Consider the following 276,366-nt stretch of genomic DNA (forward strand, 5'->3'; position numbering starts at 1 on the left):
CTCCAGTGGCAGCCACGCATCAGTATCACACAGATACTTGTGGAATTTGCATCCTCTGACATATCTCATATATATTTTGCGTGATTTTTTGGAAATGGATTGCGTCTGGGGGTTTTTCATGTGCATCGGCTTATCATCTGATGCACAGGCATCATTTCACCCATACTGCCATACACAACAGACTTTGGAAAATGAAGGTACCAATTAATGAAGGTGAGAATACTCATTTGGCTTATGTTGTATAACAAAGTTCTATCACAGGAAATTCTCACATCATGTTTGGTATAGAGGGGTTGCTATCTATGCTCGACGGATAGAATGGAGACGAGAAACCTTGCACATTTGCAACCAGGTTCTGAACAGACTTGCAGGCACAACATAACATTACACCAAGAGGGACGTCTAATATACTGATACTGTGGATTAAAACAGGAATGCCGATGACACAGACATAGAGGAGGCGGTGGGATGTCATCTGAGCAGCACGTACATGAGCACTTTGGAGGGAGGAATATAAGGTTTTTCTCGAACAAGCAAAATACAGTGGGTCCTCTCATCAATGACAAATCATTAGAGATTGAGAAGTGTTTAAGTAATAACTAACATTGTTAGTGAGAAAATAGGATTGGCACTAAGTTACTCCATTAGATGTAAATAGTGTGGAAAAACTTTTGTAATTATTCTTTCTTTTTAATATATCTGTTGTCGGCTTCAGCTCCTATACATGTGCGTTGCAAGGATATGCTCGTCTAAGTAAACTATTAACTTATGGATGGTTTTTACTTCTTTTTTTTTTCCTTTAGTTTAATAACTTTATAAATTATGATCTTGGAAATATTGAAACTTTAAGCAAATGACTACATATTTGTTTTATCTCATGATTTTATTTCTAAGGTACATTCTTTATTTATTAGAAGTGACTTTTAAACCGGAATCAATAATTCAAATTACAAACATTTCTATTTTTTTCAGTAACACACCATTAAATAGTTAAATTTATTTTTACATTCAGGAAAAATCTTGCCTGAAAATGTTTCGGAGTCCTTCTAGTACATCTAAATTATAGTTATTTTATTTGATGTTTCTTTCTAACATATTTAAATTATTAATTGTTTTTTCTATTTTTGATAATTATTAAAAAAATCATTAAAAACTCAACGGAATCAGATAAATTTCTTTGAGTTTATTTAGTTTTTTTAGGGTCACAACACAAATGACGGCCCCCAAAATAGGGCCGCCAATTAATTGTCATGCATTGTGGCCCTGGTATTTTTCCAATTCCTCATAATTTGTGGTTTATTTATTTTTTTATTTTGAAAAATGGTATTAATAAAAATTTTGGGACAGAGACTGCCATAGTTGTTGTATTAATAGGAAAAATGACATCTCAGTACATCCATCCTCTATGCAGCGTAATTGCACCGCCTTATTTACAAACGGCATCAAACAAGTAAAATCACAAAACAACATAACACAAACCAATTACAGATCTTCAACCAAAGCCTAGCTTCTCTCACTATTTGTTGCGCCAGCATATGCGGATTCATCCTTGATGATTCTTTAAAAATTCTCGCATTGCGTTGTATCCACGAGTTCCAGCATGTACATATGAAGTAAACAGCCCTTAGGTGTCATCATTAATCAACCTCCAAAAAAATAAAAATAAAAAGGGCTAAGTTCAAATACATGATTACTTGTTCAATCACTGATCATGCTCCTTACTGACTAGCAATGAGATTATTAGACTTGAGGATGATTAAAACAATCAAATTTGGTTGTTAATTAGCAGCAATTATCTGAGCATCTTAATTTGATTTTCTCAAATATCTTTATTTGTGAATTAAGTATTTTATATGCAATGGGGAATATTATATAATTACATTAAGAGTAGAACTAGGGTGCTCTTAAGCTCACCAAAGTTTTGGTGAGCTTAACTCTAAAACTCATTAAATCGATTTCAAATGATGAATCCGAACCATTGAAACCCGCCTACCTTACGTGTGATGCATCTACATGTGAAATTTTTAAACATTCGAATTAATTTAGTATAAAGTCAAGCGGTCAAAAAACGTTCAAAAATGAATGCACTAAAATTAATTTATTAACCTTCTAATTTTGACCGCTTGACTTTATACTACATTAATTCGAATGTTTAAAAATTTCACATGTAGATGCATCACACTTAAGGTGGGTGGGTTTCAACGGTTCGGATTCGTCATTTGAAATTGATTTGATGAATTTTAGAGTTAAGCTTACCAAAACTTTGGTGAGCTTAAGAGCACCCTAGTTCTACTCTTACATTAATCTTAACAATTTTGAAACCAACAAGACTTGTTTTGTCAGAAAATGGTTAAATATATGCAAAATTTAGTATCCTAGAGAGTTTAATCTATTGCTAAAATTAATTTTCATATAAGATATTCATTTAATCACGCCATCTAAAATTTTCACCTAATCATGTAAGTTGGTATAGAAGTTTGGGGTGTTTTTTCCATGAATCGGAAGGTGCATGTACTCATGTGTGACTGACACTAAGATTTAATGGACTTGCATACACCATTTTCATAAACTATGTCCCATACTTTTAACCTTTGTTCTTCATTTTAAAAAATTCTTACCTTCAAAATTTCTAAAATAAACCGTTCAAATGTATAGAAAAATATAATTTGTGTGTTAATATATAGACTCAAAAACTACCGAAAAACTTGTTCTAAACTTGGCCTTCACTCAAGGCCATGATTAAGATTTAAAAGAAAATCAACTGGCTCATCACTAGTAAGTAAACAGTGGGCCCATATGCTTAATTTTGGGCATGTACCCCCACTTAAATGCAATTTATTTACATTACTACAGTGAATCCCAATCGCAGGGCATCGGATGAAGAAAAAAAAAACAAAAACAAAAACAAAAAAGAGAGAAATAATAATATTTACCAGCTGGAATGCCAAGAGTAAACAACAAATTAAATATCGAGCTACTTTATCCTGTTCTATAGTCTGAGTTGTAAAGGCTCTATTCCTGGTCGGAATGTTGGATGCACCACTTCGAGTTTTGTGTAGAACTCTAAACAGTGTCGATTGAAAATTTTTGTATATATATAGCCTTTTGATACATCCTTAGCATGTTGTGTGGTTAAAGTTTCATCAAATTTTGTCAACTGTTCTGATTTTCTCTAATATCTAAATAAAATACTTGTGTTAATTTTAATAAATTTGTAGAACGACTTTGATTTATATGCAAAATTCAATCTCTCTAAAGGTGCTATATATATTGCTTTATATATACACACACGCAGAGATTTATTCAATCACATCATTCTAATTTCATCAAATTATGTTTTTAACTTCTTGTGAATGGAGTGGTGCATTACTTGTGATTCAAAGGGGTAGATGCATGACAACTAGTTGAGGAGTTGGGTAAAACAGTCGTCCAAAAGAAGGTTTTTATCTGAATTTTCTTCTTAAAAAAATTATTTGTGTCATATGTTTTCTATTTAGAACATGGGTTAAATTATGTGTGGGGTAGCTTCTAATTTTTGGATGGGTAAAAATTTGTTGTTTTTGTATGGATTATGAATCTTAATTTTTTTTTTAAATAGTAAAAAAGTTCCAAAAAATGTAAAGATTGGTCTTCTAGCATATTTCTATATGTATATCATGTTGAGTGGTTTGAATCGGTTGTTTGAACTTTCAAATATTCATCTTAATTCGGAACTCACCATAGCCCATCTTTCTCTCTATCTATCTCTATATATATATGATTTTCTTCAAGCTGCGAGTTATTCGACACAGCAGGTTTGGGTCATTTTTATTATCATTAGATTTTATAAATTTTAAGTTTTAATTATTAAATATTCTTTCCAGCACACTGCACACAGGTTGGTTAATTAATCCTTTGTATTTAATTAGCTTTGGGCTCAAGATCGACAGAATCTAAGGTTAAAACTTTTGCGATTACTTGGGCTTTTATGGGTCGAATTGGATCAAATATTATCAATACGTGGACAATGATCCGATTCGTTACGAACATCAATAAAAAAAAATTATTATTTTTCTGCGCATAATGCATACAAAATTTGGAGCCAACTTTTCCAAGAAAAATTCTTACTTGTGCAAATAATCCCCGAGTATATGAAAACATGAAATATATATATACCAGAGATGTAATCCTAAGAAGAAAAATAGATACCAGAAGAAACAAGAAAATATAACTAGCTGTGCTGATTCAACTATATATACAATACATTTGCAACAAATGCCAGTTTCTTTTTTTTTTTCTTTAATTCTTGATTTCTCATAAAAGAGTTCCGCCAAGCATATATAGGTTTTATGTGCTAAACAAGGTCTAAATACAACCCCACCATGGCCACAACTTCCATCCTAATGGAACGCCACACACAGCACTGGACGTCTCCAGTTTCTGTCTCATTCTATACTAATTTCAATGAAATAGGAAATTACCCATTTAAAGCTGTGATGGATATTTCAACATTTAGCGTAAAGTCTGTGAGATCAACCCATAGAGAGCATATTTTATTTTTATTTTTTTCACTTGGTACCATAGATAGGATATCAGTATCTACTCCGACAGGAAATGCTTGTGCAAGTGCAATCATGTTTTGTACTTCAACTAGTTCGCTTGCCAATTGATTTCTTTCTACATTGGAGGGCATAAACTTAAAAACAAATAAACAGAGTTGAGTGATTTCTGGAGCACGCTTGTGTGATTTTTGGTATGACCCCAATCTTCACATTATTCATATGTCTTGTACTATCTAAGAAAGGCTCAATTTGTATGACCCCAATCTTTAAGCATAACTTATAGGTATATTTAATATCGCAAAGTAAATAGGTGTGATGTGTAAAGAAGCAACAAATTCATGTTCAGTCTAAGTGGTTGATTAGGATGATCATACACTATTCATTTCTGATAAGATATAAATAACATATACAATGTATGAGCTGATAAAAACATAAGCGAGCAATTTCATGTATGAAATTATTCTCTCTCGCATTTTCATTTATCATTTGTTTTGCAAAACTATCTATTTGCTCTTTTTTCTTGATTAATTATGTTAGAAAATACTTACATTAACATAATTAAATATGTTTGAGATTTTGGATGAAATTGATACAAGGTAATTAAAATTCTTTTTTATTTGGTTACTTAGAATTTAAGTTAAATTATTTTTTATTTTTAAATAAATCTACTGGAAATATATGGACCGCATTAATTAACCATATATATAATTAAAACTAATTTTATTTTAAATCGTTCTTAATTTATCTATAAAGTGGTGTCATATTAGTCAGTGTAATACTAGTGAGTTTGCCAATACGTATCGTATTACTTTTGATCTATTTGATGAGAAGGAAACTATATCATTTTATCAAAATAGAACAAATTATAGATTCTGTGGTGAAAAAACATTTTCTATTACTATAGAGTTTCATTATTCCATTAGAAATCAGGAGTTAATTTAATTAAAGGCTTTTACAAGTACTGCAATTAGTATTATATTGGAGTCATTAAATTCATAATTATTGTCTGATTTAGTAGGTTTGAACTCTGACTACATAAACATACTCTTTTCTAAATAATAAATCCACCCCCATTTGTTATTGGAACCAAATCCTCTGTCCGCAAGGGGGCAAGAAGATCCTGCCTGTCCATAATTAACTTTAACAAATCTCTAATTGACACATGGATATTCATCTTTTAACTCATTGATGAGAAAACTTTTATTTATTTAATTGATTATTTAATGATATTTTTTCATGTTTTCCCGTCTATTCACCTTCTACTTCAATTAATAAAAAAAAAAACTTTCCTTAATCAAATTAAGAGGTGTACACACAATGGAGTTACCTTAATCAGATCTTAACTTATGCAAAGTAAGCCTCTCCCTTGAGTTCGGTTCTAATTTCATCTTTCTGGTTTTTCCACCTTTTTTTTTATAACCTTCTTTAATTAATTGAACTGATTTTTTTTTCTTCTCTTACTATATATTTCATTTTGCAATTTAATATGCCCACAAATATATTGAGCTATCAGTACTTTTTATCCTTATTCTTCTTAAGAAAAAATCATTTATATGTTTTCCATTAATTACCTACCCAACAAATTGTCAGAATTTGAATATTTAATGAAATTAAAATTGGCAAGAAAGCATAACATTTATAATTTATAATTTATAATTGATTAGGCATGTGATCTGACTTTATAATATTAAGTTGTGTGAGATTTTTGTAGTCAGGAAAGACACATTTAGTTGCTATATATTTTGTAATTGGTATGTTTACATCTCCAGAAGTTTGAAGGTTTGTGCACATAACAAGTTTTTTCATTCCTAATGTGACTATGTCAATTTCGTATTTAACTATATCATAAAAATGTTAAAATATTTTGGTACTTGATTCAATCTATGAAATTATCATAAATCAAGAAATTCTCATGGTTTTTAAGAAATTGCTTAAGCTTTGAAATTTTCTTGTCACAGTTGAGAGGTTAGAGAAGGGACCGGAACTGCATTGTGTTTTTATCACTGGTGGAAATATGCACAAGTCAGCACCCACCCATGGCAGCTGATTGGCGGGCGTTTGATGAAATTTTGGAAATTTGGAGTTTGCTAAGAGATAACAAGTCTTTAGTGTGTGTTCATGTGCAAAGAAGCCAGAATGAAATGGCTGACAATTTGGCGAGAAAAGGGAGAATAAATAGCTGGGATTGTACTGGTCATACGTTACCATGCTTTTCTCAATAGGTTACTGGTTTTTGTTTTAGAAGGGTACTGTTTAATGCTGAATTTGTAAGCTAGCTCTTCTCTGTACCTCTGCCTACGGGCTTTTGAATGACAAAAAAAAAAAAAAAAAATAGAAGATGAAAAGAGACGAAAGAGGAAAGAATGTCATTCATAATCAATTAAGTAAATTAAAGATCCTCATTAATGGTTAAAGGTGGATGCCATGTGTCAATTAGAGATTGGCTATACTCAATTATGGGCAGGATTTTCCTGCCCCCTTGTGGGTAGAGGATTCGATTCCTTTGTTATTTCTAAAATGGTATGGATTTTAATAAATTGGTTTGGATAAATTAATTTGATTAAATCCTACGGTAATATCAATATACCATACTAATACCTATTTTGAATAATTAAATTAGTTCGAATAAAGTAAATATGGTGTTTATACCTAATTAGTTAAAAAAAATTAAATTGTAGATTATTTTTCATTATTTAAATAAAACATGTTATATTTGAAAATTAATTATTTAGCTCTCTATTAAACGATTTGAAATTTATGTCACTCGAGTTTTCACAATTTTCAAATGGGGGACCAAACAATTTTTTTAATTTAGATCAAAATCAACATAAAACACATTTAAATAATTACTGAACAGTTTAGTTTTTCCTTCATTCGGAAATTAAAATGTTGATTAATATTATTAAAAACTAAATGGATGTATTATAAAATAAAATATTTGAACAATGCTAATATATATGAATAGCAAAAAATAGCATACACTCTACACAATAATAGAGTTGCCGCCATTTTTATTAATATTCAAAATTAAATACAAAATAACATAATTGCCTTGGGTCTCTGGGTAATTTTAAAAATATCCAAACCGGCCATTTTTTGGCCTTGCCAATTGGAATTTAAATGGGGACTGCCCAAAAAATGATCGATCATATTTTTTTTTTATAAAAAATAATTGTTAAATTACTTCTTTTGATGTATAGTTAGCATTATTATACTAAACTACATTACTTGAAATTATGTTAAATTACGCTAAAATATGCTAAATTACACTAAGAGAGATGATATTTTCACTGAGAAAGGCAAAAAACAACGACGAAACTTCAAAAGACCACAAAATGACACTCGAGTGTCCGACTTTAGCAAATAATCACTTTTCGAAAATCTTGCAAAAAGTTACATGCGTCGGTGTTCGCTTTTCCTTTTTATTTAAATTCAGAATTGCCAAAAAAATAAAGAGAAGAGCCTCAAAACTTGAGTTGAAGTTTCTGATGAAGATTTTAATTTCTATTTTTCGATCTAAGTAGCCTAATAAATTAGTTATATAATGAACTTGTAGAATCCCAAATTTTGCTATTTTTGAATTTTTTTTTTTACTATTTTTTATGATTTATAAAAGATGGCACAATATCAGTCGAATTTAGTGTATTTTAATGTAATTTAATATAATTTCAAGTAATTTAACGTATTTTAATATAATTATGCTATTTATATCAAAAGAAGGTTTTTAACAAATATATTTAAAAATAGCCGGTCAAAAAATGGCCAGTCCTAACTAAAATTCAAAACCAGCCGAAAAATGGCCGGTTGGGTATTTCTAAAAATATCCAGAAAATCTGAGCAATGCTCTTAATTTGTAATTAATTAATGTTGGATATATATTAATAAAAATGGCGGTAGAGTTGCTTCTATTAAAACAACCTAGCTTATATTCTCTTTGATTTCTTTTAGAAAAAAAGTAGAAGGAAAATTAAAGACGTGCACACAAGTGATAAATTAAACAGATTTCTTTTCATAGTCAGTATAATTTTATTATTAGACTAAAAATCTCAGAAACACTAGAAGAGCAACATGAAAGTGTAAGCTGTACTGATTCCACTATATAGATATATATTTGCAATATATGCCACTTTTTTTTTTTTTTTTAATTGTTGATTTCTCAAAGAGAGGTTCTCTCTCTTCTCATGCTTATTCCAGACGGCACTGACAAACTACCGAAATTAAAGGAAATTACATGCTAAAAAATGTCACAGTAATATATAATTTGAGTGACAATACCTCATTAGTTCATTAATTTTAGCTCTTTCCTCCCTGAATTTTATTCCTATATGAGATATATATTAACCATCAAAATCTTAGTTCTGAGTTCCTCAGAAGTAAGAAATCATTTTTACAATAACAAAATTGAGTAAATATTTTTCTTGATATCTAACCTGGTAACATATTTCTTATAAATTTATAAATGAGGATCTTTGGAAAATTGAGCTTTTAAACAAATGACTACATATTTGTTTTATCCCATGGTTTTATTTCTAAAGCTTAGGTACATTCTTTTAACTTGGTCATTCCAACTATAGTTTGTATCTATCTAAATTAATTAGACATAATTAATTAACTATTTTTTTACAATTATTTTATGATTTATAGATATGATGCCGTTGGAACTAATTAAGTTCGGATTCCCTACAATAACTCAAATTTTTAGTTTAGATCCGAACCGTCATATCATAATTTAATTATATAACTAGTAAAGGGGTCACATGAATTTTAGGGTAAATTTCGTGGGAGGTCACTAAATTTTGCTCTTTGTCACGAATTGGTCACTCAACTTTTTTTGTCTCTCATTAGCTATTAAACTTTGTATTTGTTTTAATTAAATCCTTCCGTCACTTTTTAACTTTTTTCATCCAAAAACTTAACAAAAACTGACATGGACTCCAACTCACTGTATATGATCAATTTGTGTACGTTTTTTTGAGACGTGAAGCATTTCTGTCCACTAAATTTGCTCTTTGTCACGGATTGGTCACTCAACTTTTTTTGTCTCTCATTAGCTATTAAACTTTGTATTTGTTTTAATTAAATCCTTCCATCACTTTTTAACCTTTTTAATCCAAAAACTTAACAAAAACTGACGTGGACTCCAACTCACTGTATATGATCAATTTGTGCACATTTTTTTGAGACGTGAAGCATTTATGTCCACTAAACAACATCTCTTACCACTAACAGTGTTATTTATCAGTTTTAAATCCGATCAACCTATCAGATTCGTATTTTTTCAATTAATTTCAAAATCTAGAAAGGACGGTTGCCCACCTGGCTCAAAATGGGTCCGCCCTTGGAGCCTCCGACCGAACATCGGGTATCTAGTTTGTTTCGTATAGAGCAGCTCCATTAATTCCAAAACAAGGCGATCCATTTACAAGAATAAGGCCCATCCCAAAAAAACAAAAACAAATGAGAGCAATAGAGAAGGAAATTAGATGAGCCCATGTAAAGCCCGCAAACCTACACAAGGCATAAATAAATGATATTCACTTAGAGGAACGTTGGGTGCTGATATTTGCACAACCCTATTTGTTATTAACACAACATTGTAAAAAAGGTATTTGAAAGACACTTTTTCCCGTAATTACCTCTTCAATTAATGCTGAGTTCTTTTTCAACAATTAATACACAATATTATCTAAAAGTTTTGTACTTGTAGTTCATCATTTTCTATGCTTACTGCCAATAAGTCAAAATAAAAAACAATAATTTCATTTCACATAAAGAAATCTCTTTGTATGATATGAATTGATATACAAAAACTACAATGAAAATTTCCAATACAGCCAAGAAAACATAAAACAATTATTCAAAGCTCTATTTATTTTCATTCTGTTAGGTTTGTTTGGTCTGTGAGCGAGATTTTAGAAGAACAAAAAACACAAACAGGGTTTATCCTCAAATGCAAGTGCTGATGGAGTTGCACATCTATTCCTGGTTACCTGAAAATCTTCATTTGTTTTTTCTAATTTTGTTTTATTTGAATTAAATGCAAGATCTTAGTAAATTTGAATAAGACAAAAATAATAAAAGAGATAGTACATTACATGTTCTTATCATTTATCACTTTAATAAAAGACCATGTGCCTACAAAGATTGATCTCCTTTTGTGACAGAGGGTTTTATGACTAATTAATATCTATATCATATAGATGCTATGTGATTGTGCCTACAAAAATATTAAATTCCCTTTTAGTAATGACATATATAGGGGTCATGTGCCTACAAAATGATATTAAATTAACTTTTAGTGAGAGAGGGCCCACCATGGTACCTTGCTATTGCTATCGGGGACTTACATTTTTTTTCACCGCAAGGTGAATACTAATAAATTAACAAAAAAATTACTAATTTTAATTTATTTTGTAAGTTATCTCACAAAGTTAGTCTGATTTTTAAAAGAAAATGATCTTTCTTATTATGTTTGTATGATTTATAGACATATTTTAATTTTTGTATTATTGTTGAGTAATATATTTCACAATATTTCTTCTTTATTATAATGATCTAACATGATATGTTAGAACTTAATTTGACTTTATTAGATACTTTATATGATCATATTAAAGAAAGAACAATGAGTTTCTCATTTTATATATTGTTTAATTGCTTTTGCTATATATTCTGTCTTGAGCTATATTTTATACCAATCAATCATTCTGACAATAATAAATTTTTTTGTTTATTTATTTCTCTATATTAATTTACACGTGATACCTTCAAAAGACAAGTAACTTATAAAAAATGTTGTAACAATGAGAAGAAGTAATTTTGTGATTTTTATGAGGCAGTTAAAATAATACTGGAGTACTGACGCACTAAATTAAAATGGTACATTTCATATATATAGTTCATTATTACTGACAACCTATCACTGGTTTGAATGTGCTATAAAATTGGGGACAAAAATCAGAACTTTTTATTTTAGAAACATATGAAATATTTTTTAAAGAATTAGAAAGATTATTATTTTTTTATATCACATAAGAAACCGAATTATTAATTATGTTCTTTTAGGTATTATTTAAATCCTAACCCTATCCTAAACCAAATTACTAATAATGTGTTTTAGGGTTTAATGAAGATTAGGTATTTTCTGTCAATAAGGATGGAGATGTATATATACAAATTCTAAAATACGGAATCAATAATTAATTCTGTTCTTGAAAAATTATCTAAAGAAATCGAATATTTTTCTATTCTCGAGTACATCAAAGAAGTTTCCATTTTTCTCATTCTGAACAAAATATTTAAAATATTTATAACAATAAAAATGATGGAGAAAAATGGCCATTAATTCGGTAGTTAAGGGAGTGAGTAATATCCCTGACCAGTAGATTATTCATTACCGGATCAAAATCAATTTAGCGCCTATCTAGAAATCCGTTTAGAGATCGTGCCAGATTATAACCAACGGCTCAGATCTCATTCTACCAGGTCAGGTATTGCACTGGATCTGAATTCTAGTTAAGGAGGGGTAGGTGCAGTGATGTGTCAAACCTGCCCATGACCTGCACGCTACTTATTCAAGCTGCTGCTCCTCACCTCACCATTTCTAACAAAGTGTTCTATGTTCCCCTCCTCTCTCTTTCTCTCTCTCTTACAACTCTATTCTCACCTCAATCTTACAATACCCAAGACACCACATTTCTAAAGCAGTGCATCCATGAATTAGCACCGATGAAACTTTCTGGTATGAATTGAATAGTGTTTCTTTCCTGCCGATCGATGACATGGACCCCAGGCCACATCACCCTATGAGCTATGGACGAACCAGAGCCTGTGTTGGCATGTTCGACATAGTACAATCTTCCAATGCATCATTCACCTCTCAGAAAAAAAAATCAGACTATCAATGACTCCATGACCACAACACGGGATCGAGTACTCTGTTGAGCTGCCTTGATCCGACAGTTTTGAATCAACAATCCTGATGGTATGTTTTTAAAGCATCATGTTTAGATCAGGATGTTGTTTATATAACTTTTTTTTTTATAATTATTTTCCTATTAGATACTAACTTGTGGGCATAATCTATTATTTAAAGTAAGACAAGAAGAAAATAATTTTCATCATCAATTTGTCCAGTTCATTTGTAGATAATTGACAATGAATTATTCATGAAAAATTAGAAACCAAACATCAATTGGTGGACTTTAGTTATTACGACTAGTAATGACGGTGCTCTATTTGCTATTTCATGCAGGATTTAGAGGCCGGGCCAGCAATTATGAAAAATCAACCGGAGTGCCGAATGTAGTGGTGGTAAATAAAAGATGGTAGTACTGACTATAAGACCATAAATGTTGCAATTAAAACATACACATACAAAATGGCACATAGATATCAAAACCGAAGTGTACGACGAAATAGTAAAAAATGAAGTTGATTGTTCTACTTATGATGCACTCTCGGAAAAAAAAAATGATGCCAACAATGCACATATAGGGTGTCTTGGAATCTGTCGAAGCAGCAGTTGAAGAATGCTCCAAAGTCTGTTGGTATGTTTTCAAAGTATCATGTTCAGATCAGAACACAAAGGGGGTACTTGTCCATGTATGGTGATGGGCCCAATACTTTTTAGCATATTATATATTTTGTTGTTTGATTGCTTAAATATCACCAATTTTATTGAGTTTGTATATTTTTCATTAAATGTTTCTTCTCCCTATTACAAAAATAATCAAAATGTCTTCCATAATTAATTTTTCATTTGTAGTAATCTTAATTTTGACAAATATATCTCTGGCTCATTCTGCAGCAGCAACATTTTTCAATTGCCACTTTGATGGATTCCAAGACACCCTATATGAGCACTGTTGGCGTCAATTTTTTCCGTCAACAATTTTAATTTGAACAGGTCCTCAGAGAAGAACACACCATCAGGATTAGTGATCAAACAGTCGGGTCAAGTCAGCTCAGGGCCTTAACATCGTATGGACATCAAACTATATGTCTTGGCCGGCCATAGAGGGAGTATATATATAACTATATATACATTTCAGCAAAAACTTGCATGTGACAAGTGATGTTTCCGTTAAAAAAAAAATCTAGTCATGGTGGTTGGAAATTAAACATGCATTGGTTCATTCTTTTGGTGGCACGATTAGTTCAGAAAATTATTATTCATTTTCTTTATCATCTTGAAAAAAAAAGAATATAAATACAAAGAATATTTTTCTAACATATCCCTGATTTTTTTAGGAGATTAATGATATAATCGTCGACAATTTTACATTTGAAATTTTGGAGTCTAACAACAAACAGTGCACAACGAGAAAAGATCAAGGATTTCATCAAAGAAGATCCAAATAACTTGTATTATAATATAGATAAACATTAGTAACATAAATTTCACCATCATAATAGATAATATGATGTTTTACATGAAATTAATTAATCAAATAATGAAAACTCCATATCTGACTCAGAATCTTCAGCAAGTGCTTCTTTGTTCTTCGCTAGAAACATATCAGTGAGTACATTCTTCGACCTAAATGATGTGTTTAGAAGCTCCAAACCCTAGTAAGACAACAAAAATATGTTACGTTAACCATATAAATTAAACAAACTAATTACTACGCACCTCACATAAATTTATGTACTATAATTAAAATGATAAAAAAAACACTTCAACTGCTTAATAATAATTAAAAGAATGAATAATTATCATGTAACTTGGATAGTTTATCATATAAAAGTAATACTGATGAGAAGAAACTTGTATCTTTGTACTCCGGGCATACAGTTTTCTCCTTAGGCTTTCGGTCGGAAATGCATACGTTGTCAATAACTTTTAATAAAGAAACTGGCAGTGATCAGGATTATTTCCTTTTTTTTTTCTGATGGTGCGGCACAGCTTTTACAGTATATAACCATTTGGTTACCTTCTATTGGAACTTTAAGTAGCACTTAATTAGCAATGCCACGTTTCGACTGCCATTACCACGTGAAACAAACACACACATTGTCCTGCAAGTGGAAATTGTCAAATCAATTTCAATTTGAGGGATATTTATACGCAATAGTGGTGCGTCGTTAGGATAAACAACAGTGCTTGGTCTAGACCTTTTATTGAAAATTGGCCGTCAGAATTCTTTTTTTTTGTCAGATACCTAGGTACAGATCTTTAAGTAGCACTTAATTAGCAATGCAGCCTTTCGACTGCTATTACCTCGTGAAATACACACACACATTGACCTGCATGTGATCTTAAAATGGATCCAGTTGACCAGAGAAGACAATGCTTCGAAGGCCATGCATCACTCACAAGTCTCGAGGGAATAATAAAAAGGAATGTTATTCTTAGCCGTTTTCTTTTAGGAATAATTAAAAGTAGCAAGTCAGTTTTTTTATCATTTGAAATTGAGGAATTTTTGTAGTCTCTAGTCGCTACCAAGCTTTATAAAAAAAAAAATTGAGGAATTTCAATTAGAAGGCTTTAGATTAAAATTTCGTTATACATATTAATTATTTACTTGTATATTATTCTAATCTTTTAAAACGGAAAAAAATGTTTAAATTTTCAAACTTAATATTGTATCTTATTTATGAGCAAACACGGGTAATCGAAAGTTTAATTAGTCATAAAGGAAAAATGAATGAGTAGATCGATGAGCGTACCAAAATGTGATTGGAATGCATGCCAGCGGTGAAATTAATTGTTTGTCTTCTTGCTAATAGAAAGAGTGTGTTCTTGGAGTATTCTATGACTACCTATTTTTATGAACTTATTTCAATTGAATTCCATCAATTATCATTATATATATTTGACACTCAGACTCTGACATCAGAAGTATAATTAAACCTGTGTAGCAATCATATATATGTACTAAAATTGCATAAAAGTTTCGGTTGAGGTCAGTATAAACTGTATAATTCTGACAAAGCTAATATATATAACTTCATATAAAATTTGATCAAATAATATCAGTGGTCAATTAACTTCTTTTTTCACGGCCTTGTTCGCCTGAAAATTACTATCGGTGAGTACATGTCTTTAAAAGCTCCAAAATGGGCTTTCGGAATTAACAATACTATATATATATATATATTTTATGAATGCATGCATTCATTTCCAAGTCATCAATTCCGAAACTACTAAATAATGCAGGCCTACAAAGATTAGTACATTGTTGAATAGTTATGCTGAGAATGGTACAAATTTTATAATATATGACGATTTGGTTACCTTGGAAGCTAATAAGCACTAATTAGCAATTCAACCTTTAATTTCGACTGCCGTTACCAGGGATGGCAGAAAAAACCATCAGTCTGTCGGTCCGGTCATACCCACCCGACCCAGCCTTTTACCAGGTCGGCCCGACAATGTAACTGGTCAGGTAAGGCCGGGCCTAAAAGACTACCCAGGCCAGGTTTATTCTTAAGCTAAAGCCCACAGGCTACCTGTTGAGCGTAGGATTTTTATTTTGCGCTGCAAACCAATAATTTCCTGTTGAGCGTAGGATTTTTAATAATAAAACACAAAGTACAGTATCTGTTGTTATCACTTATCACTGTCAGTGATCGCTTTAATAAAAGTCTATATATGTCTATGTGCCTACAAAGATTAAAATTTCTTTTTGTGATAGAGGGTTTTATGTATATAGGCCATGTGTCTTAAAAACTATATTTAATTAAGTTTTTGTAGGAGAGGACCCACCATTAGGGGTGGCAACAAGCCGTTAAAGAGCGAGCTAGGTTACACTCGAACTCGGCTTGTTGGTGTATCAAGCTGAGCGAGCGAGTTTGAATTTTAGGTCCCGAGCTAAAACTATTGCTCAAGACCGTCTCGTGGTTTGTCCGAGCGAGCCGAGCTAGCTCGTTACTAGCTTGGCAGATTTATAAATTTGTATATTTTCTTTCCTACTATATCTTAAATTTTCATAACACATCTTATCAATTATGGCTAAAACAAAATAATATTTATATGACTAATTACTGAAGAATACTTTTAATTCAATTGTAATTAAGCAAATCAACTACTATAAATTAACTTTACAGCTAAATTCATACATACAAATATATCAAAATCCTAAATTCATACAAACATATTCACAGAATAAATTCATGCATACCAAATCAAACAAATTCATACAAATTAACTTAATTGCTTATAATTAATTCACATATATTCCATACAAAATTACCAATCAACTTAAACACAGTCCAAAGTGCAATTGCTATAACACTGGCTATAACATCCACAGACCATAATATCTCTAATCTGAAGTGAATAGATCCGATTAACTATTAAACTATGTATATTAAATAGCTCGTTAATGACCGAGCTGGCTTGTGCCGAGCTAGGTCAAACTCAAATTCATTAATTCTGACTCGAGTATGTAGCGAGCGAGCTAATTTTAACTCGATCCACTAACGAACAAGCTGTTATCGATCGAGTCACGAGCGAATACCAAACGGGCCACGAGTCACGAGCTTTTTTGCCAGTCCTACCCACCATAGTAGCTTGCTATATTGGGGCTTTTACATATAATTTCGAAACCTTTCTTTTTCATATGTTTCCATAATCTGTTTTGCTTCCAGCCATGTCTTCTATTCTCAATATTTTGGCAATTCATATTTGTTTCGCGATCTGGAATTTTATTTGATATCTTTCTTTCAATTAATCATTGTCTAATATAGTATTAGGTAATGTAGTTATCTCTATCCAAGATTAAGTCCTATCTATATATTTTTTTTCCCTTAGATGATTAATTACTAATTCTAATACATCTCTGTTACTTGATTAATAGATAGTTTATGATTAGTTTCCAATTAGTGTTGGACTCCTATTTCATATGGATTGCATACTTCTTTAAACCGAATAAACACTTATTTATTTTCATTTAGAAATTTTGATCAAAATGCGTGCCAGATAGTTAATTAGGAGATGAGGATTCTAGAAACAACTATAATATATTTCTAATATATGTTAATACTAATACTAGTAGAGTAGTAGTTATCAACTTATCATTTCAAATTTGGCACCTTTACAGTACTAGCTAGAAAATAAAAGTTTAGATATTAATATATAAAAATTAACTTGTGTATAATTTATATATATCTTAATTCTATTATTAAGCATGTTGGGTGTCCGATCCTCCAACGACTACGATTGAAAGATAAAACTTTGGATTAGATCTCAGCCATCCAATTGCATAATTTGTCTTGTTTTGATTAAATGCATATGTTTTATGTATAGAAGTCTAAATTTAGTTAAAAACATACTCACCACATGTTCTGTTACACAATACGTTACAATTAAAATTGAATAAACTCTGAAATTTAGCGAAATATTTATTTGTTTCCATATTTCTCCTCTTCAATTGAGAAGACTCCACATTCCATTTTCTTATTTCTTTGTTTCCTTACTTCTTCTTCGTTTCTATACGGATCACAATGAAAAATATTTTTTTTATATTTTTATATTTCTCTTTTTTTGTTTATATACATATTGTTGTGGGCAATTTAGAATATATTTCCAATATATAATATATCAATGTGTTTGTGTATTCTAAATTGGAAACAAATTAAAGAGGAAGAAGAATATAAATTGCAACGTGTGTGTGAATATATATTTCTCTTATAATATGTATGTGTGTATATATATATCATATACATACACATGATAACATTTTTTATTTATATTTTTTGATATCATATTATATGTCGATATTGAATTGTTGTACGATATTTGATTTTAGATTTGAATCGAGCTATTATTATATCATTGGAACTTAAAAAATAAAGAATCATCACATCATCAAATTGTTATCAGAGATCATGATTAAAGTTAATTAAAATACATAATCATATAAATTTTCTATTAACATGTGTCTTAATTTTTGAATAATTATTATTTTCATTGATATATTTTTTTTCTTATAATATATCTTCGTTGCAACGCATGGGTATGATACTAGTATTAAACAGGCTTATGCCTTTTTTTCTTGTAAGATACTATGTTTAGGGTACTTGTTTTTTTTCTTGTAAGATACTATGTTTCATGGCAATGAAACAGGCTTATGCCTTTTTTTTAAAAAAACTTGTGTATAATTTTATGTTAAAAGAAGAAAACAGTTGTCATTAGATATATAAAAGCAAAATATATATTGATCTTATACATTACAATAATAATAATAATTTTATTTTTTTAAGACACATCATTTTGCAAATTTATCTCATACATACTAATTAATATTTCCTAAGTGGACTTTTAATTTAGAACTTTTTTTTCTTTTATGAAAATTGGAGAACCTGCCGATTTTCATTGAAATCATAGTGTCAAGTGGTATCAAAGAGCTGGTATCAATGCCACATACAAACCTTACAAAACAACTACTAAAAAGTACGAATTACATCCAAGATAACAGTCAAGTTATATCTAAAGAACTGACTTAAGTCTCAAAATCAAAGAATTTCATGTATGTACCCCATAAAAACTTAGAAATTTATCTCCCCTTCTAAACTTTATTATACCATATTTAACCTTCTAAATTTAAAAAACTCACAAATTTATTCGATTTATTAACTTTTCAACTAAACTCATTTTAAATTTATAAAATACTCATTTTATTTTCCTCCAATTTATTCTATATATTATTTAATTCTCTTTTATTTGGGGGCTGAGAATGAACCCGAAAATAAAGATGTTAATGTTGTTGGGCCTTGCCTTTTGGGCCAGCACATGATGGTGTTTAGGTTGGCGGAGAAAATTAGTTGTAGAATTCTACAAGATCGATCTTAATGACATATGGGTATTTAATGATAACCGCAAAAAAAAAAAAAAGTATGAAATTGTAAAACGCGCATGTACCTGATAGGAAAACAAGGCGGTCCGATAGGTACCGAATCAAATTAGGTCTCTGTCTCTCTCTCTCTCTCTCTCTATATATATATATATACACGCTTTCCCGTCACATTTTCTTAATGAACATCAACCGTCAAATTAACCATTGCCTTACCAACCGTCAAACCAATGCATAAACTAAAATTACATTTGCCACATACATAAGGCAGACAGTTATATCTTGAAAAAACAAATTTAATAATCTCCAAATACAACTATCATCATCAAAACATTTAAATTTACGCTTAAAACCAAACATGCTCATAACCAACCTCACCCAATACTCTTTTAACTTTCTCAAGCCAATAATAAAACAAGTACACCATCCGATTATAAATTAAAAGAAAAGCCTAAAATGTGCCCTCCTTTCCAGTGGATAATCAGCTGCGACTTCCACCACAATTATTGTAAAATACAACAGAAATGAACACAAAAGTTAGAAATGGTTGTTAGCTACATAGGGAATTTCTAAGAAGAATTATATTGTCTCAAATAAGAAGGTATTATTAGTTTCTAGAGTATTTTTATCTTTATTTTTTTTTATAGATTTAACAAAACTTGTCAACACAGCTGTTGTCACATGTCATTTTTTTTATAACCATATTTGGGTATAAGTCAATTGATAAATTAGGGTTGGAAAAAAATTAGAGCATTTTGTGGTAATTCCCAATTTGTTATGTGATTATTTTTGTATGACAAATTAACCATATTTGGGCTAAATAATTAGCTCCATAGGGAATTTCTAGGAAGAATTATATTTTCTCAAATAAGAAGATATTATTAGTTTCTAGAGTATTTCTATCTTTTTTTTTTTTTTAAAGATTTAACAAAACTTGTCAACACGGCTGTTGTCACATGCAATTTTTTTATAACCATATTTGGGTAAGTCAATTGATAAATTAGGCCATTGGACAAAAAGTAGAGCATTTTGTGGTCATTTCCAATTTGTTATGTGATTATTTTTGTATGACAAGTAAATTTTGGAAATAGTTGCTATTTTCCACCCACTAAAGTTGGCTATAGTATTTTTATCAAAAGTTTACCAAAAATGAATTGAAAAGAGTTCCTATTTTTAGCGTATAAAGTCATATATAAGTGGAGAGAATGGTCAAGTAGTATTGTATTAATTGGTGATACATAGAGTGAATTTGTGAAGAAAGGTGATTTTGATTCTTGTCCAGAAAACAACTAATAGATTTCAGAGGTGAGTTCTTCAATAATTTTTATTGTTTTAGCTTTTAGTTAGAATTTTTTGTTTCCTTCACTTGAAACTTATTTTTTTTATTAAATTGACAAGCATTTCTTATAAGTATGATTTTTTTTTCATCAGAATTTTTGTTTTCTTTTTATCTACAAAAAAAAACTATTTTGTTGTAAGAAAAAAATTCACCTTCAATTCTTAAAAAAAATAAAAATTAAAAAGGAAACACCAAAAGAAATATAAATTTGGGCATACTTGAGCAAAGAAGAAAATAAAATAATAGAAATTGTGCGCGTATATTTAAAAGTTCTTAAAGTTTCTTAAATCTTGCATAATTGAAATTCTTTTATCAAAAATCTATTATGTCACTCAAAATCCAGACGGAACAACTTGTAGCCTTATTTTAAATTAGTAACCAATCTTTAATTTTGGATACCACTAGTGACAGATATATATATATATATATAGGTGCTGACAATATAAGTAACTCTTCTTTTAATCTACATAAAAACATTGATATATATTTTGTTGAATTTAAATTCTCCTTTTCCGATCCTAAAAATCATAGGAATGAAATAGAAAAAAATATTTGTGCATACTTTCAAAATGAAAAAAAATAATAATGGAAATTCTGTGTCAACACGCAAGATCTCAATATTTTCAATTCATATGTCATCTTTTTACAACACTAATAAATTTGTTTTTTCTGTTTGTGTCCTTCCTTCTAAAAAATGTACAGAGGGGAAGATATGGAAAACATGAGAAAAGGGAAAGAGACTGTTTCAGTGAGCACGAACGAACTGGTTCAAGGTTCGCATGTATTCAAAATTTCAGGATACTCAATATTGTTAGAAAAGAAGTGTAGTGATCCCATCCAATCAGCACCTTTCGAGGTTGGCGGCCACAACTGGGCCATCAATTTCTACCCACAATACTTCAATCAACACTCTTCAGTTTTCATCGAACAACTGAGCGAAGGCAATGGTATGAGGGCAAAGATCCGGTTCGACCTACTAGACCAACTGGGGAAACCTTCCGAGATAACATCACATGATAATGTGCTTTATATGTTTGGAGGTAAAAACACAGAGTGTGGTTATGATTTTTTTGTTAGCAACAAGGAGTTGTCATCATATCTGCATAATGACAGCTTGACAATCAGATGCACATTGCGGGTTTTGAAATCATCGGTCATTCAGCAAGTGCAGCCCCCCTTTCGTGAGGTCCTTACATGGAAAATACGTTCAGATCTTGGTAAACTCCTTGAAAGCGGAGAAGGAGCTGATGTTATATTTAATGTGAAGGGGGAATTGTTTCCAGCTCATAAGTGTATCTTGGCTGCCAGAGCACCGTATTTTCGGGCGATGTTTTTCGGTCTCATGAGAAAACCAGAAACGATGGAGCATACAGAAGTGGAAGACATGGAACCGGAGATTTTCAGGGCTTTGCTACTTATACACCGATAGTTTCCCCGAAATAGAAGAACCGTTTGGTAATAACGGAGAGCAGCTTTCACGTACCGTGTTGGTTCAGAAACTACTCCTGGTGGCAGATCACTATTTACTTGATCAGTTGAAGATCATTTGTGAAGATATTTTACGTGAAGAGATCTCCGACAACAATGTTGTTCAGCTCTTAGCTTTATCTGAGCAACATAATTGTGGTCTGCTCAAAGATACTTGTTTAGGCTATCTTGCTGATCCTAAAACTTTGGCCTTAGTGATGCTGACTGATGAATTTTTGCAATTAATGATAGATTATCCCTCCGTTTTGAAAGATATAAAGGAGAACATCAGCCATCCAATTGTAGGGACAACTTTATCAGACCTTCAGAATTCAATTGAAGGCGATTCCCGTTCAACACCTAACTCCATTGGAAGCAATAGTATTATAGGAGAGGGAGGTACCACTGGTACTAGCACTGATTTTTGAGGAAAAATAGGGGTCAAGCCCCATGGTACTAGCACTGATGAGTGCCTTGCGCAACAATGCTGATATTTGAAATCATCATAATATGTGATTTGATTTCCATGTTAATAATTGATCCTTCAATTTTTTTGGGTCTTCAATTTGTAAGGGAGATATTGAGTTTTGAAAATACTAGTTTAGGTGTTTTGAGATTTGCTGGTGAGGCAAGTTATTGCCGGAAAGGACTGAAAAATATGTAATCAGTATATATACTTCGTCACTTTCATTACTCTTTTTCTTTTACGTATTGTGTAATGTAACATTTCATGAACGAAATGGGCATGTTGCCTTTGCTACAAAAGAACAAAAATTACAAGGTTTCATGTTAGTTTTTCTAGAAAAAACAGTACTAATAATCTTCTGTATATGTTGGGTCAGATATATATTATATATACTTCATTTTCCTTGTATGGAATTGCTTGCTGATTGGGGTCGGAAATAGATCGAACTATACAGAACCATTTTGTTCATATTACTCGTGCATGTTTGAACTGTATCTCTAATTTGTTGCACATTGTCTTGATTAATTTTAAAATTTTGTCAATGGACCCGAATACTTGTTACTTAGTGCTGAACCAATTAAATTTGGTAAGATCTTATATGACTGGAAAGTTGATGGCTTTTTCTAAGTTTTATTTATACCCATATAGATATGTATGTCATATATAGATATATAGATATATATGTCATATATAGATTCTGCTAACATATATTTATACCCGAATACTTGTTACTTAGTACAAACTCATATATAGATATATATGTCATATAGATATTATTCTTTAATTCTAATGTAATATTTTATTAAAACCTGATTTTAGATCTCTATGATTAAAATAATACTGCTAACATATATAGGTTTAATAAGTATAAAACTAAATAGTAGTATATACAATGTCACAAATTAAGCTTAGCATGAATTAGCCACATATATAGGGTATTGCGATCGAGGAAGAATTATATTTTCTCAAATAAGAAGATATTATCAATGTGAGAGCATTTCTTATCTTTACTTTTTACAGATTTAACAAAACTTGTCAGGGCCGTCATTGTCTATATTTAACAAAAAAGTTGTTATTTTTCAACCGCTTATACTTAATTGTATAATTTGAAATTGAAATTCATGTACAAAATCTACAATCAAAATTTCCAACAGATCCAATAAACATACACAATGATCAAAAGCTCTACTTATTTCATTTTGTTAGGTTTGTTTGATCTGTGAGATTTTAGAAGAACATGGAACACAAACAGGGGTTATCCTCAAATAGTCAAATGTAAGTGCTGATGGAGTTGCACATCTATTCATAGCAAGGGAATTTGAATAAATCAAAAAAAAATGAAAGAGCAAGTACAGTACATGTTCATATCATTTATCACTTTTCTGACAGAGGGTTTTATCACTTTTTAATATATATATATCAAATAGATAATTAATAGATCATAGATGCTATCTGATTGAGTCTACAAAAATATTAAATTAACTTTTAATGACATATATAGGGGTCATGTGCCTCCAAAAAGATATTAAATTAACTTCTAGTGAGAAAGGGCCCACCATGGTACCTTGCTATTGCTATTGGGGACTTACATTCTTTTTTGACCGCAAGGTGACTAGGTGAGTACTAAATTAACAAAAAAAAAAAAAATACTAATTTTTAATTTTTTTTGCAAGTTATCTCACAAAGTTAGTCTGATTTTTAAAAGAAAATAATATTTATTATTATGTTCCTATGATTTATAGACATTTTTAAATTTTTAAATTATTGTTGAGTAATATATTTCAGAGTATTTTTTTTTATTTGAATGATCTAAGATGATATGGGTTGATATTTATTTGCATATATAATTAATGGAGTCATGAGAAACTGCAACTGCATGTAGTAAAATGATGTTCTGGTGATGTAAAAATTGATGCAAAAAATGATCTGGTGTTGGTTGGTAATAAATAGATGATGTTATTATGTAATGGGCAAAGGAATCAGGTGTAGGCTCTATTCGGTGTGCTACTGTTCACGTGGGAAAAAAAAATTGACTCAGACTGAAATTTTTTTTCCCACGTGAACAGTATTTTTCAGTTCCTATTCCTATTTCTATTTCCAACAGGGACGCCGAATAGACTCGTATTGTTTTGTTTTTCATTTCTAACATTTTTTCCTTTCATTTTTCTTGGTCGCGCGCATTAGGAGATCTACTAGATATATATTTATGACGTGAAAATCTTTTTCTATAGCATCTTAGTCGAGATTTCATTTATAATTTAAAAATCGGACGTGGCAAAATTTATTTTAATTAATTGTTGAATCATTCAAAGAAAACCCTTTTTAATTCGCTCAACTATCTTCTCTTGACACAGTATCAACAAGGTGTGAAATTCTTTTATTTGATGGCTGGCAGCAAAATGCTGCCAACAGATATATTGATACTAAAAAAGATTATTTACAAGTCTTAACCGTCAAATGACATGCCAATTTATTTATTTAATTACAAAAGCTCCTAAATAAAACTATATTAAAAGATAAACTCTTGTAAAACTTCGCAAACGGATGATTGTTCCGTAAGCCATACCACTGTATTTAAACCAATCCATTGTCTCTTGACCAAAATTGTACATTCAGGATGGTATTCTGAATCAACAAGTACACCGATTTCGTTTTGTCAGATAACAGCCTTTTTTTTCTTTCTCGCCGCATGGCTCATATCCCCCCTGAAATTCAACTGTCAGAAAAGCAAATTTGAAATTCAACTGTTAATTGTTTCTAAACCTCCATCATATTCAATTACAATATCTACAGCTTTTTATGGAAACAATAAAAAATATCTTTTCATGTAAAACAGACAAATAAATAAATAGAAGTTGCATAAATTGAACTAAAGTAGAGCAGACAAAAGTCTAGTTAAACAAAACAAACCCACAATAAACAACAACTAATTTATAATATAAAACTGCATGCTTAATATATATATTAGATTCAAATCTTAATATATAAAACTGCAAAATACCTAAGTTTTTATCCATGGTTCAAAACAAAACAAAAATTAGATTATGATAAAAAGTTCTGGTACATAAATGGTATATTAAAAAATACCTTTGGATCTCATGTCATTTCCCATCCGAATATATAAAAATGTAAGAATATCTCCATATAATATATGTTCACTAATAGGTTGTAGATGAGTGGTGTAAATTTGTTTTTTTAATTACAAATTTGCTTTTTATTTTTTTGTGATTTTATTATTAATGATTATCCTCCAATATCTTCTTTGTTTATTATTTTTTATTTTTCAATCTCATTCAATATATTTAGCATTTTTTATATTTTACATTTCAAGATTCTTTAACTACTAGATGATGAATGCTATACACAGAGTTGGCTAACTAGCAGTTTATAAAGAGATATATATCATATAGAACTTGTCATTAATTCATGATGACTTCGTTTGTACAAGGGCCATTATACATGACACAACTAATTTTTTTTTTTTTTTTTATGGTTTACACAACTAAATTTTGATACAGTTGAAACAACTTTGTCACATAATCTACGCTACATTTATTTTTTCTTTGAAGAAAAAAAAAATAAAGGTTAATTAAGCCTCCATATTTCATTAACACGGACACCTACGCTGCATTAATTTTCTAGTAGCAAGTATCTTCTAATTAAATTCCCATTTATCAAATAAAACCTACAATAATTATCACGTCTCGCCGAACCTAAAATTAATTTATTTTACAGGCTCTAATTAAAGTCTCCCTTTCAGGGGACATAAATTAATAAGGTAAATTTGAAATCTAAGAAAACCTTTTTGTGGATAAACCGTAACGTCCATATAATCTAAAGTAATTAACTCATAATTAACGAAAAATAGATCGAAGAGAAAAAAAATCCGGACGTTAGAAAATAATGACGTCCAATGCCTCGAATCTAACCTCCATGGCAATTTTAATGAGATTTGTCTTATTTAAAATATTTTGAAATCGCGTGATGGCATATTTAATAAATATATTTAGCCGTTATTCTTCATAAGGTCCTGTTTTATTTTTTTTTAAAATTAAGATTAGAATTGTAAAAGTAAAGGATTTAAAAAAAATCTTCACAAGGTCCGAGGTGGAATGCAATGAGGCCTTTAATAATCGTGCTAAAGCAGGTTGGACGGTCCCGTTCTGAACTCAAAATTTGAGTTAAGTTGTATGAATTGTTACTAGTTTGTATCCTTTAATAGAGCATCTTCAATTCTCCATCCAATTCAAAACAAGGCCATGCATTTACAGAAAGAAGGCCCATCATGCAGAGCCCGCTAACTAACACGAGGTCAGATTCGGTACAGTATCCTGGAAGCGTATCCTCTGCGAAGTTTTTCCGTGCGAGCTTTTAATCTGGTCCGTTTGTTTCGGATCGGACGGATCAGATTAAAAGTTCCGTAAATTTTGAGAAATTTTTTTTTTTCAATTCAGGTAAGATCTGATCTGATCCGTCCGATCTGAAACGAACGGACCAGATTAAAAGCTCCGCACGGAAAAACTCCGCAAAGGATACGCTTCCACAGTATCCTACGGTGTAGTGAGATCTACATCTTCCTTTTTAATCTAGCACGAATCTCAAAGAGGACCCCTATAATTCAAATAGATATCAAACAACTGGAAGCTCATTCTACTAAATGCAGTTTGTAAATAACAGTATGTGCTCGTCAGACGGATAGGGTAGTGCGATTAATTGGAAGTAATCAGAAATAATTAGTCATAATAAAAAAAAATCAGCCGATTAGTTAATAAATTGTTAACAGTTTGATCACCGCTAACGACTAATCAGCTAATTAATCAATCTAAACAAATAACTTTTTACAACACTAGATGCAGTACCCCACAGAATATATATATACACACCCAATGCACACAAGATGTCATAAATTAATGAAGGAGGAATTTCATATATACTCTTCAAAATCTTGGAATTACGTATTTTCCTTATTAAAATTCATAAAATCATATTTAGCCTTTTAAATTTTTAAAACTTACAAAATTATCTCATTTATTACTTTTAGAAAAGAAGTTTAATTAGAACTCATAAATTTATAAATTTCTCATTTTATCTATTTTTTAAAATAAAAAAAATATAAATGTAACATGCGTAAAATAATGTCCGAAGTTTTTTAATTTCAAAATCACTCGACTTTTAGGAACTCGTCATTCCTCTTACTTGTGGGTCCCACTAATTAAACTATCAAAGACTCGATCTCTTCCTTCATCAATTCCATATTTACATTTACAATTCCTCTTTTTCCATATTTCGTACGTAGGAGAGGACCTGCCATATATGGTAGCTTGCTGTTGGGGCTTTACAATTTTTTGCAAGAACGTACCAAAGAGTTATTGAGAATTCAATAAATGCATCTATGGTTTTTTTTTTTTTTTTTTCTTGCTAAAAGGAGGCATTTGAATGTGAAGGTTAATGAGTACGTACCATCTATCATGGATGATGCTTTCCAAAAATAAAATAGCTAACATTATTTTGGGATGTCATCAAGTTACACGGCAAAGTGTGAGTACTAAATTTTAATTTATTTTGTGACTTATCTCGCAATCTTTATATGTTATTAATTTTGTTATTTGTTTTTATATTCACACAAGATTATTTTCTTCGTTGACATTTAATACTCAATATTGAGTGTTAGAGACATCATTTTTTCTTTAACGGAGATATATAGTTTAGTGCAAATGCAACATAATAATGACAGGAAGATTATTTTTTTTAAACGTTTTTCCTTAATTTTTTTTTTTTTTGGGACTAGTATGAGCCAAAATGTTTAGATTGGTCTCTCCTTCTTATTTTTTCTGGTACATGTGCAACAGTTTATTTTTAAAATTATTATTTATATATAGCAGAAAAAGTTCGAAATAAAGTCATGTCATTTATTATTAATTTCACAAGTAATTCATTAACATGGATTGAGGCTTAATACAACTTTTTTTTAAATAATCAAAGAAAAAATTATCTATACTCTGAAACTTACAAAATTTGAGCTTAAAAAGTTCAAGTAGTAGGTCCATTTTTGGCCTAGAAATGCTGATCTGGCAATATAAGGTTGCCATTGAAACAGCTGTCAAGTTAAAAAAAAAAAAAAGGTAAAAAGAATTAAATTATATAAAAAAAAATGATTCTCTAATATATATCTAGTTTAATAGTTTCTAGCCAGTTGCAAGTAGAATACAATCATTAGTAGATACAAGTCCCAATGTTGTTAGTATCTGAATCACCCATGTTGACAAAATCTTCAAATAAATAAGTCATAATTAGTTATCTATATATATAATTAGGGATTTTAATGCTCTTCTGGGACATCTTTTCCAAAATTGGAGGCAGCATTGGCTGTGCATTAAATGGAATTGATTATTGATGTAAACAATTTGTGTATAGAATAAATTATAGTGGTAGTTTTAATTTGTTCCAATATCTTAACAAATAAATGATCAAAAGGGACTCAATATAATTAGCTTTCGCCAATATCTCTTCAAATTAATATAATAATATATTTCGCCGAAATATTCTCAATAAAATAATTTATGTGTTTTGACATTTACAACAGTTAGTTCCCCGGTTATTTAAAAGAGTAAAATATTATCCCCCTACTTCTAGTCAACCCCAACTCAGTTATCTAACAAACTTTATTCATATCCAAAAAAATAAGTAGCTTAAAAAAAAGAACACGTCTCTCTCACCCCATCACTTTTGACAATCGGTGCGCACATAGATCTGAGACTTCTGTGACGATCTTCGGTATAACCTTTATGCTGTAGATTTTTAATGCAGGATTTTCGATCAATACATTTCCAATTAGTATTGTGCAGTGTATTACAGGCAACAGATATCAGATATCTGCATCTAATTTTTAAATACGGATCCGAAAACAGACGGATATTATCCGATCCGCTTGCACCCCTAGATGCAAGTGAATTCATTATACCATGCAAGCTTGGCCTTCACTTTAGTTGGGCCTTGGGCCTTGGGCTTTGCCAGCGAACTTGAACAACAATTAAATGCCTTGAAAACATTGATAATTAAACTATCAACATCTTCATTTACTTGATGTTTGCTGATAAGTAAGGATAGATTGAGGATGATGGAGTCTAATTGCATATGCACATATGCAGTAATATAATTTCCAAACATGAGACATCACTTTTCCCGGCCCAATGCACTGGGTTCCAAATTGAATAGGTGGTGTTCACTGTTCTGTGTGAAAGGACGTACGACATTCTTTTATCACGTCCATCCCTTATCCATATCTTATTCAACACGTGTCATACCCTTGTCCTCACTCTTTGTTAATTTGTCCTTACAAATGGAACTAATAATAAACAAAAATAAAATAAAATAAAAATTGATTGGAAAAGTAAAGCTACAGCCATATGTTTTATTCTGGAGTTGACTCTCAAGTCTTCTCCGACTCCCTAATAATTCATTCTCCCAGTCATATCGTTTCATACTTTCATATCAACAACACGAAGAAGAACAAGAGAAAGATACTTTCCAATTTTAGATCAATGGGTTTAGGCGGAGTGATTTCCAACCTTCTCTCTTTGGGTGCCAAATTGCTGCCTGCTGTCAATGCATCTGTGCAAGTTCCATCTTCTTCCCCATCTCATCCAGTAGATCAAAACCAAATTGAGGTTGAATTGGAGAAATTGATGAGGATGTTGGACCGGATCAAGGCCACGTTGTATGATGCTGAGCAGAGGGAGGTCACAGACCTGTCAGTCAAGCTCTGGTTGAAGGAGCTCAATAGAGTTGCGTATGATGCAGAGGATGTGCTGGATGAGTATCACTATGAACTCTTACGGGAGCAAGTTGAGGCAAGAGATGCTTCTCTACCAAATTCTCGTGAAAGGAAGCAAATTGAGGTAATTAATTTCATATAATTTCCTTGTGTAAAGGGTATATGTGATAAATTTTGTGTTCATGAATCAGGGTCAGTAAGATAAGATAAATCTCTTTTAGCAACACAAAAGCACATAACATAAAATATACCTTTTACTCTTGGTCTCACTATCAGATCCAATGTAGATAACGCAGATTATCTATGTATAGATTAGGGGGGCATAGCCACCCTCGTGATTTTAACTTTTTTAATAATGTATATTGAAATTTTATCGTTCTTAAAAAAATTATATAGTTCAGCTCCCACATATCACATCTGTGATTGTAGTCTAGTAGTTAGAATTTTAATTTGTTATTGTGGAGACTTGGGTTGAAGTCCGGACCGAGCATTATGCATTTTAAATTTTATATCTAAATCTTTTAGTTCCACCTCTGAATGTAGAGCTATATACAAATACATGGTACCAGCTGGATATGGCGTGCCATAGGAAATATGATGACTCAATAAAAACCACATTACAACCAGGAAAATCTAGCAAAAGGCCTGAACTATATAACTAGTATTATCTGTGTGCATGAATATTATAGTAATACACTCTCACGGTGATTATAACTTTCCAGGTTCCATACAACATGCTCGATCAAATTCAGCTAATAAGGAGCAAATTTGATGAGATTGCGAATGATAGGATAGCACTTCAACTGTCAGAGGGAGATGGGCCCAAGCGTTGCAACAACGAATTGATAGCTCCAACAAGCCACTTTGTAGTTGAGTCGAATATCTTTGGGCGAGAGATGGAAAAGGAGGAGTTGATTGTTTTGTTGTCCTCTGAATGTGATATTGTTTCGGTGGTGACAATTGTTGGCATGGGGGGCATTGGCAAAACAACCCTGGCACAACTTGCCTACAAGGATCAAAGAATCCGACAAAGGTTTGATAAATTTGGGTGGATATGCGTATCAGAGGATTTCAATGTTGAAAGGCTCACCAAAGAATCAGTGGAGTCTATTACAGGAAAAAAGTGTGATCTTACAAATTTGAGTGCTTTGCAAGAAAAAATTTGTAAGGAGATAAGTGGAAAAAGGGTACTTTTGGTCCTTGATGATGTGTGGAATGAGAATAAGAGTCTTTGGGATTTATTTCAGGCTCCTTTTATATCAGCAACATTTGTAAAAATCCTAGTTACAACAAGGAACGATCATGTGGCGCAAGTCATGCAAACAGAGCCAACATTCATTATTGGCAATTTATCAGCTGAACAGTGTTGGCAATTGTTCGAACATTTTGCATTTGGTGGAGTACAACAGAATAAGGACCCAAAGTTGGTAGAAATTGGTAAGCAAATCATGAACAAGTGTGGATTGTTGCCTTTGGCTGTGAAGTCAATTGCTAGCCTTTTGAGGCATGAGGCGGAAGAAGAGAGTTGGAGAGATATTTTAGAAAGTGATCTATGGGAGTCTAATGCTAGCAATGAGATATATACACCTCTTAAATTAAGCTATACACGCCTTCCGACATACCTAAAGCCGTGTTTTCTATATTGTGCCATGTTTCCTAAAGATAACCTCTATAGTGTAGAATATTTGGTTAAATTATGGATATACCAGGGTTTTATTAAGTCTAAAGGAAACAAGACTGCAAGAGAGATTGGTTTTGAATATACACAGCAGCTATGCCAGAGGTCCTTGTTTGAAAGACAACTCCTATATAAGGGGCACACTACTATGCAGCAACCGTTTAAGTTGCATGATATAGTTCATGATTTAGCACAACTTTACTCCAAAAATAGTTGCTATTCAATTGAGGTTGGTAAGCTCCCAATTTTTCCTAATGTACTGTACCATTTGTATATAAGTGATTCTGTGAACCTAATAGATCCTATTCCCTTGGACAAGTTTGCTGCTCTGCGCACACTTATTATAGGTGAGCATGTCAAAAACTTATTCAGTACTTTTAACGTTTCAATGGCACCAAAATTAAGAACTCTACAAATATGCAGAGGCTGTGATTGTGAATTTGAATCTCTTTCCTCTGTTGGTAATTTGAAACATCTTCGTAAACTTTCAATTGGTGGTCAACTCTTTGAAATGCTACCTGAATCCATAAGCTCCCTTTACAACTTGCGAAGTCTAACTCTTTGCACTAGTAATCTTGTAGAGTTACCAAACAACATAGGAAATCTAGTTAGTCTAGAAATGCTGTCATTTTATTGTTGTTTTGACCTCAAAAAATTGCCTGCGTCCCTATGTCAATTAAAGGCCTTGAGGGAACTCTATCTTACTGGTTGCTTCCTAGTTGAAGAGCTTCCTAGTGACATGGGGAGCCTAACAAATCTTCAAACTCTTTCTATCAGTCAGACTGGTATCAGTTATTTACCACCTAGCTTGAGCAAATACGGACTAACTCAAACACTATTTGTGGATCTCAAACATTGCAAGACAATAGGATGGTTAAAGGATTTTCCTGACCTGGAAGGATATCTTTGTCTAATTGGATTGAAAAATATTCCCTATTTAATAGATGTCGAATGTGCTAACCTTGTGAGTATGCGTAATTTAAAGCACTTGATGCTATCCTTTGATAATCATGTTGATCGGTTTGATCGGTACATGCGTGGCAATGTATTTGAGTTGATCACCGAAAGTGGTGAGGACATATATCTTGATGATCAAAGTTATTTTTCGGTGATGGTTAGTCTCCAGCCTCACCCTAATCTTAGCAAGCTAAAAATATATGGTTACGGTGGCGTTACATTTCCAGAATGGATTGGCAGCCTATGCAAACTGAAGTATTTGAATTTTACCTTATGTTATAGTTTGACATATTTAATAGAAGAGTCACTGCCATTAGAACTTGAAGAGTTGGAAATTTCTCGATGCGATGAGCTAGTATCTATGCCTGGAATAGAAAACCTAAAATCCTTGGTCAAACTTTCCATCGATAATTGTCAGAACCTACGCTCGTTTATGGTTACTTTTTCATATTGGAGCCCATTGTTGGGGTTGACAAACCTTGCTTCACTCAGAAGTTTAAAGATTTCAAACTGTTTCAAATTGCAAGTATTGGCAGATGAGTTGCTTCCTGTAGAAGTAGAACCTTGCAATGTTGAGATTTCTAATTGCCCCGGGTTAAGGGATTGGTGCTTGCAACATGGAATAAACTACAAGGTACTTTCTAGGTCCTATTATTCTATAATATCGTTGTTAGATAATTGATGAGACTACCATCATCTACGTACTTAATTTCTATAATTCTTTCCTTTGTTTTTTATTCCATGCATACCATTCAACTCAGGAATTGTATTTTTCTGGTAGTCATGCCATATGATACTGTTCCATATGAGTTGTCATGGATCGATGCATCTGTTTATGCTCTAATTAATTAAATTAAACTGGTTGTACAAACGACAGTGCATACATCTAGGATGAATTTTGTATGATATTGTGCCAACCGGATTGACCTTTGCTGTCTTAATTAAAATTTAAAAGTTCAAAGCTTAATTTAGGAAGAGGATGATGTTTTTTAGACAGATTATGATGAACAAAGGATTGTTCTTATCATTTGTTCTGATTTACAATGGAGAGTAGTAACTCATATAAAAGAAAAGGTAGCGGAAGCCTATATCCTATCTAACGTTTGCCTATTTGTTTACTACGGTAAATTCTAAACAGTTGAGTTGCTTTTTTTTTCTCTACAGTAGCTTTTTCCAAAAAATAGCCAATGATGGATACAAACCCAAACGGGTCTGAGGCTATTACTTTCTATCATTCCTTAATCTTGTGTTGATTATTCTTGTTTCTCAACAGGACATATATGAATCTGAAGAAGATGAAGAGGATTTATATGAAACCGAAGAAGATGAAGAGGAAACAATTTCACAGACCCAGAATAACAATGATGATGATAATGGTCATGAACCTAGTGGTTACTTGGATTAATTTACTGCCGCGTGAGTAATTCACCACTAGAATCAAGATTTGACAACACTTACTGGCCCTAGGTTAAGGGAATGGTGCTCTTGCAATACAGCAAAATGTACCTACAAGGTATTTTCTATATTATTTATTTTGCTTTCTTGCCATATTTATTAGATATTTGAGGATAGTATCCTTATCAACCTTATATGCTATGTTACTTTTTATCTGTACAGAAAATCAGAATGGGATTAGAAACTTCTTTCAAGTAAAACAATCAATTCAGAAATTCTACACTGGTAGGTTTGCCATATGATCGATATTGCCACTTCATACCAGCTGTTAACAATGGTTCAATGTAGTCTTTTTTACTATTGATCTTTACAATAAATCATATTGGATAGTACATACAAACTAAGGATAGTATGGTTTCAACTAGGATTCCATTTTGAAGGTTAATTTATACATACCTTAATTGAGCCCCGAGTAAGCCGAACAAGAAAAAGATTAATTAAGTATTAAAATGATAACAAATTTCTGTCATATTTTGACTTGGATATGAAAATCGATGTAGGCCACATATTTTTCGCATTAAGGAAGTTTAAGGATCATCAAATGCATTTCTTTTAGCTGCAAAAGGAAGCAACTCATGATCTTGAAGCAGTGGACATGGTGATCTTATCCAATTATGACCACTGTTTTTTCTTCTATTTCAGTAAAGAAGAAGAGCCATAAGAGATTTTTTCAACTTGTGTCAAACCTGCGACTTTCTATATGAGTGTGCTAATTGGATAGTTAATTAGTTGTTATTGAAGTTGATATTCGATGCCTCTTGAGCTGATCCAACTGATCTCTTCCTCCTTCCTCTCCCTCAAATTTGCTTTCTCAGCCGAGTCTCTCTCCCTCCCTCTTTGCCGCCTCCCTCACCTTTCTGTGTGCCAACCCCTTTCATCTCACTAAGCTCTGTCGCGCAGCTCGCCCCGGCTCCTTTAGGTAAACTTTATCCCTCAAATTTTTCTAGGGAAAGTTAGCCTTTGAGAAGGAACACTGATATCTCTCATCTCTCTTAGTTTAAGGTTTTATGTTTCTTTTACCTTATATTTGTTTTTTATGCTATGTTGTCACATGATATGATGGATGTTGTTAACTTGTTATCAGAACTGGCCTCTTGCATGTTTGTTGCTTTGCATCCTTTAATTCATGGTATGAGTTTGAGCTGGATGTACCAGTTTCATAACGGTGCATCTTGGTTCATCAGACAGTAATGTGTTGTGCAAAGGCATCCCACACTTGGGTTGCACAGGTATTGTTCAATGAAATGCCCCTTACAACATAGCATTCTCAGATGTAATCCACATCTTGCTTCCATCACGTAGCAATTTTGTTTTTTTGTTTGCACATTTAGTATTGTGTTGTGTAAAATATTTCGCACTTTGGGTTGTACATGAACTGTTTGATGAAATGCTTCTTAGAACTTTGCATTTCTAGGAACTCACCATGTAACTCAAAAGTTAAGGTCCATAAATGTAATGCAATAGGAAAGAAGAAAAGAGATGAGACCATTAGAAAGATGGTGCTTGGAGTGAGGTCCCAAGCGGAAGCCTACACGGGCAATGCAGGAGTACCACTGCCAGCATTTCGTCGAACACCTGTGCTTCCTCTATCCGCCTCTCTGTCCCTCCTACCCGCTCTGTCTCTCTTTCTTCTTTCGAAATGGATTGATATGAATTTGAAGTGATCCTGATTCGGGTTTTCGGGACTGTTCAAATCCTTTTAGCACAAATCTCAAAGCAACAATAACAATACTCACTTGCAGTTATGATCAGATGTAAAAGAGGCGTGATCCAACACGGTTACATCGCCGAACGACACAAGCGTGGGTTGTGTGTCGTATCGCATGTCACGTATATTTGCATGTATAATTATTATTTAAAAAAAGCCGAAATTTTTTTTTATTACCAACCTAAAAAATCAGAATTAAATGAATACCACCCGTTTATTCTGAATTCAGATTCCATCACGAACTCAGACTCAGTCTGCGGACGAATCCCTAATCCGAACTCAGACTCAGTACGCGGACAGATCCATCCGCATACTAGATCTGAGTTCGAATCTGTCCGTATACTGAGTCAAGTTTGGATCCGTCTGCATGTATGCCGCTGCGTACTGATTGATAACAATACCACCAAAACACTAATTAATGCATTCATATACTGTCATTCATAAGGTAAATAGTTTCAAAGCTCTCATAACTAATTAACACAAACACAATGATTTTTACATCATCTATTTTATTTATGTATAAAATTAATGAATAATTATAACAATCCCCTCAACCCTGTCCCCCCATTTAACCCCGCACTCTCTCTCTCCAAATTAACTCCCTTAATTGCCTTTTATCCCCGCACTAATTCCTCTAAGAATTTCCATTTATCCCCGCATTAATTATTGCCCTTTAATAACAATCCCCGCATTAATTAACAATCCCCACATTAATTATACTGTCCTCTAATAACAATCCACGCATTAATTATACTATCCTTTAATAACAATTCCCGCTAATAAATATTAATATGTTTATTGATGTTCAAGAAAGTATTTATCATTGTTCTGACAAGTATTTATCCTTATGTCTGAGAAGTATTTATCATTGTCCCTGACATGATAATACTTTGATTTGATTAAACATTACTTATTGACAAGTTCAAGAACAAAGTTCAAGAAAGTATTTATCGTTGTTCTGACAAGTATTTACGATTATATATGAGAAGTATTTATCATTGTCGCAGATGTTTTACTGTAAGTTGCAATTATGTCTGAGAAGTATTTATCCATGTAACATATAGTATTTATCCATATATCATAAAGTATTTATCATTATGTCTGAGAAGTATTTATTCATGTAACATATAGTATTTATCCATATATCATAAAGTATTTATCCTTATGTCTGAGAAGTATTTATCATTGATATTGTACTAAAAGTTGCAATTATGTCTGATAAGTATTTATCCATGTAACATATAGTATTTATCAATGTATCATAAAATATTTATCCTTATGTCTGAGAAGTATTTATTATTGAGTGAGGGGATTGTTTATTTAATGGTCCCCAGTTTTGCGGGGACAATCCAGAAAAAAAAGGAAAATTTGTGCGGCGATAAATGACAAGTATTTATGAGGGGATTGCTTATTTAATGGTCCCCAGTTGTGCGGGGACGATTCAAAAAAAAAGGAAATTTTGTGCGGAGACAACTCATGGGTTGATTTATCCTTTCCTAAATAGAGATCATTGCATAGGGATTAATACTTTGCGGATTCAAGAAAAAAATACTTTGATGCTTCAAGTTAAATACTAACAGTTTCTGCGGAGCATTAATGACTGGGCAGTCCCCCCTATGATATTTTTGGCAGTTTGTGCGGGGTTTTTTGCGGGGATAGACCTGCGGGGATTGTTATCAGGGTCCAAAATTAATATCATACTATACGATATAACAAATACAAATTAATATTTTAAGATAGCTTCTTAAAATTTAAATAAGTAGCTATAAATGTTAGTGTGGGGGGGGGGGGGGGGGGGGGGGGGGGGGTGTAATCAAATTATTCCACAATGAAACAAAGACGGAGGCAAAATTTAATCATTGACATTATATTATAATAAACAAAAGAGTTGTTATGACATTAATTGGAGCGCTTTTTTGTAGAAATTCTCTTGATTAATTGTTTTGTTTAATTTTCTATTTGATCTAAATTCCTCGCCTGCAGTGTTTATTCAAAATTAATGACACAAAGAAATTTACTAGGAGATCAACAGAACAGAACAATACGATTTATATTTTGTTTGGTTCAATCACTGCTTCATTTCTTTCATTTTAGTTTAAATATTTTAGAATATCTACATATTTTATATGGAATAGAACTTGTGTATAAACATGTGTAATTTTCGTTAATAATGACACCAATAGGTTTATTTCCTCAATTTTAGTTTGTTTTGTTCTAATCTGTTTCCGCAAATGAATCGGATAATATCCGACCGTATCCGGATCTGTATCTGAAAATTAGATACGAATAGCCAATATATGAATATCCGTGCGGATACGGATACGGATATAGTTTTGAATTTTAATTATCCGTATCCGAATAGTGGATATATACCATATAGTTTTGTATATTTTATGAAAATATTTATGTATAATATTTATGTATATATCTACGGATATTCGATATTCTATCCGTATCCGTCTAATATCCAATCTATATCCGTATTCGGAAAATAAAAACAGATACGGATATGGTTCTACCACTATCCGATCCGTTTGCACCGTACGTACCATGCATCTGGAATATTGATGTGTTGGAATATAATATTTTATTAGATTTTTGTGATGTGTTGGAATATAATATTTTATTAGATATTTTTGTGGGCTGGGAGCCATGGATTCTCTCTATATGAGCGGAATGCATGTGCAGCTTGCAAAATTCAGGCAGCCCAAGAAAATGCTAAGACACAAAATTCATGAGCGAGATAATTAAACATACACGTGTAAAACAAATTGCATTTCTTGCATACGACTATCTCATGCAGCCAGTTCATGTAAACAGTCAAACATAATGTAAATAAGAATAACTCATGTGTTAGTTGTGCATATAGTTTGTTTAAATAACACAAAATTTATGATACATATAGTATATGTTTAGCTTGGTACTATAGATAAAGGTTTGAAAAAATTTGAGTTGAATGGAATAGATATATTTTATCAAAAAAGGGGAAATAAAGAAAAACAAAGTCCGGACTATATAATGATATTTATACAATTTTATTAAATAATAATAAATAAGATATTTGAGAAAATTTAATAAAAAATTGCAAGAAAAAGAAAAGAAGAAAACATAATTGTGTCATATTTCACACGTGTAATATAACTCGATTATTTGGCATTTTATTTGTGCAAGTTACTGACTTTTAAATTTTAGTTTAATTAACCATAAATAAAGAAAACATTTTAAAACACTGTCATGAATCAATTTGGATTTGCTTTATATTTTCTCTTTTATCTGTTTTGTTTCTCTGTTTGGTGATCTTTTGAAGACATGGATAAAATAGTCTGATTGAAAAAAAAAAAAAATCTGCTAAATATATATGTTTTTATTTGAGGTCACATATCAAAACTAACAAGATCCATAATTGATTTTTTTTTTAATTCTAGCCTTAGTTACACTTTATCTTTGAACATAGATATCCAAAAAAAATATAAATTTAAAAATCTAACCAAACTTCGCGTCCATTTCGAAAACTACTCAAACCAGAAAAAAAAATTCCGGTTTCAACACCAATTTTTGGAAAAAAAATTTCCGGTAAATGGATATTAAAATCAGAATAATTTTTTGCGGTTTTAGCATTTTTTTTATTTTAGGAAAAAAAAAATTTGGATTCTTTTTTTTCATTTTTCAGTTTTTATAATTTATTTATTTTTTGTATTGAAGTATTACAAATATTTAATATATCTTTTTTTAAAATAGATGGAATACTATATAATTTGATTTATTCGAAAGACTATTACAAATAATCAGGATCAACATTTTTCATGCCGAATTTTTTACGGTCGTAAGAAAATTAATATAATATAATATATGTATATGTATATGTATATGTATATGTATATGTATATGTATATGTATATTGTATATGTATATATAATATAATATAATATAATATAATATATGTATATGTATATATAATATAATATATATATATATATATATATATATATGTGTGTTAAAATGTGATTGCATATCAAATTTTATATTTTTTTTGAATTTTTTTTACTATTTATTAAGTATTTAACAAAATCGCTATATTCAGACCATTGAATTTTTGTACCCATCTTAATAAATAGTAAAAAATTTAGAAAAATATAAAATTTGATATGCAAGCACATTTTAAAATATCCATCATGTTGAACGGTTTGGATCGACTGTTTGGACTTTGAAAATACCAATCGTTGAATGCCTACTGTTGAACGAAAACTTAAACTGAATTTTTGAAGCACTAAATGAGGGTTCCAATGCCTCATTTTTTTTATACCTCATCATACCTCATATTTTATATTTTCATTTTCTTCATATTCAAAGTCTAAATTGTCGATCCGAACCGTTCAACATGATATCCATACTAAAATATGGTTAGGGATGAACTTTTATAATTTTTGAAAATTTTTTACTATTTTTTAAGATGGGTAGAAAATCACTGTTTTTTGAACGGTTCAAAAATAGTGATTTTGTACCTATCTTAAAAAATAGCAAAAAAAATCCAAAAAATATAAAATTTCATCTCCATGCATATTTTAGTATAAATATTTTGTTGAACGGTTCGGATCGACAATTTGGACTTTGAAAACGAAAATATAAAATATGAGGTATGAAAAGAACGAGGCATTGGAACCCTCCTCTATGTATATATAATATAATATATGTATATATAGAGGTTGGCTAAGATCAAAGTGGTAGTTCCTGAGCTTTGGTGCTACCAATTTATTTTTTAATTTTCAAAGTTTAAAACATCGATCCGAACAGTTCAAGTTTATCTCTATATTAAAATGTGCTTGGAGACCAAATTTTACATTTTTCTGAATTTTTTTACTATTTATTAAGCCACTTTGAAAATCGCTGATTCAACGGTGGCTTAACAAAACAGTAAAATCAGAAGCCACCATTGGATCAGCTGTTTTCAAAGTAGCTTAATAAATAGTAAAAAAATTCAGAAAAATGTGAAATTTGGTCTCCAAGCACATTTTAATATAGAGAACAACTTGAACGGTTCGGATCGATGTTTTGAACTTTGAAAATTGAAAAACGAATTGGTAGCACCAAAGCTCAGGAACTACCACTTTGATCCTAACCAACCTCGTATATATATGTGTATATATATGTATATATAATATAAAATATGTATATATAATATAATATATGTATATATATGTATCACTAGTAATCGTGTCCGTGCATGGCAACGGGAGCAAATTATGTAGTAGAAATCATTAAGCTCCTTAATAAGGAGGAGGGATAATTTAAATCAAATTTGTAGAGAAAAATAGTTAAATACTATATTTATCTACAAGATAACACATGTGAACTCTAGTGTAGTGGTAAGAATTTTGGCACCAACAGAACCCAACTGGGTTCGAATCCCGCCTTCAGCAGAAAAAAAAGAAAAAGGGTGCGCGGTGCACAGGCTCGGTCCGCAGGTGCGTCCATGGGCACGCGATCTACGGGCACTGAGATCATATGCGGCGCAACACTGGGATCATATGCGACGCGACCAATGCATACTTAAGTGTTTAAGCTCATAATTTGGAAAATTCATCTATGTGCGATCTGAAAATTCAACGGCTAAGCATCATTCTGAAAAAAAAAAAACAGTAAATCAGGACCCTTGCAGGATCTAGACATTAAGCTCCTTAATAAGGAGGAGAGATATGTGTATATATATCAAATTTGATCCCTGCGGATAAATCAGCAAATTTGGATTCATACAAGGATCAAACTGCAAAAGTGATTACACCAACAGAATTAACACAAATTTCAATTTATTTGAATTTTTCTACAGTTAGTTATGAATTTTCAAAGGTCAGCTTTCAAAAAAACTTTAAACGGCCATAACTTGGGCTAGGAAAGTCGGATTTGCGCGTATGACCACTTTTCGGAAAGGGGAGAACGAGACAGATCTGAATTTTGCCCGGGGGTAACTCTCGGGCATCGTGAGAGGCATCCGGAGCATCAAAATTTTAAAAAAAATATCATTTAGTGCCTCAAAAATTCAGTTTAAATTTTCGTTCAACGGTAGGCATTCAACGATCGGTATTTTCAAATTATTTTCAAATCCGGCATGAAAAATGTTGATCCGGATTATTTGTAGTAGTCTTTCGAATAAATCAAATTATATAGTATTCCATCTATTTTTTTTTTTAAAATATTAAATATTTGTAATACTTCAATACAAAAAATAAATAAATTCTAAAAACTGAAAAATGAAAAAAAAAAAAGAATCCGAAAAAAAAAATTTCCTAAAAAAAAAAATTTTCCTAAAAAAAAAATCCTAAAACCGGAAAAAATTATTCCGGTTTTGGAACTTAAAATCGGAAATTTTTTTTTTCAAAAATTCATTACCGGAAATTTTTTTTCCGGTTTTAATATTCATTTACCGGAAATTGGTGTCGAAACCGGAAATTTTTTTTCTGGTTTGGGTAGTTTTCGAAATGGACGCGACGTTTGGTTAGTTTTTTAAATTTATATTTTTTTTTGGATATAAATAAAAAAATCGGTAATTAACTGATAACTCTCATTAGCTATGATAAAAATACGATATGCTCATTCAAAATATAAGTGTTAGTTTGCACAAAAAGGACGAGTTAATTTAGTACATATATATGATGTACAAAATTAATTGAGAAATTGTTTAATATGATTAAATAAAAGAAAGATGTTGATAAAACTTATCCTTTTAGTCAATTTGATCGTCCCAATAGATAAAGTTTGATTCAACGATCGCGTGGATATGTGGAACTTACAAAACGGACTTACGGTTTGAATTTTATGGACAAAATAAGTTTGACTTGACCTCGGTCAACGAAAATTAATTGTGGGAATGAGACATCTGATATGGAGCAGGTGTTGACTAGTCAACATCTAAGGTGGAGAGGAGTAAACTAAGAGTTTGGTCCCCTTGATTCATAGATATTTTGTGAGGGATTTGAATAGAGTTTTGATCCATTGAACCAAAATATTATGTTTTCAAATTGATTGGACAAAATGATAATTAGTTAATAGTTTTAGGCACTAAATAGTTGGTCATGACAATAAAATTAATTTCTTCTCTTTTCTGGAGTATATTTTTGGTATATGTACATGAAGTAAAAACTGATGCAGAAAAAAAAAATGGATGTTTTGGTGTTGATTGGTAAATAGATTATGTTTTCAAATTGGCAAAGGAATCAGCTGGATTAGTTAATTTGGTTTGTCATTTCTCACAATTTGTTTCCTTTAATTTTCTTGATTGCGTTGCAAGACATACTATAGATTACATGCGTAAATCTTTTTCAGAGCATCTACATCTGATTTTTATTCCCAATTTCAGATTCAACATGCTATAGTTTCTTTTAATTTTTAAGATGTACAATAATTTAATTTAGAAAATATTTTATTTTAAAGAAATTGCTTTATTCAACTCGCTCTCTCTTCTTTCTAACAATACAATTTCGAAACTTTTCTTTTTCATATGTTTCCATAATCTGTTCGCTTTCAGCCATGTCTTCTGTGGGAAAGTATCATCTGCGGAGTTTTTCCGTGCGGAGCTGTGTGGAGCTTTTAATCTGGTCTGTTCGTTTCGAATCGAACGGACCAGATCAGATCTTGCCCGAATTTTAAAAAAACTCAAAATTTGGTGAACCCTTAATCCAGTCCGTCCAATCCGAAATGAACGGACTAGATTAAAAGCTCCGCACGGAAAAACTCCGCAGAGGATAGCATTCCGTCTTCTATTCTCTATATTTTGGCAATTCGTATTTGTTTTGTGATCTGGAATTTTATGTGTATATCTTTCTTTCAATTAATCATTGTCTAGCTAATATAGTATTATGTAATATAATTATCTCTAACGAAGATTTAGTCCTATTTTTTCATGATTTACTAATTCTAATTCATCTCAGTAACTTGGCTAAATGATTTACTAATTCTAATTCCAATTAGTGTTGGATTCTCATTTCATAAACCGAATGAACAATTTTTTTTTTTTGTTTAGAAATTTGGACCAAAATGCATACAAGATGCTGGAGAGCTGAGGATTCTAGAAACAACTATAATGTCTTTTTAATTTGTGCTAATACTAATACTAATACTAGTAGCTATCATTTCAAATTTGGCACAATACTAGTAGTTATTATTTCAAATTTGGCACCTTTGCAGTACTTCCCCAAAATAAAAGTTTAGGTTTGCATATAATTTATTCAAACTTGTGTATAATTTTATGTCAATATAAGAAAGCACAGTTGTTATTAGATATATAAAAGCAGAATATATATTGATCTTATACATTACAATAATAGATATTTCATAAGTGGACTTTTAATTTAGAATTTCTTTTTTTTTTATAAAAATGCAAGAACCCACTGATTTTCATTGAAATCATTGTGTCAAGTGGTACCAAAGAGCTGGTATCAATGACCACAAACAAACCTTACAAAAAGTACGAATTACATCCAAGAGAACAGTCGAGCTATATCTAAAGAACTGACTGACTTAAGTCTCAAAATCAAAGAATTTCATATACGTACCCCGTAAAAACTTACAAATTATGTATTCCCCCCTCTCAAATTCATTAATTAGCAAATATGATAACCAGTCCCCTTCACTAATCAATGAACCAATAAAAAGACACGTACGTAAGCATTTTCATCGAGACCAAAAGAAGGTATTCCAGTTATCATCTTTGTAACTTGGACAGCACTATCCTCAATAATGTATAAACTATAAACACAGATTGTATAAACTATAAACATGACCACGCCAGAGAACAAATAGGAGCCAAAATTCGGTAAAAAAATTAATACTCAACAAAATATATTTAGAGTCATACATATTTGTTACTTTAATTAAACAAATACCTCATTAAATAGGACGAGACAAGCAATAGAATTTTATTAAAAATAGCAAAATTACACAGCCTAGAACTTTTGGAACCGTAAGTGGGACTAAGCCACACTTAGTCCCCTTTTAAATCCGCCCCTGAACATAAGAAAGATATCTTCAAAAATTTCAAAATTCTGATATCACTTTGGATCCAGGATAGGAGAATAAACAAACTGCATTTTGATAACTCAGCTCAGCAACTTCCTCCTTTGTCATCTCGAGTACCATTGACATAAACTCCAACACCTGCAACAAATAAACATATGCTCACTTATTCATCATCAGTAAAGTATATATTGTAAATCATTATCAAACATGCAGTCTCACAATGTGAATGTTTGCTGGATGATTTAGAGACGCATCAGCAACGTCAGGGACAGGTATCGAAGATTCCTTATCGAAGTTTGACAACCCATCAGGGGCATCAGTTTCTATTAGAATTCTGTCCTTGGGTACCTAAAAGACAAAATAAAAAACTCAGATGCATGATCTTTATTTCCTATCCTTTTTCTTTTGTATGTTGCCTTTGATGGTAGCACGGGTATCGAGGAAGCCGGGTGTGTGTGTGGGAGTTCGTATCCTGTAAGATATCCCAAACTTCCAGTTTATCTAAAGCCGGGCCAAATCTCTTTTGGTGCCTATTCGGAATGCAGGAGGTCAGTATTATTGTGCTTTGAGATTTGTGGAGAAAGGATCTAAACGATTTGGACTTTCCACATATCAAATCAAAATTTGAGATATTCAGATGATGTGAATTTGGGTGTGGTGGGGTGTGTGTGTGTGGTGGGGGGTGGGGGGTTGGTTACTTACTGATTTGAGAATCTTCTTCACCGTTTCTTCTTTCATGGAAGTGTTATGCCCAGAAAATGAGAAGTAGGAACCTAAATTTGAAAGTGCTGGCACCATTTCAGCAGATCCCCTGTAAGAGTGAAGAATTACACCTGCTGGGAAAGGCCCAACTGACTTCAAAATTTTCAAGAGGTCCCCAAACGCACTAACACAATGGACAGAAACTGGTCTCTGTAACTCCTTAGCAAGCTTGAGTTGTTGTTGAAAAACTTCAACCTATTATTGGAATATTTGATGTTTACTTTACAACAAAGTTGCTCAGAAGTCACACAACAGATTTAATAATCAGAAATAACATGAAATATAACCTGCTTGGTGAAATCAATGGTTTTCCCATGTGGACTCTTATCAAGACCAATCTGCAGAGGGAACTGCTTTGTGAAAATGTGCTTCATAAAAGCAAATTTTGTAAGTTTGAACTTTCATCATATATATAAGGGATCGATTGTACCTCACCAACAGCAGCATAAGGTGTGTCGATGAAGAAACCCTTCAGTGTATCAAACCAATTAGTAGATCTCCCAGCGACAAACCTGAACACAAATTAAGATACTAATTTTGATCATACCTATATAATCTCTATTTAATAAAAATAAAAAATAAAGACCTGAAGCTAATCTGCACTTCTCTGTTTAATAATTGTCTAATTAAATAATAAAAATTGATCTTCATTATCTCTAATTCAAACAGTGTCTGTAAAAGAGGAGGTGGTACTTGCCACGGATGCAAGCCAAAGGAAGGAATGATAGAGGGGTACTCATCAGACATCTGCTTCACCACATGCCAGTCTTTCTATGCCATCAAAAAGTAATTTAAATGATTACAGGGCAAAAAGACTAAAGATATTTTCTTATTCAACAGATAAATTGGCAACTCAATAGCTGTTTGAGATTTGTCACGACTTCCCTTCTCTAATAAGCTCAAATTCTCTCTATTATTCCAGTATTCTATTGTGAAAACTGAGAATATGCTATTTCTGTGTGTCCCATATAATAGTAACCAAACATAGAATGCCAACCAGAGTTATAAACTCTGTTAATTCAATAGATCAGTTAAAGGATCAGACAAAAATATTCTTCAGAATTAAATAAATCATTCTTATCAAATTTGACCAAGAAAATAGTCCGAGATATCACTTATGAGTTCCTCCTCTTGCATGAAGTAGCTTGACAGCATTTCTTCAGTTTATTTATACTGATCTTCTCCAAGTATAAATATTCTTACCCACAAAAAGTGTAGAAGATAAAGCTTAAGTTACCTCAGACATACCGTTGACCGAGAAAAACACTACGCCGGAGTCAATTGTTGTACGGATGAGGCGGGGAACAACAGTGGCAATCCGGACGTCTTGGAGGTGGCAGTGCGCGTCAAACAACCTCATCTCTCCCATGGAACTCATTTGCTTTTTCGATTCACTCTCCTGTTTTCGCTGAGGAAGAAGAAGACGATCAACTTATGAACCAATTAATTACAATAGGGAGGGCCCAGATCTGCTCAGAGATAAATCAAAATTGGCGTCATGAGTGAAAACCAAACCACGATCGATGGCGAGGTAACATCTGAGATGTCTGGCAACATGTTGGCAGCAGTCGGAAACCTCACCGGTAAGCCCAAGTTCAATCAAGCAACCTCTAGTGGAGGCCAGAGTGCTGACGGAAGGGGGAGAGAAAAATATGGAGCAAACTCGGGTGTAAGGTGCGTTCACTGCCACCGAAATGGACACACTAAAATTTCTTGCTGGTTCCTGCAACCTCACCTGCGACCAGCGAACAAAAAGGGGAGAATCAGCGAATCCCCACACAAGGCAGAAGCGCTAAGAACGGATTCAGCGATGAACAACTCCGACGCGCATAATTGTGCAAATCGGTAAGCTGCTCACTAAGCTTGGATGGAATTCTAATGGCAGACAGTTGGGGAGCAGAAATTAACAGGTAGAAGGTAAGTTTTACTCTCCGGACCTTAATTTTATCAATAATTGCGCTGCTAAAAAGTTTTCTAGGAATAATTCTAATTCAGGCCCTTAAAATAACCAAAATAGTAGGGTTTAACTTAAGGCAAAGCCCAGTAAAAATTATGATCCGGACCCTGAACTTAACCAATATCTCGGCAGCCACCCAGAACAGAGGGAATTTCTGCAGACCCTAAAACTGTCCAAAATCTTCTTCCAGAGCCAAAAATATATAATATGTCTGAAAAATATTTAGTCATAAATAAAGATAAATGGTTCATAGATCAGGGAGCAACTAATCATATGTCTGAAAAATATTACAAATATTCAAAATCTAGTTAACAATGAAATATCACCACATATTTGCGTTGCAAATGAGAATGAGGTACAAATTAAAGGCATCTGAGAAACTACATTATTTTCCAAAAATATCTCAAATGTGTTGTACATGCCCACATTCACTTCAATTTTTTTTTTTAGTAAGATAACTACTGAATTAAATTACAATGTAATTTTTTTCACCAAATAATGTGATATTTCAAGACCGATTATGTAACATACCAATTTTGAATATTTGATAAATTTTGTTGACAGAAAGTAAAACACGTACTTGGGTAAACTTCAACTTGAATTTGTGTAAATTAGTCTCACCAAATAATTGATTATATAATTATAAAATAACATAAGTGATTATACATGATTTTGATCTTCAAATATTTTTAGTAATTAATTAAAAATAAACTTGTAATTACAAACTTACAATGTTTAAAGTCATGTTTTATATATTTTAAATTAATTGAGGGATTGAGTGCAAATTAACATAAAACACTTTAATCTTGTCCGTTCAATTTTTATTATTTAGAAAATATGCTCGATATTTTTTTGGATTATTATATTAGTTGATCAAACTCATTTCACTCTGCAGAACAATCTATATCGCATGCGGCAATGACAGTACCGTATGCGAATAGAGAGACGCCGAAATTATACTTTACATAATTTAGAAGGAGATGACCTGAACCATAGAGGCTCTCTATTATCTGTTTAAAACTGTATCTTAATTACAATTAGCGTCACCACCTCAAACTTTTATAAACTTGAGAGTCTAGTATAAATTGTTTAATATTTAATACAATATCTCGGTGGATCGATACCCAATCATACTACACGGTAGGATTATGCGCTTGTGATCCGAATGAAAGTAGTAGAGTTAGGGTATAAGAAGTATATTAATTTATAAGTAGTAGTTCATTTTGGACTCATCAGTAAACTAATATACCTAACAGTTACCAGACCCAATATTACATATACAGTTACTATAGTTAGTCAATTCATGAAAAGAAATTTGCATGTAAAAAGAACAATGATTACACTATTTTTGGTCACTCTGATGCTGATTGGGTAGGCAGTACTGATAGAAGGTTTATAGCTGGATATTGCACGTTTGTTGGAGGCAACTCAGTAACCTGGAAAAAAAAATGTTGTGGCACGATCTAGAGCAGAAGCTAAATATCGGGCAATGACATCCCAACAAGTGAACTTATTTGGCTGAAGCAATTACAAGATATGGGAATACAAGTCAAGCATCCCATTGTGATAACAATGTGGCAAGACATTGCATCAAATTCAGTTTTTCATGAAAGAACAAAATACATCGAAGTTGATTGTCGTTTCATAAGAAAAAAAGTTCAATCTAAAAAAATTGAAACACCGTATGTAAACAGTAAAGAACAATTGGCAGATATCTTCACTAATTTTTGTTACAATGCTTTTTTGTGTATTTGTGTGCGCCAGCCCCCTCCCCCCATTTTCATTTTCACACTTTTGCTAAATTAATATTCCTCATAATGTACTCTTTTGTTGCATTATCGTACTTCTTCATAATTACTATTCCTGATTATGTACTCTCGGATCAATTCCATCTTTTTTTGCTTTCAGTTTTTATTTTTTACTGGTAATTTCCTCAAGTGCTCTGTTGGCGGTCCACATTTCTTAGTATAATTAACCACATGGGATGGTTGTAACAAGACATCATTGTTTGGATTCAAGGACTTCAACTTTAGTCCTTTAATCATCACTATTGTATTTCTCCAGTTGTTCATATTATGCACTATTTTATCAATAGATAATTATTTTTGAAAGAAAATTGTATCATACTCTGTTTTTTCCATCCCTTAATTGAGATGGTTATGAAATTTTTAATTGAAATAGAATCCAAACCCCCTGGCCCAATTCCCTATAATATCCAAGAATTGCAAATCATGCAATCATGGTCTAAATCAAGCATAAAAAAAGAGGAAAAACTTCACCATTCTACTTCGACCCGGTTTTCGGATTCGAACTCAGGCTTGGGACCTGACAACCCTGAGTTCATGTTTACATTTCCTTTTCTTTCTGCCAAAAGTATTATAAAAAGCGGGGTGGACACGGAATATGATGGATATATTTCTTAAAGAATGAATATTAATTAAATTTTATAATAATAAAATTTCTACAATTTACATTTTTACTTATTCAATAATTTTTATTATTAATATAGAGATATGAATATGTTATTAATATAATCTTATTTTAAAATAAAATATGAACTTGATTATTGATACAAAATTGTTATTAATATAATTTATTTATTGTATGTATGTCGGATCATTCTCTTCATCTGACTCTTCATCTTCCTCGTCCTCCCGTTCTCGTAGCTCTTCGTGATAGTCCAAAAAATCGTCATCATTTTACACATTAATAAAACAAGTGTTTAATAGAGAAAAACAGGTCCAAAATTTTCTAGGCAATTTGCATCAATGAATACCAGTAACATAAAAGACAAGAGCAAAGCTAGGGTGTGATGTGCTCACCAAACTCTTTTGGTGAGCACAACTCCAAAAGTATATTGCATCGGTTTCAAATGACGAATCCAAACCGTTGAAATCCATGTACTTCATGAGTGATGTATGTACATGCAAAATTGTAAAAGTTTCAAATTTATTTGTTACAAGATCAAGCGGTCAAAGAAATGATGAAAAATAAATATATAAAATGACTTATAAAATAATTTATAAAATGTTCATTTCTTTGACCGCTTGACATTATAGCAAATGAGTTCAAAACTTTCAAAATTTTACATGTACATGCATCACTCATGAAGTACATGAATTTCAATGATTTGGATTTATTGTTTGAAGCCGATTTGTTATATTTTTAGAGTTGTACTTACCAAACCCTCTTGGTAATCACATCACACCTAACTTTGCTCGACAAGAATACAATTGGAAATGTAGTTTTCTTATGGTATACCTTAATTGCAACCTACTTTCTGTATTTTTTAGTATAATAGAATGTCTTTTTAATCAAAAATTAATTACAGCTTGCAAGGTCTCACTGTACCAGTCCCATTCCCCAACCCGTTAAGGATCCAATACTGGTACCAGATGCGCATTCAATCTATAAATTACATTATTCAGAAAAGACCCTGAATTTTAACTAAATTTAAACCACATGGAAACCTCTCTTTCTATGGTCTCCACCACCCGGGATGTTAGTACCATTTTGCCCCTTAATACCAAGGCATTCCGCTGCTTCCAAATCATCCATATCGTACCAATAAACCAGCACATCCATTTGTTTTTGCTTAACCTCCCATCTGTTACTGCATTATTCTCTGATCAGATTTTAAGTCTCTTGAATCGAGTCACTCATTACCAGTAAGCAGCCTCCTCGCCTCTGTGATAGGATGTTCAAAATTACCCGTGCACAGGGGCAACTAAAAAGCAAATTAAATGCCATCTCCAGTGGAGCATTGCATAGCATGCATCCCATATCACAGTGAATATGCTGCTTCAACAAAACATCATGGGTAAGAATTTTAGAATTGAGGACCAAATATGCGACTTAATTTCCATCCATTTAAAATATACTGCTTCAAATTTATTGAAATAAAAAGTAGTCTTTGTACTTGTGGAGACTGGATGGAGCAGCTCTAGTGAATTGGAGACGGAGGCATGGAGCGAGTTGGCAGCGACAAAGAGGCCATCATGCGTGACAGTTATGAAGTATCAAAATTACTTTAACAAGGCAGATCTCATCTGAAAGAAGAATTCATGTCCATTTCAATGCTAGTTTTAGTTTTGCAAATCTCTCAGCAAATCGTCAGATATTTTGATCGAAGTAGATGGAGAAAGAAGTTTTTTCTCCTCTGAAAACGTGCAAGAAGAAGAAGGGTGAAACAATATTAAATGAGAACCAAGGTGCCACATCAGCGAAATAAGAGTAAAAAGTGAAAAAATGCTCTATTCTCCCAACTCCCAACCCTTTTAAGTCCAATTCTTCAATTTCAGCTTTCTCTTGGAATTGAGAAAAGAGGAAGAGTACTCTATTCCACCCCTTCTATTCCAGCCCACCTTTTTGCTCTTAGGCAAAAATAGATGTACAATTTCATTCAATTCCCCTATTCCATCAGTGCCAAACAGGCCCACACTAAGAATTGTTGACTTCCAACAGATAACTATATAGAATTACCAAAAAAAGAAAACAAAACGAAAGCACCAGTACCAAAACAAATGGAATACGTCCAAGAGTACATAATCAGGAATAATGCTCAAGTAAAAGTGTGATAACAAGCCCAAGCAGAAAAAGAGGCCACAAATATGTTGCGTATGCACCATCAAAGAGGAAAGAACATCAAGTCTAACATGAATTATAAAAAGAGGTTTCATTATTAACACATCATGTATACCAAATATATTCTGATATAACATTGCGCATCATATCCGATCATTTTCTAGCTAGAACTTTTTGTTGGGATTATTATGTGTGATATAAATTAATGTAGTTAGCTTCAAATATTCATTTCTCAAATATTAAAATGATATACGCCAGTTTCGAACCTTCCAACCTTTAGAGAAAATTAAAATTTGCATATACTCTGGACATTATAATGTCTCATAGATTTTGAATTAGATAAATATATACGCTAGAGCACTGAATACCTGTTAAATTATCATTTTGGAGCTAAAGCCAGTATATATTGTCTTTAGCTCCATTCTTTCAGAAGACCTGTAATATTAAAAATTGTTAAAATATGAAGTTAGAAGTTCGATTAGTATATTAGAAAAAGCAATATATATTATGGTGGATATACACATTGTTCTTGCGTGAAACTTTTATTTTTCCCCGTAATATTCTATTGGAACATTAAGTAGTAGAAAATCTTAAGAAGATTGGAAAGTACTGTCATTTGTAGCTAACAGAAATTAGTAAACACCAAAACAGAAAAGAAAAAGAACAATAGAGCTAGTGTGCGATAAATATTAAGTTGAGTTATATTTGAAGGAAAATGAATGAGTCTGTCTTCATGAACAGAACACTCCTCTGTTTTTGAAATTAATCAAAGTAAACAAAATCACCTGAAAAAAATTAATATATGCTTGATTCTTATTTCACCAATGAAAAGATTTGTTCAAGAAACACTGAATGGAATGGCGATTGTGAATTACCTGATGGCAGTTTTCCATGTATATTTCGACCTCCAGTCTCATGAAGCTTAGGACAACCCCAAATGCGGATTACCTTTAGAGATGCAAACACCTGGTGCCCCCCTAGCGACTGTAAGTTCTGACAGCTCCACAATTGCAGTTCAGATAGAGATTTAAGATTGTTTGTGACCTCAGCTGGAATAGATACCAAATGTTCGCAATCACGTATAGTCAAAGTTTCAAGGGAAGTGAGGTTTTGCAAGCAACTGGGAATCAACTTTTCAAGGTCACCACAATCTCCCAGTTCAAGGCCCTTGACAGAGGGTGGTAAGACCATAGCATTTGGGCTTCTAAGCATGGGGCATGAAGTAATTATCAGCTGCTCAAGGGACACAAATCCTCCAAATGATTCTACTGACAGTGATTCCAGATTTTTGCACCATGTTAGCCGAATATGCTTTAGTGCTGGCAGGTGGTTTGGCACCAAACAATTCTGAAGATTTTCTAGTTGGGATAACCCATCAATGACTAATTTGGTGATGAACAAAGGGAGGTGAGAGATAGTTGAGACCTTACAATTACTAAACTCAACTTCTGTTAAATTTGGCAAAAACTCTTCCTTCAACCAACTTGGTGATAAATTTCTACCTCTATAACCTTCGATTTTCAACTCTTTGAGATTATGATGGGGACATAAACCATCAAGTACCTCAGTATCGTGTTTTTCATCAGTAGACCATATCAATTCCAAATGGTTAATCAATGGTTTATTGTTCAGTTCTGCTTTTTGAGCAGCTTCTTTGCTGGGAACATATTCAAGTTGGCGTAAACACAAAGATCCACTGAGTTTGCAAATGTTCTTTAAAATCTCAATTTTCTCATTTTGCAAGTAAAGGTTCACGTTGTAAAGCTTGATTGCTTTAACAATATTTTCAAAACGTTCTAGCAAGGAGACCATTTGAAACGGCAAATAGAAAAGTTGTAAATTTACCAAATTGTTGAATCCTTGAGGAAAGTATTTAATCTTTGAGCAATCACTCATGTTTAGATACTGGAGGTTGTAAAGGTTACAAAAGGACTCCGGCAATGTTTCAACATTTGTGCCAGAAATATCCAGAAACTGAAGATGCTTGAGGTTTCCAATGTTTTCGGGTAGCTTCTTTATTTTGCATCTTGCAAGAGATAAGGACCGAATATTTCTAAGCACATTGCACCAGGTTTCTATTCCAGTAATGCAACAACTGTTAGGACCTACCTTTAGAGAGAGCAATTTCTTATATTTGCACAACTCCTTTTGCTCCTCCGCTAATAATTTCTTTTTAAATACCGATGCATGCCGTATATCAAGAGAGACTTTCTGTTCACAATGCCCATTTTCTAGGCAAAAGCACTCATCTTTTGTTATAGATAGGCACACATCGTGCATCAGATCATGAATCACATATTCATTATCTTTTCCACGTGCAAGTGTTTGGAAAAATCCTCTCCTTACAAGGTCAACAAAGTAACTGTTCGCCTGACTTCTCAATTCTTTGTCGTTATCTAGAGGTTCAAAAAAACCTTGCATGATCCAAAACTCTGTTAACTCAGATTGGGTGAATTTAAAATCCTTGGGAAAGAGTGAGCAAAAGGAGAAACATTTTTTCAGATAAGTGGGTAAATATTGATAGCTCAATTGAAGTACGGGAAGTATATCATGTTCCTCTTTTTGTAATTCCCACATTTTACTGTCTTTGATATTCGTCCAGTGTTCAACACCTGAGTTGATTTTCAAAGTACCTCCGATTGTTATGGCAGCAAGCGGAGATCCTTTTAGCCTTTTACAAATTTCCTTACCAATAACCTCCAATTCTGGATTAATATTATTTGATTCGACAACCGAATCAAATGCACAGCTCTTAAAGAACTCCCAGTAAATATGCTCTTCTAAACCCTCCAATTTTATGACACCTCTGGAGCCTATACTGGTACCTGGAATTTTCACACATTCAGGATCCCTAGCTGTCACCAGTACTATACTTCCTTCAGATGCTCCTTCCATTGGTGCCAATAGACGTTGCCAGTCTTTGCTCCAAATGTCATCAAGAACTAGCAAAAATTTCTTGGAATTTAATCTCTTTTGGAGATCTTTTTGCAGTTCATTTAAATTAGTAAGATTGAACTCTTTTCTATTTTTAGTGGCACTCTCAATCATTTCTTTAGTTAACCTTACCGAATCAAAATTATCAGAGACGCAAACCCACATAATTAGATCAAAGTACGACTTTACAGTTTTTTGATTGCAGACCATTTGAGCAAGGGTAGTTTTCCCGACACCTCCCATGCCAACTATAGATAATACTGATACATTCCATTTCTTATCCATTCTGCTGCTACTCTCCCCAATATCTAGCTTAGACACACTCACTCGTTTCTCTCTCTTCCTTTTACCACATCCAGAACTGGGAATTCTCATTTTACAAATCACTTTATTCAACTCTTTATCACGCCCATACACATTAGATGTATTAAGAAATGTACTTGTAATCGGTCTAGCAGTTTGGCTAAATTGGTTGGGATTTTCTGGTATACCACGACTGTCACAGATTTCTTTCATTTCATTATAGACGTTAGTAAGCCTATCACGACCCAATTTTACTTTGGTCGGGAAATCTCTCATCCAGTTCTCTATCCAGTTCCGAAAAATTTGAGGACATGGAAAGCTCTTTTCGACTTTATGCTTCAAACTTTGGTACTGCAATTCACCAACTATGCTTTCGGCTTCGTAGACGGAATCTTTTAGCAGGGAAAGATGCTTGTCTATTGGATTGTATTTAGGTAATCGCCAGCATTCGGCTCTCTCGATTAGCAGCTGTGCCTTAGGCAGTGCCACACGAAGTTCTGAGAGGTGACTATCAACATCATTGCTACTACTCCAAGCATCAATAACAGATTGGCCAATAATTGACGCCAAAAATTCTAGTGCCTTTTCCCACAATATCATTCTCCCCTGTTACGGTTATCAACCACAAGGAAAGGATTAGATAAGTAGCGAAGTAAGAAGCAAAGTTCTTTTTTTTTTTTGGTTATCTCCGCCTTCTTTGAATTGAATTGAAGCAAAAGAAGTTGCTTTTATAACCAAAGGAGGAATAAAATGGGATTTTCACTGTCCAACGAAGAGAAAAACAGAGATGTACAAGCTTTTTCCCTTTATTTTTTTTATGCTGAAAGTAAGAAACACAACAAATAAAAGTTAGGATCATCAACTGAAATCCGGAATCGGAATCAGAATTGGGTGAATCGGTGGTAATCGACCGAATCAAACCGGAAACTCGGATTTTTTTTTTAAAAAAAGAAAGCTTGTTTGTACTAAAAAATAAGAATAAGAAATTGTAAAATATAATTTGTTGAAAAATTATGTTAGTTCAAAAAATTAAGCTCAAATATTCCATTAAAATAATAATAAATTCAAATATTTAAAAGTCAACAGGTAGCCTATAATGAATTCTCACATAGAGTAAAAAAGAAAACAAAAATAAAATATTACATATTTGATAAAAGATAAATTTTAAAATGCATATCAATATTTTTTTTTAACTAGATTAAATAGAATTACAACTTGATCACACTTGTTTATTCTCTTAATTATTACAAAAAAAATACAAATGTTACATACATATAAAATTAAATACGTTGTAGAATACAAGAAATAAAAAAAATTGCAACAAAATAGAATTTTTGTTTTATAAATAAAAGAACTAATATTTTTAATATATAAAAAAAATTAACCATTTGCTCATAAATTTATTTATTAACTTAGAAAGGTTAAATAACAGAGGTTTAAATTGACGGGTCCCATTGTCAGAAGTTCCTTCTTTTCTCCCTCTTATTCTTTCTTTTATTCCCGATTTGTACTTTCTTTGCTATCTAGACTAAAATTGAGATTGCTCTAACAATAATATCGCCAAAATAGGTTGAATATGAGATAAACCGGTCAAAACCGTAACAAAATTGGCTTGCCCCCGGCGGATTCCACTCCAACTTGGCTGATTCAACTCAGAATCGGCCGATTTTCCAAGATATGGTTAGGATGCTTTGATTTATGTGATCAAATCATGCAGATCGAGACTCCCAATAGCAAATTAATCGATTATTAGAACATTTTCTTTTGAGGTTGATAATTAGAACTATTTAGTATTTAAGATAATTTACAACGATCCAAGTCAGTTTGAACCATAAGAAAATATATATAAGCTACAATCAAAAGAGATCGGAGCCCCAAATCGTATCCAAGTTCTTCTAACTCAGTCAGGAAACTAATTAAGAAAAAAAATAACTAGAGATAGATATAATTGTTAGCAATTAAGTTACTTAATAGGTTAGAAATTAATAGTATACCTATTTCTAAGTTTCTAATATATTTCTGGAATGGAGATGCTCTTAGAAAATTAAACAAGAGAAACACTTACAATCCAATAAGTAGCTTCGCGTAGATACTTGATTTCCGAGGGGATAATTGGTTTTTGGCTTTGGGATCTTAACAGAATGGCTGGCTTCTATTTTTTGAGAGGAGGAGACTCTAATGAAGAAATGAACAGTAGTCAGTAGAGCACTTCATTGGGAAAGGAAAAATAATATATAATTGACCAGTCTTACTGGTAGAAAATTAAGTCTGTACAAAAATATAAATAAAACAAAGATGAACATCACACTCCTACCAACCCTCTCTACTCTTTATTTTTTTTTAAATATATTTTTTCTTACATCAGAATAATTTTTTGGACATGATTAGGACTTAAATAAATGCTGGCCCTTATGCCTTTCTGGAAAGAGAAAATAAAATCTATCTTTTATTATATTTTTCTATTTTAACAATATCACTATCTAACCAAATAGGAAACAAATCAAGCTAACTAAAAACAATGCATTACCTTCTTTAATTGTCTAGTGCGCTGGCCTACAGTCACGTTCATGACCTGGCCTACAAGTCAAAGAATTAATTGCTATATCAAATTACTTGCTTACTTGTATGGGGACGCTATTCTCTGTGAAGTTTTTCCGTGCAGAGCTTTTAATCCGATCCGTTTATTTCGGATTGGACGGACTGAATTAAGGGTTCACTAAATTTTGAGTTTTTTTAAAATTCAGACAAAATCTGATCTGATCCGTCCAATTCGAAACGAACGGACCAAATTAAAAGTTTCACATAGCTCTGCACGAAAAAATTCCACAGATGATACTTTCCCACTTGTATGGCTCACAATATCAACTCAAAGCGCGTCCAGATTTCCTTCTCACGAAAATATCGTGAAAAAAATGTGTGGGTCAAAAGAGATTTTGCGTGATTTTCACATTGGTCCTGATTATTGTTTTATTTATTTCATTTGTCAAATGAATTACACAAATATCTTCGTTTTATACTAGAAATTTCTATAATTATTATTAAACACGTGTGCACTAAATTAATATCTAAAGATGAGGAAGGTTCAAATGTCTTCATCATACCTCTATTTTTTAAAACTTTAATAACTCAAAAATTTTAACGTCAAAATAAAACCGTTAGATGTGATCTATGTTATTTTCTCTTAAACCTCCACTTTCAAATTTAAATAAAAATATTTTAGGTTACAAGCTCTTGATGACAACTAAAATAAAATTGAGATGTCATAATTTTTTGCACATGTATAGATAAAATTATGTATATCATATCCAACGGTTTTATTTTGACTTTTAAATTTTAAATTATTAAAGTTTTTAAAAATAAAGATATGATGGGGCACAAAAAATGGAGGCATTTGAACCCTCCTCTCTAAAGATATACATTCAGTTACTACTACCCATAAAAATATTTTATTTTTATTTAAATTTGAAATTGGAGGTTTATAAACCTCAACTTTCTAACTTTTTCTTACTGCTTTACCCTTATATAATTATCCCAAATTTTGGGTCCTTATATAATTATTCCAAATTTCTCAAAAGTAAGTTATGGTCCCTACTAAGTACTAACCTACATCCCTTTGTTAATTGAAGTAGTTATTTCCTATTTATCTTTATCCACAAGAAAATAATATTAAATTAAGACGGTGACTGTTATCCGGATCAGCCCAGATAGTGCAAGTCACAAATTTAGACCCTTCTTTTCACGTGGCACGAATCTCAAAGCATACCCCCTACGGTCTCAACTGGCTCCAATTGAGTTATGCCTAGGGGTGCAAACGGATCGGATACGGATCGGATAGTGCTCAACCCATATCCGTATCCGTATTTTTTTTTCGGATACGGATATGGATCGGATAGTAACCGGATACGGATCGGATATTAAACGGATACAGATACGGATTGGATATTTTTGGATACGAATACAGATACGGATATAATTCGGATTTCTAATTCAAAATATATATCTAATTAACTTGTTACACCATTACAAAATATATATCTGATTAACTAAAATTCACCAACATAACTATAACTTTAATTAAAAATACCAACACAAAAGATATTTTAATACAAAAGATAAATAGACACAAATTTTTTTTCTCAAATCTTAACATATCCGGATGGAATATGCTAGCATGCTATGCATAGCATAGAACCCCTCCATGCAACGGCTCGGATTTTGAGTTTTCAAAATCCTAATGGTCGATCCGAACCGTTCATCTTGTTCTCCATATTAATATATGTTTGGAGACCAAATTTTATATTTTTTGAAATTTTTTTACTATTTCTTTAGATTTATTGAAAATTGCTGTTTTTTTATGGTCCAGATTTGCTGAAAACAGCAATTTTCAATAAATCTAAAGAAATAGAAAACAAATTCCAAAAAATATAAAATTTGGTCTCCAAATACATATTAATATGGAGAACAAGATGAACGGTTCGGATCGACCATTAGGATTTTGAAAACTCGAAATCCAAGCCGTTGCATGGAGGGGTTCTATGCTATGCATATCATGCTAGCATATTCCTATCCGGATATCCGAAAAATTAAAATATCCGGATCCGGATAATTATCCGTATCCGATTCCGAAACTCAACCCGTATCCGTATCCGAATCCGCATAAAAAAATCCTTATCCGTATCCGAATCCGCAACTATCCGTATCCGAATATCCGAATCCGCAAAAATTCGGATACGGATCCGGATTCGGACGGGTAATATCCGACCCGTTTGCACCCCTAGTTATGCCCAACTGGAATTAATATGGACTGTCCATTTTTTTAAATTGTACCTAAGATACCGGAGGGGGACACGGACTGTGACAATCATTGATATATATGCGTTCATTACTAAGTGATTTCTGATTTGCCAATCATGCAGAGCATCTTGGCCATGCAGATGCAGTACTTCATCTCGCAGCAATGCTGATAGCGATAGGCATGCTACTGTAGGCCTATCAGGACACTTGTAAGAATCCTGCATGATTTTCTCTAATTATACGAATACCCGCGAGACAACGAAAGCATGCAAGGCAAGGCAAGGCAAGGCAAGGCAAGGCAAGGCATTGGGTACGAATAGCCGCTAGATATGCTTCGGCATTCTCTAACACAGTTGAAAATTCTAATTGTTGTTTGGAACATCTTCAAGTATAAAACAGGGCACTTCAGATTAAACAGAGCCCAATCTGAAAAGGAATGATGGGCTGTCATTTTGGGCTTTTGGAATTTTACAAGGGATGAAGTATATGGCCCAAAATTAGGAGGAGGCCACTGAATTGACGTGTGGATTTGGGTGGTCAACACAACGGGCACAGTGCCGATATGCAGAAAGGTGTGAGGTGAGTTGCATTGTGGGAAATGGTGACCCGCCTCATTATTGTAAACAGGAGAAATAGGTTAGTCGTTGATGAAAAGTAGAGGAAAAAGGTTGAAAGTTAATTTTATAACCTTTAGTCTAACGGATATACAATAAGTGCCGGTATGGGGCACATGTGATTTTAATATGAAGCTTTATGTGATTATGTCTACAACTTATGTTTATGAACATCTGCTAGTAGTTTCCCATATCCTTTTGTTTTGGTTGTTTTATGAAGTAATTCTAGCATGAATCACCTTATTCAAAACCGTTGCATCTCACACTTTGGAAATTTTATCAGTGTTCTTTTATATACTCATATGATAAAGCCTTTAATTGCTTTTGTTTATTGAGAAGAATGTTTAGTATTATTAAATGCACAACAGCTTATCTTTAGTATGGGATTAAATACAACCGAAGGGTCAGGGATAACTATTCGGATAAACAATCTATTGCACAGCCAAAACCGTTCGATTCACTTCACTTTGATATTCGTGCGGGCGATTTATATTAAAATCCGTTCATGAATTATCTAAGCAAGTCTCGTCAAGTTTGACGCGATTTGGAGAACGGTACTCCACTACTCCTTTTCCAATCTGGTACATCCCTCATCGAATTCGTATCCTCTGAGATATCTCAAACTTTGCGTGACTTTATGGAAAATCCCAACCGTTTAAATGCGTTCTGCACGAATCTCAAAGCACACATAATACTGACCCTACATCATCCCCGAATAGGCACCGGACACGTCGGTCACGCAAAAGTTGAGATATCTCAGAGGATACGCACTCTCCGTCATCCGAGTTTTACAATTCGTCAATTCCTACAAAATTTTATCAGTTATCATGTGGGACTAATTGATCCCTGATCCTCCGCGTACTGCATATGAGCAGAATCCGCTACAGGCTCTCTGACAAGTGGGTTCCACATTTTTATGAGAGAGAAACGGATATTGTCGCCGCCTCTCTTCTTCTCTTCGCCTCGCCTCCCACGACGACATAATTCTTCTCTCAGCGATTGGCTGAAGAGAGAGAGAACGATCGAGAGGGATAGATGGCCGATAACGTAGAGCCTTTATTGGGGAACTACTCGAAGCTCCTGCAGCAATCGAGCCAATAACTCCTACCGTCCTGCATTCCTCTTTAGAAATTATTTTGATACCAGACTCTTATTGCTAAATATCGTCTCCTTTGTTGATCTTGTGTGACCTAATTCGAGTTCGATCTCTGTTATGGGTAAGGCAACGGAGACGAGATTTAGCAATAATGAGTTAGGTGTCAAAGAAATCGGCATTTCTGAGTCGTCGTTTGCTTTCGGCAAGCATCAGGTGAGGTTTTCCGATTTCTTTCAATAAAGCAAAACCCTAACTCTAATGTTTTAGCTTATTGGTTTTTTATTTGGTTTCGATGATGACCTAGGATGGATTTGTGAAATTTCTTGTTTGGATATGGCTATTCTCTGGACCCGTAAGAGAATTTCCATTTTTTTCAAAATTCACTTCAATTTCTTCTTCTTTGGGTTAGGGTTCTTAGTTTATTATCATTTCTTCTTCAATTCATGACCACAATATACCGATTAAATATTACCATGCTTGATTTAATTTTGACACCAGAATGTTCAGGTCTTGTATTGAAACCTCACTATCGCATACTACCAGCATTGGTGGAACCATGATTATAAATGACGGGCCAAACAACTCTTCTTTTTCTTTTCTTATTTACATTTGTATAGTTCAAACTTCCTGTAATAGAGTAAAAAACTGTTAAATATTTTTTCTAAAAAGAGTGGGGGACTTTGCCAAATTGCAACACTGACACTGGCACCAACATGCTGCTGGCTGATAATGCCTCATTGTATTGCTCCAAAATGAGAACCCCCACCCCCTTCAAAATAAATGATGGTAGTACGCTGAACATATTACACCTAAAATAGTAAATCAGTTGACCATAAAAAAATAATTTACATACAAATACTCATCTGAAACTTAAAGATCTTCTTGAAGGCTTGAGAGGCTTCAATAGAAAATACTCCTTGGCCTTGTTCAGCTTGGCTTGCATAGTATCTCCATTGTCACTTGTCAATAAAAACATGAGTACTTCAACTAGGTGTTGTTTATGCTATTTATTTTTTTCCTTCTAGCAGATGACTAAAATCAAATGATCAGGGACAAACTGGAATACACCAAGTACCAATTATTGTATATTTCTTTTGTTTGCTTATATGTTTAAATCAAATCTTAATTGGATTCAATACAGACCACTTAGTCTGTAGGCTTGCAAGGCTTGAACTAGAAATGTTCAGCCTTCTCCAGCTTGGTTTACGTATCTGCACTGTCATCTGTCCAGAAAAAATGTCATAGATAAATTAATAAGGCTGTGCTTCCATACTTGTTCATACTTCACTGCTAGGCATTCTTTATGCTTATTTATTTTGTCTTTCTCCTAGGAAATAATGGACGAAATCAAACGGTCAGAGATATAATTTGAAATTGACACATGTAGCTGTAACTATATGTTCCTTTTGTTTGTTAATATAGTAAAATCAAATCTTAATTGGATCATACCAAGCATTCCTCTAGGCTTGAAGGGTTTGTATCGAAAATGCTCCACAGTCTTATCCAGATTATCTTTGGTAATATCTCCGCTATCACCTGTGCAAAAGCATGCCATAAATTATTTAAAAGAGCAGTGCTTCCATTATATGTTCACACTTCTTTCCAGACATTCTTTGTGCCTTTCATTTTCCCCCATAGCAAATTACACACCAAAATCAAATGAATAAATGATCAGGGATAAAATTGGAATTTTAAATTACTATATTTTTCTCCAAGTAGTCAGTTCAAGTATTAATTGGATTTCAATCCTAGTATAATAGTATCGTTTTTAGGCCTCAAAGGCTTGAGTCGGAAATGTTCTGCAGTCTCATCCAGCTTGTCTTGCATAGTTTCTTCCTGGTCACCTGTACAGAAACATGCCATATATTATATTTAAAAAGTAATGCTTCCATCCTACATCCACTTCTTCTTACTAGGGATTTTTTCTTCTTTTTTTTCCTAAAAACAAATTACACATCAAATGATCCAGCAGAAAATTGAAACCGACAAAAAGTAGCAGTTACTATATGGTTCTTTGTTTATTTATATAGTCAAATCAAATCTTAATTGGATTTCATACTGAGTTCTTCTCTAGGCTTGGAAGGCTTGATTCGGAAATGCTCTTCAGTCGCATCCAGGTTGTCTTGCATAATATCTTCACTGTAACCTGTCCAGAAAACATGCCATGGATAAATCATTATTCCATACTGTGTTTACACTACACTAGGCATTATTTATTCTTTTCATCATATCCTCATAGCAGAAAATAGACAATTAAATGATCAAGGGCAAAACTGAACACACAAAAGTAGCATTTTGCTATCTGTCTTTTGTTTGTTTATATAGTCAAATCAAAAATTAATTTGATTTCATACAGGGTTCTCCATTTGTAGGTTTTGTAGGCAGCTCCGAGGAGGAATACTCTGCCGTTCCTGGCAAAATCTTATCCCTGTTAGATTGCGTGCCCTTCCAAATACCTGTCCAGAGATGTACAGTACATTATTGGAGAGTGAACTCTATATCTTTCTCATATATACATATATTTTGTTCGATTAATCACCTATTAGTGGAGTAAAATTGAATTTCTATAGTCTATTTGACTAGCCAAAACTGCTTGCATTTCCACATACTAGTGAGGTGTCCAAAAAGTTGCTTTATGGAATTCCACACAGTTGCCAACAAGTTCTAGGTACCAATTAGCAACTTTTCCAGTATAACCTACTTACAATACCAGTATTAACAGGGCGGTGTGGGAAGTGTAGATTATCACTAAACTTATTAGATAAAAGTCATAAAGATACATACCTGCAGGAATTTTAACACTTGGATAGTCATCTTCTTTTTTTATGATTGTTACATCAGCTAGATGGTCACATCCTCTTATCCACAACCTCTGTAATGTGCTAATCCTGTCCAGCCATTCTGGTAGCATAACCAGATTCATGCAAGAACTTATGCACAAGTACTTCAAAGATGTCAGGGCTCGAACACCCTCTGGCAAGGTTATCAGCTCATTGCACTTGCTAATTTCTAGGTACTCTACATTAACAAGTTAGCTAAGCATGCTCCATTTAAGATAAGAATCACAGTTTTCTATTTTTAACCAGGAAGTACGTGACCTCAAAGGCACTTTTCTCTCTGGTGATCCCAGCAGCCTGCTACTTTCTATTATTGCAAAATTTGCACCGTCAGGGAGAAATGGTTGGAACTGCAATTTGGGGCATTTCTTTATCTTAACCCTTTTAAGTTTGGGGAACATGGGCCCGTCGTACTTTGAAGACGATGCTGTTCTCCACACCATGAGGTTAGGCATGTCTCTTAGAATGAGTTCTCGTAATTTTCTGAATGAAAGATTTCCTCCAGATGCATCTTTATCCACTTTTTTAATATTAGGCCCATTTTGTACCTCCAGTGCTTCCAAGTTGGGCAGTTTCTCAAATGAAGGGAGCTGCTCACACTTGGCTAAATTACACAATTGAATTTGAACCAGGTTAGGAAGAGAGGATGTCAATTCCATTGTCCAACTGGGGAATTTATTTCCTGAATAACCATCTATAGTCAGGAGCTCGAGATTTTGATGCGGCTTCAATTTTTCCAAAATGATTTCATCCATCGTTGTGCTCTCTGGGGCACGAGTAGGATATGTAGTCCATTCTAGTGTTAATGAGCGCAGCCTCTGCTTTTCACATAATTTTGCCTTTTCACCATCCTCTGGCCTATGTACTTTCTCAAGATGAGTAATCCGTATTATACCTTGAGATTGGTTAAGGTTCCCAAGCTGTACAATACTACAGTTATTACCATCAGCACCTTCTTCCATTTCTTTACACTCAAATAATTGAGGCAGCTTTTGCACTATGCCTGACATGCTAGTATTAACGAATTTCTCAATTCCTGTTGTTGATTGCTTTAGGCTGGTACAACCTAAGAGGTTCAACTTCTGCAGCTTGGAATTAGTGTCAACTATTTCGGGAAGCTTATTGAGACTGCGACAATATGATAGGTCAAGATTTTCTAAATTCACAAGATTATTAAATGATTCGGGCAACATCCGAAGGCCATGACACCAGGACAAGTTTAGATAGCGCAATTTACATAGGTTGCCAATGGTCTTGGGAAGCTCCTCAAGTTTGTGACAAGATGATAAGTTTAGCTGTTCCAAATTCATGAGGTTTCCCAAAGACTCAGGCAAGATGTGTAGGTCACTGCAATTAGATATGTCCAGAAGCTCAAGTTTACTTAGATTGCCAAGTGATTCTGGAAGTATTTGAAGGCCACTGCAATCACAGAGATCAAGGCTTAGCAAGTTGCTGAGTTTGGTGATTGATTCAGGTAATAAATCAATCTCTATACAGCCTGACATATTCAAACTCTTGAGTTTGTAGAGGTTTCCCAAAAGTTCTGGTAGCAATTTAATGTGATCACAATTTGATATGTCCAGATGTTGCAAGTCTATAAGCTTAACAATTGACTCAGTCAACCTCTGAAGACTGCGGCACCATGACACATCCAAAATTTGAACTTTCCTAAGGTTGCCTACAAAATCTGTCAAAATTTGAAGGTTATGACAATCAGACAGGTTTAGATGGAGTAATTCCTTAAGCCTGCTGATTGATATTGGCAGCTCTGTGAGTTCATGATTACTTGAGAGACCCAAGAATTGAAGTTTTACAAGGTTTCCAACAGATTCAGGTAGCCTCTGAAGGTTTGTACAACCTGATAGGTCTAAATATTGCAATGATTTAAGATTACCTATCGACTCAGGTAACACATTAAGCTTAGAGCAACCATGTAGATCTAAATATTGGAGTTTATTCACGCTACCACGAGGGATAGAGAATGCTATAAGTGGTAGATGTGAAGCATCAAGGTAACTTAGGTGTTTTAGATCGTTGATGGAAGGGGCTATCTTCTTGTTGCAACAGCCACTCAAATTAATGATACGCAAATATTTACTGTTTGAGAGTATCTTGTTAGGAACCTTGAGCAGAGTGCAATCTTTAAAATGGAGCGACCTTGCTCTTTTAGGTACAACTTTAGAAATAGCCAATGGGTTTCTAAAATTTATCATCAATATGTATCGACAGTACTTACTTACGGTTGAACAGTTTTCTTTCCTGGCATCTACAATATGAACCTCATCTCCAGCAACAGAGCTGGCAAGGTCATGCACCAAGTCATGCATGCAGAGTACTCTTTTCTTATTATTTTGCAAAGGAGAATATTGAAGGAATGACATCCATAAAAGGTCATTTACATTTTCTTCAGCAATTTTGTCCAATGTGGAACACCCATTTGTCGGTTGAATGAAACCCAAAGCAATCCACTGCCGGATCAACTGCTCTTTGTCTATTTCACATCCCTTGGGAAAAATGGCACAGTAAGCAAAACAGAGTTTCAATGGGGCTGGCATATGGTAATAGCTTAGCATAAGTGATTCCATGATTTTACTTTCAGTCGGATATCCATCATTTTCATTGAACTTGTTGAGAATAATTGAAAATATAAGGGTAGAAATGTAAAATAAGGAAAAAAGGGTTAAAGTGTAATTAGAAAAATTAAGTGACTGTACCGTTAGGTACCATGTACCAACGGTAAAATAGAAATGTAAATGTATAAAAGGTGTCAACCTTCTCTCTTGTAATATATGCAACAAAAAAAATAAAAAAAATATATTTTTGTCTCCTCAAATTCTCATCTCTTTACAAAAATCAACATGGTATCAGAGCTTCAAGCTCGATTCTGATAACCTCATATGAATACTCAATAACCCGATAAAGCTTCAAGCTTCCGATAATCCTCAATACTCTGATAAACTCCAAAAAAAGAAAAAACTGAAACTCATCCAAGTGCCAATTTGGCCATCTAAGTGTTGAGTACACTGTACCAGCCACCGTAACAGTCCATAAAAGAAAAACAGTAAGACTGGTGCAGAAAATCCCAAATCAGATTTTGCTGATTGCATACCAGAAAATCCGAGAAAAAAAAAAAACACAAAAAAAACCCATAACCAATATCTTTACCAAAATCTCAAGATCTGTTTGTTTTTCAGATCTATACCAGAAAAGTTCGATCGGATAAAAAAATTAAAAAAAAAAAAATCAACATATCAGAAGCATCTGTTTTTCAGACCAAAATCGAAAAATAACCTCAAAGCCTATCTGAGAACCAACTTCATGATCCGAGGAAACGCTCCAAACCCTAGCTTCGGTCCGCGTCGAGACTCTAACCTCAAAAATAAATCCGAAAAATGCTCCAATTGCAAAATAGGGAACCACACCCATGACGATTGTTGGTTTCTCCATTCTCATCTCCGACCTAAGTGGTGGAAGGTGGCAGAGAAGGGATACGATCGGACAGGGAGAAAGAATGGCGGAGAGGTAGAGGAAAGAAAAGAGCGGGAGCGTGCTTCCCTGGAAAAAGAAAGAGAAAAAGGGGCTAATAAACCACACATAACCTCTCCATTCGTTCATAAAATGGAGGCGTCCAGTTTATTCGCTGGCGGGTCAGATTCAAGCGGGTCAGGGAGAAATGGGTCAAGTGGGTTGGCCGATCAAATGCGAACCCTTCTCCAACAACTCTCTGTGCTGCTTTCTAATCAGAATCAAATTCACAGCTCATGTGGTATTGTATCTCGCACTCAAAATTTTAATTTATTTGACCAAATAATTATAGATAGTGGTGCTACGGATCACATGTTTGGAAATGAAAAATTTCTTACCAATTTAAAATTGTCCAAACATAACCAATATGTGTTAGTAGCAAATGGTATGAAAGAAAAAATTAATTGTGTCGGTGAAATGAATCTTTTCAATAAGAAAATTAACAAAGTTTTATTTTTAAAAAACTTTCCTATAAATCTACTTTCCGTAAGACAATTAACACAAGATTTTAATTGTAACGTAATTTTTTCATGTAAAAATGTTGTATTTCAAGACCGGAAAACCGGGAAGAAAATTTGTGAAGGTTTTCTTGAAAATGGACACTATATTTTGGATTTGCAAAAAATAAATCTTTGTGCTTCCGCTAAATCTATTAATGTTGATCTTTGGCATAGAAGATTTGGGCATCCCTCCGACAAGGTTTTAAACTATATTTTGGATTGTAAAAATTTAAATTGTACTAATTGTGAGGTTTGCAAGTTAGCAAAACAAACAAAACTTCCTTTTTCTCATTCCAATAGTAAAAGTGAAGCTATATTTGATTTAATTCATTCGGATGTATGGGGACCGGCCCCAATTGACTCATATAATGGATTTAAATATTTTGTTACTTTTATTGATGATTTTTCAAGAACCACTTGGTTATATTTACTCAAATCAAAAAATGAAGTGTTTAGTAGCTTCAAAGAATTTTTTTGTTTTATAGAAAATCAATTTAATGCTAAACTAAAAATATTTAGGTCGGATAACGGAACGGAATTTGTAAACAAAAATTTTGAAACTTTTTTTAAAGAAAAAGGGATCATACACCAAACTACTTGCATTAATACACCCGAACAAAACGGAGTGGCGGAAAGGAAAAATAGGCATTTATTGGAAATGACAAGAACCTTGATGTTTCAAAGTAATGTTCCAAAGATATATTGGTCGGATGCCATACTTTGCGCTACACACCTAATTAATAGATTGCCAAGTTCAAAATTAGAAAATAAAATTCCATTAGAAATTTTTTATCAACAAAAAATTACCTTTGATCATTTAAAAATATTTGGATGCACAAGTTTTGTACATATTAAAAGGAAAGATAAGCTAGATTGTGTATCAACAAAAACTATTTTCTTAGGGTATTCACCATTTAAAAAGGGGTACAAATGCTATGATCCTATTAACAAAAAATTATTTATTTCTAGAAATGTTGTATTTTTTGAAAATGAACCATATTTCAAAAAAATAGGAGAGATTCAAGAGCCTAATCACATCCAAATTGAAAAAATAAATTCGGTAACACCCTATATTGCACAAAATAATTTAGAAGAAAATGAAATAAGTGATATTGAAGAAGAAATGGACGATGACAACAATGAAATAAATGAGACCGAAGTAGAGGATAATTCGGGGCCTAGACGAACAACTAGGGTATCACAACCGTCAACTAGACTTAGAGACTATGTTACCTATACCGTCCAATATCCTATACAAGATTATGTCTCATATGAAAAAATTTTGCCTTCATACCAAGCTTACCTTACTACCATAGAAAAAGAAATAGAACCAAGAAATTATCAAGAGGCCATTCAAAATCCAACTTGGGAGAAAGCCATGAAAGAAGAGCTAAAAGCTCTAGAAAAAAATGAAACATGGGTAATTGTTCCATTACCAAAAAATAAAAAACCCGTTGGATGCAAATGGGTTTACAAAATTAAATATAATTGTGATGGTACCATAGAACGGTATAAGGCAAGGTTAGTGGCCAAAGGGTTTACACAAACATATGGCATAGATTACAATGAAACTTTTGCACCGGTTGCAAAAATGAATACCGTTAGGGTCTTATTTTCCATTGCCGTAAACAATGGATGGAACCTATATCAAATGGACGTGAAAAATGCATTCCTTCAAGGAACACTTGAGGAAGAGGTTTATATGACTCTACCACCGGGTCATGTACAAGAAAAAAATTCTAATCTTGTTTGTAGATTAAACAAATCAATATATGGATTGAAGCAATCTCCACGAGCATGGTATGGCAAACTTAGCTCATATTTAATTTCTTGCAATTTTAAAATTAGCAATGCCGACCATTCATTATTTGCAAAAAATGAAGGAAATAATACAACTCTTGTGCTAGTATATGTAGATGACTTAATAATTACCGGAAATAATTTAGAAGAAATTAGAAAAATCAAATTCCAATTAAAAGAAAAATTTGACATTAAAGATTTAGGATATTTAAAATATTTCCTAGGAATAGAGGTAGCTTTTTCCAACAAAGGCCTATTAATTTCACAAAGAAAATATACTTTAGACTTATTAAAAGAAACCGGTAAATTAGGTTGTAAACCGGCCTCTACACCAATAGATAGTAAATATAAACTAAATACTGAAGATGGTGAACCTTTAGAAGATATAAACCAATATCAAAGACTTGTAGGGAAATTAATTTATCTCACGGTAACCCGTCCGGATATTTCATTTTCCGTAAGTCAAGTTAGCAAATTTATGCATTCACCAAGAACACCACATTTAGAGGCAATAAACAGAATTTTGAGGTATTTAAAAGGAAATCCTGGAAAGGGAATATGGATGAAGAATAATAGTTCTAATGCAATATGTGGCTATTCCGATGCAGATTGGGCCGGTAGCTTTGATAGAAAATCCACCACCGGCTTTTGCACATTTGTAGGCGGAAATTTAGTCACATGGAAAAGCAAGAAGCAAAATGTCGTGGCACGATCAAGCGCGGAAGCGGAATATCGAGCCATGGCATCAACCGCAAGTGAACTAATATGGCTCAAGCAATTGCTCAAAGACATGGGAATCAACGTTGATCAACCCATGAAGATGTATTGTGACAACAACTCTGCACGTCACATTGCTCAAAATCCCGTATTTCACGAACGGACCAAACACATAGAAGTTGATTGTCATTTTATTAGAGAGAAGGTCCAAGCCAAGGAAATAGAAACACCGTTTGTTAGAAGTGGAGATCAACTAGCGGATGTATTTACAAAAGGATTGGATCCAAAACCGTTTGAAGAAATCACAAGCAAGCTAGGATTACTCGACATCTATAATCCTAGCTTGAGGGGGAGTGTTGAGAATAATTGAAAATATAAGGGTAGAAATGTAAAATAAGGAAAAAAGGGTTAAAGTGTAATTAGAAAAATTAAGTGACTGTACCGTTAGGTACCATGTACCAACGGTAAAATAGAAATGTAAATGTATAAAAGGTGTCAACCTTCTCTCTTGTAATATATGCAACAAAAAAAATAAAAAAAATATATTTTTGTCTCCTCAAATTCTCATCTCTTTACAAAAATCAACAGAACTCCCATGTATCACTGTTTCTGATAGATAACCACTTGTCAAGCTCTCCTGGAAACGACAGTATGCTCCCAAGCGAATTAGCCGCTAAGGGAACTCCGTGGCACTTTTTTGCAATCTCTTCTTTTGTTTCTTCTTGAATTGAATTAATTTCATCATTTCCATTACTAAGAACTCTTTCCTTTACTAAGTACCAACAGTCACCATTTGATAATAACTCCAGCCTGTGAAGGCAATCGGCACCCATGTGCATAGCAACTTTTGGCTTCGGGTGGTTATGACAATCTTGCTTCCTTTGCTCCCACCCTTCAGCATCAATTTCAAATCATTCAACTTATCCACATCCTCACTCCATAGATCATCTAAAATTATCAAGCATCGTTTGTCATTGAGTATTCTTTTAATAGAGTTCCTTACAGATTGAAGGTCGTTAAAATCACAACGCTCCTGTTTAATCTGTGATGTTATAGCTTCGCCGATTCTTTTCAAATCAAATTCCATAGACACATAAACCCATGCTCTTAAATCAAAGGTCGTTTTCACTCTCTCATCATTGTACACTAATTGGGCCAGGGTTGTCTTTCCTAGACCACCAAGGCCAACTATGGGGATGAAGGACATATCTTCTTCAAGATGCATATCCAATAGCATCCTCATTAATTTTTCCTTCTCTTCAGCCCTCCCTCTTATTCTCTTGTCGTCAACTTCAGAGAAAGTTTGCCTTTTCTTGATTTCATCCAATTGATTGGAAGATGTTTCCTCCTTGAAGTTGAATTTGCTTCTCAATGATGCTATTTTGTCCAATTTTGCTCTCAATTTCTTCATTTTGTGAGCTAGATACAGTTTTGATATGCGTGGAATCTGCCATTGATCCAAAAGGAAAACCAAATCTTAGATGCATTGCACAACGGAAGCCCAGTTATCTGACTAGTGAAAGGTTCTCCACGAGGTGCTTAAAGTAATTCCTAGTGACAAAAATGAGGAAGTATAGACGAATATGACATTTAGATTTGGAAAGCTTTTAAAGCATATGGTTATAACTAATCTCGAGTACTTTTAATTAATTTCTTGCACATCTAAACACTCGTCAAACAAACCAGGTTGGATAAAGATCCACCAGTTTGAACTGACCTGATTCATCAACCCGGTCAGATAATTTGGGTTCAATCAAGGATTAATTGTACATAAATTCCAATGTGAGAAAACACTAATAGAAAATGAGAGGAAATTGACAAACAAAATATATGCTGATAATCCTATATAAATGAGTAGTAGAGCAAAGGTAGTATGTAATCTTATTTGGGTTTTGTTTTACATAGGAAATTAGAACTAAAAGATATAGATCTCAATTTGATATAATGACGTATAATCACTATGTGCAAATTTACAAGATAATTTTACGGAAAAGGTTTGTACCTTCTGAAAAAAATATTTTATTAAATAAGATTGTAGGAAATGGATTCAATACTTATTTTGGCATGACAGATGGACAGGTCAATGTGCATTGAAATGTGTGTATCCTAATTTGTTTCAGATTACCTCTTCGCCAAATATTTTGGTTACTGATCTTTTCAAAAATAATAGTATATTGCTTGCTTTTAAAAGACAATTGGTAGGTGTCTATCTTCAAGAATGGAATCAACTAAAACAACAATTCTCTTCTTCTTTTAGTCTCCAATCAAATCAGATCAAAACATTTGGAGATGGACAGTAGATGGTAGATTTATAGTCAAACCTTTATACAATTGACTTGAATTTGGGGGCATTTCAAATAAGGAGTTTGATTCCATATGGAAATAAGAAAATCCCTTTAAAAATTAAGTTTTTTCTTTGGCTTGTCAAAAGAAACATGGTTCTAACCAGGGGCCGACCCAAACTTTCAAGATATAGGGATCAATCATATAAAATTTTCATAGTGTAAGTGGGGGTCAATTTACTTGTATCATAGCATTTTACTCTAAAATATATAGAAAATCATAAATTAAAAAAATATATATATGGGGGTCAATTGACCCCCATTCAATGCTAGTGGTTCTGCTAGTGGTTCGAACTAAAGCCAATTTAGTTAAAAGAGGACGGCAACATTTCTTCTGTTCTTTGTAGTAACTCTGAAACAATAGGTCATTTGTTTCTCTTGTTCTTATGTATAATCTATATGGTCTTGACTAGTTAATTATAATAATTTTGCTTTAATATGCACTACATAGATGAATATGGATTATTGATGCATCTATTCCACTTAAAGACATGTAGGTGATTAGAGCAGCAGTTTTATGGTTATTTGGCTTGAAAGAAATAATAAAAAAAAATTAAAAACCTTGGCAACGGCTGCCAAATAGAAATACAATTTGTTTTAGGAGGGAAACTGCAAAATCTTTGAGAATTATAGGGCATAGAATTATTTCCTGAACTGCATTTTGGTGTAGAAGTAGAAAAGATGATTCAATGATTCATATTTCAAATTATCTGTAGTTTTACCTACTGATGCTCTAGAGCTTCCTTTGCAGGTCAATACCAGCTTAGTGGTACCAAGAGATCAAGATCTGGTATTGGACCATGAGTTTGGACAAGACCAAATTGATAGATGATATATACACTTGGGTTCTCTCCTTTTGCTTATGTGATGTTTTAGGCAATTTCGTACCAACTTGGTACCATACATTTGCTTGTAGAAACAGTATGTTTGGTTTCTGGTAATGAAATTGGTGGACACTGCTCCACTTTTATGAAAAAAAAAAATTAAAAATTAAAAACACAATTGTTTGACCGTTGACTTGCAGTACAAGCAACGGCCTAGGTAGAGATCGCAGGTAGGAGATAATGTACAATTTCCAATTATCTATCTCATTATCTGATTTGATGTACTGCATGTATATTGATAAGACATTTTTTGTGTAGCTTATTAATTAATATTTCCTAACTTTACTAATAATAGTAACAAGTTGAAAATTTGAGCCGCTATATGAACGATTCAATCATCAGAATTCAGAGATGTAAAGGAAAAAAAAAAAAAAATCCAAAGCTGACCTTACTGGGGACGTCTACTGCAAAGCGGCTGAACAAATCCTCAAGGTCGTATGAGACGGCCTTTAAGCTCTTGAGCCAGTCGCGAACGGCCTCATCCCTAGCAGATTGATTCTCGGCATCCCGGAGCACCACCTGAAGCATTGAAAGAGTGGCCTTGGTGTATTCCAAGTCGTCCTTGAATTTCCACAGCAGGCTCATCTCCTTGACAAGAGGTGAACTCAGCTTGCGGGTCAGCTCCTTCACCACGGCCAAGGCAATCAATTCCCCCACACCGGCCATGGTGATGGGGGCAAATTATAGAACTCCGATCAACCAGTCTTGAAAATGAAGGGTAGTTGTTATTCCAGCGTATTTCACTTGGATACTAACTTTGCTGGATGCATTAAAGAAGATGCCACTAAAATGTACGAGTCACATGGGGAGCGGGTGTTACGGAGGGAAATGTCAACGAAATTGGAGAAGGAATGAAGGATGTGTGGTATATAGTATGTCGTTGACTCGTTAACAGCCTAGATAAGCTCATCTCATCTGCAATGGGCAAGTAATACATTACTTCATTGGTACAGTAATGTATTGAAACCGTGCTGTGTCCTGTTCTGGTGTGTCCGACACATGTATCGTGCCATGTCAAATAAGTCGTACAATATCGGAGATGAACACAATACGTCTATTGGCACGGCACGTCTCCATAAGACATCTTTTGACATGGCCTGCTGGTAGGCAGTGCCTTTTTTATTGTTTTGACTTTTTTTGTTAATTTATTGGTTTAAAAATATGTAATAATGCCTTAAAAATGAAAGTTAATATTTTGATAAGTTATATATAGTTTTTCTCATTTATTTTTTTGCCTGAGATTGTCTTTCCCGTATTATTTTGGGTTGACAAAGTATCTTAAAAATAAAAAATACATTTTTGGGTATATGTAACCTTAGTGAATACTTTTTGGTGATGACAAAAAAAAAACCATCACTGAATATTTTTGGTGCAAACTGGGTACACAAACCAGAGCCAAATATGTTGACCGACACCAAGCTTGACTAGTGTTTGGTAAACGGGCCGGGCCGGGCGGTCCGGGCAAAACCCGGGCACGGGCACGGGTAGCCACGCTCACGGGCGTCACGGGCACACGGGCACAACGGGCCGGGCATCACGGGTTTTTTTTTCAAAAATCCTGCCCTGCCCGTTTAATACCCGTGCCTGTCACGGGTTCGGGGGCAGGACGGTCCGGGTACGGGGGGCCGGGCGGTCCGGTCCGGTCCGGGTCCGGACCGTTTTTTTTTTTTTTCTGTTTCTGTTTTTTTTCGCTGTTTTTTTCTGTTCAGTTTTTTTTTCTGTTTCTGTTCAGTTTTTTTGTTCTTTTTTTTGTTTTTTGTTTTTTTTTTTCTGTTTTTTTTTCTTTGAAAATCAATCAATTATAAATCCAAATTCATACCTATTAAAATTCATTTGACATAGTAATTATATTTGTTAAAGATAGGTTATAATCTATTTTTATAACCTATAAAAATTCTGATTTATTTGTTCACTCTCCATTTGAAATATAAGTAATTATATTTGTTTTTGAACTCAATAATTTTTGTTATAATTAACACATTTTAATTGCTTATGTAATTATATCTTTCCTATAAAAATAAATAATACATATATACAAGACAAAATAAGAAAATCAAAAGATAAAAATTTCATTTGTTGTGAATTAAAGTCATAAATACTCAATTTTGAAAGTAAAAAATTAATTGAGATTAGGCATTTGCTAAACCCGGAACGGGTAGAACCCGTTTTGCCCGGCCCGTACCCGTTACCCGTGGTACCTGTACCCGTTGCCCGGGTACAAACGGGTAGACGGGTAGACGGGTACGGGTAATAAACGGACCGGATAACATGATTTAAAAAATAACCCGTTGTACCCGTACCCGTCTACCCGCCAACCCGTACCCGCCTACCCGTACCCATCTACCCGCATACCCGTACCCGACCCGTTTCACTTCAAAAAAATTAGAATTTTTTTGAAAAAAACAGAAAAAAAGGGAAAAACAGAAAAAAAAAAAAAAAAAAAAAACGGGCGGACCGGACCCGTACCCGTTAACCCGCAATGGGTACGGGTAATAAACGGACCGGATATAGGTTTTGGCCCAATTACCCGTCTACCCGTTACGGGTTTTACCCGTACCCGACCTACCCCTTTACCCATCCTACCCGTTACCCGTAACGGGTAACCCGGAACGGGTCACGGGTTACCCGTTAGCAAATGTCTAATTGAGATAAATGAAGGAAAAATAACATTGAAATAAAGGAAATTACAACTAGCAACTAATAGCTCGCGTTTGAAAATAAAAATAATACAACGTTGAGATAATCCTAATCGGAATCAGAGTTCCACTGCTTCTTTCATTTTCTCTTTTGCCTGCTTCGCTTAGACTTGTCTAAGGCGCATGGTGGGCATATAAAATACTTGAACCTTATATCCTCCCTTGTGCGTGTCGGGTAGGCGCTAATGCAGGAAGGGTGAAAACCTTGCAAACATTCCGCGCAACAGAACATCTCGCTCCTCTTCCCATATTGGTGACAGGGATTGCAAAAATCCACCGGTTCTTTGTTTGTACGTTGTTGGGACTTTTCATGAAGGTTCTCGGGATTTTCTTCTTTCATAAGTTCCTCGAGATCTCTTGAGCGGAAGTAGGGGAGGGCAATCATTTCCCCCACACCGGCCATGGTGATGGGGGCAAATTATAGAAATCCGATCAACCAGTCTTGAAATTGAAGGGTAGTTGTTATTCCATCGTATTTCACTCGGATACTAAGTTAGCTGGATTCATTAAAGAAGATACCACTAAAATGTATAAATGAGTCACATGGGGAGCGGGTGTCACGGAGGGAAAATATCAACGAAATTGGAGGAATGAAGGATGTGTGGTATATAGTATTTCGTTGACTCGTTAACAGCCTAGATAAGCTCATCTCATCTGCAATGGGCAAGTGATACATTACTTCATTGGTACAGTAATGTATTGAAACCGTGCTGTGTCGTATTCTGGTGTGTCCGAAACATGTATCGTGCAATGTCAAATATATCGTACAATATCGGAGATGAACACAATACGTCTATTGTCACGGCACGTCTCCATAAGACGTGTTTTGACATGGCCTGCTGGTATGTAGGCAGTTCCTTTTTTATTGTTTTGACTTTTTTTTGTTAATTTGTTGGTTTAAAAATATGTAATAATGCCTTAAAAATGAAAGTTAATATTTTGATAAGTTATATATAGTTTTCCTCATTTATTTTTTTTCCTGAGATTATCTTTCCCGTATTATTTTGGGTTTGACAAAGTATCTTAAAAATAAAAAATACATTTTTGAGTATATGTAACCTTAGTGAATACTTTTTGGTGATGACAAAAAAAAAACCATCACTGAATATTTTTGGTGCAAACTGGGTACACAAACCAGAGCCAAATATGTTGACCGACACCAAGCTTGACTGCTTTGAATTCAATAAAAACATAAAAAAAAAAAAAAAAGGCGTGCCGTTGCTGAGCGGTCTGAGATATCTCATATTTTTTGCGTGACCGACGTGTCCGGTGTCTATTCGGTAATAACGCAGGGACAGTATAATTTCAGTTTTGAGATTCGTGCAGAACGTATTTGAACGGTTAACATTTTCCAGAAAGTCACGCAAAATATGAGATATCTCAGAGGATTCGAATTCAGAAGCGAACGCTTATTCTTTGGAAATAGTTGAATCTGACTAGTGCTAGTGACTAGTGAAGTGAAAGGAGGTGCTGATATTTTTATTCCATATCCTCTGACGTAACAGAATATTTATGTTTAGATCCGGACCGTCCGATTAGGATCCGGCCCAATCAGCTGAGGTGAAATGTATAGAGCTTCTTCAATAGTTGTGCGAATTCTGATTGGACGGTCTGGCTTTAAATTCAAATCTTTACATGTAAGCGCTTTTTTTTTTTTTTTTCTGTTTTTGAGAAATTTCATGTATATATTTCTCATATACGTAATTATATGAAAATTTAAAAATTTAAAAATTAATCTGATATAAAAATAACAGTAAAAAAAGAAAGTTTATAAGCTGATTTTAATATATTTATTTTTCATTGTGTTTTTACTATTTAATACTAAATTAATTCGACAATATATAAATTTTACAGATAAATACATCATTCATAAATTAGATTGGTTTTCATAACTTCAATTACTATTCGAAGTCAATTCAAAAAATTTTGAAATTCATTTTAGGGTAAATTTCGCCGTAAACTTTGTTATTTGTCAACAATTAGTTACTCAAGTTTGATTTATTTGTTGTGTTCATTTACTCGCAGGCAAGCAAAAGCTAAAAATGGAAAGATAGTGTATATAAAGAAGATGTCGTATGTTATTAAATTAATGAAGAACAAAATACACGAATGGTCCATATAATATCTACTCTTCACCCAAATTGGTCCCTAAACTTTTCTACTTGTAAATATTATATGTACATAACTTTTTATTAAAAAAAAATGATTTTAGTATATTAGTCAGCTTTGGATGTGGAATTGGAATTAGTCCTACTTAGTACCAACTACCAAGAATTGGAATTAGTCAGCTTTGGATGTATAATTATCTCTATTTCAATAGTTGGACAGTTGTCTGAATAATTACAAATAGTATAAGGACCAAATTAAAAATGGATGTACATTAACAAGTTTTGTACAATACCACTATTATAGGGGACCAAGGTACTAAAAGCGCAACTCTGCTATTTATGTACCTTGTACCTACTACCAGTAAAATCCCATTCCTAAAGGAAAATCTTTGTTAATACATTAGCCAGAGGGGAGGGGCTACGATGCAAAAAAGCATACAGGTATTTATTAGTATAGCATGCTATATCTAAAACAAGGAATACAGTTAATAGGATACACAGGTAGTATGCTGGTAAAAAAAAAAAAAGTTGATGGTAGTCAACAAACCAATACCAGATAGGATTATTGCATGTCAACAGAAAGAAAAGGTTGCACAAATAGATGTGGCTTTGAGCCTTTGATAGTACAGGATTTGACTGCCAAGATAAGACAATTACCTAGTCTAACTAACAGAGGATCATAGTTTGTTTAAAATAGTTTACTGCACAAGTGGTTCAGATGATAAGTCAATGCATTTATTGGCTCTACAAAACAATCAAATAAGATTATTAGCTTACCTTACATATTACATCTTTACAAGAACAACTTCAGAGCAAGGATATATCAGCTCTAGTGCCAGTGAGCATTAACATATAAGATGATCATCATAAGTTGTATTTTCTATAAACTATAATTCTTATTTTTGCTGCCAAAAGGCTTGGTTTTGCAACAAACCAATGCAAGTCATACTCTTCCAACAACATTTCTAATTGTGAAAAAGTTTTACTATTCATGAAGTAACTGCTGCTATACAAAAAAAATGATATCAACTACTGTTTTCACAAATTTAGAATGAAGTCTTGTATTTGGGTAACTTTCATGTGCACATTCTTTTTTCTTTTTGAGAAAAGTGGCCATGCGTATAAACAAAGTTAACAAACTGATTGTTTCGAAAACGAAAATTAACAAACATACTATTTGATCCTTGAAAAAAAGATGAAGCAACTTACTATTACTAGAAAGAAATAAGGAGCTTACTATTACTAGAAACAACAATTATGGAGTTGCTGTTACTAGAAACAAATGCCTTCATAATTGCCTCAACTCACTTGAACTGGCCAAATAAAAACCTTAGGACCTAATGATCTAACTGATATAATAAACAACAACAAGAATAACTCGTTCAATGAATGTCAGAATGACAGATTTGAAAATAATCCTAGCAGTATCAATAACTTAGATGTGTGGGCTGCGTAAATAAAATGATATCACAGAGATATTAATATCTCATATATCAGAACTTAAGAAAAAACTTACAGAGAGGGAAAGATAAAGCTGCCCAATAATATTTCGAGAAAATAAAACTGCGAACTATTGCAAGTGAATAAAAAAGTCCATGTAGTAAAAGCTTTAGGTGTTCCTATTAATAAGAGATGTCTCAGTAAACAGAATAATGATTTGGCAAGAACTTGAGCACATAGATATTCACCACCCAACTATATGACTGTTGTTAGCCATGACATTAGGGTTGCCCTTTTGAAATCATGACATCAGGCTCGAGCCCTTTAGAAATCATGTCATCCAGCACCCTGTTTGCTAGCCTAAGTTCACCTTTCTTGCATAGCCCATCTATAAGAGTGGAATAAGTCACGACATTGGGCTCCTTGCCTTTTGCAATCATGCTATGCAGCAACTCCTTTGCCATGTCAATTTCTCCTTTCTTGCACAACCCATTTATACGAGTGGAATAAGTCACGACATCGGGCTCCTTGCCTTTTGCAATCATGCTATGCAGCAACTCCTTTGCCATGTCAATTTCATCTTTCTTGCACAACCCATTTATAAGAGTGTTGTAAGCCACGACATCGGGCTCCTTGCCTTTTGAAATCATTCTATGCAGCACCTTCGTTGCCTTCTCAATTTCACCTCTCTTGCATAGCCCATCTATAAGAGTGGAATAAGTCACGACATTGGGCTCCTTGCCTTTTGAAATCATGCTATGCAACAACTCCTTTGCCATGTCAATTTCACCTTTCTTGCACAACCCATTTATAAGAGTGTTGTAAGTCACAACATCGGGCTCCTTGCCTTTTGAAATCATTCTATGCGCCACCTCCGTTGCCTTCTCAATTTCACCTTTCTTGCATAGCCCATCTATAAGAATCGAATAAGTCACAACATGGGGCTCCTTGCCTATTGAAATCATGTTACACAGAACTTTGTTTGCTTTCTCAATTTCACCTTTCTTGCACAGCCCATTAATCAATGAGTTGTAAGTCACAGTATCAGGCATAACTCCAGCAAGGTACATCTGATTATACAAACCAAATGCCTCAACAAGTAAACCCACTTTCTGGAGCTCATCTATAACCGTGTTGTACGTTATCACATTGGGTTCATACTCCCCACCGTGTTTAGCCATTTTAAAAAACAACTGAAGAACTAAGCTAGTGTTGCCCTTGGAGCAAAGCCCCTTAATAAGAATGGTATACGAGAACAAATCGGGTATAGATCCCATCTTAGGCATTTTGTCAATAACAATGGCTGCAGCCTCACCAATCCTATTCTCAGAACAAAGGGCCTTGAGTATTGGACTCATTGTCATGGCCTTAGCCCTTTTACCTTCTTTGAGAAGCCATCCGAGAAATGAAAAGGCTAGGTTGAGCCGATTCATTTGGACACAGTATTTCATCATGATCCCAAAAGTACAAGCATCAGGACAGATTCCTTTAGTTTGGGTTATACGGTTGAAGAAAGAAAAAACAGAGGGATCAGATTTGCAAACCAAGGTGTTGATTTTTGTAAAGAGATGAGAGTTTGAGGAGACAAAAATATATTCTTTTTATTTTTTTGTTGCATATATTACAAGAGAAGGTTGACACCTTTTATACATTTACATTTCTACTTTACCGTTGGTACATGGTACCTAACGGTACAGTCACTTAATTTTTCTAATTACACTTTAACCCTTTTTTTCCTTATTTTACATTTCTACCCTTATATTTTCAATTATTCTCAACACTCCCCCTCAAGCTAGGATTATAGATGTCGAGTAATCCTAATTTGCTTGTGATTTCTTCAAACGGTTTTGGATCCAATCCTTTTGTAAATACATCCGCTAGTTGATCTCCACTTCTAACAAACGGCGTTTCTATTTCCTTGGCTTGGACCTTCTCTCTAATAAAATGACAATCAACTTCTATGTGTTTGGTCCGTTCGTGAAATACGGGATTTTGAGCAATGTGACGTGCGGAGTTGTTGTCACAATACATTTTCATGGGTTGATCAACGTTGATTCCCATGTCTTTGAGCAATTGTTTGAGCCATATTAATTCGCTTGCGGTTGATGCCATGGCTCGATATTCCGCTTCCGCGCTTGATCGTGCCACGACATTTTGCTTCTTGCTTTTCCATGTGACTAAATTTCCGCCTACAAATGTGCAAAAGCCGGTGGTGGATTTTCTATCAAAGCTACCGGCCCAATCTGCATCGGAATAGCCACATATTGCATTAGAACTATTATTCTTCATCCATATTCCCTTTCCAGGATTTCCTTTTAAATACCTCAAAATTCTATTTATTGCCTATAAATGTGGTGTTCTTGGTGAATGCATAAATTTGCTAACTTGACTTACGGAAAATGAAATATCCGGACGGGTTACCGTGAGATAAATTAATTTCCCTACAAGTCTTTGATATTGGTTTATATCTTCTAAAGGTTCACCATCTTCAGTATTTAGTTTATACTTACTATCTATTGGTGTAGAGGCCGGTTTACAACCTAATTTACCGGTTTCTTTTAATAAGTCTAAAGTATATTTTCTTTGTGAAATTAATAGGCCTTTGTTGGAAAAAGCTACCTCTATTCCTAGGAAATATTTTAAATATCCTAAATCTTTAATGTCAAAATTTTCTTTTAATTGGGATTTGATTTTTCTAATTTCTTCTAAATTATTTCCGGTAATTATTAAGTCATCTACATATACTAGCACAAGAGTTGTATTATTTCCTTCATTTTTTGCAAATAATGAATGGTCGGCATTGCTAATTTTAAAATTGCAAGAAATTAAATATGAGCTAAGTTTGCCATACCATGCTCGTGGAGATTGCTTCAATCCATATATTGATTTGTTTAATCTACAAACAAGATTAGAATTTTTTTCTTGTACATGACCCGGTGGTAGAGTCATATAAACCTCTTCCTCAAGTGTTCCTTGAAGGAATGCATTTTTCACGTCCATTTGATATAGGTTCCATCCATTGTTTACGGCAATGGAAAATAAGACCCTAACGGTATTCATTTTTGCAACCGGTGCAAAAGTTTCATTGTAATCTATGCCATATGTTTGTGTAAACCCTTTGGCCACTAACCTTGCCTTATACCGTTCTATGGTACCATCACAATTATATTTAATTTTGTAAATCCATTTGCATCCAACGGGTTTTTTATTTTTTGGTAATGGAACAATTAACCATGTTTCATTTTTTTCTAGAGCTTTTAGCTTTTCTTTCATGGCTTTCTCCCAAGTTGGATTTTGAATGGCCTCTTGATAATTTCTTGGTTCTATTTCTTTTTCTATGGTAGTAAGGTAAGCTTGGTATGAAGGCAAAATTTTTTCATATGAGACATAATCTTGTATAGGATATTGGACGGTATAGGTAACATAGTCTCTAAGTCTAGTTGACGGTTGTGATACCCTAGTTGTTCGTCTAGGTCCCGAATTATCCTCTACTTCGGTCTCATTTATTTCATTGTTGTCATCGTCCATTTCTTCTTCAATATCACTTATTTCATTTTCTTCTAAATTATTTTGTGCAATATAGGGTGTTACCGAATTTATTTTTTCAATTTGGATGTGATTAGGCTCTTGAATCTCTCCTATTTTTTTGAAATATGGTTCATTTTCAAAAAATACAACATTTCTAGAAATAAATAATTTTTTGTTAATAGGATCATAGCATTTGTACCCCTTTTTAAATGGTGAATACCCTAAGAAAATAGTTTTTGTTGATACACAATCTAGCTTATCTTTCCTTTTAATATGTACAAAGCTCGTGCATCCAAATATTTTTAAATGATCAAAGGTAATTTTTTGTTGATAAAAAATTTCTAATGGAATTTTATTTTCTAATTTTGAACTTGGCAATCTATTAATTAGGTGTGTAGCGCAAAGTATGGCATCCGACCAATATATCTTTGGAACATTACTTTGAAACATCAAGGTTCTTGTCATTTCCAATAAATGCCTATTTTTTCTTTCCGCCACTCCGTTTTGTTCGGGTGTATTAATGCAAGTAGTTTGGTGTATGATCCCTTTTTCTTTAAAAAAAGTTTGAAAATTTTTGTTTACAAATTCCGTTCCGTTATCCGACCTAAATATTTTTAGTTTAGCATTTAATTGATTTTCTATAAGACAAAAAAATTCTTTGAAGCTACTAAACACTTCATTTTTTGATTTGAGTAGATATAACCAAGTGGTTCTTGAAAAATCATCAATAAAAGTAACAAAATATTTAAATCCATTATATGAGTCAATTGGGGCCGGTCCCCATACATCCGAATGAATTAAATCAAACATAGCTTCACTTTTACTATTGGAATGAGAAAAAGGAAGTTTTGTTTGTTTTGCTAACTTGCAAACCTCACAATTAGTACAATTTAAATTTTTACAATCCAAAATATAGTTTAAAACCTTGTCGGAGGGATGCCCAAATCTTCTATGCCAAAGATCAACATTAATAGATTTAGCGGAAGCACAAAGATTTATTTTTTGTAAATCCAAAATATAGTGTCCATTTTCAAGAAAACCTTCACAAATTTTCTTCCCGGTTTTCCGGTCTTGAAATACAACATTTTTACATGAAAAAATTACGTTACAATTAAAATCTTGTGTTAATTGTCTTACGGAAAGTAGATTTCTAGGAAAGTTTTTTAAAAAATAAAACTTTGTTAATTTTCTTATTGAAAAGATTCATTTCACCGACACAATTAATTTTTTTCTTTCATACCATTTGCTACTAACACATATTGGTTATGTTTGGACAATTTTAAATTGGTAAGAAATTTTTCATTTCCAAACATGTGATCCGTAGCACCACTATCTATAATTATTTGGTCAAATAAATTAAAATTTTGAGAGCGAGATACAATACCACATGAGCTGTGAATTTGATTCTGATTAGAAAGCAGCACAGAGAGTTGTTGGAGAAGGGTTCGCATTTGATCGGCCAACCCACTTGACCCATTTCTCCCTGACCCGCTTGAATCTGACCCGCCAGCGAATAAACTGGACGCCTCCATTTTATTAACGAATGGAGAGGTTATGTGTGGTTTATTAGCCACTTTTTCTCTTTCTTTTTCCAGGGAAGCACGCTCCCCCTCTTTTCTTTCCTCTACCTCTCCGCCATTCTTTCTCCCTGTCCGATCGTATCCCTTCTCTGCCACCTTCCACCACTTAGGTCGGAGATGAGAATGGAGAAACCAACAATCGTCATGGGTGTGGTTCCCTATTTTGCAATTGGAGCATTTTTCGGATTTATTTTTGAGGTTAGAGTCTCGACGCGGACCGAAGCTAGGGTTTGGAGCGTTTCCTCGGATCATGAAGTTGGTTCTCAGATAGGCTTTGAGGTTATTTTTCGATTTTGGTCTGAAAAACGATGCTTCTGATATGTTGGTTTTTTTTTTTTTTTTTTTTTTTTTGTGTTTATCCGATCGAACTTTTCTGGTATAGATCTGAAAAACAAACAGATCTTGAGATTTTGGTAAAGATATTGGTTATGGGGTTTTTTTTGTTGTTTTTTTTTTTTCTCGGATTTTCTGGTATGCAATCAGCAAAATCTGATTTGGGATTTTCTGCACCAGTCTTACTGTTTTTCTTTTATGGACTGTTACGGTGGCTGGTACAGTGTACTCAACACTTAGATGGCCAAATTGGCACTTGGATGAGTTTCAGTTTTTTTTGGAGTTTATCAGAGTATTGAGGATTATCGGAAGCTTGAAGCTTTATCGGGTTATTGAGTATTCATATGAGGTTATCAGAATCGAGCTTGAAGCTCTGATACCATGTTGATTTTTGTAAAGAGATGAGAGTTTGAGGAGACAAAAATATATTCTTTTTATTTTTTTGTTGCATATATTACAAGAGAAGGTTGACACCTTTTATACATTTACATTTCTACTTTACCGTTGGTACATGGTACCTAACGGTACAGTCACTTAATTTTTCTAATTACACTTTAACCCTTTTTTTCTTATTTTACATTTCTACCCTTGTATTTTCAATTATTCTCAACACAAGGCGTCTAGGTACTGATTGTAGGGAATGATTGAGCTTGGAGGGTTCTGAAGAGCCAACTGAGCATGCATATATTTGAGGTCACAATGTTGTGGCTATTGCTGCTGTGACTTCCTCTGAATCGTGCCGAGAGTGTTGCCATTAGTTTTAGAGGGTCGTGGTTTTGGTTGGTTGGGGAACTTGGATTGGTGGATGGCATAGCAGAAAAGGGGGAAATTACGACGAGAAGCAGATGGTAATGGAATTGTGGATGGGGATTGAGACTGGGATTGGGATTGGAATTGGGATTGGGAAACTGAAGGTGAAAGGGAAAGGAAGGGGACAAGAGATGACACATGCATCATCTTTTAAGACAGCAAATGGATAGCACATTCACAGTGCTTATATAAATAATACCTTTTCTAAAGTGCTGATCAGAACTCAGAAGTAAAGAAAGGGAACCACAGTAAAGTGCTAATCTTAATTAAACACAATAACAAAGAAACAAATAAAGAGATACAGGATTTTCAAGAGGAGAGAACCTGTTCAGTTCATTGAGCGGTTTCGTTGAATAGGAGAGGGAGGATAAGGATAGAATGGAAGGACCGAAATTTTTATTCGTGTATTAAAAAAAGAAAGAAAATTCAGCTATGTCCTCATTTTTTTTTAAATGCAAAATTTATCCCGTTGCTTTCGGTTATTGCGAGTCCGTATTCCCCAGGTACCTGAGGTGCAAGCCACAAATCTGGATCATTCTTTTCACGTGGCACGAATCTAAAAGCAGACCCCCTACAGTTCCACCCGGTTTTGGATAAAATTCAATCCAAAACCGGGTGGAACTGTAGGGGGTCTGCTTTTAGATTCGTGCCACGTGAAAAGAATGATCCAGATTTGTGGCTTGCACCTCAGGTACCTGGGGTGATACGGATTCAGTTATTGCTGCCTCGGCTCTTCTTTTGGCAAGATTCACCATTCATCCAACAACACATCCTTGGCACTTGGGTAAGAAAATTTACTTGGGTAATTTTTTTTATTCGATGAATTAACCAATTTCTGTTTTCTGACAAATTAATTTATAATCAAAAGATGAAGTTTTGATAATGATATATCTTTCACATTGTCTCGTTTTTTATGGAGTTTGGCTAATATAATATCAATGTCATTTCAATTTATATAACACAAATTCTTAAACCTATCAAATCAACTTCAAATGGTGAATCTAAACCGTTTAAATCCATCTACTTCATTAGTTGTACATTTACATGCAAAATTTATAATTTTTCGAATTTATTTAGTATCAAGTCAAGCGGTCAAATGTGTGATTTTTAAAATTAATTTTAATACATTAATTTTTCAATACTTTTACCACTTGATTTGATACTAAATAACTCAAAAATATAAAATAAAAAAATTGCATGTAAACACATTACTCATAAAGTAAATCATTTTGAACGGTTTGGATTTAATTGTTCGAAGTTGATTTGATAGATTTTAGAGTTTGTGTTATATAAGCTGAAGTGACACTAATGTTATACTAGCCAAATTCTTTTTTATGATGATATGAAATATGCTGTTTCTTTCAACAGTGTTATTTAATTAATATGCTGTTTCTTTCGTATTGTCTCGTTTTGATATGAAAGCCTGCGGTGTTATTTTGGGCTGAGAAGGAATCCCGGAATAAAGGTTGAAAGTTGTTGGGCCTGGCCTTTTGGGCCATCACATAATGGTGTTTTTGTTGGTGGAGAAAATTAATTGTGTAAAGTCTTGAATGACCTATGGGTCCCACAAGATCTCTGAAAAAAAAATAAGCTTTTCAGCAATGACTACAAATTTTGTCTATCCCATGTTTTATTTCCAGAAATTGTTGTATTGGAATATAACATATTTTATTAGATTTTTGTTGTTTGAATTCGGTAGATTCTCTATATGGAGCGGGCTGTAAAGCTTGCAAAATTCGGCAGCCTTAGAAAGTGTTAAGATGCATAATTCATGAGTTGAGCTTCAGAAAAATATACACGTACAAAAAAAAAAAAAAATAATGTGCGAACTCATACAAATTGCATTTCAGACATACACCATTCAAAGATAAACAGTCAAATACAATGCCAACACGAGTAACTCATTTATTAGTTGTGCATATAATTTGTTTCAATCACACAAATTTGATGATATGCATATATATAATATATGTTACCTTGAACGGTAGATATAGATTTCACAAAATTTGTGTTGAATATAGATATGTTAATAAAAGAAATTTGAGAAGTAGAGAAAAACTAAGTCTGTACAATATAATGATATTTTATACAGTTTTATTAAATTATAATAAAATGAGATATTTGAGAAAAATCAATAAAATATATATAAACAGAATTGAGTATATAAGTTGAAAATATTTAGAGTTTTGAATCTTATCCTAGATGAAATTGGTTAATTTGGACTGTAAAAAAATAAAAGGAAACTTAATAAATATATTTAAAATTTAAATTATTTTTGGATGTATCGTTACTCATTCTGTAATAAATCTCTGTTTCCAAATCCAACTTGTTTGAGAAAGTTATTAAATTAAGGAAGTCATGCAATTAAGATAAAATATTTTAGAATTCTTGGACAAATTTTTAAAAATAAATATTTCAATTTAATTATTAATTTTAGAATCATTTTGATATTATTTTTCCTATTGTAATAGAAAAAAGTTTATGTCTAAGTTTGTTGCAGTTTGTTAAGATAACAATATTTTTTTAGTTTCAATCACAGACCATCTGACTAGAAATCAGATAAATCCGGCATAAACATATAATACATGAATCCGGATTCAAATTAACAAGTTATGTTATATGATTGCGTGCAGTAATTAATAAGTAGGTTATTTAAAATATTAACTAGTCAAAGAAAAATATTTATGTCCAATAATTATATCCTGGAACTATATTAATATATTAACTCTCAATTTTCTCACAAACAAATATGACTATGTGAGCACTGATTCTCTTCAAGATCTGTCTGTAAAGTTCTGATCCAACGGCACATAGAACTAACCAATTGACCAATTCAGATCCCTTAAAGTACCTCAAATTTTGAACTTGAATTCGGACCCTCTGATCAAAATCTCAACAAATATTATGTAACTATGAAAAAAGTTTTAATTTTGATTTACTCCGGACATGGCACCAATGTAATTATTACATTATATAACTAAAGAAAAATTATATGTTATTGTGTCGCCTGAAAATTTATCCAGTTGTCAATGTACCTTAATGTGTATAATAAAAAATTCTCAAAAAAGATCAGAAACAAAATTCTAAACTTAAAACGTTGTCGTTGTTCCCGTCAACAAGAACATCAACCATCAAACCATTGCCTCTATTCCAAAGAACGTGCATAAAATTTCGAAAATGTGAGACGCAATGGTTTTGATTTTTGAATAAGGTGATTCATGCTTACATGTGCTTAAGGTTCATTAACTACTCAATTTAATAAAAAAATGTATGGGAATTGGGAAACTACTAGAAGATGTGCATAAACATATATAATTTGTAAACATAAATCCTCAAAATCACATTTGCCACATACACAAGGCATACAGTTATATCTTGAAAAATTTAATAACCTCCAAAGACAACAAACTAATTAAACATCTATCATCCCATCACAACATTTCAAACTTACCCCTTAAACCAAACATACCCATAACCAACCTCACACAAAACTCTTTTTAACTTTCTCCAATAGATCCAATTATAATGATATGCCTCCTTTCCAGTCGATATTTAGCCTCGACCACGACCACCACCTATATTCACCGCAATTATTACAAAATACAACAGATATGAACACAAAGTAAGAAATGATCGTTAAACTGAAGGTAAAATATGAAAAGGGCAATCATTTTTCAATTAGTAGCATATATATGGTTTCAAGAACAACAGAACTGCAAACACTACAGGTAACACAGCATCCATCCTTGGCCAATTGTCTAATGGGTACATGATGCCAGAATAAAACCTAAAAGAGTGAGGCTATGATACTATGCATAGCACAGATTGGTCCGTACTACATATCAATATTTTTGTTTTCGAAGTCCAAATAGTCAGTCAACCATTCAATGTGATCTCCATATGAATATGTAATTGCAGACTAAATTTGGCATTTATTAGAATTTTGTTGCTATTTTTTTTTAGATAAGTAGAAAATCACTAGTTTTGAATGGTGATTTTCTGCAAATCTAAAAAGTTTCTAAAAAAATATAAAATTTGTTCTACAAGTACTTTTGGATATGGAGTTCATATTGAATGGTTCAGACTGATTATTTGGACTTTGAAAATGAAGATATTGGTACAGACCAATATGCACTATGCATAGTACCATAGCCTCACTCAAACCTAAAATTAACATAAAACAAGAGCCAACAAAAAAAAAAAAAAAAAAAACAAAGAGAGAGAGAGAGAATCTGGCCAGCATCAAACTGGTATTGCTTTTATACCCCCAGGTATATACCAATATTGCATAAAATGAATTTTTATTTTATCTTTTAAAATTTTTATCTGCTGTTTTTATTTAAAAGTGTTTCTGAAACAGAATAAAAATAAAATCAAGAATGTACCTTTGGGACCACCTTTACCGGGCCCACCACCTCTGCCACTTCCTCTACCGCCTTTTCCATCATCCTGACTGCCACGCCCGATACCGCCTTTCATGGGTTTTGCACCAACAATTTCACCTCCTCTCCCTCTGCCACGTCCCACACCCGGTGGCTTCCTATCTGCTCTTCATATATCAAACCCGTTAGTTATACATATACAGAGAAAAATTTCAAACACAATTGCACAACTGAGAAAACACTTAAGAGTGAGGCCATGGTACTATGCATGGCGCATATTGGTCTGTACTATGGATAAATATCTCCATTTTCAAAGTCCAAACAATCAATCTGAACTATTCAACATGATCTCTATATTAAAATGTTATTGGAGACCTTAATTTTATATTTTTTAGAATTTTTTAGATGGGTAGAAAATCACTTGATCTGAAAACTCTACACCATTCAAAAGTAGTGATCTTTTACCTATCTAAAAAAATAGTACAAAAATTCTAAAAAGTTGTAAAATTTAGTCCGCAAGTACATTTTCATATGGAGATCATGTTGAATGGTTCAGATTGAGACTATTTGGACTTTGGAAATGAAAAAATTTAGCCGTAGTACGGACCTATCTGTGCTATGCATAGTAACATAGCCTCGCTCAAAAACTTAAGTGAATTAAAGCATCGGTCTTTTCCAGTCAAGGTGTTTTACACAGTTGAATAAGACTATGTAACAACTCTTTTTTGAAAAGAAGACTAACAATGAGCATCTGTATTAAGACTGTGTACTCGTGCACAAAATGAAAATTTAAGTTGAGATACTAAAACCTAACTGGTATGATACCAAGAAATACAAGTTTATTTACACTTTAAACTAACTAAAGGAAACAAAAACATTCCAATTTTCAGAAAAAAAAATCCATGAATATACTGTCGGATATCACAAATGAGTATAGAAATATTAACAAACTTCAACTGCAAACAAAACCACAAAAAATATTAAAAATAATAATGAAGGAGAACATAACCTGTACGGTTCTTAGTAGTTTCTTCTTGAACCTTGTCAATGACCTGTATAAATTAGCAAATGTAATGTTAAAAACAGTATTTTGTTTCCTTGTTACTCATGACATGGAGTTTCATTAGATTATCATTTTCAATTGTTTCTGATCTATAATGAGGCTTTCTAGTACTTCCAATCAATTACCCATGGTAACTGTTCATTATCAATAGGGTACTACTAAAACCAATCATTAATTAATATCATGCTAAGTCCATGTTAGGTTATATAATTGGACAATAATAAAAACTGATTGTGTTCTTACTGGTACCAGAAATAGAACAAAATTAGGAGCTGTGACTTGTACCTCATCAGGAACTCGAAGATACTTAATTGTGTTGCCACGTATGTAACACTCTGGCATTCTCCAAAATCGATCACCATCCTATAATTACAGGAACCCAAAAACACAAGTTGCTGGATAATTAAATTTGCAATTGGTACCAAATCCACACCAATTGATACCACACAAGTCTCGGTTTTGTCACTATTGTTAGAATAGTAAAGAAAATAAGATATAAAGAAAAAAGAAAGAACCTTTGAAGTGCAAATGACCTCTCGGAGGTGAATGTTCATCCAAGTGTCACAATTTACCAAGTGGCCATTGTAAGTCTCTCCATTCTTCAATTCCACCAACTAAAAATAAATAAAAAAAAGGTATCCTAAATTGCCAAACCAGACAACAAATTACAAGAAAAAAAACAAGAAGAGGAAGAAAAGGCGGCAAGATCAACGTACCATGGGATGGCCTTGAGCAGTCTTTAAGAGCGACAGCGGCAACTGAGAAAAGGGACTAAAATTAGAATAAAAAAAACCCCAAGTACGGATCGTATTAGTGCAAGAGTAAATAGAGAATCGGAAATTTGATTTGAGGGAAGATGCCAGAAGTACCATTTTTTCTTGATTCCAGCGATCGGAGAAACTTTGAGAGAGCGAGATTTGGGATTTGTATCTTTCGCCGGGGGGGAAGGGGAATTAGAGAGGTTGGAGAAAATGGCCTAGGGTTTTTCGAGTTCAAGGGGCGAAGGTCGGGATGGGTAATGATTTTAACAGAGTAGTTTCCGCTTTATGTAGCGCATAAATAAAATGCAATGCTGTTTTAATTCTATAGTTAGTTCGCTGCATTAAGTGAAAACTACTCTGTTAAAATCTTTACCCGTCGGCACTCGGGAGCAAGACAGTAATCAAACTGGAGCGAAGGATCAAATTATGTCCAACTTCCGTTCTGGGCCGTTAGATCCATTTAGATTTGTGAGATCTATACAGATTCGTGGATGATTTAAATGTTTTATTTTCACACGGATTTTGATAAGAATCGAACGACTAGAAGAAGGCGTTGGACGGAATTTGGTCCAATGCCCATTGGATGATTGGAAACACCCCGCTCCTTCAATTAACCTGTTTAAAGTTTAAACGGCGATTCCTTTCCTTTCCGCTGCTTTGAAGCATTGCTGTAAACAGCGGTATTGGTACCGCCAAGCGATTAATTGAAAATAATTAGCTGATTAATCGAAAAAATTCATGACGATTTAGTCACCGTCAATAATTAATCGATTTAAATAGACATTTTTTATAACACTGCTTTGAAGTAAAAGAAGGACCTGTTTTTATGGATCCGGGTTCGTTCAAATCTGAACCGAACGGATCTGATCCGTTAAGTCTAGATTAAAAACCCTTTTATCAATAGTGTGTTTTAAAATATTTACAATCTGAGTCTTTTAAAAATGTTTATTTTATATTGTTATGATTTTCATATGAATATATATTTTTTATTTTTTTACTATTTTTTAATAGATAGAAAATCACTAATTTCAAATGATCTACAATATTTAGATCAAGTGATTTACGCATGTCTAAAAAAATAATAAGCAAATTATGACAAAAAAATAATATTTGATCCTCAACAATATTTTATATAGAGATAATGTTGAGCAGTTTGAATCGATAGTAAAACTAGAAAACAAAAATATAGAACCAGTGTATGCTATGCATTATTATTGTAGCCTCACTCATTTATAAATAACAAATTTATAAATTTAAGGGAGTTCTAACAGAAAAGAAATGATAATAAATTGGATAAATTTCAGTGTGTTAGAAATTCCAAAGAGTATATATAATTTTATGAATTTTAACAAGGAAAAAACGTATTCGAAGATTTTTGTACCGCATCTGGTAGAATGAGTTTCCAACCAAACAAAAATTATTTCGGTACCTATATGGATCGTAAAGGTCCACTTTGAGATTCGTGCCAGGTTAAAAAGGACGATGTAGATCTCATTATACACGGAGGGTACCGCACTAGATCTAAACTCGTGTGGGGTAGTGGGCTCTACATGGGCTCGTTTAATTTCTTTTTCATTGCTTCCATTGTTTTTATGGGCTCTACATGGACCTTGTTTTAAATTGGAGGGAGAGCTCGTAACGAAACAAACTAAAAACTAAGAAGAATTCATATCACCTGAGTTAACTTAAATTTTGAGTTTAGATCTGGACCGTTGGATCTGCTTCTGCACGAATATTAATGGACTATTTACATACTAACTCAGACTGGATTTGTCCGGATTCTGATCGGACGGTCTGGATCTAAACTCAAGATTTTAGTTACGTATGTTATGGATCCGAATTTGTTGGTTTTATGTGTAGTTGGATCTACTACAAAAATTCATTACTATTCGTAAAGTATAAGTGTTTTTGACAGTATTTTAACTAATATTTCTGTTGATAATATTGGTACGTTTAGAAATAGCAATAGTGTCGGCGTACCATCAACAATAGTCACTTGATACTTTGGCAAGTCAGATTTAAATTTGAAAGAATCAGTGGCTCATATAGTCATATTTATTTGTGTGTGGGGCGATGCAATCTTCAACAGAATTCATGTCAACATAATTTTTGGTTTGAATCCGGTCCATTCATTGTATACTAATAGACCGGATTGACAGTCTGTGAATCTGTGATTAATTGAAACTCAAAATTTCTGTTACCTTAGAGGATGTGACCTGATCTTCGACAAAATACAACAAATTTTGGTGCACATAATTTCAAGAACAGCTAGAAATAACAAATGAAGACAAGGTGGGACGACTTGATCAGCTGCTATAGAAAGGAGCGCTTCTCGTTATGTAGTTTGTTTTGTGTAGAGAGCGGTGCACACGGTGCTTCACAGATTCATGTAAGAACCATGATGTGTATTGATGGAGGCAATTATGTGGCAGCTTAATTAGATTCAACGAGCACACAATTCATGGAGGACTCAACAGAGGTATGACAGCAGCTTACCAGCGCCAGAACTGACGGACTGAAGGTGGTGTGCCAGAGAACAATGCTACTAGTACAGGTACCAGTACTGGTACAGGTTTAGGTGGTTCGGCGGAAAACAGTGTTACTGGTACAAGTTCAGGGTACAGGGAGGTACACGCGCGATAATGGGTGAAAATTAACAGCATACTGGTAAGCCGTGAGGAAGGGCAGATTGAAGCTGGAGCCGCTTTAGTCAAAATAAATTGAGTTCTTATGTACTAAATCTCTTAAACCATTTTCATTCTTTCTTGTTTATTTTATTAGATTTTATTTTTCCTCTACTGTGTACTTGTTACAAAACTCTTGTAACTATATTAATGAAATCAAATGTGGGCTTGATTCACATTTTTTTTCCAAAAAGAAAAATATTTTTTACGAATATTATAAAAATCATGTGAATTCTAACTTAGACTGAACAAACATATCAAATTAAAACTAAAATTTTAAATTACTTTAGGAATCCGGACCCGTCCATGCATATATCTCCCCCATATTTCAAAAATATGGATGTGTTGGAATACAATATTTTATTAGATTTTTATGGGTTAAATTCGGTATATTCTCTCTACATGGAGCGGGCTGTAAATATTATAAAATTCGGGCAGCCCAAAAATGTGCTGAGAAAATTATACACGTGTCAAAGAAAAGCAATGAAAATAATGTGCCAACACAAACAAATTGCATTTCATGCACTATCTAACGTAGCCGGTTCATGCAAAAATAAAAGGTGAAATATAATGCCAACAAGAGTAACTCATTTATTAGTTGTGCATATAATTTGTTTCAATCACACAAATTTGATGATATGCATATATATAGTATATTTAGTTTGAACTATTGATATAGGTCTGACCAAATTTGAGGTGAATATATATAGATATGTTTTTATCAAAAGAGAGAGAGAGAGAGAGAACGAAAAACAAGTCCTTACAATATAATGATATTTTATACAATTTTATTGATCTAATAATAAAATAAGATATTTGAGGAAAATCATTAAAAAATTACAAAAGTATTTTTAGGCAATAGCTAGCAAATAGTTTTTATAAAAAATCTTACGGTTCAAGTCCATATCATAATCATTCTCATTTAAAATGTTATAAAATGAGATCTTATCTGCCAAATATTAAACATATATTCATATATCTTCTAATTAAATCTATAAACGTAAGAATAAAAGTTTGGATATGATCGAATATAATATATGTGCAATATGCAATATAACAATTTTAGATATCCATATAATTAAAATAGATGTTAAATTTTTAATTAATTCTTTAATTTTTCTTATTTTTGGTACGTAAACGATAAGATTCTCAATCATCATATTTGTATCAACAAGTGTCATTCATTTATTTAGCAAAAATTGTATCAGCAATTATTTTATATCAGGTTACATAAAGTGAATATTTGACATCATTATTTAAAATATTATCACTCCACATGCAACCTAGCTTGTATTAAGATATTCATACTTTCAAGAATAATCAAAATTTCTTCCCATCAGTGATTATATTTTACAATTAACAGTGTACTTCCAACTTCAGCAATCTTCTACCTAACTGTTCCGCTTGCTGTCATTCTTCCTTCCTTGTCGGTCCTCTTCATCGATAAGTAAGTTACTCTCTACAATACCGATGCAGAGGTTCGATTGCAAAGAATTTCATATCAGTATTCCATATGTGGCATATCAATTCTCTAGATCTGCCACTAAGTTTAGGGGTAATTACATGTATAAACCTCATAAACCAATCATATCAATTGGGTAAATATACTGACAGAGCAGTCTTGGGTTGCACAGTATTCATGTACAATGACACACTCATGGTAAGAATATGAATTTGTGATTAGCAAAACTTTTTCATGGGACTATTCGTACATTTTAAACGGGCTCTTACAGAGGACACAGTATTTCAAAAAATAAAAATTGTTAGCATTCTTATCATTTTAGTTCAGTCCAACAAATCATTTAAAAAAAAAATTCCCTCCAATTACCACCATCATCAGCATGCAGTACCAGTGATTCCATAATTGCACAGTCAACATGGTTCTATACCACTGAAAGTAATTATGGCGGCCTTGGCTTTTTCAGAAATATGGTGTTATGTGTTTAATTTTCTTCTGTGCTTAAAAAAAAATGGGAGAGAGATCATGTCAGCTTAGTTCTCAACTGTCTAATTCAGGAGCGGAGCCAGACTTTCGAGTTATGGGGGTCAAATGTGAATGGGGGTCAATCATATAGAATTTTTCTACTACGAATGGGGGTCAAATTTACATATTTACACCATTTTACTCAAAACTACATAGAATATTGTGTATAATTATAAAAAAAATTGAAATTAAATGGGGGTCAATTGACCCCCATACCTTCAATATCCCTCCGCCTCTGGTCTAATTTAACTTGTTGTGACGGTGTACACTTGTCTCATTAGCTGTTATTATTATTTATCGTAACAATTATTACTGATTAATACAATTTCCCTATTTGCCATCATATCTAGGTAGCATGAGATTTTTAGCAACTAAATCCAACATCCATCGCAAGCTGTTCATTCCTTCACTGAATATGCCGTACTGGTAAAACACTTTAGCAAGCAAATTTAACTTCTTCCATCTCAAACCGGTCATGCTTTATCTCACGATGATGTTTAGGTAACAAAAGAAGATCTAGAAGGCTATCGCGACCTATCTGGGAATGTTCAGAGGCCAAAAGTCAAGAACCACAAAAACACCAACAGAAACCACACTGCCTACACGCAGATAATTTAGTGATTTCTGGAAGGGCATTAGATTATTGATCTAATGATTTCATGAAATGAAATAGCATTATGTACTTATCTAATAATCATTACTTATTGAAATTAGTGGGTAACAAATTGATTTTGAATAGAACTTACAATAAATTTGTAACTTTCACAAAATAAAATAAATTTGCAAAACAAAAAAATTTAATGTAACTCCATATTATTGAAATATAGAAAACAACCATAAATTTAACATATTTCTTCGGAACCTGTCAAAGTTTATTACAAAATAAATGAAATAAATATTTACAAGATTAATGCCAACTAATAGAAGAACATGTCAAAGTTTATTAAACTGCTCAGAGAAACGTGTCACATAAGTGCTAAGGAAAACACTTGCACTGCTCAGAAAGAATATTTTCCAACAAAAACAATCGAACATATATAAAACCTCAACAAAACAGTTGCGGCGTAGCTGCAACAGAAGTCACTAGTGTATAATAAAGTTAAAATAAAATAAAAGCATTTGAATCTTACATTGTATCAAGTCAATATAAAATCTTCATTCTTTTTTTTTTTTTTTTATTTACTTTCAATGTTTTAAAAGATCAAATTATTCAAACTCAATAATTTAAGAGTTCCTTAATTTTGCATTTATCTTTAAAAATAATATTTTTCTAGTGTTTGTCACATTTTTTCTAACATTATTTATAATATAATTTTATCACAACTATTGCGTATATTGAAAATTTTAAGAAGACTCTCCCTCGTACATGAATTACTTCTTTAATTAAATGCTTTTTTGTTCCATAGTTTTTTATTATTGCACCAAAATCTTTTTTTAACTATTTTATTGATTTTCCTCAAATATCTTATTTTATTATTTGTTGAATAGAATATCTTTATATAGTACACACTTTTTTCTTCTTTACTTCCCAATTTTTTGATAAAACTTGTATCTATATTCAACTCAAATATTATCGAACCTATATTTATAATACCAAGCTAAACCTATACCATGCATATCATGAATTTTGCGTGATTGAAATAAATTATATGCAAAACTAATAAATGAGTTATTTGTCTGTTTATTTTTGCATGAACCGGCTACATATATTATATAGTGTATGCATGAAATGCAATTTGTATGTATTGGCACGTTATTTGTATTACCTTTTTTTTTTTTTACACGTGTATATTTTCCTGAAACTCAACTCATAAAACTCTGCGCCTTAACACTTTCTTGGTTTGCCCGAATTTTCGAGCTTTAGATTTTGTTATTTATATAGTGTATAAATAACGAACGATGAATAAACAATTTAACATACTTATAAGAGTGAGGCTATGATAATATTTTTTATTTGGATAATTAAACCCTAAATTAAACCCTAAACAATTTAACATATATACTTATAAGAGTGAGGCTATGATAATATATTACGGATCAATTCGTGGTTTGAAAATATTTTAGAATTTCTTACTAGTTTTTAGATTGGTAGAAAATTATTTGATCTAAATTTTTTGAACTATTCGAAAGTAATAATTTTCTGACTATCTGAAAAATTAGAAAAAAGTTTCTAAAAAAATATATAAAATTCAGTCCCAAATTACATTTTATGTGGAGATCACGTTTAACAATTCAAAAATAATACTTCGGAAATTACTTTTATTTCAAACGTTTAACATTTAAAGGTAAGGAAAGACAAATTTAATTAGTTGTGGATATTTGTAGTTCTGTTTAATTTTGACCTAAATTAAATAATAGCATAGTTACCAGTTTTGTTTTGTTTTTCTTTCCAATCAGACTATTTATTACCATCTTTTGTGGATATTATTTGTTTACTGATAGCAATTAACATAACTACCCCCAAATATGCACTAATCTCATTTTGGGAACTGTTAGAGAAAATATCACTAATCTCATTTGTTATTTTGACAACTGTTTAATTGATCATCATGGTCAAATTTACTGTCAATATAACATATATACCACATTTGTAACAGGGTCTTGCAGAATAATTGATCAAAACTCCAAATATAAGATTTTGAGCAACCGGATATAGGAAATTGGAAACCAAATAGAACACTAGTTAATTAGAGGGCATATTGGGCAGGCACTATTGTTTCTTTTCTTTTCTTTTCTTTTTTGAATAAAGCCAGGCAGACGCTGCCAGGTGTGATATATTGAAAATTGAAAGGTTTACATCAATTAGGTCTCTGTTATAGCCCAACGCGCTATCCCAGACGACGTCCCAATACAACACAGTATCATACAAACAGTAGCATGCAAACTTAGCAATCCCAACAAGTGCAATAACAGAGCCTTACCACAGTAACAATTAAAAGCATTAAAACAATTATATAATAGCAATGTAAGTCAATGATCATGCATTCCAACAATTATATAATTTTTCGTTTTCTTTTCTCTATATTAATTTACACATGGTACCTCTAAATTAAATGAGAAGGAAAAAATTGTTGTAACAATGATATAAAAAGGTAATTGTGTGATTTGTATGAACCACTCAAAATAACACTGTAGTACTGAACTATCAATGACAACCTATCATTGGGTTGAACGTGCTATAAATTTGGAGGGGAAAATCATAATTTTTTATTTATAGAAATATATTAAAAGTGATTTTTTTTATATCATAGTAGAAACTAAATCATTGATTCGGATCTTTTAGACATTTGAATCCTAAATCTTAACTGAATTATTAAGTTCATTATTTAGAGTTTAGATACATATTAAACATTTCTTATGACTAAGGATTGAAATTTGTATATAAATTCTAAGAAATTGAATTAACAATTAACGATTCGGTTTTTTTTTTTTTTTAAATGTCTAAATAAAGAGAAAGGCTCAAATGCCCTATTACATCCTGTTTCAATCATATCTCAACATCTTTATCTTTGATTTCAAAGACCAAACAAAATATCTGAACCGCTCAACATGATATCCACGTTAAAATGTGCTTCGAGATTAAATTTTACATTTTTGAAACTTTTACTATTTTTAAAATAAGTACAAAATCATTGTTTTTAGATGGTTCACATTATGAAAAACATTGATTTTGTATCTATCTTAAAAATAACAAAAAAATAACAAAAAATATAAAATTTGATCTCTAAGTACATTTTAACATGGATAATATGTTGAGCGGTTCGAATATTTTTGTTTAAATTTTAAAATTAAAAATAAAGATATTGAGATATTTTATGAAGCAATAGAGCATTTTAGCCCTCCTCCAAAGAGCTAAAATTAATATTTCAATTATATCTGGTGTGTCAAATAAATTTTCATCTTCCTCCAGGGTTAAGTCACGTGGTTGCACGTGACCTACACGATGTGCCAAACCTCCTGTCTATTTATATCCAAGCTTCTTCTCCTTCTCACCTCACCGTTATTTCTTGCCAAGTGCCTTTCTCTCTTCCTCTTTCATACAACCTATATTCTCACCTCAATCTCACCATACCCAACAAACAACTTCTATCAAAATTCGGTGTTTTCTCCAACGATATCTCCTAAGGTTGAATCCACAGTTCATTTAAATTAGAACCCTTGATCAACGAATAATATGGAATTTTCCTCACATTAGCACCAATGAACCTTTCTGATATGAATTGAAGTGCCTGTCTCTAAGGTTTTGCATGAATCAGCAGAAGCACTTGCCTACATGCCTATGATTTTCTACGTACAAGTATGCAAGTGCTTCTGCCGAATCATGTGAAATGTGTGATTCTTGTTTTTTGTAATATATGGATATATATAGTGATATAGAGTACTTTTTAGAAATGGTACTATACAAGATATCCAGGTTATAGGTTTCAAAATATTAGCTCTTGCTTTTTTTTTGGGCTTCTCATTAAAAATCAGATTTATCTTCTTCTCTTGCACTAATATTGTGGAGGAACTACCATGGTAACTTTAAAGGACCTGATAGGATCTGATTTAAAGGACCTAATAGGAACTACCATGGTAATTTTCATGGGGGATGAACAGTTTTTATTTTTTGGAAATTGCTTACTAGTTGCTACCAAGTTTATAATAAATAAATTTGTTTACAAAATCATTGTTCAACCTCTCGAAATTAAGAACTCAGTAAATATAAAAGAAACTCAAACCCAATACAGCAACCAATTCCTTCCTCAGCATTGAATCCACAATTATGTTTCTTCTTGAATTTTTCTCGCTAGCAAGGGATGGACAGGTTTCAATCCATATGAATGAAGAAGAGATGGTTTTGGAAGACGAAGTTGGCTCGTAGTCTCATCAGTTGGTGCCCTTGGAAATTTCATATTTTTAGGGGCTTTATTGCATATTTTCATATTTAGTATTTTCCTTACTTTGCAAGGATTAGTTTGCTTATTATGTTGATGTTTTGTGTTTGTGTTGGACTTCGTTACTTGTACCATAGGTGGTACCAGTCAAACAGCTGTATTACCTATTTTGGTTTAAAAAAAAAAAAAAACTAATTGTACAAACAAAGATTGCCATAAATGAAACTTGAGAAAAATTTAAGCACCACTTACTCCAGCCTGATCATCAATTCAATAGTCTCATAGGTTGTTAAGTGCTGAATAGCATAAGTAAGACTAACTAAATACTCAATTTGGTTAAACTGAGCACAACTGAAACTCGCTTCAGCTGAAATTGCTCAATTGAAGGCTTATCAAGCCTGAATTGCATAACTCTAGCAGGAATTTGCACTAAATTGAACAATTATGGAGAATAACAACCTATTTAGGGCTTCATTTCTCCATCAAACAAAAAACCGTACCATTCAAGTATCACCTGGCACTTCAGTATTCATTAATTAATTTTGTTGCAAAAACACAAAAGAATGAAAAACAGTGCCTAACTATGAATTATAGCAAATAAAATTTCCAAAATTATCTTGCGTTGATCTGATGGATTAATTGAATTGTTTGTATATTCTATCTATATTCCTCTTTTCCACTGTTAGCTTCCTTCAAAATTCACTGGTCCATAATCTTGTGAAACCGACACAAATTTGCACATATTCAATTCGGTCCCAGCATCCCCCAATTCACAGATTTTCAAGTTAATAATTAACAATTCAATGGAAATAGAAAGGTTCAAAATTTAAAAAAAAAAAATGAAAAAGAGATTAACTTGAACCAATTACAGATAACCTATTAGTACTCTTAACACAAGTCCTACTTTGTTTCGTTAAGAGCATTTCTTTTGTTTTTAAGTTTTGTCAGAGGAACATTTCCTCTTGTTTTTTTTTAAGATTAAACTTTTTAAGTTATCATTGGTATGCTTAGCAGTGTCTGTACCAGCTGCTCCTCAGCCGGTACCATTTGTATATAGAGATTTCATCCATCTAACGGGCATCCACTCTCCCATCATTTGTTTCACAATATCTTCCACACTTTTTGGCCACAGATATAACAAAGAATCAATTAGAACAACTAGATAATTTCTAGCTGTTTCAAATGTGCACTTCTTTGAACAACTACATTTCTAAGTGTTTTAGATGTGCATTACAGCACACTGAATTCCTATCTTGTCAGATAATCTAGCATTCTGCACAAGCTGTGAACATGTCACAAACAAGTGATAATATTTTTATGTTACTAAACAGAATGGCATTGTATATTTCCTTGCCAACCCCTTTTACTAAGAGTAGCTTTGATCAAAATTTAATTATTATCCACTAACCAGATGAAGACATTTAATTTTGTGAGGGATTTTGAAGTTCCATCAAATCATTGGATTTATTAATCTCTCTCTTCAAAATCTTCATTTATTTTGCAGTTTTGTTTTTAACTGAATTAAATGCAAGGGCTTAATAAATTTTCCTAGGGAAATTTTAATAAAAGGAAATCAATAAATGACCAAGTACAGTATCTTTCCTTATCATATATCACTTAATAAAAGACTATGTGCCTACATATATAGATATTAAATTTAACTTTTTGTCGTAGATGGTTCTTAGCACCTTTTATTAACTGATATGATATGGTCATATGGTTATATAGAGGCCATGTGGCTTAAAAAAAGGTATTAAATCAACTTTTTGTAGGGGAGGGCCCACCATGGCAGCTTGCTATTGGATCTGTTACATTTTATTTTGCAAGAAGAAGAGTTATTGAGAATTCATTGAATGTGTGTATGGCTTTTTTTCTTGCTAAAAGGAGGCAATTGAATGTGAAGGTGAATAAGTAGCATCTCTATTTGGGGGTGTCATTAATTAAGTTACACAGCAAGTTGAGTACTAAATTTTAATTTATTTTGTAACTTATCTCACATGAGTTGGTCTTAATTTTAATGAAATGATCTTTCTTTTTATGTTATTCTGATTTATGGACATTTTTATATTATTGTTAAATAATATATTTCAAAAATGTAAATATGCACCCAACCCACACAAGTCACAAGATGTACATAAATGGAGGAGGAATTTCGTTTATGCAGTTCAAAATCTAATCATATTTACCCTTTTAAATTTTAAAACTTACAATATTATCTAATTTATTACTTTTAGAAAAGAAGTTTAGAACTCATTTAAATTTATAAATTTCTCATTTTAACTATTTAAAAAAGAAGAAGATATATGTAACATGTGCAAACAAAAATATTCAAGTTTTTGTAATTTCAAAATCAATTGACTTTTAGGAACTCGTCCTTCCTTCTGACTTGTGGGTCCCACTAATTAAACTCTCTCAGACTTTCACTTAAGCTTCCTTCATCAATTCCATATTTACATTTACAATTTTTCTTTCCTCAAATGGAAGTTAATAATAAAAGACCAAGTACAGTATCTTCTGTTGTTATAACTTATCAGTAGTTGCATTAATAAAAGAGGAGGGTTCAAATGTCTCCATTTTTTGTGCCTCTATGATGCTTCTATTTTTAAAAAATTAAATAACTCAAAATTTAAAACTTAAATGTCAAAATAAAACCGTTGGATGTAATCTATGTTATTTTCTCTGTGTACCCATAAAAAATTATTACATTTTGATTTTGCTTTTATATGAATCAATAAGTTAAACAATCAACGTCTATAAATTATCCACATTAGTATACATTTTTACAAGTTCAAGATGACAACCAAAACAAAGTTGAAATGATATAATTTTTTATACGTGCATAGATAAAAATGTTGTAGTTCATATCCAATAGTTTTATTTTGAATTTTAAGATTTGAATTTTGAGTTATTAAAGTTTATAAAAATGGAGGTATGATGGAGGCACAAAAAATGAAGGCATTTGAACCCCCTCTTAATAAAATATCATGTGCCTACCAAGATTAAATTTTCTTTTTTGTGATAGAGGGTTTAATTTATGTGTAGAGACATGGCCGGCCTTGGTGCTGGGCAGCCAGGGCGACCGCCCTGGGCCCCAAAAATGAAAATGTTTGTGTATATATAAAAAAAATATATTGTATATATTAAAAATAAATAAAATATTAAGGCTCAAATTTTGTATGTATAAATGGCTCAAATTTTTTTATAAATAAGTATGATTTATTGACATATTAATAAAAAATCAGACCAGCTAATCGCTTCTATAAATACTTTAACACCATATGCTTTTATGTTGTTTTTCATTTTAAAAGTCTAAATAGTCGATCAAAACCGTTCAACATGATATCCATATTAAAACGTGCTCGGAGACCAAATTTTACATTTTTTTTACTATTTTTAAGATAGGTAGAAAATCATTGTTTTTTATGGTTCAAAATCTTCTGAATCAATGGATTTTCTACCTATCTTAAAAAAAATAGTAAAAAAATTCAAAAAAAAAATGTAAAATTTGGTCTCCAAGCACGTTTTAATATGAATATCATATTGAACAGTTCGGATCGACTGTTTGGACTTTGCAAATGCAAAAATGACTTAATAGGCATATGGTTTCATATAAAAAAATTTGTATATATAAAGAGTCCAAAATTTTTCTCCCGCTCCAGCCCCAAAAATTTCGGGACCGGCCCTATGTAGAGACCATGTGCCTTAAAAACTATATTTAATTAAGTTGTTGTAGGAGAGGGCCCACCATAGTAGCTTGTTATTGGGGCTTTTACATTTTTTGCAAGAACCAGAGAATTATTGAGAATTCAATAAATGCATCTATGGTTTTTTTTTTCTTGCTAAAAGGACGCATTTGAATGTGAAGGTGTTTGAGTGCCATCTGTCAAGGATGATGCTTTCCAAAAATAAAATGGCTAAAATTATTTTTGGGATGTCATAAGTTACAAGACAAGGTGTGAGTACTAATTAAATCTTAATTTATTTTGTAACTTATCTCACACAAGTTGATCTGATTTTTAAAGAAAATGTTCTTTATTTAATTTTTTTTTCTGATTTATATACATTTATATATTTTTAAACAATATATTTCATAATATTTCTTATTTCTTAAAATGATCTAACATGATATGTTACATTTTCATTTTGACTTTATTAGATACTTTAAATATTAAAGATAGAACAAAGAGTTTCTCATTTTATTGTTTGCTTTTGCAATATACTCTAGATCTTTATTAGCCATATTTTATACCAATCAAGCATTCTGACAATAATATATTTTTTTTTCATTTTTTTTCTATATATTAATTTACACATGATACCTGCAATGGAGATCTAAAAAAATGTTATAACAATGAGAAAAATAAATTTTGTGATTTGTATGAACCAATAAAAATAAAGTGTAGTGATCTGTACAACTGATGCACTAAATTAGCAAAATACATTTCATATTATTCATTATTATATCAACCTATCATTGGGTTGAAAGTGATATTAAATTAGCTGGGTAAAAGCATAATTCTTTATTTTTAGAAATATATTAAATATTTTTTTATGAATTAGAAGAAAAAAAAATATCGTAGCAAAAATCGAGTCGTTGATTAACGTCGACTTTTAGATATTTAAACTCTAACTAAATTATTAAGTTAATTATTTAGAGCTTGTATTCTGATTAGACATTTTCTATGACTAATTAAGGATTGAAATATGTATACAAATTTTAATAAACATTTAAAATGATTCAGTTCCTTCAAACATGTTTAAAGGAACCGAATTAATATTTCGATTGTTTCTAGTGCAAAAAAAAAAAAATCATCTTTCTCCTTCCCGAAAAAATATTTATTATATTTATAAAATAAAAAATTCTGAAGAAGAAAAATGGCCATTAAAGCACCACATGCTGGTTTCAATTTGCCATTGTATATTTCTTGGTGCTAAATCACTCAACTAGTCTTTCCTTTATATGAAATGGAAGCCTCCAGTCACAACTTGACGCTATTTATCCAAGCTGCTGCTTCCTCTCACGTCACCATTTCTTGCAAAATATATATCTTTCATTCTCTTCCTCTTTCCCTTGCAAACTTTATATATACTCACCTAAATCTCACCATACCCATCAAACAACTTCAATCAAAATTCAATGTTTTGTCCAACGAATAACAGAGAATTTTCATCAAATTAATTAGCACCAATGAATCTTTCTGGTATGAATTGAAGTGCCTGTTTCCTGCCAATCGCATGGTATCCAGGCCACTTCATTCTGTTAGCTGTGAAACGAACGAGGATCTGTGTTGCCATGTTCGGCATAGTACAAAGTTCTTAGTGCAAAATTACTGGTCCAGTACACATCTACCTCTCAGAACAGATGAGGCAGTCAATGAAGGTCTCCATTACCACAACACCGGACTACTCTTTCCATGGTCTTCCTAGAAAGTTCGCCGGCCTCACGATGTTAAGGCCTTGGGCTGTCTTGATCCGACAGTTTTGTATCACTAATCCTGATGGTATGTTCTTCTCTAAAGATCATTTTTTTTTTAACAAATTAACTTTCTTTCTAAAATGATGGGAGGAAAAAGTTTTACAATATTGGTGGGTCTCACAAGGTCATTTTGATAAAAAAAAATTAAAGAGAGAGTATTTTGTTTGAACTTTTTGGAAAGAAGGTTAATTATTTTGTAAATTTCCCCTTAAATGAACTAAAATCCATAGTCACCGCTAGTTGTAAGAACTAACTAAAATCCACAAATTTATGTTTGTTTTTTCCATTTTGGATGAATAATCATTGTTAATTACCTAAAAAAGAACTGGTCATAATTGATGATGTTGAAACTTATTTTTCTCATGTCTTACTTTAAGAGAGATTATGCACACAAAAAAATTCTAATAAATAGCATCTTAATCTGAACAGGACCATCAGGATTAGTGCATGATTCAAAATTATCGGCACTTAACATCGTAAGGACAGTGAGCTATCTTGGTCGACCATAGAACGAGTATTCTCGTGTTGTGGTCACGGAGTCTTTCATGGACAGCCTCTTCAGTTTTGGGGAGTGGATGTGATTGAACTAGTGATTTTGCAATATGGACCTTGTACTATGCCGTATCAACGCAGACCCTGGTTCGTTCACAGCTCGCAGGGTGATGTGGCCCGATTCCATGTAATTGGCTAGACTGAGGCACGTCAGTTCACAGTTGAAAGCTAGGTTTATAGATTAAAGGTGTTATAAGAGGATGCCTCATATATATATAGGAGTTGCATATCAATATAATATATTTTTGTGACTATGTTTAGATTATATAAAGGTGCATATTTGGGGTAGTAAAGGGAGATATATAATGTTTAAGTATTTCTTTGGGAGGTCAATTTGGGTTGATATTATTTTCTAGTTCTGAATTAGTTTATAATTAAATTTAGTCATCCGTAACTGCAACTGAAAGAGAATCTGAGTTCAGATTGCCTAAAATAACTAAAATTTTGAGTCATCGGTCAGTATCGGACCTCCGATTAAATTTCTACGAATTAATATTAAAGGAACAGTGTGAATTCTAACTTCAACCAGATTAGCTCCATTTCTGATGAGACAGGTCGGATTGAAACTCAAAATTTAAATTACTTTAGGAATCCGAGGCCCTCCATGCATCTCTGAGTGCGTATCCTATGAGATATTTCGTATATTCCGTGACCGACGTGTCCGGTGTCTATGCAGGGATTCAATATTATTTGAGCTTTGAAATTCGTGCAGAACGTATTTGAACAGTTGGGATTTTCTAAAAAGTCACGCAAAATATGAGATATCTCATGTGAATTCGGGCAGCCCAAGAAAGTGTTAGTTAAGATGCATAATTCATGAGTTGAGTTTCAGAAAAATATACACGCGTACAAGAAAAGCAATAAAAATAATGTGCCAACACATACAAATTGTATTTATGAATACACTATTTAATGTAGCCAGTTCATGCAAAAATAAACAGTCAAATATAATTACAACAAAAGTACCTCATTTATTAGTTGTGCATATAATTTGTTTCAATCACACAAATTTGATGATATGCATATATATATATATAGTATATATTAGCTTAAACTACAGATATAGTTTTGACAAAATTTGAGTTGAAAATAGATATGTTTTTATCAAAAAAATGACAAATAAAAACATTTATCTACAATATAAATATATTTTAATTAAAAAATTAAAATAGTAATAAAATAAGATATTTGAGGAAAATCATTAAAAATATATAAAAAAATTGATGCAATAACAAATAGATGTAAATTCGAAAAAAACTGTTGATTCGAGTCTTATCTTAATCGAGTCTTTTTATCCTGCATTGTTTTTCATGCATTTTTTCTCATTTAAATATAAATCTCTGTTTTACCATCCAAATAAGGAGGAACGAAGATACTTCCGTTTATGAAAAATAAAATTAAAGAATGAACTAATGTAAGATGGATTCTTATATAATAATTGTTGAAGCCTGTGAAATATCTTTTAAAAAATAAATTTTGAAATTTATTTTTCAATTTAAAAATTAATTTTATAATCATTTTGATTCTCATTATTTAATGTCTTAATTAGTTTAATTATTTAGTTTATGAACTTAATATTCAACATATATGTAATTAATTATTCAGTTTAAATTTTCTAATCGTAGTTCTATCGAAAATTTGGTGAACTCTACTCGAGTACCGTCAGATTCAACTTATTTATTGTACCACTTGTCATTATGGGACTTAAGTTGCATTATTCTTTCTGTTATGTTGGTTTTAGTAATTAACCAATTTAATGGTCTTACTATAATATTCAGTTTATATGCATTTTTATCTTAATACTTAAACTAAAAGGTTTATGTCTCATTACTATTTTACAATATGATTATTGGTTTTAATTATCAGTATATAAACCTTAATATATATTCAAATTATGTGCTTACATATTTTGTTCCGGTCGGACCTGCATCAAAATTTGTCGCAGTTTGTCACAGATCAGTTTGCATCCTTGAGGTAACATAATTTTTTTTAGTTTCAATCACGGACTATGCGATTAGAAATCGGATCAATTCGGCCCCAACCGGATTGAATGGACCGGATTAAAACTAAACCAAAAATATGATACCTCATGTGATATGAATTCTTTTGAAGATTGCGTGAGGTAATTAAAGTAGGTTTATTTAAAATATTAATTAACTAGTCAGAGAAAAATATTAATCACTAGAATCTTTTTTTGATACTTCACCATGGCCATCTTTAAATTTAATTGTAGTCTTTGGATGTTACATATTTGTTGGTATAAGATATGTCTCAAGAGATAGACTACATAGCAAATCAAACAATAAAATGAGAAACTCATTGTTCTATCTTTAATATAAAAAGTATCTAATAAAGTCAAAATTAAATTGTAACATATCATGTTAGAGCTTTTTAAGAAAGAAGATATATTATGAAATATATTATTTGATAATATAAAAATGTATATCAATCTAGAAAACCATAATAATAAAGATAATTTTCTTTAAATTTTGATACTAACTTATGTGAGATAAGTTACAAAATAAATTAAAATTGAGTATTTCCCTTAATATTTGACTTAATGACACGATTTTTTTTTTAAAATAGAATTCCTTTAAATTATTTCAACGGAACAAGCTTTCGGTGGACGGATTTTCGAAAACTAGCCTCCACCGATCCCTAGGATCGGTGGAGCAAAAAAAACCCAACCTACACCGGCTCTAGGGACCGGTGGAGCCAATATTTACTCCGCCACAGATATGCTGCACCAAAGATCACACCAAAATCTCCACCGATCCACAGGATCGGTGTAGCTTCAAAAAACATCTCCACCGGTCCTGTGGACCGGTGTAGGGTTAGAGCATCTCCAACGGCGGGTCAATTTGCTAATAAAACAAACGCTTTCTTTTGACACGCTGGTAGAATAGAACAAAATGTTTGGCTGTCAAAAAAAACAACTCCTTTCTTTTCCCTACCTCTCTTCTCCAAACTTCCGTACCCAAGACAAGAAAAAAAAAAAAAAACAACTTTTTCATTCATTTTTCTCAAAATATGTTCGTTTCTGATCGTTTCTCACTATTATCAAAGTCTTGGTTGATTTTGCCTTTTTATTCTGCGCATTGTAAGATCCCAACAATTTCTTTTGATCTCCGATGAGAGTTTCTGAGAGTTTCTCCGAGCAACAATGACGATGGTTGAAATCTCATTTGAACCCTTTCTTGTTGGGGTTTTCTTCTATCTTCGTCCCTGCTACCTGTTAGGAGTAATTGTTTGAGATTTTCTAGTGCCTGAACATGTATAATTGGAGGAATTGTTTGATTTGTTTCCAAGTTTGCAAAAGAGAGAATAGAAGGTAGAAAGGGGGCTTCTTTAAATGTTTTTGAGTTAAAGATAAGTTTGGCAATATCTCAAAATGGAATGTTAGAAGACTTTGTCACAGGAGAAAAAAAGGGAGTAACGGAGAAGGTGGAAGAAATAGAAGGACTATCCTTTGATACTGCCATTGACGTGAAGAAGAACAATACGATGAAAGAAAGGAATTTGCTGCTGACGTGGCACTCAAAACAAATTAAAACGAATTTTAAAATCAAAGCTGTGGGGTGAAATTCGGAATCAAGGCTCCACCGATCCTAGGGATCGGTGGAGGTATAGATGAGAGATTTTATGTGGCGAGGGTATCGGCCGGTGCAAAACAGGCTCCACCGGTCCCTAGGACCGGTGTAGGTTGGGCTTTTTTTGCTCCACCGATTCTAGGGATCGGTGGAGGCTAGTTTTCGAAAATCCGTCCAACGAAGGCTTGTTCCGTTGAAATAATTTAAAGGAATTCTATTTTAAAAAAAAAATCTAATGACACCATACACCAAATAATTTTAGTCATTTTTATTTGAACAAAACATCATCCTTGACAGTTGCCTCTTATTCACCTTAATTCACATTGAGAAAAAAGGTTTTATCTGACGTCCATTGTACTCAATTTTATTTATTTTTTATTTTTTAAAACCGGATAGAAGCTATCTCGAACCATTGTACTCAAATTTGAGTACGATTAGTCTCTCTACAGTCCGTTCTGTTTTAAAATTCGTATACATCGCTTTAATTAATATAAATAGATGTGGAGGAACCTATCGATTGATGGTTTCTTCTAGTGTTGTAAAAAACAGTCGTTTAGACCGTTTAATCGGCCGATTAAACGTTGGCGGTGATTAAATTATTATAGATTTTCTCGACTAATCAGTCGATTATTTTCAATTATAACTAATTATTCCGGATTATTCTTGATTAACATCTTAGCAGTACCCTATTCGTTCCACCAGCGCATATCATTGTTTACAAACTGGTTTCTCCCATGAATTGAACTCTACAAACACTATATCTATTTCATTTATTATTTAATAATAATTATATAATAAAAAATTCTCCTTCAAAGAGATTCCTTTTGAAAAAGAAAAATAATAAAATTCCCTGTAAATAATTAATACTCCATCGCCACCACTTGAGAAAACATATCATCTAAACTAACTATAATCTTGAGCTTACATCCGGACCGTTCGATATACTTTGGCACGAATATTAATGTTGTCACGTGCATTTAACCTTGGGCCGGATTGGTCGGATCCTGATCGGACGGTCAAGATAAAAAAAATCTGATTTTAAGTCTTTGGGGGATCCCGACCAGCCAATTCACATCCTATGAGATATCTCATATTTTGCGTGACATTTTGGAAAATCTTCACCGTTCAAATACGTTATGCACGAATCTCGAATCTCAAATAATACTGGCCCCTACGATTTCCCCGAATAGGCACCGGACACGTCGGTCACGCAAAATATGAGATATCTCAGAGGATACGCACTCCCGACCAGCCGCATGCTCCCCATCCTGAATTATTATCTCTGCATTAACGGAAAGTGCATTAATAAATATAGACCGTCCGATTGAGATCCACACTAATATTAAAGGGTACCGTGCTTTATAGGCGTGAGCCGGATTGGCTCCAATTCTGATCAAACGGCGAAGATGTATTATACTCTAAAGGTTCTCTTTTGAATTACTTCAGAGGATCCGAGCTGCCATTTGCTTCGCTCTTACTTGATCTAAATTCTAAACCCCAACACACGAAGCGAATAAACAAAAAAAAATCACGAAAATGCCATCGTCGTCGTATTCGTCGGACGAAGAGGTGGAGCTGCCGTACGTGCCGTTCAGCCAACGGCCAGAGTGGTTGGACGTGCGCCCGTTGCCGCAGGACGATGGGCCCCACCCGGTGGTCCCCATCGCTTATACCGAGGAGTTTAGAGATGTGATGGATTACTTCCGAGCAGTCTACGTGGCCAGAGAACTCAGCCCTCGTGCTCTCTGCTTAACTACTGAGGCTCTCAAGAGAAACCCTGGCAATTACACTGTTCGTCTCTTTTTTAAAAGTTTGATGCTTAATTCATAGTTTCTATTGTTCAATTTAGCTGAAATGCCAGGTGATCATTGAATGGTATGATTTTTTGCCTGATGGAGAAATTAAGGCCTAATGAGATTGCTAATCCATCCAATTGATCAATTAGCTGAAATTACTGCTAGGGTTTGCAATTCAGGCTTGATCAGCCTTCGATTGAGCAATTTGTGCCATAGTTAAAGTTCGATGCATAATTCATAGTCAATTATGTAGTTTAGTTTTTAGTATGGAGAGGTGTTTCTTTCTCTGTGACAAAGTTAATCATTGAATGGTATGGTTTTTTGCCTGGTGGAGAAATTTAAGCCCTAATTAGCTTGCTTATCCACCTAATTGTTCAATTTAGCTGAAACTGATGATAGAGATGCAATTCAGGCTTGACCGACCTTCAGTTGAGCAAGTTTAGCTGAAGTGAATTTCGGTTGTTCTCAGTTTAACCAAATTGAGTATTTGTGTGACAAGTTTATTTGATGAATACTGAAATGCCAGTTGATACTTGAATGGTATGATTTTTGCCTGATCGAGAAAAGACCTAATTTGCTTGGTAATCCACCGAATTGTTGAATTTAGCACAAATTCCTGCTAGACTTGTGCAATTTAGTCTTGATCGGCCTTCAATTGAGCAATTTTAGCCCAAATTTCTGCTAGAGTTTGCAATTCAGGATTGTTTTTCTTTCTTATATATGGTTTAGTTAATTAGTATGGGGAGGTTTTTCTCGGTGACAAAATTAAGTAATGAATACTGAAATTCCAGGTGATCATTGAATGGTATGGTTTTTTGCTTGATCGACAAATTAAGGCTTAATTAGCTTGCTAATCCATCCAATTGTTCAATATAGCCCCAAATTATTGCTAGGGTTTTCTATTCAGGCTTGATCGGCCTTCAATTGTGGTTAGTTTAACCAAATTGAGTATTAGTTAGTCGTATTTGTGCTATGCACTTAACAAGCCAGGAGAGTATTAAATTTATGGCATTCTTTTATTTGTCCTATTAGTTATTTACTTTTGTACTTTTGTCTCTGTGTATAATTTGGATAGTTTTATTTTTAATCTGAGACAACTAACCAGTTTATTTTTGTTTTTAAATATGTGCAGATTTGGCATTTCAGAAGGCTTGTTATTGAGGCACTGAATTCGGACTTGATAGAAGAAAAACTGTTTGTAGACAAGCTTGCTGAAGGCAACTTTAAGAATTACCAGATCTGGTGAAATATTTCATGTGAATTCAATGAATTTATTCATTTTACCATATCACATGTTTTCTAAATATCATATTATGATATATTTAGGCATCACAAGAGATGGCTTGCTGAGAAATTGGGGCCTGAAGCATCAGAGGATGAGCATGATTTTACAAGGTTAATGCTTTGCCGTGATGCAAAAAATTACCATGCTTGGTCTCATAGACAGGTTGGTATTTTAATATTTTAATCGATTTTGATGCTTTTCATGCCAACCTTTTTTCTTGCTCTGTCCAAAATGTAGTTTTAACTGATGGTTACTGTTTGTAATAATATTGTAATCTTTAAGAAGGAATTAATCTTTCACTAGTTTGTTATATGGTTTTAATTAATGAAACTAAAGCCTTATTATATTGTGTGAAACTAAAAGCCTAATATATATCACAATTCTTTCTTTCTTTTTTCCTTTTTTTGTAGTGGGTCTTACAAAAATTGGGAGGATGGGAGAAGGAGCTTGACTTTTGTAATGAGCTTCTGAAAGAAGATATATTTAATAATTCGGCTTGGAATCAGGTGCAGTGATAAATTTGGTAGTTTTACCATTATTACTATCATTACATTTATACATGCATGAGATAAGTAAATGTAATTTCTGCCATAAAACCTAAACATTATCATACCAAAATTAAATAAATAAAGTTATTTTGTGATGTGATAAATTCTTGATTCTATGATATTGCTATCATGCTTTGCAAATATTCTCCGCATATTAAATCTGGCATAATATATGGAACAAACTAACAACTTCTCATGATGCTCTAATTACGTGCAAGTCTACTTACATACATCCTGCTTCAATTACTTTCTTATGCAGAGATATTTTGTGATTACAAAATCACCACTGCTTGGTGGTCTCTCAGCAATGCGAGACTCTGAAGTAGACTACACAATCAATGCCATTTTGCAAAACCCTAATAATGAGAGTCCATGGAGGTACCTTCAAGGCCTTTATAAAGGCACCCCTGACTCTTTTATAAATGACGAGAGGGTACCTCGTACATGTCTCCAGGTTTTAAAAGAATACTCATTTTGTACTTTCGCTTGGAACCTTTTGTTGGATGTCTTGTGCAAGGGATTAAAACCTACTAAAGAAATTGAAGAAGCAGTTAAAGGTTTGACGGAATCCGATGAATTGGGTTCGTCGGGTCATAATTTGGCGACCAGGATTTGTTCTGCTTTGGAGAGGATGGATCCCATTAGAGTAAACTACTGGTCTTGGCGAAAAAGCAATGTTTCCATAAATTGTTGAATTGATAAAGATCTGTTTTTGTCTTTGGTAGTTATACAGATCTATTGTTATTTAAATTTTGTGTGTTGTTGGTTATTGTTATCTGTAGTTTTAGTTCTGATTGCTTAAATTATGTTTGCTTGGGTGTGTCACAACAAAGCTGTTCTTTATTTATTATTTTCTTTGCTTTATTGACATTCATTGCATTTGTTTCCTTTTTAGCATGAGCAAATATGGCATTGTTTCATGAGTAGAACTAGGGTGCTCTTAAGCTCACCAAAGTTTTGGTGAGTTTAACTCTAAAACTCATCAAATCGATTTCAAATAATGAATCCGAACCATTGAAACCCGCCTACCTTACGTGTGATTCATCTACATGTGAAATTTTTAAATATTCGAATTAATTTAGTATAAAGTCAAGCGGTCAAAATTAGAAGGTTAATAAATTAATTTTAGTGGATTCATTTTTTGAATTTTTTTGAACACTTGACTTTATACTAAATTAATTCGAATGTTTAAAAATTTCACATGTAGATGCATCACACGTAAGGTATGTGGATTTCAACAGTTCAGGTTTGTCATTTGAAATCGATTTGATAAGTTTTAGAGTTAAGTTCACCAAAACTTTGGTGAGCTTAAGAGCACCCTAGTTCTACTCTTGTTTCATATCAAGCCTCTATTTAATTGTTAACTCGCTTCCCACAGGCAAAATAAAAGGCAGAATAGAATTGGGATGAATTCAGAATAGAACATGTACTGAGAAATAAAACTAAAAGTTGTAAAAACCAGAAAGGACATTTTCGTCCATTTATATTTTCCACTGGAAATAAAGCATGAGTTTAACAAATAAGTGTACAAAAATTTGTATCCATCACTTGCCAAAAAAAAAAAAAATTATGATCCCCAAATTGCCCACCAACAATTATCAATAGCTCTCCAAACTTTCCTCCTATTAAAAACCCCCTTAACTACCATGTCCCAAATTGGCCTACTCGGCATGATAAGCTTCTCCAACATGACCCCCAAAACCTCACCTGAGGCCATAAACCTTCCTCTTTTGCATAACCTCCCTACTAAACCCTCCAAAAATTCTCTCTTCTTTTCCACCTTTAACTCCCTCAAGAAAACATTACATGTCCACACATCTGGGTCGCATGCCCGATCCAACATCTTTGCCAACAGATCCATAGCTCGTGCTACCTCACCGACTTTCAACAACCCGTCAAATAAGATGTTATATGTCACCACATCTGCCACCACCGCATCATCACCAATCGCCATATCATTAAATAATTTCAACCCGCCATTCACCAACCCGGCATCACATAAGCCTTTGATCATGGAACTATATGCAATTACATCCGGTACACAACCTTTAGCTAGCATGTTTTTCCATACCATCATGCCTTCTTTTAATCTCCCACAATCACACAATCCTTTGATTAATATGCTATAACATATCTTATTGGGCGTGAAACCCGAGTCTACCATCTCTTGCCACATGTCAAGTGCTCGCTGGATGTTACCAGCCTTAAAATACCCTTTAATCAAAGAATTGTATGTCATTAAATTAGGTAAACAGTTATCTGTGACCATTTTGAGAAAAGACTCCTCAGCTTGTTCCATCTTACCATGCCGTGCCAAACCGTCAATCAAAGCCGTGTACAAAACCATATTGGGTTTAGTCCCATTTGATACCATTTCCCCCCAAACCTTAATTGCTTGATCCAGTTCACCGGATTTGAAAAACCCATTAATAATTGCACAATAAACAAACTCATTAGGCTGAATCTGATGTGAGTCGCGCATTTGATCGAGCACCTTAAGTGCGTCAAATGGTCGTCCCAGACTAGCCAATCCATGTGCAATTGCACCAAAGGTAGTGGGCCCCGGTGCAAGCCCATCAGAATTCATCTGACGAAGCACCACTAGTGCGGCATTAGCACGACCATTCATCAACAACCCATGTATCAGTGTATTATAACTCGCAAGAGAAGGTTTACAATCTTTCAAAAGCATGAACCTGTACAACTTTGAGGCCGATCGAGTGTCGCCCGATCGAAGATACGAACCGATAATTGGGTTAAACACTGCAGGATTAGGGGTAATGGAGGGGTCCAGTAGCATCTCATGCAAGAGAGAGACGGCATCAGAGGTACGGCCGAGACTTGACAAACTGGAGATGACAGTAGAGTAGGTGTAAGCATCAGGTTTAAGGCTGCGGCGAGGAAGCTCATAGTGCAAAATGTGCAAAGAAGTGTTAATGGAGAAAGGAGAGAGGGATTTGAGAAGGAGATTGAATGATCGGAGGTTAGGTTTAAGAGTGGGGAATCTGCGGAGAGCGGAGAGGAAGAAAGGTAGAGAAAGGGAAATAGGTAAAGGAGGGAATGTGGAGAGGAGAGCATTGAAGGAGGGGAGGGAAGGGGAGGGGAGGGAAAGGAAGAGACGGAGAGAGAGGAGAGGGAAGGGAGAGTGGGAAATGGAACAGAGGAGAGGGGGGAGGGAAGAGGAGGGGAGGCCACCAGGGCGGGAAAGGAGAGAGAGGAGAGAGTTTACATCAGAGGGGGGGAGGGAACGGCAAAGGAGGGTAAGAGTGTTGTCTCCCAAAGAGTAGTGAGGGGTGGAGAGGGAGCGAGGGGGAAAAAGGTCAGAAGGGAGCGGAGAGGAAGAGGAGGACATGAACACACACTGGGTTCTTTTTAGGTGCTACCGAGCTTTTATTTATTTTTCCTCCGATTTTCGGGTAGAGATATTAAGTTATTAACAGAAAATTTTTGACTTTACACAATCGTCGTAAAGAGTGATAATATATGATTGGTGCACTGCATGAAGGTGAACTAGATCTGTTAATATTTATACTCCGCCGTTAAACGTTTGTTACTTAATTCTCTCTTTATTGGGCTAAGAATCGGTCCAAAATGAAGGTGTGAACATTGTTGGGCCTGATCTTTGATATCCAGTATATATCAATGACACAAGGGTCCCACAAGATATCGAAAAAGAGCATTTTATAAATAAAAAAATATTATTGAATAATATAAAAAAAAGAAAAGTGGTTGGAATTTAGGAATCGATATTCTCCGAGGTAACATAATATTTCTGTTTGAATCAAGACCGTCCGATCGGAATCAAAAAGTGTGCTACTTTAATAGTTGAACGGTCCAGATCCAAACAGAAATATTTTGTTATCTTTTCTGATACGAATTCGGAATTTACTGGGCACTAAAAAGAAAGAGGATTACATTCTTTGCGACCTCCGGAGAGTGGTATCGCCGAGTCTCCAAAGGCCTCTGCCGCCATTCTCTGCGACCTCCGGAGAGTGGTATCGTTGCTCGTGAGGAGGGGTTCGTCGGTTTTCTGGCGAGGAACTGTTCGGATGGGGACCACACGCAGAGAGAAATGCTGATGAAGGCTGCGACTGTGAAAGAGGTGATTGATTCAGATCAAGGCTCTTTGAAAGCGATTGATCCTGGTACAAGGTATAGTCTTGTTTCTGATTTGAATTTTATGTAAAACATTATTCAGATCTTGTAGTGGATTGGGCAAATTGTAACACTGATGAGCCGACATGGGCAAAAATGAAAACAAACTGTAACACTTAGTAAATGTTGAGATCATGGCCGTCTGATTGGGATCTGAGCTAATCCGGCTCGAGGTGGAGAGCACGGGGCCCGCTTTAATAGTCGTGCAGATCACCATTGCACGGTCATCTAATACAATGTTTTTGACATACATTGCTCTTACCACCTATTTTCCCCATATCAAACCAAAGAATATGTGGTCTTGCTGCAATTAATTGGCAGTTAAGCAATTGCACAGTAAAGATGGGGGAAACACAAACAAAAGGGTAGAAGGAAAATTTGCATTTAGCAATGCGCCTGGTACCACCGGTAGAGAGGTACTCTGGCAAGATAATTACACATGTAAGAAATTGTAGTTTATCGTTCACTGCAACAACGATAATGGATTTTGGTAAATCATCTTTCAGATATAACCATGCGAGAAACAAAAGTTTTTGGTTGTGATACATTATCATTTGTCAATGTTTCTTAGGGTGATGATCTCAATTTGTACAAGGGAGTATGTGTATTGGGGTGCGGTAACCTAGAAAGCCTGACTGACAGGTCATGCTCTGTAATCGGTTGCTGCCAGACAGCTATCCCCAAAGGAACATCTACCTTGGTAGTCTGGTTTGATGAGAGTTCTAACAACTCTAAGCTCGAATTTACTTGTTGCAGCTATGCTATGTTGGTTGAGGATGCTGAGTTCAAGTTGAACACCACTTACATCACCACCGATGAGCTGTATGACGCTTCTCTACCAATGGTGATCGACTGGGCCATAGGAACAAAATTTGACACTCCATCATGCAACATCGCACTCAGACACAAACCCACCTATGCATGCATTAGCAGTAACAGTCATTGCTTGACTGTCAATGATCAGGGATATCTCTGCAACTGCACTGATGGATATGAAGGCAATCCTTACCTTGATGGATGCTGTCAAGGTCTTTCTCTTACTCTTGCTCTCTTTGTTTTTATTTTTTTATTATAATCTTTGTGGTGTCTGCCACATCATGTAGGTATCTTAGATATTATGGTATATTTATGCAGATATCGACGAATGTGCCAACCAAAATGCATGCTCAAAGCGAGGAAAGTGTCACAATTTTGAAGGAGAATATCGGTGCTCTTGTCCTTTCGGTTGGCGTAATAAGCATAACAATATGAGAGAATGCGAAGTCAATGTGGCACCAATTATAGGTATTACCTTTTCGGGATAAATAACTCTCATGAACTTCTAATCTTGTTACAAGTATAGAAATAGAGAGTAAGGATTTCTTTCAGGATAAATAAAAAATATAATTTGCTAAAACTAAATTTTGCGTACTTAGCTTGAGTCAGCAAAATCTGATACAAAGTCATTAACCCAAAGTCAAACCATACCGAATACGATTAACTCAAAATCATGAGCCCTACAATCTGAAAAACTTATTTTATCCGGACTTAAACCTTTGAAACTCAGAACTTGAATAGAGATTGACATGTTGTTTCATAAATTTGTTGAATTGAACTGAGACGACTCGGTATAAAGCGGCTGACTTGAATTGGAAACTTGAAGACTTTTTTCCGCAAAAAAAAAAAAAAAGAAAAAAAAAAGAAGAAGAAGATTGTATTTGGCTTAAAATGTAGTGAAAAGTAATAGAAGTGTTTTGTGCAAAGTTACATTAATGCAAAAAGACTTTACACATAAACAACTAGCTAGTGCAATATCAATAGAAATATATAAAATATGTAACATGTCTCATAGAGGGGGGAAAAAAAACAAATAGAACAACATATTACATCATAATAAATGACCACAATATAGAGTAAATACAATATACCCTTTTTTTAAAGTGAAATTTTAAAAAAAGAAGATACAAATTAGATTATAGAAGAAGTAACTACAAGACATTTTTATTGCCAGGACATATGTAGCGCATATATGTTAGGTCATCTCATTGTCTTCTATTTTGTTAATATACTCAAGAAATTATGTTTTATATAGATAATGTAGAAAGTCTACAACCAAATAACTTGATTAATGTATTTAGTGCACTAAATATTGTAGGAACTTGTGATGGTATTGCCGCTTTATCATTTCTTGCTGTTGGTATATATGTGGTCCTGGAGAGAAGATTTTTTCTTTTCTTCTAAAGTAAAAGATAAGTACTTCCAACAACACGGAGGGTGGATTCTGTTGGAGAAGATTAAATCAAATTAGGGGTTTGGTTTTACAATCTTCACAAAGCAACAAGTAGAACAAGCAACTAACAATTTTGACAGTGCCAATATTCTTGGCCACGGAGGCCATGAATTGTCTACAAAGGAACTCTAAGAGATGAAAAGGTTTCCATAAAAAAGTATAAGATAGTTGATGAGAGCAAAAAGAAAGAACTTGGAAAAGATGCTTATTCTATCACAAATTAACCACAAAAACATTGCAAAACTCCTAGGTAGTTGTTTAGAGGTCGAGGTTCATATGCTAGCATATGAGTTCATTCTAACAGTACTCTATATCACTATATCCATTACAAAAAGCAAGAATTGCACATTTCACTCCCAACCCGATTAAGGGTTGCATATGAATCGACAGAAGCACTTGCCTACTTGCACACTTCAGCATCTCCACCGATTTTCCATGTAGCTTGTGTGCTCTCGGTTTTTTCGCAATGGTACTATTGACCCTTCATACTTTGACATAGAGACTCTGCTCGGTGAACAATCCCACCATGACATAGAAATTGGCCACACAAGCTTCAATATAGATAAGGACGCTCCATGGAAAATCGGCGGAGATGTTGAAGTGTGCAAGTAGGCAAGTGCTTCTGTTGATTCATGTGCAATCCTCAATCGGGTTGCGAGTGAAATGTGCAATTCTTACTCTTTGTAATGGATATAGTGATATAGAGTACCGTTAGGGATGAACTCATATACTAGCATAGGAACCTCGACCTCTAGACAACAACCTAGGAGTTTTACAATGTCTCTTCTGGTTAATTTGTGATAGAATAAGCATCTATAAGCATCTCTTTTCCGAATTCATTCTTTTTGCTATCATCAGCTATCTAACTAGTGTTGTCCTCACAACACTTGAATATTAATTTATTTCCTCTTTAATTTCTCAGTGCTATTACCTTTCTATTTATGTAATCTTTTTGTTTTCATGTATAATATTACATTGTCCGGAATGCTTTCTCTTGGTAAATGTATCATTTTCTTCTTGCTTCAGTTTGTATAAAAGTAATTAACTAATTGGACAAACAAAGAATGCCATAAATGAAACTTGAGAAAAAAATTAGCACCACTATTAAGGACCAAAGCAAGAACCAAATCATAGATTTTGTTCCAGCCTGATCACCAATTCAATAATCTCTTAGCTTATTTAGTGCTGAATAGCAGAAGACTAACTAAACACTCAATTTTGTTAAACTGAGCACATCTAAAACTCACTCGAGCTAAAATTTGCTCAATTGAAGGCATTCAGGCCTGAATTGCATAATTCTAGCAGGAATTTGTGCTAAATTGAACAACTGGGAGAGTAGCAAGCTAATTAGGACTTAATTTCTCGATCAAACAAAAAACCATACCATTCAACTATCACCTGGTATTTCAGTATTCATGAATTAATTGTCACAGAGAAACACATAAAAAAAGAAAAACAGTGCCTAACTATGAATGATAGCAAACAAAATTTGAAAAGAGACGAACAGTGTAACAGATCCATATATTTGGTTTTTAACTAGTTTGCCAGATCCCTGATTTTACTGTACCAGCCAACCGGGTTGCCCACAACCTACAATTGGGATGGCCGTACATTATCGGCCCGTACCAATCTGATGATAACACCCGTTTTAGTTATTTGTGTTAACCTTGGTCTGGGATCATTTGAGATTTGTCATTGTAACTTGTGCAACGTTTGTTATTTGAAATGCTGAATACATGGTTTCCTCTTCTCAGCTGAGTTTAGTTATTTCTACTTGCAAGCCTAAAATAAGTAAATAATAAAAGAATTAATCAAACACCTATATTCCAAAGCTATTTTATGTGCTAAAATCACAATATCGAGAAAAAAATATCTTTTATACCGATTTCATCTCTATTTAAAGCTGTTATTTATTTGGTAAGTTTCATTCACCATAAATGCATTATTTGTAAATAAGGAATTTAAGGACAAATAAAAATTTACAATGTATTATTTGTCAAACATGCTATGTGACATAATAACAATTAGTGCATACTAGTAGCTACTAGCAGATTCATCATAAAAAAAAAAAAAAATTAGTGATATTCAAATATTATTATTTGAAATATAACACAAATAAAGTTTACCATCACAGATTGTTGCTCAAACATTATCATATAATTTTATTTTATATAATTAGCCGTACTCTTACCCGTTTAGCTAAAAGAAAAAAAATTATCCATACCCGATAAGTTAACGTAAAAAACCTTACCCATACCCACCTTGTTGAATATTGATACGGATCAAGTAAACGGTTAAAAAAATGTCATTGACACCCTTATTTATATTTTAGAAGGTAACCATTATTGTTGTCTAAATTCTCTTTAATTACCTAGCCTACGGGCCTTTTCACCTATAAAAAACCTCTTTACCCTTATGACAAGTAATAACCCGGCTGTCGACTTGGATGGATGGAGTACCGTTAAGCGATAAATCGGAATTTTGTGGATAATTTTACGTTTTTATTAAGTTATGTGAATATATTTGTAATTATTAAAAATGATTAATGTAGCTTATCACACTTATCAAATGAATTTATTTTAACTTAATTTCATTGTTAAATAATAAAATTTTATAAAATTGCTATTTAGAAAAAGTCAGATAAAACAAAGAAAAGTACAATACATATAACATATACATGCAAAAAATAATAATAATTATAATGACCAACTAATTGGCCTAATTTGACAATATAAACGAAAAACAGACGATTCGTAACGTTTTTTGTTACTGTTAACGACTAATCGCCGATTAGATAGAATTTTTTACAACAGTGACAGGCCTTCTGATTTTTCGACTACCTTTTCTGATTTCTACTTGGGATCTTCTGTGGCACGAAAGGATAGTCAAAATTGTCACGGCTAAGGATGAGAGCGCTCACGTTAAAGACAACAATTGATCGTTTTATAAACCTGTTAAGCTCGTGCCGCATTTAATCAAAGTGAAGGAGAAAGGATAAGGACGCGGATTTTGCAATATAGTGGTAAACACGCTACATGACCCTGCACACAGATGAGAGACTAGAGAGAAAGCAAGTGCATCGATCGTTTGCGGCGGAGTGCACATGGGAATCCGTGTTGAAATTAATTGTTAGTTAATCGTGCGTTCTCCACATTGAAAATAGCACTGTATTGGTCCTTTGAATTATATTAATTATTCTCATTATACCACTGAAGCAACTTTTCCCACTGGCAGACGGAATTCACATCCTCTCCAATACCTGGTAAGGGAATCTTTTACAATTACTAGATCTGAACCGTTCTTTTTAACTTGGCACGAATCTCAAAGCCCAAAAATACTGCCCCCTATTGCAGCCCGAATACCAAACCGGTTGAAATTGAATCTGAAACCGTAAAGTGAGGGTGATCCTCTGCAATACCGGAGAGGATACGGATTCTGGCAGACGGCCGGGTAGCATTCTGATACTAGCCTGACTGAACCTATGAGATTAGAAATCGATATGGCATAATCCAGTCTTCAAACTCAGATGAGGCCACCAGTTCTGCATTAAATTGAATTATGTACACATTATATTTTCCAGTTTTTGTTGATGGAAGCACTGTTACATGCCTTCAACCTTTCCCCTAAATAGATCCTTTGTAGGTTGATAAGGTAATGTGCCTTTGTTTATATCTAAAATAGTGCATATTGCTAACATCTAGATCTAGTATTGGTTTGAACTCCTCGGAATAATTATGGTTGAGAATTAGAGATAAGAGCAACAATCTGGTTCATTATTTTTTTCTTCCAATTAGATGATTTCAGTTAGTTTTTCTCATTTGTTGGGATCTTCTTATATAATTTGGTCATTGGTATTTCGCCTGCTAACTTCACACACACACACAAAAAAAAAGAGGGTCCCAGCAACCTGCTTTCTGTATCATATATAGAAAGCAATAGGTAACAATATTTCTCATCATTTCTTATGTTTACAGAGATCATCTCTTCTTCTTTTTTATCACACAAGCACACACAGAAGGCATCATTCGAATAATATTGTATAGCAGTTTCAAGGCACTTTAGAATATAGATGTTTCATACTATCTAAAATATATCTGTTCGAATCATTTATTAGGTTTTCTTAAACAAGCGCACAAATTAACTCCATGCAAACTAAAACACTAGAATTCTCTTACAGCATCCAATGATCCCATAATATGAGAAATTATTACTTCAATTCAGAATTGACATACATATTAATATCCAATGCATAATTATTCAACCATCTTGTTTGCTCTATTATTCTGACACAAATCACATGAGCGTAGACAGGCTAAGAACCATTGCTGAAATATTTTCTGATCTTTATATTTGCTTCATCATAGGGCAACCCACAGAAGAGAAACCTGTTTCTGTCTTTGATCCCTCCAACAACGGGCCCTCAATAAGCCCGGAGAGAAGATCTCCACGGTCGTAGAAGAATTCGACTTTCTTTACTTTCCATGTGTCATCTACCTATCATATTAAAAAAAAAAAACTTAATTAGGTATTGCTTGTACTTTAGTTATGCCCTCAATAAGCCCTAATGCTTGTTTTCTTCACATATTAATTAGTATACACAAATTAGTAACCACAAATACCAATTGTATATACATAAAAGACAAGGTATGGAAAATAATATAAAGCAACAATTAAACACTATTCTATTTTCACCTCAAAGTGTGCCATGCCATAGAATTCAGCTTTCTTCCCTGTAGGGGCATGGCCTAGGAAAGGTCCCTCCATATAAGACCAATGCCGAAACTGGAACACTATATTTGGGGGCCCACTATACACGCGGATAATTTCTATTGCAAAACCACGTGGAAACACAGTCTCAAAGGCCTTCTTCGATGATTCCTCAGTCTCTTTCTTTGAGTCGTAAATTTTGAGTTCATCTGGCAGTGATGTTTGCAGGAAGAAGTTGTAGCTACCACCAATTTTACCTAACTGTTCCCGGTTAAATGGAGCTTTCCCTATGTAATAAAACCATACCCGATGAGCAAACTAAAGATTCATACCAAATTGCACAGACTGTGTATTAGATTTCAAAAGCCTGAATTGGTACTGGTAATGCTAGGTTGCTGGTAGTAAAAAGCTAAATTGCTCATCAGAAGCTGTTGCTTGGTACAGCGGCAGCCATGTGATAAACATTTCCAAGTTTTCAATTTTACCCTTCTACAACAAACTTATCTGAAAACCAGATCCTGCTATATATTCCATAGTAGTAATTTTTCAATTGAAAGGGTGCAAAGAATGAAAGAAGTACCATTGAGGCTGACCGTAAAACCATCGGCGACAATAGTCTTGTAGTCCTGAATACGAACTTTATGCACTATTTCCATCTCGTAGGTCTTCAACATGCGCTGTACTCGCTCTTCCAATGATCCTTTCTCCCATACCTACTTAATTGAATTAGTTCATTATCAAATCATCAAATATAAGTTTTGTACAAGATAATTCCAGGGGCGGATCTACATGGGTCTGGTATTTTAGAGTTCTATTTTGTGGTTGCAGAGACTTGGGTTCAAAATTTTCTAGTTCCAGAGCCCTTAGATAATTCCGTATTAATTTATAAATGTGTGTGAGTGTGTGTGTGTGTGTGTATAAATGCTGGAAATTAAACTCACATGAGTCCTTTCTTCCTCAAAGAGCTTGTTGACAGCATCATAGTTAGGCGGAGCACCATACTTCCATACAGTATTTGCCTCTCCTTCTCCATATATATGATCCCTGTATTTATCTTCTTTAATCTCACCCATTAATTCTCTCCCTCTTCTTTAATTTCCTGTTCTTTGTCAGTTCTGGAAATAACTACGTACGTACTTCCACTCGATCAATTCTCTTATATAGAATTTCAGTAATGTACGTAAACAATGTTATCTATTGGAAGAAGCCAATGTTCTTGCACCACGTGCATTTGAATGGTCACAACAACTATTCCAGATCACCTGTTGGCGGCTGGAAATTTGACAACTTACTTGGGTGAAAACGACAGTGGTAATTAATTAAAATTATATCCGTATATTATTTTTTGTTTTTTATGGATACGGATACTTATTGAATATTAAATCGGATACAGATCGGATATCTATTTTTTTAATTCTATTATTTATTAGAAAATATATAAATATATTAAAAATACAAAAATTCATAATATTTATCTAATTATAATGATGAATAACAATTATTTTTATTAAATATATTAAATTATTTAGTATATATATAATATTCAAATACAAATAATAATTAAAATTTAAAATCATATCTGTATCGCTGTCTACATGTACATTTGGATATCAAATATTAGTATCTAATTTTCCAATACGGATCTAGATTCCGTAAGATAATATCCAATTCGTTCTCACCTCATTTGTTTTTGGAAAAATTGACTACTCAGTACTTGACTTTTGGGAGAGACCCGGCCCACATGTTATTTATTTACTATTATTATTTGCTTTTTATTTTTTATTTTTTATGTAGGAGCTAGCTTAGCAGACCGGGCATTCTTTTTTTTTTCTTTTTTTTTTAGGAAATTTGACCACTTCATTCTTAAGATTGAAGGAGTTTGGCTAATATAATATCAGGGTCATTTCAGTCTATATAACATCAACTTAAAAACCTATCAAATGGATTTTAAACAGTGAATCCAGACTATTTAGACCGATCTACTTCATTAGTTGTGTGTTTACATGTAAAATTTATAACCTTTTGTATTTATTTGGAATCAAGTTAAACGGTCAAATGTGTGAGTTTTTAAGTTAATTTTAATACATTCATTTTTCAATAGTTTTACCGCTTGATTTGATACTAAAATAACTCGAAAATATAAAAAAAAAATTACATGTAAACGCATCACTCATAAAGTAAATTGGTTTGAACGGTTTGAATTAGTCGTTTAAAGTCTATTTAATCAATTTTGAAGTTAGTGTCATGTGACACTGATGACATACTAGCCAGACTCAAAGTCAAAACACTACCTAATCGGCCCACTTATTATTTATTATTTTATTTTTTGAAGTAGCAGCCTAGCAGGCACACCTGCTATGACATGTCATATTCCTGAAAAAAAATTTAGTTACCACCTTAATATTTTAAAATTTTGAAACTTTAATTTTACAAGTAATTTTCTCAAAATTCCAAGCAATCTATGTGGAACCTAAACTTTTTATTGTTGGAAAATAGTCAATTCACGGACCATGGTATATAATGACATAAATAAATAAATAAATAAATAAATCTTCAAATATTAGTACTTAATTGTAAGATGTTGTTTATTATCAAATTAAATATCCTAATTAATAATTTATGGGTCGTTTATGTCTTAAATAAAAAAATACATAATATTTTAGGATCAGAAAATTCAATTGAAGTTTGAGTTCCTAAACGACGTTTTTTGCAATTTTGATTGCGTCAGCATCCTGGGTGTCCTAGGACTTTAGCACATCCCATCTAAGCTTTCTGAATTGTGGTCAAACGCTAAAATCATAATTTTTCGCCAAATGTTATAGTTTTTTTTTTTTTAGATGAAAAATAAGAGTCAAGCTCTCATTTGATTAATATAAATAATATAAAAAGATAAAAACCAAAAGTTATAGTTATTTAAAGTTTAGAAATATTGTATTGATGTTTCAATATTATAAAAACATTGATGATGCACTGATGTTTTTTTTTACCAAGGTTAATCCCAGCAGCGGTGCATCGATGTTTTATTACAAAATATGAATGTAACTGATGTTCAAGGAAAAAAAAAAGATAAGGTCTCTGATGTTACTTATACATGCAAGCATAAGGAGTATCGATACTTATGGGTGAACAAGAATTCACCAATTCTATCCGTATCGATCGAAGCCCACCATGTTGCTATGTTCTCCGAAATTTTTAAATGTACAATATTCTCAAAAAAGATAAATCAAACAATCACGATTTTTGAAAAATTAGAATTTTGACACGGCCGCATCCCGTAGGTGCAGCCACCTTTTTTTGGGCCGCATCCCCTAAATGCGGCCACCCCGTTTTTTTTGTTCAAATTGAACTGCCGCGCGAAAAAAAAAACTGGCCGCATCTAGAGATGTGACCGTGTCAAAATTCAAAATTTTCAAAAAACGTGGTGGTTTGGTTTATCTTTTATGAGGTTATGGTATATTTAAAAATTTCGGCTATGTTCCTCTATGCTTACCAAATGAGAACTTATCGAAGCCAGTTTCTCAATAAATTGAGAAATAAGACGAGTCTGTTCTAAAAAAAAAAATTTTCTACGCTTATTGGATCTATTTTAGATTTGAAATTAAAAAAAGAGTGAGTTTATGGTACTATGCATATTACGATTTGTTACCGTGCTACGGCTCTATATTCGAGTTTTCAAATCCTAACGGTCGATCCGAACCGTTCATCTTGTTCTCCATATTAATATGTGTTTGGAGACCAAATTTTACATTTTTTGAAATTTTTTTACTATTTTTTTAGATTTATTGAAAATCACTGTTTTTGGATGGTCCAGAATTTTCAGATCAAGTGATTTTCTAAATATCTAAAAAATAGTAAAAAATTTTCAAAAAATGTAAAATTTGGTCTCCAAACACATATTAATATGGAGAACAAGATGAACGGTTCGGATCGACCGTTAGGATTTGAAAACTCGAATATAAAGCTGTAGCACAGTAACAACCCGTGATATGCATAGTATCATAGACTCACTCTTAAAAAAAAGTTTGATGATAAAGTTAAATTTTTTGAGAATTGAGTAATGGTATATGTCCGGAATACGTTTAACAAAATTACTCCTTAAACGTTTTTGCACCCCTTTTGAATAATTATGTTGCATGATTTTATGAATATTTGATGTTTATTGTATTTATTTAGCATTTTATGAATCCGAGAAATTATACACACATGATGTATATTATGTCGTGCTCTAAAAGTTAAATTTTAGATTGTGTTCCACAAAACTGGGTGAAATTAATCGTATTAATAGAAAGGGATAGAGATTTTCGGGGATGAGAGCATCTACATACCTGAAACTCTTAGAGTTTCTAATTTGATGTGACAGTTTCTAAACCAGTTTCAGGGATGCAGATGAGTTTCTTATTTAACAACTTTGCTCTAAAATTTCTTAATAAGAAATCGTTTATAAACTCTGACGTGGTTAAATAATTCGCTAAAATTCTTTTCTCTTGTAATTTATTTGCTGATGTGGCAATTAAGAAACTCTAATTTTAGTTTCGGGGATGTGGAGGTTTAAAAACTTTTAGAGACACAATTTCTAAAAATTAGTTAACAGTTATTTAGAAACTCCAAAAGTTTCAGGGATGCAGATGCTCTGAGGCTCCTCTCCTTTTTGTTTTTTTAGGGCAACTCCTATCATGACTCATGCTTGCTTAGAATTAGTCCGTAGTTTTTCTTTTTTTAAAGGTAATTGAATTAGTCCGGTAATTGGTCATGCATTAGGCTCAGCAAAGGTAATAAATTAAGAAAAAAATATAATATAAGGTCCCGTCAAAGATTGGAAATTTGGAATGATGCTTCAAAGGCCAATACCACTTGAGCACGCTATTAATCATAGCTCTCCAGAACGTGGACATAAATCTGCTACGATCCTAAGGGGATTGTAGAGTTCTACGATTCTAAATCCAATCTTTTATTTGTTTTGAGATTCGTGCATAAAAAACAACTTCTATACAGATTTATTTCCCCAGAACGTGGGATTTATAAAATACTGCTGGTAGCTTCTACCATGAATTAAAAAAAGAAAGAAGAGAGGTGCTAAAAATGTCTAGAAGGCCGTTAGTGTTAAACCATCTTCTAGAATGTCTAGAAGGCCGTTAGTGTTAGACCATCTTCTAGAATGTCTTCAAATCTAAGCTTTTAAATTGTTAGACCATTTTTCACCTAAAAAAAAAATAGTAAAAATATTTCAAAAATTATAAAATTTGATCTTAAGTATATTTACATATGATAATAATGTTGAATGATTCGAATCGATTATTTAAATTTTGAAAATGAAAATATGAATCCAATGTATAGAACGATCCGCAAATTGCAAAGTACCATAACTTCACTCTTACATATTTACCATCCGAAATTCTAATTACTCATATATTTACTCAATTAATTTAAAAAAATAGATTGATTAAGTTCAAATCAACATGTTGATGCTATTTTGCTCCGTTCCAATCAGACCCTTAACAAGGGTATTTTAGTCCATTCAAATTTTAATCACTGATAGATCAAGATCTGTTGTATTGTAACTAGAATTTGCTTTATTTTTATAAAAGCAAAAGCTGTCTTTTCTTTTTTAATCAAAGAAAAATTAATCTCAGTGAACTATACATTACAAGTATTTTTATGGTTAAGAATATAAAAATAATGATACACAACCAAAAGGTTGTTAAGTTACCACCATGAATTTAATAACATAAATCGTAAATTAATATATAACCACATCCATTCTCTTTGTTGAATCAACATCATCCATAACAAGGCACAGCAGAATTTAGAAAGCAAAAACAAAAGAAAGAAACAAAAGAGAACGCTTGAACTGTAGAAGGGGATCACATTATTTTCTAAAAATGAAGGGAAATACTTTGGAAATTAAAAGCACTATATATACATGCATACTCATTACCCATACTTATTTACTTGAAGAAGAATTTCCAGATTTCTCTATCGCTCGATTCGGATACGAGATGAGCACCGAAGGTTCCTTCTTCATCTACTAGTGCTCTCAACTGTCTCACTGCACTGCTTGAACCAATGTAGTTCTTCTTCGCTGCCAGATAGACTATCCCGTAAGGTGGCCTCAAACACTGTTATAATTTAAAAAAAAAATGTTAAGTACAAATTGCCAGTAGAGCTAAAAATTCTTCTAATTATCATATATACCCTTCGAAAACCTCGAAATTAGGTATTCTTCTAAATTTCATAATATAATATTTACCATTTTAAATTCAAATTATCATAAGAGTGAGGCTGTTGTACTATGCATAGAACATAATGGTCCGTACTACAGACCAATATCTTCAATTTCAAAGTCAAACAGTTGATCCGAATGTTCAACATTACTTTCATAGGAAAAATATACTTGTAGATAAAATTTTACATTTTTCAAAAATAATTTACTAATTTTTTTTAGGATACATAGAAAATCAATGATTCTAAAGATTCTAGACCATTCAAAAGTGGTGATTTTCTACATATCTAAAAAATATAAAATTTAGTCTGCAAGTACATTTTCTACTATTTGGTCTTTGAAAACAAAGATATTGATCCATAGTACGGACTAACATGCTCTATGCATAGTACCATAGCCTCACTCAAATTAATGGCACTTGCCCATAGCAAAACTGTACACATGAGGTCCTTTTTTCCTAAATATATATATACAAGCTGAAATTGAAATTCTCATGAGTAACCAACCTTTTTTATAAGTGAATACAAACTCTGAAGAGAATTGGCCGAGTAGGGTATCTCATTGATCAACACAATATCATAACCACCATCTCCAGCACCCATTTCATTCCCCCTCTCCCATGCACGACTTCCCGACAGTTTCCTTGATCTCCGTGCCGACCCCACCATCATCTCCTGCCCAGTCTGCCCGGCCCCGATCACACTTCCGTCCTGACTGCTACACCCATCCATCAGATCATCGTCACAGAATCCTAGTGTGTTCATTGGTTCAGTTTGGTTAAAATGAAATAAAATAGACAAACCAAGATTTTATTGGTTTTTCAAAAATACAACCGAACTGACCAAAATAAATTTATCAACCAAATAAAAACTAAATTTTGGTTTGTTCAGTTGAACCGAAATTAGAAAATTAATAATAAAATAAACAGTTGTTAATTTTTTGAATTTTTTTTATTAGCTGATCAAAAAAATTATTTATTCACAACACCGAATTGAATTAGGGTTTAGTGAGTTTCATAGTTAAATTTTTATAAGCTCAAAAGAATAATACTCCTCTTTTCGGTCGGTTCGATCTAAGCGGTTCTAAAAATTTATAAACCAAACCAAACAATTAAACAGGTTTTTAAAAACAAACTGATCCATTTAACCAGAAAAACCGAGCTGATGAATCCAAACTCTCTCGGTTTGGTTTAAAAAAATTAAACCCTACCTAGAGTGATTCCGGGGGACCCATCGAGGCCCTCGGCCGGGACCACAGAGAGAACAGTGTGGAGCTCATCCCAATCGCCAGAGAAAAAGCGCACTTCTGAGGGGAGTTGGTAGCGAGATGGTGTGAGAGGGCTCTCGGGTGGTTGCCGACCCTGTCTATCGCGTGCCTGCTCAAGGTTTGCGAGGACGTTCGAGATTGTTTTGCAACGGATTGTCTCAGCGCTCGGGTCTTGGAAATGAACTGTAGAGGCGCCCTGCAAGAGTTATTTTACTTGAGAAATTACCAAAAATAAAGAAAACCTAAATAGAGGTAATTGTTAGTAATCAAAGAGGAAAGAGTTTAATGTAGTCAATAACTGAATGGATTGATGGTATTCACACATGGTCCCCCCGTATGAGTCTGTATCCTCTGAGATATCTCAAATTTTCAGTTTATCTAAAGCCGGGTCAATTTTTTTTCTGGTTCCTATTCAAAATGCAGGGGGGAAGTATTATTGTGCATTGAAATTCATGCAAAAAGAATTTGAACAGACCTAATTTTCAACAGATCTCAAAATTTGAGATATTTGACGAGATGTGAATTCTGTTCGTATGTTACGGCATGGTGCAGTCACAGGATTCACCATAATATTTCAGCTTCAGCCTTTAGGTTCTCATTTGTTTTGCTTAATTGGTTTAAAGAATTTATGGTCCTTCTGCATTTTTCTGAGGTAATGTTTGTAATTTGAGCCTTAATAAAAATAAATATGATACTTAATTCGTTTAAAAGAGCAAACTACAAGAAAACCATTACTGGCATGAACTAACACAACCTCAGCTGAGAAACCAAACTTGAAACATTGGTTGGCAATACAATTATGTAGCTTAATAAATCAATAAAAGCAAAAGAAAGTACCTTAATGCAAGCAAAAATACCCACAAGACCATGACCACAACCAAGCTGCACAAAATTATCAAACTTTTGAGGTATCATATACTAAAAAATAGCAAGTTAAAAAAATACAATACTACAAGTCTACAAGTGCAACCTGAAGAAAATTTACTACTAAACAACTAAAGGTCACATAACAGATGCTTAAAAAACTCAATCCGTAGATATTGTTAAGAAAATCTCTGCACTAACACAAAAAAAAAATGTCAAATAATGTTCTTTTTTATTATAAAAATGGCAACAGAAGTACCTCTAGAATTCTTTTGCCCCGAAAGCTCAATAACCCATCACGTATCTCATTCTTTAAGACATTTACAAGGTCAATTGAACTTTCCCATGATTTCAAGGTGCCTAAAATCGAAGAACCATTAGCAAACAATTTGATTTTAACCCTATAAAGTTATTTATTCATAGAGAAGATGTTTTTATCGGTCACCTTCACTTTTTAAGGTCATAGCATCTGACTTTGAAATTCCAACTATGTCTGCCACACTAACCTTCCCCTAAAATAAGAAAAACAAAATACAAAGTTAAAACATTCAATATAAAAAGGTAGTAAGAGAAGAAAAAAAAGAGATATGAACAAGACAATACCTTGAAAATGTTCAGGCCATGCATTTCAACATTCTCACCAGCATATTTGAACGGGTGAACATTCTGCAATCCATGTTAAAACTCACCAAAAGTTAATTTTTTTTTTCTGACAAAAAAAAAATCCCCAAATTAATTAGAGAGAACAACACTACTTAACAAGATCAATTTTCTTTTTGTGATTTTTAGATTGCAATCATGGTTTTGTAACATTGATGATGTTTCTTAAATTAAAATGAAAGGGTGAAGATTTTGACAGAGCAGCTCTTAATTCATGCAATGCACGGACAATAGAGTCAAAATAGCACTGCATATGACTTGTGTGCCGCATGAATCAAAAACTGCTCTGTCAAAATGTTTACCCAAATGAAACATACTGTACCACTAAATCTAGCAAAATTTAATACCATAAATCAATGTTTAAAGCTCACTTGGTTGTATTTCAATCTACCCCTAGAAAACAATATCAGTTGTGAGGTCAACATTGTTAAATTTTACCAGTATATATATATAATTGAACCAGTGTTATTAATTAAAGAATACCTTTGCTGGAACAATCTCAACTGCAGGAGAAGGATGCTGTAAGTCTCTTTCTGGTACTATATTTACACAGTGACTCGATTTCTCTTGCGGTAACAAACCAGGCAAACATTGAGCGAGGATTGAAGGCGTTCGCATTTGTATTTCCTTTCAATTTCACAAATTAGCACTCAAATTAGTACAAATTTACCTCCACTTAATAAGATCTAGCAACGGACCGAGTGATTTCGAATGTTGGATCTCTCTGCTTAGATCCTGCTATAGATCCCTAGCTAAGGTTTGTTTAAGTCAAGATCACTGTTTGTTTCACACTCCTGAGAGAGAGAGATGGGGAAGGAGGAATTTCTTGAAGCAGATATTTCACTCTAGTATTTTACGTACTTTTACTTTTAGTAATAGGTGACGTGGAATATAAATGGTTATTTTATTTATAATAGGTTTTTTTATGTGAGATACCGTAGAATGTTCGTGTAGGGATAAAGTCCTGAGATGATGCTTGCTCTTCTTCCCCTCTACTGCCAACTAACAAGAGTACAGAACTACAGAGCAGCATAAAGATTTTAACAGAGTAGTTTTGGCTTCATGCAGTGCACAGACTATAGAATCAAACCAGCGCTGCTTATGGTTCATAGTTCACACACTGCATAAAGCCAAAACTAATCTGTTAAGATCTTTACCTAACAGAGCAGCAAGTATATTTTTTGTAGTCGGTTTCATCCCTCATGAATTTTAGTAATAACGATAATGCCACCGCTTGTTTTCTTTTTGGGCTTTAAATTTTATTTTTGGGTTAATCAAAATCCAATCCACACCTAACCAACAAAGATCTAAATTCACAATTTAAATTGATTAAACTTATAATTCTAGTGTACTTAAAAAAATAAAAGAAAAGAAGAAGTTGTTGAATGAAATTGATCTCACAATGAGTGTTCATTTCAATCTTTTTAGTTAAGTCACTTCATTAATATTTTTATATATATCCGATTCAGTTTGCCACGATATTTTTTAGGAGGAGGGTTCAAATGCCTCCATGTTTTTGTGTCTTCATCATGCCTTCATCTCTCTCTATCATTTTAGAAGTTCAAACAGTCGATCCGAACCGCTCAACCTAACCTCCATACTAAAATATGTTTGAAGACCAAATTTTATATTTTTAGGAATTTTTTTACTATTTTTTTAGATAGGTACAAAATCAGTAAATCTGAACCATCTAAAAACAGTATTTTTGTACCTATCTAAAAAAATAGTAAAAAAATTCCTAAAAATATAAAATTTGGTCTCCAAACATATTTTAGTATGGAGGTTAGGTTGAGCAGTTCAGATCGACTATTTGAACTTAGAAAATGATGGAGAAAGATGGAGGCATGATGGAGGCACAAAAACATGGAGGCATTTGAACCCTCCTCATTTTTTAGATGGATAACTCTTATATAATGATTCTTTTCTTCATTTAAAAGATATTTACCATAGATATTAAAAAATAAAGTGATTTATACTCTACATGTAAAAAACAAAGTGTAACATGTTTAGTTGTAATGAAATATATCTTTTCAAAATATAAAGAATGATAAAAATAATTATAAAAAGAAAAAAGAAAAACAAATGGTGTGAGTTTTAAGTTAGTTGAAAACTCCCAAAAATGTGATTACTTGGGGTACGTAGTTGTACACTTCATTCAGATCACATGATTTTTCAAACATAAAATAGGCAAAATTCAAATGAAAACCTAATAGTAATATAATTAATCATGAAAGCAAACTCATTTTTAAAATTATGCATTTTTGTGCAGATACAACTATTTTTTTTACTTGGTGGCAATTATAAGATTTTGGAGTAAATCTAAAAAAATAAAGAAAATGTATAATGCATAATTAGCAAAACATTTTCAAATTTATACTGTTAGATCATAATTCTCGTCTTTAGTTAAAAACGAGAAAAATATAATAAAACTATCTTGCAATTGCATTTTTCAGAAAAATTACATTAGAGTTGTGGTTCAACAAGATCAACAACTGATATGTTTTAATTATCTCTCGTTTTGATCTCAATATAAATGAAACAACAAATTAAGCATGATGGATAGTCAGATGAATGGGTCAAATAAAGTATGATTTCTATAAATTATATATTTATAGAAATTTTTTTTATGGTGTTTTAATTTTCATATACTATATTAATGTCATATAATATTGTATTCTACAAATGTATTGCATTATTGAATATTTTCTAAATTTTCTATGAACTAAAATTTGGTCAATTTTATATCTCTTTTTCTACTACTGAAATTTTAATAGAGGAAGTGTTTTCTACTGTGAAATGATGAAATTTTGTTCCTCCACCATGCCTTCATTTTTTAAAACTTTAATAACTCAAAATTTAAAACGTAAAAGTCAAAATAAAAACCGTTAGATGTGATCTATGTTATTTTTTCTATGTGCTCATAAAAAATTATCACAATTCAATATTGTTTTCATATGAATCAATAAGTTAAAAAATCAACGATTAGAAATTATCCACATTAGTACTTTTTTTACAAGCTCTTGATGACAACTAAAATAAAATTGAAATGTCATAATTTTTTACATGTGAATAGATAAAATGATATAGATCATATCCAGCGGTTTTATTTTGACTTTTAGGTTTTAAATTTTGAATTATTAAAATTTTTAAAAATGGAGGCATAATTTATAATTTTAAATTTTGAATTATTGAATGAAATTAATCTCTACAATATTGAATGTTAATAAATTCTTCAATCTTTTTAGTTACGTGTCTTCATCAATAGTTTTATGTATCTGATTCAGTTTCAGATCATAATTTATAATTGCATAACTTTTATATAATATTTCTCTTTCTTCATTTCAAAAATATTTACGTTATATACTATAGCCAGAGTATGGTATTCGTATCTACTAGTGCATGAAACATGAGAAATTGATTTTAAAAAATAAAGTGAATAATATATACTATACATGTAAGAATATTGGTTATTCTTTAAATAGCACGGTTTGAATTTTCTGAAGAAGTGTAACATTCCCAAAAAAATGTTTCATTTTTTTGTGAAGAGGTTGTGGTCAGAGGTCCTTTTTTATAGGCGATCTCAATGTTAATCCTTCAAGATTTTAGTTATGTCACATATCAATATTTTTATATGAAGAGGGGTTAAAATACTTCGTGCTTTTTAGGCTTTATCGTATCTCATATTTTGTCCTAGTTTTCAAAATTCAAAATTCAAATTGTCAATCTGAACTGCTCAACTTTATATCCATATTAAAATATACTTGTATATCAAATGTTATATTTTTTGAATCTTTTTTTACTATTTGTTAGAAAGGTACAAAATCATTGATTTTGAATGGTCCAAATACATTGATTTTGTACCTATTTTGAAAAAAAAAGTAAACAATAACATAAAATTTGAATCCAAACATATTTTAAACTTCAAAAATAAAAGTATAAAATATGAGACACAATGAGACATTTGATCATCTTTTTATATATATATCGGTTTAACTTTTGTCACCATAACTTTTAATTGAATGTAACACTTGTAGATGTTTGATCTGATCTCTCTCTTCTTTAGAAAAATATGTGAATAAATAGTGTTATAGCACTACTTAAAATTGGCACATGCTATAAGCTTATAATTGTGCTTTATATAATATGTGCAATATAAGCTTATAATTGTGCTTTATATAATATGTGCAATATAAGCTTATAATTGTGCTTTATATAATATGTGCAATATAAGCTTATAATTGTGCTTTGGTGGGATACTAAGTTCTTATCGGCTCCCAAAATGAAGTCCTGTAAATCCATAACTCTATTACACATGTATAAAGAGAACAATTTTGATTCACACTAATTTGACTAAATAAATAAATTTCTTAATTATTAACATATGCATGTATAAACATAAAGAGAAAGATAAGCTTTTGCATGATCTATCATGCATGTGTTGCTTGAATATTGTTGATTTAAATACCTCCACAATTATGCAAATGTTACTTTCTACAATTTGATTTTATAAAATGAAACATTAATTACAAATGGTGTGATTTTTTAGTTAGTTCAAAACTCGGAAAAAAAATGTGATTAATTAGGTAGTTTCACGCTTCATATGGCATGACTTAAAAGAAAAGACAAAAAAAAAAACAGACACAAAACTCAAATGGAAATCTTTATAATTAGCACAATAGTACTACAATTAATCATGAAAACAAATTCGCTTTTCAAATAGAATGTTGGAGGAAATCAAAAATGATATTTTGTTTATAATTAGACAATATTCTTAATTTAATTTCTCAAAATATAGACTTGATTAAATTTGAAGCCTTATAAGTATACTTTAATTATTCATTTTGATTAAACCTTTGTCTATAAATTTTCAACATTAGAAGTAATATAAAAATACAAAAAAAAATGATTTCCTTCATTGTCTTCTTTTATAAAAATATAAAAATTTTATTTAGTATAAATATTCTTTATGCACAATAAACTATGAATGCCTTCTTTTGATTTTTGTTTATTTTCTTTAGACCATACATATAATAATCCATAAATCAATACACACACATAATAAACAAAAATAATATAAATATAATGTTTGTTTATAAAGAAGTGTGTGTATTGTTTTGTTGTGGTTAGAAAGGGTAATTAGAGTTGAAACTTAACAGCCTCCTTTAGTTGCTTAATCTGATTATGCCCTTTTTACATAGATTTGAATATAAAAAAAAAAGTAATAGGTGACGTGGAGTATAAAACGTTTATATTATTTTTGATAGGTTATTTTAAGTGAGATACCGTAGAATGTTTCGTGTAGGGATAAAGTCCTGAAATGATGCTTGTGCTTCTTCCCGTCTACTGCCAACTACAGAGTTCATATACTCCAAAAAAAAAAAAAAAAAAAAAAAACTACAGAGTTCAGAACAGCAGGTATATTTTTAGTAATAACGATAATGCCACCTCTTGTTTTCTGTTTGGGCTTTAAAATTTTATTTTGGATTAATCAAAATCAAATCCATACCTAACCAACAAAGATCTAAATTCACAATTTAAAATTTAAAATTGATTTGGTCAATTAGCACTACACAGTAAAATTAGTTATCTGTGACCGTTTTTGGAGACCAGTTCAGTCGCCGGTCGCAGAAGACCTTCAAAAAAAGAAAAAAAAAGAAAAAAAATAAAAGCATCAGAGACGGTCCCTCTGCGACCGGTGCCTTATCCTTCTGCGATCCATTTGGCCCGGTCACAGAAGGTTCTCCCCTCAAAAATGCGCGTCATCTCCTCCCGCCCGCGTTTTCTCTAACCCTAAGCCAAAAAAAAAGAAAAAATCGCAGAAGAACGCACACCGAACGTCGTTCGTTCTCTTCTCCTTCGGCGACCGTCGTTCGGTCTCCTCTCCTTCGGGCCACTGTCATTCTCTTCATCGATCACCGACCCTTCGCGCGGTGTTCGTGCCGAATCCTCCGTCGTAGGACTGACTGGTGCGTGTTTACGCTGACGGGATTCCATTTTGGACATGCACGAGCGCTCGACCAAGCCAAGAAATTGTGAGATGTTTTTGTCTTTTTTTTTCTCTTCCCAATGTGCTCCAGACCGCTAGATCTGTTCAATTCAACCCCGTTTATTTTTTTTTCTTTCTCAGTCTTACAATTTCTAAACTGAGTATTTCTTATCAAAATTATGATAAAGATCAGACCACAATTGTGTTGGAATGATGGATTGAGACCATGCTACAAGCAAATTAAGAAAGTGGCTTCTGAATTTTATAACTTGGAGTCGGGCTTAAAATGACTTTTACTGTTTTTGGTGAATTGGGTCTAAATTCGGTCATGATTTTCCAAAGAAAGTTGATTTGTATTCTGGTTGATAACAATTACTTATTTGAGGCTTATGTTCAACAATCGACACTTAATTGAGGTATACTTTCGAGTTATATACAAAGGCTTTTCTTGCTTTTAAATTCTCTTCTTTTTGTTTTTTTAGGTGGGTTGATGAGGTAATTCCTGATGCTCCATGGGTTGTCACAAAGGAGTTCATTGACAAGCATAAAATTGATTATGTTGCTCATGATGCACTCCCGTATGTTTATGTTCCATTAATGACTATCATTTTTTGGTTAGATAATAAGACATCTCTTATTAGATAATAATTTTATATATCAAATCTTTTTAACTTGCTTCATGTTTCTCATTTTGTCCTCCTTAGATATGCTGATGCAAGTCGCGCTGGAAATGATGTCTATGAATTTGTATGCTCTCTTTCTCTTTTCTTTTGTTGTAATGAATAAATAACTTGTGGTTTTCAAGTTTTATTAACAATAATAAAATTTGGCTTCTCTTACAGGTGAAGAAGATTGGTAAATTCATGAAAACTAATTAAAAGGACAGATGGGGTTTCCACATCAGATCTCATAATGAGAATCTTAAAGGATTACAATCAATATATAATGCGAAATCTGACACGTGGTTATACGAGAAAAGATTTAGGTGTCAACTAATTAGAGATAAACTTTCCTATACTGTATTTTTCCATTTATAAATTAGGTGGCTAGTTGTTACTGTTCCTTTGTGAACTGGTAGATGTGATCAATTTTTTGTGAGATTTTCTATCATAAAATGGAGAAAGAAATCCATTAATATAACTTAATTCAAATTGTGTGCTTGTAGCTGGTCGACGCTCTTGGAAACTCTTCCTCTACGTACCGAATGTAAGCTTGTAGCTTCTAAACTAATTGTAGAGGGTCTTTAGCATAGTGGAGGGTCACTTAGGGTCTTTAGCATAGTTATGGGTCAAATTTCACATTTTTACAGATTTTATTTCTATTTCTAAGTCATTGCATCAGTTTATATTTCTCTGTCATTTAATTGTGAGTTTTATAGACCAATTGTACTATTTTGTATTATGACAGGAACAATTGCCTAAGCTTTGTGATGAGAAGGATATTTCTGCTGTAGTGTAGTTAAAAAAAATCCGTAATAATTTGATCACTACTAACGACTAATTAGTTGATTAATTGGTCTAAATAGACATTTTTTACAACACTAGTCTAGGCAGTGAAAAAGTGTAAACTTAAAAAGAAAAGAAAACAAGTTGAATGAAATTGATCTCACTCATTGCGAGTGTTCATTTTAATCATGTTTTTAGTTACGTCACTTCATTAATATTTTTATATATCCAATTCAGTTGCCTTGACCATACTTTTTAGATGGATAACTCTTTTATAATGATTCTTTCTTCATTTAAAATTATTCGTAACTAATAGGGCTTAAAACGTGAGAAATTTAATTTTAAAAATAAAGTGATTTGTTCATGTAAAGAATAAAGTGTAACATTTTTATAAAGAATGCTAAAAAAATTTATAAAAAAAGAAAAGAAAAACAAATGGTGTGACATTTAAGTTGAAAGCTCCCAAAAAAATGTGATTATTGTACACTTCATTCAGATTACATGATTTTTCAAACATAAAATACGTGAAACTCAAATGTAAACCTCATTGTACTACAATTAATAATGAAAGCAAACTCACTTTTAAAATTCTGAAATTTGTGTAGATACAGTTATTTTCTTAACTTGGTAGCAATTGAATAAGATTTTGGAGTAAATCTTAAAAAAATAAAGAAAATGTATAATCCATAATTAGAAAACATCTTCAAATTTATATTGTTAGCTCACAATTATTGCCGAAATTTTTATAAATACCAAAAAAAAAAACAAAATTACGAAATCTACCCAATTTTTGAAAGAATCTTGGAAAATACCCAATCCGGTTATTGAACAACCGGATTTTCAATTTCTTTCCGCTCACCCAATTCCTGGAAATGGACAAAATGTTCGGTTACTTGGTAATCGGAAAATAGTGAAGACATGGGTGACAGTTTAACCAAACCGGAGAAATTATGGCGGACCTTTAACGATGTGCAGGAACTTGAAATAAACTATCAGTTGTTGGACATCATGTCGAATTATAATGTAGTACACGAATGTAGACAAAAGTTCAAATAGGAATATACCAACTGAGAAGTGCGATTCACGACCTATCGAGAAATAGATGTAGGGATGAAATACTTTTGATGAAACTTGTTAAGAACACTTACTGTGCTTTGTAATTAGCGTTAGCGAATCGCTGAGATTTAATCCGGTTCGAGAGTTTAATCAATGAAAATATGGAAATTAGTTTTTTACTGAGTAGCCGAATTTATCAGATAATAACAAACGCATAGATTAATATCCACCTAACGGTTTCCATACATACGAAGCCCTTTCTTTTATGATAAATCCGTTTTCATAACAGCAACAAATATGGATTTGTGAACCAGTATCATACCAAGCCCTTTCTAGATATCATTATGTCCAGTTCAATTAATTAGCTGCCAAAAATCTTTTATATTTTTGTTTCACAAATTTTTATATATATAATTAACCTTTTTTTTAGCAAATCATAACTGAGACACGAGATGTACGAACATGGGAAATAGCATGGGCAGCAGAGCTATGGACAATCTGGAAAGAGAGGAACAATAGAATCTTCAACGATAAATCAAAGTCCATCCACATACTATGTAACAAGGCGGCTATGAATATTCAACAATGGGCGAGTCACTGCTGATTTATATACAATAGCTTGCATTTTCTATTAAGTTATTTCTTAAATTCGGCACAGTACGTAGGAATATTAGAGTGATATGTAAATAGTGTATATGTTGCTGTTACTATAAGTCTACTTGGGCTTCTGTAAAAAACTTTCTTATTAATCAAAATGTAAGATGGCAAGTTGGCACCCTACCCTCAAAAAAAAAAAAAGTTAACCTTCTTTTATATAATTCAACATCAAAGAAATAGATGCGATAGAGCGGTTTGATGAACTCATGAATGTTCTATCGTGGAGTTATTGTCAAAATGTGAATAGGAGATGGTAATGTGTCGTGTTTTTCTGAAAATTGCATCTCCTCTATTCTCAATTACAAATCACTAGGTGTTCAGAAGTTAAAAACAAAAAGATGAAGGTTTACAAAACCACAAGATTACATACAGAGATTGACTGTGCATGTAGTTCCCAGTACTGTTGTGTTGAATTAATTCAAAATTTGTTTGAGGTCAAGACTGCAGTGTGAAGTGATACAGCGCTAAAAATCGAAGATGAAATTGCACTCTTTGATATGCATTTGCTTCTATTTATCTAGGTACAAATTGTACAGCAAGAAAAGTCTGGTTATCCTGATCACTCCATGATTATATTATATCCAGGGTAAAATTTAGAAATATTTAATTTTCAATTATGTCAATATAAAATATAATTGTTACATATAGCCATTATATATGGTTATCTGCAGGGATAATTTACAGGGTTTGCAAGCACAAGTGTACCGGCAACAAATTTTCATGACAATTATCAGATGGACCTACAAGATGTCACAATGTTCAATCCCACCCCTTTTTCATATCACAGGTGAGATAACAAAAACCTTTCATGCGTACGTTAAGAAAATAGGAAAAAAAAATATATAACCTCAGCTTAAGGTTCAAATTTGTGTAATACGTTCAACTAATAGTGCATGTAATTAAGGAAAAACAAAGTTATTAGTAAGAAAAAGGCTGTTAATTTATACTAATTAAAGATGTAATTAAGAAATAGCACAGAGGTGCAATTAATGATTTAATTTGTGTTGGCAGACTATTAAATGCATATCAAAGTAAAAACGAAGAAACAGTAAAAAAGTAGGAATTCTTTATTATTATTTTTTGTTACAAATGCAGATAATTCATATTGCATTAGTAACAATTTGATATGGTGTTCAACAAGCTCCAAATGTTTGCAAATCAAGAACCAGCTTTTCATTTTCTTTAAATAAATTTAAATGTAAATCAAGATTTACCGTCTGAACACAAGATATTGAAACATTAAGCTTCAATTTACATAACCAATTAATTCAACCCACAAGTATGCCTAAGTTAAATCGTAAATAATTCCTAAATATTTCAGCGTGCATCTTTAGTATGTAAACTGATACTTGTGCAATATAGAGATACAATATGTGCACCATCTAATTAATAGATCAGCGTGCATCCCAACTTTCACAACACAGTTTCATCACATTACAAATCAAAATCCAATCTCATATCCACTCTCCCATCAAATACGTCATCATAATTCAGTACGCAATATCAATATTCAAATCAACCTTAAAAAATGAAAGGACATATGATAGAGAAGTCCGGCATGCAATGTGAGTCACATGTATGTGTTTTATGATTATAAAAGTATATTAATTAGTTATATAATTGATTGTAATTCTATAATATGAATGAAGTACAAATGAAGAAATTGGAAAAAATATTCAGACGATGATATGAATTGAATGATACATATGTAGCATATTTTAATAATGTTAAAATAATAATAAAAATAGTTACGACATATAATGATTGCGCACATTTGAGATATTTGATAATATATAGTTAAAAATGGATATAATGAGGTTAAATACATAAGAATAAAATAAACAATAGAGATAAATTTGATCAAATATAAGACAAAAAGGATAATTTTACGATTTCATTTCTCTTGATTTTTATTTGAGATGATATTATTTAGAAACTTTTGTTTTCGACAGTGACATATATAGAATTTTGAATATTATAAATAAAATCTTTTAAACATAAATAACATATTCTAATAATAAATATTAAATAACAATGACTCTATTCTTCAGTCAGGAGGATGCTCCCAGGTTAGGATCGTCGAAATTGTCAGAACTATCGCCAACGATGAATCTCCGAACGCTTGTCTAAGATTGATCGCTCTCGTTTGGTTTCTAATTTGGTTTTGAGAATTCTAATTCGGGCGATTGGAGAATTGGGTTACTATAAAGGGAAAGCGGAGAAAATAACGGTCCGATAAAAATATTATTCAGTTAAAAATGATGGAGAATGATGGCTTGGGAAATAGAAACATTATTCTTGGTTTTTTTTTTTGGAACATTGAAAATATCTGAAATAGATAAAGCTATTATTTGTGTTTAACTGCATGGCCTGGTTTTCTCATATATATATTGTCTTCTTTATTCTTCAAATGCTTAATATCACTTGCTCCAGTATTCCCATTTTCTCGTCCCTTAATACTCAATTGGCTGCGCACCAGGTACGTATTAGAGAATAATTCAACATTCGGTCATTCATTTTTATTGTTATTTTATGGTTTTGACTTTCTGTTGATTTTTTGGTTTTATAAATTTGTACTTGTGCCTTCCTTTTTCCTAATATGGCAAACTTCAATGTTATTCAAATATTCTCTCATGAATTGACGTTTATTGTTGTTTTAAGATTGTCCGGAAAGTAATTTTAATTCTGGAATTATGTCATTGGCTAATCTTACATGAATATCTTACTCAATTAAGAAAAATTCACATTTTCACTTTAATCCTTCAATTTTTTTTTTGTGACAAATATGCACTTGAACTTCTAATCTTTAGAAATAACGCTCCACTGCTAATTCATCATAACTATGTTAATTTTGACCTGAAATTACCACATACGACACCATAAATATATATAAGTATGTTTACTTCATTAAAATAAAAGGAGCACTATTAAAAGAACGTTATAATTTATTTAAATAAGTCAGTTTTGTTGGAAACTTTGGTAAAAAAAAAAAAAACAGAGACAAGACGAGAGAATTTCTGCTTTCAACAATTTTCTTATTTCTGGAATTCCTTTATTTCCGAATACACTGATCTCTATTACAAGTGTTGTATTTAAGCACCACACAAATCTAATTTTGGAAACAACTAACCCACCTCAGCCACTAAACCTATTACAACTACTTTCCATATATAAAACACCCACTAACTTAATCTAAATATTGAGATACTAAATCTGGTTTACTTGACAAACCAGTTTTCTATTTTTAGTATACAATCAATTAACACAGAATTCTATTTTCGGATACTTATTTCAACAAGTTTTCCATAAATACAATTTCAATTAAATTAAAAGAGCTGTTTTTCTTTCGTACATATTTAAAATTGGTATGCCACGCATTAGTTTAGATGCATTTCAAGACAAGAGTATATTAGGTAACAAACAATTTTAGATGATAACATATCTTTCCTTATATATATTTAAACACGTTTAGTAATATATAGGTGACTAACATTTTCATTATATCCTATACAGACTCAAAGTAAGCAATCAAGATAGGTGAAATGATGCAGACGACCAACTATATCGCATTCCGTGTTCCTGACATGACGCAAAATGATGGGTACCGTGTTGTTTATCTACGCGACACAATACAACCCTGGTATCGCCTGAGGCCTACATGTCAGCTATGCAGGGTTAATTATATTCACGAAGATCCTGTTCCACATTCTAATGAGGCTGGGATTATGACCGTTTATCCAACACCTGAGGTGCCAGAGACCAACGTTTCGAATCAGAGTGGTGGCAGCCCCACAGCCCAGCATGTTCTTGATTCCTTGCCAACTGTCATCCTTTCAAGTGATGCCCTGGAGGAACAATGTACAATATGTCTGGAGAACATGGGTACGCAACAAACCGAAGTGGTGACAACTTTGGCATGTGACCACATATTTCACAAAAATTGCATAGTGTTGTGGCTTAGCAATAACAACACTTGCCCCCTCTGTCGCTCCAAACTCCCCAAAGATGAAATTACATATCAAGAATGAGAGAGATATAACATTGGGCTTTTTGTTTTTTGTTTTTACTTGCAATTTATCAGTATAAACTTATAATTATATGAATTATATGTAAATAGTCCATTGTTTAATATCACTTGGTATTTCTATGAGTTGAATTATGGTGAATATTACATATCTTTTTTTCTTTGGTATAACTAAATTGTTAGTTATGAAGAAATTTTGTGTTGTGAATTGGACAAAAAATAGTAGTTTCATTTTACGAATAGTCATTAATAGTCAACTTCTCATTTATTTAGTTAATATGATCAGATTAAATCAAATAAGTTACAATAGTGAGCGTCCAAAATAGGTACATTTATTAGAGTTCTTTGTTTCAAATTCTTTTTGTCTCCCCAGCCTCAAGTTCGCCTTCTGAGATAATCATTAGTTGTCGCCGGTATCGCAAAATATCTCAATTTATTGTATGAAACAACTTGGCTAGTTAAACTTAAAAAAAAAATCCTTCCAATTTTCTATTCCTAAGAGGGAAATACATCATTGATATATTACCATTTGCTCAAATGAGTAAGAATAGTGTTTCTATCCCTCAAGACATCATTTACCATCCAACCCCCACTTGCTCAAATGATGTGTTTGGGGATAGAAACATCTCGGCTTATGCCGCCAATAGTATTTTATTTTGAAGCTGCAATTAACGCCACTCAAGAAGCGGGAACTGGTATCCAACTGAAAAAAGAAAGAAAAAAAAACATTCCATTTTTTATTATTGATAATAATAAAGAAAAAATGGAAGTGACAACGGATGAGTGCACGATGTACGAGTAGACGACAGTTGTGGCACTTTTGCAGTGGAAAGCGATATAATTAAGTTGCAGTAGTCTTTTTTTTGTTGGGAAAATTAGATTTATGCCACTTCAAAATGGTGAATTTAGAAAAATGCCACTCTAAAATTTATCTTTTGCCAAATGCCACTTCAAATCACATTTATTTAGAAAATTGCCACAAATACCATACTATTATACATTTGTAATAAAAAATAAACATAATATATTATATTTTGAGTAGTATTTTCGTATATTCCAAAAACACCCTCACCCTTAATGGGTCCGAAATTGAAAGTCGCTCGCGCATGGTCGGGTGTGCTGGAGGTTGCGCTAGACACGTGGACGGTCCAGATGCTCCGGGCAGAGGTGGCGCGCCGTTCTAACGGCTGCGATCCGACTCGGATCAACCTCATCTCTGGAGGGAAGGTGTTGAAGGATGGGGATTCTACGCTTCTGCAATTGGGGTTGAAAAACAGTGGTAAGGTGCTTGCATGTGATTTTATTTTGTTTGGTTTTATTTTGTCTAGAGAAATCTTGGGATTAGGTAAAATTTCATATGACACTAACTTCAAATTTAATTGAGTAGACTGCAAACAATTAATCCAAACCGTTCAAACTGATTTACTTTATGAGTGATATGTTTACATGTGATTTTTTTTATATTTGTGAGTTATTTTATTATTAAATCAAGCGGTAAAAATGTTAAAAAATGAATGTATTAAAATTAACTTAAAAAGTCACTCATTTGACTGATTGACTTGATGCTAAATAAATTCAAAAATTGATAAATTTGCATGTAAATACACAGCTAATAAAGTAGATCGATGTGAACGGTTTCGATTTACCGTTTGAAGTCGATTCGATAGGTTTTGAAATTGGTGTTATATATGCTTAAATAACACTGATGTTATACTAACCATACTCACCATTATATGTTGTAACTATTTATATTATAATTTTAACATTATTAAAATATACTATATATCTATCATTCATATTTTCAAAATTAGGCGCATTCTAAAATGCCCTCCATAATTTCTCAGGTTTGGTTGCCCTTTCACCAACGTCTTCACTATTTTTGTCTTGACCTTTCATCATATCTCTAGTCTTAAAACCAAATAAGAACAAATTTTCAATACGAAATCTAGCTTTTACATTTGTTTCTCCACAAACAAATTTTATTTTGAGCCACTTGTCTGTATTAAGGCCACTCGTCAAATAAGACTTATCTTCATGGTCTCTGAACTAAGGCGTTAGTTCAGCTATTGAATTATTCATAAAATCATTAAACGACATATTTTCAATGTCATAAATGATTATTAAATAATGTTTAATTTCAGCTGCAAAAGACAAATAAAATGAAGTTATATATAACTAAATAAAAGTAATTGCGTTTAATAAAATAGAAGCTTAACTCATGTTTCTTACTCAAAAACTAAATAAAAGTAACAATAACAAACAAGATATGTATTCTTTGTGATGTAGTTGAATTGCTTTAAATCTCGGCGGAGAAGTAATTAAAATTTAGATGAAAATAAAGTTTTTTCTTTAAATTAGTTTGATCCATATTACCGTAGCGGTCCCAGTTGACTCTCTCATTTAGATACTTCATGCTTCATATGCTCAGATCTCTAATTTAGATATTTCTTGCTATATTCATCTCCTGTCAAATTAAAAAGAAATCGATCAATATTTTGTACTCTTAGAATAATTAAACAAATTATAAACAGAATAACAACAAGATATTAAGCAGGAATTTACCTGAGAGCCATGCTTCTTACTAATAGGCCTCACAGTGCACCCAAAAATACACTTTGTTTATTTTTTTCAATTTTATCCAATATCTTATATATATACAAGCCACAAGCAAGAACAAAAACTTTGTCCACAATTATACGTACATATGTTAGATTATTGATGAGCAAGTTCAATTTGCTTCTTAAAATACAGCAGTTCGTTCTTGTAAAAGATTCTATGTGATGTGGGTTCTATATATAATATGACGATTAAGAAGTCATGCCATTTGGAACATGCAACTAACTCAATAATCACACTTTGTGTGATGTCACACTAAATCACACTTATTAATTATTTTTTCTTTTCTCTTTATTATTATTATTATTTGATCATTTCCTTTTCAATCTTTTTTTAGTTTCTAAATTTAAGTTTATATTTTTAAATTACACTGGTTTACATATATTATTTAACTAGCATGAGAATATTTGTAATACAAAAAGGTTGACTTAATTACGTTAGCTAAGAAATTAATATCAACAAACACTAGCTAAATAGGAATGTGAATATTAGCCATGTTAATTGTAACTAAACAAAATTTGATATATAAATAAAATAAAAATAAATTTAAAAATAATCATTTTCCCCAAAATTTTAAGTAACCGGATGTATGAGGAGTGCATACTAGTAGTCTCCCATTTGGTCGCACCAATTATTTATTTGCAAATAAATTTCTGAATATGTATAAATTGATAATTACATTAGCGACCCAATTTATAATTAACCTGTGCAATAATTGCTTCATCTATTTTTTCTATTTATAGATAATTCAAGATAAATTTATATGGCCGAAGAAGATCTTTCTCCCAACCATCAATCACAATTCACATCCATCCAACATTGCACAACCCATAAACATAAACAGAATCAGTGAACTCCAAAAACACCGATACGTAGATTTTTTTTTTTATTATTCTTTATTTTCTTATGCTCATTTAAGTGTTTGACATGTTTGACATATTGAAGTAAAGTTATGTTTAAACGGTGAAATGCATAAATTCCTTATCTAAATTGCGTATTTTTGAAGTTTTTGAAGAACAAAGGAAGTCATGAGGGATAATCTGTAAACCTTGAATTTGGTATCATGATTAACCACACCATGTGTGTGTATATATATATAAATAAACCAAAAAAAAGAATTATAGATTGCATAACTTGCGTGAATATAAAAAAAAAAAAACAATTCCAACTTAACATTTAGAAAAATATAATAGTTGATTAACAATGCTATTTTTGAAGTATTCCTTACTTAAACGCAGTTCAATTAAGGAAATAGAGGATATCTATTATTGTTCACTAATTACTAGACTGAGAGTAAATATGATATATATACACATTGTGATCGCTTGATTACCTTGTGGTATAAAATTAACATGTAAATATAATGTTAAGTAACTAACCAGACCCTTTGATTCATAAATTGTACGGCTAAAAGATCCATCAAATTAGTTATTTTGGCAGATTAATAGCGACCCATCTAGTTTCTAATATATTATTTAGGTAAATTTTGTTACTTATCTAGGTTGGAGGTCAAGCCATCCAACTATTTAATAATTGCACGAGATAATTCTTTCGTTTGAATTTTGAACATGTGATCGACCTTCCACATGGTGCAGCTAGTTCTCATTATTAGGTAAGATGAATGAGCTATGTTTAGTTGTTTACTATGTTCTCATTATTTCAAGCCTGCGACCTTCCACCTAGACAACTGGGTAGACAACTCGCCGCACTCATCAGCACAAGTCGTTTCAATTATCATACATAATGATGTATGTATGTATGTGTGTGTGTCTATATATATAGACACACACACACCCACGTGTTAATGATAGTGTTAGCATCCTAGAGCAAATAATTAATATTGATCGACTTGTTCCTTGAGTTCAGTTTACTTAATAGTTCGTTCAGAGTTTAGGACTCTGGATTGTGAAGTAATAAAAATAAATGAAAAAATAAACAAGTAATAAACTATAAATATCAATAATCACTATAATTAGCAAGCAATACGAAAACTAAGGTTAGCATGAGGATTAAATATTGATCAGGTTTTACATATCAAACGATAGTGGATCGATTTCATCTCACGGATGCATATTAGATAAATATAACATTGGATTGACTTTATGTGAATATTATGTGGATTGTGTTATGTGTCTTAATGTTTCATGTTGTGTTTTTATCTAATGTCTGAGACGTTTCAATTTTCTTACATAAGAACTATATATATTTGTAGATATCGTCCAACCCTAGTCAATACGTATGACTTGTGTGACTTGTGTGAAGAAGTTCGTGAATGTTATAAGAAGACTAATATTCCTCACAAAGTATATGTATGTATTGTGTGAGTGATGATATTTCTGAGCCCTTTGATGAAGTTAGACAATAATGCTTTCATTACGATCAAAGAGTTGATTGTACTTAAATATAGTTGACTTTGGAATCCATAAACATAATGTCATTATAGATATCTTGCGATATTGAAATTAACATGGATCATATATTTGGTATTGTCAATGTTGGATCACTGAAACTGTGTGATAGATATCATAAGTATTGATGGGGTTGAGATGTCATATAGAGATATGGTACTAAATGATTATGTTATAGATATAACAAAGATCAAATTCTATAATGTAATATTCATTCAGCGCATAATAGGGAAAATAAATCTGCTGCATGTGATTCTTTAAAAATCACATAATCCTGTTATTTCAAATCTATCCCTTCATCTGTTTTGAGATTCTTGCATTAAAACAACTGTTCTTGAGATATATTGAATTGGATTCCATAAAGTAAAAGGGTTGGATTTGGAATAACAGGTCCTGTAGCAGATTCGCTTCCCATAAAAGGTGATGAAGATTGCTCGAGTTAATTTGATACATGAAATGTTCAAATTTTGACTCAGTTAATTGATGATATATTGAATTGGATTAAGTAAATGAAGGCGATAATTCATCTTAATTATCATTTTGGTCATTTGGGATGTGTCCAATGATTGATCATTTTGGTTTTTTGTAACTTTTCCGATTTATTCTGCGGATTGGTTCGATATCCGTAGTGAATCCAAGGTTTGGTCTAGCGTTGTATTCTGATGTGGTAGGGCAGACATACTGCATCCTATGAGAAGTACCAACCTGAATACTATTTGAATGACAGAGATTCAACAAATAATTTTTTTTTATTATAAACTCAGGACAGTACCACAGTACATATATATATGGTGGTTTATCATGGTACCAACTTCAAAGTTTACAGATTATCCCTCATGACTTCCTTTTTCTTCAGAAACTTTGAAATTACGTAATTTAGATGAGGAATTTATGCATTTCACCCATTAAACATAATATCATATTTACCCCTCTAAATCTACAAAAATGAAAAAGAAACCATTGGCATCTTGGTTCTTATGATTTATTTTCTTATGCTCATTAAATTGTTTGACAGATATATATATGTTAAACAATTTAATGAGCATAAGAAAATAAACTATAAGAACTGAGATGCTATTTCGGTTCGATTTTTTTTTCGGGACCGAAATGGCAATTCGGTCCAAGTCAGTTTCACATATTTCGAGAAAAAAATACATTGAAAAATTATGAAAATATATGGAACCGAATTGTCATTTCGGTTTCAAAAAAAAAAGATTCGGGACCGAAATGACATTTCAGTTCTTATGATTTTTGTAAAAAGAAATAAAATAATCATGTTGGTTTCATAAATTTTTGTTTTTTTAAATATGGTTTACAAAAAAAAAGAATCTTGATGGTTGGGAGAAAGATCTTCTTGGGCCGTATATTTGGGCCTTATATTTGGATTCTCCAAAAGGGCATATATAGTGAAAGATCCGACTACTAATTGTTGGACCATTTAGTTGAACTATGAGATATAAGTTAATCTTGAATTATCTATAAATAGAAAATTTATACTATATTCGGAAATTTATTTTGTACTATTATCAAACTAATAATTGTATCACTAATGTAATTATCAATTTGTACATATTCGGAAATTTGTTTACTAATAAATAATTGGTGCGACCAAACACATCTTCCAAAACAGGAGACTAAGATTATTTCGGGGCAAAATTTCGTGGCAAAATGGTTATTTTTAAGTTTATTTAAATACTATTTATATATCAAATTTTGTTTAGTTACAATTAACATGGCTAATATTCACATTATCATTCAGCTAGTGTTTGGAGACATTAATAATGTAGCTAATGTAATTAGGTCAACATTTTTGTGTTACAACTTACAAATATTCCCATGCTAGTTAAATCATATATGGAAACTAGTGAAATTTATAAAGATAGACGAAATTAAAAGAAGATTTAAAAGAAATTATGAAATAATAATAACAAAGAGGAATGAAAATATAATAAGTGTGATTAATTTAGTGTGACATCACATAAAATGTGATTATTGAGTTAGTTGTAGGTTCAAACGCAATGATTTCTTAACCGTCAAATTATATATAGAACCCACATCACATGGAATATTTTATAATTAAGAACTGCTATATTTTAAGAAGCAAATTAAACTTGTTAATTCATCAATAATCTATCATATGTATAAGATATTGGATAAAATTGAAAAAAAATAAAGAAAGGGTATTTTTTAACATAAAAAATGAATGTGGCAAAGTATAAATGAGTGTACGGTGGATGAGTGGACGATGGTTGTGGAGCTTTTGCAATTTAAAGGGATAATAATTAAGTTGTTGTAGTCTTTTTCTTGTTTGGTATTATTGTGTTTAGAGAAATTTACGAATTAGGTAAAATTTCTTGTTATTATCATGCGTTCCAGTTATTATTTTAAATCATTTAATATCTGATTTTTTTTGTTGTGTGCTTTATATATTGGGTGCAGTGTAATTTTTATAAGAGGGACAAAATATTGATTGATTTCTTTTTAATTTGACAGGAGATGAATACTGAGCATATAAAACAAGAATTATCAAAATTACAGTGTCAACTGGCATCTCTACGGTAATATAGATCTAACTAATTGAAAGAAAAAACTTTATTTTTCTCTAAATTTTAATTACTTCTCCGTCGAGGTTTGGAGCAATTCAATTGCATCACCAAGAATGCACATGTTGCTTGTTATTGTTACTTTTATTTGGTTTTTTAATAAGAAACAGGAGTCAAGCTCCTATTTTAATAACTGTAATTACTTCAATAGAGCGGTTTGATGAACTCACAGCGACGGAATGTTCTATCGTGGAGTTATTGTCAAAATGTGAATAGGAGATGGTAATGTGTCGTGTTTTTCTGAAAATTCCATCTCCTCTTATCTCAATTACAAATCACTAGGTGTTCAGAAGTTAAAAACAAAAAGATAAAGGTTTACAAAACCACAAGATTACATACAGAGATTGACTGTGCATGCAGTTCCTAGTATTGTTGTGTTGAATTAATTCAAAAATTTTTTGAGGTCAGGACTGCAGTGTGAAGTGATACAGCGCTAAAAATCGAAGATAAAATTGCACTCTTTGATATGCATTTGCTTCTATTTATCTAGGTACAAATTGTACAGGAAGAAAAGTCTGGTTATCCTGATCACTCCATGATTATATCCATGGTAAAATTTAGAAATATTTAATTTTCAATTATGTCAATATAAAATATAATTGTTAAATATAGCCATTATATATGGTTATCTGCAGGGATAATTTACAGGGTTTGCAAGCACAAGTGTACCGGCAACAAATTTTCATGACAATTATCAGATGGACCTACAAGATGTCACAATGTTCAATCCCACCCCTTTTTCATATCACAGCTGAGATAACAAAAAGCTTTCATGCGTACGTTAAGAAAATAGGAAAACAAATTATATAACCTCAGCTTAAGGTTCAAACTTGTTTAATACGTTCAACTAATAGTGCATGTAATTAAGGAAAAACAAATCTATTAGTTAGAAAGAGGCTGTTAATTTATACTAATTAAAGATGTAATTAAGAAATAGCACAGAGGTGCAATTAATGATTTAATTTGTGTTGGCTGACTATCAAATGCATATCAAAGTAAAAACGAAGAAACAGTCATAAAGTAGGAATTCTTTATTATTATTTTTTGTTACAAATGCAGATAATTCATATTGCATTAGTAACAATTTGATATAGTGGTACAATAAATTAATGGATTGCAATTGATGTGGTGATACATGGTGTTCAACAAGCTCCAAATGTTAGAAAACAAATCAAGAACCAGCTTTTCATTTTCTTTAATTAAATAAATTTAAATGTAAATCAAGATTTACCGTCTGAACACAAGATATTGAAACATGCATTAAGCTTCAATTTACATAACCAATGAATTCAACCCACAAGTATGCCTAAGTTAAATCGTAAATAATTCCTAAATATTTCAGCGTGCATCTTTAGTATGCTGTAAACTGATACTTGTGCAATATAGAGATACAATATGTGCACCATCTAATAGATCAGGGTGCATCCCAACTTTCACAACACAGTTCCATCACATCACAAATCAACATCCAATCTCATACCCACTCTCCCATCAAATACGTCATCATAATCCAATACGCAATACCAATATTCAAATTAACCTTAAAAAATGACAGGACATATGATAGAGAAGTCCGGCATGCAATGTGAGTCACATGCATGTGTTTTATGATTATAAAAGTATATTAGTTATATAATTGATTGTAATTCTATAATATGAATGAAGTACAAATGAAGAAATTGGAAAAAATATTCAGACGATGATATGAATTGAATGATACATATGTAGTATATTTTAATAATGTTAAAATAATAATAAAAATACTTACGACATATAATGATTGCGCACATTTGAGATATATTTTATAATATATAGTTAAAAATGGATATAAATAACGTTAAATACATAAGAATAAAATAAACAATAGAGATAAATTTGATCAAATATAAGACAAAAAGGATAATTTTACGATTTCATTTCTCTTGATTTTTATTTGAGATGATATTATTTAGAAACTTTTGTTTTCGACAGTGACATATATAGAATTTTGAATATTATAAATAAAATCTTTTAAACATAAATAACATATTCTAATAATAAATATTAAATAACAATGACTCTATTCTTCAGTCAGGAGGATGCTCCCAGGTTAGGATTGTCGAAATTGTTGGAACTATCGCGAATGATGAATCTCCGAACGCTTGTCTAAGATTGATCACTCTCGTTTGGTTTCTAATTTGGTTTGGTTATGACAACTGGATTCTCTTCTCTAGGCAATTAGTTTTGAGAATTCTAATTCAGGCGATTGGAGAATTGGATTACTATAAAGGGAAAGCTCAGAAAATAACGGTCCGATAAAAACATTATTCAGTTAAAAATGATGGAGAATGATGGCTTGGGAAATAGAAACATTATTCTTGGTTTTTTTTTTTGGCACATTGAAAATATCTGAAATAGATAAAGCTATTATTAGTGTTTAACTGGCCCGGTGTTCTCATATATATATTGTCTTCTTTATTCTTCAAGTGCTTAATATCACTTTCTCCAGTATTCCCATTTTCTCGTCCCTTAATACTCAATTGGCTGCGGCGCACCAGGTACGTATTAGAGAATAATTCAACATTCGGTCATTCATTTTTGTTGTTATTTTATGGTTTTGACTTTCTCTTCAGTTGATTTTTTGGTTGTATAAATTAGTACTTGTGCCTTCTTTTTTCCTAATATGGCAAACTTCAATGTTATTCAAATATTCTCTCATGCATTGACACTATGAAGGTTTATTGTTGTTTTAAGATTGTCCGGAATGTAATTTTAATTATGGAATAATGTCATTGGCTAATATTACATGAATATCTTACTCAATTAAGAAAAATTCACATTTTCACTTTAATCCTTCATTTTTTTTTTTGTGACAAATATAACTTCAAATCTTTAGAAATAACGCTCCACTTCTAATTCATCATAACTATGTTAATTTTAACCTGAAATTACCACATACGACACCATAAATATATACAAGTATGTTTACTTCATTAAAATAAAAGCACTATTAAAAGAACGTTATAATTTATTTAAATAAGTCAGCTTTCCATAAATACAATTTCAATTAAATTAAAAGAGCTGTTTTTTCTTTCGTACATATTTAAAATTGGTATGCCACGCATTAGTTTAGATGCATTTCAAGACAAGAGTATATTAGGTAACAAACAATTTTAGATGATAACATATCTTTCCTTATATATATTTAAACACGTTTAGTTATATATAGGTGACTAATATTTTCATTATATCCTATACAGACTCAAAGTAAGCAATCAAGATAGGTGAAATGATGCAGACGACCAACTATATCGCATTCCGTGTTCCTGACATGACGCAAAATGATGGGTACCGTGTTGTTTATCTACGCGACACAATACAACCCTGGTATCGCCAGGCCTACATGTCAGCTATGCAGGGTTATATTCACGAAGATCATGTTCCACATTCTAATGAGGCTGGGATTATGACTGTTTACCCAACACCTGAGGTGCCAGAGACCAACGTTTCGAATCAGAGTGGTGGTAGCCCCACAGCCCCTTATGTTCTTAATTCCTTGCCAACTGTCATCCTTTCAAGTGATGCCCTGGAGGAACAATGTACAATATGTCTGGAGAACATGGGTACGCAACAAACCGAAGTGGTGACAACTTTGGCATGTGACCACATATTTCACAAAAATTGCATAGTGTTGTGGCTTAGCAATAACAACACTTGCCCCCTCTGTCGCTCCAAACTCCCCAAAGATGAAATTACATATCAAGAATGAGAGAGATATAACATTGGGCTTTTTGTTTTTTGTTTTTACTTGCAATTTATCAGTATAAACTTATAATTATATGAATTATATGTAAATAGTCCATTGTTTAATATCACTCGGTATTTCTATGAGTTGAATTATGGTGAATATTAATTACATATCTTTTTTTAGTTGGTATAACTGAATTGTTAGTTATGAAGAAATTTTGTGTTGTGAATTGGACAAAAAATAGTAGTTTCATTTTACGAATAGTCATAAATAGTCAACTTCTCATTTATTTAGTTAATATGATTAGATTAAATCAGATAAGTTACAATAGTGAGCGTCCAAAATAGGTATATTTATTAGAGTTCTTTGTTTCATTCGTTTTGTCTCACCAGCCTCAAGTTTTCCTTCTGAGATAGTATCGCAAAATATCTCAATTTATTGTATGAAACAACTTGCTATTTAAACTTAAAAAAAAATTCCTTCCAATTTTTTATTCCTAAGAGGGAAATACATCATTGATATATTACCATTTGCTCAAATGTGTAAGAATAGTGTTTCTATCCCCCAAGACATCATTCACCATCTAACCCCCACTTGCTCAAATGATGTCTTTTGGGATAGAAACATCTCGGCTTATGCTGCCAATATTATTTTATTTTGAAGCTGCAATTAACGCTACTCAAGAAGCGGGAACTGGTATCCAACTGAAAAAAAAAACATTCCATTTTTTATTATTGATATAATACCTTTTGCTCAAATGATAAAGAAATATCATAATAATAAAGAAAAAATGGAAGTGACAAAGGATGAGTGCACGATGTATGAGTAGACGACAGTTGTGGCACTTTTGCATGTAGTGGAAAGCGATATAATTAAGTTGCAGCAGTCTTTTTTTGTTTGGTTTTATTTTGTCTAGAGAAATCTTGGGATTAGGTAAAATTTCATGTTAATTAGTTGTTAATTAAGTTCGGTGGTCTTTTTTTTTGGTATTATTTCTTCTATTGAAATTTTGAGATCATGTAAAACTTCTTTAATTTTAGTTGTTAATTAAGTTGGAGTGGTCCTTTTTAGGTAAAATTGCATATGACACTAACTTCAAATTTGATTGAGTAGACTTCAAACAATTAATCCAAACCGTTCAAACTGATTTACTGTATGAGTGATGTGTTTACATGTGATTTTTTTTATATTTGTGAGTTATTTTAGTATCAAATCAACCAGTAAAAATGTTAAAAAATGAATGTATTAAAATTAACTTAAAAAGTCACTCATTTGACTGATTCACTTGATACTAAATAAATTTAAAACTTTATAAATTTGCATGTAAACACACAGCTAATGAAGTAGATCGATGTTAACAGTTTGGATTCACTGTTTGAAGTCGATTCGATAGGTTTTGAAGTTGGTGTTATATATGCTTAAATGACACTAATGTTATACTAGTCATACTCATAATTATATGTTGTAACTATTTATATTTTTATTTTAACATTATTAAAATATACTATATATCCATCATTCATATTTTCAAAATTAGGCGCATCCTAAAATGCCCTCCATACTTTCTCAGGTTTGGTTGCACTTTCACCCACGTTTTCACTATTTTTGTCTTGACCTTGCATCATATCGCATCATATCTCTAGTCTTAAAACCAAATAAGAACAAATTTTCAATACGAAATCTAGCTTTTACATTTGTTTCTCCACAAACAAATTTTATTTTGAGCCACTTGTCTGTATCAAGGCCACTTGTCAAATAAGGCTTATCTTCATGGTCTCTGAATTATTCATAAAATCATTAAATGACATATTTTCAATGTCATAAATGATTATTAAATAATGTTTAATTTCAGCCTGCAAAAGACAAATAAAATGAAGTTATATAACTAAAAAAAAGGCAATCGTGTTTAATAAAATAGGAGCATAACTCGTGTTTCTTACTCAAAAACTAAATAAAAGTAACAATAACAAACAAGATATGCATTCTTTGTATTGTAGTTGAATTGCTTTAAATCTTGGCGGAGAAGTAATTAAAATTTAGATTAAAATAAAGTTCTTTCTTTAAATTAGTTTGATCCATATTACCGTAGCGGTCCCAGTTGACTCTCTAATTTAGATACTTCTTGCTTCATATGCTCAGATCTCTAATTTAGATATTTCTTGGTATATTCATCTCCTGTCAAATTAAAAAGAAATCAATCAATATTTTGTACTCTCAGAATAATTAAAGAAATTATAAACAGAATAACAACAAGATATTAAGCAGGAATTTACCTGAGAGCCATGCTTCTTACTAATAGGCCTCACAGTGCAACCAAAAATACATTTTGTTTATGTTTTTCAATTTTATCCAATATCTTATATATATACAAGACACAAGCAAGAAGAAAAACTTTGTCCACAATTATACGTACATATGTTAGATTATTGATGAGCAAGTTCAATTTGCTTCTTAAAATACAGCAGTTCGTTCTTATAAAAGATTCTATGTGATGTGGGTTCTATATATAATATGACGATTATGAAGTCATGCCATTTGGAACATCCAACTAACTCAATAATCACACTTTGTGTGATGTCACACTAAATCACACTTATTAATTATTTTTTCTTTTCTCTTTATTATTATTATTATTATTATTTGATCATTTGCTTTTCAATCTTCTTTTAGTTTCTAAATTTAAGTTTATATTTTTAAATTACACTAGTTTACATATATTATTTAACTAGCATGAGAATATTTGTAATACAAAAAGGTTGACTTAATTACGTTAGCTAAGAAATTAATATCAACAAACACTAGCTAAATAGGAATGTGAATATTAGCCATGTTAATTGTAACTAAACAAAATTTGATATATAAATAAAATTAAAAAAAATTTAAAAATAATCATTTTTCCCCAAAATTTTAACCGGATGTATGAGGAGTGCATACTAGTAGTCTCCCATTTGGTCGCACCAATTATTTATTTGCAAATAAATTTCTGAATATGTATAAATTGATAATTACATTAGCGACCCAATTTATAATTAACCTGTGCAATAATTGCTTCATCTATTTTTTTCTATTTATAGATAATTCAAGATAAATTTATATCTCCTAGTTCAACTAAATGAACAAAATAAGTAACAATTAATACTGGTCCTACAATTAATTAGTAGTCAGATCTTTCACTATATCTCCTTTTGGAAAATCCAAATATATGGCCGAAGAAGATCTTTCTCCCAACCATCAATCACAATTCACATCCATCCAACATTGCACAACCCATAAACATAAACAGAATCTATCAGTGAACTCCAAAAACACCGATAGGTAGATTTTTTTTTTTTATTATTCTTTATTAATTTCTTATGCTCATTTAAGTGTTTGACATGTTTGACATATTGAAGTAAATTTATGTTTAAACGGTGAAATGCATAAATTCCTTATCTAAATTGCGTATTTTTTAAGTTTCTGAAGAACAAAGGAAGTCATGAGGGATAATCCGTAAACCTTGAATTTGGTATCATGATAAAACAAGAATTTGTTTAATTTCTAATTTGTTTAATTTTTATAAGAGGAAAAAATATTGATTAATTTCTTTTTAGTTTGACAGGAGATAAATACTAAGCATATAAAACAAGAATTATCAAAATTACAGTGTCAACTGGTATCTCTACGGTAATATATATCTAACTAATTGAAGGAACAAACTTTATTTTTCTCTAAATTTTAATTACTTCTCCGCCGGCTTTTTCTATTCGCGACGGTAGTATCCACGATGGTATTCCAACATAAATGTGTTTTATCTCTTGCAAATAGTGTCTAATTTGTTGTTGTGGCGCACCGAGGTTTGGAGCAATTCAATTGCATCACAAAGAGAATTCATATGTTGCTTGTTATTGTTACTTTTATTTAGTTTTTTAGTAAGAAATATAAGTCAAGCTCCTATTTTATTAACTGTAATTACTTTTATTTAGTTATATAACTTCATTTTATTTGTCTTTTGAAGGCTGAAATGAAACATTATCAGTGGAGGTTTTAGGCAATGCAAATAGGTAAGAAGCAATTAACAGATAAAGGCCATTCCACATCTGTTTTCTTTATATTTATTAATGTCCACCTTATTACGGTTTCTGTACACATGGAATAACTACAATGAATATATGGACTCGTGAACTGGTATTATTCCAAGTGTTTTCTAGATATCATGATTTACAATTATATTAGTGGCTAAAAATCATTATACATTTAATTTTTCACAATAACATAGGGGCTAAAAATCATTGTACATTTTATTTTTCACAATATATGTTATAAGCTTGTGTCATATAATTTTTGTTATATGGCAACAAAGCCTCTTTCAATTGCAAAGTTCAAGTTTTCCACAAGTACGTACGGTGCTGGTTTGTTTATAGCATGTTTCTAGTTTATATTGACATTTATGTTTAGTTTGTTTTTAGATATTTGGTTAAAAATGGAGGTTGTTATGTTATGACCTAAATTTCTATTGAACTGACCTTCTTATTGTCACCCCCCCCCCCCCCCCCCCCCCCCCCAACACACACACATATATATATGTAGAGAGATGGGCTATGGTGCATTGCAATGCATGGAGGGGTTTGTGCATTAGACCATAAATCTAAAATTCAAAATCCAAATGACCGATCCAAACCGTTCATCTTGTTCTCCATATTAATATGTGCTTGGAGACCAAATTTTACATTTTTCTGAATTTTTTTTACTATTTATTAAGTATTTTACAAAATTGTTGATCCAACGGTGGCTTAACAAAACAGTAAAATCAGCAGCCACCGTTGGATCAACAATTTTGTAAAATACTTAATAAATAGTAAAACAATTCAGAAAAATGTAAAATTTGGTCTCCAATCACATATTAATATGGAGAACAAGATGAACGGTTTGGATCGCCCATTTGGATTTTGAATTTTAGATTTATGGTCCAATGCACAAACCCATCCATGCATTGCAATGCACCATAGCCCATCTCTCTCTCTCTCTCTATATATATATATGTGTGTGTGTGTGTGTGATGTGACAAGCTACATCATCCAAGCTACTTACTGAATCCAAGCTACATGATCCTGAAATTAACTATTTTCATTTGGTCCAACAATAACTTTTCAATGTTTGTTAGTTTTTTTTTTATGAAATAAAGTGATTTATACCCAATATGTACGAAGGTTATTTAGCACGTACGGTTTATATTTTTTGAAGTATGATTTTTTAGTTGTAACATAATTTATCTTTTCAACAATATGAGGAATGAAAAATTAATTATGACAAAAAAAACACAAATGGTGTGATTTTTAGTTAGTTCAAACCTCAAAATAAAATTGATTACTTGGGTAGTTTCATGCTGAAAATGTGATTACTCAGTGCATAGTTTCATGCTTCATATTGCATATTGCATGACTTTTCAAATATAAAAGACGCACAACTAAAATAGAAACATTTACTAGCTCAATAAATAGTACTACAATAAATCATGAAACAAATTCACTTTTTAAATTTGGCATTAGTGTAGCTAGATACAACTATTTTCCGTATATTACTACAAGTAATCATGAAAACAAACTCATTTTTCTAAATTCAGCATTTGTGTAAAATCAATTATTTTCCTTGGTGACAATTAAATAGAATATTAGCGGAAATCAAATAAATAAAGAAAATATATAATGCACAATAAGTAAGTATCTTCAAATCACACCACAATATTTTACTTGGTAATGGTTTCATTACTTGTATTATTTTCTTTTTCAAATGCTTAATATCTCTTCCTCCGGTATTCCTATTTTTTCATCCCTTAATACTCAATTGGCATCGGTGCACTAGGTACGTATTAGAGAATAATTCAACATTCGATCATTCGTTTTTGCTGTTATTTTATGGTTTTGACTTTTTCTTGAGTTGATATTTTGGTCGTATAATTTGTACTTGTGCCTTTCTTTTTCCTAATATGCATGACAAACTTCAATGTTATTCAAATATTCTCTCACTGACACTATGAAGGTTTATTGTTGTTTTAAGATTGTCTAGAAAGTAATATATTTTAATTCTAGAATTATGTCATTAGCTAATCTTACGTGAATATCGTACTCAAATATTTATCATCGGAGAAAAATTCACATTTTCACTTTAATCCCTCAAATTTTTTGTTTGTGACAAATATGCACTTGAACATCTAATCTTTATAAATACACTCTAACGGCTAATTCATCATAACTATGTTAATTTTGAACTGAAATTACCATATACGACACCATAAATATAAGTAAGTTTACTTCATTAAAATAAAAAGGAGCACTATTAAAAGAACGTTATAATTTGTTTGAATAAGTAAGCTTTCCATAAATACAAATTCATTTAAATTAAAATAGATGTTTTTCTTTCGTACATATTTAAAATTGGTATGCCTATTAGTTTAGATGCATTTCAAGACAAGAGTATATTAGGTAACAAACAAATTTAGATGATAACATATCTTTTCTTATATTTAAACACGATTAGTTATATATAGGTGACTAATATTTTCATTACATTCTATACAGATTCAAAGTAATCAAGTTAGGTGAAATGATACAGACAACCAACTATATCGCATTCCGTGTTCTGATACGACGCAAAATGATAGGTACCGTGTTGATTATCTATGTGACACCATACAACCCTGGTATTGCCAGACCTACATGTCAACTATGCAGGGTTATCTTCATGAAGATCCAGCTCCGCATTCTAATGAGGCTGGGATTATGACTGTTTACCCAGCACCTGAGGTGCCAGAGACCAATATTTCGAACTAGATTGGTGGCAACCCCGCAGCCCAGCATGTTCTTGATTCCTTACCCAATGTTGTCCTTTCAAGTAATGCCGTGGTGGAACAATGCACAATTTGCTTGGAGAACATGTGTACGCAACATACCGAAGCAGTGACAACTTCGCCATGTGACCACCTATTTCACAGAACTTGCATAATGTTGTGGCTTAGCAATAACAATACTTGTCCCCTCTGTCGCTTCAAACTCCCCAGAGATGAAATTGCATATCAAGAATGAGAGATATATAACATTGGACTTTTAGTTTTTTGTACTTGCAATTTATCAGTATAAACTTATAATTATATGAATTATGTGTAAATATTCCATTGTTTAATATCACTTGATATTTTTATGAGTTGAATTATGGTATTTCAAATGAGGTTATTGCATGAATTTAAACGAATATCACTTGGTATTTCAAATGAGGTTATCGCATGAATTTAAACGAATATCTAACGATGTTAGAGTTAATTTCATAGCTTGCTGAATTTAAGCACCCCTAGCTTTACTCCTCTCATTTGATAATATTCACATTTCTGTTAGCTTTTTTTTGTTGATTTCTTTTTTTTTTGCTTATATTAAAAGAAATGAGTATATAATAATAACAAAAAGGAAAGAAAAAAATAATAATAATGGTTTGATTGGAACAAAACAGTTAAAGAATTGATCAATAGATTTCAATTTAATATAATCTAATAAAGATGATTTCCAGTTAAACTTTGTTGATGAGAATCAAAATAAGAAAGAATTGAAATTCATCTCTAATGTTTTATTGAAATGTATACTTAATAGAAAGAAAATAATTTCACTATGAGGAGAACTGACATTTTTATCCTTGTTATCATTTGTTAAATAAATACATGCAATAAATGTCTTCATAGGTGTTCGTTCTAAACCAAACATCATCAGCCTATTTTTCTGAAAAGCTTATCATGTTTGACCAGTAACCCCATGCAAAGTCAACTAATGTGTTTTGAAAAATATGTTGAACAACAAATAATTATTAGACCTAATTGGAATGGAATTAATAGTCATTATAGCACTCATCAATAAGTGTGATCAGTTTTACATCCTAGAAAGTATGATTATTGAGGTAGTTGCATGATCCATAAGGCATGACTTCTCAAATATGAGATTATATATAGAATGCACATGGAATTATTTATAAGAACTACTATATCTTAAGAAGCAAACACTTTAAACATATCTTGGAACATCCAATATCTGCGTAATTGTGAATAAAATTTCGTTCTTATTGCTTGGTAGCTTGTATAAAATATTGGAGAAAATCAAAGAAATAAACAAAGTGTATTTTTAAGCATAAACAATATAGACCTACAAGTTAAACAAAAATTGTTATTGCCAGATTGTAAGTTGGTTTCGGCGGTCCTAGCCATGGAGCTGAATAGTGATAAGAGGCAAAAGCTCCATGGCAGCCCCACAGCCCAGCATGTTCTTAATTCCTTTCCAAATGTTGTCCTTTCAAGGGAAGCCGTGGTGGAACAATGTACAATCTGCTTGGAGAACAAGTGTACGCAACATACCGAAGCAGTGACAACTTTGCCATGTGACCACCTATTTCACAGAACTTGCATAATGTTGTGGGTTAGCAATAACAATACTTGCCCCCTCTGTTGCTCCAAACTCCCGACAGATGAAATTGCACATCCAACATGAGGGATATTTATTGTTGTGTTTTTAATTTTATTTACTTTCAATTTATCAATATAAAACTTATAATTATATCGATTATATGTCAATATTTAATTGTTCAATATTACTTGGTATTTCTATGAGTTGAATTTATGGTGAATATTAGATATCCATTTTTTTTTGGTATAACTGAATTTTTAGTTATGGAGGTGTTTTCTGTTGTGATTAATTTACAAAAAATAGTAGTTTCATTTTATGAATTGTAATAGTGATAAGAGGAAAATGGTTCATGGATCGATAAAAGGTACATTATTGGGTTCTTCAGTTGTATGCGGAGAAAACATCTTTTGGGTGTCGGATTGTGGAGAATATATTAAAGGTTACAAGTCCTATATACTTGGTCTTATAATCTTGGAATGCTCATATTATGCATCTCCTTGAGGAAGCTATATGATCACAAGTACATCACATCGATATCAAATTTGGATATGAGATCCCGAATTTTCAGTTGGATACCAGTTCCCGCTTCTTGAGTGGCGTTAATTGCAGCTTCAAAATAAAATACTATTAGCGGCATAAGCCGAGATGTTTCTATCCCCAAAGACATCATTTGAGCAAGTGGGGGTTGGATGGTGAATGATGTCTTGGGGGATATAAACACTATTCTTACTCATTTGGGGTAATATATCAATGATGTATTTCCCTCTTAGGAATAAAAAATTGGAAGGAATTTTTTTTAAGTTTAAATAGCAAGTTGTTTCATACAATAAATTGAGATAATTTGCGATACTGGCGACAACTAATGATTATCTCACAAGGCGAACTTGAGGCTGGGGAGACAAAAAGAATGAAACAAAGAACTCTAATAAATGTACCTATTTTGGACGCTCACTATTGTAACTTATTTGATTTAATCTGATCATATTAACTAAATAAATGAGAAGTTGACTATTAATGACTATTCGTAAAATGAAACTACTATTTTTTGTCCAATTCACAACACAAAATTCCTTCATAACTAACAATTCAGTTATACCAAAGAAAAAAAGATATGTAATATTCACCATAATTCAACTCATAGAAATACCAAGTGATATTAAACAATAGACTATTTACATATAATTCATATAATTATAAGTTTATACTGATAAATTGCAAGTAAAAAAAAAAAAGCCCAATGTTATATCTCTCTCATTCTTGATATGCAATTTCATCTTTGGGGAATTTGGAGCGACAGAGGGGGCAAGTGTTGTTATTGCTAAGCCACAACACTATGCAATTTTTGTGAAATATGTGGTCACATGCCAAAGTTGTCACCAATTCGGTTTGTTGCGTACCCATGTTCTCCAGACAAATTGTACATTGTTCCTCCAGGGCATCACTTGAAAGGACGACAGTTGGCAAGGAATCAAGAACATGCTGGACTGTAGGGCTGCCACCACTCTGATTCGAAACGTTGGTCTCTGACACCTCAGGTGTTGGGTAAACAGTCATAATCCCAGTCCCAGCCTCATTAGAATGTGGAACAGGATCTTCGTGAATATAACCCTGCATAGCTGACATGTAGGCCTGGCGATACCAAGGTTGTATTGTGTCGCGTAGATAAACAACACGGTACCCATCATTCTGCGTCATGTCAGGAACACGGAATGCGATATAGTTGGTCGTCTGCATCATTTCACCTATCTTGATTGCTTACTTTGAGTCTGTATAGGATATAATGAAAATATTAGTCACCTATATATAACTAAACGTGTTTAAATATATATAAGGAAAGATATGTTATCATCTAAAATTGTTTGTTACCTAATATACTCTTGTCTTGAAATGCATCTAAACTAATGCGTGGCATACCAATTTTAAATATGTACGAAAGAAAAAACAGCTCTTTTAATTTAATTGAAATTGTATTTATGGAAAGCTGACTTATTTAAATAAATTATAACGTTCTTTTAATAGTGCTTTTATTTTAATGAAGTAAACATACTTGTATATATTTATGGTGTCGTATGTGGTAATTTCAGGTTAAAATTAACATAGTTATGATGAATTAGAAGTGGAGCGTTATTTCTAAAGATTTGAAGTTATATTTGTCACAAAAAAAAAATGAAGGATTAAAGTGAAAATGTGATTTTTTTCTTAATTGAGTAAGATATTCATGTAATATTAGCCAATGACATTATTCCATAATTAAAATTACATTCCGGACAATCTTAAAACAACAATAAACCTTCATAGTGTCAATGCATGAGAGAATATTTGAATAACATTGAAGTTTGCCATATTAGGAAAAAAGAAGGCACAAGTACTAATTTATACAACCAAAAAATCAACTGAAGAGAAAGTCAAAACCATAAAATAACAACAAAAATGAATGACCGAATGTTGAATTATTCTCTAATACGTACCTGGTGCGCCGCAGCCAATTGAGTATCAAGGGACGAGAAAATGGGAATACTGGAGAAAGTGATATTAAGCACTTGAAGAATAAAGAAGACAATATATATATGAGAACACCGGGCCAGTTAAACACTAATAATAGCTTTATCTATTTCAGATATTTTCAATGTGCCAAAAAAAAAAACCAAGAATAATGTTTCTATTTCCCAAGCCATCATTCTCCATCATTTTTAACTGAATAATGTTTTTATCGGACCGTTATTTTCTGAGCTTTCCCTTTATAGTAATCCAATTCTCCAATCGCCCGAATTAGAATTCTCAAAACTAATTGCCTAGAGAAGAGAATCCAGTTGTCATAACCCAACCAAATTAGAAACCAAACGAGAGCGATCAATCTTAGACAAGCGTTCAGAGATTCATCATTCACGATAGTTCCGACAATTTCGACAATCCTAACCTGGGAGCATCCTCCTGACTGAAGAATAGAGTCATTGTTATTTAATATTTATTATTGGAATATGTTATTTATGTTTAAAAGATTTTATTTATAATATTCAAAATTCTATATATGTCACTGTCGAAAACAAAAGTTAATTTCTAAATAATATCATCTCAAATAAAAATCAAGAGAAATGAAATCGTAAAATTATCCTTTTTGTCTTATATTTGATCAAATTTATCTCTATTGTTTATTTTATTCTTATGTATTTAACGTTATTTATATCCATTTTAAACTATATATTATAAAATATATCTCAAATGTGCGCAATCATTATATGTCGTAAGTATTTTTATTATTATTTTAACATTATTAAAATATACTACATATGTATCATTCAATTCATATCATCGTCTGAATATTTTTTCCAATTTCTTCATTTGTACTTCATTCATATTATAGAATTACAATCAATTATATAACTAATATACTTTTATAATCATAAAACACATGCATGTGACTCACATTGCATGCCGGACTTCTCTATCATATGTCCTTTCATTTTTTAAGGTTAATTTGAATATTGGTATTGCGTATTGGATTATGATGACGTATTTGATGGGAGAGTGGGTATGAGATTGGATGTTGATTTGTGATGTGATGGAACTGTGTTGTGAAAGTTGGGATGCACCCTGATCTATTAGATGGTGCACATTTTGTATCTCTATATTGCACAAGTATCAGTTTACATACTAAAGATGCACGCTGAAATATTTAGGAATTATTTACGATTTAACTTAGGCATACTTGTGGGTTGAATTAATTGGTTATGTAAATTGAAGCTTAATGTTTCAATATCTTGTGTTCAGACGGTAAATCTTGATTTACATTTAAATTTATTTAAAGAAAATGAAAAGCTGGTTCTTGATTTGTTTTCTAACATTTGGAGCTTGTTGAACACCATGTATCACCACATCAATTGCAATCCATTAATTTATTGTACCAATATATCAAATTGTTACTAATGCAATATGAATTATCTGCATTTGTAACAAAAAATAATAATAAAGAATTCCTACTTTATGACTATTTCTTCGTTTTTACTTTGATATGCATTTAATAGTCAGCCAACACAAATTAAATCATTAATTGCACCTCTGTGCTATTTCTTAATTACATCTTTAATTAGTATAAATTAACAGCTTTTTTCTTACTAATAGATTTGTTTTTCCTTAATTACATGCACTATTAGTTGAACGTATTACACAAGTTTGAACCTTAAGCTCAGGTTATATAATTTGTTTTCCTATTTTCTTAACGTACGCATGAAAGCTTTTTGTTATCTCACCTGTGATATGAAAAAGGGGTGGGATTGAACATTGTGACATCTTGTAGGTCCATCTGATAATTGTCATGAAAATTTGTTGCCGGTACACTTGTGCTTGTAAACCCTGTAAATTATCCCTGCAGATAACCATATATAATGGCTATATGTAACAATTATATTTTATATTGACATAATTGAAAATTAAATATTTCTAAATTTTACCATGGATATAATCATGGAGTGATCAGGATAACCAGACTTTTCTTGCTGTACAATTTGTACCTACATAAATAGAAGCACATGCATATCAAAGAGTGCAATTTCATCTTCGATTTTTAGCGCTGTATCACTTCACACTGCAGTCCTGACCTCAAACAAATTTTGAATTAATTCAACACAACAATACTAGGAACTGCATGCACTGTCAATCTCTGTATGTAATCTTGTGGTTTTGTAAACCTTTTTTTTTAGGGTTAGTGGATAATGATCCACTAAGATAGATTGATGCTAAGAAAATCGTACATTGTAGCTACACGGATCAAGTAATCCATGTAGCCGAAAAATTACTTACAATCACCTTAACTACTAAAAAGCCCAGATAATAAAATTAAAAATGCTCCCAGAATGTCCATGCCTCTCCTCGCGCTCTTACATCTAACTAAATAACAGCCAATTATGTATGTCCATTGATGTCTCATTAATCAGAATAACCTCTGTCTTTCTTTTTTGGATGAAGGTCCTTCTGTTCCTTTCCTTCCATAGAGCCCATGAGCCTGCCGCCCATGTTACGTCCCATCTTTTTTTGCTCTGACCCGTCAAGTGGACTCTTCCATCCCACCAGTTATCCGTGTGACAGGTACCCACTGTTATCGGCAGGTTTTGTTGTACACATAGACCCCTCCAGAACTGCTCTGCATATGGACATGTTCTCATCAAGTGATCTGACGTCTCGCTCAGCCCATTATTACACAATGCGCATCCCTGTGTTACTGTGCATCCCCTCATGGCAAGGACATCCTGAGTTAGGATTTTGTCCTTCATGAGCAGCCATAGAAAAACGCGAACTTTCATTGGCACCTTCATTTTCCAAAGGACCCGATGGTGAACCGATCGAACCCCCGAGTCACTCATCATCCTGTACGCTGAAGAACAAGTGAAAGTTTTGGATGCAGTCCATCTCCATTGTAACGTTCACGAATTAGCATCTATTTTTACCGAGGAGTCAAAGAAAGGCCGTAGCAATGCCAATTCCTTTAGAAACCTGGTACTGTCCCTGGATACACCCAGCTGCGCGCAATCAGTGATGTTGTACAATTGTCGGAGCGTAGATCCCCAGAGTCCTTCCTAGTCGGTTTTGTAAACCTTTATCTTTTTGTTTTTAACTTCTGAACACCTAGTGATTTGTAATTGAGATAAGAGGAGATGGAATTTTCAGAAAAACACGACACATTACCATCTCCTATTCACATTTTGACAATAACTCCACGATAGAACATTCCATCGCTGTGAGTTCACCAAACCGCTCTATCGCATCTATTTCTTTGATGTTGAATTATACAAAAGAAGGTTATTTTTTTTTTTTTTTGAGGGTAGGGTGGCAACTTGCCATCCTACATTTTGATTAATAAGAAAGTCTTTTACAGAAGCCCAAGTGGACTTATAGTAACAGCAACATATACACTATTTACATATCACTCTAATATAACTATTGTGCCGAATTTAAGAAATAACTTAATAGAAAATGCAAGCTATTGTATATAAATCAGCAGTGACTCGCCCACTGTTGAATATCCATAGCCGCCTCGTTACATAGTATGTGGATGGATTTTGATTTATCGTTGAAGATTCTATTGTTCCTCTCTTTCCAGATTGTCCATAACCCTGCTGTCCATGCTATTTCCCATGTTCGTACACCTCGTATCTCAGTTATGATTTGCCTAAAAAAAGGTTAATTATATATATAAAAAATTGTGAAACAAAAATATAAAAGATTTTTGGCAGCTAATTAATTGAACTGGACATAATGATATCTAGAAAGGGCTTGGTATGATACTGGTTCACAAATCCATATTTGTTGCTGTTATGAAAACGGATTTATCATTAAAGAAAGGGCTTCGTATGTATGGAAACCGTTAGGTGGATATTAATATATGTGTTTGTTATTATCTGATATAAATTCGGCTACTCAGTAAAAAACTAATTTCCATATTTTCATTGATGAAACTCTCGAACCGGATTAAATCTCAGCGATTCGCTAACGCTAATTACAAATCAAAGTAAGTGTTCTTAACAATTTTCATCAACAGTATTTCATCCCTACATCTATTTCTCGATAGGTTGTGAATCGCACTTCTCAGTTGGTATATTCCTATTTGAACTTTTGGCATAACTTTTGTCCAAAAACTGACAGTTTATTTCAAGTTCCTGCGCATCGTTAAAGGTCTGCCATAATTTCTCAGGTTTGGTTAAACTGTCACCCATGTCTTCACTATTTTTGCCATCAACCTTGCATCACATATCTAGTTGTCTAAAAACCACAGAAGAACAAGTTTTTAATACGAAATAAAGTGTTAGTTCAGCTATTGAATTATTCATAAAATTATTAAACGACATATTTTCAATGTCATAAATGATTGTTAAATAATGTTTCATTGCAGCCTGCAAAAGACAAATAAAATGAAGTTGTATAACTTAATAAAAGTAATTACAGTTAATAAAATAGGAGCTTGACTCCTGTTTCTTACTAAAAAAACTAAATAAAAGTAACAATAACAAGCAACATATGCATTCTTTGTGATATACTTGAATTGCTCCAAACCTCGGTGGAGAAGTAATTAAAATTTAGAGAAAAATAAGTTTTTTCTTTTAATTATTTAGATCTATATTACCGTAGAGATACTAATTGACACTGTAATTTAGATAATTCTTGATTTATATGCTCAGTATTCATCTCCTGTCAAATTAAAAAGAAATCAATCAATATATTTGGTCCTCTTATAAAAATTAACAAATTAGAAATAGAAGGACAACGAGATATTAAGCAGGAATTTACCTGACACTGCACCCAATATAAGACAAAACAGCTCATATATGGAGGGCAGCAGATTGGCTTAGAGGTCCCTCAAAACATAAATATATTCAATAGGACAGTGTATTTTTTTGTGCTTTTGAGGACCGGTAAGCCAATCTGTGTCCCCCCCCCAAATAAATGGACCATAGATTAGCTTTGAGCCCGGATAAATGTGAAAATCCCTCAAATCTAGATTAGTTTTTTTTTTTTTTTTTTGCTATAAATATAAAATTTGGCCAAAAGAGTGAGGTTCCTGTGCTGAGAAAGAGCAGCAAAGACTACCTTCAATGTAAAATTGAAGAGGGAAAACACAGCGGCAAAAGGGCTGTAAAGAGGAAATTAAAATAAAAGAAAGGACTTGGAGCTCTTTTGCCGATTATTTTTTAATTTCTTTTGTATTAAATCGGGACTTGCATGCCTTTAATTTTGTCCTTTTTGCAGCCCTGATTCGCCTCATGGATCTTTGTTTATCACATATTCTCTGTAATTTATGTATTAATCTTTAATGAATTATTAATTTTATATCATTTTAATTTTCAATCACATAAAATACAGTGAAATATACGCGAAATCAGTTATGAAAACAAAATTATTTAAATCAAGATTTATTAAGTCAAAAATATTTAGAAAGAAATCTAGACAAATATTTTGTGAGTTGATTGTCTTGTGGCTTGGGAACCAATTTACATGGTCTGTGACCAATTCTGTGAGTTAAATAGGAAAACAATACTGGTGACTTTCTTGCACAAAGTTGCACACATGTTTTGAGAACCGACTTTGCTAAATTAACACATTTTGTGCGGCTTGCCAAGACTCTTCGTGCGGCCTGCACAACTCTCGGTTAAATATCTGAACTGTACTGTAAATTTCAGGTTGCATTGTGTGACCCGCACAAACTATCCTGGAAGGTGATTCTCCAAATTTGCAAGTCCTATAATCAGCCTATCAGTAATCTGGACTTTGCATGTATTGGTCTACATATTTATAGACCACACCGTAATAAATACATAGATTGTCAAATATTCTTAATTCTCATTGATAGCTTTAGTTAGACAATCATACATGACAGTATACAATCCATAATTGTATCACATATATGCTCAACATTGGATACTATGATCCAACAGAATTATGTACAATTACAGCCCAATAAAACATAAATTGCCTAATTGTACTATATTCATCAACAAAAAAAATAAAAATTAATGGCTCTGTTATTGTACGCAAGTAGAAATAGAAAGGTAAATCAGTTAAAAAAAATATATATATATACATATATGCTAATTGTCTCCGGCTTGTGTATCCTAATTGTCTTTGGCTTGTGTATCACCACAGTTCATATATTTTGTTAACTGTGTATCTCCACATTCTAATTGTGTATCTTCGGCATGAGGTGGCCTGGTTTAGGATCACCTCCTTTTTGCTAGGAGCGGAAAGAGCGAATTTTTCGCTGGGGCAGCTTCAAAGAATTCCACCAAGATTTGTACCAAAATGTTTTTTTCATTTATCACCATGAGCTTGTAAAGTTTTAATGAAATCCCCCATGCACAGCTTATCAAACTTCTTAACAACAGATTTCAACTCCTTCAAATCTTTATCAGGAGAAAACATATTTTTAACCATCTTACCAGATGAGGAGGCAATTTCACTAGCCTTACCCTTTCCTTTGGTACTCTCACGAGTCCTCTTGGCCTCGAAATGATCCAGAACATCTTCTGCCTCATAAGCAGCATCTTTGAGCTGCTCGAGCCATGTGTTGAGACCCTTGTTAGTAATTTGCTGCTTCTCGGCTGCTTCAATCACGCTTTGGATTTGAGGAAGTTGAATCTCCAAGTTTGTGAGCATCTCCCTGGTCTTAGTGTGCAATTTATAGTTGTCACCGAGGTAGGAGCGCCCTAGATCGACCAGCTTGCCAATGATGGCAGATGCAAACAACCCTCCTGCTATCAAAGCCACTCCTGACATTTTTAGAGAAACAACAAACAGAGAGAGAGAGAGGGAAAGTTCTGAGTAATAGGTTGGCTCAACAGGATGTTTGGGATAAGAATTATGTGGTAGAAGGAAATGGAAGATCAGAGAAGAAAAATCTAGAGAGAGAATTAATTGGTTAACATCAAGACCCATTAAACTGTGGGTGAAAACTGCCGACAGCAGAACCAACAAGGCCCATTTAACAGTTTCCTTTTTTTTTTTCAAGGGATGAGGATATTCTCACATTTTATACCATTGGGAAATGTAAAATCCTTTAATATTCAACCGTGGCTAACTTTTTCCGGACTGCTGGAAGCTTAAAAAGATTTCAAGCAAGATCACAAGGAGGCCCAGTTAATAGAAGCCCACCACCTGGTTTCACAGAGCCCACCCCAATCAAGGTTTACACAATACACTGCAGACAGATTGCAATATGGGTCTCAAAGAAAAGCAACAAGTACTCCAAAAGTAATACGTCACTGAAGATGACACCAATCCAAAAGTATTAATGCTTTAAATTAGATTTTTGTTACTCTTTTGTCGTGATTTTAAGAAGCTTTTTTAATTTTGGAAGGTTGTGCATGTGGAGGTTCCGAAGAGAAATCTTTTGTTTGGGGGCTTATATATATATAGAGTAGAACTAGGGTGCTCTTAAGCTCACCAAAGTATTTCGTGAGCTTGACTCTAAAACCCATCAAATTAACTTCAAATGACGAATCCGAACCGTTGAAACCCGCCTACCTTACGTGTGATGCGTCTACATGTGAAATTTTTAAACATTCGAATTAATTTAGTATAAAGTCAAGCGGTCAAAAAACGTTCAAAAAATGAATGCACCAAAATTAATTTATTAACTTTCTAATTTTGACCGAGTGACTTTATACTAAACTAATTCGAATGTTTAAAAATTTCACATGTAGACGCATCACACGTAAGGTATGCGGGTTTCAACGGTTTGGATTCGTCATTTGAAATTGATTTGATGGGTTTTAGAGTCAAGCTCACCAAACACTTTGGTGAGCTTAAGAGCACCCTAGTTCTACTCATATATATATATATATATATATATATATATATGTAAGTTTGTAACCGTGTGATCGGTGTCTTCCTTTACTATATTGAAGTTGTTTGTGTCAGAAAGAAATATTCTACTAAACTGAAAATATTTTCTTGAAATGTGGGAGGATTAAATGAATAACATAAAAGTTTAACAGTGATACGTTATTGTAGAAGGAGCCTGATAATTGTATTCAAATAAAATCTCCGAGCGCGTCCCTCTAGTAGTTTAACAGAAAAAAAAACTTCCACTATTATCTAACTTTCATTTTTAGCACTAATATCCAAACATTTAAACCTTTGTTTATAACATTTTACAATGCTACTCGTATACATTTAAACCTCTGTCTGCAAGCATTAAAATTCTAAATCTGTATAGTTTTAACTCCTAATTACTTTTGTTTTCAAGCCAAAAACGGAAATATTTTTTTCACCCACTTTTTTTTTATTTTCTCTCTGATCATTCTCATCCTTTTTCTCGACGATCCGTGATGAATTTTTAGAATCTAAAAATATGAACGTTTTTTTATCCGATTTTCTCTTTCAAATGAGATCCATTAAGAATAACTTTCGAATTATATTTGTATTGTAATTTTTTTTACCACTTTAAATTTTTGTGACTTTCAATTTTTTTTTTTAATTTTGCTTCAAAATAATTTAAACCTCTGTTTACAAGCATTTCATGTAGAAGCATATATATAATCCTCATTAATAACACTTTAAATCTCTAGAATAAAACATGTAAACCTCATGTACAAAGAATTTAAACCTTAACAATAACACTTCAAAGCATATAAAACTCAACAATAACACTGCATTTACAAAACTAAAATTTGCAAAGCATATAAATCTCATGTACAAAGCCTTGAAAATTTTAATGGTTGTAAACTGAGATTTAAAAACTTGAAAATTTAAAGTTCTCATGAGTTTTATGTTCGCGTGAAAGCGCAACGCAAGTTTCGGTACGCTTGGGAGCGTACCTTTTAAACCGCGGTTACACCTTCCGATTAGGGTTGCAAGTGCACAACCCTATCGAGGAGTATAATCGGGTATCGATCCACAGGGACGGTTTCTTTATCTAGAATTTTACTTAGCTTAGCTAAAGACTAGAAGTGAGAAAAAGGGGTTTTGGTGTTTAATTTTCCTAAGGAATCAACTCAAGCAATCACACAATGATATAGAATAGTAAATGTGCAAGAAAAGGTATAAACTGTGTTTTAATTTGGGATAAAAGGTGTTTCAAGGGTTTCAGACTTCATCTCTGATTTGCCTCTAGTGGTACGGCCCTTACCAAGTTGGTACGGTCAGGCCGCACCAACCTGGTATGACCAAGCCGTATGGGGCTTGGTACGGGTAGGCCGCACCACTCTTGTAAGGGCCGTACTGGTTTACCAGAACAGAGCTTACAAGTTCGAGTTGATGCATTTCTTGCTGGTACCTCGTATTAAACTCTTGATAAAGGTTCAATTGACCATACCTAAGGTTCCTAAACCTCAACTCTCGTGTGTTGGTTCAAGATCTAAGTTTTGGATTCAATTCTTTACCTTCTAGGGTTTCTAAACCTCAACTCTCGTGTTTTGGTCCAGATCCTCTAGTTGATTGATTGGAGATCTAAGGTAACCTCTAATCTGTCGATTAGAGGAGAATTCAACCTTTCGGCTTCAATTCGATCAAGTCTACCTAAAGGGATTGGTTTGGTTGAGAGAAGGCAATGATCACATGACCTTGTTAGGGTTGATCTACCACTATAGGCACACCACATGCAATCACAGAAACACAAAGCAATCAAGACAAGCAAATTCACAATCAATTCAATCACAAGAGTTCATACAAGATCCAAATCAAGAAAAGCAACACAAATCAAGAAAATCCATCTACAAACCCTAGAAACGAAAGTCTACTACTCACAAGTCATGGATCTGTCCAGATATACAAGAAAAGAGTTAGAGAAAGTCATGAAAGAACTAGATTGAAGATCGGGAATGGAGAAGGTGTAGATCCGTCGATTCTCGCCTCTTCCTCTTCCTTGATCTTCTCTTCTTGCTCCTTTGCTCTCTTTCTCTCTTTTACTGAGCTCTCAATCTGGAATGAAGTCGAATCCTCGAAAATGGAGAGATCCCTTGCTTTAAATAGCCTCTGCCAAGATTTGAATTCTGTCAGGCGGCATCTATGTACGGCCCGTACCAAGGTGGTACGGCCAGGCCGTACAAGATGGGAGGGAGGCTGGATCGGCTAAGTCTGGTAAGGGCCGTACCAAATCTGGTAAGGGCCGTACCAAGTCTGGTAAGGGCCGTACCAAATCTGGTAAGGGCCATACCAAGCCTGGTAAGGGCCGTACCAAGGTGGTACGGCCAGGCCGTACCAAGCCTGGTAAGGGTCGTACCAGGGAGTCCAAAAACGCCATTTCTTCGTGTATTTTGCTCCAATCCTGCAGAAAACAAACAAACTCTCAGCAGTACCAAATTCTAAGGATATATCAATGAAATGCACATGATTTTGACAATTTAGAACGTGAATTTGGTACGAAATCAAGTCAAATATAGGCTAAATATGCGAGGTATCATTTTACTTTAAAAAAAATAAATGACTTTAAAATTACTCAAAACTGTTTCTTCATGGATCTTATTTAAAAGATAAAATCGAATAGAAAACATTCGTATTTTTAGATTTGTAAAATTCATCACGGATCGTCGGAAAAATAAATTATAATAATTAGAGAAAAAATTAAAAAAAATGGTGAGTGAAATTAATCTTTCCGTTTTTGGCTTGAAGACAAAAGTAGTTAGGAGTTAAAACTATACAGATTTAAAATTTTAATACTTTCAGACAGAGGTTTATATGCTTGTGAGTAGCATTATAAAATGTTATAAACATAGCTTTAAATGTTTGAATATTAGCGTATATTAGTTGTCCAGAAAACGAAGTTGGGAAGTATGTAAAGCCACTAATTGGGAAGTATGAATGATACGCCACTACAAGAAAACATGCATTTACCGGCACTTACAAATGCCACTAAAAGGGTATAGAAACGCCACCATTGACATTTCCCAGCGTTTCTCTAAGTGCCGGAAATACAAGTGTCGGGAAAGGTCTTTCCCGGCGCTTACGGAGCGCCGCCCGAAATTTTTCTTTTCCCTGCACTTACATAGTGCCGCCATAATTGTTTGGCTTTTCCCGGCGCTTGGACAGGCTTCCCGGCGTTTATACACCCCTTTACCGGCGTTTTAGAAACGCCACTAAAAGTTGTAGCATATGAAAAAAAATATGTTTTCCCGGCGCTTATGAAACGCCGCCAAAAGGTCAAAAAATATTAAAAAAAAAAAAAAAAAATTTTAGAAAAAAAAACCAACAAATGCCCTTAGGCTTCCATTTCACATATCAATCCAGTGCATTGTTTAATTACATCAAGCACTCATTAAAAATAAAGAAAAATTAAAAACCAACATAATTAAAACCTCTTATCCTGCTCAGATTTCCTAAAGCTGTGGGCAATGTCATTCCACTGCCTTCCAGTATAAACTCATGTACACCCTACCATCAGTTCCCATGTTTGAACCACCTCCCTATGCGCTTGCCGATCTGCAATATTCGGACCTTGCAGGACCTGTAGGATCTGATAGGGACTATACCAGTTGTACCGAATCTGTGTGAAAGCACTAAATAAGTCAAATAATAGTAAAATGTAGCACTAAATAAGTCAAATAATGGTAGAATGGCAAGCCATTATGCTTAGATCGAGGTGGCACTATACAGATAGAACTATTTTTGAAAATTTTAATAATGACACAATAGAACTATTTTTGAAAAACCTGAATCCCGTCAAAGATGTCGTCTAAGATACCAGGTCCTAGTTCCACTGAAAGAGGCTATAGATGACAACTAAAAACAAAAAAATAATTGTCATTAAAAATATTGACATTAAAGTAACAAAATTCAGACGACTTTCTAGAATAGCATCACAATAAAATGACCGATCAGCTTATGCCCACAATCTATACAGCAAAATTCTGATTCAGTTCTATGTAGACAATCAACATATTCATGCCAAAGAAAGGGAGAACTTACAAAATAATTATACAGATTGATGAACTATATTATTAATTTGTGAAATTAGGGTTTATTTTACCAGTAGTCTTCAGAGAGACAGAACTAAAAGTTCAGATTGAAACGCTCAATCCTAGCCCTTAATTCACAAAATTTCAGATTTTTTTTTTTAATTTTACAAATTTCACATGAGAAAAATCTAGTAACTATTGAACCATAAAATACCTAGAGAGAGTGTAGGGAACTGGTAGAAGATCAGTCCTCGGAGAGAGAGAGACAGTGGGGGGAAGGTTGGTTTGTGCTCGGTGCTCGGGCTTAGAGAGAAAGAGGGCGAACGCAGTGAGATGGCAAGGTGGAGATGAAGCGAAGAGGGAGAGGCAGAGTGCAAAGGCGGGGTGTAGGGTTTGGGTTGGGAGACGAACTTTTTACAAGTCGCGTAATTTTTTTTTTACCACTCGTGTAATTTCTGTGCTTGGGCGAATAACCAAAAACTTCGGCGCAACCCAAAACTTTGGCACAACATTTTTTTTAACAAAGCCGGCGTTTGTTCAGCGATCGAATTTCACTTGGACCATATGCTGGCGTTTTTGGTAACGCCGCCTGCGTTAGTGCCGGTAAATATGTATTTTGTTGTAGTGCGCTGTTGAGGTAGATATACGATGAATGGAAAGAACCAATTTTGATTGATAGCAATAATTGAACATGAATGCAAACAAGTCCAGCGACTTAATAAATCTAAGAACAAACAAAAAAGAATTCCTACTACAAAGAATGTTCACAAAGAACCTAAAAAATTAATTGAATACCTAAAAGCTGACTAAAGAACATCCCACAGAAATCGCTCCCTCAATTGCAAATAAACCCTGAAAAAAAATCAAAAGTTAAATGGTCAGCAAAAAATAAAGAAACGGGTGGATTACTTGCCACAAAACTCCCAAGCCACTGAGAAGAAAGAAACGGGGGATTTATTGTTGAATTTTGGCCAAAAGAACCTTGTCTGATTTAGTGTAACCAAGCATGCAGGCGACAAGCAAAACAGACCACCAAAAGAGCATCAGATGGACAACGAAAAGATGCAGAAATACAAGTGCACAGCAGACAAACAACAAATAAAACCAGGACGGAATCCTACAGCCAAACATTCGATCCGACGTTTAACATGATCTCCATATTAAATTGTTCAATTGGAGATCAAATTTTACATTTTTTTGGAAATTTTTAAGTATTTATTAAGCTGTATACAAAATTATTGTTTTCAGACAATTATGAATCATTGAAAAACAGCGATTTTTAAAAAAAATCTAAATAAATAGTACACAATTTTAAAAAAATGTAAAATTTGGTCTCCAAGCACATTTTAATATGAATATCATGTTGAACCGTTCAGATCGATTGTTTGAATTTTGAATACACAAAAATGACTTATAAACAGATGGTGTCAAGATGTATCACCATAAAATGGTGTAATTTGATCACTCCTCTATTTTTTATACAGGTCGAAAAGCACTACTTTTTAATGATCTAGAAGTTTTAGATCAAGTGATTTTTTATTGTTTAAAAAAAATAGCAAAAACTGTAAGAAAATATAAAAATATGATTTACATGTATATTGTCATATTGACATCATGTTGAAATAGTTTTGATCAAATGTTTGAACTTTCAAAATACAAATATTGATAAACAGTATAGACCAATCCTCGCTATGCATAGTACCATAGCCTCACTTTATTTTTATTCAGAATTATCTAATTACATATAAAATTGTTAGATTTCGAATTTTATTAGATTGTCTGATTTTGTAAATGCAACGAGTTTTATCAAATAAATTATTATACAAATATAACTATAAGTAATAATAAATTTTAATAAAAATAAAAATAAAAATATATTATATATCGGGAGAGAAGCGCAAGATGAGGTCAATATGCCGAGGTGGATCCATTCAGGTTCACAAGAGGAACAAGAATGAAAGGGGATGGATAACACAACCAAAATTTGTTGGAGAACGAAAAGAGGAAGAAAAGAAGAAAGAAATAAGGGAGGGAAAACGATTTAAAAAGTGAGGGGAAGGAGAATTGATTTTAATTTTTTATAAGCAACTCAGATTTGGAGGCCGCATGAAGGAATGCAAAATAGAGACACATTTCAACCCTCCTCTTACTAACAATTACGGAATTCAAGATTTTCCAGGAATGTTAATTGGTTGAACCGACTTTGTTGTTTTCTCACAAAATTACAAAAAAGAGGAAGATTCCAACTTCACAATATTTTAGTGCCACAAATATCACAATTTTTTTTTCAGATTTTTTTTTATCATATTAAAACAATAATTTTCAAAAATAGTAAAAAAAAAAATTTTAAAAACATGTAAAATTTGCTCTCCAAGCAAAATAGAAATTGTGTGGTGTATTTAAGTTAGTTCAAAGCTCCCAAACAATGTGATCATGTAGGTAGTTTAACAGTTGAAATGGCATGACTTTTCAAATATAAAAGACATCATAACATTAATGAAAAACTTTATTAATTACACCAATATATAGCACTACATCGTGGAAGCATACATAATTTTCAAGCTCTGTATTAGTGACAATTGAATAGGGTGTTGGAGGAAACCTAAAAAATGAAGCAAATTCATAATACATAATTAGAACACCTCTTCCAAAAGAGACCATACAAAAATGCATTATATCAAAGAGGTGGACAAACCAATGGACCTCATTATCTCATCTCAACTTTGACGAAAATGATTTCGTTAGTGGCAATACAAAAGAAAGTTATGCAAAGTTTGAAACATTTTGTAACATGATGCTAAACCATCGTGAATCCTCTTATATATATCCATGCGGTTCAAATGAAATTTCATGATTATAGCTTCTGTGATCTTGTCAGAAAATGGATCAATTGTTGCAAGAAGTTCAATCCTCGAGTCCTTTCTATCGAGATTCCTCTACCCTTTTGTTATTTCCTTGAGTTTATGTTCACTTGTGAATCTGTAGAGGACATGTCCTTAAAGATTACTAGGTTCAAGGATTGGTCTAATGTGCCAAAGACGGTAAATATGCCGCGCATAAAAATTAAAATTGTACCTAAATAAGAATCATTTAGATGAAAAAAGTCTCACCAGGCTTTTTGCAGGATGACCTGTTCTTGAAGATTTATCGCTCGATATGTGCCGTGGATAATTTTCTTCAATTTTTAAGCAGAAGAAGCTAATATCTTTATCTCTAATTAATTGTGTTCCCTGCAAGCAACAACGTGCGTTATGGGAACTAAATTTGTTAGATGCAGTACCGATCATTGCTTCTTGATTTGACAGGAGATGGATCTTCAACATATAAAATAAATGTTAAAAAATAGAGAGCCAACTGGGTTTAATATAGATATAACCAAATAAAAAAAAACTTTTGTTTAATTTTTTAAAATTTTATTTCCTTGTAAGTGGTGGTTTTAGGCAATGCAAATACGTAAGAAGCAATTATCAGATAAAGGGACTCCTCATCTGTTTTCTTTATATTTATTAATATCCACCTTATTACGGTTTCTGTACACATACAATAACGACAACGAATATATGGACTCGTGAACTGGTATTATATATACAAGTGCTTTCTAGCTAGATATCATGACTTACAATTCTATTATAGTGGCTAAAAATCATTGTACATTTTATTTTTCACAATATATGTTATAAGCTTGTGTCATATAATTTTTGTTATATAGCAACAAAGTCTCTTTCAATTACAAAGTTCAAGCTTTCCACAAGTATGTACGGTGCTGGTTTGTTTATAGCATGTTGCTAGTTTATATTGACATTTATGTTTGTTTTATGTTTAGTTTGTTTTTAGATACTTGGTTAAAAATGGAGGTTGTTATGTTATGACCTAAATTTCTGTTGTATTGACCTTCTTATTGTCACATATATATAACTACTGTTTCGTACACTACTAGAATTCTGACTTGTTGCATCGACTTACCTATGCTACAACCCTCGTTGCAACTACTCAATTTTCGACTTGTTGCATGGGTTATCCATGCAACAAGTCGAAAATTGAGTAGTTGCATGAGTTATCCATGCAACAAGCCCAAAAAAATACCGTTGCAACAACCCTCGTTGCAACTACTCAATTTTCGACTTGTTGCATGGATAATCCATGCAACTGACATTTTTTGGGGAGTTGTTGCATGGGTAAGCCCATGCAACAAGTCAGAGTATCCATGCAACAAGTCATTTGTTGCATGGACACTACTTACCCATGCAACAAATATTTTTATCCATGCAACAAATATTTTTATCCATGCAATAAACCCAGATTCTAGTAGTGGTAACTGAATCCAAGCTACATGATCCTGAAATTAACTATTTTCATTTGGTCCAGCAATAACTTTGCAATGTTTTGTTAGTTTTTTTTTATGAAATAAAGTGAGTTATACCCAATATATATGTACGAATATTGGTTATTTAGCATGTACGGTTTGAATTTTTTGAAGTATGATTTTTTTAGTTGTAACATAATTTATCTTTTCAATAATATGAATAATGAAAAATTAATTATGACTAAAAGTTACAAATGGTGTGATTTTTACTTAGTTCAAACCTCAAAAAAAAAATTGATTGCTTGGGTAGTTTCATGCTAAAAATGTGATTACTCGGTAGTTTCATGCTTCATATTGCATATTGCTTGACTTTTCAAATATAAAAGACGCACAACTAAAATAAAACCTTTACCTAGCTCAATGTATAGTTCTACAATAAATCATGAAACAAATTCACTTTTTAAATTTGGCATTAATATGTGTAGATACAACTATTTTCCGTATATTACTACAAGTAATCATGAAAACAAACTCATTTTTTTAATTCGGCATTTGTGTAGAATCAATTCTTTTCCTTGATGACAATTAAATAGAATGTTAGGGGAAATCAAATAAATAAAGAAAATATATAATACACAATAAGTAAATATCTTCAAATCATACGACATTATTATAAAATTGAAAGACAACAAAAAATAACGATCAGAGCTCATCATGAATTGTCAGACAACCACCCTATCATATCGACGAGAAAATTTTTAAAAAAAGTCGGAATTTTGTTAATTGGGAATGGTTTTAATTACATAATTTAAAATAATATATTAATGAACTGAATATTCTATTGCTGTGTTGACTTAAGATTTAATTGCAGCTAATCTAATCAATTTTTAAAGATTTCTTTTTGCCTGTTATAAATTTTGTAACATTTTAGTTTTCAGAATTAAATAGATACAAATAAGTATTATATTTTAAAGTTTGTAATATCTTTTTGCTTCTATATATAATAAAAAAATATGTATAGTTTTTTTTATCGACTGTTGTATTTAGGGAATTGAAGATTTGGGATGATTTTTAAATGTCATCAAACCTTATATTTAACATCAAAATTTCACGTCAATCTTTTTCATTGAATATTATATTAGATTCAAAATTGACATTGAATATTATATTATATCATTTATGAATCATAAGTCTAAACAAATGACAAAAAAACTGAATAGAATTGTTCGAAAAATAATGTAAAACAATAATAAATAAAAATAATAATGTAAAACTATAATAAATAAAAAATAAGCAGTCCGATGTATCATACTAATACAAAAAGGAGGAAACAAAAAACCCATCAAGTAATATGTTTTCTCCTTTATTATTTTTTTCATGTTAATAAAGTTTTTATTTTAATTATATTGAGGGTTTTTTTCTATTTATTAATTTTACTTATGTCTATATAAATATAATTTGAAAACTTGACCTCCACATTTTTTATCAAAAAAAAAAAAGATTACAGGTTAGCAAACAGAAATCATCATGCTCGTAGATTTTTTAAATTTTCACATGGGCCGCATTGCTATGCATGAAGCTTCTGCAACGAGATTTTACTAATTTGTCAAACTTCGTATTTTAAAACTGTGATTCTAACAAGCATTAAAATATAAGGTCCATCTTGGTTTTTCACATATCAAATGGTTAAAATTTAAATTAATCGGTTGTATTAAAAAAAGAAAGATATTTTAGAAACGTTTATTTGTTAGGAGATGGAACAAAATTGACTGTGTACACAGATTAATGGAAGATTAAATATTTTTCAAATCGAGTTTGTTTTGTATGGATAACACAAATATTATCGAAATTTGTATCCATGACATATATATATAGAGAGAGAGAGATGGGCTATAGTGAGTTGTGAAGTAAAACGCGTTTCTACTTCACGCCGTATTTTTATTTTGAAAGTCCAAACGACCGATCCGAACCGTTAGATGTTTAATCCATATTGAAATGTCATTGGACACCAAATTTTACAATTTTTCGAATTTGTTTACTATTTATTAAGCATTTTTTAAAATTGCTGTTTTGCTGTGAACAGTTAAAATCAGTAAAATTTTCTGGACCATCAGATCAGCGACTTTCAAAATTGCTTAATAAATAGTAAACAAATTTCAAAAAATGTAAAATTTGATCTCCAAGCACATTTCAATATGGAGAACAAGATGAACAGTTCGGATCGACGTTTTGAACTTTAAAATCGTAAAATATGAGTGTGAAGTAAAATAGTTGCTTTACTTCGCAACTCACCGTAGCCCATCTCTCTCTCTCTGTATATATAATTTGAAAACTTGACCTCTATATTTTTTATCAAAACAAAAAAAAACCAGATTACAGGTTAGCAAACAGAAATCATCATGCTGGTAGATTTTTAAAATTTTCACATGGGCCGCATTGCTATGCATGAAGCTTCTGCAACGAGATTTTACTAATTTGTAAACTTCGTATTTTAAAAACTGTGATTCTAACAAGCATTAAAATATAAGGTCCATCTTGGGTTTTCACATATTAAATTGTTAAAATTTAAATTAATCGGTTTTATTCAAAAAAGAAAGATATTTTAGAATGTTTATTAATTTGTTAGGAGATGGAACAAAATTGACTGTGTTAAATACACAGATTAATGGAAGATTAAACATTTTTTAAATCGAGTTTGTTTTGTATGGATAACAGAAATATTATTGAAATTTGTATCCATAATATATAATAATAAAAAAAAAGTAGAAGGCATACCTTCTCTTGCAGCCTATTTCCAAAAATACCTTGCCCAGCAGGGTTGTATGGCTATTTGATTTTGAATTTTATTGCTCGATTATTTAGCGGTTCTATATAATATTCTCTATTTACCAGTTCTATTTTATATTCTCATATTTTGATGTATAGTGTATTGGAAGAGTGGTTGACCCCAATCTTGAGGTCTTGAGTTCGAATCTTATTTCTAGCAATTTTATAGACAATTTCTTTTATTTTTATTAAAATAACAATATTATTTTTTGTGTGTGACTTGAACCTTGAATCTCTCGTATGGAAGCTAAGAACACAAATTACCCCACTAGATTACTGCAACTTCATGAAAAATCTCGATTTTTATAAATTATAAACAATAATACAAGAGCAGTGCAGACAAGCAACAAATAATAAGAAAGGGAATCTAGAGCCAAAATACAGTCAAAGCATCACAAAAGCATCAAATTACAGTCTATCAGAAGACACCAAACCAACATAAACCGAAAAATAAATCAGACCAATAAATCGCGCACAAAGAGCAGCAAGAAAAAAATTAAATCGTTGCATCATGTGCTGGTAAAAAATCACCACAAAAGAGAATCAATAAAAGCACCCTCGTTAATATTGAAACAGAGAAAACATATATATATATCATTAGAAACCAAGTTAATCATCATAGAACAGGTCAAAGCATTGTCCTGCCACACTTTCCTGCAGTTCCCTTTGCATGTTGTCGTGTTTTTTTTTACAAGAATACCATTTATATACTGAATTTGTGAATGTTTCTCTTCTTCTTTTTTTCTTTTTTCTTTTTTTTTATTTTACTGAAGTTACTGGTACTTTCACATGTTTCAAATTTTCAATCTGTCCTTGAAAGAGAAAAATAGCCAAATCAGTAAAAAAAAAAATAATAATAATTGAGAAGTTGAGCTCATAATTTTTGCCGACATATATATCTAAAATCTTTCAAAGTTTTGTGCATAATTCACTAATCAAACACAATTATAGAATAAAGTGCATTATAGCCAGAGGCGGAGCTACGTTGGGGCAGGGGTAGGCAACTGCCTACCCCTGGATTTTGAGTAGTTAGTAGTGATTCATAACAATTGGGCTTTCTGCCTACCCCTAATTGGGCCTTTTGCCTACCCTGTATCCATCTCCAACTTGATTTTGTTTGTCGGAATTATTCTCGTGATCTGCTAGTGAAACAATTTCGAATTATCCATAGCTAATCGGCCTACTGCCTTCTTAGTTCTTCCAATGAATATGAAATCGCAAATCTCAATTAACAACAAAATACCTTCTCTCGTTCTCTGTTTGGACGCGCAGTGGCTTAGGGCTCCAAAATCGTAACTTGGGCGTGAGATTGTGCTAGTCGGAGATGCAGTTACAGAGAAAAAGAAGAGAAGAACTGAAACCCGGGCGGCTGTGTGGGGCTGCGAGCTAGCAGGGGTGAAGGATAGCGGGGTTGGCATCGCTAAGAGATTAGGCGGGAGCACAGGGTTGAAGCCTAGAACTGGGATTTTGAATTTTGCTAAAGCCGGCAAAATCCTAAAATCTTCAAGAAGTTATAAGAAGACTCAAGCACACACCAGTACCCTTCTTTCTCTTTGTTATATACGTTTTAGAACCATTTTAAATTTTCCCCCAAATTTTAATTAATGAATCAAGAGAGAAGATAGATAGTAAAGAGAGCTAAGTGAATGTAGGTGAATTAGTGAGAGAGTTTGTGGAGTTTGATGAGTGGTAAAGTTGTAATTAGATAATTACAAGGATGACAACAGGTGTCTCACATGCATTTTTTGAACATAAAAGGAATTTATTTATTAATTCTTATTATTTAAATGATTAATTGATTTGTACTCAATCTCCGTTGTTTTTGAAATAATACTGTTCAATTTTTTTGAAATGCTAAGTTTGTAATTAACATAATGTTAAAATTCTTTTACAACAAAAAATGATGCCAAATTTGACAATTGCTCAAAGCTAATCTATATTATAGCTGCTATTATTTTATTCTCAAAATCATTCTATAATTGTTAAGGTTTTGAATTTAAAAAAAATATTATAGAACTGAAGTGGGTACAAGGACATCCATCAAATTATTCTTGTTGCATAATTAACTTTTAATTATGTATTAGCATTTAATTAACACATTTTTAGTAGTTAATTATTTATTTCCTTTCATTAAATTTTGCCTACCCCTGATCAAAATCCTAGCTACGCCACTGATTATAGCGCCTACGTGATCATTCCACTTTTAGAACCGAGCTTCAAGCATGCACTACTCATAACAGCGCCTACGTGCTAGAAGACTGTTCAGTATTTTTATCCATTTTCACCTACAATTAATCGGTACTTCAAAACTTACTAATTTTAGCAAGTTGTCTAAAATCCAACTCAATTCCTTTCAACAATCTCATGATTATGGTCAGTTTCTGGTCTAACAATCCAAGTTCATTAATTCCCAGCAATTAATACAATATGATGCAAATCAACACTTCAAAGCAATTCACATTTAAGTTTAAAATAATCAGACTCAAGCTTCTTATGATATCTCACTTATTCATGTAATAAAATGTAATTCAAAACCAATTTCCAGAATTCAACTAGCTAACTAGCAACTAAGCAATAGAACAAGCAACAATGAACATGCAAAGAATTAAAAACATATGACTAATACTTACGCGCCACCAAGTACTACAAGTACAATAAAGCAAACGACCCGTGCTATAAGTACAATACTTACATGTCATTGGCTAACAAATTATCAGACTTGTTAACCAAAATTGACTGTGTTAATGCAAAGAGAGAACAGAGAGTGCCCAGGCGCCTCTCTAATTTTCAATTTAATTTGATATGGATATGTTCAGTTTAGTCCTCAAGATTACAAAATATTACAACAAAGATTTTAGTTTATAATTTTGAGTTTTTAGTACTCAAGTTCCAACAATTACAAGACCTATATGCATAATATTTCCCGTTATACACATGGTTTATCATTCATTTAATGGGTCTAATGTCTAAATGGTTCTTGCATTCCTGCATAAAGCGTTTTCTTCATAAATAAATTCCAAATCATACTATAGTCATGTTCAGAACTATTATGATAACATGTGGTCAATATTTCACATGCTAAGTCACATAATGTATGCCATGCAAATATGCACCATAACTAATTAGATATTTCAACAAGGCACACACAAGCAAATAACAGTTCTAAAGAAACAGTAAGCAACAACAAGCAGTCAAAGAAACCGGCAACCAAACATTAAACAAGAAATCAGTTGAAGGGAGCTAAGAATAACTCGAAATCCACACCTTAGCAATGTCGAGACGAAGTGCTCAGCATATTGTTGCAGCGTTTGTGCATCATACAACCCTACTTGATCCAATCGTGCGAAGTTCATGCCATATTAATTTTCCACTACACACCCGAGAGAGAGAGAGAGCAAGCAATATCTCGACAAGATCCCGCAACTAATCATCCCACTACTCCATCTTGCTCCATTCTGAACTTCCACTGCATGTTGAACTCTCGAAGCTAGTCACAATGGCAACTTCTGCTCGTCTGTTGTTCCTCGTTGCATAGGTGTTGGCACCGGCCACCACATTATTTCTCTCCTCTATCTCCTTTATTTTCTTTTATCCTTTATTTATCGGTTTCTTTTTCTATATAATTTCTCATATCTCCAAGAATGGAGGGCGATACAAGCAAAGGAACAAAAGGAATAGAATGTGGAGATGCATATGATGGACACGTGTGAGAAATTAGATTTGTTTAGATGAGTGGTAAATTGTAATTCAGTGAATTAAAAGAAAAGAAACTGACGGGTGTCTACATGTCATTATTTTAGGATATTAGAAGTTGTCACTTATTCTTATTTTATTAGTTGGTTAATTTGCACAAGGCCCCTCTTTATTTTTGAAATAGAACTTATATTTTTAATTCTATGTTTTTCATGAATTAACCTATGTTACAATTAATTTTGAAATATTCTAATAAAGTACATGACTTTATAAGCAAATATATTTCATATACTTAATTAAATTATTTTACTCAACTTACTAGTACAACTATGATATATATTCCGAACTTTTGTGTTATCAAAACTCAGATTTCTATTTCTAAACAATTTTATTTAAGGTCAAGTTTTCCAATTTTAAAAAAATTGGTATGTTACAAAACCGCACAAATATAATATTAAAGGAGCCAGTGCATTCCACTTTGGACCGGATTTGCTTGGATTCTGATCGGACAGTCAGGATCAAAACAGCAATATTCCGGATTTGCTTGGATTCTGATCGGACAGTCCGGATCAAAACAGCAATATTCCGTTACCTCAGATGATGTATTTTCTTGACTCACCCAAAAAATGAAGTGCTGGTCACGAGGACCAATTTTGTGCATTCTTTGAGAAAAAAAAAATGATGCACGTGCATTACCCCACTAATTTAGAATTTTATTAAAAAACAATATTTATTTTGAGCCTAAATTCTATATATGGAACTAATAGATAAGGTGGGGTCAGAATTAATTGTGCTTAATTATCACGTATTAAATCGATCGTGCTATGCTATGGTGGGGACCAGAATAATTGAAATTGCATTAACACGTGCTGAAGCTAAGGAAGATCAAGAAAACTAGAAAACAAGATAGAATTTAAATTGTTCTCTCCACGGGAAGCATGTGTTTCATGCATTTTGTCATTATCGCAATAATACAACAAACTATGGTACAAAATCTGAGTCATATGATTCTAGAAAACTAGATAGCTGCTGCATATTAATTTGTGTGCTTTGTTTTTTTCGTATTACATGGTCGTCTATCTTGATCACCAATTAAGTCCTACCATACTTTGTGGCTTTGCATCTCTTAATGTTAAGCATTACGAATTAATTTAACAACAACAAAGTTATAGAGAATCCATTTTTTTTTATAATATATGCTTAAAAATTCTAACACAAAAGCTGCAACATTCATTAAAAAAAAAAAAAAAAAAACATATAAAGACACCATAATATTGAAACTCGATAAATAGACCTCACCATTTCTTTTAACTGTTTTTTTAAAAGTCATCTGAAATTAAACTACGGGTAGCGTTAGATAAGTTAGGTTAATTTGCATATATATTATATTCTCATATTTTATAGTTTAGGTCTGATACCCAAAATCAATGGTCTTGCAATATGTTTCAAGTGGAACTTAATTATTTTGCACCTCTGTGTTCCATTAAGCTTCTTTATCTTGAAAAAGAGGGTGAAATTGTTTTGTTATTCTTGAGAAAAGTATTTTATAAAATATAATTTTTTTATAAATGAGTGTGATTTAGAACCAGTTTTTGGTCTGGAGGCAAAAGGCGACACCCTGTGTGTATGACATCGTGGGATTGAAACCCGGTGCAAGGTCCTTTCTAGACATTAAATGGATATATATAATAAGAATTAAGGATTAATGAACCCTCATAAAAAAGTTTCACAATATAATTAAATCATACAACTGATGTCCCAGAAATATCTAATGAGATTTCTCATTTGAGGGTGAGAAGGACAATTAATAATATTACTGGAACATCACACATTATAGAGAGCACCTTGGCCTTTTTAGAATACCATTGTTTTTCTTTTAGCAGTGGTACTTTTTTTCTCGTTCAAAATTTTCTTAGTCTCGGTTTCAATTTGATTTCTTCCCATCCCAAAGTTTAAAAAAAATATATAGAACATGAGTCATTTTTTTTTCATCTTGCAAGCTTACCGATATTCCTGAAAAAATGGGACTGCAGCAGCAAAAAATAGAAGACGAGGAAATTAAGGAGTAGATAACACATAGGGTGTAACTTTTATTTTTTTGATGCAGAAAGTAACTCGTGATAAATTACGTTACTAACAAAACTGAAAATACATGCTTTGATGCTTTTTGTAACAGGCTACAAATCTGCCATATTTGGAAACAATTCAAGAAATCATTCACTAATTTAAAAGTGCCCTAATTAAAATGGTATCAGGTGGATGAGCTCGCTGACAGAATGAGTTATTTGAGAAGATGTTATTCCCCACAACATCAGAGATTGATGTACCTTGAGTACCCAGGTTGCGAGTTTCACTTTCTTCTAATGGATAGTTTGCTTTAGTTTATCGAAATCTTCCCTGCACATGCAAACACGGGATGAAGTCGCCTTTGATGAGGTCTTCGAATCTCCGTATAGAAGGCTATGAAATACAAGTGTGAATTAAAGAGAAGCCAAATTATAATTGTAATACACATCAAATTATACATTCTCCATAAAATTCAAAAACACATAAGAAAGCAAAATAAGTTAGAAAAATCTTCCTTTGATTGATACACACCTTAGAAAGATAAAAGAAGCTAGGGAGATTGTATGGGTACTGTTCCTATCTCCTCATTGAAGTGGATGAATGGGATATGGGATATTTTATGCCAATCTTCCCCCTGATTGGGTTGGCATTGGTGTAATAGATGTGGGCATTCCTCGATGTATAGTTCTACAAGGTTTGGTGGTAAACCATTTTCCGGTAATGAACACAACTGAGGGCAAGAAGAAATGTGTAGCTTCTTCAAGGAAGTGAGCAAATGTAATTCGGAAGGAAGGCAGCTCAGTCTCTTACAATTACGGAACTCAAGCTTTTCCAGAGAGGTTAATTGGTTGAACCAACTTTCTTGATCTTTCATATTACAAAAATGTGAAAAGTATTTTTCTATCAAAAGCGTACGCAGTGAAGGCAACCTTCCTAGTCTTGGGAGGATCCTAGTACCAAAGAGACTACAACCCAGGTGCAGGTAAGTTAGAGATTGCAAACATTGTTTTTCATATTCTTCTTGAGAAATCACAATCAAGGGATATTCTTCATATGTGTGTTGAATTTTTGTACAACCTTTAATTACTAACTCTCTCAATTTAACAAGGTACTTTAACCCTCCAACAAAACAAATATGGTCAATATCCAAAAGGTGCAAAACCTCAAGGGATTTTAGAGTACAATCTATATATATAGGTATAATTACTTTGGTAGTTATGCTAAAGTAAGCAAGGGAAGGCATCTGTACTGTTTGAATTTTATGAAGATAGCTACATTCTGATAATGTAAGCTCTACTACAGATGTTAAAGAACAAGGAGGCAGTGTCTTCAGTGACCCGCAATCTTTCAAGTGGAGATTTTTCAAGTGTGGAAATATCATCTTTCCATCATCTCCATCCTCCCAGTTGCTCCAACGTGACATTAGAGAGAAAGTCAACTCCTTCAAAGATGGAAATATCACATCGGAGCTGCCATAAAATTCACTACCAACCTCTTCGATTGATGGTAAATTATGAATGCTGAGAAGTTCGAGGTAAGGGAGCTCCCCAAAAGGAGGGAGCCTTCTTAACTGAAAGTGGGACACATGAATAACTTTTAGATTGTAAAAAACAGGATGTGATGAGCACATCCAACCTGGAAGTGTTTCCCCACTACAGCCCCCAACTTTTAGGAATTCTAAACTGGGGGCTGGCTTTAGGGTATCAAGAATCTCCATTTTCACCTCGGTTGTTGATCCACCGTTGTCATTGTAATCAAATCTAAACTCTAAACTTTTGAGGTACTTTTTCTTGTCTATTTTAGATTCCGCTGCTTCCTCTTTACTAGATACATTTTGCAGCCCACTTAGAAGAAGGTGCCCGCTAATTTCATTCAGGCCCTTCAACTCACTGATCTTATGCCCCTCACACTTTCCTATACGGAATTCCCCCAGATCTTGGAGCTTGGTTAGTTTCCCTATACTGGATATTAAAGAAATAGTATCAGAGCTTGCATACAAATGCGGCAAGTTTATAAGTTTATTCATTCCTTTAGGTAACTTTTCAAAGATACAGCCTCGCACATCTAGCACCTGAAGATGGCACAAGGCACAAAATTCATCAGGAATCGATTTAATACCAGTGAAGGAGAGATCCACAAATCGGAGATGCCACAGTAGATGAGCATCATTAATGAAATCATTTGTTTCAAGGACAATATAAGATGAATCCAACACACGTAGACCCTTGTAATTGGCAAAGATATTGCTAATGAATTTATCACTTTCGTTTGTCCAATTACCAAACAAAATCACAGTTCTTATTCTTGTACTATTCTCGCATTTCCACTCTACCTCTGAATTATCACAATCTATACCCAAGTGACGGGCTGTAGATGGGAGATGCTTATCGTTGCTTTTAACGAAACAAAATTCATTAGAGGAAACTGCAATAGCTAAGTCCCTCACCAGATCATGCATGACATACTTTCCATCACTTATTGTTGGTTCAAAGAAGATTCTGTCGACGAGTTTACCAAACCACTTCCTTCCTATATCTTCTAATCTAATGTCACCTCTTTCCAGTCTCTGTTTCTCTATTGTGCTGGGTTGAATAAAGCCTTGTGCAATCCACATCTGAACCAATCTCTCCCTTTCAAATTCATACTGTTTTGGAAATATGGAACAAAATACAAAGCATTGTTTTAGCTCAGATTTCAAATAATTAAAGCCAACACCAATAGAAGGAAGGATTTGCTCGCGGGCACCTTCAATGTTCCACCAATCGCTTCCACAAATATCTTCCCAGAATTCTTTTTCTAATCTGGAACTCAACAATGTCCCAATAACCTTGCCTGCTAGAGGCAACCCATGTAACTTTTCAGCTATTTGTTTACCAATCTTTTGCAATTCCTGTTGTGCTGATGGAGACAGAGGTGGTTTATTCCCAAACTTGAAACCATCAAATGCGTAATACTGAAAAAGTTTCAAAAATAAATCTTCTTTCAAAACATCCAATTTTACTTCAGGCAGAGTTCCTACTAAATTTACAATGCTTGGGCTCTGGGTGGTTACAACAACAACACTTCCTACCTCCCCATAATAAAGCACTGATCGCAGATCACTCCATATGTGCTTTGTCCTTTCGGCGTCGGTCAAATCATCTAAGATAAGTAAGAGTCTCTGATTTCTTATAGTTTTGATAAGCCTGTTTTCAACAATATTCAAATTTTGTGAGCATATTGTTGTAGATTCATGCTCGATACCACACTCTTTAAAAGAACATAACATATCTTGCATAATTTTCTTAGCATCATGAATTTTTGAGACATAGACCCAGGCTTTTAAACCAAAATGCTCTTTCACTCTCTCATGGCTGTAGATAATTTTAGCAAGGGTAGTTTTCCCAACACCACCTAGACCAACAATGGGTATAACCGCTAGTTTCCGATTGTTGATGGAATGAGGTTCTGCTACAGTTGTTACTATATTTTTACTTCGTTCTGGTGCATCACCCTTTATAACTGTCCGAATAGACATTAGTTTCTCTTTCCCAGGTATACCCCAACTTAACAAATTCCTGAATATCTTATTTGAAAGGCTGCTGCTCCCTTCTCCTTTTGCCTGTTGTAAATTAGGATAATCTAAAGGTTTATGGTTAAAATCTCCATATAGAACATTTAATATCATGTCCAAGATAAATTTGATTTCTTCATCCCGGCCAAATATGGTTACATCAGGGGCTAAGTAGGAGCTTGTTTCATTACCAAGATTGCCCAATTGTTCTTTTCCTTCATCCCTATAAGCTTGTAAAGCTTTAATGAAATCCCCCATGCACAGCTTATCAAGCTTCTTAACAACAGATTTCAAATCCTTCAAATCTTTATCAGGAGAAAACAGATTTTTAACCATCTTACCAGAGGAGGAGGCAATTTCACTAACCTTACACTTTCCCTTGATACTCTCACGAATCCTATTGGCCTCAAAGTGATCGAGAACATCTTCAGCCTCATACGCAGCATCTTTGAGCTGCTCGAGCCATGTGTCGAGACCCTTGTTAGTAATTTGCTGCTTCTCGGCTGTTTCGATCACGCTTTGGATATGAGGAAGTTGAATCTCCAAGTTTGTGAGCATCTCCCTGGTCCCAGTGTGCAGATCATAGTTGTCACCGAGATAGGAACGCCCTAGATCAACCACTTTGCCAATGACGGCAGATGCGAACCACCCTCCCGTTATCAACTGCACTCCTGCCATTCTAAGAGAAAAGCAGAAAAAAGAGAGGGAAAGATCTGAGTAATAGCTTGGGTTCAACGGGGTGTTTGGGATAGAAGTTGGGCTCAACGGGATAAACGGGGTGTTTCGGATAAGGATTTTGAGGTACAGGGAGATCAGAGAAGAAAAATCTAGATATAGAATTAGTTTTTTGTTTTTTATAATTAGTTAATTGACCATCAAGAGTATCCATGTTTTTACAAAGTGGGTAGAAACTGTCCACGTCAGCACCAACAAGGCACAAGGATATGCTCAGATCTTATACCATTGAGAAATGTAAAATCCTTCAATGTTCAACCGTTGCAAACTTTATCCCCACAGATGGAAGCTCATAAAGATGTGGTCCATTATTGCTGTAAGCTGTATCTTTCAAGCAGGTCACAAGGAAACCAGTAGAAAAAGATTGAACACTTCCTTCAGGATCCAATGCTACTAAGTGACCAACAATTAATGGATGGTCCACCACCAGGTTTCACACAGCTCACACCAATCAAGGTTTTCACAATACTTTGCAGACAGAATGCGATATGTGTCCCAGAAAAAAAGCAAGAAGATATCCCAAAGTATTAATGCAAGAGGTTTTTGTTACAGTCTTCAAATTAAATTGTGGAAACACTTAGTTTTCTTCAATTTAATTTGAAATAAAAAACACAACCTAAGTGTTTCCACAACAGAGGGATTTACAAGGCCAGATATGATATTTTTGTAGTTGTCTTTAACCTAATGCGCTTCTTAAATAAACTTGTTCAGACTATTAAAATTAAACAAATTAAGAGCATAACATTAGTTATTTTTTCTCAAGGCTCAAGGAAAGTTTGACATAAATTACCCTAATATGCTTCATGGGGGTATTAATACTAGTACGGCACATATTCATTCATTAATCTAAATTTCAGATCAAATTGCAAAAAAAAAAAAAAAAAAAAAAGGGAAGAGCCTCAAAACTACAGTTGAAGTTTCCGATTCATTTTTTTATTTCTGGTTCTTTACCATACTTTTTCTTAAACATTATTTATGTAAATGTTATTCATGTAACTAATAATATGTGATGTAATTGTAATTATTTTTTATATATTAGTAAATGTAGTGTTGTAATGTTTATATTTGAAATTTAGTTTAGGTTTTTTTTTTTGTATTTAGATATAGGGTTTAATTTGAATTCAGATCTAGAGTTTGATTTGAATTCATATATAGAGTTTCATGTGATTTTCTTTTTACAAAATATTATTGAATTATACATGGCTTTTTATTAGAAATCGTGTAGGATGTGTTTTTTATACACAATTTTACTTTAAAAATCGTGTATGATATCTTTTGGCGTAAAAATCAGCAAAAAAAATATGAATTATACACTATTTTTAATAAAAAGAGAAATTTAAATATATTGTCGAGGAGGGATTATTTCTATGAACAGGGTTCAAATGCTTCGTATCTTTCATGCTTCACTCATACCTCGCATTTTTATTTCCATTTTCAAATTCCAAACTTTCAATCCGAAACGTTTAAAATGATTCAAATATTAGAATGTGTTCAAAGAGTAAATTTATATGTTTTAAAAAAATATATTATTTTATTAAATAAATAAAGAATCACTTCTTTTTTTTGGATGGTCTATAATTTTCTAAAAAAAATTATATTATCGACATGCGTATGTTTCTTCAAAAAGCTCACCTCTCTACAAAAAATTGAAAGAATTCTTATTTCCGACATGTGTATTTAAACTTTTTATAGAAAAAAAGGAAGATATTCTTCTGAAAAAAAGACATATTATCTTATATATTTTTAATGAAGTACCGGAAAAATAAAGACCAGTTATAGAAAATCGATCTGTGGATTATTACACTAAAGCAAGTGTTAATTAAGAGCATATCACAATAATTTATAACCAGAAATTTAAATTAAATAATACAAATTTTTTAATCCGAAATTTAAATAACACAATACAAATCTGAGTGATAGGTTGGTGCCAACGGGGTGTTTGGGATAAAAGTGAAGTACAGAAAGCATCTATCATTATTTAGAAATTGGTTGGTTGTTTGAGTTTAGTAGGTTTGAATTTAAGTTATAGTTGTGATTATGATTGAGGCTATGGTACTATTTATAGCATATTGGTCCGCTAAATTTTCAAATTTTAAATAGTTCATTTTAATTATTCAACAGGGTCTCTATAAAAAAAATATACTTGCATACTAAATTTTATATTTTTTAGTTTGCTTTTTAATATTTTTTAGATAGGTAGCTAGAAAATCATTACTTTGATAGGTCTAGAATTTTTAGATCATGTGAGTTTCTACCTATCTAAGAAAATTGCAACAAATACAAAACTCGAACTACAAATACATTTTCATGCAGAGATAATTAATGTTAAATGTTTCTATCAAATGTGTGACCTCTAAAAATTAAAATATTGATAAATAGTATAAACCAATCCTCGCTATACATAATACTATAGCCTCACTTTATTATTATTCATAATTAATTAATTACATATAAAATTGTAAGATTTAATTTTTTTATTAGAATGGGGTCACTGCGAAATTCGAGATGGATCCATTCAGGTTCATTGGCAAGAAATCGGATTGGATACGGCCGATTCCAATTCAGAACGATCGATTCCGATCTGGATCGGCCGCTTTTTCCTTCCATGGTTAAACCATCAATTTAAATATTTTAACTTTTTAGACCAATATTAATATAAGATGACGTAAAGCAGAAAAATTATTGATATTTTCTCTCTCCTACGTAAAAAAGGACATTACCACATTACATATATGCTTGTTAATCATGGATTGGTACCAATTTCAAGTTTTTATATATTATCCATCATGACCTTTTGTTTTTAGTTGAATTTACAAAAATGCAGGACTAGGTTGTTTTTACCCCGAAGTTTAAAAACGAGCTGACTTATTTTTCAAGGCTTTTATGGGCCGATTTTGAGCTAGTCATGAACTACGAGTTCTTTTGTCACCCTTATTAAATATTTGTTATTTAATGAATAACAGTGATTTTCAAAAATTATAAACAAATAGTGAAATTTTACAAAAAGAATATGAAATTTGGTATCTAAACACATTTTAATATGAAGATAATGTTGAAAAGTTGACATCAATTATTCGAACTTTAAAAATGAATACAACCTCTTTATCGATCTCCTTTTCAGAGGGAGTATCAATTTCTGGTGGTTAGGTCCAATCGATTGATCTCTCGTTCTCTTTCTTATTTTCAAGGAATATCTTCTCGGATCGATCTCTGTGGGTAGGTCCAATCAGATTGAAATAGAAGAGAGAAATGAAAAGCGAAGAAATGGATCAGAGAAAATAGCAAGAGGGGGGGCTAAGTGAAGCATAAATTTGGTTACCGTAAAAGGAAAGTGGAGAAAATAACGGTTAGAGAAAATTGGAAAAAAAATTCAGTTGAACTAGTAGGGAGCGCGCTCAGGTATGATGGCTCAGAAGGCTAGAACATTTCCCTTAAATAAAATTTATATCTTAGTCAAAACAAACTAATTAATTGTGCAACACCAACTAATTGAGAAGTTAAGCTCATAATTTTTGCCGACATATCCAAAATCTTGCAAAATTTAGCATGCCGCAAAATTTTGTGTATAATTCACTAATCACACATAATTATAGAATAAAGTGCCTTATCAGCTGTACCACAAACCGTTGCACCTTGTTTATGTGCATCTAACAAGTAGGTTAAGGCATCCTCCGTTATAACCTCACCTGGAATAAGCAATGGAATACCAGGTGGATATGTGCAAATTAATTCTTTTTCTTTTTCTTTTTTTTTTGAAAACATAACAGAAGCTGTCATGTGCATTGTATAGAAAGTGGAGAGTACAAAATTATTACAACCAAGTGTCCATGGGATCCCGACCCATTGCACAGTACCATGCCAGAAGTGACTACGTACATATCAGGTACTTCATTTAATTTTTCGTTGACTCCTTGTTGTTGCTCCTTTATTATATCTGATTTTCTTCTCTGTAGTCTGTAGTGGGGTTTTTAGTCTTTTCCTGTTGGCTGATTGTTGTTTTTGATAATGAAATTGCATTATTGCTTACAATCTCTCTTAATTATGGGCTATTCTTGAAGGTGGTAATCTGTCTTAATTGTCAGAGGAAGGATCAATCTCTGTTGGTTAGGTCCAATCGATTGATCTCTCGTTCTCTCTCTCATTTTCAGGGAATATCTTCTCCGATCGTTCTCTATCGATCGATGTCTTTCAGTTAGGTCCAATCGGATTGAAAGAGAAGAGGGAGAAATGGAAAGCAGAGAAAATAATGGTCTGATAAAATTGGAAAGTTTCTTCGATTGATCTAGTAGGGGACGCATTCGGGTATGATGGCTTGGGAGACAAGAATATTTTCCTTAAATAAAATTTGTATCTTACTCAAAATAAACTAATTTTGTGCATAATTCACTTATCACACAATTATAGAATAAAGTGCCTTATCAGCTGCACCACTGACTGTACGTTTCACCTTGTTTCGAGCATCATACAAATAGGTTAAGGCATCCTCTGTTATAACCTCACCTGGAATAAGCAATGGAATACCAGGCTGAAATGTGCAAATTAATTCACCACATTTCTCGCCAATGCTATCTTCTATGCTCACTCTCCTCTTCTCAGCAAAGAATGCATCTCTAGGAGTCAATTCCATTTGACTAATCACAAATTTAATGCAGAATATCCACAGATTGGTTGGATTTGAGCCGTGAAGTATACTCCCCTTCTGCAAAATTGAACCATTACTCTTATCGCACATATCAATTAATACTTAAACCTTGTTTTTTCTTTGCATGATTGCAAATTTGCAATGTTGGGATTTTAAGTATAAAACCCGTCTACTTATATTTCTATTATTGTTGCTGTTGTGAAAATGGTGAGTTGTTTTGTGTGAATATACAACATAGAGTGAGCTTAAATAAAAATTTGTTAATCTTTCTGATGTGTTATTGCAATATTGTGAATATATATATGTAAATAGGTTATTACAATTACTAGAGATATATCTCTTATATATGATCTTTTAACAAACTCATCTTAGGAAACATATGCAGACTAATTTACTAATTTTTGTAGCTATTTTTTATATTCTACAAATGATAATGTGTATTTTTGTTAATGTGGCCATCTGGTTTTATTAGAAAAGCACAGGGGAACCAGCAGAATTTGAAGATCCGAGGTTAGCAAACGACCATAAATGTGCAAGAGAATGCTGAGGAAAGCATGTTCTCACTTTATTTCATTATAATTTGTAGAAGGGTGAATATCCAGTATTTGTCACTGTTATGAATTAATAGTGAATATTGATTGGCTTTATATGTGCATGGTTTCAGCATAGTTCAAAAAATCGGAATCGGAATCGGAATCGGAATCGGATTTTTGACCGCCTAGTTAAAATCGGATAAATCGGCCGGAATCGGAAAATCGGTTCGGTAAATCGGATTTTTTTGGCAGAAGCCTTGTTTTGTAGCCAAAAAGTAGGAAAAAATTGATAAAAAAACTATGTTAATTAAGATAATATTACACTCACATGCATAATGTAATGAGCATCACATGCAAGAAAAAACAAATTGAACACTAGTCATGCTACTGCTGAGGGCCTTTCATTAAAAAAAAAAGAATGAGGGCCTTTCATTAAAAAAAAGATATATACATATTAAGTTCTGAATAAGAAAAACATCAAGGGCCTATTTAAAAAAGTGCCAAATATTAGTACTTCTTCGGTGTTCATCTTCTCCTCCTGCACGACTTGGTGTTCTTCTCCCCCTTCTCACCACGGTGGCAAAAATCAACGCCTTTCGAAAAATCAAGTCTTCGGCGCACGGTGTTCTTCTCCTCCTACACGACTTCGGTGTTCTTCTCCGGTTCTCCCCCTTCTCACCACGGTGGCAAAAATCAGCGCCTTCTCAGTTCTCCATGGTTCGAAAAATCAAGCTCAAATGGCGCGTCTTCAGTGCCTTCTCCCCCTTTCGGGCTACCTTCTCCTCCTGCACGCCTTCTCCCCCTTTCGGGCTGCCTTCTTCTTCTCTGAATCGACACAGAGGTGGATTCAAATGGCGCGATTTTCTCTGAATCGGCACAGAGGTTAGTCAAATTGAAATTTTTTTGCTTTAAATCGTTTGAATCGGTTCAAATCGGTGTAAATCGGACCAAAAATCGGAAAATCGCGATTTTTTCACTGTTCATCCGCTTTTTTTGAAAAAAATCGCACCAACTTGAGAATCGGGCAAAAATCGGGTCGGTCCAGTCCGATTCCGAGTTGAATCGGCCGATTTTTCGAACTATGGGTTTCAGGATGGTATTTTGAATTTAATAATTGGCGTTACGTTCTGTGTGTTAATTCAAGCCCTTGTGTTTTTGCACGGGTCTATGCCTATTAGACAAGCCCGATAACTTCAGCCTGTTTCACCAAAAGCGGGCCTGGCCAGATGGATGAACCGCCAAAAGGGAAAATATAAAAGAAAAGAAAAGAAAACGAAGAACAAAATTCCTGCACAGCTTGAATTTGAACTGTTTATCAATAAGAATTTATTGGTTCCACGCAGCTTGAATTTGCATTCTCCATTCTATTTAAGGAGGAGAAGTTAACCCATAATAACATATATTTGTAATATTGTGCTAAATTTAAACAGGCTTCTTCTTCTTTTCTTGTGCTAAATTTGTGCTAAATTTAACCCATAATATTTGTAATATTGTGCTAAATTTGTGAAAATATATATTGCTAAATTTATAATTTGATCAAGGCATTGCAGTTTTTAAATTCATTAATGGGATTTGCTCATCCAGCTGCTTCTAATATCCTTTGGAATGACTTCTTCATGCATGAAACCAGAAGTGGTGAATTTATAAAACCTCTTTCAGTTGTCATGACAACCTTCAATTTTCCCATGTAACTCACAATAGTGACAGCAAGACTCTGTAACAAACATAAAACAACAACAAAGGATGTGTCAGTTTTCTTTTTGTTCTGGAATTAAAGAACTGTCACACATAATTTTTGTAAAGCTTTGTTCCATTTCTTCAAAATATTAATGCATAAAATAATAAAATAAACTGATCTCAAATTCGGGAACCGAAATGAAATTTTGGAATCAACCTTGCCCAACCCTTTATATTTCTGCTGCCTTCATTTCCTTTCTTTTCAATCTTAAGATTCAGTTGAGATGTGAGAAATAAGACGACAGAAGGAAAATCAACTGGAAACGAAAGAATCTAAAGGAAAAAAATAGAAATAGCTTCCAAAAGAAGAAAAAAGAGAGAAATAACAACGAGGGAAGAACGGAACCAGACCATTATCAATATCATTTCAATACTGTCTGAAACTGGTACATACCAGAATAATTTATGTAAATTTTTTCTGAAACAACTATTTTTGTAGTAAAATGACAAAAAAAGGAGCTTAATAAATAGTTCCTAAAAGAAGATATCAGTTTAGTGTACTTTCTAAGGTGTATTTTCTTACTTGGGGGTTTCCTGCCAGAAAGAAATGGAAACTCTTAATTGGGTGGTTCGCTATCATCATCTGCTCGGTGGGTCCAGCCAAATTTGAGATTAGCAAGCTTGTGTTCTTTAAAGTGGCATGTAAATACTTAGATGTTTCCTGGTTATAGAAAAGAAGAAAACAAATGTATGACACAAGAAAAATTAAAGAAGTCTGATTATGGCTTCATCAGAAAAGACTACAGGCCAGCGAAACAAATATGTCGATTGAGTCAATAAGGAATAATAACAATAGTTGAAGATATTTGGTTCCAAAATAATTTCCAAACTTCAATTACACTTTTCCTTCTTTTTTTGTTGACATGGTTGTATGAATTATGAGGGGTTAATTACCTCTGCACCTCGTAATTTTGTCATAGCTTCAAGAAAAATTCCTGTGATAAATACACCGAGGGAGTTCTTCTTTGTTTTAACTATTTTTCTGGCAGTTGTAACAAAGTAGAGCGGGCCAACCTCTGCTATGTTTTTGCATATAGGCACTGGTATATGGAGAAAAGCAAAATGGTTTCCCCATGGAGCACTAGTCTCTGGCTTATTCATCTCTTGAACTGTCTGGTAGGCTCTCAGGATCCTGGTATTGAGTAATACTAGTGCTGTCACATCTATCGCATTTGCGTTATGGCCGCAACTTTGCATATACAGATTTATGCCATAGAAGATCACACCACAGATGACGTCATTTATCGTCTGTGATAAATATAACAACACGTGCAAATACTTAATTATCAAATATCATTCTTTAGCTAAGCTGAACAAACATTATCTCTACTGTGAGTTGGGCTATCGTGTTTTCAGAAGTAAAGATGTGGTTTTACTTCCCGATTATATTTTCATGTTCAAAGTTCAAGCGGTCAATGAAATATCATCTCCATATTAAAATGTGCTTGTAGACTAAATTTTATATATATTTTTTTAATTTAGTTTTACTATTTTTCTAGAAATTTTGTAAATCACTATTTTTCCAGAAAATTCTGGACCACAAAAAAACAGTGATTTAAAAAAATCCAAATAAAATAGTACAAATTTTAAAAAATATATATATATATGCAATTTGGTCATGGAGCACATTTTATTTGGACCTTGAAATCACAAAATATTTGCGGAAAGTAAAACAAGGTCTTTACTTCCCAATGCACTGTAGCCCAACTCTTCTTTTATTATATATGTATATGAAGTAAGGTAAAACTTTGCATGTATCGATAACTTAAGTATGTTTCACTAATTACTAGAAAGCCAACTTTGAACTTACCCCGCCAATCTTACTTTTGATCAGTTTGATATCACCCAAGTCAAACTCCACATTGGAGATGCACACTGGCCGAAATTCAACACCGATTTCACCCGATCTTATTGGTGTAATAGAATCAGCCCCCAATGTGCTTTTCCAAAAGCTCCAACCAAATTCAGTGACAGAGTTTAGACCTGTCAACAAGATTCTCTTTGCATTGTTCAAGAAAGAATTTTTGCGCATCTCCACTGCATTAATGGGCGGGAAAGTGAGAGGTCGAGAGGGATCATCGGCTCTTTGAACACAGGAGAATAAAGAACTCATCAGACTAAAACCGTCACCGAGTGAGTGATGGATTCTAAACACAATGCATCCTACAATGACATAAATGATATAATATTATAAATACGACTATTAGTTGTATTAATAATGATGAATAATACTACCCTTCTGCAAGACTATTATGCATTTTAATTAGGTTTTACTGATTTTTAATTCCTGATTAGGTATTTTGTGTAGTTTGTTATCTCAGAGATCGTATTTATCTGTTTTTGTATGAACATTTGAGTTCCATAATGGAATTGATGGTATCCCCACTTTATAATATATCTATATCTATATCTATATCTATATATATATTCTTAACGATGTATTGTTAAAAGAGGAGGGTTCAAATAAATTCATTTGTTGTGCTATCATGCCTCTACGTTTTTAATATTTTAATAACAAAAACTCTAAAAATTTTATATAGAAAAAACTATTAGAAATAATCTATATTATTTCTCTATATGCACATAAATAATTATCATTTTTCAATTTTTTATATTTAAATCAACATGTTAAAAACACATTAAAAAATTATCCACATTATGTGTATACTTTTGCAAGTTCTTGATATCAATAAAAACAAAGTAGAAATGTCATAATATTTTACATGTGCATTGAGAAAATGATATAGATCATATATAATTGTTTTATTTTAATAGTTGAGATTTAATTTGAAGTTATTTAAGTTTTAAAAATAAAGACATGATGGAGGGTCAAAAGTGGAGGCATTTGAACGCTCTGAGTGACTCTATGGTACTATGCATATTACGATTTGGCCCGTAATATTGCTCAATATTTGACTTTTCAAAATTCTAACGGTCGATCCAAACCATTCATCTTGTTCTCCATATTAATATGTGTTTGGAGACCAAATTTTACATTTTTTGAAATTTTTTTACTATTTTTTTAGATTTATTGAAAATCACTGTTTTTGGATGGTTCAGAATTTTCAGATCAAGTGATTTTCTAAATATCTAAAAAAATAGTAAAAAAATTTCAAAAAATGTAAAATTTGGTCTCCAAACACATATTAATATGGATAACAAGATGAACTGTTCGGATCGACCGTTAGAATTTTGAAAAGTCAAATATTGGGCCGTAACACGGACCAACCCGTGATATGCATAGTACCATAGACTCACTCGAACGCTCTTGTTAAAATTAAAGTTAGTGAGAGATGTTCTTAGTATATCAGGAACTGTAAAAAACACAGATTAGAGAATGAAGAATATAGGTCCACACAAAAACTGTTCTTCCTAAAGTTTCCTGTACCTCCTTTCTATGTGGACAAATGATTGTCTTGTACTTGAAAGTCGAGCACATAATAATTATGAAAATTAATAATAAGCTTTGCTACAATACCATATGAAGTTTTGGTTGGATACTTGATTATGTGAATGTCCCACAATGGTTGAGATTCAGGAAGGTGACTTGATGCAATTTGCGACAAGTAGTCGTGCACATACTCGTCGTAGTACTCGACATTTGGAGGGAAAGTGGGGACTTTGACATGGTCATCTAAATTGACTTTCACCTTTCTCCATCTAAAGATGCCTTTATCATCTTTAACCTATAAACCACAAAGAATATTTTTTTAATTTGATGGCCATATATACATGAGTTAATAATTTTAATTTCATAAAACAAATAGCTAACATCTTCTTTTGCAGAAGTCCCCTGAATTCAATAATAAAACTAATAGATATCGAATCGACTTCAAAGGACGAAACCGTTCAACCCGATATACATCATTAATTGTGTGTTTACATGACAATTTTTTAATTTATTTAGTATCAAGTCAAGCGTCAAATATGACAGTCTTTAATTTTATTTTAATACATTAATTTTTCAACATTTTAACCGCTTGACTTGGTATAACTCGAAAAAAAATATAAATTTTGCATGTAAACGCATCAGTCATACAGTAAATAGATTTCAACGATTTTTTTTCGTCATTTGAAGTCTATCCAATAAATTTTGGAGTCCGGTTAGTATGATATCAGTGTCATATGACACCAACTCCAAAACTTATTTAATAGACTTCAAATGAGAAATTCAAACCATTCAAACCGATTTATTTTATGAGTGATGCGTTTACATGCAAATTTTTTATTTTTTCCGAGTTCTTTTAGTATCATGTCAAGTGGTCAAAAATGTTGAAAAATTTTGTATGAAAAATTATAAATTTTGTATGTAAACTATAAATTTTAAATGACACAGATGTATTTTTTTTTTACTATTATCAACAACAACAACAATAATAATAAAAAAAAAATCCAGGTATTGTTACAGTAAATAAAATGAGATAACATCGTTGTATGAATATCTCAAGTCATATATATCTGGTAATGTTCTAGCAAACTTCGGTAACATATTAGCATCAATTAGAGAAAAAGGACCATTAGAGAAGAGAAGCGTGGGTTGATGGGCAGGAAGAGCATTTCAATAGTTTCCATGGCCAACCAGTCATCAATCGGTATCTCCGTTTCGAGCACCGCTATGATATTCAATGAAAGCACTGAGCTGTTGAGATACTGCCCTGTGGGACTCACCGGAGGTTCCTCATCCCAATTAAAACCATTTTTGAAGTTCATCCTCTGTCCTCTCTATCTCTCTCCCTCCAAGAGTATTTTTTGCACTCTTTTTTCTTACTGAAATGGTAGTCGTTGAGCATATTTATAGGCTACCGACCAACAAGAAGCACACATAGGGTGCAATTAATTCTAAATGTGCTCTGCATACCAGTTAAAATGTTGAAATTCAGCACCGAATTAAGGCCCGAGCCCATTAGCTTACTCTATAATATTTTTTAAAAAGAAAAGCCAACGAACATATCAAAGTCGGTATAAAATATAATTCACTATTAATCATTTAGAAACAATATGTATTATCTATAACTTACCTTAGCCGATATTAGAGACATATAAATAGGAGATTTAGTGTCAGTGAATGAGTGTGAGATAGTTGTGTAAGGTTTTGTATAGTACGCCTCTTGAAGTTATAAATAAACTTAATATTCAACAAGTGGTATCAAAGCGGGTTAGGTTTTGTTGGCTACAGTGGGTTAGTTTTTGTTGGCTACAGTGGGTTAGTTTTTGTTGGCTAGAAGGTTCATGTAACTTGTGATTCTGTTGCTTTGTCGAAGGTTCTGCTGACTAGGAGGTTTTGTAACCAGTGAGTCTGTCATTGTGTCGAAATGTCAGTCTTGATCAGTGGCATGAGTGGTCTAATTGAGAAGTTATAATTATAATTGTAGAGACTGGTGTACTTGTATTAATTCATATCTGTAGGTTCATGACATGTTGGAGATTGTGGGTGGTGATGAGATCAAACTGCCACCGAATTTGATCAGAGCTTACAAGAAGTGGAAAGTGAAGGCTAGCCGATCGTCAGGGATGGATGCAGGATTTCTATCAGGGGGACACAAAATGAGTTCAAATAGCTTATTGGGTTCAAACTTATTAACTAACTAGGTACTAGATAAAAAAACAATCAACATATTAAAAACTATAAATTTAGTATACTCTTACATAATAAAAACAACAAAATACATTTTACATATTAAAAAACAACAAAGTTGGTCCAAACCTGTAAGTTGCTATAGAATTTCTATAAAAACAATAAAATTTGTCATTAACGATACTTTTGAACTAGCCTGGCAGGCTTTCTAGTTTTAGGGAAGGGCAAACTGGTACCGGACTCATATTTTTCCATTAAATTTCAAAATCCAGGGGGGCAATTGCCCCGTGGCTCACCCTGCTGAGCGTTATTCGTGTTGAAGGCTACAGTGGATAAGAGTCTATTGTCTCACATTGTAGATGTGGAGAGACTAAAAAAGGCATGGGATGTCTTTGCTGCATTGTTTTCAAGGATGGACACAAGTCAGCTGCAACTACTCGATAGAGAGCTGACTCCCAAGGTAACATGGTTGTAAGTGAGTATTTTCTTAAAGTGTTAAGATTACACTCGGTTCCAGCATAATGTGGAGATCAAGCCGAATCCTCTAGAAGATTACACTTGGATTTCAAAGATCTTCATGATTTTATGACTTTTAACGACATCGACGTCTCTATTATCCAAGTCTGGACGATGTGAGTTGTTCTTTGTTACCGGGTTGGACTCTAAATGCAAATTAAGTTCCTAAATGCGAAAACTTACATGAGTTGTTTTTACCAGGAATTTTGAAAATCATTTTGACAATAATTTGGACTTTTCTTAAACCAATTTTGCTTCACTCCACAAACTGACCACTCAAACTTCTCATCCTGAGATGCTTTGAAATTTGTAAAGACTAATTACTCGAATTTATCAATATTCATTCTTTATCTGAAGCTATACCCTCGTTTTGTGGTGATTTTTACAAGTTCAACCCCCCAAGCTTGGAACAAGCTTAGGTCAGAAAGTCGCGGACTTAGTGTGTTGATATATGCAAAAGTCTGTTTATGTTCTATCGAGCTCAAAGGCATCCAAGTGGATTGTGCCAATACTCTCTCTTTTTTTTTATTTATATTTTTTTTTCTAAATTGGGAGACGAGCTCAAAGGCGCCCCGAAGGACTTATTGCCAGTACTCTTATTTTCTCCATTTTTTCAATTCTTTTCATGTTTTTTTTTTTGTTTTTTTTGTTTTTTGCATATAGCATGAATACACACATCCACTGGTATTCTCTCATACCAATGGATATCCCAATCTTTCTTTATTTAAATCTCATTTCCCTATTTTGAAAGGTACAGTTCAGATTCTAAATGCTTTTTCCATACAATTCAAGTTTTCATTTTTTCAATTTCACAAAACAGTCTCATTCTAATCAGTTAAGTGGTCAACCATGGGCTTAGTTCTAATCAATTCAAGGCCAGGTTAATTATAACCAAAAAATTTTACAAAAATCCCTGATTCAAGCAATTCACGCAATTTTTTCACCTAAAAATGCAATTTTTTGAAAAATAAACATGACCTAAATGCACCTAAATGCAGATACGGTTTTCTTCTATTCAACCCCCCCAAGCTTGAATGAAGCATTGTCCTCAATGCTTGAATTCACACAAGAAAAAGTAAATAGAAGAAAATATGGAAACTAACCAGACATGGAGTGGGGGGTGAGGCGGGGGTGCCTCACTGATTGGTGAGAGGTAGGTCGGGTGGATCTGGGCGGAGCGCCCACTTCAGAGGTGTATGGACCATGTGCTGGTTTGCTGGTAAAGTCCTCATCTTGCATGTGGCTGAATGAGTGCCTATCACCTTCTCGATCAAGTCCTCAATCACAATTTGCTGAGCTTTCAAATCCTCCAAGAATCTGAGGATGCGAGCTGGGTCGAGGTATGCATTTAAAATCATAGGACAAGAGTTATTTGGGTCTGGGAACTCATACCTGAGGTTAGCTGGAAGAGGCTTGAGCTCAGGAGTCGGCGGCTCTGTGTGGACCTTGACGCGGTCCGCGTCAGGTTCACTCGGGTCGCGTGAAGACCTCGCGTCAGCTTCATCAGATCCTCGTTCTCTGTTTTCCAGGCCTTCAGACTGTGGCACGCGACCCGCGTGGGATTCATCCGGCCCGCGTCCTAGTTCATCCAGATCGTCAAAATTTGCTTCTGCTGCACACATCTTCTCCTGCAAATTATCCAAATAATCAGAATAATTACTCATTATTCGCGTATTGGATCCATCTGGTCTGTATTGCCTACGAGATTGTTCTTTAATTAGCCAATTAATCGACCACATCAAGCCAGCAGCATGTTTCTGTTTCGGAGGGGTACTTCATAGCTCGATTGAGATTAAACTCTATTTTCTCATCTCCAATCCGCAGAGTCAGAGTTCCATTCTCCATGTCAATGAGTGTTCGAGTTGTCTTCAAAAATGACAGTCCCAGAATGATGGGGATTTCCTTGTCTTCTTCCATCTCCATTACCACAAAGTCAACCGGTACATAAAACTTACCCACTAGAACTGGCACATCCTCCACTATGCCCAGTGGTAGTCTGACAGAAGAATCAGCAAGCTGCAGAGTCATGCGCGTGGGTTTAAGCTTGCCTACTCCCATGCGCTCAAAGATGGTGCGTGGCATGAGACTCACGCTGGCCCCTAAGTCACATAGGGCTCGCTTGATGGTAGCTTTCCCGATTGTGCAAGGAATGGAGAATTTACCAGGGTCTCCCAGTTTGGGTGGTAGCTCGCTGTTCAGAATGGCGCTGCACTGCTCCGTCAGTTTCACCGTCTCGTGCCCCCCCAAGCTTCGTTTGTTGGATAGAATGTCCTTCAAGAACTTGGCATAAGTAAGCATTTGAGTCAGAGCTTCGGTGAATGGGATCGTGATGTGCAATCCCTTGAGAACCTCGACAAATTTAGCAAATTGTGCATTCAATTTGGTCTCAGCTAGTCTTTGAGGGAAGGGTACAAGTGGCCTGTAGGGAGGTGGTTTCTCAGCCTCCTTCTTTTTCTGGCCCTCAGATTCACCTGATGCGGATCGCGTATCTGTGATGTGGGTCGCATTCACTGGCTCTTCAATCGGTGATGCGGGTTCAGTTGATCCTACGCGACCAGGACTCACCTTTTCAGAGCTTGATGCGAGTCGCATCTCTGGTACGCGGGTCGCGTCAGATGGAATCTGATCAGTTGGGTTGGCTGGTCCTTTATACTGGGTCCTACTTCGCAGTTGGATTGATTTGACCTCTCCTCTAGGGTTGACCTCCGGTTGGCTAGGTAGCCTTCCAGGTTGTGGTTGGCTTGGTGCGGCTTGGTGACCCATTTGCTCCATCATCAACTTGTTTTGGGCATCCATTTGCTCCATCAGCAACTTATTCTGAGCAGCCATTTGATTCATTTGCTCAAACATCATCTGGTTCATCTTTCATTGCTCATATATGAAATTACTCACAGCGGGAGCAATATATGGCTCAGAAGGACCGGATTGAGGTGCTCGATGGTTCTGGTTGGGGAAGGAAGCATTCTGGTAGAAGTTCCTGTTGTTGTTGCTAGAAGGGTTGTTGAAGGAGTTGGTGAAGATTGTTGAATTGGGGTCTCAGAAATTGGGATGATTCATTATTGAGATAGTTTACTTGCTCGAGTTCCTCATCCCTTTGCACTAGTGAGCAATGCTCATAAGGGTGCCTTTCATCTCCACACATGACACAGACTTGTGGCTGCTGTTCGACTGCCTTCACACTCAACTTGTCCATTGCCCTCTGCATGGCATCCAACTTGGCGGTTAGAGCGGTGATTTGATCAACTCCGTACTTGCCTCCACCTCCAGGTCGAGTGTTGTCACGGCCAGACCACTATTGATTCTGTGCCATGTTGTCAATCAGGTTCATGGCCTCCAGAGGTTCCCTTGACATTAGCGCTCCACCTGCAATTGCATCAACTGAAGTGCGAGTGCTCTCAGTTAGACCATAATAGAATGTTTGAATCAACAACCAATCAGGAATACCATGATGGGAACAAGAGTATTGCAATTCCCTAAACCTTTCCCATGCCTCATTGAGGGGTTCATCAGACCTCTTCCTAAAACTGGTCAGTTGGTTCCTTACCTTGGCGGTTCTTTTGTGGGGGAAAAACCTAGTCAGAAACAATTTAGACAATTCCCTCCAATTGGTAATGGAATCCCTTGGTAACGACCCTAACCATTTCTTGGCCTTGTCTCTAAGAGTAAAAGAAAATAAAGCAAGTTTTGTGTAATCAGCTGTTGCCCCCATTGGTCTTGATGGTTGTGATACATTCAAGGAAGGTTGGAGATGAGCATGCTGATCCTCGTGGTCCATGCCATTGAACACATTATGTTGAACCATGTTGACAACTCCTGGGTTGAAGTTCGGTTGTTGTCCAGGAATTCTTGGTAGTCTGATTGCACCTCGGACATCTCCAGCCCTCGGCACATTGAACTCTCGTAAGGTTCTTGGCAAGAAGACATCCATGTCGTCGTCAGACTGGTCAGTCAGGTCTTCCCTTTCTCTGATATCTCTTTATCTGGCCTCTGCTTCCCTTTCTTCCCTGCTCGGATGTTCTGACATTGTCTATGTGGCACGAGTCGCTTCAGAAGTGATGCGGGTCGCGTCAGCTATGACTCGGGTCGCGTCAAGAGATGACTGAGCAGGAACAGTGTCGTCTGGAGGTGTTTCGTCAAAAAGCGGTCCTCTGCTCCTCAGATGATAAGTCAGCTTGTATTTTCCTGTAGGAGGGGGTACGAAAGCCAGCTTTTAGTAATAAGGAAGAAAAGCAAAAGCAAAAGAAAAGATACAGATTAAAATCTAGATTAACTAAAATAAGCAAAAATCTAGAAAAGAAATGATAGCCGTCCCCGGCAACGGCGCCAAAAACTTGTTCGCACAAAAGTATGCTATACACAAAGTTTCAGGTACAGCGAGCTATACCCTTTTAAACCATGATTTAGCTTTTGAATTAGGTTGCAAGTGCACAACTTTCGTTCAAGAGTATAATCAGGTATCGATCCTCAGGGACGGTACAATCCTATTCTAGATCACTACTTATCCTGGTTAAGTACTAGAAGTGACAAGTTTGGTTTGAATTCGTTTCAAGTTTCTAAATTCAACAACAGAAGAATACAGAAAAACTAAATGTTGGTTCAAATTGATTTAAAATGAAGTTTCCAGGGTTTCAGATTTCATCCTCAACCTTGCCTCTCTGGACCTTCATGCGACCCGTGTGGTCCTCGAGTGAATGCAGCATTGAACTCGTTTCTGAATTATTTACTTGTGCAAGGATCTATTGACCGTACCTAAAGTTCCTGAACCTCAACTTTCGTTTATTGGCTTAATGAACCTAGTAAGGAATTGCAATTTCACCTTCTTAGATCTACAACCTCAAACTTGTTGGGGTTTCGGGGTGGTATCCAAAACCCCTTTTAGGCTTAAGGTGCGGAATGACCGCAGAACAAAAATTTCTACGGCCAACTTAAGCTCAGGATTAAACGGGGTATGTCAGGAAACTTTCCAAGGCGGTCCACCTTCAGTATTCCTTTGGCATCAAAACCCAATTTAATCCTTTTACAGATCTACTCCATGATTGATTTCTAAAACTTTAATCTACTTACAAATTAAATAGATTAATATAACATATTTATACCTTGTTTCCAAATCACAGTTGGAATGCAGACCGAGCGAGTAGAGCCTCACCAGGGAAGGAATCGACTCGGAACGGAGCATCAGACGTCTGATGCCTCTATCGGTTATCCACCAGGACTAACCGGAGAGCGGTTTATTTCTTCTGCCAGAAATACCGTAAACCGCGGAATTCTGCAAAAACACTATTCACAGGGAAAAGACGAAAACCCGTAAACACGAATTTTCGGTTGCTCAGTTTCATCAATATGCAAAACTGACATACCGCTAAATTCGGTAAAACACTATTCATCGATCCCGTAAATATTCTCCACAACAACCCGCAAGATTATACGTCAACTACGTATAACTTTCTTTTCTCAACCGAAACACTATTTGGGAGAGAAACCGAGAAAGAGAGAAAATACCGATTCGTTTCTGCACGAAAAGATACATGTGAATGTGCATATGTATATATGTGAATATATCTTTCTCTCTCTACCCCTCCACCCCTATTTATAGTGTTTAGATTCGGTTGCAAAAGACCAAAATGCCCTCCAAGTTCGGCCTATTTACAAGATATGCCATTGACACCTCATCCTTTTATATGTGAAATGACCAAAATACCCCTTCCACACCCTTCCACATTCTTCTCCATGCTTCTACACATGCAAGGTGGCATAGGTGTGAAATGACCATTTTGCCCTTGTGGATAGGGTTGATGACATGTTATCTGGATAGGATCAATGACGTGTCATGCGGATAAGCACGAATCTGAAAAGACCCGAATGCCCTCGGCCCGAACACAAATAATATTCGTATAATTATTCTGAACAATTATATATATATTTTTCTTTCGGTTATTTGTTTCGGTATCGATGACGTGTTATCTGGATAGGATCGATGACGTGTCATGCGGATAAGGACGAATCTGAAAAGACTCGAATGCCCTCGGCCCGAACACAAATAATATTCGTATAATTATTCTGAATAATTATATATATTTTTCTTGCGGTTATTTGTTGTTTCGATAATTTATACAATGTGTCCTGCACATTTATAAATTAACCGGTTAACTTTTATACAACGTGTCATACACGTTTATAAATTAACCAATGTTTTTGCTTGTTATTTTTACATAACATTTATAATTTAATTATAACACGTATAATTAATTATAACCATCTTAATATTAATTATAATCAATTTATAATTAATCAGTAAGATTCTCCGAGTAGCTCCTATATGGTGTGACCCAATAGGATCTGTGTTATGTTGGTAAACAGAGTTAAAACTGTTTTAACTTCTGTTAGTCATGGGTGGCATCTGGCAACACATCATGACCATCCAATTACACAGATGATGCTGTACTGTACAATATCACGATCCAGTAAACAATTTACTTGTGTCTGTTCTTCTGTCTCATAGCTATCAGATTAGTTTCAAGGTAGATGTGTGTCATCCTTGCTAACTTAATCTTTTCTTGATCTTGAGCAGATTATCAAATATAATTACTCTTGTAATTATACCGCTAGCAGATAATCTTACTCTATCAAGGGGCCCAGTGATGCTATAGCTCGTATAGAGATACGAGGGACAAATAGTATTCTTGGTAAACTATCACTTCCTCAGCTAAGCTATACATATGGAAAAGCTACCGTTATGACTGCTTTTTACGGACAGCGGTGGATAACAATCACACATACATATTTCTCAGTGGGAACGATAAATACCTCATACTGTAGAACGTGACACTGAATGAAAACATAAATGACACGAACACAATTCTATTTAATGTTTCATTCGGGGTCTGTCAAATACCATGTTTCTAAAACATGTATCTATGTGATTAAAATGACATCTCGTGTCAGGTGGTTTGTAAAACTTAACCATCTTTTAATCCACATACTAACCTTATCGCGGTAATTAGTGTTCCTGCTAATTACCTTGGTCAGTGACCTTTTAAGAGTATATATCATCTATATTATGGAGTTTCACAATTTCAGTCATGAACTCGAAATGATCCATAAATTCAATAATACTCAAGGCAACAAAATGCTATATAAATAAACATTCAATTCATGAACAAAGCTTTATGATAAATTATCGTATTATTGACTTCTAGATTATTACAAACTAACAATCTCCCACTTAAGCTAGGAGTCAATCATCGTAGACCCTACTTATATACAAAACTCTTTATTCTCTAAGATCTCGTAGATCCTGAGAAAATCTCACAGCCAATCTTCTATGTGTTCCAGACCCATAGAAGCATTAAGCATCTCGTGCTTGGCTTGAGGAAGAGATTTTGTGAGTGGATCAGCTGTGTTGCTGACTGTGTCAACTCTACTTATCTTTACATCACCTTTATATTAATTATATCTTTTATAATTAATTATAAGCATCTTATGATGTTTACGATCTCTCGTATTAGGTGATAACGTTGTAGACGAGAAACATATCCTTAGTTCTCCTCAAGAACTTAAGGATATTATTTACAGCATTCCAGTGCTTTATGCCTGGATTAGCCTGATATCTACTCGTTATACTCAAAGCATACGAGACATCTGGGCGAGTGCACAACATGGCGCATATGATAGAGCCAATAGCCGAAGCGTATGGTACTCTACTCATAGTGCTTTGCTCATCAGTTGTCGAAGGAAACTGAGTCTTGCTAAGCAGTGCACCATGATTCATTGGCAGGAATTCTCTCTTAGAATCCTGCATGCTGAACCGATTCAGCACTTTGTCAATGTACGTGCTTTGACTTAATCCTATAAGTCTCTTTGATCTACCTCAGTAGATCTTTATGCCTAGTATATAGACATCCTCGCCCAAGTCCTTCATCGAGAAAACTTTTCTTTAATGAAGACTTGGCTAATTGCAATAGAGGAATATCGTTTCCTATTAAGAGTATGTTATCTACATATAAGATTTAAGAAAGGCGATGACACTCCCACTAGTTTTTCTGTACACATAAGATTCTTCTTCGCATCTGACGAAGTCAAGCTTTTGACTTCTTCGCCAAATCAAAGATTCCAACTCCGTGATGCATGCTTCAATCCATAAATGGATTCAAGAAGTTTGCATACCTTTCCAGCATTCTCTGGATCTTCAAAACCCGTAGGCTGTGTCATGTACACATCCTCTTCTTAAATTTCCATTTAAGAATGTGGTTTTGACATCCATTTGCCATATTTCATCATCATGAAATGCGGCAATTGCTAGGAGTATCCGAATTGACTTAAACATAGCCACGGGTGAAAAAGTTTCATCAATTCCCAGAATTTGTTTGAAACCTTTTCGCTACTAGCCGTGCTTTGTAAATAGTCATATTGTCATCCATGTTTGTTTTCCTTTGAAAACCCACTTGTTAGCTATGGGCTTCACCCCATCAAGTGGTACAACTAGGTTCCAAACCGTGTTGTCATACATGGACTGTATTTCGGATCTTATGGCCTTCAGCCATTTATCAGAGTCGGGTCTATCCATTGCTTCCGCATAGGTCAAAGGATCTTCAGTATCATAGACTGAGATCTCATGTAGTCCCAAGTACCTCTCGGGTGCATGGACTATTCTTGTTGACCTACGTAGCACTTGTTCTTCTGGCTGTCGAACTTCATCCACAACAGTGTGCGGATTTAGTTCTACTTCAACTTGCGTTGAAGCACTTGAGCACGAGACTAGAACCTCATCCACAACTATTTGTGGACTTGGTACTTCCAGATGCTCATCAGCCAAAAAATCAAGAGGTGGGTTAATCTGATCTAGTTCAGATATTGTATTGTGTGATGTATCTTGAATTTCTTCAAGTATTACATTACTCCCACTACTTCCTTTTGCAAGAAACTTGTTCTCCAAAAGTATACCATGACGAGCAACAACTAATTTGTTCTCGGACTGGTAATATAAGTAATATCCTTTCGTTTCCTTAGGATACTCTACGAAAAAACACTTGTCAGATTTGGGACCAAGTTTGTCAGACGTCAGACGTTTGACAAATACTTCGCAACCCCATTTTTAAGATAAGACATATTTGGGATTTCCCAAACCATAACTCGTATGGAGTCTTTTCAACTGACTTGGATGGAACCATATTTATCGTTAGTGCGGCAGTATCTAGTGCGTGTCCCCAAAATGATTTTGGGAAGGGTGGCGTTACTCATCATGGAACGAATCATGTCCAGCATGGTTTGTTTCATTTTCTTGGCAACACTGTAACATTGCGGTGTTCCTAGAGGTGTGAGTTGTGAGACTATCTCACATTCCTTTAAGTACGTTTTGAAAACCATAACTCAAGTATTCGCCTCCACGGTCCTACCGTAATGCCTTAATACTTTTGTTCAGTTGATTTTCTACTTTAGTCTTAAATTCCTCGAACTTGTCAAAGGATTCAGACTTATGTCTCATGTAAGTCAATACTTTCATGAAACGTTTTGAGTCTTTTGTTATTGATGTTAAACACGTGGTTTTCCATTTCTAGCATATAAAGATCATTTAACAAGTAAGATGATCCATAATATGTCTCATTTTTATAAATAGAACATCTATTGTCCTTTATAACAAACGAGAAACCATTCATCTCTAAACACGAGATTGATATGATATTTCTAGAAATGGTAGGAATAAAATAGACATTTTCTAGTTCCAGAATAAACCCGCTAGGCAAGTACAATTCTATCATACCGACTGTAACGGCTGCAACTTGTGCTCCGTTTCCAACTCGGAGTTGTACTTCCTTATTGCGTAACTTTCTCTTAGTGCTTGCATATTTGTGCAAATATGAGCACATGATCCGGTATCCAGTACCCAATCATTAAGAGAGGTCGCAACATTAATTTCAATAACATTGATACTTGAGACTGAGACTTTTGAGACATTCTCAAACTTCATATCTCCAAGATACTCCGGGCAGTTTCTCTTCCAGTGACCTTTGCTATTGCTAAAATAGCAGTCAGAGTTAGCAGAAACCTTTATCTTGGGAGAGTTCGTTCCTGGAACCAACTTCCCTTTGCCTTTGTACTTAATAGCCGTTTTTCCCTTTTGCTTTCTTGATCTTCTTCCCACCTTCTTGGATCATGAGGACATGAGAGCTATTCTCGATGTCTTTATCAGTGATCCTCAGCATCCCTTGGGGCTCCTGCAAGCTCTTATCCAACTCTTGCTTATGGGAGTTCACAATGAACTCCGAATAGCTGAGAGGAAATGAGTTCAGGATAACTTCCGTGGCCAACTCGTGGCTCCACGAACAATTAAGCTTCTCCAGTTTCTCATCATTGCTTGTCATACGAAGCGTGTGAGTACTGACAGAGCTGCTCTCTACTATTTCAGCAGGGACCGGTGTATTTAGGATACATTCCCTTTTTCTCACGTATGTCTACCTTTCGAATAGAGAGCGTAAAGAGAGACGTTTATTTAGCCATATTTCTACAACATTTAAAGTAAAGATTTTAGCTTTGTTCATGTAATGTTTTATTCCAATAATAAAACTCCCACTGCAAATTTGTTATATTCCCGTTTGCAGTAGGACCAAGATCCATGTTTTCACCAATAACCAAGGCAGTGTATGCATATCATGGCTATCAGTTATCTTAGGTAAGCAAACTTGCTAATCACATCTCTTTGTGATTCTTGGTTTCGTTAAAACATCACGTGTATTTAACGAAGACTTTGCCCCGAGCCCAAAACTGTTTTGGAAATCATCGGTAAGTAACCTCACTCTATTTGGTTTGATATGTCGGACATAACCCTCGACCACCAAAGGTAAAAGGCGATGTCTACTGAGTAGTTTAATCATCAACCAATGAACAATGGTTTGAGGAGGATAGAGTGGGAAGGGCATACTACTTAATATTTAATGGGTTGGTGTTTATGCTTAACAGTGCCAGCAATCTCCAAAGGGGTATGTGAGAAAAAACGACTAATGTGATTCTATTCGTATCTTTATAGCGACTTCTTTCATATGCTTCATTAAGCAATTATGGAAAGGAAGTCTTGAATACTGAATGTGATCTTCATTTCTTTTCTTATCTTATGTTAGAAAGAACGATTAATGTGATTCTATTCGTATCTTTATAGCGACCTCTTTCATATGCTTCATTAAGCAGTCGTGGAAAGGAAGTCTAGAATATCGAATGTGATCCCCATTACTTTCTTTTCTCAGCATATGTAAGAATGACTAAATGTAATTCTATTCGTATCTTTATAACGACCTCTTTCATATGCTTCATTAAGCAGTCGTGGAAAGGAAGTCTTGAATACGAAATGTGATCTCCATTAGTTTATGTTCTTATCAGTACCTCTTTGATACGCTTAGCTTTGTTAAGCAGTCAGTTCTTGTAACTGACTTTAGACACGTGAAAGTCGTCTGCCAGAAAGACAACGGTGAGTTTCTTCACAAATCTTTCTTTGACATCACGTTCTTTCACGGTTCCTTTGAAAGCAATAAATCTAATTTATTGAATTCATATCAAAGCAGTAAATCTAATTTACTTATATACAGGAGCAAGTCAGGTATATTATTTATCAGTTCCTAATTCTTTATTTTGCAGCTATGCTCAGTTCTTATTTATACCATTTAAAGCACATAAACAATTTATATGTTTTAAAATCAGATATTCTTTTCGGTCCATAAAGCAATTTGGTAACGTGACAAAGTTCCTTTTGGGCCAGCCATTAGGACACGTGAAAGGGGCTCCCAGGAAAGATTGGGGTCACGAGGACCGCTTAGACTCAATCTTTCCTAGACAGAACCATCTCTTTCTTGTGTGGAAATGACAGCTCTTACTCAGGTACTTTATTGCTTCATCACATTCTTCGATGAACTTTACTTATCCGAAGGTTTTCGAAAAGGCAAAAACTTACACTAAATTTTGCCATTTCAAAAGCGTTAAAGCAATTTGGTAACGTGACAAAGTCCCCTTTGGGCCAGCTATCAGGACACGTAAAAGAGGGTTAGACGAAAAGCCGAGACTTTTCTTGTCATTAACCTTGTCTTTTACGGGTGGAGATTAACAGCTCTTACTCAGGTACTTTATTGCTTCATCACATTCTTAGATGAACTTTAACGCAATCAAAAGTTTTGAAAACGAAAACATAAAGAAAGCATAAAATCCTATTTTATCTTTCTCGGTCGGAAAACCGATCCAAGAAATGTAAAAGTTTACATTTCATAAGAAAGCATAAAGAAAGCTTAAATTTAATTTAACTTTCTTAGTCGGTAGAACCGATCCAAGAAAATCTCATTTCTAATCGGTTTTGGACTTAAGCTGCAAATGTAAGAATTAAACTGATATGCGGTATATGCACCTAATTTGCATAAGTTATAACTTTTAGAAAATCAATCAGCGGGAGAGCCTTGTGCTCTGATACCACTGTTGGGGTTTCGGGGTGGTATCCAAAACCCCTTTTAGGCTTAAGGTGCGGAATGACCGCAGAACAAAAATTTCTACGGCCAACTTAAGCTCAGGATTAAACGGGGTATGTCAGGAAACTTTCCAAGGCGGTCCACCTTCAGTATTCCTTTGGCATCAAAACCCAATTTAATCCTTTTACAGATCTACTCCATGATTGATTTCTAAAACTTTAATCTACTTACAAATTAAATAGATTAATATAACATATTTATACCTTGTTTCCAAATCACAGTTGGAATGCAGACCGAGCGAGTAGAGCCTCACCAGGGAAGGAATCGACTCGGAACGGAGCATCAGACGTCTGATGCCTCTATCGGTTATCCACCAGGACTAACCGGAGAGCGGTTTATTTCTTCTGCCAGAAATACCGTAAACCGCGGAATTCTGCAAAAACACTATTCACAGGGAAAAGACGAAAACCCGTAAACACGAATTTTCGGTTGCTCAGTTTCATCAATATGCAAAACTGACATACCGCTAAATTCGGTAAAACACTATTCATCGATCCCGTAAATATTCTCCACAACAACCCGCAAGATTATACGTCAACTACGTATAACTTTCTTTTCTCAACCGAAACACTATTTGGGAGAGAAACCGAGAAAGAGAGAAAATACCGATTCGTTTCTGCACGAAAAGATACATGTGAATGTGCATATGTATATATGTGAATATATCTTTCTCTCTCTACCCCTCCACCCCTATTTATAGTGTTTAGATTCGGTTGCAAAAGACCAAAATGCCCTCCAAGTTCGGCCTATTTACAAGATATGCCATTGACACCTCATCCTTTTATATGTGAAATGACCAAAATACCCCTTCCACACCCTTCCACATTCTTCTCCATGCTTCTACACATGCAAGGTGGCATAGGTGTGAAATGACCATTTTGCCCTTGTGGATAGGGTTGATGACATGTTATCTGGATAGGATCAATGACGTGTCATGCGGATAAGCACGAATCTGAAAAGACCCGAATGCCCTCGGCCCGAACACAAATAATATTCGTATAATTATTCTGAACAATTATATATATATTTTTCTTTCGGTTATTTGTTTCGGTATCGATGACGTGTTATCTGGATAGGATCGATGACGTGTCATGCGGATAAGGACGAATCTGAAAAGACTCGAATGCCCTCGGCCCGAACACAAATAATATTCGTATAATTATTCTGAATAATTATATATATTTTTCTTGCGGTTATTTGTTGTTTCGATAATTTATACAATGTGTCCTGCACATTTATAAATTAACCGGTTAACTTTTATACAACGTGTCATACACGTTTATAAATTAACCAATGTTTTTGCTTGTTATTTTTACATAACATTTATAATTTAATTATAACACGTATAATTAATTATAACCATCTTAATATTAATTATAATCAATTTATAATTAATCAGTAAGATTCTCCGAGTAGCTCCTATATGGTGTGACCCAATAGGATCTGTGTTATGTTGGTAAACAGAGTTAAAACTGTTTTAACTTCTGTTAGTCATGGGTGGCATCTGGCAACACATCATGACCATCCAATTACACAGATGATGCTGTACTGTACAATATCACGATCCAGTAAACAATTTACTTGTGTCTGTTCTTCTGTCTCATAGCTATCAGATTAGTTTCAAGGTAGATGTGTGTCATCCTTGCTAACTTAATCTTTTCTTGATCTTGAGCAGATTATCAAATATAATTACTCTTGTAATTATACCGCTAGCAGATAATCTTACTCTATCAAGGGGCCCAGTGATGCTATAGCTCGTATAGAGATACGAGGGACAAATAGTATTCTTGGTAAACTATCACTTCCTCAGCTAAGCTATACATATGGAAAAGCTACCGTTATGACTGCTTTTTACGGACAGCGGTGGATAACAATCACACATACATATTTCTCAGTGGGAACGATAAATACCTCATACTGTAGAACGTGACACTGAATGAAAACATAAATGACACGAACACAATTCTATTTAATGTTTCATTCGGGGTCTGTCAAATACCATGTTTCTAAAACATGTATCTATGTGATTAAAATGACATCTCGTGTCAGGTGGTTTGTAAAACTTAACCATCTTTTAATCCACATACTAACCTTATCGCGGTAATTAGTGTTCCTGCTAATTACCTTGGTCAGTGACCTTTTAAGAGTATATATCATCTATATTATGGAGTTTCACAATTTCAGTCATGAACTCGAAATGATCCATAAATTCAATAATACTCAAGGCAACAAAATGCTATATAAATAAACATTCAATTCATGAACAAAGCTTTATGATAAATTATCGTATTATTGACTTCTAGATTATTACAAACTAACAAAACTTTCGTTTACTAGTGTTCAATCTAAGTCATTTGTTCGGTTTGCTAAAGGTATCCACTATCTCTCAATAGATGGAAATCTCACCTCTCGGTTCAATTGATCTATCTTTTCAGATCTAAGATCTACCTCAAGTACTTGATCAAATTGCAAGAAATATCAAGGTCACAATATTAGAAGAGATGTAAGAAACATTCAACAATAGACAACAAGATTCAATCAAACAATCTCAATCAAGCAATGGAAGAATAATACTCAATCAAATGAACACAAGAACAATTAAATTCAAATTCAATGCATCACAAACAAAGTTTTAGATTACATCAACCCTAGAAACAAGATAGATCTACTCAAGCATCATAAAGAAAGAGAAAAGAGAAGAAATCATGATAAAACCGAAGGAGGAATTGGATCTAAGAAGAATCTTCACTCCTCAGCTCCTTCTCTTTCTTGAACGACACTCCAAAGGTCTTGAGACTTTTGAATCTTGAATTTCTGAACTCCCCCCTCCAGTGGCAGAGGATGGTCTATTTATAGCTTTCCCAAAACGAATACTTCAAATTTGGGCCTTTACTGGGCTTCATTGGGCTTCGTTGTCTGCTCTGGAAACTCTGGACGCGAGTCGCGTCACCAGTGATGCGACCCGCATCAAAGTTTGTCTGATGCGCCTCGCGTCTGTGGTAATGTCAGGGCGTGATGCTACCAGCGTCAGGTCTGAGGCTACCCGCATCGGCTCTGACGCTACCCGTATCGGCTCTGACGCTACCCGCATCGGCTCTGACGCTACCCGCATTGGCTCGGACGCTACCCTCATTGGCTCTGACGCTACCCGCATCGGAGTCTCAGAATGTCAGTAACTTCCCTGATTTCGCCAGTTTTCTGCAAAATAAGAATGAAAGCGTAGCAGTACCACATTCTATAGATATTCAATGTAATAAACGCTATTTGATGGTTTAAAATGCAGATTTCGGTACAGGAATTGGTCAGAACAATAGATCAAATATGGTGATAGCATGAGTATTTATTATTATAAACAGATCTATTTTTTTATAATAAACTCCTTTATTTCATTCTGACACTGACTATTTTCAGGTATTGCATGAAACTAATTCCTAAAGGTGCCCAAAATAATGTTGACATTGGTTTCCTGGACCCCAGACAGCTTAGCGACACAGCTATTAAATATGCTGGTGAACATTCCCTTTCGTACTTGGCTGATTCCTTGCTAAATTTGCAGGATAAAAATCTTGTATTCTTACCATGCCACAAAGATGGGTAAGCTGCTAATTATACTCATGTTTATTTTCTATTCTTAACAGGATAAGAATCTTATTTTATTAATTAAATTGTAGGGAACATTGGAGGCATTTTATTATTATCCCAAGATATAATGTTGCCTACTTGCTGGACCCGGTGCCAAATAATAATGACCGGGATTTTTACATTGTTCCTGTGTTACAACAGTAAGCAAAATACATATAATTTAAAATGCAAAGTACTTCACATTGCCTACTTCTAGGTAAAGAAATGATTCAAAAATAAAAATTGTTTCATTCCTTTGTTCTTTTGGGCCTATATAGGCGTCACAATTACATTCGTAACCCTACTGTTCTCTATAATTGCTTTCTTACCAATATAACCCTATAGTTACTATTAATGCAATAAACATACATAAATCTCAACACTCCCCCTCAAGATGAGCAAAAGATATCAATCAAGCCCATCTTGTCACAAAACCTCTCTAAATCTATTGAGCTAAGTCCTTTGGTGAGGCAGTCAGCTACTTGATCTCCAGTAGCTATATGACTCAGCTCCAATAGTCCACTTTCTAGTTTTTCCTTTATGAAGAACCTATCGATCTCCACATGCTTGGTTCTGTCATGCTGCACAGGATTGTTGGCAATGCTGATCGCTGACTTGCTATCGCACCACAATTTCATTTTAGCTCCGTGATTCACCTTGAGCTCTTCCAACAACCTCTACAGCCACACCATCTCAGCAACTCCCAATGCCATAGCCCTGTACTCGGCTTCTGCTGTTGATCTCGCAACAACTGGCTGTTTCTTGCTCTTCCAAGAGACCAAGTTGCCCCCTATGAACATGCAATAGCCAGCTGTGGACCTCCTGTCATCTTGGCAACTGGCCCAGTCAAAGTCACAGTAGCCCTCAATGTTCATGTGTCAATTCTCCCTGAAAATCAAGCCCTTCCCTAGTGCACTCTTCAGGTACCTCAGAATGTGATACACTGCGTCCATATGGCCCTTCCTAGGGTCATGCATGTAGCTGCTCACCACACTCACTGCAAATGAGATATCAGGACGTGTATGTGTCAAATAGATCAATCTGCCTACCAGTCTCTGGTACCTCTCACGATCCACCTGTTCTCCTGCTTCTGCACTAATCTTGGTCTTCACATCAATTGGAGAAACTGCAGGCTTGCATCAATTGTGTGGTTCAGAGATGGGTATGGAATGAGCACATGCATGTTTATTGTTGCTTTGCTAGTTGTATTTTAAAAATGGCTAGGCTAGCTTGTAATACAAGAATTAATAGTAAATAATAATAATAATAATTATGTATACATCACCATCGGCCCAGAAATTAATGACCCGTTAGAAAACTAGAATTTGCCAACGCCAACACAAACAAAACAGATGGTGCAAGGCACTATTGCAATCAGCTATTGAAATTCAGTAGACATCGTTAATCACATTTTTCGTCGGTGGCGAGACAAAAGCAATGGCGTTGGGTTCGTCAAACCCGGTGGCCGAACATGCGCTGCCGATGGTATATTGATTAACGCCATATGTTTTGAGCTGATAGCATAGATGTATACATTTCCTATCAGAGCAATATGCAACAGTTCAGAACCCGATAGCGGAACGCTATTTCAACCGATATAGAAGTGTTTTTTTGTAGTAGTGGATATTGTAGTACTTTTCTCTAGAAGTTAGAAATAAATTTAATATTCAACATAAAATATGGTGCCTCGATCAGTTTACCTGTCAATATTAGTTAGTACGTATATAGTTAGATATTCATAATTTGCATGCGTTTATTAATTACAAGAGTTGTCATATTAATTTGCTAGTATGTAGTTAGATATTCATAATATTCAACATAACATATGGTGCCTCGATCAGTTTAGCTGTCAGTATTAGTTAGTATGTAGTTAGATATTCATAATTTGCATGTGTTTGTTATATACAAGAGTTGTCATATTAATTTGTGAAGTGTTGGGTCATTTTACAAAAGAACAATAATGTTCAGGTACTATATATCTATATTGTTTTCATCATCGCTACTATTTATAATTGAAGAATAATTATATTGTCCTCGGAGTCTTAGTCCCTCACTCCCTCATCTGTCCCCCGACGGATTAAATACTCAAAAAGGTAATCCGCGGAAGCAACGGAGGAACTTGTCAGGCTTTCTATGCCATTGTTCTGCAACCACATGTGCAGCTACGGCCTTTTTTTTTCGAAGGTTACAGCTACGACATTTTCATTATTTATATATTTTTTTTAAATATGAAGCCGAAGACATAATCCAATCTTGGATACGGATCCCCTGAAGTTAGTAAATTTTTTGAGTTTGCTCAAAATCGGACCGAGCAGCATAAATGGTTCTGGTTTAAAATTCACGGGACATTTTAATATAAATTGCCAGCTTTTTAAGTTTCGTGTTATTTTGTAACGGACGGTACGGATTACAAACCATTTTTTAGTTACGTTAGAAATTTGAATTCAATCATCCTAAAAGATTGTGGAAAAATAATAATTCTAATTCTCATATTTAACAGATAAACTATTTACACTTGTATGATGATGTACAGATACTTATTTTATTTGATATTAATATTTTCATACGAGATACGGTGCAATATGGAAAAAAAATTATAGAATATGTTAAGTACGTACAAAGACTTGGCATGCACATTAATTAGTTATTTACACATGAATGACGAGCTATAAATATTTGTAATATTTAATATTAACATTTTCATACGTCATCCAGTGTTATAGGAAAAAGAATTAAAATTTGATACAATTTGTTAGATACAATCACTTGACACATAAACTATTTATATATACTTGCATGACAATATCTAAATATTTGCAATATTTGATATTAATACTTTCAGACGACTCTAGTGCCCATATGGCAAAAAAATTGATAAAATCTATTAGGTACAAATCAACACATAAAATTTTTACACTTGCATGACGAGGTATATATAAACACTTGCACGACCAGAAATAAATACTTGCATGATGATGTATAAATATTTGTGCGATAACAAATCCAAAAATATTTCATGATGGATCTCGTTTGAAAGAGAAAATCGACATTTGTGGTTTTATTTCGCAAAATTCCTCACAGATCATTATAAATATAGATGAGAGATTGAACGGAGAAAAAAAAACAACCACATCCAAAAACGTGTAAAAAATGGGTGGGTGATGAGAGAAATAAAATCAAATAGTGGATATGTCCTTTTTGTAGAAATACTTAGTATATTATATATGAGTAGAACTAGGGTGCTCTTAAGCTCACCAAAGTTTTGGTGAGCTTAACTCTAAAACTCATCAAATCGATTGCAAATGACGAATCTGAACTGTTGAAACCCGCCTACCTTACATGTGATGCATCTACATGTGAAATTTTTAAACATTCGAATTAATTTAGTATAAAGTCGAGCAGTCAAAAAAACATTCAAGAAATGAATGCACTAAAATTAATTTATTAACCTTCTAATTTTTACCGCTTGACTTCATACTAAATTAATTCGAATATTTAAAAATTTCACATGTAGATGCATCACACGTAAGGTAGGCGAGTTTCAACGGTTCGGATTCATCATTTAAAATCGATTTGATGAGTTTTAGAGTTAAGCTCACCAAAACTTTGGTAAGCTTAAGAGCACCGTAATTCTACTCATTATATATAAATACTTAATGTGTTATATATTTATATTTGAGTGCATAGGTATCAATACATGTGCACGTCAGTTATAAATTTGCCAGTGATAACTTTTAAACAATGGTCCTGATAAAGTAGTTGAAGTGTTGTCTCAGGTAGTTAGACATTCATCATTGAATTGAAGTATACATGAATGGTCAGGTTTGTGGTTGAGAATAATGTTTAATCAAATATAGAATTAAGATCTTTTTGAAAATATATACCTGAGTTAAAAAAAAAAAGGGGGCAATAATATCAATAATTAATATTCCTGTTCCTAACAATTTCTACGAAGCATCAATGGACAGACAGGTATAATTGTAAGACGATTTGAATTGAACCGTTGGATCTCGAGGCATGTTTGTGTTTGGGCAGAATTCATCATGTCATAGGTATATATATTTTTGGAATATTCTTCACAAGAACATTTATGCTATTCAATGCACAAATGAATTTTAAGATATCAAATTTTTGTTATTAATAAACTATAGAGTTTATAATAGTCAATAGAATTTTTATTAGTCAATAGAGAGACGAGGACTCGTACCATTGCATTAATTAAGTCTGCGGTTGCTAATTTAAAGTTGCATAAAGTTGCACTAATTAAGTGTACATCAAATTTTCTAATATATATTTACATAAAGTTGCATACATGCTTATACTGGCCGGTAACAATTTTTAGCCCATTTGAGTTATTAAAATCATCAATAATTTTAGAATTTATTTTTATTTTTATCAGTAAAAAGCGTACAATTTTATTTATACTGAATTATAAAAAAATTAAATATTACGCTAAAACCTCTCTTTACAGGAAAAAAAAATGCAAGATCTTCTGAAAAATAGACATATTATCTCATATATTTTTTTAATGAAATACTGGAAAAATAAGGACCGGTTATAGAAAATCGATCTGTGGATTATTACACTAAAACACGTGTTAATTAGGAGCATATCACAATAATTTATAACCAGAAATTTAAATTAGGTAATACAAATTTTTTAATCAGAAATTTAAATAACACAATACAAATCTGAGTGATAGGTTGGAGCGAAGAGGGTGTATGGGATAAAAGTGAGGTACAGAAAGCAGCTATCATTATTTAGAAATTGGTTGGTTGTTTGAGTTTAGTAGGTTTGAATTTAAGTTATAGTTGTGATTAAGATTGAGGCTATGGTACTATTTATAGCATATTGGTCCACTAAATTTTCAAATTTTAAATAGTTCATCTTAATTATTCAACTTGGTCTCTATAAAAAAATATATATACTTGCATACTAAATTTTACATTTTTTTTAGTTTGTTTTTCAATATTTTTTAGATAGGTAGCTAGAAAATCATTACTTTGATATATAGGTCTAGAATTTTTAGATCATGTGAGTTTCTACCTATCTAAGAAAATTGTAACAAATACAAAACTCGAACTACAAATACATTTTCATGTAGAGATAATGTTGAATGTTTCTATCAAATGTGTGAACTCTAAAAATTAAAATATTGACAAATAGTATAAACCAATCCTCGCTATACATAGGACTATAGCCTCACTTTATTATTATTCATAATGAATTAATTACATATAAAATTGTAAGATTTAATTTTTTTATTAGGATGGAGTCACTGCGAAATTCGAGGTGGATCCATTCAGGTTCATCGGCAAGAAATCGGATCGGATACGGCCGATTCCAATTCAGAACGATCGATTCCATTCTGGATCGGCCGCTTTTTCTGACGTAAAGCAGAAAAATTATTGATATTTTCTCTCTCCTACGTAAAAAAGGACATTACCACATTACATATATGCTTGTTAATCATGGATTGGTACCAATTTCAAGTTTTTACATATTATCCCTTATGACCTTTTGTTTTAGTTGAATTTGCAAAAATGAAAAAAGAACCATGACTTCACTTCACTATCACAATCTGTCAAACACCTTATGAGCATCAGAAATTAAACCATGACTGGTCTCGCCTTTGGTCCGTACCAGTAAAAAAAAAAATCTAAGCTTGATGAAGGAAGCAGATAATGATTTTGAATTAAAAAAAATATATAATGGGGATTCGGGTTGGGCCTAAATCACTAAACTCGTCGATGGACAGAGCTGGTCTGAGCCGAGCTAAATCCAACCCGAAGTTTAGAAACGAGCTGACTGATTATTACCTCGGTCCACGAATGAGCAAAAGCATTTTTCAAGGCTTTTATGGGCCGATTTTGAGCTAGTCATGAACTACGAGTTCTTTTGTCACCCTCAGCGAGTCAGTAGCTACGAGTTTCCGAATTATTGACTATTTGTTATTTAATGAAAAACAGTGATTTCCAAAAAATTGTAAAAAAATAGTGAAATTTTTCAAAAAAAATATAAAATTTGGTATCCAAACATATTTTAATATGGAGATCATTTTGAAAAATTGAGATAGATTGTTTGAACTTCGAAAATGAAAACCACCTCTTTATCGATCTCCTTTTCAGAGGGAGGATCAGTCTCTGGCGGTTAGGTCCAATCGATCGATCTCTCGTTCTCTCTCTCATTTTCAAGGAATATCTTCTCTAATTGATTTCTTTCGAACGATATCTGTCGGTTTGGTCCAATCAGATTGAAATAGAAGAGAGATAAATCGAAAGCGGAGAAATGGATCTTGGGGGGAGAAATATATGGTCCAGGTAAATCCATTATGTATAAAAAAATAAAAATAAAATAAAAAAAGAACTAAAATACACTCAGGTGTGATGACCTGGGGGAGAACATTTTCCTTAAATAAAATTTATATCTTATTCAAAACAAACTAATTAATTAATTGTGCAACACCGATTAATTGAGAAGTTAAGCTCATAATTTATGCCGACATATATATCCAAAATCTTGTAAATTTTGGTGTATAATTCACTAATCGCACGCAATCATAGAATAAAGTGCCTTACCAGCTGCACCACAAAACGTTGCACCTTGTTTCTGAGCATTTAACAAGTAGGTTAAAGCATCCTCTGTTATAACCTCACCTGGAATAAGCAATGACATACCAGGTGGATATGTGCAAATTAATTCACCACATCTCTAGGAGTCAATTCCATTTGACTACTCACAAATTTAAAGCAGAATATCCGCACATTGGTTGGATTTGGACCGTGAAGTATGCATGTTTCGATAATTAAAAACAAGCGATTTTCTTGGGCCGCTATATTTGGGCCTTAAATTTGGATTCTCCAATAGAGATGGGCTGGTTATCAGCCCAAATGACTAATGATAAAGTTGTCTGTTTCCCATGTGGCTGTGTGTCCTGCTCGTCTCCTCATTTCTCAATTTGCTCTTATCTACTTATCGCTTCCCCCTTTTTGTCACCCCCTTTAACAATCCCATTGACAGATGATTTCGCGTCATTCGGATTCTTCTGATTTTTAGCTGTTACTCTATCTATCAGGTACTGAATTTAATTGGTCGTTAATTCCTTGCGTTTAATATGAAAATCGAGATTTTCTTCTCTGTAGTGGGGTTTTTAGTCTTTTCCTCTTGGCTGATTGTTGTTCTTGAAGGTGGTAATTGATTGAATATAGAAGGAAAAATTGTCACTTGGAAGCAAAGCTCAACCAAATAAGAAGAACTAAATATGAATCAGACGGTGTGTGTCTCATCTTTTGCCCCCTTCTTTTCACTTTCACCTTCACCTTCCAAATCCCCATTTGCTTCTCGCCAAAGCCTCTGCCTTGTCTCTAACGTGTTCCCCCAATCCAAATATCAATCCGATAGAATCACCAATAAACCAAATCCACCACCCACTTCTAGTAACTTCTTCAGCAAACGTCAGCCGCAATGGAAGGAGAGAAGGGGATGCGGGAAGGCGGATGCCATTTCTGGACAAGATGGGGAAGCAGGAGAAGAAGGAATATGTGTTCCCAATGTAATCTTCTATAACAAACATATAAGGGGGTTGTGCAAGAGGGGAGAAATTAAAAAGGCATTGTATGTTCTAAATATCATGATCTCCAAAGGACCTGCGCCTTGTGTTGTGACCTATAGCATTATTATAAGTGCGTTGTGCAAGAAGGGCGAAATTGACAAGGCATTGGCTCTTCTGTATATCATGATTTCCAAAGGGCATGAGCCTAGTATTGTGATATACAACAGTCTGATATATAGGCTGTACCAGAAGGGTGAAATTGAGAAGGCACTGAATCTTCTAGATGTCACGATTTCAAAAGGGTATGAGCCTAATGTCATGATCTACAACATTCTGATAGATGGGCTGTACCGGAAGGGTGAAATTAAGAAGGCATCGTATGTTCTTGATGTCATGATTTCAAAAGGGCATAAGCCTAATGCCAAGATATACAACATTCTGATAAATGAGTTGTCCCAGAAGGGTGAAATTAAGAAGACATAGGATGTTCTAGATGTCATGATTTCAAAAGGGCATGACTCTAATACCATGACCTACAACATTCTGATAGATGGGCTGTACCAGGGGTGAAATTAAGAAGGCATTTGATTTTCTAGATGTCATGGTATTAAGGGGGCATGAGCCTGATGTCGTGACCTATAGCCTTCTTAGAGAGCTTTTACGGTTTGTTATAGACCTGTAATGGATATCCAACTTGATATATCTAACTTTTGTTATTGACTTTTTAAAGTTCTGAATTGATCGCATATGATACAGAGTACAAATTATTCCATAGTTTGTTCCATGCATAAGTTTCTGAAACTCGGAATCGGATGAATCAGCTGGAATTGGATCAGAAATTTGGAAATTTTTGACAAAAACATGTTTTGTAGCCAATAAGTAGGTAAAAATTGGTAAACAAATAATTTGTAAAAAAATTATGTTAAGACAAAATATTATACTCAAATAATTCACTTAATATATGGAGTTAGGCTGGGGTGCTATGGATAGCATAGTGGCCTCTATGCTACGGCTCAATATTCGAGTTTTCAAAATCCATACGGTCGATCCGAACCGTTCATCTTATTCTCCATATTAATATCTGCTTGGAGACCAAATTTTATATTTTTCTGAATTTTTTTACTATTTATTAAGTATTTTACAAAATTGTTGATCCAACGGTGACTGCACAAAACAGTAAAACCGTTGGATTAGCGATTTTCAAAGTGGCTTAATAAATAGTAAAAAAATTCAGAAAATTATAAAATTTGGTCTCCAAGCAAATATTAATATGGAGAATAAGATGAACGGTTCAGATCGACCATTTGGATTTTGAAAACTCGAATATTGAGCCGTAGCATAGAGGCCACTATGCTATCCATAGCATCCCAGCCTAACTCTAATATATGATATAATACAAGCATTACAAATAGAAACACTTTTTATTGCCAAAAGCTATGGTGAGCTGACTGGATCATCTCATCGTCATCTCATTCACTAAATAAATTATTACCATGCTAAGTATTTGCAAAAAAACTGGACACTTCAAATAAGATTATTTATTCATGCCTTTTCTTTTTGATAAGGAGAGCTTACATGTCCTGTGCAAGAAGCGCGATATTGATTTTGATGATTGGGATATGATTTCCAATGGGCATGAGCCTAAGGATGTGATCTACAAAATTCTGGTACATGGGTTGCTACATGAAGGTGAAATTGAGAAGGCAGCGGATGTTCTAGATATCATGATTTCAAAAGGGCTCGAGCCTAATGGCCAGAAGGGTGAAATTGAGGAGGCAAAGAGCAAGAGCCTGACAGCATTCTTAGAGAGATGGGCTGTGAAGGAGGACTTGATAGCATTAATTTAGAGAGAGGAGGAGCTATGGAAAATGATTGTGATGCTTAGGGTTTGTTATAGACCTGTTAAGTTGTAATGGATATCCAACTTTATCTAACTTTTGGTATGGACTTTTTAAAGCTCTGAATAATGCTTAGGGTTTGATTGTTGGGATTAGTATGATGCTTTATATCTATAAATATTTGTTTGGACAAACATTTTCTTCTGTGTAACTTGATGATTGATTGAATCTTACATCAAGTACACATCGTTTTAGTTCTGTAAGAATATCGGTTATGACTGAAAAAGAACTAATAAAATTGATTGCATATGATACAGAGAAGTCTACAAATTATTCCATAGTTTGTTCTACCGTCATACATATTTACTTTTCAAGAATTAGATAATTTAAATTAGATTGATTGCAGACGTTGTCCATCACTTTTCCTAAGCACGCATAAATATTGCAATATTAGAGAATTTAGATTCATTTTAATATGCATCAAATTCAAAGAGCATGAAGTAGGTGTACATATTGTTCGCATTATATTCTTCTACATCTCCAATCCAACAAAACAGACTTTTTTTCTGTGCGTTGGTACTAATTAGAGAATGTGGCGTATTGGTATATATCATATGAAATAGGTCACTATCCCGAGGTAAAAGGTGACTATTTATAAAGGTACATCAACAAAAGTGTTATTTCAGTATTACCAACATGAGTATCGACAAATATATTGTCAGCAAAAAGCAATGCTATGAGAACAAGAAAGATATGCACCCATTTTTGTTCATACAAACAAGAAATTTCTCTCAAAATGCAAATATGTTCTTAGTTTTAGTCTATACATATGGAACAAATTCCTGCTTGTATATCACAATAGGTTATTAGATACAGAAATTGCTAAAACTATAAGAACGAACAATCAACAATGTGTAAGTCACAACTAGGTTATTAGTTTTTGTCATATTACCTCAAAATAATTTCAACTATACAAGATGTAAATCACATAAATACAAGGGAAATTTTAAAAGATGTAAATCATTTTTCCACTTTACAACAGTGCAAATTTCGCGAAACTCTATCCATGGAAATACCAGAAATGAATTTTCTGTTTTTAGCAAAGCTTCCTGGATCTACTGATTTGCATTGCCAAACATAAGATGGTTGATTTGGTCAATTCCAACATCTGAAATCGGGTCAATTGGTTTCTCCATTCCCTCTAACGGAATGAATGTGTTAGGTTCCCGGCTATATTCATCTATAAAGAGAATAAAGATCATGTAAAACAAAACAAATTGAATTAGAAAGTTGATCCAAAAACAGTGATTTTGTACCCCATCTAAAAAAATAGTAAAATCTTTTGTGTACCTATATAAGTGAGGCATTTGAACCCTATCTTATGCTTGTTGGTTTTAATAAGGTATCTATGGGTCATAGGTGCGCCGACACTTATGGTTAACTAAAATGTAAATTAAAAGAAAATAGTAATAAGCACAATGATGTAAATTAAAAGAAAATAGTAATTAGTATATATAACTTGCTCTAATTATTGAACATAAGGAAACTAACCAATAAATTGAACCTTTTAAGGTACCAAAGTTAATGTCCTTTATCATACCATAAATTACATTGAGTGAATATGGCGGAGGTGTTGCCAAGAAATTCAAACCCAGATAGAGCACCATCATCAAAAACACAGTAACAATTAGAAAGGATGGAACAGCCAACGCCCAGTACCTAAGAGGAATAGCATATAAAGCATCTCAATAATAGCTGTAGGTGTTAATTTGCTACCATAAGAAAGAAAGTTTATAGATAATAACCGACATGCTGCAAATTGTATAGTGAGTCACAAGCAACACAAAGCATTAAAAGGAACTCGTCTATCAAGAAATTTGTGGTTTCTTATTAAGTTCGGCTCACCAGGACTTATGTGCATTCTTTGAGTTAAAACAAAAGAATTATAGAGAATAATGTGGTGCAATTGGAATGCTGAGATACCAAAAAATGGATATAGTTATACACTAAGGAACAAGGATGATATTGGACTAATGGCAAACAATTGTATAGAATCAGGAAACTGGTACAATACACAAGAGGACCAAAATATAAAATGTTGATTCATTAAGGCACATGAGTAGAAATTTAATGCCATGGAGTAAATGGAAGACAGTTGGATACAAACAAAACAATAGATAGAGCACATACTTGCTAGGATAATACGTGATCCCTAGAGAATGTAACCATGGCTCGGGTGTATATGCCCACACTAAATATATAACTGCACTAAAGAAAAAACAGGTCTATCAATACTGCATCAATTACATATAATTAAAAACCAATTCGAGATAAATCAGAAATATCTTACAAAAAGCACCTTCTTTTTAAAAAATGAGATGCATCTTTTATACAAAATACAACCCCACCATAAATGTCCAACAAACTAGTTAATAGTCTTGGCTTCGATATTATCCAACCAAACTGCCGCACATCAGAGTAACTATCGATCAGTATTTGAAGGTGACTCCACTAATATTTGTAAATTAACATTGCAAAGATTTGAAGGTAGTTAAAATGACACCATTGACTCCCCAAAAGAAAACTCATTATGAACTAAATTCATGACAGAGACACAAATGCTGCTTCTAAAATGTGATTTATGATAAAAAGAAATTGAGTGTGGCTATGGTACTATGCATAGCACGGATTAGTCCATACTATGGATCAATAACTTCGAAGTTCAAATAATCGATCCGAACCATTCGACATGGTATCCATATGAAAATGTACTTGCAGACTAAATTTTACATTTTCAGAATTTGTTTACGATTTTTTTTAGAAAAACAATACTTTTGGAAGGTCTAGAATTTTTAGATAAAGTGGTTTTCTACCTATCTAAAAAAATAGTAAAAAAATTCTAAAAAATGTAATATTTGATCTACAAGTACATTTATCATATGGAGATCAAGTTGAGCGGTTCAGATCAACTGTTTGGACTTTGATGATGGCGAAATTGATCCATAGTACGGACCATTATGGAATATGCATAGTACCATAACCTCACTCCTTCCAAAATGTTATTTCTGATAAGAAGAAACTTAAATATCCAAAACCAAAACGTAGGGAGTAGGGACTGGCATAATGCTGAATGTTCAAAAATTGCTCGAAATGGACAGAATTAAATTGAGATGCGACCTGTGGCAATGACAGTGGTGATGGATCCAACAAATCCATACACCTCTGATGGTTTGGGGCCATGCTCTCCTGTCAAACCACCACCTGATCTCTCATCTGTTCTTGCTTGTTTGTCATGAACCGGAAAGGCAGAGTCAGAGCTAGAGGCAAATGCTGAGGCCCGGCGGTTACGCAGTAGGCTCAGAGTGCGACGTGGACTGCTAACTACCAGTGTTGTCGGTGAAGAAGGTCCATCTTCCATTACCTTTTTGGCTTTAGGTATAATTGTTTAGTAGAATGTATTTAAGCTTCCTAGAAGCCTTCTAAATAGTTATCAAGATCTGTGAAAATATTTGAAGCATTGATTAGAACATTACAACCATAGTCGACATTCAAATAGGTTTTGGTTGGTATGTCAACATCAATTTCTGAGCTGAAATGGAGACATCTTAAAATTAAATTTTCAACTCTTAAAAATCTCAAAAACAGTGCTACAGGAACAATCACACACTTAATACTCTCCGTAAATATATATCGTGTATCATTAGGAGCGTAACCAGGATTTTTACCAGGACTAGGCAAACAACATTGACAACACATTTTTAATGAATTAAATGAAACAAAATAAGACAATAAATATGGCAGAAATGTATTAATACGAACCGGTACTAATGATGTAATGGGGTATGAGCAACACAGAAGGCAATCAACAAGAAAAATAGAGTGAAAACACTTGCATGCTTCACACATTTTCAAAGAAGCAGAATAGTTAATGGGTTTAATTAAATATTAGAGATCCAATACACTTTTTAAAGAAGAGACCCATAATTAAAAACAACAAAATGAACTGCACCAATTAAAATTCGCATCAGAAAATGATTTAGACGATACTCGGTTATAATTAGGCTGTTACAATTTACCAATTATGGTTTTCAACAGTGGTAATTGGTACACAGTACACAGTACAAAGTACAAAGTAGAGAGGTACTGGTAAATGCAATTAATTTAGCATTTACTATTAGTTTGCAACAGTGGTAATTGGTAATTGCTTGAAATTGGACTATTACAATTTAATTGGTACGCTGTACACAGCGTTTTCAATACATTACAAGTTCAATCAAAAAAAAAAAAAAATACATTACAAGTTTATATCATAAATAGTATAAAGAAAGAAATTTTGGAGCGATCTAGCAGCAATCCAGCAAAGCAGTAAGAACGTAAACAAAGAAAGAAACAATTACCGTACTAAGAGGCAAGAACTTACCAATCCGGTAGCAACTGTGGAGCAAGATTGGCAGCCGGCAGGGGAAAGTGCGGAGACGCGGAGGCCGGACGATGGGGAACGGCGGAGAGCGGGAAGGGACGAGGAGCAGCAGAGGCGGCCGGGCTTAGGCGGGTTAGGGACGTAGGGTTACGAATTCGAATCCTCTGAGATATCTCAAACTTTGCGTGAATTTATGGAAAATCCAAACTGTTTAGTTGCGTTATACACGAATCTCAAAGCACACATATACGGGCCCCCTACATCACCCCCGAATAGGCACCGGACACGTCGGTCACGCAAAAGTTGAGATATCTCAGAGGATACGCACTCGTAGGGTTACTGGGTTAGCGCCTAAGCGGGAATTCAGATCCTCCCTGTACCGTAATAGGGAATCTTTTATAATTACTGCATCTGAACCGTTCATTTTGACTTGGCACGAATCTCAGAGCCCAATAATACTGCTCACCGTGCTAACCGAATCCCAAAGCGGCAGGGAGTTAATCTCGTACCGTAAAGTGAAGGGAATATTTTTCAGTAATGGAGAGGATTCTTGTACGCCTTAGCGGATGGAGATTGGAGAATTGTCGGGAGGGAAAGAAATTACGCCCACATGCGGAGGTCGAGTCCGCAATTCTGATCCCTGAATCTTTGAGTTTGGATCCAAACCGTCCAATCTGAGTATAGCACGAATATTAATGACCTCTTGACTCTTGAGCATTATACCTTGGGCAGGTTTGGCCCGGATTCTAAACAGACGGTGCCGATTCAAACACAAAAATTAGGCTACTTTAGGGGAATCGGATCCCAATCACCAAAGGTATCGCAAATTTTTAGATTAGATCGTGACCGTCTGATCTGCTTTAGTACGAATATTAAAGGGATCTGTGTATTCTACATTTCTAACTCAGACCGGATTGGTCCATTCTGATCGGACAGTTCTGATATCAAATGAAAATTTCCACCTCGGACCGGTTGGCCTGTTGGGCCTAAATTTGGAAGAGTTGGATTTGTGTTGACCCAAAATTGGGACGATGTAAACTGACTGCGGTAGGTAGGAAATCATAAATTATCTCAATTCGAGCTTGCTTCTACTTCTTCCTTAATGCTTGTGGATGCAATCATTGATTCCGAATTTTTTATTTATTTAACATTTAAAAAAAAATAAACCATTTAACTCTATTTTCTGAAAAATTTCATATTTACCGGGAACGAAGAAATTGCTTATATTTTCACTAAGTCAACTTTTTGTATTACTAAATTAACTAGACTATACATTTAAAAATGGTGTAAAAGAAAATGTGAACAAAAGTAGAAATTAGTGGAAGATTTAAATGGAAATGAGTAAATAATAATTAACAAAGACCTTTCAGTTCAATTGATTTCAATTCATTAGAATTCAATAGAGATAATTTCAATTAAACTTTTTTAATTAAAATCAAAATAAAAATAATTTAATCATCTCTATTTTTTAATTGAAAAGTCTATATAATAAAAAGAAAATGACACTTTTATCCTTGTTATTATTTGTTAAACAAATACAATTAAGCGTCTTTCTAGGTGCTTTATCTAAACCTTAATATCATGAGTCTATTTTTCTCTGACAAACATATCATATTTACCAATAACCTCCTGCAAAAACAAAATAATTAATTATCAAACTCATCAATAATGTGTTTTGAAGAAGTATGCTGCACTAGAAATAACTAATCACTAGAATAAAATACAAAAAAATGTGAGCACTCATCAATAAGTGTGATCAGTTGATATAGTTTTACATCCTAAAAAGTGTGATTATTGAGGTAGTTTCACATCCCATAAAGTGTGATTATTCAGGTAATTGCATGCTACATATGGCATGACTTCTTAAATATGAAATTATATATAGATTGCACATATAATTCTTTATAAGCACTTGTTTATATCTTAAGAAACAAATTATACTTAGTCTCGTCAAAAACCCAATGTCTCCTAAATTATGAATAAAATTTTGTTCTTACTTTGTGGCTTCTAAATATGATACTGGAGAAAATCAGGAAACTAAAAGAAGTATATTGTTAAGCATAATCAATATTGACATGATTGTGTTGCCTATTGTAATAATACAATTCTTTAAAAAGCTCTTACTAACACATTAACTTTTATACTACATAGAATTTGAAATTCCTCATAGGATGGGAGTTCATCCTTAATATAGTACAATTTGCACAAATGATTCTGCATAGTTTTGAAAAAATAAAAGAAAAATGACATTATAATTGAATTAGACTTTGAAAAGGCCTACGATAATTTGCATTGCACAGCAACAACCGGAGGCCAATTGGAGCAATTGCCAGCTAGCAAAGAAGGAAATGAATGGAAAGCAAAATGGTATGAGCATCAAATCAAGGAAGGCGGCAATTAATGGAGCTCCAAAGTTTTTATTTCTTACTTTTCACTTTTTTGCTTTCTTAATTTGCTTTCTTATTCATGTTATTAATTTATTTTAGATCTGTATCATTGACTTTGTATTATTATTTTTATTAAATATATATGTGGGTATGTAAATAGCCACCCAACCTTGAAAATTTTAAGAAATTCATTTGTGTTACTGTGTTAGTCATTAATTTTATATGTACGTGGGTATGTAATTAGTTGTGTTACTGTTTGTTGACCAAATTTTATATTTGTTTAGATACGTACAAAATTATTGTGTTTGGATGGTTCAAAATTTTTGAAGAAAAAAAAAGGTGATTTCATACTTATCTAAAAATTTATAAAAAAAAAATTAAAAATATCTAAAATTTGATCTCCAAGTCATTTTAATATAGATATCATGTTGAGTATTTCAAATCGGTTGTTTGAGTTATGAAAATAAAGATAAGAACATGAGGTACAAATGACGTATGAAAAAAATGATACATTTCAGCCATATATGCTCTTTATATATGCGTGGGTATGTACGTAATTAGTTGTTTAGTTGCCATGACATACATTGTTTATATTTCCGGTATGTGATGATCAAACTTAAGAATTGTTTAGTATTTATGGTTTTGGTATTGCATTGATATGGCATCTAATTATGATTTAATATTATCATTTCATAAAAAAAAATTCCTTTTGATTAATATTAAAAAAAAAATAGTTTTAAAGGCTGGTTTAAAGAATGACAATTTTGTGATAATCTTTGTTAATATTTTTTAGTTTTAGAAAATTTTGTGCTATATTTTGTTTGACCAAACATATTAATTTTGAACTAACTTACATCCTACAGAAAAACAAATTAATTAGTGATAAATGTATTTTTATTATTTGCTATATATACATCAAAATGGTTGAGTGTCGCAACATTTTTTGTTTTTAATATTGTGTAGCAGAAAAAACAATGTATTATAAGGAATCAAAAGAATAATAAATATATATTAAAATAACAGATGTATATTTTCAAAAGTAAATTAAGGGCTACAAACGAATCGAACCAAATCGAACTTAATCCAATTTAAGTTCGAGTTCGTGACTTTCCGAACCGAACTGGTTTGAAATTGAAGCAAGTTTTGAACTGAAAAGAAGAGTTCGAATTTGATTTGATGCGATTCAAACTACTTCAATTTTTTTCGTTAATATCAATCGAATCACGAGTTACGAGCTTTTTTGCCAGCCTATTGTGTACACTATCATTGGATCAAAATTAGACATGTCTATTTAATGTACGTCTGTTGGAATAAATTTCATGATTATATATAGGTCCCAACCAATATTTGGTGATAAGCCTATAACATTTGGTTCAATAATATCCCGGTATTAATTAATTCTTATTGTGTGGTAATAATTTGGACTTGCCGTATATAAGCTACCACAAAATCTTAAAAATTAAAGCTACCATCTTTTAACCTTCAAAAAAGTTGTGAATCTGAGATGGGCAAATAAATATATACATGTTATTTGCAACAGTATCATGTCAAAAATAGAAATGACCAGGTGCAGCTTATCTTTCCTGTTTGATGCCAAGCAAGCTTCTACAACCACGGACAGCCTCTCATTGATCCTCATACAAATGTGAATTAGAAAAAGAGAGAGAGATAGAGAGAGAAAGAGGAAGGGAAGAGAAGAAGAGAGAAGGGACGAGAGAATGTGGAACAACATATATATATTTGAAACCTCTCCCTAATTAGGAAAAGAGAGAGAAGGATCAAGGGAGGCAAAGGAGAGAAATCAATGGGGGGCTGCTACTCTGCCTTGAGTCGTTCCGCCTCCTCTGACGTCCTCTCCTTTGATGCGCATGATACCAACAAGACGATCAGACGACCACCACATTCACAGTCTTTCACCACTTCTATCACAATACAAGGAAGTGGCGATCTTAGTTCTCGTCTAAATGTCGATATCCTAAGTTCAACTAACAATGGCGCCGACTTCTCGTCCCGCTACAGGTACTATGAAGACCACTTTTACATGACCATATTGTTTGGAGGTTTTAATTTCTTTCTCTACTTTTGATAATACGGTTTAAAACATATTATTTCCAGGTCATTACCTAAAGGATTGATCATTTAAAATGGACATGTAATATCTATGTCTGACCAGCATGGGGCAGGAGCTGGGGCGGGGGGAGTTCGGTGTAACACGGCTATGCACCGACAACAAAACCGGGGAGATCTATGCATGCAAAGGGATATCAAAGCGGCGTCTAAGGACAGAAGCGGACTGCGCCGAGGTGAGAAGGGAGGTAAAAATAATGCGACGGTTGGCACGAGGTGGAGAGGAGGAAAGGGTGGTACGGCTAAAAGAGGCCATGGAGGACTCGGAATTCGTGTATCTGATCATGGAACTCTGTGAAGGAGGCGAGCTCTTTGATCGGATCGTGGCAAGAGGGCATTACAGTGAACGTGCAGCCGCTAATGTCTTCAGGACAATCGTCGAGGTCGTTCAGGTAATTGATATATATTGAATTGTGCAATTATTTGTCAGAAGGGTTCAACTGCATTCATATTTTATGTCTTTATTATGCCTTCATTTAAAATGAAGAACTACAATAACTTCAAATTTAGTACTTAAATGTCAAAACAAAACAATTAGATATAATCTCTATCATTTTTTCTACGGATACGTAAGAAATCTTGACATTTCAATATTTTAATTAATATCACGAACTTGCAAATATACATCGGATGTGGATAACTTTTGTACGTTGATTTTTCAACTTATTGATTCATAGAAAATCAAAATTGGAAATTGCTAATTTTTTATTTGCATATAGAGCAAACAATATAGATCACATCTAACTCTTCTATTTTTAATATAAATTTTAGAATTTTTGTTATTAGAAAATTAAATGGTAGAAAAATGATGGAAGCACAAAAAATGCAAGCATTGAAACGCTTCTCATTAATTTTCTTAAATATCAAGTTATAATATGTATTTTATGATATTAAAAAAATTCTAAGCTAAAAAATTACAGAGTTGTATTATTGTATTAATTATCTTTGCCTCTTAATAATTTCTTTGCAGGTGTGCCATGAACAAGGGGTGATTCATAGAGACCTAAAGCCGGAGAACTTCCTCTTTGCAAATACATCAGAAGACTCCCCTCTCAAAGCCATTGATTTTGGCCTCTCTGTCTTCTTCAAACCTGGTACTTAAGTTCAATTCGCATAACGGAAGAGTGCTTAATTTTTTTTTCGAACTTTTAACATGCAAACCTGACAATTCAAATCCGATGATATGTAAAACAGGTCAGCAGTTCACCGAAGTAGTAGGAAGTCCCTATTACATGGCCCCAGAGGTTCTCAAGCGATGCTACGGGCCTGAGGTCGATGTATGGAGTGCCGGCGTTATTCTCTACATATTGCTGTGTGGTGTGCCTCCTTTCTGGGCAGGTCTATTTCTCTCTCTTAATCTATCTATCACCTATTCACTGGTCTAGTAAAACTCCATCTTGTTTTGGTTCAGTAAATGGTAATCAGTACTGGTACAGGTAAGTAAGATTTGATGGTCATCAGTGTGTATCCATACTTAACCTAACTAATATGAATCATAATTTCACAGTGATTTGATTTCATTTAATCAAGTATGCATACTTAATTTTGTTTATACAAATCGCTATTTCACTCTGATATCATTTAGTTTAATCAAGTGTGCACTAGCTAATGCCGATAGACCATCAATCTTTACATGTTGGGTATCAGAACAAGTTAAAGAGCTCTTAGGTGAATGTAGCTGTTGCTGATTTACTGCAATTGATGCAGAAAGTGATGAAGGAATTGCACAGGCTATCATACGTGGGGTGTACACTTTTGATAGAGAACCATGGCCGAGAGTATCAGAGAATGCCAAGGATCTCATTACAAAAATGCTCGATCCAAATCCATATGTGCGACTTACTGCAAAAGAAGTTCTTGGTAAACTATGAAATTATAGTGATTGCAGCTTATTGTTTAAAAATAATATGTGACCGGCCATCAAATCACAAAAAACACTTCAGAATACAAACATAACAGATACATCATGTAATCACATGACCTATGGTATATTAGGAACTATCAATCATCATAGAGTATACTTGTGTGCAATTGAATCTTATTCATATAATTACCTTTCATATATGGTAATATACAGAGCATCCATGGCTCAAGAACGCCAACCTGGCACCAAATATTTCGCTTGGAGAAGAAGTCAGATCAAGACTGAAACAATTCTCAGCAATGAACAAGTTCAAGAAAAAGGCTTTAAGGGTATGTTGTGATTTACAACATATGAGATTATATAATCCCATTCTTTGTTAATAATATATGAGAATACCTTGTATTTCCCTTTTTTTTTCTTTAACAATAGTAAACAATGAAATTGTATACATGTAATATCCCTAATTTTCACTTTTCACAACTCCTTTTTTTTATTTTTGAGTCCTTCCATGGATTTGGTATTTAATGTCCTTTTACAGGACCAAGGCCTAAGCAAAAAAAAAAAAAAAAAAAAAATTAAGGGGCTAATCTTACCAAACTTAAAGGACTAACCCATAATTAACATGAGTTTGATGGACTGATTTGCATGAATGTCCTAGGTGGTGGCATCGCATTTACCATTGGACCAAGTGAATGATATAAAGCAGATATTTCACATGATGGATAAAGATAAGAACGGTAACTTGACCTTCGAAGAGCTTAAAGAGGGTCTCCAATATATAGGCCAGGCTGTTGCCGAGCCTGATGTTCAGATGCTTCTAGAAGCAGTAAGTTCACTTACCATGCTTTTCAAGCTTCTCAAATTACAAACATTCAGTCCTTTAGGCAACTGGTACGAGTTATGGTTTATTATTCCCAATCCCAAGCACACATAATGCACTAAGCAGTGGTGTTTGATTGAGGCCTAAAGTTTTGGAGGCCTAAGTTTGATATTCCCACCTGAAGGTTCATAAAGCAGAAACCTCAAGTTTGCCTCTGCTGTTATTCCCATCTCGACCGTTCAAACTTTTCAATGCATGAATCTCAACAAAGTTTTTTGTGCACAAATCTCAACGAAGATCAATGGTTGGGATGAGAATAACAGGTTCCTGTAACAGCAGATTTATTTCCCAAGCTCACACACACATATGAATCATGAAATTAAATAACAACATAAAAAAAAAATGTAGGCCGACATAGATGGGAATGGAACACTAGATTGTGACGAGTTTGTGACAATGTCAGTGCACCTGAAGAAAATAGGGAGTGATGAGCATCTCACCAAGGCCTTTGAGTACTTCGACAAGGACGGAAGCGGCTATATCGAGGTCAATGAGTTGAGGGAAGCCCTCGAGGGTGATCTCGGACACAATGACCAAATCATCAAAGAGATCATTTCTGACGTCGACAAAGACAATGTTCGTTTGTTTCCTCATATCTATTTATTCAGAAAATTCCTCTCAGGGTTTAATTTGCAAGGAAGTACCTACTTTACTGTACTTGCAACCAATGTTAGATAGATAGTCAGCCAAAGTTAAAACACCACATTGATCCTAGAAAGAAAAATAGGGGAAATTTCAGGTATACCCTTCAAAAGCTTTGAAATTATGTATTCCCCCTCTAAAATTCATAATATCATATTTACCCTTCTAAATTTCAAAAACTATCAAATTACCCATTAAATTTCCTTTTTTATTGAAACTCATTTTAAGTTCATAAAGTACCAATTTTATCTTTTATTAATAAAATAAAAAATAAGTAGCTTGTTTAAAGAAAATGCCAGCCTTCTAATTAGTTGGTTTTCAAGGGCAAATTGTTCATTTTTCTACTTCTAAAGCATACACAACTGTATACCTAAACGTTAGTGTGTATATACTAGAAGTAGAGAAATGAACCATTTGTCCTCGGAAAAACTGACCAATTAGAAGACTGACATTTTCTTTAAACAGGCTACTAAATTTTTTTTAATAAAGGGTAATGTAAAATGGTTATTTTATGAATTTAAAATGATTTTTAATAGAAAAAGCAATAAAATGGGTAAATTTGTGAGTTTTGATATTTAGAAGGGCAAATATGATATTATGAATTTTAGAAGGCAACTTGTGTAATTTCAATATTTTTGAGGGTATATACATGAATTTTCCCAACAAAATATATTGCTTTTATAGCATATTCGCTAAAACCTAGGACCAAGAATAAGGCCTAAATATAATTTGTACAGGATGGCAAGATTAGCTACCAGGAATTTGAGCTGATGATGAAATCAGGATCTGACTGGAGAAATGCCTCGCGCCAGTTTTCAAGAGCGCATTTCAGTTCACTCAGTCACAAATTATTTAGAGGCGGTGATGATGCATCCTTGCAAGATATGAAGATGCAAAGCCAGAAGCTAAACCAAACAGAATTTGTTGATTAAGTTCAACAGAAAAAAAAAAAAAAAAAAAAAAAAAGCAAGCCTTTTTTGACCTAACATACCCAATTCAATCTTCTTTCTTTTACTCTTTTCTTATTATGTTTCTTTTGTTTATTTTTTTTGTTCAATTTGTGTTCCTATCTCTCTCCTTCAATCCTTGAACACCAATGTTTTATCTCATTGAATTGAATTCATTCTCATATACAAAAGTTGTATTCTTTTTATAAAAAAAATCCCAAAAAGTTAGAAATTAAGATCTCTGTGAGAGGTAACATTAAAAGAATGAATATACAGACACAAATACAAACCTCTATTGATTTGATATTTATTTGTTCTCTTTGTTAATTAACGTTGCCTAAAAACCTTAGATTGATTGAGAGGACAGTTTATTTGTTTATATTCACAACAGGCTTTATTTATTTATTCAATTTGTTTGTTGTTTTTTCTAATATCTATACAATCTGCTCAAGGTTAAATGTTAATGGTGTATCAAAGTTTATAGATAAAAAGATAAGCGATATCAGCAACTAAATCAAATTTGAAGTTATGTAAACCTGAATTCGCAAAGTTCTTCTTTTAAAATTAATAGATCAAAAATTCTGCATTATTACTTATTGCAAGTACCAAACAAGAAGCCACTACCTAAAAACCTTACAGACACTAAAAGCTTATTATAGAAGGAAAAAAAAATACTGATATTCGTCACAATGAACATTAACAAATACATCATAAGTTAGAAGAAAATCGACCATGTATGGAGAAAGGCATGGGGTCCACATTTGTAGGGTTTCCTAGAATCATGTCAGACACCATTTCAGCAGTTGCCAGTGCCTGAATAGAGTAGCAAAGGTCAGAAAATATATTGTTGGTTTCAAAAGGTAAAGTTTCTCGAAATTTGATACAGTGCTGTTTGATTAGGACCTAAACCGAGCAATTGATATACTAATCTGACCAGTGAAGTACCCAAAAAAAAAAGAATAATAAATTGAAGTTCAATTTCATACCAAGCTAAGTCCACTTCCTTCGTGTCCAGCTGCCAGGAAAACATTTGGCATATCAGGAATGGGCCCAATTACTGGCTTACCATCAGGCACTGAGAACAAACAGGGAACAACATGCAACTTTGAAAGATGTACATTTCGAAAAATACACTAGTAAAAAGAGTATGTACATTTGATAAATAGAGAAACAAGAACAGAGATAGTTCATGCTTACAATAAGGCCGGTGACCTATTCTGACTTGTTGGTTCAAGCTAGAATCAAGAGATACTGATTTTAAATTTGGAAAGAACTCCCCAGCTCGGTTCCATATACACTCAACAATAGATTCGTCTATTTCTGTAGAAAATCCACAGAACTGACGGCTACTCCCTGAAATAACAAATTACATTAGTTCAATCATGCAACCGACAAAAATAGACATGTTTACAAAGATGATAAAAGAAAGAAACATTTACCTAGAACAAGATTACCCATAACGTCTTGTGTGGCCGTCATAGAAATCGATAACTCCTGATCACTTTCGGATGCCTCAAAATTTATATCACTTTGAATGGTAGTAGTTTGATGGCCTATATATCCGACCTCCATCAAACCATGATTTAGTCTGATATTTCTGAAATTTTCCAATACAAGGAGATGACCCTGAAATATCAATCAAGCGAACCACTTTAGGTTCTATTAGTTAGGCATGAATTGAAGAAGGTTGTGTAGTAGAAACCTTACTACATCCTCACCATAATGCTTGTTATTATTTTTCTCTTTTTTGGATCTTTTCTTGAGATTATTTTTGGGTATATTTTGGGCCTTTTTATTTTTCAGGTGGATAGCATTTTTCACTTATGTTGTAACACTATACTTACCATGTAAACAACTCAAAAAAAAAAAAAAGGAAAATTATTCAGTACAAGATTAATCAGCATGGATCTGGTACCCAGCTGGTACATGCCAGTACTGGACCCCACGAGATGCAGTAACCAATCAACATGGTAATGCTCGAACAAACCTAATAGTGAGGGAAGGAGCCATCCAATCTGCATCAAGATTCGCACAGACAACTTCAAGATTTGTGCGGATCAAGTGAGCACGAATCTTGATGCTGATCAGACGGCTCCGACTGGTACAGTAGAGAGAAGTATTATCCATAGAAAAAAACCTTTCTGGGCCTGACAGGAAGCTGAAGCGCACTATTTGGTTTTACCAGGTTTTGCAGTAGAGAACCGGTCCAAGCACCAGTGGCCACCACAACAGCCTTCCTTGCATACAAGGTGTGATTACTAGTTTGAACTGCTTCAACAGCTCCATTTTTATCTGATCTAAATATAACATGAACAAAGTAGTGGTAAAATACTTTTAGAATATCCTGTGGAATCAAGAAAACAGTAACTATTCTTGAGAAATGGGTTTAAACAGCTGCAGTTGTCTTTTGCTCTTCTGACATAATTAAAAAAGCCCCTTTGAAATTGTCAATAATATCCAAAAGTGGTAAACTGTTTATAGTATCCCTTACAATTGAAATAAGCTTCCAGTAATACGCCTAATATAACAGTACCAATCTATATAGAATAATAGAAACAAACTCATCTTTAAAAATTCAGATTGTTTTCTTGACAAATAGATGTGCAGAAAGAAGTAAAATAGGATATTTTCACAATTCAAAATAGGAATGAGTGGTAATAAATTGGTCATCTCATGCCTATTCAACAGTTGGGACAACAAAATTTTAATAATCCAGGTGACAAAGCAAGGAGAAAGTAATTATTTTAAACCTTCATTATATCAAAAGATTAACAAAATAATTGGTAAAATATTTCAAAAAACAGACCTTAATAGGCAAACTGCAGGATCATTGAAGAACTCAGCGTATCTTCCTTCTAAGCAGTAAGTGTTGTTAATCTACTACACAGATCATGTAATATAAAGTTATGAATCAAAAGTTTGTATACATCATAAGCCAACTTATATATTCCATACAGAACAATATGGTAACAACTCGACCAGATGAGAAAAAGTGATGCTGATTGAGTTTCCTTAAGGGAAAATTGCTCTTTCTCAATTTGGTCGGTCTCTAAATGCAGCCAAATTTTGCCCAAAAAATGCAAGATAAGGATCAATTGGACAATGTAGCATAATTACACAGATTATTACATGTAAGCTTAATTCACAATTAAAGGTTGTTTGAAGCAAACTATGGCTTAGTTATATGAGTGAGGCAATGGTACTGCATATTACACAACGGCTTGCGCTATGAATTCATATCTCTGTTTTTGAAGTCCAAACAGTCGATCTGAACTGTCGACATTCTCTTCATATTAAAATGCACATGCAGACCGAATTTTATATTTTTTAGAATATTTTTCCTATTTTTTAAGCTAGGTAGAAAATCACTTAATTTGAAAATTCTGGACCACATCCAAATCAGTGATTTTCTACCTATCTAAAAAAATAGTAAACAAATTTTGAAAAATGTAAAATTCTATAAGTAAATTTTCATATAGAGATCATGTTTAATGATTCGGATCGACTATTTAAACTTTGAAAATAGAGATATAGATCCATAGCACAGATCGGTCCGTAATATGCATATTACCATATCCTCACTCTAGTTATATTGTTGAATGTGACAAATAAAGGTACAAACAATTATACAAATACTGACAAGTCTCAAATTTCACCCACTAAATTATCAATCTTACATTTGAACGAGATACAGCACCTTTTCAATGAAGGAAACGGTCTTGTATGCATCCAGCTGGCAGTCATCCGGTACGAGCGCAGCCCCACCTTCTGTACCAACTTCAAGTTCTGGTTCCTCCAAATGAAGTACATTTGAATTAAGGTATTTCGCCCTTAAACCGGCTTCAGAAAGAACCTTCACCCTTTCTTGTAGCATTGCTTGTTCTTCTCTGCTTCTACCAATCAATAAGCTTCCTTAATATAACAATACAGAAGGTCAGATAGGTGTCACTATTTTTCAAATTTGCATATATACCACTCAAAAACTATAAAATTACCATACTTCCCCTCCAAATTCTATGATTACGTATTTATCATCCTAATTTCTAATAATTCGCATATTTACCCACTCAAAACCAATCTTTTATGATACGTTTTTGAGTGGTACACATGAAAAAAAATAAGAATTTTTTTATTTTTCTAGTAAGTACCTGTTTTTTTCCAGCCCAAAATTTCTGCTGGATCATAACCCTCTCTCTCAACATCAGCAGCCAGCCCCTCCCACAAATCCTTGCTCCTCACCGCTAGGTTCCACGTGTCAGTGTCAGGCGTCTTATGTGCCATCCATATATATCCTTGACCTGATTTCATGACAGTTAATCCATCATAACCCAATCAATAGAGATATATATATATATATATATATATATATATATATATAGAGAGAGAGAGAGAGAGAGAGAGAGAGAGAGAGAGAGGGCAGAGACAAACCAGCTCCAGTGGCGCCGGAGCATGGGACCCGGGCGTCGGTGACAGCAACAGAGAGATCGGAGTTGAGAAGAAGGTGACGAGCGATAGTGAGACCGATTATTCCCGCTCCAACTACAACCACGTCATGATCCGATCGGTGCAAAGCGAGGGGGGAGAACGACCTGCTCCGCTTCCGCCTGATCTGGATAGTGGGAGAACGAACGGAGGAGGAGATTGAACGGGGAGGTCGAAGAGGGTTGAGGAAGAGACGGGATTGAAGAGAAGAGGTGGTAGAGAAAGAGAAGGATTCCATGGCACCTTAGAAAGTGCTGCTCTCGGCTTTTCAGCGAGAGTGACGCCTAGTTGTCGGATAAAGATTTTAACAGAATAGTTTTCGCTTCCTGGAGCGCACGAGCATATGCAGCGCTGTTTAATTCTATAATTCTTGAGCTGTATGAAGCCAAAACTGCTCTGTTAAAATCTTTACCCGAGTTGTCTCCGATCAAGGTTCAATTGAATATTCAAAAAGGTTTTCGCTTTAAATATGTCACACGAGTAAATAATATAGGTCAATTTAAATAATTTATTTTCAAGATATTTTCACATGTGGGTTGAAAACGGAGCAGATAGTGGTAAAACCCAGTGTTATTCATCAGATGCATGAGGATTGTCAAACCATTAATCGAAAATAAATAGTAGTGTTGTAAAAAACATCCGTTTAAGTCAATTAATCGGTCGATTAGTCGTTGGTGGTGACTAAACTGTCGTGGATTTTTCTGACTAACCGGACGATTATTTCTGTATATGACCAATTATTCCCGATTAATTGCTTGGCGATACCTTATTCCTTCGACGACCGCATACAGTTATTTACAACACTAATAAATAGAATAATCAACTAATTAGTTGGAAAAAATTATAACAGTTTGATAGTAATGGATCTGAATTTATCTCTCTATACGGGGAATTCAGATACAGTACAGTACTACTGTGTAGAATGAAAATAGCATCTGAGGAATTGAGTAGGCAATCAATAGAAGTATTGGTGCTTCTTCTGCTGTGTTGGTTTTGAGCGGCAGAGAATCTGTTACTACATTTAATTTTAATCCGGTAGAAGTCTGTAGTTTTGTACTAGTAATAGTAAATTATTGAGTTGATTACAATTATAAAATATCAAATAAGTTTCTAATTAATTAATTTTGACCGTACACATTTTCAATGATTTTTTTTTTTTTGGAAAACTAGATCTGACATTTAACTCCTCTCCGATATATGGATCTCATTTTACGGTTTGAAATTAAATCTCATCATTTTAGAATTCAAGGCAATGTTATTAGACTTTTAGATTCGTGCCAAGTTAAAAGGAACGGTCTGAATCCATTAATTGTTAATTGTAAACAAGAGAGGAACTAGAAAATTTATATAAAAAGGACTGAAAACTAAAAATATATAATTATTAATTTGTAATTAGTGAAATTTGAACATAAGACCTTTCAATTATAAAATAGAGCCTTAATCACTAGATGACAAAAATACATCTAATATTTCATGAGAGGACCTGAACTATATAAAAATTTAAAATAAAAAATTAAATTAAATTTCAACTTAAGTGTTTAAAAATTTCAAAATGGCTGAAGACCACTGGACTGTGTGTAAATCTATCTGTGCTTGTAAAAGATTCTCTTTTCAGGTAATGGAGGGAAACAGCTTAGGTCCGATGGCTATCGGACTCAAAGTGGTTCCAACGGGTTCTCTCACCGTCGAATCTGCTTTAAGATTCACGTCCGCAATTTCGCGTCTGCTTTAAAATCCATACACATGAATTCTAAAGCAAATCCAATGATAAGACAACTCGTTAGAACCACTTTAGATTCAATGGTCATCGGACCTAAGCTGATTCCGTAATGGAGAGCTAGGTATGTGAATTCCCAAGCCGTGAAGCCGGGTCTACCAAGGAATTATTCTAGAAATAATCGTAACATGACATCATGTGCCGTTGGATACAATCGTTGCAATGCTTCTACCAACAACATTTCTGCCCATGGTCCGTCAAAGATAAAAGCCCGACTAGTACTGTTTACATTGGCCCTGTATCAAGTATCAACTAGCAAAGAGAAGTAAGAGGACGGTTTCAATGCATTATCCTTTTCATACCTTATTATACCTCATATTTTATATTTTTATTTTTAAAATTAAAATTGTCGATCCGAATCGTTCAACATAATATTTATACTAAAATATACATGGAGATGAAATTTTATATTTTTTGGAATTTTTTTACTATTTTTTAAAATAGATACAAAATCATTGGTTTTGAACCGTTCAAAAAACAGTGATTTTCTATCCATCTTAAAAAATAGTAAAAAAATTTCAAAAATTATAAAATTTCATCCCTAATCATATTTTGGTATATATATCATGTTGAACGGTTCGGATTGATGATTTAGATTTTAAAAACGAAGATATAAAATATGATGCATGATGAGGTATGAAAGACATGAGACATTAGAATCCTCCTCAAGAAGTAAACCCTTGCTTTAATGAAAACAGTAGCATGCAATGCTTAACTCAGACTATTTTCGTAAATAAAGATATGCTGTTGTCAAATAAACAGGATACTGTCAAACAATTAATAAAAAATAATCAGAAATAATCGGCCAATAGTCGGAAATATTACAAGAAATATACACTTTGCATAGAAAAATAGATATTTCTTTTCTCAAAGAAATGCGTTGCTCAATATCTGTTAAAGCTGGTGTTTGGTTGTGGCATAAATTATTCATGTTTGATTTGGTTGAGATTTTAATTTTATGACTTAAGTTATTTTTTATTTGATACGAGTTTGATGGTTTAAGACATGACATTGTTTGGATTTTGGATCAATTGCCTAAATAAAATGACATTATACGAGTTCGATGGTTTAATACATTGACACACGGAAAGACCAATTGTTCAAATAGAAATGAATTTGATTTTGGATTTCAGATTTTTAAAATTTACATTCAAACTATTTAACTTTATTATATTATTATAATTTATAGAGGAGACTTATACATGTAAAAGAAACAAATTAGTATGGTTTCTATATACTTAATTAGTAATAATAAAAAAATCAAATCTAGGGGTGGTAGCACCAGCCACAACTATAATCCAGAAGCGTATCCTCTACAGAGTCAATCCCTGCGAAGTTGTGCGAAGCTTTTAATCTGGTATGTTCGTTTTGGATCGGACGGATCATATCAGATCTTGTCCAATTTAAAATATATATATATATTCTCAAAATTTGCAAAATCTGATATGGTCCGTCTGATTCGAAACGAACGGACCAGATTAAAAACTCCGCACAGCTCCGCAGAGGATACGCTTCCACTGTGATCCGCCTGGCCCAATATCATTTGAATAACTAAGAACTTGGGTTCCGATAACCGGATGCTTTTATCCCTCCTCTTTCAGTAAGGAATGGCTTATTGGAAGTAGAAAAAGCTTTCACAGATGCTAGGCTCAATTTCTCATCCCTTGTGTACCGACAAGTCCAGTAATTTTCTTTAGAAAGACCAAAAGCGAAAACTACCGTCTTTCTTCATAATTCTGTATTTTTCTGTTTTTTGATTTTGGAAGTAGTCTATGAATTTTGACCTGAAATTTCACACAAATTTTAAACGACCACTCCTTTCAGCTCCATGCCACTCAGAACTATGCCAATACCAGACTTCGTAGGTAAAAATTTCAAACTTGGGAATGTTTTTGTTCACATGATTTGTTTTCATTCCAGGTTTAATTTCTCAATGAAACATCTTAATTCTCAGTTAGAAATTTATCTATGTTTTGCTTTATGTTTGGTTTATGCATGTGTAGGGGTTTGTGAAAATTGTTATCTTATCAACCATAACTATAGGTATTCATTCTACTTCAATAAAATAAAATAAAATAAAAGAAAAAGAAACTGGGAATTGGTGTTATATATGTCATGACCTATAGCACTCTTACAGATGGGTTGTGTAAGAAATGTGAAATTTGAGGAGGCAATGGATTTCTCTCTCTTTTTCACTCAGAAGCTATCTAATCACGAAATTCTATTAATTGAAAGCTATTAGATTCCACAAAACAAATAAATTGAGGATGGACATCATATTGTAGTTATGAAAGGTTTTGCCCCCTCTGGAAATTTTTTTAATAATATTGTAATGTGTAATAGGGATCTTACTAGACATCATATTGTAATAGGGATCCCTGAAATAAGATACCAGCAAGATCCCTCTGGAAATTTTTTTGTCCCCTCTGGATGTTTGATTTGTAATTCGGGTTAAATTTAGAGTTAAAATTAAAATAATTTTTTTGAATTATGATTGGTAATATTAATTATAAGTTATAAGATCAGAAATTATAAGTCAGGGTATTGGAAAATATAAGTCAAAACATTATTTTTTTATCGAGTACCCAATTAGTTAATGGATTTAAATCCGATAAGCTATTTAAATCCAATTCGATATTTTTTTGTCCCCGGATGAAAATCCTGGGTCCGCCCCTGCCTCCTGAAGCATTTCACGAAATGCGTAGTAATGAATGGGGTCAGAATCACGGAGTGTTAATGGGGCAAGCTTAGATAAAGCTTCCATGCTAAAGAAATGCATTAACAATTAGAACCTGATAACAAAATCAAAACAATTAGAAACCTTGTAACAAATATCAGGTTTCAGGAAACACATAAAACTCTGACCTCAGGTACATGTTGAGTAGGAACACTATATTGAAACTAATTTTATTACTCTCTCAAGATATTCTTATAACTCTACTACTTAATAATCTAACCTCCAAGATTACACCCTCTACTACTTATATTATCTTACACCTCCAAACTACTACAACACTCTACTACTTGTATGATCCAAGATTGCTTTCTTGCTTGGATGGTGAAAATGAGGAGCAAGACACCATATTTATACTTGTTTCATGAGAGCCAAAGAAACATCTAGACCTAAGATATTTTTGGGCTCTTCTAGATTTTCCTACATCTTACACTACAAGATATTTTCTTTAGTAGTTTCTAGATCAATCTTGTAATTATCTAATTGGACTTGGGCCTCTTTGGTGCTGACTAATATTCTTGATTTAATTACTAAATTGGGCTTGGCCTTTTAGTTCGGTGCTGAATTTCAACAGTACATGTTGAAAATCAAAACTATAGGTACCAGGGAATGTTAAAAATAATTGCTACAATGGTGCACTGAATACCGTTGAAATAAAGTTTTAGTATAACAACAGTGAGTCAACGATACTATGCATAGCATGGATTTGTCCGTATTACGGATTAATATTTTCATTTTAAAAATCCTAATGATTGATCTAACAGTAAACAAGGGGTTGCCACTGTTCATTGCTACAGAGACACCAATTGAACCAATTGAACGGGAACTGATACTCTTGTTTAGGTACCAGTAACGATAGGGCTATTTTATTTTATCTCTGGATCTTTGCAATGTGTAATAGGGATCTTGCTGTACTTATCCACAGGCTTTGAAATAAAAAAATAAAAAAGCTTCAGACAAAGAGTACGTCCAGTCTGAAGGCCTTCAGACATGCTCCGAACCCGTTTTAACAATACCCAATAAGACAATAATTAGTGGAAAAATATCACGACAGAGCTAGCTCTGGTCTGGAACCGGTTAGAACGACATAATGTATTTTGTTTGGTTCGGTCTAAAACCGGTTAGAACGAACCAAACAAAATTTTTAAATCCATCTTAAAAAAAAAAAAAAAAAAAAAAAAAATTAACAAAAAAAAATATATTTATTTTTATGATTAATCTTCTTATTTTGATTCAACCGAACAAACTTAAAATTTAGTTCGGTTTTATTTCGATTGATAAATTTGTTCGGTTAGCTCGGTTGTATTTTTTTAAAAACGAATATAAGTTTTACCTGTTTTGTTTTGGTTTTAACCGAACTCAAATGTTACGTTCACCAATTACTTTTATTTACTACATGACATCATAGCAATAAATGCATAAATTTTGATCCTCCCCTGTTAATTAGCATTTCTTACGAAATGTATAAATGAAATGAATATATGGGACCTGCTTGTCAGTTGGGGATCTGGAGTCGAGCATTTTTAGCTGCTATACTATTGTTCGGCTTCGGGTTCTTTTACGGGCTCAGGTTTGCATTGTTAGAGAAAAATTAATCACGTTATTATCGATCACATCACATCATGTAAGATGTCTCACGTAACATTTTACATGACTAATTTTTTTAATATTATTTTTTAACTATAATTATTAAGTAATAGTTTTTTTAAGTACATTTTGTTATTATTATTTTTTGAACTAACTTAAATTTGAAAACAATATAACTACAATCAGTCACATCAAGTAAAAATAAATTTCAAACACATGACATAACATAATGTGACCAAATTAGAGTATAATAATCACGTCATGTTTTTCCTTCTCTACTTGCAATGCACTTTGTTCTTAGCTCAATTTCATATTATTTTATATCAGACATGAAGAGAGAGGATGAATGAATGAAATGAAATTGGTTGGCAACACATCGAAGATTTTCATACAGGTTCGATAGGTAATTACAAGGAAAAAGAAACAAAAAATGCAACTAAAAAGAGCAAAAGTATCAAAATATATTATATAATATAAGCCCACATTACTTTGGAGTTAATAAACTAGTTTAGGAGCACAACTTCAACGGAAGATAGAAAGTAATATACTATTGCATTCTCTTAACCAACCAACAAAAATACTAGACAACAGCTGTTTACTGTTTACTGTTTTTATGTACATTGATATATCCAACCACAGCCATAAATTACAGCCCCACCCAACATGTCAACCCTTTTTATACCTGATGCTGACACATCTGGCATCTGTCAGATGAGGCAGGATTGGCATATGTGCAGCGATCACAAGACCAGTGATCCTCTACAGTTACACCGGCTGGAGTGGGGCGGCTCTTGTTCTTTCCACTTTTGCCTTTAGTGGGTTCGTTTTTGGAAGTGGAGGTCTGGCTACTGGAGCTGTTGACGTCTTCTAACCCAATTTCAAGTGCATGCACCAGGTTCTCAAAGTAGTTCTTTGTAACACTGTCGGGAAAGAGAAGCCATGATATTATAAATACATCAAATTTAGCGAACATTAATTATTTTGAAGTACTTGTTTTTTTTTACAGTATAATTATTTTTTACAGTGTTTTGAGATAAGATTGTGTGTAGGGTTGCTAACGGTAATTGGGTATGGATAAGATTTTTTTTTTTTGGTTAGCTAATCGGATACAAGCAATGGTAAAGACTACTTCGTACCTATTACCCTATACGGTAACTATTAAAAGTAAAAATTATAAAACTATATATATAGATATGTTTATGTGGGAATGATGCATGTTATGATATAGTTTTATTCATGGCTCATATATTTGATAAGTACCATATTTGATAAAACTATTCAATGGCACCCTTTTATCCGTTTACCTAATAAGTACCATATTTGATAAGACACATACAGGTAAGTTTTTTTTTTCCGTTAGCTAATCAGGTAAGGATATGAAAATGCTTCCACCCAACCCGTTTCATACCCCTTGACACCCTTAGTTGTGTGTCACTGAGATTTCCTTCAAAGACAGCACCAGGGATGCAAAACTGGAGAATTAGGTTTTATTTTTTTTATCTTACATTACGAATGATTTCTTTTACTGACATTGGGAAAGGATTGTAGCAATACCTTGTGAGACCGCAGAGCTTAACTCGATATTGGCTGAAATTTTCATAGATGGGGGTGTCAGAGGGCTTCTCCATACTGAAATAATCCTGCAGCTCCTTCTCTACACACTGATGCAGCCTCTCTAAACCCGCCTCTGCCTCGCCTGAACCAAAGATAATGTAAATATCACTGACTTGTGCTTTTCAGTTTATCTATGTGTCTGCTTGGATTATTATTTTTTTTATTGTTTACTTATTGTTTTATTATTACTATCACTTTCACTTTCACTTTTATTTTTATTACTTATCTTTATTGTTTGATTGTGATTGGGTTTCATTTCTAGCCTACCCCAACTCGTTTGGGACTAAAGGCTTTGTTGTTGTTGTTGTTGTTGTTGTTGTTGTTGTTTACTTGTTGTTTTACTTGTGTAGTTGTGTTACCTTTGAAATTCAGATCCTATGGCTGTATGCTAATAAGGGTGTTCATTGGGTCTGGTTAATTTGGTTTTCAACCAAACCAAAAAAGTTTGGATTAAATGGTTCGGTTCAATATTTGAATTACTTCGGTTATGTATATTTGGTTCAGTTTAGATTTTTCAAAACCAAAAAGACCGAACCGACTGAACTCTACATGGTTTGGTTTTTTATATATAATTCTTATTTATTTCTATGATTATTAAATGTATTTGTGTGTATTGAGTTTTGACCTTCTCAAATTTAATCTCTCATATTTCTGTTCAACCAAAAAAAACGAAATTAACTTTGGTTATTTTGGTTCAGTTGTTATTCGGTTGACAAGTTCAATTTGGTTGGTTCAGTTATATTTTCCAAAACCAAATAAAATTTTGGTTTGACTATTTCAATTTGGTTTTAACCGATGTACCGAACCAACCCAGTGAACATCCCTACTGATAAGCAGATGCTACTTGTACCAGACTAAGCATAACAGTACTGAGTAATAACATACGGAGCATATTATAATAGGTGGTGGTACTGAAATAAATTATTTATCTGCAACAGAAAGTATACCTTGAAGATACTCAAATAACTGTTTCTTAGCTGTTTCTTTATCAGGAATATAAAATCCGTATGCATAAGTCCATCTTAGCAGCCTCCTACAATCCACAATCTGTCCAACAAGTGCAAAATCATAAAAAAGGTGCAAATAAAAAATTTATCTTCTACAAATAAAAAATTATGTGTTTTCAAATAAAAAAAGGTAGTGTGTATTAAAAAACCTGTTGCCAAGCATCAATTATGAATCTGAGTTGAGTCTCTGGTTCTCTAATTATCTCACTCAACTTCTGAATCTATAAAAAGCAACCACATTGAAAGAATACATAGTAAACATCACCAAACAAATTATGCAATTCATATACAGAACTAATATCTGAAACACAATATTACAACCACCACCACCAAGCCTTTAGTCCCAAACAAGTTTGGGTAGGCTAGAAATGAAACCCAATCGGAGTCACAATCAGATTGGGTTAATTTCCATAAGGAGGCTGTTTTTCCTTTATCCGAAACGCAATATTATTCAGTAAAATGAACAGTTTATTACTGCCAAATTGCAATATCCATAGACAGATAGATAACCAAAAAATCTACCTTTTCTGTTTCCATAGAGTGCAGATCTGCAATAGCCTTCTGCCTCGACTGTGTAAAAGGAGAAAGAAAAGCAGAACGTCAATTGGGATCTTTTAATAATCTATTCTATAAATACCAGAAATTATTGAATGAGTAATTTTGACTGTAAGTATACATTCTATGACTAAATCCTTAATTAAGAAACGTACCGACTGATTTGAGGCCCAGCGCTCATAATAATGCATGTATCTTTCAAGGGAGTTCTTGGCCATCTCTCTCCTTTTCTCAGTCTCATCGTACTGCAGAAGGCAAAAAATACAATTACACACCATGTTCACATCTAGAAATTAAATGTAAAATCAACAATAAAAAAAAAATAACTGTTTTCATTTTTCTTTTCATTGAATTTGTACCACTCCTTCCTTCTTGGCTCTCTCATAGCTGTTGCAGGAATAAAATCCACCAGTTCTCTCTCCATGAGACTGCCATGAACCAAGACACAACCTATTAAGGCAAACATTTGCTCTGTTATTACTTTCCAAAGAAGAACTTGCACACAGTCAAACCTCCAAGTTTCAGAAATTAAAAAATCAAATTTGTACCAGCAAAACTCAAATCTACAAGGAGAGGAACAGGTCATGTGCATGCATCCCTGGTTCTTCTCTATTGGTCTTTTGCACTTTGGGCAGGGCTTTGAGTTTGCCAAAATCCTAAACATCATATAACAAAGATTAACTATTAGTAAGTATTGAGAAACTTGTTAACAGTAAAACAGGAGCGTGAATTAAAAAGGGAATAATAAAGAAGAGACTCACCAATTCATGTTCTCGGACTCAGCACTGTTCTTAATCAACCACTTAGTGACAGTTTCACAATCCACAGGACGATGTGCCTCCTCAGTACACTGTAAAATTATAATGGAAAACAGAGTGACCATTTTAGCCTTAAAATAAACAAATTTATGGCACTTCCCTACCAGTACATTTGTTTCATTAATGGATAACATGGTGACTAATTGACCCTCAAAAGTCAAGTGCTGATAAGAAAACTCTTATAACCGTTAATCTTTTGCTATGTCAGGGTTGATACTGTTAAAGTGTTACTAATACTGGGTGTCATAATACTTACATTCCAACAAAACCAATGAGCGCAGTTGCACAAGACATCATTGTTACTGTCAGCAAGAAAAAACTCCACTGCATACTCACACCCAGGTCCGGGGCACCATTTTATCTAACACGAGGAAAAAAATATAAAGATACTTGTAAAGATCAAGTGTAAACAAGTCAAAAAGCCTGAATAACATTTCAGTTGAATAAAATTGCATATTTCATTAAACATTAATCAGTTCAGTATTTTTCATGGCCAAATCAGTAAACATGATAACTAAATAAACTGAGCACGAGTATTCACTTTACCTGTATACGACTGCATTATCTAAGTCAATATCAAGAACATGAGATTTCATTCTTCAAAAATAACCAAACTAAACCAATCTCACATCCTAGGAAAATTGCTTCTTGTAATTAGGGGTGTTCATTGGTCCGGTTTAATCAGTTATAAACCGAACCGAAATAGTTTGGATTAAACAGTTCGGTTTATTTTTTGAAACCGACTTAACTGTTCGATTCAGTTTAGAATTTTTAAAACCAGTTAGACCGAACCAACCAGAATTTTTTAAACCCATCCCCCGTCTGAACCAAACAGTTAAAAAAATTCAAAAAGCAATACATAATGCATATTGCTTGGATTGGTTTAAAACCAGTTAGACTGAACTAAACAAAAATTTTAAATCCATCTTAAAATAATTCAAATTATTATCAAACAAATGTTTATTTTTATGATTAATCTTCTTATTTCGGTTGATAAGTTTATTTCAGTTGGTTCAGTTGTATTTTTGAAAACCGAATAAAATTTTGGTTTGCCTATTTTATTTTGGTTTTAACCAAACCGAACCAATGAACACCCCTACTTGTAATTGTACAGTGTACCTTTCTATTGTCTTCAACATATGATCGATATAAAAATCTAGAATACTTCTCAACATCTTCACTCGAGGCTACTTTTTTTATCATGTCATGATCTATAGCAACATTGCAAGAAGGTTCAGGGCACCGCAATCCCAAGCAAATGGGTCCATCCTTTATAGATGCAACAATATAACCTGCCACCAAAAACATATCTCTGTCTTATGAAACATATCCCAAGCAAGAGGCTGCTCAACACTATCCATTCCAGCATATCTCTGTCTATTGCAAGTCTAGCATATATTGGAAATGCCAAAAAAAATAACACAGAAAAAAAAACCTTTCCAGCATTCTATGCAGTAGGGGTGACCACAAGCAGCAGCACGCATGTCACTAGAAGGTAATGCATCGAAACATATTCCACATTTTAGCTGCCGCCAAAAGAAAGCCATAAGAACCACATATGCATAGATAAAGGAGGAATTTCATGTACACCCCACAAAAACCTCAAAACTAAGTATTTCCCCCTCTAAAATTAACATTATTATATTTAGCCTTCTAAATTTAAAAAACTCACAAAATTACCCAATTTATTGGCTTTTCTATTATAACTCATTCTAAATTTTTAATGTACCTGTTTTATCCTTTATTAAAAAAATAAAAATATGTAATTTAGAAGGTAAATATAATATTATGAAATTTAGAGGGGGAAATACTTAATTTTGAGGTTTTTGAGGGGTATACATGAAATTGCCGTGAAAATAATTATAGTTGCAAGTCACCAGAAAGTAGCAACATTTTATATTTTTCATTTTGCTTTCATCAAAAAACAAATTTAACAGTATAGCAGATACTTACTTCCCCAGAATTGGGAATTTCAACTGGCTCTTCCAATAATCCGACTTCTTTCCGAACTGACTCCTCATTTGAAAACCATTCATCATGTACCTTAGTCACATTCCTAAATGCAATAAAAAAAAATTTACAACGTTGAAGTGCCTACGGCCTCCAAAAAACATTATTTCATTCTTAGTACATAGAGAAATATACACTGACCATTTATAGTGACGAAGAAGAATGCATGCAGCATCTCTAGAGATGAAGAGGATTCCAGAAACCTTAGAAATGTCTTCCTCTTGTCGTTGACGTATTTCCTCCTCTTTTAGTATATTATAGCTCTGCAACAACAAAATTCATTTATTAGACTATTTTCTATTCAAGAGCTGTTTGTATCATCATCTGTGAAAAATGCCCAACTTAACAGTAAGTAACTTTCTGAAAAATGCCCAACTTAGACTCAGAAACAGCCACCAGAAACTAAAAGTTTGATCAAGGGGTTCATGCTAACAAATAACCTAAACAAGCACAACATCAATCCAACACACTAAAATATTCAAGTATACTGAAGCAAAAATTAAACTATATTTAAAACCCTATATCAAACAACTCAATTTCATACCCTTCGTCTCATATAATCTTTAAAATTCGCAAACTTCATACCTGATCTCGCCTTGTCAGAAAACTTTGGGAATCGTCGCTTTCGTAATCCCCATCAATCTCATCGCTCGCGCATCCACCATCGCTGTACAGATCGTCATCATACATGAGCTCGGAATCGCTCGCGTCAAGCATGTCTTCGTCGGATTCCATCTCCTTTGATTGATTACCCGATCGATCGATTTAAACCGAATCTAGGGTTTTATCGCGTTGGTTGATAAGCTAGCGAAGTTAGAGGTACGAGAGATAGAGAGAGAGAGAAGGGAAGAAAAATGCGAAGGGTTTTCTCTTTTTCCTTCTCTCTTACAAAGATAAAAAGTACGAAATCATTTTATAAGTCTGTGACGAAGTATTTATAATTATAATGTAGCAAATCATGGAACTCCTAAATTAACCGACCCGCAACAAGGTCTGGATTACAAGGAGGAGATGGTCTTGGCTAGTGCTTTCATTTTCATACTACATTGATAGATGAATTGCTGTGGAGAAAATCGTGTGTGTGTATGTGCTTGCAATCCACTGAACCATATATAACAACCTGTAACATATTTTAACGTATAAAGGAAGGGAAGTGTAATTTTTTCCTTTTCTTAGAAGAATATAGTAGCTGGATCCGATCTTTAATGAACCGACTGTAAAACTGAGGTAATAATTTTAACAAGGTAAATTTCACTTCATACAGCGAATTAACCATATGCAGATTTTATGATTCTATGGTCCGTACGCTTCATAAAGCAAAAACTACTCTGTTCCAAACAGGGCACCTACTTTTGGTTTTCTCATTTGCCGCCTAGATATAGACCAGGTCTACCATTTAATTTGATCATCAACAAGGAGACGGTGTCTGGTATGGAGAATTCTTATTTTGTCGAATTTTTCTTTACACCGATTTCAACGTCTCTCATAATTAGCAATTAAAAGTTGCGCGCTAAACTAAAAAACAGGCTTAGAATAAAGGCTTAATTAAATAGGAAGTCGATTTATGTATAAATTTTTGGTTTTACTCTTAGTAGTTTCTCTTTTTTAGATAATTTATTTTGTTTTTAAATAAGTCATTGTATTATATGTATTTAACAGTTAATTTGAATACAGATATATTTCTCATAAATTTGGCTCTTTATATATCTTTAATTGCAGGTATACATTTTGACATAGCTATTTTTTATTTATACAGGACAAATATTATGTACCATGTTATTTTGAGCTTATTACAGTACTATATATGAATCAAAAATAATCCTCTCAAAATGTATACCTTAATTTTTACTCCCAAATTCCTAATTTTTATATTGTTATATATGTCAACGATATTTTAGGTTTTTGAAACTTTGAATTGATAAACAACAAATTAATTTGGTAAATTTTGAATTTATGAAAGTTCAGAAAAAATTTGGAAACAATTTGTAAAATTCATAAAATTCTGGTGACTATAATCACAACTAAACCAAAGTGCACTACAAAATCGGCCTACTTGAACCAGAGTTAGTGAATAATTAGTCAAAAACAATGATGGACACATGACCCACATCACAAATTTTATTATTATTATTATTATTATTATAAATTAAAAAGACGCTTCAAGGACCTAAACGCCATGATATTGTCGAAATAAAAACAGCATCATTCACACAACATTAATAAAGTATTCATTCTTTTCAACAGGCTTTTGACCAAATAAAACACTTTTTAAAACTTTGCAAACAATCTACAGATTATTAATCAATAATTTTATAAAAAAAAAATTTAATGCCTTCCAAATTCAAATTTTACATTTCAAATTTTTTAAATTTATAATCATCTGTTTAGCACGACTATTAAAGTAGCAGATTGACCCAGATTTTAATCAAACGGTTCAGATCTAAACTCAAATTTTGAGATACTTTAGGTAATGATAGGTTGTAGAATGCCAATACCACACTTTCTCTCAGGCATTTCATCGAACAAGAACCTTGCATTGAACAACTACCAGGAAATTGTTCTTAATAGTTAAATCTGAGCAAAATTAAATTCAGAAATGAACAGTAAACAAAATTAATGAAGATTTCCTTAATATTCAACACCAAACCACAAAATACAATCATGTTTTCCTTCAAACCATCTAACAACTAAACCTAAATGCCTTAGAAACCTACTTTTCAACCAAACAAACAACAAATCTAAGCTCTTTCACCACGAATCCTACGAGCAAGTTGTATATCCTTTGGCATGATTGTAACCCTCTTAGCATGAATTGCACACAGATTCGTGTCCTCAAACAACCCAACCAGATATGCCTCTGCTGCTTCTTGCAATGCAGCAACAGCAGAGCTCTGAAACCTCAAATCAGTTTTAAAATCCTGAGCGATCTCTCTTACCAGTCTCTGAAAAGGAAGCTTCCTGATCAACAGCTCAGTGCTTTTCTGGTACTTTCTGATCTCACGAAGCGCCACTGTGCCAGGCCTGAAGCGATGGGGCTTCTTGACACCACCAGTGGCTGGTGCTGACTTGCGGGCCGCCTTTGTGGCAAGTTGCTTGCGTGGCGCCTTGCCACCTGTCGACTTGCGAGCAGTTTGCTTTGTACGCGCCATGGTAAATTAGTAGAGAATTTGAATCTGAGGGTTTATGTTCTGGGAGAAGGTTTGATGGAGTGAAACTGGAATTGGGGGTTTATATAGAGGGAGGGAATTGGGAAAATTTCGGGGGGAGGTTTGGTTTTTCACTCGAAGAAGTTATGGAGCGTTGGATTGGGGTTAGAATGGACGGTGAGGATTGATTGGAGACGGAGGATTGGGATAGTGATCCGTGGACTAAAAAGGATCGGCGGGAACTTTTGGAGTGCGAAAAATTCAAGTGCGCCTGGGTTTTCGATCGCACGAATATTGATAAAGCAAAATTCAACTTTTCATCGCTACTACAGGCCGGCCTGGAAACAAATCTGCTGCGATCCGAATTTAATGAACATTACTCTGAAATTCCTGTTTTTTCAAATTCAGTTGATTTATTTTGAGATGCATGCATAGAAAAACTAGCTGTTTGGAGATGCGTGCACAGAAAAAGTTGAATGGTTAGATTTGAAAAGGCAGAGATTTCAGGGTACTGTTCATAAAATTCGAATCGCAGCAGATTTCATTCCGGCCTACAGCTACTTAAATTTACAAAATTATTCCCATCTTTTAGTGGCAAAGATTTTAACAATAGTTTTGGCTTCGTACAGTGCACATATTATACAATATTATAAAATCAAATACATATACATATGATTCGTACAACACACGTATTATACAATATTATAAAATCAAATACATATATATATGATTCGTACAGCGCACATATTATACAATATTATAAAATCAAATACATATACATATACATATACATATACATATGATTCATATGTTGCATGAAGTCAAAACTTCTCTGTTAAAATATGTATCTCCTAAGACTGTGCTTCAGACGGAGGAATGCAGTCACGCAGAGGAAAAGGAAAGGGAGAATCATTGTGCAGGGGTGAGCCTCATCTCATACAGTTTCACCTGCTCGAGTTGAGAAGAATCGGAGAAGAAGTGGAGGTGAGGGAAAAAAAATTAAACTCAACGTTGTGTTGATTTTTGACGACAATTGTCATCTCAATTTAGAATATAAAATTACTATGCGGAGGTGAGCCTCCTTCCGATCTCTCCCCTTCCCTTCCTTAATTAGAGGTTTCCTCCTCCGTTCTGAAAGACAGCCTAAAAGTATCCCGAATGACATTTCTCCCCCAAATTTTTATCAAAAAAATGAAACTCTATATTTAAGCGTTATTGTATGAGATCTGATTGGCACTGGAAATAATTTTTAACTATGTCATATTTTCTGTTCTAACTTAAATTCAAAAGAAAAACAACTCAAAAATTATGTTTCTATCCATTTGTTTTGAACTTTTAATCATTTGATATATAGCAATTTTATCCATTTATAATTCTTCAAACATGAGGGTTAAATTGAAAAGTTTGTATCTTTAATTATCTTCTTAAATTGCTTTCAAAAATTAACTACTTTCCTCTGCCTGTTCTCCTCTATTATATGTGCAAATTCTCTCCATTTGATCTCTCTTTAGTTTTTCATCCGAAAAAATTAAAAAGAAAACCTTTTTTTTTTCTTAATTTAATTTCCACGAAACATATAGACTTTTGATTGCCATGACATCAGATAGAAGCATGTTCGTATTCTGACTATTACTTTCTCATCCGAACTCCGATTGAGGTGATTTGAAATGTTTGAAAAAAAGACAACGAGAACTACAAATTTTATGCTTTGACTTGTCTCGGATTCGAAATGCACAATATTGTTCAAAAAATTATATAAAGTGTGGAGCTCTATATATTTCTTTCAGGATTGGGTCAGATTTCTTATGATTTTGACCCAAAAACCTTTCTTTTCTTCACTTGTGCAAAAATATCCAAAATATTCGGAAGTAATTAACATGCATCTCATTGAAAAACTTAATATATACAAGATTTTTAAACATTTTATATGTCAAAACCTAGTCCTTTTTTATAATTCTGGACCACCCCATCGACCCACAATGCAATTTTTCGAATCTCGTAAGCACCTAAACGGATAAAAATATTCTGGAATGTAAACAGACTCACAAAGTACAGTTAGGTTCACAAAGTACATTTAGGTTCTGGTCTGATGTATGATTTGGCAACTGCTCTCTAGCTACTTTCTACCCATATACATGTATAAACTGTGCACTAATATGTATATTTGGTTACAAGGAATCAAATGGGGCATTGATTTGCAAGATTGGCAAGAATTACAACCAAGTGATCTATAATTTTGCACCAACTGATCAAATGATAAATTGCATTGGAATTAGTAATCACATGGCAATTTCACAGTCCAATCTCTTTATCTTTTTTGAATTTTTGAGGAGTCACACAAAAACATATATAGCATGCTATGGTGGGAGACCAAATGACCACCCAAAATCAGAGCTTTTATGTGGTTACTGACACAACATAATTCTCACCAAAGTAAATTTAACACAAAGAGGATGGTCCGGGTCTACCAGATGTCATTTTTGTAACCAACCTGAAACCACTGACCATCTGTTTATACAATGTAGGTTTGTCAAACATATTTCATTTTGGTTAGGAGTGCCAAAATTACATCAGTAATTGGCAGAGTATTGAGGACATTATGGCCTTTGTGTTTACTTTGACAGGAAAAGCTCAACAATGGTTTTTTTGTTTGCTTTCAATGCACTCTCCTTAACAATATGGAAACAAAGAAACATAATTTGTTATGATCACTATACTTTTGAGGCTCAAAAATCAATTATCCTCTCTATACTAACTACTGCTTTATACTGGTCAGGTCTTGGAGCAGACAATGCTGATATGGCTAAGTGGATGAATCTGTGTCCTCCAAGGTACCTGAGGTGCAATTGAAAAAAAACAGATGGTCCAGATTAATCTCAGTCAGACCAAACTCAATCTGTTGCTTGCCTATTAGAACTATAGGGGGTTTGCTTTGAGATTCGTGCTAAATGAAATGAACAGTCCAGATTTAAAACTTGAAAAGACAAATGGTCCAGATTAATCTCAATCAGATCAAACTCAATCTGTTGCTTATTAGAACTATATGGGGTTTGCTTTGAGATTCGTGCTAAATGAAATGAACAGTTCATATTTACCACTTGTACCTCAGGTACCTGGAGTGATACGGATTCTTGATGGATGCCTCAAGATCCATCTCTCATACCCCTTGAGGCTTGGAACCTAGCTGAGGAAGGACACGTGGTCATCATCTCTGATGATGAGGAAGATGTAGATTAGAGAAAGTTCCATGAAACAGACAATTGACAACTTACCCCGTGTTATTTATAGTTTACTTTTGGACTAAATCTTAAGTACTATTTTGTACCACCTGCATGTTGTTTGATGCTTGCCTGTATTAGCTTATTTACTACTTGGTTTTAGAAGACCCAATGGCGGTTAATTAGGAGAATGTTTTATTTCATACATTATTATAGGCCTGGGGGGTGGTTTACTTCAAGGGGGTAGTCGTCCTCTCTGAATTTTAAGTTTTAGTGAAGATTTATCGGTCTCGATCGACTTTGTCCTTCTCTGAATTTTTTTCTCTCCTCTAGATGTTTGATTTGTAATTTGAGTTCAAATCAATATAAATTTCTTGAAATATGATTGGTAATTAGAATTATAAGGTAGAGCATCAAAAATTAAAAGTCAAAACATTGGAAGGTATAAGTCACAGTATTATTTTTATCAAGTACCTATTTAGTTAAATTGGTTTCAAATGACGAATCCGAACTGTTAGAATTCACTTATCTTATGAATGATGCGTCTACATGTGAAAATTTTAAACATTCGAATTAATTTAGTGTAAAGTCAATCGGTTAAAATTAGAAGCTTAATAAATTAATTTAGTGCATTCATTTTTTAAACGTTTTTTGACCGCTTGACTTTATACTAA

At 33.3% G+C, this 276,366-nt stretch overlaps 21 protein-coding genes, 2 long non-coding RNA genes and 1 other non-coding gene across 33 annotated transcripts; 8 read left to right on the forward strand and 16 right to left on the reverse strand.

The window, feature by feature from the left end:
* The first annotated feature begins 21,390 nt into the window (after positions 1-21,390).
* On the forward strand, positions 21,391-22,573 carry LOC144562820 (BTB/POZ and MATH domain-containing protein 1-like). Its single transcript, XM_078312154.1, has 2 exons — positions 21,391-21,992; positions 22,108-22,573. Exons 1-2 carry the CDS (start codon positions 21,391-21,393, stop codon positions 22,571-22,573), a joined length of 1,068 nt encoding a protein of 355 aa, XP_078168280.1.
* A 7,520-nt stretch (positions 22,574-30,093) lies between these two features.
* LOC144559778 (putative disease resistance protein RGA1) lies at positions 30,094-35,574 on the forward strand. 2 transcript variants are annotated; one of them, XM_078308908.1, is made up of 5 exons: positions 30,094-30,509; positions 31,108-33,654; positions 34,294-34,533; positions 34,638-34,700; positions 35,118-35,574. In XM_078308908.1, the coding sequence occupies exons 1-3, from the start codon at positions 30,153-30,155 to the stop codon at positions 34,423-34,425; spliced, it is 3,036 nt and encodes a 1,011-aa protein (XP_078165034.1). In that variant the 5' UTR covers positions 30,094-30,152; the 3' UTR covers positions 34,426-34,533; positions 34,638-34,700; positions 35,118-35,574. The 2 variants fall into 2 exon arrangements, with proteins under 2 accessions (XP_078165034.1, XP_078165025.1); XM_078308899.1 differs by lacking the exon at positions 34,638-34,700.
* Positions 35,575-44,985: 9,411 nt separating this feature from the next.
* LOC144559792 (uncharacterized) lies at positions 44,986-47,836 on the reverse strand. 2 transcript variants are annotated; one of them, XM_078308924.1, is made up of 7 exons: positions 47,203-47,836; positions 46,652-46,725; positions 46,385-46,466; positions 46,242-46,292; positions 45,895-46,149; positions 45,412-45,540; positions 44,986-45,330 (listed from the first exon to the last, which is right to left on the reverse strand). In XM_078308924.1, exons 2-7 carry the CDS (start codon positions 46,699-46,701, stop codon positions 45,211-45,213), a joined length of 687 nt encoding a protein of 228 aa, XP_078165050.1. In that variant the 5' UTR covers positions 46,702-46,725; positions 47,203-47,836; the 3' UTR covers positions 44,986-45,210. The 2 variants fall into 2 exon arrangements, with proteins under 2 accessions (XP_078165050.1, XP_078165042.1); XM_078308916.1 differs by having other exon boundaries at positions 47,192-47,836.
* Positions 47,837-51,145: 3,309 nt separating this feature from the next.
* On the reverse strand, positions 51,146-57,886 carry LOC144559808 (putative disease resistance protein RGA4). 6 transcript variants are annotated; one of them, XR_013513269.1, is made up of 4 exons: positions 53,371-56,552; positions 52,864-52,930; positions 51,831-52,070; positions 51,146-51,709 (listed from the first exon to the last, which is right to left on the reverse strand). XR_013513269.1 is itself a non-coding variant. In XM_078308959.1 (3 exons), the coding sequence occupies exons 1-2, from the start codon at positions 56,330-56,332 to the stop codon at positions 52,908-52,910; spliced, it is 2,985 nt and encodes a 994-aa protein (XP_078165085.1). In that variant the 5' UTR covers positions 56,333-56,552; the 3' UTR covers positions 51,146-52,070; positions 52,864-52,907. The 6 variants fall into 6 exon arrangements, 5 of the variants coding, with proteins under 5 accessions (XP_078165085.1, XP_078165074.1, XP_078165060.1 ...); XM_078308959.1 differs by having other exon boundaries at positions 51,146-52,070; XM_078308948.1 differs by lacking the exons at positions 51,146-51,709; positions 51,831-52,070 and adding an exon at positions 52,174-52,561.
* Positions 57,887-65,267: 7,381 nt separating this feature from the next.
* Positions 65,268-67,658, reverse strand: LOC144562895 (uncharacterized). Its single transcript, XM_078312279.1, has one exon. It carries the CDS (start codon positions 67,656-67,658, stop codon positions 65,268-65,270), a length of 2,391 nt encoding a protein of 796 aa, XP_078168405.1.
* A 320-nt stretch (positions 67,659-67,978) lies between these two features.
* Positions 67,979-75,507, reverse strand: LOC144562976 (putative disease resistance protein RGA4). Its single transcript, XM_078312377.1, has 4 exons — positions 75,229-75,507; positions 72,400-73,062; positions 68,446-68,628; positions 67,979-68,023 (listed from the first exon to the last, which is right to left on the reverse strand). Exons 1-4 carry the CDS (start codon positions 75,505-75,507, stop codon positions 67,979-67,981), a joined length of 1,170 nt encoding a protein of 389 aa, XP_078168503.1.
* Positions 75,508-80,997: 5,490 nt separating this feature from the next.
* Positions 80,998-82,631, reverse strand: LOC144559832 (uncharacterized). The gene is made up of 2 exons (XM_078308981.1): positions 82,063-82,631; positions 80,998-81,957 (listed from the first exon to the last, which is right to left on the reverse strand). The coding sequence occupies exons 1-2, from the start codon at positions 82,537-82,539 to the stop codon at positions 81,367-81,369; spliced, it is 1,068 nt and encodes a 355-aa protein (XP_078165107.1). The 5' UTR covers positions 82,540-82,631; the 3' UTR covers positions 80,998-81,366.
* An 8,003-nt stretch (positions 82,632-90,634) lies between these two features.
* Positions 90,635-93,791, reverse strand: EMB1644 (Small nuclear ribonucleoprotein family protein). Its single transcript, XM_078308992.1, has 7 exons — positions 93,651-93,791; positions 93,498-93,539; positions 93,297-93,395; positions 93,067-93,144; positions 92,728-92,770; positions 91,722-91,880; positions 90,635-90,911 (listed from the first exon to the last, which is right to left on the reverse strand). The coding sequence occupies exons 1-7, from the start codon at positions 93,651-93,653 to the stop codon at positions 90,889-90,891; spliced, it is 447 nt and encodes a 148-aa protein (XP_078165118.1). The 5' UTR covers positions 93,654-93,791; the 3' UTR covers positions 90,635-90,888.
* Positions 93,792-114,185: 20,394 nt separating this feature from the next.
* FTA (farnesyltransferase A) lies at positions 114,186-117,204 on the forward strand. The gene is made up of 5 exons (XM_078309055.1): positions 114,186-114,496; positions 115,634-115,743; positions 115,828-115,948; positions 116,197-116,292; positions 116,594-117,204. The coding sequence occupies exons 1-5, from the start codon at positions 114,242-114,244 to the stop codon at positions 117,026-117,028; spliced, it is 1,017 nt and encodes a 338-aa protein (XP_078165181.1). The 5' UTR covers positions 114,186-114,241; the 3' UTR covers positions 117,029-117,204.
* A 516-nt stretch (positions 117,205-117,720) lies between these two features.
* LOC144559850 (uncharacterized) lies at positions 117,721-119,686 on the reverse strand. Its single transcript, XM_078309005.1, has one exon. The coding sequence runs from the start codon at positions 119,684-119,686 to the stop codon at positions 117,902-117,904; it is 1,785 nt and encodes a 594-aa protein (XP_078165131.1). The 3' UTR covers positions 117,721-117,901.
* A 560-nt stretch (positions 119,687-120,246) lies between these two features.
* On the forward strand, positions 120,247-123,780 carry LOC144559859 (wall-associated receptor kinase 2-like). The gene is made up of 4 exons (XM_078309014.1): positions 120,247-120,486; positions 121,246-121,517; positions 121,624-121,773; positions 122,624-123,780. The coding sequence occupies exons 1-4, from the start codon at positions 120,407-120,409 to the stop codon at positions 122,707-122,709; spliced, it is 588 nt and encodes a 195-aa protein (XP_078165140.1). The 5' UTR covers positions 120,247-120,406; the 3' UTR covers positions 122,710-123,780.
* Positions 123,781-126,849: 3,069 nt separating this feature from the next.
* On the reverse strand, positions 126,850-128,605 carry LOC144559870 (pathogen-related protein-like). The gene is made up of 4 exons (XM_078309024.1): positions 128,407-128,605; positions 128,046-128,178; positions 127,451-127,752; positions 126,850-127,252 (listed from the first exon to the last, which is right to left on the reverse strand). The coding sequence occupies exons 1-4, from the start codon at positions 128,536-128,538 to the stop codon at positions 127,103-127,105; spliced, it is 717 nt and encodes a 238-aa protein (XP_078165150.1). The 5' UTR covers positions 128,539-128,605; the 3' UTR covers positions 126,850-127,102.
* A 4,545-nt stretch (positions 128,606-133,150) lies between these two features.
* LOC144559880 (S-adenosyl-L-methionine-dependent methyltransferases superfamily protein) lies at positions 133,151-137,264 on the reverse strand. Of its 2 annotated transcripts, none has more exons than XM_078309036.1 (8): positions 136,959-137,264; positions 136,419-136,481; positions 136,261-136,327; positions 136,075-136,175; positions 135,789-135,833; positions 134,895-135,147; positions 134,192-134,436; positions 133,151-133,581 (listed from the first exon to the last, which is right to left on the reverse strand). In XM_078309036.1, the coding sequence occupies exons 1-8, from the start codon at positions 137,091-137,093 to the stop codon at positions 133,411-133,413; spliced, it is 1,080 nt and encodes a 359-aa protein (XP_078165162.1). In that variant the 5' UTR covers positions 137,094-137,264; the 3' UTR covers positions 133,151-133,410. The 2 variants fall into 2 exon arrangements, with proteins under 2 accessions (XP_078165162.1, XP_078165169.1); XM_078309043.1 differs by having other exon boundaries at positions 136,419-136,524; positions 136,959-137,245.
* Positions 137,265-145,783: 8,519 nt separating this feature from the next.
* On the forward strand, positions 145,784-146,423 carry LOC144547045 (uncharacterized). Its single transcript, XR_013508993.1, has 3 exons — positions 145,784-145,872; positions 146,141-146,205; positions 146,291-146,423. It is a non-coding gene; the product is annotated as an uncharacterized LOC144547045 (long non-coding RNA).
* Positions 146,424-178,207: 31,784 nt separating this feature from the next.
* Positions 178,208-178,672, reverse strand: LOC144563061 (disease resistance protein RGA2-like). Its single transcript, XM_078312467.1, has one exon. It carries the CDS (start codon positions 178,670-178,672, stop codon positions 178,208-178,210), a length of 465 nt encoding a protein of 154 aa, XP_078168593.1.
* Positions 178,673-197,213: 18,541 nt separating this feature from the next.
* LOC144559900 (disease resistance protein RGA2-like) lies at positions 197,214-200,982 on the reverse strand. The gene has a single exon (XM_078309067.1). The coding sequence runs from the start codon at positions 200,907-200,909 to the stop codon at positions 197,229-197,231; it is 3,681 nt and encodes a 1,226-aa protein (XP_078165193.1). The 5' UTR covers positions 200,910-200,982; the 3' UTR covers positions 197,214-197,228.
* Positions 200,983-207,641: 6,659 nt separating this feature from the next.
* Positions 207,642-212,623, reverse strand: LOC144565538 (wax ester synthase/diacylglycerol acyltransferase 4-like). Its single transcript, XM_078315661.1, has 6 exons — positions 212,394-212,623; positions 211,357-211,564; positions 209,689-210,041; positions 208,773-209,126; positions 208,402-208,539; positions 207,642-207,855 (listed from the first exon to the last, which is right to left on the reverse strand). Exons 1-6 carry the CDS (start codon positions 212,586-212,588, stop codon positions 207,718-207,720), a joined length of 1,386 nt encoding a protein of 461 aa, XP_078171787.1. The 5' UTR covers positions 212,589-212,623; the 3' UTR covers positions 207,642-207,717.
* Positions 212,624-217,409: 4,786 nt separating this feature from the next.
* LOC144566623 (small nucleolar RNA R71) lies at positions 217,410-217,516 on the forward strand. The gene has a single exon (XR_013515238.1). It is a non-coding gene; the product is annotated as a small nucleolar RNA R71 (small nucleolar RNA).
* Positions 217,517-237,024: 19,508 nt separating this feature from the next.
* Positions 237,025-238,361, forward strand: LOC144566355 (uncharacterized). Its single transcript, XR_013515244.1, has 2 exons — positions 237,025-237,162; positions 237,275-238,361. It is a non-coding gene; the product is annotated as an uncharacterized LOC144566355 (long non-coding RNA).
* Positions 238,362-240,390: 2,029 nt separating this feature from the next.
* Positions 240,391-244,050, reverse strand: LOC144559906 (phosphatidylinositol N-acetylglucosaminyltransferase subunit P-like). 2 transcript variants are annotated; one of them, XM_078309076.1, is made up of 5 exons: positions 243,898-244,050; positions 242,655-242,974; positions 241,668-241,740; positions 241,078-241,196; positions 240,391-240,717 (listed from the first exon to the last, which is right to left on the reverse strand). In XM_078309076.1, the coding sequence occupies exons 2-5, from the start codon at positions 242,893-242,895 to the stop codon at positions 240,593-240,595; spliced, it is 558 nt and encodes a 185-aa protein (XP_078165202.1). In that variant the 5' UTR covers positions 242,896-242,974; positions 243,898-244,050; the 3' UTR covers positions 240,391-240,592. The 2 variants fall into 2 exon arrangements, with proteins under 2 accessions (XP_078165202.1, XP_078165209.1); XM_078309083.1 differs by having other exon boundaries at positions 242,655-242,898; positions 243,898-244,044.
* Positions 244,051-247,997: 3,947 nt separating this feature from the next.
* LOC144559919 (calcium-dependent protein kinase 7-like) lies at positions 247,998-253,171 on the forward strand. Its single transcript, XM_078309087.1, has 9 exons — positions 247,998-248,303; positions 248,458-248,803; positions 249,382-249,505; positions 249,606-249,749; positions 250,119-250,271; positions 250,489-250,604; positions 250,934-251,101; positions 251,504-251,731; positions 252,535-253,171. The coding sequence occupies exons 1-9, from the start codon at positions 248,089-248,091 to the stop codon at positions 252,727-252,729; spliced, it is 1,689 nt and encodes a 562-aa protein (XP_078165213.1). The 5' UTR covers positions 247,998-248,088; the 3' UTR covers positions 252,730-253,171.
* An 81-nt stretch (positions 253,172-253,252) lies between these two features.
* Positions 253,253-257,533, reverse strand: LOC144559924 (FAD-dependent oxidoreductase family protein). Its single transcript, XM_078309094.1, has 9 exons — positions 257,173-257,533; positions 256,893-257,042; positions 256,442-256,656; positions 255,551-255,621; positions 254,882-255,041; positions 254,184-254,370; positions 253,942-254,097; positions 253,731-253,819; positions 253,253-253,557 (listed from the first exon to the last, which is right to left on the reverse strand). The coding sequence occupies exons 1-9, from the start codon at positions 257,462-257,464 to the stop codon at positions 253,453-253,455; spliced, it is 1,425 nt and encodes a 474-aa protein (XP_078165220.1). The 5' UTR covers positions 257,465-257,533; the 3' UTR covers positions 253,253-253,452.
* Positions 257,534-263,763: 6,230 nt separating this feature from the next.
* On the reverse strand, positions 263,764-270,221 carry LOC144559943 (putative E3 ubiquitin-protein ligase ARI8). The gene is made up of 15 exons (XM_078309112.1): positions 269,914-270,221; positions 269,470-269,591; positions 269,272-269,374; positions 268,754-268,844; positions 268,438-268,610; positions 267,575-267,679; positions 267,262-267,350; positions 267,049-267,156; positions 266,860-266,950; positions 266,656-266,745; positions 266,468-266,515; positions 266,095-266,166; positions 265,886-265,985; positions 264,879-265,020; positions 263,764-264,244 (listed from the first exon to the last, which is right to left on the reverse strand). The coding sequence occupies exons 1-15, from the start codon at positions 270,061-270,063 to the stop codon at positions 264,001-264,003; spliced, it is 1,728 nt and encodes a 575-aa protein (XP_078165238.1). The 5' UTR covers positions 270,064-270,221; the 3' UTR covers positions 263,764-264,000.
* Positions 270,222-271,941: 1,720 nt separating this feature from the next.
* Positions 271,942-272,538, reverse strand: LOC144559931 (histone H3.2). The gene is made up of 2 exons (XM_078309101.1): positions 272,056-272,538; positions 271,942-272,021 (listed from the first exon to the last, which is right to left on the reverse strand). The coding sequence occupies exon 1, from the start codon at positions 272,475-272,477 to the stop codon at positions 272,067-272,069; it is 411 nt and encodes a 136-aa protein (XP_078165227.1). The 5' UTR covers positions 272,478-272,538; the 3' UTR covers positions 271,942-272,021; positions 272,056-272,066.
* Between the last annotated feature and the right edge of the window lie 3,828 nt (positions 272,539-276,366).

The sequence above is a fragment of the Carex rostrata genome, chromosome 1 (assembly GCF_964058835.1).
Source record: "Carex rostrata chromosome 1, lpCarRost1.2, whole genome shotgun sequence".
In the NCBI taxonomy this organism is placed as follows: domain Eukaryota; kingdom Viridiplantae; phylum Streptophyta; class Magnoliopsida; order Poales; family Cyperaceae; genus Carex; species Carex rostrata.

Excerpts from the sequence above, each read along its gene's own strand:
- LOC144559778 (XM_078308908.1), top strand. The coding sequence starts at position 30,153 with ATGGGTTTAGGCGGAGTGATTTCCAACCTTCTCTCTTTGGGTGCCAAA. Across the intron at positions 30,510-31,107 it reads GTGAAAGGAAGCAAATTGAG|GTTCCATACAACATGCTCGA; the intron begins GTAATTAATTTC and ends ATAACTTTCCAG. Across the intron at positions 33,655-34,293 it reads AACATGGAATAAACTACAAG|GACATATATGAATCTGAAGA; the intron begins GTACTTTCTAGG and ends GTTTCTCAACAG.
- LOC144559850 (XM_078309005.1), bottom strand. The coding sequence starts at position 119,686 with ATGTCCTCCTCTTCCTCTCCGCTCCCTTCTGACCTTTTTCCCCCTCGC.
- LOC144559870 (XM_078309024.1), bottom strand. The coding sequence starts at position 128,538 with ATGGGTGAGATTAAAGAAGATAAATACAGGGATCATATATATGGAGAA. Across the intron at positions 127,753-128,045 it reads TTTTACGGTCAGCCTCAATG|GGAAAGCTCCATTTAACCGG; the intron begins GTACTTCTTTCA and ends TTTATTACATAG. Across the intron at positions 127,253-127,450 it reads ATGGCATGGCACACTTTGAG|GTAGATGACACATGGAAAGT; the intron begins GTGAAAATAGAA and ends TTAATATGATAG.
- LOC144562895 (XM_078312279.1), bottom strand. The coding sequence starts at position 67,658 with ATGGAATCACTTATGCTAAGCTATTACCATATGCCAGCCCCATTGAAA.
- LOC144563061 (XM_078312467.1), bottom strand. The coding sequence starts at position 178,672 with ATGTCAGGAGTGGCTTTGATAGCAGGAGGGTTGTTTGCATCTGCCATC.
- LOC144559924 (XM_078309094.1), bottom strand. The coding sequence starts at position 257,464 with ATGGAATCCTTCTCTTTCTCTACCACCTCTTCTCTTCAATCCCGTCTC. Across the intron at positions 255,622-256,441 it reads CCGTTTCCTTCATTGAAAAG|ATTAACAACACTTACTGCTT; the intron begins GTGCTGTATCTC and ends TCTGTGTAGTAG. Across the intron at positions 253,820-253,941 it reads AATAGGTCACCGGCCTTATT|TGCCTGATGGTAAGCCAGTA; the intron begins GTAAGCATGAAC and ends GTTTGTTCTCAG.
- LOC144559943 (XM_078309112.1), bottom strand. The coding sequence starts at position 270,063 with ATGGAATCCGACGAAGACATGCTTGACGCGAGCGATTCCGAGCTCATG. Across the intron at positions 267,680-268,437 it reads ATGTTGAAGACAATAGAAAG|ATAAAATGGTGCCCCGGACC; the intron begins GTACACTGTACA and ends TCCTCGTGTTAG. Across the intron at positions 266,167-266,467 it reads ACTCTATGGAAACAGAAAAG|ATTCAGAAGTTGAGTGAGAT; the intron begins GTAGATTTTTTG and ends TGCTTTTTATAG.
- LOC144559832 (XM_078308981.1), bottom strand. The coding sequence starts at position 82,539 with ATGATGAAATACTGTGTCCAAATGAATCGGCTCAACCTAGCCTTTTCA. Across the intron at positions 81,958-82,062 it reads AAATTGAGAAAGCAAACAAA|GTGGCGCATAGAATGATTTC; the intron begins GTTCTGTGTAAC and ends AAGGCAACGGAG.
- LOC144559808 (XM_078308959.1), bottom strand. The coding sequence starts at position 56,332 with ATGATATTGTGGGAAAAGGCACTAGAATTTTTGGCGTCAATTATTGGC. Across the intron at positions 52,931-53,370 it reads ACATGGAAAACTGCCATCAG|GTCTTCTGAAAGAATGGAGC; the intron begins GTAATTCACAAT and ends TTAATATTACAG.
- LOC144559859 (XM_078309014.1), top strand. The coding sequence starts at position 120,407 with ATGCTGATGAAGGCTGCGACTGTGAAAGAGGTGATTGATTCAGATCAA. Across the intron at positions 120,487-121,245 it reads GCGATTGATCCTGGTACAAG|CTATGCTATGTTGGTTGAGG; the intron begins GTATAGTCTTGT and ends TACTTGTTGCAG. Across the intron at positions 121,774-122,623 it reads CAATGTGGCACCAATTATAG|GAACTTGTGATGGTATTGCC; the intron begins GTATTACCTTTT and ends TAAATATTGTAG.
- FTA (XM_078309055.1), top strand. The coding sequence starts at position 114,242 with ATGCCATCGTCGTCGTATTCGTCGGACGAAGAGGTGGAGCTGCCGTAC. Across the intron at positions 114,497-115,633 it reads GAAACCCTGGCAATTACACT|ATTTGGCATTTCAGAAGGCT; the intron begins GTTCGTCTCTTT and ends AAATATGTGCAG. Across the intron at positions 115,949-116,196 it reads ATGCTTGGTCTCATAGACAG|TGGGTCTTACAAAAATTGGG; the intron begins GTTGGTATTTTA and ends CTTTTTTTGTAG.
- LOC144559900 (XM_078309067.1), bottom strand. The coding sequence starts at position 200,909 with ATGGCAGGAGTGCAGTTGATAACGGGAGGGTGGTTCGCATCTGCCGTC.
- LOC144559906 (XM_078309076.1), bottom strand. The coding sequence starts at position 242,895 with ATGGAAGATGGACCTTCTTCACCGACAACACTGGTAGTTAGCAGTCCA. Across the intron at positions 241,197-241,667 it reads ATCACGTATTATCCTAGCAA|GTACTGGGCGTTGGCTGTTC; the intron begins GTATGTGCTCTA and ends TATTCCTCTTAG. Across the intron at positions 240,718-241,077 it reads TTCACTCAATGTAATTTATG|ATGAATATAGCCGGGAACCT; the intron begins GTATGATAAAGG and ends TTCTCTTTATAG.
- LOC144562976 (XM_078312377.1), bottom strand. The coding sequence starts at position 75,507 with ATGGCCGGTGTGGGGGAATTGATTGCCTTGGCCGTGGTGAAGGAGCTG. Across the intron at positions 73,063-75,228 it reads CAGTAGACGTCCCCAGTAAG|ATTCCACGCATATCAAAACT; the intron begins GTCAGCTTTGGA and ends GATCAATGGCAG. Across the intron at positions 68,629-72,399 it reads GTTATTATCAAATGGTGACT|GGAAGCACGCTCCCGCTCTT; the intron begins GTTGGTACTTAG and ends TTCTTTTTCCAG.
- LOC144562820 (XM_078312154.1), top strand. The coding sequence starts at position 21,391 with ATGGAAAACATGAGAAAAGGGAAAGAGACTGTTTCAGTGAGCACGAAC. Across the intron at positions 21,993-22,107 it reads ATCTTGGCTGCCAGAGCACC|TTTCCCCGAAATAGAAGAAC; the intron begins GTATTTTCGGGC and ends ATACACCGATAG.
- LOC144559931 (XM_078309101.1), bottom strand. The coding sequence starts at position 272,477 with ATGGCGCGTACAAAGCAAACTGCTCGCAAGTCGACAGGTGGCAAGGCG.
- EMB1644 (XM_078308992.1), bottom strand. Across the intron at positions 92,771-93,066 it reads ATCTTCGAGTTCCTGATGAG|GTCATTGACAAGGTTCAAGA; the intron begins GTACAAGTCACA and ends TAATTTATACAG. Across the intron at positions 90,912-91,721 it reads CGGTAAAGGTGGTCCCAAAG|GTGGTGGTCGTGGTCGAGGC; the intron begins GTACATTCTTGA and ends CGGTGAATATAG.
- LOC144559880 (XM_078309036.1), bottom strand. The coding sequence starts at position 137,093 with ATGCGAACGCCTTCAATCCTCGCTCAATGTTTGCCTGGTTTGTTACCG. Across the intron at positions 136,482-136,958 it reads TTGAGATTGTTCCAGCAAAG|AATGTTCACCCGTTCAAATA; the intron begins GTATTCTTTAAT and ends CATGGATTGCAG. Across the intron at positions 135,834-136,074 it reads GGGGCAAAAGAATTCTAGAG|CTTGGTTGTGGTCATGGTCT; the intron begins GTACTTCTGTTG and ends AATTTTGTGCAG.
- LOC144559792 (XM_078308916.1), bottom strand. The coding sequence starts at position 47,332 with ATGAGTTCCATGGGAGAGATGAGGTTGTTTGACGCGCACTGCCACCTC. Across the intron at positions 46,467-46,651 it reads TCCTTTGGCTTGCATCCGTG|GTTTGTCGCTGGGAGATCTA; the intron begins GCAAGTACCACC and ends ATTTGTGTTCAG. Across the intron at positions 46,150-46,241 it reads CCATTGATTTCACCAAGCAG|GTTGAAGTTTTTCAACAACA; the intron begins GTTATATTTCAT and ends TTCCAATAATAG.
- LOC144565538 (XM_078315661.1), bottom strand. The coding sequence starts at position 212,588 with ATGAACTTCAAAAATGGTTTTAATTGGGATGAGGAACCTCCGGTGAGT. Across the intron at positions 208,540-208,772 it reads CAAAATTACGAGGTGCAGAG|GAAACATCTAAGTATTTACA; the intron begins GTAATTAACCCC and ends TTCTATAACCAG. Across the intron at positions 207,856-208,401 it reads TTCTGGCAGGAAACCCCCAA|AGTCTTGCTGTCACTATTGT; the intron begins GTAAGAAAATAC and ends TGTTTGTTACAG.
- LOC144559919 (XM_078309087.1), top strand. The coding sequence starts at position 248,089 with ATGGGGGGCTGCTACTCTGCCTTGAGTCGTTCCGCCTCCTCTGACGTC. Across the intron at positions 248,804-249,381 it reads CAATCGTCGAGGTCGTTCAG|GTGTGCCATGAACAAGGGGT; the intron begins GTAATTGATATA and ends ATTTCTTTGCAG. Across the intron at positions 250,605-250,933 it reads TCAAGAAAAAGGCTTTAAGG|GTGGTGGCATCGCATTTACC; the intron begins GTATGTTGTGAT and ends TGAATGTCCTAG.